Genomic DNA, 288,358 nt, shown 5'->3' on the forward strand with positions numbered 1-288,358 from the left:
CCGTAGTGACGTGTGATGTAAGAATAAGCACGTCATCGGCATATAATGCCACCTTCCTTATCCAGCCTTGATAATAAAAGGGTTGGATAGAGAGCTCCTCTCTTAAATATTGCGCAAAAGGCTCGATATAGAAATCAAAAAGTAAAGGGGAGAGCGGGCACCCCTGACGGGTTCCCCTAGTGATGTGAAAGGGGCTCGATAGATCACCATTGACGAGAAGGGATGCAGATGGACTACTATACAACAAGCCAATCACCCTACGAAATCTTTCCCCGACACCGAACTTGGCCAAGGCCTCCGACAGGTATACCCAGTTAACCCTGTCGAAAGCCTTGGTTGCGTCCAACGTAAGGGCCGCCAATGGGAGATTTTTAGAAGTTGCGATATCTATGGCGCCAATTAAATCATAAGTTAATTCATGTAGTTGTCTGCCCTTCAAAAACCCCTTTTGATCCGAATGAAGGACAGAAGGTGCAATCTCAGCCAGTCTTAAGGATAGAACTGTGGTGAAGATTTTATAATCTACGTTCAGAATGGAAATTGGCCTATACGACCCACACATCTCCTTGGGTTTACCCGGTTTTAAAATAAGGGTAATAGAGGCGTTATCCCATGACGTAGGAGGGGGCATTCCTTCTAAAAGAATTTGATTAAACAACTTGGTAAGGAAGGGAACGATCTCTGAGTCCAGGATTTCATATAACTCAGCTGGCAGCCCATCAGGACCGGACGCCTTCCCCTTCTTGCCTCTCTTTATGGCAGATCTCACTTCGCCCTCTGAGATGGGTTTATCCAACTCTTGGGTTTGTTCAAGAGAGAAAGAGGGTAGAGAAATATTATTCAACCAACTCTTAACCGCCTCGGCAGATATTGTTTTGTCTTCTTGATATATTTCTTGGAAGAATTCCCTAAATGCTTTCCTAATTTCCTCATCAGAAGAAAGATAGATGTTTCCGATTTTTATAGATGCAATGTTGTTCCGGACCTGATCTACTTTGGTCTTCCAAGCCAGTAATTTACCAGCACCCTCCCCATATTCGAAGTGCGCCAACTTACTGGCTTCCCATCTCTGTTGAACCCTCAGATTTAGAATTGAAGCCAAACTTCCTTTAAGAATCTGCAGTTGATTATAGAGAGGATCTAAAATAGATCCTGAAGCTGTGCTGTTAATATCTATCTCGTGTTGAACACGAGCCATCTCTGATTCAATGGAGGTAATTTTTTCCTTATAGTTCTTCCTCCGAAAGGCAGTTTTAGCAACAATCAGCCCTCTCAACGTTGCCTTAAACGAGTCCCAAATTATTCTATTAGAGGCGGAGCCATTATTTAACAGAAAAAAGTTACGAGTCTCCGATTTAAGATATGAGATATCCTCCTCATTAGTAAGGAGAGAGCGATCAAAGGACCATGTAGTCGGGGTTTTTTCACTACGAATACCTAACACCAATTTAACCGCAGAATGATCTGAAAGATGTGAAGGAAAGTATTCTATTAATTTAACAGAATCTACCAGTCTTTGAGTGATCAGAATATAATCAATCCTTGACTTATGATGATATTTAAGATTCCGATAGGAAACCCCTTGCTGTTTTCCTGACCTTTGTCGCCAAATATCAACAAACCCGTACTGCCTCATAGCATCTAGAAGAATGGATCTAGTCTTAGACAGAACCAATGATCTATTATTAGGGGACTTGTCCAAGACAGGATCCAACACGATATTGAAATCACCGGCTAAAATTATAGGTCCTGAAATGGAAAGTAATTGGATACATATTGTTTCCAAAAAAGAGGGGTCATCCTGATTCGGGCCGTAATAGCCAGCTATTGTAACAGAAAACCCGGCTATAAGAACGGAGGCTATGGCCCATCTGCCGGAAGAATCTACAGCCTGTGAGATCAACTTAGCTTTGATTCCTTTTTTGAAAATAATCGCAACTCCTCTTGTGTGAGAAGTTTGAGTAGTAGTAACCATAAAATCAATCCATCTATTCTTTTTAGTGAGGTCAGATAGTTCAGAATGGGTTAGGTGAGTTTCCTGCAACACCAGGACCTGCGCATCCGAGTCCCTCAGATATTGTAAAATTCTATTGGCTCGGGGCTTGGTGCGGAGGCCATTGACGTTCCAGGAAAGAAAGCCCACATCACTCATCTTTTAACCAGTAGACCATGATAAATGAACACTATATCCAGTATGATATTATTAGCCAAGTTAGTGGCTTGCTTCCAAAAATTATGTATGAAATGTAAATGGCCTTTCCAGAAACTACTATTTAGGTTATTGAGGACTTTTTTATATTTTTGCCACCCCCTCGCACTCACCCACTCGGAGTGAGAGCTTCCCCCCCCCCCCGTGAAGAACCCTTGCATTATCTAACCGGAACAGTGTCCAGTAGATAGTGCCCCACCGGTTGATCCCCTACAGGAAAGTTCAACCGCTTAATATTCAGGTGACTAATAAAGAGTGAAGAGATACAAAATTTTTATAACAAAGAAGATAATTAATTAAAAGTATGAGTCTTCTTGATTAGTGCATATATATATAGTGCATATATAGTGTTTGTTATAGTGCTTATTATGTATAGGTGCATCAGCCTCTCAATTTTTATTTTGAAAAGAATGGAGGGTAAAATGGAAGGTCCTGTTAAGTATTCAGGGTTTATTAATGGACCCTGATTTTAAACCTTACTGGCCCCCTTGCCCAGATCCATTAGTAATTCATCGGCGGCTTGCACGGACCTGATGTTAAACATCTTGTTGTTGTACATTACTTTAAGGGCTGCCGGAAACATAAGCTGAGCTGTTGCGCCTAATTTTCTGAAAGCATCCAAGCGCCTCCCAAATTCCCATTGCTTTTCCAGTGTTATTCTTGACAGGTCCGATCTTATCAGAAAGGTAAAACCTTTCCCTGACAGGGTCTTTTGTTTTAAGGCCATATTTAAGATGCGTTCCTTTAGAACATAAGTGTGAAAATTGACTAAAATTTTGCGAGGTTTAGACCTCTGAGGATTCAGTTTGAAGGGATCCCTGTGAACCCTCTGAATGTCGACCGACAATTCAGCGGGAGTATATTCTAGAGACAATGCATCCTTCAATAATGAAACAATGTATTGTTTAATATCTGATCCTTCAGACCCTTCTGGAACATTCAAAATACGAATGTTCCCCCTTCTAGCATTGTTTTCAAGAGACTCCATCCTCTCGCTAAGAGCCAGATCCTCCCTTGTAAGCTTCTGTATATCCTCCTTCGCTTGATCCAAGTGAATTGCTGGAGCAAGCAAAATTGGAGTCCCAGAAGAAGAGTTCGAGGCCGGGAAAGGAGTCAATAAATATTCTAAGAAAAAATCTTCTTCCTTTTTGAACACTGAATTTAAGTCTAAAAATACAACTTTGAAGAGTAAAAACAAGCTGAAGACCAAAGATACTAAATTAGTGTATCCAGTAGGTTCAAAAATTACGCCTTCACTTCGTTCCTACTTTAAAGTAGTCCCTCAGATTTTACATCTTCCTGAAATTACAGACGACGATATAGGTATGGCATCAAAAGAAATAGAAACAGTTGTAACTGCCGATTTAGCAGCAAGCTCACAAAAAATGCCTGTTCCAGAGATAGAGCAGCGGCCAGCACTGCTGGCACAGGCTCCTTTACTAGAACAATCTTTGCCTCAAATTCTGCCCCAGCCTTTGTCCATCCAAGATCAGAGCTTACCTCAAGTCTGCACAACAGTATACTTGGAAGAGGTTGAAGAATCAGATTTTACTGAGTTGGGAGGCGCATCTGGGGGTGTAGATGGGGGTGTAGATGCAGAAGCAGCAGCAGATGACTCTGCTATCCATGTCCTCTGTGATCCCAACTCATTGTTGGCCCCTTCCACTTCTACTTCTTCTTCCTCTTCCCCTCCGATGACGACAGCCTCAGTTCTGGAGATGTTTTCAGCCCTTACCCTGGAGATAAGAAAGGGCTTTGCGGAATCATCTGCTAACCAACTAGAGTTTAAAAATTATTGTGAAACACTCGACAATAAAATTGAAAGCCTCACTATAAGAACTGGAGTGTTAGAAGAGACTATCAGCATTCATTCTACAAAAGCCAATTCTTACACTGGGAAGGAAACAAGCTTCCGGGGACCGGTTTCTGGCATTACAGCCGTCTTCGGCCCGGCTTGCTTGAATCCTGATGGTGCAATGAGCAAGGGACTCACATCTGAGTATACCCTTCCACGCTTAGGGTGGACAAAATATTTACAACAAGGGGTGGTGATGGACAGAGTCTCTGAATTAAGCAGAGTACTCTCACCCAGTCAAGAGATCAGGGCTAGATCCAACACCGTTTTTTAGCTCATTGCACCATCCCAGTTTCAGAACCTGGCTGTATGCAAATTAGTCTGTCCCTAGCCCAGTGCATCATGGGAACAGGGCAGACCAGACTACAAAAGCCAATTCTTACACTGGGAAGGAAACAAGCTTCCGGGGACCGGTTTCTGGCATTACAGCCGTCTTCGGCCCGGCTTGCTTGAATCCTGATGGTGCAATGAGCAAGGGACTCACATCTGAGTATACCCTTCCACGCTTAGGGTGGACAAAATTATTTACAACAAGGGGTGGTGATGGACAGAGTCTCTGAATTAACCAGAGTACTCTCACCCAGTCAAGAGATCAGGGCTAGATCCAACACCGTTTTTTAGCTCATTGCACCATCCCAGTTTCAGAACCTGGCTGTATGCAAATTAGTCTGTCCCTGGCCCAGTGCATCATGGGAACAGGGCAGACCAGACTACAAAAGCCAATTCTTACACTGGGAAGGAAACAAGCTTCCGGGGACCGGTTTCTGGCATTACAGCGGTCTTCGGCCCGGCTTGCTTGAATCCTGATGGTGCAATGAGCAAGGGACTCACATCTGAGTATACCCTTCCACGCTTAGGGTGGACAAAATTATTTACAACAAGGGGTGGTGATGGACAGAGTCTCTGAATTAAGCAGAGTACTCTCACCCAGTCAAGAGATCAGGGCTAGATCCAACACCGTTTTTTAGCTCATTGCACCATCCCAGTTTCAGAACCTGGCTGTATGCAAATTAGTCTGTCCCTGGCCCAGTGCATCATGGGAACAGGGCAGACCAGACTACAAAAGCCAATTCTTACACTGGGAAGGAAACAAGCTTCCGGGGACCGGTTTCTGGCATTACAGCCGTCTTCGGCCCGGCTTGCTTGAATCCTGATGGTGCAATGAGCAAGGGACTCACATCTGAGTATACCCTTCCACGCTTGGGGTGGACAAAATTATTTACAACAAGGGGTGGTGATGGACAGAGTCTCTGAATTAAGCAGAGTACTCTCACCCAGTCAAGAGATCAGGGCTAGATCCAACACCGTTGAAGTCAATTAGTTTTCTTTCAGAAATCCTGCAGAGTTTCACCTTCCTTTAGTTTGGAGATTAAGGGGTCCATTAGGATGACGGGCAGACTTTGTCCGCCCGTCATCCTACCGGAGTATGGGACCACACGCCATAAGGGCGGGGGTCCCGTTCTACATATTATGATGCACCCGCCACAGTGGCGCTTCCCGCATTTGTAGCATTGCGGCGGGCGGTGCTGAAAGCACCGCCCGCCACAATGCTAAAAATGCACGTTGTGCATTTCAATGCACAACATGACAGGCACCGTGAGGTGCCTCTCATGTTGGGCATTGAAATGCAGGGGGGTACCATAGGTACCCCCATGTGCACCCCCCACCCCCACCGAGTCCCTGGGGGCCCGCAACGGGCCCCCGCAGGGGGACTCCGCATGCCTTTCCGTGGCGGCATTGCCGCCACGGAAAGGCATTCACAAATGCCTATCCTAATATGGCTGGCGGTGTCTAATAGACACGGCCACCATATAAACCCTTTTCCGCGCCGGCCGCAAGGCGACCGGGGCGGAAAAGCGGCGGACGGTCTTTCCGTCCGCCGCGGCCAACCATGCCATCATAATATGGCGGGGGTGTTTTGAGTCAGGATGGCGGACGGATTGCCCCCGCCAGGCTGGCGGTGGCTACCGCCTGCCTGGTGGGGGAAATCCGCCCGCCATCCTAATGGACCCCTTAGTCTGCATTTTTAGTTTGTTTCAATCTTGTTTATATAGCATTAGTCTAATAGTTTCTGAAATTGGATTGGTTGTTTAAATTGATAGTCTATTCTTATTTGTGGATTTGATTTTTTTTACATGTTATGCTAATTGCTTTCCTTATATGGGTGACACCAATTAACATTTTTTTTATGTATAAGGCCTTATTTTGTATAGGTAATGTTATCTTTATGTTTTTAAAGTAGAGGAATATATATAATTTGCTGTAAGAAATGTTTAGTTGTTAGCAACGTTGTTTATGTATTATAAAATGTATGTTTGATGTTATTTTGTGTTTTAAATGTTTGTTAAAAATATAGTATGTTTTATATATTTTTAGAAACACTTTGTGATTAATAGTGATGAATATGACCATTTTTTAAAATAATAAAGTGATTTATTTAAGTATGTAGTAATTTCGATATTTTTAAAAAACGATATATTTGCATTCTATATTTTTGTATTCGATATTTTTACTGTATTTCATGTAAAGATGTGATAATCGATGTTTTAAACATCGATAATGTTGTTAGTCGATATTGTTGTAGTCGTGTTTTTTTTTAATCGATAATGTGGGTTCGATATTTTTGTGTTTTGTTGTTTAAGTATAGGCAATCGATAATTTTGTGGTCGATAATTTGGCATCGATATTTTGTCCAGTCGATATTCGGTCTGTCGAGGTTATGTCAGTGATCCTCGGAAAAGACTGGTCACTGATAGCGTGGCACTGCACGCATGACTGGATAGTTCTTATCCTTAAAACTGCATTAAGACTGTCGGAGAAAATACAAGTGGAGATACAACTCGCTGAGGGCCACATAAAGGCACCATCACCGGCTACAAGAAGAAGCTGGATACATTTGAATAGAGAAATTTATTACTACAAAGATAATCTGACCCAACAAAAGGTGCAGAAATTCCAAAAGGATTTGAAGCGATTTTCCTTCACAAAAGCCTATCCATACTCTGATTCTGAATTTGTACCCCCGGCGAAAACCGACCAAGATTCGTACGCCTCTAGCACCGATTCGAGGGCTAGCAGCAACTCGAGCACTGGAAGTACCAGACAAAGAGGAAGAGGCCGTGGAAGATCCCAAGGGAACTGGCCTCCCTTCAACCCAATACCAATGCAAGGTTATCCTGGTCCTTACAATCATCCCCAGAATTTCCAGATGTACGGGTGGCAACCACCGTTCCAACAACCCTTTTACCCACCCAACAACTACAGGCCGCCTTTTTTAGGCCGAGGCGGGAGGGGCAAGGGCAGAAGAAGAAATGGCAACCAAGTACATTGGGCAGCAGAGGACCCAACGACGAATCCGATATGGAGCAAGACACCACAAGCGGGACCCAGCAACCGCAGAGTCTAGTAACGAATCTAGCTACTAGACCCCTCCACAAAAATGAAGAAAACATTCTAAACAAGGGGCTTGGTTTTGTGCCCACGGCCAATTTCGAAAAAGTTCAAGCTTCACTGCGAACTATCGAGCTTCTTCCGGAAATTAAAGCTAAAAGCTTTCTTTGAGAAAAAAGACGACACTACACCTAGCGTAGACCCTAATGAGACCGGCCTCCGGAATAAGTCAACCTTTATGCCACCACCACATACCACCCCAGTGGAGATAGCAACCTTTGAGCAAGCGGTTTTCAATTATATCGAGACACTAAAACCAAGAAAAAGATTCATGAATATGAACAGACAAGAGAAAATTGCTCTGGAAAAACTTAAAATGTGCGATACCATTGTGATAAAGCCTGCAGATAAAGGTGGCGGAGTGGTAGTGCAGGACAAATCCGCCTACCAGGCAGAATGCCACAGACTCCTTTCGGATGAAAACAATTACCGCAAATTACCGAGTGATCCAACTGAGGATTCACAAAGTGAGATTACATTTTTGGTGGAACATGGGGAGGCAATGGGATACATCTCCAAACAAGAGGCGGATTTTCTGTGTAAGAGTGAGGGTAGGATACCCTACTTCTATACCCTCCCGAAGATGTACAAGAACAACCTCCCCCCACCAGGAAGACCCATAGTCTCTGGCTTGGGTTCAGTTCTGGAGCCCCTATCATGTTTCTGTGATGTATTTTTCAAGTCCCTGGTCCAAAAAACCAGTACCTACTTGCAGGATACAAAAAGCCTGCTGCAACTCTTGAATGGTCTAACGGTCAACGACGAGACAATCTTAGTAAGCTTCGACATCGAGAGCTTGTATACAAGCATTCCCCAAGATGATACCCTCAGAGTCCTCGAGAAGGCACTTGAAAAAGAGGAATGGACGTCCAGGACACCCAGACGTTTCATTCTGGAATGCGCCAGATTGGCCTTGAAAAATAATATTTTCGAATTTGAGGAGACCCTGTACTCCAAACCGGAGGCACTTCAATGGGCAGTACTTTTGTCCCAAGTGTGGCGGGCCTCTATGTCTTCGACTTTGAAAAAAGTACATACTCAGTGATCAGAACCCCTACAGTACACATATCCTGTTTTGGAGACGGTACATTGATGACGTCCTTGCCATCTGGCAAGGACCAGAAGACACTCTGATTTCCTTCTACGAATGGATTAACTCTCGTGATGAGAACCTAAACTTCACATATGTGAAGGACCATTCAACCATGGTGTTCCTTGACCTGGAGATCAGCAAAGAGAATGGCCAGCTGGAAAAGATGACTCACTATAAACCGACTGCAAAGAACAATTTACTACGTTTTGAGATATTCCACCCCAGAGCCCTACGAGAAAACCTTCCCTACGGCCAATATTTAAGAATCCGTAGGAACTGTAGTAGGATCTGTGACAGGCTAGTGATCTAACCTCTAAACTGAAAGATCGAGGATATCCTGTGAGGATTCTCAATAAGTGCCAAAAACGAGCACGCAATCAACCACGAGAAGCGCTTTTGGAGAATTCAGAAAAAATCGGTGATGAGGCTCCATTAACGTGCGTCACCACATACAGCACTGTGTCCAATCAGGTGACTAAGGCCATCAACAAACATTGGTCAATGCTCAATACAGGAAAGATTAAATGGGAAAAACCTGTCTTTTCATTCAGAAAGGCAAGGAGTATAAAAGACAGCGGACCCCTAAAAAGAAATGAGGAAAGTCACACAGTTCTCAACGCCTGGGGCCTCCCTAAAATCACTGGACACTACAAATGTGAGAATTGCAGTGTCTGTCCACTGACTGTGAATACTAAAACACTGGCACTAGAACCCGGAAAAGTCTGGACCATTCAGTGCCACACAAACTGCAACAGTTGCAACATTATATACAGAATAACATGCCCTTGTGATCTTCATTACATAGGAATGACAGGCAGGAAAATAAAACAACGGATTTGTGAGCACAGGAGCACCATCAGGCGTAAGAAATCCATGACCAAACTAACTGAGCACTTTCTCACAACTGGCCATACGCCGGACGACATGGTATGGACCATAATAGAGCAAATCCACCCTGGCGAGAATCTAAACCAGCGACTTTTCGAAAAAGAGCAAAGATGGATTTACAGACTTTCTACACACAAGACCGGTCTTAATGATAACATACCCTGGAATTCCATTATGAGATAGTTAACTGCTCTGTAGGAAGAATCCCATAGGCTGTCCCTGTGGGACTCTTATAGAACTTATATATCAGCCCTTTGGGCTATCCCAGCCCGTCACTGAAAGATTGCCATGACCTGAACACCATGCTGGTCTCAACCACGGTTTCTTCTGTGACGCACTTTGGCTTTACAATATTTCCATCATAGCTGCTACATGTTTCCCCCTGGCACCAATTGTGGTGCTAGGTGCCCTATGTATCTCTAAGAACCCTGAATGTTCCTTATGTTTACGTTCCATTTCCGCATTCTTTTCCTCTTTGTTTGTAGTTAATTATTGCAGGCATTTTATTAAACCCCTTAACCTGATGCAGAACGTCATCTACGGCAACTAGTAGTTTGACGCGCATTTCATTTCCTATTTCTCACTCGTATTGCGCTTGCGAAACTTTATGTAGATCCACAGCAACGCGCACACCGTTACTATGGTAACCTACAACCTCCGTGTCAGCATGCACAGTGCCTTCCATTGGCTGTTGGAACCCACGTGTCCAGACTCCGCCCAACCCGGAAGTCGAATGTCCGTTTAATATCACTGCACTGAGGGCGCTGGTCACTATCGACGGGGCTCCATTCAGGTTACCAAGTAGGTGAATTGACCTCCAGGATCAAGCCACAAGTAAGTCCACCCTTCAGGATTGGCGATCTCATCCTTATTTTTCTAAACGGCATCGGCGCCCCGTGTCTCACTTTTTCCTTTGTGTTCCCGCAAAGTAGATTACGTGAGCAATCCGCCATTGGAACCGGGACGCCCATGAAGCAAATATTCTGAACGCTTCTAGTAAGCTTGTTTCAGATGATATGGGAGTGTGTGTGATTGAATGTGACCCACACATGACACGCTGGCCAGATCGGTTCAGCACGAATGTTTCTGTGGTTTCGATGGATCGCGGTGGCATGCAGGTTTCTTCTTACGCATGTTCATGAATGTGGGTCCCCCGACTTGCCCACTATTGCGAACGTGTATACACCCACTTCCTTCACAACGAAGTAACACTATCTGTTACCTAGTCAAGTGGGGTTGAATAATCGAGAATACAGACACAAGTCTGTGCACCCCCTGGGAATTGCGTAACCAGGGCAGGTTACTTGATAGTGCACGAACTACGATGCACAGTGAAATAGGAACATCCACCACACAATCAACTCTGCTCGGATGTTACCTTTAAGACCACGACTCTGTATGTTGTATGTTTAACATGTGTGAGCTATATGTTGTCGTGGTCCCGACCCCCCTTCCCAATTTTTATTCACAGTTTTTTTCCAGAATCCGGAAGAAGACTATTACACAATTTTTCGTGGACCACAATTTTGTGGTTCCAATTGACACAGTGTTCGAGGGTAGGGCACGCCTTAGCATGTGTGCACCACCCAGATCACACACATTGGTCCTGACAAAAACCTATAATACTACCATGGTTGTAACATGTAGACCCAATTTTTAAACACATAACACACAACGTCAATTTTAATACACTACACGTCTATGTAACACCAAAGCCTACCTAACTAGACAAAGGTGTCTCCCTTTACTTTTACCTGGTGTCCAATCACTCCGGAATAAAGTCTACGAGTAGCTTCGGACACTTTTTAAACCACTTACGTTAATATTCCACTGCACATATAAAAGAAAAAATACCCGCACCACTGTAATCAGGTGTCGAAGCACACTCTGTGGGCACTCGGCCTTCGGGGTGGGACCCCGATGATGAAGCATGTCACCAACCAGGTTGGTGAGTGAGGGGTCTTATTAAAGGACTACCCATGTCCCAGGTTGGTTGGGCACTACGTGCACCAAAATACGTTTGTATTCAGAGACTTTTTTATAAAGTCTCACGGGGTTACTCCTCCAGTTGTATTTGAATATATTTATAAGGGGACCAGGAGTTTCCTCCCTACACATATTTAGATACCCTTTCTCTCTTTTCATTTGTTAATATATGTGTGTTGTGTGCACAATTGACGCCAGGCCAAAACAAGCAACAGTCAGGGGCTTACAGGTCACTTGTATTACAGATTAGCAGGGTTGTGCGTGCAGCTGTCAATTTTAGGAGCTATTTGTGTGCCTGCCTCTTCAATGAATGTGTGCACAATGCTCAGGCAAATGAGTTGATCAACCACTGACCACTTGGAACGTTTGAGGCCTTCAGTCTTGTCCACACACTCCTAAATAATAATCAGATTAATTCTTAAATAGGGATTGTCATGGAATCAACAAGGTGAGCTTTTCAGCTGTCTGAGTAAAGGCTTACTTGAAGTATATGGATTAGTATGAGGGAAGTAAACCCCTTGGTACTGATGGCCATAGGAAACGTTTGTGGAGTAACCTGCAAGTCGGCCATGTTGCTTTATACGTGCAATTGGAAATCAAATATATGGTTGTTGAAGTGTTATGACTATTGGTATGACTAGGTGTGGGAATAACTCGTGTTATTGGCTGTAGTGTAATTATACATAATTAAAGCGAAATTATGCAAGATTATGTGGAACTACGCGAGGAGCGTAACCCAGAATTTAGTGCTATTTTCTGAGCGCAAAATGGAACTGAGGATGCATTTTGCACTAGGAAAACAGCAATGAATGCAACAGAACATGAACAAAGCCAGCCGGCAGCCTCTCCGCTCGCTAAGTTTGTTGTTCCTTTGCTCCTGCATTAGGATTTTTGTTCCACGTTACTTATAATTACGCAAACGGGCATAATTGCATACCTTTCTGAAATATTGCTTCAAAAGAGTAACACAAAATTACCGAAATTATTCAGATTTCTCCGGCATAATTTAGTTATGACTTGACATCAGCATGGCCACCCTGCACTGAATAGACGCTTTAGAAAATAACTTAGAAAGTAATGCGTTGATAAATGGAAAAAAAAGACAACTTTAAAGAACGCAAAAGAGCCCCTGGGTCATTGCACTGACAAAGCGCAAAGGCTATAATCACCAGAACAACACGAAGAATGAAGCCACCAGTCTTGTAAGGAGGAGAAGGAGGGTTCCTGGTTGAATTGATTGACAGGTGTTATTAATGCGAGGTTAGCACAGGCCGTCATCAAAGCTTTTAGCGGTCTCCCATGGACACTGAAAGAATGCACTTCTAAGTGTAAACACAGTTTGCCTCAGGAGCCACCCAGGGCCTGTGTCTTCAGAGAGGAATATACAAGGCCAGCAATTAGTACACTTAGCTTTTGTAAAAGGCTTCTGCCTGCTGGAAGGGTGATGAAAGCATACTAGATACATGAAAAAGACAATAATAAAGATGGATAGAACAGAAAAAGGCAAAATACAGTTGGAAAACCTGTAGAAACATGCATTGCTAGGTCCATAGGTCTTTCTTTAATGTACGAAAGTATGCAAAGACGGGCGTTCACAAGAGTGCACAGGTGTAAACTGTGTTTGCATGTTTTAGAACATTATAGGCAAGCTTGCTAGCCTCACCAATTCTTGAAGTGAAATAAAGTTTGGTGGAATTAACAAAAATGGTCAATACTGTGGTGCTCATACAGTCTAGCCTAACAGACAAACCCCCAGCTGTTAGCTCTAAATGAAAAGTAAATGCAATTATATTTGTAAAGCTCTAGTTATTCTTAAGTGTGCAACTGTAACTGAAGCCTCCAACAACCTTGACACCAGCATCTGGACTCAGCCATCCGTGAATGTACCCTGCCAAATGATGCCACCCAGTCCTGGATCCTTGGAAGTGGACCTAAGATGCTCTGTCAGCAAAATCACTGAGTGTCTTAAAAATAAAGTATTTAATCCATTTTAGATTATTGTGCCTATGTTAAATGATATTAAAAGGTGTTGAGGTATTTACCTAAATGTTCTGTATTGCAATGGAATATTTAAATTTTCTTGGAATTAGGGTCAGCTAATTGTTTATTGCAGCAGTGTGATCTGCAACATGGCTGCCAGCTGTATCCAGGTTTATCAACGGAAATCATTTCTACGTTTCATCTAACACCAATAGTAAGATGTGGAAGTCATAGACAATGCATTGGTACGAAAGCATGACTTTGATAAATGAAACCACTTAACATATTCCTTTGCAACCTGCAGTAAAAAGCTGCCTATTTTAATTTTCAAAGAAAGACTTTGGATTGTCTACTCTGGGATATGAGTTACCTTTGCAGGTCTCACCTACAAGACTGCGTGAGCTGTCTGGTCGCAAAAGAACTATTGTAGCGTAATGAAAACTTACAGTAGGATTAGTTCACTTGCATTTCTTACCATCAGTCGGTTTATTGTCGCTCTTATTTTCTTGCTTCTCATTCAATAGCTTAACCTTCCTTCACCTGCGTTTGTCTTCCCCTCAAACATAGCTTTGCTACCATCTTTTTGATTGGATAACATATCCTTCCAATAATCACATTTCGGTACCTATTTTCTTCTTTTTATTTAAGCCATCCATAAGAGACTATGGGCCCGATGTAGGTGGCCCAAATACCTGTCGGTAAGGGTGAAATTCGGTAAATGTCACCGTTACCGACCGGTATTTAGGCATTCGTGATGGAGGGATGGATTCGGTAATTAGGAATCGGTAAATACCGATTCCTCATTGCCGATTTCTAAATTACCGAATCTGAATTACCGATTACTTATTTACCGAATCGGTAAATAAGAAACGGTAAAAATGATAAAAAAGATGTTGGTAAATTCGGTAATACCGAATTTCATGAAAATCTGTATTTAAAAGTCGGTAATTAACACTGACTGAAAGAAGGTGGTAATCAGCTGCAGTGTATATAAGCAGTCCCAAAATGCAACAGTGTGATCACTATGGCGGCTTTCTATGTGATAGCAAGGTGGTTAAGGCTACAGGCAGCAGGAGAGAGGATCTGGAGACAGGAGGAGCGCGTTTACAGACAGCGCATCACACTCTTCCAACTGACTGAGGCTGTGATCCATGAAAGGTACAGGCTACACCCCCACACCATCCTGGACTTGATAAGGGACCTGCACCCACTCCTGGAGCACCCAACACCAAGGGCGCACGCCATACCACCACATGTGCAGGTGCTCTGTAGGCTACACCTACTTGCATCTGGCAGTTACCAGGGGGTGATAGCTGCGGTAGGTGGGGTGTCACAGAGTTGCCTGTCCCGTTTCTTTTAAAAAGTTCCTGGATGCCACGATGCAGAGAATGCATCATTACATTAGCTTCCCAAACACACAGGCTGAACTGCTGAAAACCAAGACTGACTTTTACCAAATGGCACAGTTCCCGCATGTTATAGGGTGTATTGATGGCACACATATTCCAATCTGCCCACCTGCAGCCACTGAGTATATCTAAAGGAACAGAAAGTCCACCCACTTCATAAATGTGCAGGTAATCTGCAATGCTGCCAACATAATCACCAACATCGTGGCCAAATTTCCTGGGATCACCCATGACTCATACATCTTCCAGAACAGTGGGATCTACACACACCTGGCTGTGGGAGAATTTGGAGAAGGATACATGCTAGGTAAATCACTGTGACACACCCTTATAGATACTGAAGATGAATGTGTTTTGGCGTATGTAAGCAATGGCAATCTCTTTCTCACCTAGGTGATAGTGCATATGCCGTGCGGTCCTTTATCCTTACTCCCTGCCTAAACCCATCAACCCCGATTGAGAGACGACACAATGTGGCACACAAATCAACGCTCAACGTTGGGGAGCACACGTTTGGACTATTGAAAAGCAGGTTCCGCTGCCTCCACAAAAGCGGAGGCGCACGTCAGTACACACCCGTCATCTGCTGCAAAATCATTTCAACTTGTGCTATGCTTCACAACCTTGCCACTAAGAAAGGAACAGAAGTTGAATTAACTGACTCTGAGGACGATAATGATGAATTTGCACAGCCAGAGCCCAACACAGCAGGAGTGGCGCCAGCAGCAGATGGGAGACAAAGACAGGCAGAGATCACACACAACTATTTTTAAGTAAGTAAGGAGACACAGCCAGTTGTGATACGTAAATTACGTAGTTTTAATCATAGGGCACTACGCCACTACAGAAAGGGCTCAACCAGCCAGTTCTAATTGTGACAACCCCAAGAGGATGTCATGGGTTACTTCACCCAATTTAGTGCACAAAGTGTGGGCTGCATCAGTGTCTGCGGCCACGCACAACAGTGCTGGATGCCATCAGCTGACTGTCTTCACTGGCTGTGGAGCCGGTGCCAGCCCCATACCGTCTGCTGCTTCTCCGGGTATCAGTTGCAGGGGGGGTAATGCTGCTGTGACTGGTCTCTCCTCACTGTCCCCTACATCCACAGGACCAGTATTGATAGACTGAGTTGTCAGCAGCACTTTCAGTGCAGTTGTTACTTTGACCAGCCCCCTAGAGACATCACAGCTGCAGTGTGCCAGCACCTCCTGCATGGCCACAAAGCGCCTGCAGAGCAGAGAGGGGCAGTTGCTAGGCGGTTCACTGCCTTTGTATGGTGTTCCATCTTCTGCCTCTCCCTGCGCCGTGCTACCCTGTCCTCATCCAGTTTGCTGCACAGCATCATCACTGACTGGGACATGCCCCGCATGCCCCCAGCCATCTCCTTCATGCCGTCAGCCAGCGTGGAGGTCATAGTGGTGATACCCCTCTCAATGTTCCCCATGTTGTTGTTGAGGTGCTTCATTTGCCGCTGTACTGACTGAATTGCCTTGCCTTGTAGGCGCTTCACCTTCACCATGTTTGCCTCCAGACCTGCGAAGACAACCTGATCCTCACCCTGTGACGGTGGACTGCTTTCCCGGGCCCTGCGGCGTCTGGCACCTGTGTGTGCTCTCTCAGAGATGGACTGCAAACCAGCATTACTGCCATCCACTGGCACAGTTGGTATCCCCCCCCCCTTGTGTCTTCTGAGGATGACTCCATCTCCTGGAGTGTGGCAACAGCATGCCTCCTGGGTCTCACCACTGCAGGTGGGATTGCTGCTGGTGAGGCTAGCAGTAGTGGTGAGGCTGACAGTGGTGGTGAAGCTGGCAGTGGTGGCGAAGCTGGCAGTGGTGGGGATGTCGGTGGTGGTGGTGTGGTGTGCCAAGCACTTGCACTGACCTCCTCTGCTCTTTCCTTCCAGGGTACCCTTCCTGCCTTGCTTTGATCAGACCTGCGCGATGTCTCGCCTGTGGACAAGAATAGTACATTAGCTCAGTAGTCCGGCAGCCCTGCATAGCTATAATAAATATACATTTATGGCACACTATCTCAATGTCCTCTGCTTGCTTATCACTGATGGGTGTCACATTCCTTGTTGTTGAGTGTGATTACTGTCATGATAGGTGTTTCACTGACTACATGTCCAATAATACATTGCTGGTCTTTACAAAAACCTGTACTGGAGTGGGATTCACACAGTCTAATTGGGGATTTGGGATAGGGAAGGGGGGGTGCACAATGCTGTGCATGCTTCTTACCTTGTTTGGTAGCAGTTCTGGCTGAGCTGTCTGCATCCTTGATTCCACAGACAATTTCTAGCTCTATGGTGGACTCCATAAGCTGCTCAAGTGCAGACAGGGCAGGTGCCCTGTTCCTTCCTCCTCCTGTCTGGCTGGCTAGTTTTTTGTTCTCCGCCATCTTCTTCTTGGTGATGCTCCTGATGTCATACCACCTTTTCTTAAGCACTTCAATGTCTCAGGGGTCACTCCTATGGCATTCACCTGTGCCTGAATTCCCAGCCAGATATTCCGTTTTTCAGATTCAGCCACTTGCAGGGACTGCTTCCCAAACTACTTGGTATGTTGTTTTACAACCTCCTCAACCAGCACCTGCAGCTCCCTTGCGCTGAATTTCAGCTTCCTCTTCCCTCCTTCTCTTTCTGTGTCCTGGCTGGCCATTGTGCAAATTTTGCAGGGAAAGTTCCTCCAGGGGCTCAGTTGTTCTCCTCTGCACTCCCAGCCTCTCCAGAAGGTTCTGATTGAGTGCACCTGCATGGGTGTGGCCACTTCCTGGCTGGGAGGGGTGGTGGATGCACAGGATTGGCTGATTCCTCAATTGCTGGTGTTTTGAATTTCCGATTCGGTATTTACCGATTCGGTATTTACAGATTCAGAAATATTTACCAATTCGGAAATATTTACCGATTCGGTATTTACCGATTCGGATATACCAATCAGTAATGAGGATTCTGTAAAATGTTGCCGATTTTTACCGAATCGGTAAATATTACCGAATTTTTACATACATCGGAAATACCGATTTCTTAATACCGATTCGGTAAAATTCGGTATTTAGGAATCGGTATTTACAAGTTACCTACATATGGCCCTATGTGTTTATTTGCTTCTCCCCCCAAAATGCCCGACCCTTGAATACTCTGTGTTGGTCCCTTCTCCCCACTTTCTATTTCCATTGTGTTCTGCATCTTCCACTGAATACATTCCCCTACACCCCAAGCATCCCATTTTGCCCACCCCCAATCTTGTCTATTCCTACTCCCAACCAATCTTTTTACTTTATTCACACCAGCCTCAAGTTTGTTGCCAGTTTCTCCACCTGCCCACACCATGTTTCTTCCCTTCCACCCACACTTTCTGAACTGCTCCTCCGTTGCTCCCTCATTGCTTGCATGTATATATTATTGCATTTTTTTGAAAGGCCTAGCATCTGTCATTAGCTGTCTGGTAGCTCTGCTTTAAAAAAAGCACTTTTACACCAGAACAAATATTTAAAAAAAATATTCTGCAACAAGTGGCATCTGCCATTTTGCGTCAATAAATTAGGAAAAACAAAATGGTGCCTTTGTCATGGTGGGTATCCATGCATATGTCATTACACACACACCCCCACACCCACCCCCACACATACATACTATATAAAAAATATTTGTCATATTTTAATTTACATCGTTAATTTTTATATTGTTGTACATTTAAAATAAATACATTAATATAACATTATTGTTTACATGGATATATTAAAACATTAAATAAAATAAATAAGTTTAATAAACTTTTAGGATTTTCCACATACTTTAATACAGGCAGATCTCTGCATCGATTTTGGAGGTCTCCGCCAAGTGTGCAGAACATCAAATATGGTTGTAAAGTCACCACTAGCTGTAACTTTAAGGTTGGTTTGAAGTCTTTAGCGACTGTACCCCCACTTTTAAGGGGTGGGGACCTGTAAATCCACACTTCAGTAACTTTAGACCTGTAAATAGTGAAAAGTCAAAAGCAGAAAAGTTATTGAAAAATGCAAGAGAAAATTTGCGCATGTAGATTTACCTTTGTGAATAAGCCCCGCAGTGTTGGAGACACCAACATTCACAAAGAAGCATTCAATGAATCTTGACTTCCCAAAGATGTCAGTGCTTCCTGCCTGAGGAATTCCATGTTCTTATTGGTTGATCTGTCACATATGAGGTGGCTGCTTCCAGTCCCAGCAGGGCATGGGCCAGGTACACTGGATGCTGATGGTGTCAAATCTCAACAACGTAACTTGTGCATTCCAACTTCGAGTATTTGCTATTCAATTTCTTGACGGAGATATCAATCAATTAATCAAGTTTCTTGTAAAGCGTGACTACTCACCGTAAGGGTCTCAAGGTGCTGATTTGAAGGTTCTATGAGAAGATTCTGGAAGAGAGGGTGCTACGGATTGCCTGTACTTGTATGTTAACCATTATTGATCCATAACAACCCATGCCCTGCCAATTTATCTCTTGCAAATAGATGCCAAACTCTTTCTGACCCAGGCGGACCACATACTGTTCCAAAATGAAATCATTTCTGACACCAGATTGTCTACCACAAATCCAATCCCCGGGGAGATCACACAAAGCTACGAACAAGGAGACAAGGCGGCCATCTTGTAATACCTCGGATGACACTTCAATTCTTGTGCTGGAATGTATGAAATTACAAAGAATAGAAAGTCACGGCCAAAGATGATTGTAGTCTGTAATGTATGTGAAAAGGCAGCACTCCTTGACTGCCATCTGACTAAAGCAGATGATTGGAAGCCTTTCTGCAGATAATACGTTATCTGAAAACACCGCCTTAAGCACAGCAGAACCCATCGGCATTCGTCATGCCCTGATTGCATTTACTTGATACCAAGCCATGGAAGGACAAGAGTTCTGTGTTTGTGCTATCCTTTACATTTTATATTTAGTAATTTATTAGACCCGTATGTGCAGACTGCTTGCATTCGTAAAGGAGACCCGATGTAGTTTTCATATTATGTAAAAAAATCTATATTTTACCAAAGTGTACCGTGATCTTCATACACAAAAGCACACTAACTGTAGCATCCACAGTTCTATGTTTGCATAATTTTTTTTTATTTCTATATGCATGGCTAATCCTCAGGGGGAACATCCTTTACAACGCGGATTTTACACCGCAGTTCCCTTACGACGCAACTTTTACAACGCAAGTTGTAACAACGAATTGCGCTGGGGGGCGCTCCAGGATAGTAAATAGTTTAATTTACTATCCAACTCCTTCCCTACTATCCACGGGGACTGGAGTTGGAATAGTAAATTAAACTATTCACTATCCAGTCCCCAACAACGCAAGTCGTGGTAACGACTTGCGTTGTAAAACATGCGTTGTAAAGTACTACGATGTAAAACATTGCGTTGTAACGACGTACATCCATCCTCAGAAATTTTCACTTCCTGCTGTAGAATTTACATATCAGAACTGATCTGTGTGTTTCCATGAAAGTCCCAAACCATGCAAATGTCTGCTAGATCTACTGTCCTTACCTGTGTGCCCACTAGGCACTGCATAACAGGCGTGCAAAATCACACGATTTCTCAACAAATGTGAAAAATCACACGATTTCTCAACAATTTTTTTTATCAAAAAGTCAGAAAAGTTTGCGTTTTGCATTCTTTTAACATGAAACGGGGGTTATCAGCATCTGGAGCTTTTCTCAGAAAGGACATAAATTGCATGTAAACAGCAATGCGACCTATCAGCTGCATTTGGCAGGGTTCATGATCCCAACCTCCTCCATCACCAGTTTGACGTAGGCATCCAGAACAAGATCCTCACGGGATATCCCTTTGTACATGGAGAAGTGTGGCTCAGGGGTTAGAGGCGGCAGACCCGGAAGCTGAGATCGGTTCTGGACCAGGGTTCAATTCCCTGCCTCGGCGGGTCTTGGGCTCAAAAATTCCACAGACTCGATAATTCTCGTTCCGGTGCCTACTCGACTCACGGGTTCACACTCTGCGACTCTGGGCAATAGCTTGCTTAATCTCCACTATGGCCCCTCGCGGCGGGATGCCTGGCTTTCACCTTGTGGATGCCCTGCTGGGGTTATCTCACAGGGGAATACCAGGACGGGTTCCCAAGGCAAGCGCCTTGATTCTTTCGGGTGATACGTGCGCTATATAAATCGCAATACATACATACAAATTATCTTAACATAATTTACTGATTGTGTACTATGGAAAGATTGGCACACCAGGGCTAAAACTATATGTAGTACATATACTACTTAATTATCATTTTCAGCTAATATCTATTTTAACGGAGCAATTCTAGTGCAGATAAAAACAAATTGAATTTGTGCCAATCAATTTCGGCTTTTGTACTTGAAATGTGGAGATAATGAATTTCATCTTCCAATGATGTTCTTGTTTTATGTTGTTCACTGATGCAAAGTTTCTGCTAATGTTTATCCTGTGACATGATTTTATGGCCTCTTCTGATGGCTTTAATTGATGTTGGCTGTTTATACCTGATGGGGTTTGTGTTGGTTCTTGATGCCTGCTCGGTGATGGGGTTTGAGCTGTTTCTTGATGCGTTCTAGGTGATGGGGTTTGTGTTGTTTCTTGATGCCTTGTAGGTGATGGGGTTTGTGTTGTTTCTTGATGCCTTGTAGGTGAAGGGGTTTGTGTTGTTCCTTGATGCCTTGTAGGTGATGGGGTTTGTGTTGTTTCTTGATGCCTTGTAGGTGATGGGGTTTATGTTGTTTCTTGATGCCTTGTAGGTGATGGGGTTTGTGTTGTTTCTTGAGGCCTTGTAGGTGATGGGGTTTATGTTGTTTCTTGATGCCTTGTAGGTGATGGGGTTTGTGTTGTTCCTTGATGCCTTGTAAGTGATGGGGTTTGTATTGTTTGTTGATGCCTTGTAGGTGATGGGGTTTGTGTTGTTTCGTGACGCCTTGTAGGTGATGGGGTTTGTGTGGTTTGTTGATGCCTTCTAGTTGATGATGTGGGTCTTGAAGAGTGATGTAGATCTCAAAGGCGCGAGGGCAGGTCTGGCCTGTTGAGAGTCATGTGGCCCTTATCCTGAAGATGTGTCATGTAACAGCATGCATGAAGTTCCTCACTGCTTTCACAACAATGCTGGTAACATTGGCAGGAAGGGATTTACCACCTCCAGGACTTGTACGCAGCTGGTCGAATTTGGGATACCATGGTTTGATTCTTTATGGAGAATTGTAGGTGTGTGGTGACCCAGCAATTGACATTATAGGGTGGAATACGTTTGCCTGTTTTTTATAAACAATTTGCTGATGTCATTACCACTGCCATTGAGTAGAGTATTGTTGGCTATATAACTGGACTGATGCATTGCTGGACAGATTTAAAGATAGCTCTAAACTATCTAAGTCGTTTGCAATGGTTAACTTGTCTTCTTTGAATTGAAATAGGTGGTTTTGGATGTGGTGAAGAGGTTTCACTTGTAAAAGAGAGCATTCAGTCCGGTGAGGTAGTCTTAGAGTTGTGTTTTATCCCCTTTGCCGCGTGGCAAATTCCGCCATGGTGCGAGGGAGGGTGGGGCTAGGCGTGTGCTCGGGTAGTCAGGACGGCTCTTGGCCGCCATGAGTTACAGTAGGCGTGTACTCATGACGGCCGTCCGAACTACGCCCACTGATTAATTCTTCCACACAGGCGGGGAATTAATCGCGCGTGGGCGGAGCGGCAACGTTCGGACGGCTCTCAGCCGTCATGAGCACACACCTACTCTGACTCATGACGGCTGGGAGCCGTCATGAGCATGGAAGGTGTTATGCCATTCTTGCTTTTGTTTGCTGGTGTTCTTCAGAGCACCACAGTGCAGCTGGCCACACATGACACGCGTGCCTTCGTGGGGGGCATGAGTGTCCATGTTTGCTGTCATGGTGAGATGCAGTGAGTCCATCCAGCACCTAAAGTCAGAATGGGAGACTTTTGTGGCAGCTGGATGTGAGGTGTTGCTCGGGAGACTGAATGAAGGAATGAGATACCCAGGTGAAATAACTGCAAGAGGCTCATATTCCTATTTGCTTTTTCATTTTGGTTTTTTACATTTTCATTAAACGTGACTGTAGCAAATACGTTTGAAGTGCATTTCTCACCCTTGGAGATTTCCACCTTGAAAGCATTGCTTTCTACACTCGTGTTGTTTCTTTTTACTGACGCGCTACAAGGAGTAAAACACGCTGGGTTTTTGAAAACAAAAGCGATCAATTTTTAAACTTGCGTGAATCAAGCAGGTTTTGTCGTTAATAATTCCCTGATGAGGGGTTGCATGTTTCTGGCTGACTCCGCGCTCTTCAAACTCCGCACTTACATTTTCTAACAGCACGACCCAAATTGCTCACAATATAAAATGAAAATAAGAAATGAAAGCAACTAAACAAAACCAGGAACTACCCTGTGCCTTTTCAATAAAATTCTGCATTAACAAAGAACACCAAGCATTGAATTTATCTTCTTTTATTTATTTAAGGCATCTCGTGCCCTATTATTTATAGCCTTGACACAAAGGACGAGAAGAAAACTAAATAATGAAGACGATAATTATAGTACGTAAATATCACGAGAAATACCCAAGTGGTGGAACAAATATGTGAAGAAAATCCAACAAATTATAACACTGACAAATTTAAGATGTCTGACTTTGGGAGGCTTCTTCCTAAATAAAAACCACCCAGAGTGCCTCTTTCTGATACACAATTATAAGCTTTGGAGTGGAGAAATAAAGGAAGTATTGAAGTATTCCGGGGCATATTAACAACGGCCAGCGTTAATTATCGCTGGCCGTGCTTAGCGATAATTTTATTATCGCAGGATATCTCTGGAATGTATCGCCCTGGTAGCGCGTAATTAACAACGCGTTATTTCAGGGCCCTTTTGCAGGGAACATTGCTGGTTTTCCAGCGATGTTCCTTGCAAAACAGCGATAACCTTGCTGAGACGACCAAGAGGGTTAGATTTTGGTGAAAACGCCCATTTTCTCCCAAATCTAACGTGTGCTAAAATCATGTGGGCTGCCTTGTAAATATCGCGATGTACACATCAGTGATATTTGCAAGGTAGTCCATCCGGGGTACGCCCAGTAACGCCCACTTTGCATCTCATTGAAGTGCAGATACTCTGTATCAGAGTGCCTGCTTGTTTCTGAGAAGTGCAGGTACTCTCCAATTAAAAGTATTACGTCTCTCTAGAGAAGTGCCGGTACTCTGCCTCTCAAAATAAAATAGTGCTGGTACTCAGTACCGGACAGTACCGGCCCATTTAAAGCTCTGGTTTCTCCCACCGTGACATAGGATGCTAAGGCTCCAAGGAAGCCCCTATTTCAATACAATTGACTGAGAGGTGCTATGGAATTTACAGGCAATGCTTGGCTCACCTCCAAACCTCACAGAGATGTTTTAGTCATGGGTAAAGTGGGCCATTGCCCAGGGTCCCCACCTTCTAAGGGCCCCCCGGTAATGCATTCTTGCTCTCATTCTCAATTTTTCTATCAGAAACGACTCTGTTTCTCTCTTTTAAGGGCCTGTCAGATTATACTACCCAGGGCTGAATGCCACTGGGTAGTCATAGTTATCACCACTTTTTCAAAGAAAAAGCATTTTTTGATTTTCCAATAACTTTGGCACTGTTTGCTGACTCTTCACAAAACTGTCTAAAAATAGATCACCCACCTGAGCTCCTTCCTGGAAAGTGGGGTGAACCGCAAGGGAGTAGCCAGAAAATTAGAATAGCCCCCACTTTTAACTAAAGTGCTGATGCCACCAAGCCAATGAAGCAAGTGATCAGAACCATCCCTCGAACAGCTTCTTTGTCTCTTCTATTCCTGCATATATCTATTCAATTTTTCACTCTTCCATCTACCTGCTTAATTCCACTATTTCACTTTTATATTCTGCCGTCCATCCATTAATTTTTTCATCCATCATTCAATCTCTCCCCATCCATTCATCCATCAAATCTGCCATCCAGCCACCCATCCACTCTGTCATCTGCTCTGCCGACCATCCACTTTGCCATCCATCCATCCACTCTGTCATCCATCCATTCATCCAGTCTGCTATCCATCCATTCACTCTGTGAACCATCCATCTAGGCACTCTGCTGTTCATCCATGCATTCATTTATTCTGCCATGCATCAATCTACTCTGCCATCCATCCATTCACTTTGCCATCCATCCATTCACTCTGACATCCATCTGTCCATCCATCTATCCACTCTGCCATCCTTTTTCCATTGCTGCCATCCATCCGTCCACTCTGTCATCCTCTCTATCATCTACCCATTCTATGATCCATCCATCATCCATTCACTCTGCCATTCATTTACTCATATTTTCAACCACTCATCCAGCCATCCTTTCGCATGCCCATTTACTTATCATTGACTCCAATCTATCCATTTATCCATCCATTATCCATCCACCCACCCATCTGTCAATCCATCCATTGTTTTACTCTACCATCCTTTGTCCTGTCCATCCACCTATCCACTCATTCACTCATCGATCCACCTATCCCTTTATATTACCATCCTTTCACCTCTCCATCCATCTATGATTCACTAATCCTTTCACTCACTCATACATCCACATACTCATTGATCCATACTTCTTAATTTTTACTCTTCCTTCCAATATCCGTTCTTTCTTTCCGTGTTCTGGTTACCCAGTTGTTGTTTTTCCTTACTCTTGCTTGCTCTTCCATTGACTCTGTATTCCAGAGTTAATGACAAATGTTTGTTTTCTAAGTTGCAGACAGAGGAGGCCGATAAAGAACCCAGACCCCTCTAGAGCTGCTAAAGTAGTGTCATGAGGCCACTGGTGACCCGTCAAGCAGGGGCCGAGAAAAAGCGGAGTCCCAAAAAGGTTTTGCCAATGCAATTTTTGATAGGAAAATTGAACAGTGATTCCGCAAAAAATGGCTGAACGAAATTACACCAAATTTAGAAGAAAGCTAGATCTCGGCCCAGAAAGTATGCTTTTTGTGATTTTTCTGACAGAATTACTTTTGTGGGGTGGGCTGGACCCCTCCCCATGCTTCATACAGGCCTCTGGGACCCTATCCATTGAGGCCAATAGCATTTTTAGTAAAGGTGATGTGCATCTTTACTTCCCTAGACTCATAGAGGCCCTGGGAACCCCATCCCCTGGGTTGAGGAGTGGGCATGCAGACCCTCTCCCTGAGCCATAAATCAACCCTTACAATCCTATCCCTCTTGGGCTGCTAAGTGCAGTGTTCCAACGATCTCATCCCCTGGGACACTGCTGTGTTGCCTGCCCGGCAGGGGGCGTCCAAGAAATGAAACTTTATTCCTTGCCCGCACTCTTCTGGCAGGGACCACAATTCTGCTCCTGCCTGTGTTGGAGCAGATAAAAAAGTTACTCCCGCTCAGACATAAGCAAAGGAACAGAGCCAGCTCCCACTAGCACCCAGGATCGGGACTGGCTGGGGAGCTTGCAGGGGCTGGGGGAGCCTTGGGGTTCCACTCATGGCCCCAAAGACTTGGGCAGTTATGGGTAGGCCAGGAGGGCACCGGGGCACCCACTTTGAATTAATAGCTACTCCCGCCAGCACCCGCTAAGATTGTGGGCAGGGGAGTAAGTAGGGGTGGCAGGGGTCTTGGGGATCCTCCCATATCCCCCAAACATTTCTCCTGTTGTGGGTGACCTGGAAGGGCACTGGGCCTCCACTTTCTAATAATAGCCGGCTGCTCTGTCACCCACTATGTGATGGGTGCTGGATGTGGGGCAGACATATACTACCAGGACCTAGGGACTCCTCCCACGGCCCTAAGCTTAATACAAAGTTTGAGTGTCCCGGTAAAACTGGGAAAACCATACAAAAAAATTGCTTAAAAAAAAATAATAATACATGAGTGGCAGGAGCTGGTCATCTATAAGTTCAGTCCTCTGTTCTCGGAGAGCCCCATAATGCCCTGCGAATGCTTTTTAAAATTGTATTTATTCTTCCTGGAGGTGCCCCTAGAAGAGGCAGGGGCACCACCAACCATTTTGTTTAATTTGTGGAGGACTGCAGGAAGTGCACCAGCCCCTCAGCAACAATAAAAAAACACTGTAAGTCTCTTGGTTAAAATGAATCCATGACCCCAGGAGAGCTTACTATATTCAACATTATATTCCTTATGAAATTATTCTAAAGGTTTCATCAATACTTATCCCCTTAAAATTACATCCGTTGAATACAAAAAAGCAAGAATACTTTGACAACTAGATGTATAAACATAGAAGTGTTTTTCACTTATAAAGAAACATAACACATAGTAAGCAGAATCACATATAAAATGAAGGGAGGTTACACAATTTCTAGCATTCAACACCGAAATGACCCATAGTAGTCTAAACATTGTAATCAATGAGCAGGGTCACTGCAGTGTTTATCCACTCTTGCAATGAGGTAAACAATCATATGACAAATCAGTTTATGTTAAAGTCAATTGTATGCTGACAAAAACAGATTTGATAATGAAAAGGCATGTAGCAGAGGGACGTCAATGTTTCTGTCTGTATTATAATTTATATATTAGACCATCCTCAGGACAATGCTTAGAAACGATTAACCCATTGATTCACTATTTACAAAAAAAGAGAGAATATGGCTCAGGAAACCAAACAGTGTTTATCAATGCATGTGTGTCTTATATATGCAACCTACAACAATCCCCTTGTGTGTCATGACAACATAGTCAGAGATATATATATATATATATATATATATATATATATATATATATATATATATCCATACTCAAAGAACAACTCCTTCTGGATCTTCACGACCCGTGAAAGGTGGCGTGCACGCCGGCGGAGTAAAGCCGACAAAATTGTATCGTTTGTAAGCAAAAAGTCTTTTGAAGCACGCTCTCAGGACAATAAACGAGGTAGGCACCGGTATTCAAGAAGTGCTGTTTATTCCACAACGCGTTTCACCGTAAAACGGCTTGATCACGTGGAAGTGTGTTTGAGAGGCATTGATTTAAAACAGTTAAATCATAGGCGTAGACATAGGACAGGTACTTCATTCCTCACATCAGTTAAATTATATCAACATACACATTAATCAGCGTGTTGTAAGTGTATGCGTTCTCATACTCAAGGTGCTCAAATTAAATACCTCAAATTGATATGTAAAACGTACTACCTCGACGTAATATACAAAACCAAAAATTGTCGCATAATATATACAACATGGAAACGGAAAACTTCCGTGGGTATGTAATAGTTCACATACATTTCTAAAGTTATATTCTGGTCCCATTTTGTCAAACACGTTTAGTCAAAACACATTGTAGCGGTGCCAGACATGTGATTTCGGCGCTCACTTGGACTCCACCCCTAATACCGCCAAATGCGTACGGATCGGCAAGTGCCTTAAAGGTCCAAGTTGGTCTTAAAACGACAGAACAGCACACAATTTGTAATTACTAACATCATTGATCTCATGCCCTGCATGAGCGGGATCAAGTATTCGCAAGTGCTCGAATACATCGTGAGAATATTTTACCGTCCTTGTGTTTTTCAGTCTCTCAAACAATCAAGTGCCCATAAAGTGAAGAAGCTGGAGAAGAGAAGGGAGAATTCCCGTGCAGTGAAGTGAAGATGAAAGGGGCCCCTCTCTTGCTCCTACAACAAAACAAATAAATACAAAGTTAAAAATATGACGGAACATGAAAAAATACTAACATGTCTCCATTCATATAGCTGTTACATATAGGACTACGATCATCTTAAGGTATAGAAGACATCAAAGAATGTACAGAAAAAACATTACATTAAATCAGAACAGAACAAATTATTCTTTCAAATGCACGGCCAGTTCCTCATCCTGGTTCAGACCCCCCGGTGCCTTGCTTTGGAAATCTATAATAAATCTGGATTCCCTCTGTCGAAGTTTGAGAACCCTATTGCCTCCCCTTGGATTCATAGGTATCTGTTCCAGAATTATGAAACTTAAGTATTTGACATTAGAGAAATGTTGTTCTCTAAAATGTCGTGCCACCGGGTATTTGGGGTCAAAATTAGTGATGGCTCTGGTGTGTTCAAGAATGCGCTTCTTGGCCATGCATGTCGTGCTGCCTATGTACCATTTGTTGCATGTACAGACAATTGCATACACAACAAATGTGGAACTGCATGTAAGAAAGGACGTGATTTTCTTACTTATCCCATTGTAGGACACTTCCTTGCATGATTTGCTATTAGCACAGGCCTTACAATGGCCACAAGGAAAGAAACCATCTAAGCCTTGTACATTCGCAGGAGGATACGTGGTGATGTCACTGTGGACTAGCATGTCCCTAATGCTCTTTCCACGTCTGTACGTGATGCTGGGTCTGTTGGGTAGTTCTTTGCCAATAACATTGTCATTTTTTAGTACTTCCCAGTTCCTAGATATTATTTTTCTCACAGCTTGGAAATCAGTACTGTAGGTCAGAATGAGTCTGGTCACATTATCCTCATCCCCCTCACTGCTCGATTTGTCACAGATAGTGTCAGCCCTTTTGATGGAATCAGCTCTAGTTTTGGCTTTCTTGAGTACCCAATTAGGGTAGCCTCTGCCCTTAAATCTGTGTAATATGACTTCACTTTCTTCTCTGTAAGCTTTGTCATTATTACAGTTGCGTCTGGCCCGCAACAGTTCACCAAACGGAATACTCCATTTTAGACTCTCAGGATGGCTGCTGAGAGCGTGCAGGACACTGTTTCCAGCCGTGGCTTTACGGAAAAGTTTGGTATGCACCTTATTGTTGGTGATCTCGATTTTAACATCAAGGTATTCTGTATCTGTCATGCTCTTTGTACCACTAAGGACAATGTTGGAATCATTTCGATTAAGTTTGTTGATGAACAGATCTGCTTCTTCTAGAGCACCTCTCCAAACAATGAAGAGGTCGTCAATGTAGCGTAGCCACATTGACACCTTCTCAAAATCTTGTTGCAGAGTGGGATCAGAACGAATGTCCTTTTCCCATTTACCAAGAAATAAATTGGCAAAGCTAGGTGAAAAACAAGAACCCATTGCTGAGCCACTGACCTGCCTGTACAATTCACCGTTAAATAAAAAGATGTTATTCTTTAGGCAATATTGTATCATACATAGAAGCATACGTGTATGTTCCCTATACTTGATGGCCTGTCTTTGAGGAAATGTTGACATGCTTCTAAACCCTGGTCATGGTCGATTATAGTGTAGAGGCTTTGAACATCTAAGGTTATCAAAACATAACCCACCTCCCACTGTAAGTTTTCAATTTTCTTCAAAAAATCCTTAGTATCTTTTACATAACTAGTTAGTTCCATCACATACTCCCTCAGGAAATGGTCAATATATTTAGATACTCTTTCAGATACACTCCACCGTGAGGACACAATGGGTCTCCCTGGGGGTCTAGTGGCATTTTTGTGTATTTTGGGCAGTAAGTAGAGCACAGGAAGAACAGGATAGTCACATTTCAGATGCTCAAATTCCTCCCACGTTAGAATGCCCTTCTCTTTCCAATCAAATAAGAAATCCCACAAACTGGTAATACTTTCATGATAACATTTCATTTCGATAGGCTCATAAAATTGCTTATCACACAATTGTCTCATGGCCTCTGCAATGTACATATCCTTGTCCATTAGGACAATGTTTCCTCCTTTATCCGCAGGGCGGATGACTATTGTCTTATCTTCCATGAGGGATTTCACGGCCTGTCTTTGTTTATAGGTCATATTTGATTGTTCTTTTGATTTACCTTTGTGATGTTTATGTCTGAGTTCATTAAGACTTTTGTTCACACTGTCCTGAAAAACATCAATGTTGTCATGTGGGAGTATTGGCAAGAAACTAGATTTTCTCTTAAAGGCGGTGTTAGCTGCTGTATCAGTGCAGATATCCAATTCAGATAGTAACTGTGTAGTACTACCTGCCGTTTCCACCTGTGTTTCAATCATACCCAACTCCAATTCAGTGAGCAACTGTGTAGTACTGCAAGTTGTTTCCGCCTGTGTCCCACTTATGCCCAACGTCATGACGGTATTCAAAGTGTCACTATCTCCTACATCAAAATTATACACATTAGAGATCACTGGTGTTTAATAATAATAATAATAATAATATGCCATTTGTAAAGCGCCTGGCTGCACAAAACTGTGTGTCCCCGCGCTAACTGCAGTACATCCAGTCCCAAGGGAAGAAGCTGTGTTTCAATAGTATGTCCTGTATCTCCTTTAAGTTTGTACCATTTCTTGAGCTTGAGTTTACGTGTGTACTTAAACAAATCAATTCTGTTATCAGTGTATCTAGAGGGATATGAGGGACAGAATGACAAACCTAAACAGAGCGTCTTTTTCTCTATCATACTTAATTTTCTCTTGGATAGATTGACTATGGTCATATTTACCATTTTGTTATCCATTAGTACTTTCTCTTGGTGGCACGTCCCTTGTTGCTTCCCACTGTGCCATATCCCTTGTCTCTTTTGCCATCGCTGTCTGATTCGTATTCTCCTGTTGCTCCTCTTCCCCTTCCGCGTCCTCTTCCGCGTGTTCCTCTTCCTCGTCCTCGGGGCTTCGGTACCGGTGTCTCCCTTGTTGTAACACGACCCCTTCTCAGAGTCCGGTACTCGTCTAAAAAAGTCACTTGCTTTTTTCCTTTTGCGGTTACCGTTGTATTCAGAGAAACATCAGATTCACTTTCGCTAGTGATGTTTTCATCTAGCCTGGGGGTTCTGGCTTCTTCCATCTCTTCCACCACAGTAGTGCCAGTGGTGTCATCCCTGTATAAATGATCATATTTGTGGCTGAATGTAAGTATTCTGCCACTGTCATAGTCAGCATAGTCGCGATTGAGTTTCCTCTCTTTTCTTGCTTTTATCTCTTCTTCATGTTTGGATAGTCTTTCTTGTATTGGTTTGAGTTTGATGTTTAAACTCTCTGTTTCCATTATTTTATTGAGATCTTCCATGAGTTCTCTAATTTCCTTAATGAGTTCTTCACGGTCTATCCATGCGTATTTGATTAGGATTTCCAACATCCTACGAGAACTATTCGCTGAATTAGTAGACCACTCCTCTAACATCAAAGGATTAGGTTTTTCATACGTTGGTGTGGTGAAAATGCGCAACCCCCTAGGTACCATATTTTGTTCCACATAATGCTGTAACGATGTGGCTTCCCACCACTTGGTGATCTCCGTTTTTTTCAGTTTCTCTAATTGCCTTAACTTTTGTTCGATCGGCTCAATTGATGTTATTGGTTCCTTTGCTTTAGTCACATTATTGGGAATTGTTTTCCTTGTGAACAGTGTTCTGGCAGCTCTTGTGCGTTCTTCGTCCTCTTCCATGTTTGAAAACCTTATTAAACAGCTCAAATAATCTTTTCAGCCCGGTGTGTGCCTCAATGTCCCCCCAGTGTGTATACTGGGTTCCTTTTGCCAAAATAGATTGCGGGGAATTTAATGTTCTGTAATAACGCACGTTGTCATACGCGTTACGTCGATCAAAAAATAAATAAATGAAAAGGTGTGACAGAGTCCGTTTCAAACCCGTAAGGTATATGCGGCAAATGTAATGTCCCCCGCTGCCCTGGAGTGTCTGAGTGATGACAGGCAACCTCCGTTGTCCGTCACCCCACCCACCCCTCAGGGACGGAAAGGCACTACTCCCGCTTACCTTCTATCAGGAAATATTGTACGGACATGCACCTCCTTCTTCTCTACTCCCCAATCCAATAGCAGTGGCCGGTCCTTAGCGAGATCCTCCATGTAAATCCATACTCAAAGAACAACTCCTTCTGGATCTTCACGACCCGTGAAAGGTGGCGTGCACGCCGGCGGAGTAAAGCCGACAAAATTGTATCGTTTGTAAGCAAAAAGTCTTTTGAAGCACGCTCTCAGGACAATAAACGAGGTAGGCACCGGTATTCAAGAAGTGCTGTTTATTCCACAACGCGTTTCACCGTAAAACGGCTTGATCACGTGGAAGTGTGTTTGAGAGGCATTGATTTAAAACAGTTAAATCATAGGCATAGACATAGGACAGGTACTTCATTCCTCACATCAGTTAAATTATATCAACATACACATTAATCAGCGTGTTGTAAGTGTATGCGTTCTCATACTCAAGGTGCTCAAATTAAATACCTCAAATTGATATGTAAAACGTACTACCTCGACGTAATATACAAAACCAAAAATTGTCGCATAATATATACAACATGGAAACGGAAAACTTCCGTGGGTATGTAATAGTTCACATACATTTCTAAAGTTATATTCTGGTCCCATTTTGTCAAACACGTTTAGTCAAAACACATTGTAGCGGTGCCAGACATGTGACTTGTTAGTATTTTTTCATGTTCCGTCATATTTTTAACTTTGTATTTATTTGTTTTGTTGTAGGAGCAAGAGAGGGGCCCCTTTCATCTTCACTTCACTGCACGGGAATTCTCCCTTCTCTTCTCCAGCTTCTTCACTTTATGGGCACTTGATTGTTTGAGAGACTGAAAAACACAAGGACGGTAAAATATTCTCACGATGTATTCGAGCACTTGCGAATACTTGATCCCGCTCATGCAGGGCATGAGATCAATGATGTTAGTAATTACAAATTGTGTGCTGTTCTGTCGTTTTAAGACCAACTTGGACCTTTAAGGCACTTGCCGATCCGTACGCATTTGGCGGTATTAGGGGTGGAGTCCAAGTGAGCGCCGAAGTCACATGTCTGGAACCGCTACAATGTGTTTTGACTAAACGTGTTTGACAAAATGGGACCAGAATATAACTTTAGAAATGTATGTGAACTATTACATACCCACAGAAGTTTTCCGTTTCCATGTTGTATATATTATGCGACAATTTTTGGTTTTGTATATTACGTCGAGGTAGTACGTTTTACATATCAATTTGAGGTATTTAATTTGAGCACCTTGAGTATGAGAACGCATACACTTACAACACGCTGATTAATGTGTATGTTGATATAATTTAACTGATGTGAGGAATGAAGTACCTGTCCTATGTCTATGCCTATGATTTAACTGTTTTAAATCAATGCCTCTCAAACACACTTCCACGTGATCAAGCCGTTTTACGGTGAAACGCGTTGTGGAATAAACAGCACTTCTTGAATACCGGTGCCTACCTCGTTTATTGTCCTGAGAGCGTGCTTCAAAAGACTTTTTGCTTACAAACGATACAATTTTGTCGGCTTTACTCCGCCGGCGTGCACGCCACCTTTCACGGGTCGTGAAGATCCAGAAGGAGTTGTTCTTTGAGTATGGATTTACATGGAGGATCTCGCTAAGGACCAGCCACTGCTATTGGATTGGGGAGTAGAGAAGAAGGAGGTGCATGTCCGTACAATATTTACCGATAGAAGGTAAGCGGGAGTAGTGCCTTTCCGTCCCTGAGGGGTGGGTGGGGTGACGGACAACGGAGGTTGCCTGCCATCACTCAGACACTCCAGGGCAGCGGGGGACATTACATTTGCCACATATACCTTACGGGTTTGAAAAGGACTCTGTCACACCTTTTCATTTATTTATTTTTTGATCGACGTAACGCGTATGACAACGTGCGTTATTACAGAACATTAAATTCCCCGCAATCTATTTTGGCAAAAGGAACCCAGTATACACACTGGGGGGACATTGAGGCACACACCGGGCTGAAAAGATTATTTGAGCTGTTTAATAAGGTTTTCAAACATGGAAGAGGACGAAGAACGCACAAGAGCTGCCAGAACACTGTTCACAAGGAAAACAATTCCCAATAATGTGACTAAAGCAAAGGAACCAATAACATCAATTGAGCCGATCGAACAAAAGTTAAGGCAATTAGAGAAACTGAAAAAAACGGAGATCACCAAGTGGTGGGAAGCCACATCGTTACAGCATTATGTGGAACAAAATATGGTACCTAGGGGGTTGTGCATTTTCACCACACCAACGTATGAAAAACCTAATCCTTTGATGTTAGAGGAGTGGTCTACTAATTCAGCGAATAGTTCTCGTAGGATGTTGGAAATCCTAATCAAATACGCATGGATAGACCGTGAAGAACTCATTAAGGAAATTAGAGAACTCATGGAAGATCTCAATAAAATAATGGAAACAGAGAGTTTAAACATCAAACTCAAACCAATACAAGAAAGACTATCCAAACATGAAGAAGAGATAAAAGCAAGAAAAGAGAGGAAACTCAATCGCGACTATGCTGACTATGACAGTGGCAGAATACTTACATTTAGCCACAAATATGATCATTTATACAGGGATGACACCACTGGCACTACTGTGGTGGAAGAGATGGAAGAAGCCAGAACCCCCAGGCTAGATGAAAACATCACTAGCGAAAGTGAATCTGATGTTTCTCTGAATACAACGGTACCCGCAAAAGGAAAAAAGCAAGTGACTTTTTTAGACGAGTACCGGACTCTGAGAAGGGGTCGTGTTACAACGAGGGAGACACCGGTACCGAAGCCCCGAGGAAGAGGAACACGCGGAAGGGGAAGAGGAGCAACAGGAGAATACGAATCAGACAGCGATGGCAAAAGAGACAAGGGATATGGCACAGTGGGAAGCAACAAGGGACGTGCCACCAAGAGAAAGTACTAATGGATAACAAAATGGTAAATATGACCATAGTCAATCTATCCAAGAGAAAATTAAGTATGATAGAGAAAAAGACGCTCTGTTTGGGTTTGTCATTCTGTCCCTCATATCCCTCTAGATACACTGATAACAGAATTGATTTGTTTAAGTACACACGTAAACTCAAGCTCAAGAAATGGTACAAACTTAAAGGAGATACAGGACATACTATTGAAACACCAGTGATCTCTAATGTGTATAATTTTGATGTAGGAGATAGTGACACTTTGAATACCGTCATGACGTTGGGCATAAGTGGGACACAGGCGGAAACAACTTGCAGTACTACACAGTTGCTCACTGAATTGGAGTTGGGTATGATTGAAACACAGGTGGAAACGGCAGGTAGTACTACACAGTTACTATCTGAATTGGATATCTGCACTGATACAGCAGCTAACACCGCCTTTAAGAGAAAATCTAGTTTCTTGCCGATACTCCCACATGACAACATTGATGTTTTTCAGGACTGTGTGAACAAAAGTCTTATTGAACTCAGACATAAACATCACAAAGGTAAATCAAAAGAACAATCAAATATGACCTATAAACAAAGACAGGCTGTGAAATCCCTCATGGAAGATAAGACAATAGTCATCCGCCCTGCGGATAAAGGAGGAAACATTGTCCTAATGGACAAGGATATGTACATTGCAGAGGCCATGAGACAATTGTGTGATAAGCAATTTTATGAGCCTATCGAAATGAAATGTTATCATGAAAGTATTACCAGTTTGTGGGATTTCTTATTTGATTGGAAAGAGAAGGGCATTCTAACGTGGGAGGAATTTGAGTATCTGAAATGTGACTATCCTGTTCTTCCTGTGCTCTACTTACTGCCCAAAATACACAAAAATGCCACTAGACCCCCAGGGAGACCCATTGTGTCCTCACGGTGGAGTGTATCTGAAAGAGTATCTAAATATATTGACCATTTCCTGAGGGAGTATGTGATGGAACTAACTAGTTATGTAAAAGATACTAAGGATTTTTTGAAGAAAATTGAAAACTTACAGTGGGAGGTGGGTTATGTTTTGATAACCTTAGATGTTCAAAGCCTCTACACTATAATCGACCATGACCAGGGTTTAGAAGCATGTCAACATTTCCTCAAAGACAGGCCCATCAAGTATAGGGAACATACACGTATGCTTCTATGTATGATACAATATTGCCTAAAGAATAACATCTTTTTATTTAACGGTGAATTGTACAGGCAGGTCAGTGGCTCAGCAATGGGTTCTTGTTTTTCACCTAGCTTTGCCAATTTATTTCTTGGTAAATGGGAAAAGGACATTCGTTCTGATCCCACTCTGCAACAAGATTTTGAGAAGGTGTCAATGTGGCTACGCTACATTGACGACCTCTTCATTGTTTGGAGAGGTACTCTAGAAGAAGCAGATCTGTTCATCAACAAACTTAATCGAAATGATTCCAACATTGTCCTTAGTGGTACAAAGAGCATGACAGATACAGAATACCTTGATGTTAAAATCGAGATCACCAACAATAAGGTGCATACCAAACTTTTCCGTAAAGCCACGGCTGGAAACAGTGTCCTGCACGCTCTCAGCAGCCATCCTGAGAGTCTAAAATGGAGTATTCCGTTTGGTGAACTGTTGCGGGCCAGACGCAACTGTAATAATGACAAAGCTTACAGAGAAGAAAGTGAAGTCATATTACACAGATTTAAGGGCAGAGGCTACCCTAATTGGGTACTCAAGAAAGCCAAAACTAGAGCTGATTCCATCAAAAGGGCTGACACTATCTGTGACAAATCGAGCAGTGAGGGGGATGAGGATAATGTGACCAGACTCATTCTGACCTACAGTACTGATTTCCAAGCTGTGAGAAAAATAATATCTAGGAACAGGGAAGTACTCAAAAATGACAATGTTATTGGCAAAGAACTACCCAACAGACCCAGCATCACGTACAGACGTGGAAAGAGCATTAGGGACATGCTAGTCCACAGTGACATCACCACGTATCCTCCTGCGAATGTACAAGGCTTAGATGGTTTCTTTCCTTGTGGCCATTGTAAGGCCTGTGCTAATAGCAAATCATGCAAGGAAGTGTCCTACAATGGGATAAGTAAGAAAATCACGTCCTTTCTTACATGCAGTTCCACATTTGTTGTGTATGCAATTGTCTGTACATGCAACAAATGGTACATAGGCAGCACGACATGCATGGCCAAGAAGCGCATTCTTGAACACACCAGAGCCATCACTAATTTTGACCCCAAATACCCGGTGGCACGACATTTTAGAGAACAACATTTCTCTAATGTCAAATACTTAAGTTTCATAATTCTGGAACAGATACCTATGAATCCAAGGGGAGGCAATAGGGTTCTCAAACTTCGACAGAGGGAATCCAGATTGATTATAGATTTCCAAAGCAAGGCACCGGGGGGTCTGAACCAGGATGAGGAACTGGCCGTGCATTTGAAAGAATAATTTGTTCTGTTCTGATTTAATGTAATGTTTTTTCTGTACATTCTTTGATGTCTTCTATACCTTAAGATGATCGTAGTCCTATATGTAACAGCTATATGAATGGAGACATGTTAGTATTTTTTCATGTTCCGTCATATTTTTAACTTTGTATTTATTTGTTTTGTTGTAGGAGCAAGAGAGGGGCCCCTTTCATCTTCACTTCACTGCACGGGAATTCTCCCTTCTCTTCTCCAGCTTCTTCACTTTATGGGCACTTGATTGTTTGAGAGACTGAAAAACACAAGGACGGTAAAATATTCCCACGATGTATTCGAGCACTTGCGAATACTTGATCCCGCTCATGCAGGGCATGAGATCAATGATGTTAGTAATTACAAATTGTGTGCTGTTCTGTCGTTTTAAGACCAACTTGGACCTTTAAGGCACTTGCCGATCCGTACGCATTTGGCGGTATTAGGGGTGGAGTCCAAGTGAGCGCCGAAGTCACATGTCTGGCACCGCTACAATGTGTTTTGACTAAACGTGTTTGACAAAATGGGACCAGAATATAACTTTAGAAATGTATGTGAACTATTACATACCCACGGAAGTTTTCCGTTTCCATGTTGTATATATTATGCGACAATTTTTGGTTTTCTATATTACGTCGAGGTAGTACGTTTTACATATCAATTTGAGGTATTTAATTTGAGCATTTAATTTGAGCACCTTGAGTATGAGAACGCATACACTTACAACACGCTGATTAATGTGTATGTTGATATAATTTAACTGATGTGAGGAATGAAGTACCTGTCCTATGTCTATGCCTATGATTTAACTGTTTTAAATCAATGCCTCTCAAACACACTTCCACGTGATCAAGCCGTTTTACGGTGAAACGCGTTGTGGAATAAACAGCACTTCTTGAATACCGGTGCCTACCTCGTTTATTGTCCTGAGAGCGTGCTTCAAAAGACTTTTTGCTTACAAACGATATATATATATATATATATATATATATATATATGTATGTCTTACTATGATTTATGGCTTTTACATACAATTTTAATATAGAGGCAGTTCCAGTAACGCGCACGAAGGACCCTCTTGCAATGTGACCGTGGGTGAATTGGAAAAGCTGATGTTAGCCAAGGTATCGGAGTAAGGCCACGGTCCGCCCCAGTTTCCTTCGAGGCAGTTCCAGCTACCAGTAACATCGAGTGCAGAGGGAGCGGAGAGACGCCGCATCTTGTCTGCCCAGTAAGCTGCGTTAACCCGAAGGCTGTGGCTGAGAGTTTGGGACTTAACACAGACACACAAGTGGAACAATTGTGAAAGCCTCATCAGCCTACTTTGTTTTGCCAGCCCGCTGCATCATGGAACTAGTAGTTCCTAATACAGAAGCGAGCAAAAGCAATTGGAAGCAGGTGAGCCCAGCCGCCACTAGGAGGGAGGAGCTTATAAACATTAAGAGTGAGGTGCATTCACGAACTAAGGATGAGAGCACAAGCAGAAGGCACATGCCGAAACCGGTCTGCTGTGATTCCTGAATAAAGTACCTGATTAAGAAGTCCCGTTGTGTCCGGAGTGATTTTCTTTAAACAGGAGAATCTTTGAATTTATATATATATATATATATATATATATATATATATATATATATATATATATTACCTACTGGCGGTCGCCAGTAGGTATATATAGTTAGGATTTTTTCTCTATGGGTTTTTTGAAAATTCTATGTCTAATAACTTTGGCGTTTGTGGACGGAATTGGCTGAAATTTTCAGGAAAATGGCACATTTTGTTTCTGAGCAGCCCCTGAAAATTGGGGGGGGGGTTCGTCCAGGGGGGGTCGAGAAAAAAGGGGGGTCCCAAAACGTGTTTTTAACATTGAGTTTTCCATAGGGCGGTTGGCCTCACTTTTAGCCCGAACGGCTGAATGGATTTGCACGAAACTTGGCAAAATTGTAGGGACTGGTAGCCCGATGTGCCTTTTGTAGGTCTCAATATATGTGCTACAGTGGATTTTGAGAAATTAACGTTTAAAAAAAGATATATATCTGTAACAGCGGACCGGGCAGCGCTCCAGGACGCGTACTTTTCGCGCAACGGAGCTTTGTGAAGCGAAGCTGATTGGTTCTCCGGCGTCTGTCAACATTCCAAACAGTCCGTAGCGGCCGCCATCTTGTCTCTCGGTAGGATCGAGAGACAAGAGGAGGCCAAAGCGAAGGGGCAAATGACCATAAGGGGGAATAGTAGATCCTCGCTGACCCCCTAGGTTTGATGTGGAGGTTTTAAAAGGGCCCCGCGGGGCAAAAAAAAAAAATAATAATAATAATCAAACGGCTGAATGGATTTGCACGAAACTTGGCAAAATTGTAGGGACTGGTAGCCCGATGTGCCTTTGCTAGGTCTCAATATATGTGCTTCAGTGGATTTTGAGAAATTAACGTTCAAAAAAAGATATATATCTGTAACAGCGCACCGCTTCGCGTACTTTTCGCGTTACGGAGCTTTGCGAAGCGAAGCTGATTGGCTCTCCGGTGTCTGTAAACATTCCAAACAGTACGTAGCGGCCGCCATCTTGTCTCTCGGTAGGATCGAGAGACAAGAGGAGGCCAAAGCGAAGGGGCAAATGACCATAAGGGGGCATAGTAGATCCTCGCTGACCCCCTAGGTTTGATGTGGAGGTTTAAAAAGGGCCCCGCGGGGCAAAAAAAAAAAATAATAATAATAATCGAACGGCTGAATGGATTTGCACGAAACTTGGTAAAATATTAGGGACTGGTAGCCCGATGTGCCTTTGCTAGGTCTCAATATATGTGCTTCAGTGCATTTTGAGAAATTAACGTTCAAAAACAAGATATATATCTGTAACAGCGCTCCGCTTCGCGGAGATAAAATTATATCTGTATTACCTAGCTGTTGCTAACACCAGTTAGCGACGGCTAGTAGGAGATAGCGACCATCTTGGGCCCCACTTTGCATGTGAGTGGTATTTATCACTAATGACATGCAAAGTGGGCATGCCAAGATGTTAGCGACTGGAAACAGTCGCTAACATCGCTATCTCCTATTATCAACTTTTGGAAATATTCGAGATAAGCGCGAATATCTCCAAAAAGTAACAGCTGCCCTGAGCAGTTCTTAGCCATGTTATCCAATGGGAGGTGGATAACATGGCTAAGAGCATTAGCTCGGTAATGCATGAATGTCGCTGAGTTTTCAGCGATATTAATGCATTGCGGTCGTTTTTTATCGTATTTGCGATAAACCTTGATAATAGCAAGGTTTATCTGCGATAATTTCTGACGGTAAAAAAATCTTTGCAATGCATCGTTAGGGATAAATATCGCTTAACTTTGGTAATATGCCCCAACGTCTGTTAACGTTCGATTCGAAGGAAATCAGGAAGTGTTGAAAAACATTGTCTGCGCCATCTTGTCTTTTTTCAAATGCCACACTTTTGTCGTGCACGGCAGCCATTTTAGATGCCTTGACCAGACCCACTCTGTGCACGCTGTCGATCCTTAGCATGGCTCCCCACCCTCGCAAGCATCTCACCCAGGCAGTGGTCACCCCCGCTCTCTGTCTTATGCATGGGTAATAAACCTCCCCCCATCTGCGCTGCTCTTCCCTGAGAATCACACCCTGTGCCCGCCCGACACCTCCCTTTCGCCCTATTCACTACCGCACCCTCTGACACTCCTTTTCCTCTGGGTCCGATTGTCCAGGCCGGTCCTAGGCTATCAGCTAGCCCTGCAGATGTAGTTTATGGCCACAGCTGTAAAGAATCACCCCTCTTCAAAGGAGTTATAGTAGATCAAGGCCCACACTCGATGAGATCCGTCACAGCAGAAGCGTTGCTATTATCTGAAAACCATCCTGTATTGTGATTGGGGAGGGGACCGAGCGTGAAGCGGAAGATTCCAGGGATGACTCTTTGTACATCAAAGTTTTTACAATTATGTGTCACATTAAAAATATATAGCACTCCGACAAAGTAGTAAGATTATAAAACTTTAATAATTTATAAATATATACAAGAAAACAAAAATAGTAATAACATATAAACATTTTTAGGGAAAAACAACGAAGTAGCGGTCGGCTGTGCGAATAGTCCCAATGCAGCACAACGTCCAGATTTCCGGCGTGGGGCGTCGCGGGGAATGGGTCTTCAGTAGCAAACTGTTGTGCGAATAGTTCCAAGGCAGCAGAACGCGCCGAAATCTAGATGACACGAAAGTGATGTCTAGTAAGTTGCCACCCAGCAAATAACGGCGTGGGGCGTCGCGGGGGTGGGTCATCAGTAGCAAACTGTTGTGCGAATAGTTCCAAGGCAGCAGAACGATGGCACCAAGGTGATGTCCAGTAAGTTGCCGCACTGGTTTTGGTATCCTACAATGCTGCTCCGAATAACGGCGTGGGGCGCCCCGGGGGAGGCGGCGTGAACGGGCCTCTCCAGGTGGAGTGTCATCTGTTGTAGTGGGGCGCCCCTTTACCGTTTCAGTTGCCATTCCGTCCGTTTTTGGTCCACTGTGTCAAAAGCCGCAATTCAGCTGAGTTGCGCCCACTCTTGCGGTGCAGCGATAGGCGGCTGTCACAGGACTCTCAAAATGGCGGCAGGCTCTTTCCTTTTTGGGCCTGGTCCACTGAAATGGCCCTGGGACACCTTGGAAATCGGACGCTTGTCTGCTAGGTCTTGGACCCCATTCTCGAAAGCGTCCCCTCCGCCTTGAGAATTCATCAAAAGTTTTGGGGGCCCCGACTCCTGCAGGCTTCTGGTGGGGAGCGGCTGCCATGATTGCTCGCGGAATGACCACGACGGAGCTACGAGATGGTGGTGCTCTCATGCTGACGCCAGTTTAGTCTGAAACATCCAGAAACAAGGTGGGGCTTTCATCGTTTGGGAAAAAAAAAAGTTTTCATCCAATGAAAAGTGTTGTTTTTAGGTCATATGATCAAGCCTTCCATCATTAGGAAACCAAAAGTAAAATGAACCAATGAAAAGTTTTATAAACAAGTCACATGACCTGTTATGCGGCATAGGGTATAAAATGCGGAGAAAATACGTTGGCACGTGAGGCGGCGTCAGTAGCGGACCGATGTGCGAATAGGCCGAAGGCAATACAACGCGCCAAGATCCGGATGGCACCGAGGTGGTGTCCAGCAAGTTGCAGCACTGGTGTGGCCATCCTACAATGCTGAAAGTCGGCGTGGGGCGCCCCTTTGGCCTGTGAGTTTGCGTCAGTAGCGGACCGATGTGCGAATAGGCCGAAGGCAGCACAACGCGCCAAGATCCGGATGGCACCGAGGTGGTGTCTAGTAAGTTGCCGCACTGGTGTGGCCATCCAACAATGCTGAAAGTCGGCGTGGGGCGCCCCGTTGGCCTGTGAGATGGCGTCAGTAGCGGACCGATGTGCGAATAGGCCGAAGGCAGCACAACGCGCCAAGATCCGGATGGCACCGAGGTGGTGTCTAGTAAGTTGTCGCACTTCTGTGGCCATCCTACAATGTTGAAAGTCGGCGTGGGGCGCCCCGTTGGCCTGTGAGATGGCGTCAGTAGCGGACCGATGTGCGAATGGGGCCAAAGGCAGTGCAACAATATTTTCTGACTGACACCACAAGGCGCTGAGATGCCAAGATCCGGATGGCACCGAGGTGATGTCTAAGTTGCGGACTGATGTGCGAATGGGGCCAAAGGCAGCGTAACAATATTTTTTGTATGGAAGATACCACTAGGCGTTGAGATGCCAAGATTCGGATGGCACCGAGGTGATGTCTAGCAAGTTGCTGTACTGGTGTGGTCATCCTACAATGCTGAAACTCGGCGTGGGTCGCCCCATTAGCCTGTGAGATGGCGTCAGTAGCGGACCGATGTGCGAATAGGCCGAAGGCAGCACAACGCGCCAAGATCCGGATGTCACCGTGGTGGTTTCATAGTTGAAAGGCACTTCATCTGCAGTGGGGCGCCGAGATCCGGATGGCACCGAGGTGATGTCTAGCAAGTTGCTGTACTGGTGTGGTCATTCTACAATGCTGAAAGTCGGCGTGGGGCGCCCCATTAGCCTGTGAGATGGCGTCAGTAGCGGACTGATGTGCGAATGGGGCCAAAGGCAGCGCAACAATATTTTCTGAAGAGAAGACACCAAAAGGTGCTGACATTCCAAGATCCGGATGGCACCGAGGTGGTGTCTAGCAAGCTATGCAGTTGAGTTGTGTGCGCACTTGCGGCGAATAGGTCGAAGGCAGCATAACAATGTTTTTTGAATAGAAGACACCACAAGGCGTTGAGATTCGGTTACCACCGAGGTGATGTCTAGCAAGTTGCCGCACTGGTGTGGCCATCCTACAATACTGCTCCGAATAACGGCGTGGGGTGCCCGAAGGGGGGGGGGGAGCCGGCGTGAATGGGCCTTCCTAGGTGGAGGCTCGTCTGCTGTAGTAGGGGGCCCCTTTACCGTTTCAGTTGCCATTCAGCTGAGTTTCGGCTGCTCTTGATGCTACAGCGACAGGCGGCTGCAAGAGGACTCTCAAAATGGCGGCCTGTTCTTTGGATTTGGGCCTGGTCCACTAAAATGGCCCTGGGACACCTTAGAACTCGGACGCTCGATTTTTTTTTCCTTTCCTGTACATGCAAAAAAAGGTAAATGCCCGGTACGTTACACGCTTCATCTGCCACGATGAACTCTCCAGAGGAACCGAAAAAAATATAGTTGTGGTAACTATACCATGCATCGTCATATGGAGAGGTGGCACCAATTAATTATAGTGCTGCATAAAAGAGAGATTTGGAGGAGAACCCCTGACCTGCTAGTACATTCATCAAAGAAGTGGCACTGAGAGCTTCAGAGGCAAGGGAAACGGTCCCAAATATTTAGAAGAACTTTGGAAAGATTAAAATGACATGTTTAGATTGTGGCAAATTAATTTCATGTGGACAGATGAGTGTTACTCTAATAAATACAGCATATAAACATCATCATAGTCGATGGTTGGTAGAGACATTTTGACTATATCCTGGACCTGCCCGTCCTCGCCCAAAATGGCGCCGGAATAAATGGGACTCGTAACTCCTTGTTGTGTACTGGTTGCAGAACCTTGAAATCACGAGATACGTATGCAGTTTTGAAGCACATGGCGGGCGGGGACGAGAATTGATTGACTATTTCGACATCCCTATTGATATTAAGTTCTGATGTGTTATTGATTACTGTACTGTTGAAAGTTCGAATTAACGTCACCCATGGTACTTGCCCGCAAATGTATATCTAGATAATTTTATTGTAACTGGCCCGGTCGTATTTTAATTATAAAATGTACGTCCACCGATTCCGTAACTGTTAGACACCTTAGTTCTTGCAACCTAATGGCCCGCCCGTTACGTTCCTCTACAGTGTAAATGTCTATTCATCATATACGATTACAGTTTGCTCTGTGGCAGGCCCACGTGGTTATAGGCTCGTATTTGTATAATGAAATTTTCACAATAAAGGTTTTTAAAAGAAAACATGGTAGTAGTATATACATTGGTAAAGTTTTTAATAATAGTGACTGTTTTAGAATCATTAAAAGGCAAGTGAAATAAAGCAGACCAATTACATGAAGGGTAAAAGGTATAATACGAAGGAACGCAGTAAAGATAAATGGTCAAGGGCTGTTGTGTTTTCTATTCCTGCAACATAAAGTGATCGATAAGAATCTCATATTCAGGCGTATCGGCGACTAAGACAGCAGGTCGACCCTCTTTTGCTCAACGGCTCCGTCATGGGACGAAGAAACGCTCTTTTTCTCGAAAAAAGAATATATTTTACTTGCAGGACAGTTGTAAAATTTCCGGGAAAGTACATTAGCCTGGAACATTATAACATATATTTAAGAAAAAATAATGTTCGGAAGTAATGAAAAGCGTAATTTTTAGGTCATATGACCAAGCCTTTCATCATTACAATAAGAAAAGTAAAATGAACCAATGAAAAGTTTTATTAACAAGTCACATGACTTGTTATGCTTACGTTACGCGCTGCGCGCCCCGGATGACTTCCGGATGCGCTAACGCGGCGCGTCATATGACGCATTACGCGACAACGCAGGTCCAGAATATAGTCAAAATGTCTCCACCAACCAGCGGTCGGAACACAACCCCTTTCAGCAGGCTAAATAGTTCTGTTAAATGACAACAGAAGGGACAGGCAACAAGAACCATCAGTCAAAGAGGGGAGGGCTAGTTCTTCTCTACCGGGTTACATTGGGGCGCTACCGGAACTGATCGAATTGGTAGTCTACAGTGTTTCTGGATGTTTCAGACTGAAGCTGGGGTTAGCATGAGAGCAGCACCATTTCGTAGCTCCATCGTGGTCATTCCGCAACCAATCATGGCAGCCGTTCTTTATCGTTATTTTGGGCGGGGTGGGTGGCGGAGCCGAGCTGTTTTGCAGCCATCATTGTGTGGAGTTCAGTTCATCTCACTAGTTTTGTATTTGTCATGAGGGGTTGTTCCTAATGTTTCTATTTTAGCGAGGTCAAAAAGAGATCCCATTAGTGGCCTACTGATTTTGCTCGATTCCTTTTCTTTTTTTTTACACGATTTTTCTTTATCTGCAAAGACTAAACAGAGTATTGCGACTCTGTGTTTGTTTGTAAATAGAGAATGAACCAAAGAGAACTAATTCTAAAACAGTAAATACTTGGATAACAATCAATCAAATGGAGAGAGAAGCAGGCACGACGGATTACAACGGGGGCAAAGGCCTGCGTTAACTACCTTTCACTATCTGCAAAGAGAGAGTACTCCTAATAGAAATGAGGGGGGGGGGCACCATTCAAAGCAGATCAGTGTGCATAAACACGAAAATGTTTTCACTTACCACGTACGTGACATTCGACAGCTTATGATATTTGCTATTAAAAAACCATTGAAATTCACTGAAAAAACCATAGGTTATAGACCATATATAGTTAGGAATTAGCATTTACAAAACCTTGAAAATTCACTGAAAAAACCATAGGTTATAGACCATATATAGTTAGGAATTAGCATTTAAAAAACCTTATTTTACTCACACAAAACCATTGAAATTCCATATATAGTTAGTTGCACTAACTATATATCGCGCACCCGCAATCCACTGCTGATCATGTCACATATTACATCATTCATGACATGGTCAGTGACATCACTGATGACATCACTGATGACATCTCAAATGACATCACTGATGACATCACTGATGACAACATCCAGTGACTGTATGTTTCTGTAAAGTTAAAATATGTATATATATATATATAGTTTAGCAAAAGCTCTCGAGCTTTGAGAGGGAAACACGACGCTGCTTCACACCATCCAGTATTGTTTAGCCTCGCTGTTACTTGGTTGCAAACCTCTTTGCTTTCTTTGTAGCGGTCCGACGCGTTTCGAGGCTGGGAACGCCCCGTAATCATGGAAGCTCAATTAAGGACATGACGGCCATGTGCAGTGTTCGTATTTATTGGTTTTCTTCCTCGAACACTAACGCCTTGGGTGGGTGTGTCGAATGAGAAACGGCTTTGGAAACGAACCTTCATTTCCACAATGCACGCTACCTCAAGGGAGATGAATACTTGGATGCCAACAACTCTTTGTCCTACTCAAGGCAGATGAATACAGCGCTATCAACAATTAAGGAACTGAGCCTACTCAAGGTATTAACGTTTGCTGTGTGCTACAGGGACTTCAGATACCAGCATGCCAGGCGGCAGCTGGGAAGACACACCCACCCAAGGCGTTAGTGTTCGAGGAAGAAAACCAATAAATACGAACACTGCACATGGCCGTCATGTCCTTAATTGAGCTTCCATGATTACGGGGCGTTCCCAGCCTCGAAACGCGTCGGACCGCTACAAAGAAAGCAAAGAGGTTTGCAACCAAGTAACAGCGAGGCTAAACAATACTGGATGGTGTGAAGCAGCGTCGTGTTTCCCTCTCAAAGCTCGAGAGCTTTTGCTAAATTATAAATTACACGGCTGCCTCGGCCGTGGAGAGGCGAACCAGTTACTCCTAAGACTGCAAAGTCGAATGAGAAACGGCTTTGGAAACGAACCTTCATTTCCACAATGCACGCTACCTCAAGGGAGATGAATACTTGGATGCCAATAACTCTTTGTCCTACTCAAGGCAGATGAATACAGCGCTATCAACAATTAAGGAACTGAGCCTACTCAAGGTATTAACGTTTGCTGTGTGCTACAGGGACTTCAGATACCAGCATGCCAGGCGGCAGCTGGGAAGACACACCCACCCAAGGCGTTAGTGTTCGAGGAAGAAAACCAATAAATACGAACACTGCACATGGCCGTCATGTCCTTAATTGAGCTTCCATGATTACGGGGCGTTCCCAGCCTCGAAACGCGTCGGACCGCTACAAAGAAAGCAAAGAGGTTTGCAACCAAGTAACAGCGAGGCTAAACAATACTGGATGGTGTGAAGCAGCGTCGTGTTTCCCTCTCAAAGCTCGAGAGCTTTTGCTAAATTATAAATTACACGGCTGCCTCGGCCGTGGAGAGGCGAACCAGTTACTCCTAAGACTGCAAAGTCGAATGAGAAACGGCTTTGGAAACGAACCTTCATTTCCACAATGCACGCTACCTCAAGGGAGATGAATACTTGGATGCCAACAACTCTTTGTCCTACTCAAGGCAGATGAATACAGCGCTATCAACAATTAAGGAACTGAGCCTACTCAAGGTATTAACGTTTGCTGTGTGCTACAGGGACTTCAGATACCAGCATGCCAGGCGGCAGCTGGGAAGACACACCCACCCAAGGCGTTAGTGTTCGAGGAAGAAAACCAATAAATACGAACACTGCACATGGCCGTCATGTCCTTAATTGAGCTTCCATGATTACGGGGCGTTCCCAGCCTCGAAACGCGTCGGACCGCTACAAAGAAAGCAAAGAGGTTTGCAACCAAGTAACAGCGAGGCTAAACAATACTGGATGGTGTGAAGCAGCGTCGTGTTTCCCTCTCAAAGCTCGAGAGCTTTTGCTAAATTATAAATTACACGGCTGCCTCGGCCGTGGAGAGGCGAACCAGTTACTCCTAAGACTGCAAAGTCGAATGAGAAACGGCTTTGGAAACGAACCTTCATTTCCACAATGCACGCTACCTCAAGGGAGATGAATACTTGGATGCCAACAACTCTTTGTCCTACTCAAGGCAGATGAATACAGCGCTATCAACAATTAAGGAACTGAGCCTACTCAAGGTATTAACGTTTGCTGTGTGCTACAGGGACTTCAGATACCAGCATGCCAGGCGGCAGCTGGGAAGACACACCCACCCAAGGCGTTAGTGTTCGAGGAAGAAAACCAATAAATACGAACACTGCACATGGCCGTCATGTCCTTAATTGAGCTTCCATGATTACGGGGCGTTCCCAGCCTCGAAACGCGTCGGACCGCTACAAAGAAAGCAAAGAGGTTTGCAACCAAGTAACAGCGAGGCTAAACAATACTGGATGGTGTGAAGCAGCGTCGTGTTTCCCTCTCAAAGCTCGAGAGCTTTTGCTAAATTATAAATTACACGGCTGCCTCGGCCGTGGAGAGGCGAACCAGTTACTCCTAAGACTGCAAAGTCGAATGAGAAACGGCTTTGGAAACGAACCTTCATTTCCACAATGCACGCTACCTCAAGGGAGATGAATACTTGGATGCCAACAACTCTTTGTCCTACTCAAGGCAGATGAATACAGCGCTATCAACAATTAAGGAACTGAGCCTACTCAAGGTATTAACGTTTGCTGTGTGCTACAGGGACTTCAGATACCAGCATGCCAGGCGGCAGCTGGGAAGACACACCCACCCAAGGCGTTAGTGTTCGAGGAAGAAAACCAATAAATACGAACACTGCACATGGCCGTCATGTCCTTAATTGAGCTTCCATGATTACGGGGCGTTCCCAGCCTCGAAACGCGTCGGACCGCTACAAAGAAAGCAAAGAGGTTTGCAACCAAGTAACAGCGAGGCTAAACAATACTGGATGGTGTGAAGCAGCGTCGTGTTTCCCTCTCAAAGCTCGAGAGCTTTTGCTAAAATATATATATATATATATATATATATATATATATATATATGTCTTACTATGATTTATGGCTTTTACATACAATTTTAATATAGAGGCACTTGCCTATGTCTTCAGGTATGATGTCGTGTATATATTTTAATATAATAATATATACATGTTTTTTCCATAAATCTTTGTATGTTATGTATTATCACAATGAAGTCTGTTTTCCATACCCATGAATGAGGAGAGAAGGGGTGGAGCGTATTATGCTGTGGAATGGTATTTAAACACTTTGGGGTCTCGACATATCATGTGATCTAGTCCGGGAGCACCGGACGAAACGCGTCATGTCTGCACTGAGAGAATAAAAAGCACTTTCTTTCTACCTGCCGTGTGGTCCGCATCCTGATTCCTGTGGGTCACACAAGCATGCCAAAAGTGCAAAGTATTGAATGGAAGACAAAATCCTTTATGTACATAATTTAATAAACAAATTCCAGCTAATAGACATCCATCTGTGGGTATTTGCTACATAATAAGTGGTAGTACATAGATAGGGGTCCCAGACTATGTAAAATTTACGTGCACAAGAAATTCATTGACTTTTGATACATATCACTCGTACCGTAGTTTTAAGATGGATTTGTTTATTCACATCCTCTTACTCATACATCTTATGTACAATGCATAATCAATATTCACATATGTGCCCATAGAGTAGGAAAAAAGGGGGGGTGGTGAAAGGAGGTTTGGTGAAGGTAAAGGTAGTGGGTAGACAATTTAAGAAGGTGACATGTGATAGAACAATATTCAAAAAATTTAAATCACACGGGTGCTAAAATCAGTCACCCCGTACATTGATGAACAACCGTTCAATCCTATCCCATATACTATGTAACACAATATTAATACATTGTTGAAAAATGGGTAGGTCACATGTAAAACAGTCGACGTTTCGACCCCTGTTGTGTGTAGGTTGGTTGCACCTTACAGTGGGGTCTTCATCAGGACGTGGTGTAAAAGGGGGCACCTAAGGTTAAAAACGGGGAAGTTTAGAATGACGAACCATGAGTTAAATTAATTATAAATGACTCAATCTGCCATATGGTATTTACCAAAAAGCTTGAAAGGTAAGGATATTTCTTATAAGGGCCGGCAGGCTCCTCTTGGGGTTGAGCATGGAGTCATACCTGTGAATGGGAAGGGTGGCATACTAATTATCAAATGGTCCCACTAAGGGTTGGATACATAATTGAACCATGTCTATTATAAACCACAAAAAGGGGAGACAATTCATACAACACATACATATAGAGGCATAACATAAAAAATAGTGTGTTGATATTTACATATTGGAACAAAAAAGAGATTCCGCATCACATATATCCAACTGGTTGATCAGAGTCTAGATACACAGTAAACCAAACCGGGTCATGTACACTAGACAGTAACCCATTCCTTATTAGGTCTACCAGTCCGGGTTAAAAACATTCATGCGTCTGAGAGTCTCGTTAAAAATGTATCCGTTCTCATTACATGGCTAGCGAATACCCTGATTTTCAAGGTGATCGGTCAGGACATCTACCGCGGTTCAACCATAGTCATAACACATCCCGTGTCCCAAGCATTAAAGTTATAGGAAATTATCATCATAATGGGGGCGGGGATGGAGAGACTACGTCACACTCAAACATAACTGGAGGTGGCTTGAAAATACATATCTATATATATTCGTGGGGTCCGCCACGAGTTTATGCTGTGGACAATGCCACTGACGGGCCGTGTATAGGTAACTATTCCTCTAATCTATTGTAATCTATGGGTGTCAAAGTGTAACAGTACTACCTCTCGAAACGGGATAGATATGTATTTTCAAGCCACCTCCAGTTATGTTTGAGTGTGACGTAGTCTCTCCATCCCCGCCCCCATAATAACTCACTGGTATGCCAATCATGTAAGCAGAATGTCCGGGAAGCGCGGTTGAACAGGCAAAAGTCATGGGGCCGGCATGTCGAAAATTAATAAAATGGACAACATGGGGTTTTTTCTTTTGGACGCTGTAGACTCTTTAGAGAAATGTGGCTGGAACACCAACACCTGGTTGTAGAGAAGCTACCCATCCAACTAACCAAACACGTCTTTAGGTAACAACGTGGCAGGAACACCAGATGTGGCTGCAGTGTGACTACTCCTCATACTCACTGTAGTCCTTTGTGGCTGGAACACCAATGCGGTTGTAGTTGAACTACTCCTCCAACTCACTGTTGCTGTAGTATTTCCAGGCTGTAGTGTCAGTTGGTGGCGACACTGCTCTTTGGGGCTGTCCATTGGAAGGACACCGGTGGGGCTGGCGCTGGCTCGCCTGGAAATACCTTCTTTGTAGTAATAGTTGCTTGAAGGATCTCTTGGTTACTCTTGTAGTTCCTTAGTTTCATTGTTTCTTTGCTTTACCAAGAGTCTCTAGAGTTCAAGTCTGCCCGTCGCCAAAAAATATGTTGTGTCCTATGTAGAAAGACACCAGGAGCCAGGATGTATATTTAGGTCTTCTTTATTCAGTCTTCAGTTCAGGTTACATCTGTCTTGACTCCAGCCAGCCTAGTGTGGTACCAGCCCCACCAGGAGCAGCCTCCTAGCTGCTCAGCCCATCTCTAACTGCCACATTCATCCCACTCAGACACCTAGGCATTCCACGCATCACAGGCACACCAACATTCTAAGGCCAAGTCACACTCTGGCTGAGCAGCTAGAGGCAGCAGGGCATGTTATACTAGTAAATAGGATATAACACAATCAATTAAAAATTTGATCAGAACATATAGATTGATACATGCAATCAATGTGAAATGCATTGGTTGCTCTTAGAATGAAGCGTCCAAAAATATGTGAAATATGGATAGTGTTATATACCACCCAAGAATATGTTTTACTTGTACATTATTAAGTTCTGCCATTCAGAGTTCCCGGCTTTCTTTTTTGCATAATTTATGTGACAATCTAAGCCTGAAATGCTATTGTCTTGACTTATAACGGGTGCTCCGTTGTGTTTGAACAAAGCAATATATCTCTGATGAGCTGGTATTAGAGAAAAGCACATGTCAGAGGTTGCTTTTATTTCTTCGAGTTTGGCTTGAATGGTAGTTTAACAATCCAAAGCTTTAATACTGTGCCTGAAGCGGTAAAAGGCATTTTTCATTTTCAGCTCGGTGTTGATGGCACTAGCCAATTCTAAAGACTTTGATGTAAGCATGGTAAAAGGTGTTGTCACTTTCTAGCTCTGCATGGATGGTACTGTGTTAACTGAATGCTCAAAAGCTCTGCTAGAAAAACAGCCATTTGTGGTGGGTAAATTCAGAGTATCAATGGTGTTGTAGGTTGTTCTATATAGGAGCAGCTCTCCACCTCAACTTGTGCAGTGAGTGACTGCACCTGCCTGAAATGGAATTTCTGGGGGGTCCATAGGCCCACTTTCCCCCCTCCAGAGGGTTGCCATTAGGAGGCAAACTGACTGTGCACCACCTTTAGTCGGCGCTATATCAGTTTGCTTCCTGACATCTTCTTTGCCTTTGCGCCCACGTCTATAATACGGTGCGGGCTCAAAGGCAACGGGATTCCCTCATTTGCAATCAGGCCACACCCCCCATGCAAATGCGGGAACATCCCCTGGTGAAAGCGCTGATGCTTTCTGTGCACCAGTGCTTAACAGAAAGGGCCACACAAGCGTCTGCAACTCTTTCTGTAATACCAAAGTGACCCGGAGGCGCGCACTTTCCATAACACGAGCCAGGTGTGTATTACTGCATGTGCACTGATAGAACACACTTCAGCAAGGTGAAATTCACTGAAGGCATAGAGAAGGAGCTTGATAGAAACTTGACTGGTGGACTGTACAGCACAGTAATTCACACACAGAGGGGGTGGAAACTGGTAAGGATAGTGGAACTGCAGCAGCAAAGGGAAACTTTCATAAATACAAAGGAGTTATTGTAAATTAAATTAGAAGCGGCTGGCAGGGACCCACAAAGTAAAGCTTCTTTAAACCTCTTGCAGGGTACTATAATCAATCGACACTTTGCAGAAAAGATGCTGTCTGGAACAGCTGGCGAAGAAGTTAAAGGCATCTGGCTCTGTAAGCGGGAAACCCAGCTCGCGGGGACGCGGGCCGAGCAGCAGTCGCTGGCAATAATCCGCTGGCAGCGGCTGCAGGTGGGCGGGCTCTGGCAATCAGCGGCTTGCTGGCACAGATTGGCTGGACAGTGCTGGAAGGAAGTTTAGCAGATGGAGGCACAGGGGAGGCTGCACACCACTGGGGGACCAGCCAGACTAATTGACAAGCCTAGAAACTCTATGTTTTCTCCTGAGTCTCTGGGATCCTGCGCCCGTCTCATTGCCCAAGGGATGAAAGCAATTATCTCTAAGTCACGTACATTTCTTTAAAATGACAGAAAACGTGATGGATTCTGTGAATGTAGCTCATATTTGCAGCTTTGCAAACCTGCTGGACAATGATTGCAGGGAAGCATGTCTGAGCATCTATAATAAACATTGTAAAAAACTGCAAATTGTGTGGTTCTGTCTAGCTATGAGCTCATGTAACAAATCAACCTGGTCAGCCCAGACCTGGCCCCTCACTTTTTGTAAAATGAGACAGTTTGCAACAATGCTCAAAAGAATAAGTCCAAAAAGTGATGGGTATGATACTTAAGCAGAAGAAGGGCTGTACAGGGCCATCTGAAACAATGGGAGAAGTTCACAGCATGTAGGTCCAGAACGTATGAGATGAGGGAACATTTGAGACTCTTGATAGCGTTTAAGAGTTCAGGTTGTGGACCAACTGGGACCATGCTGCAGGCCAAAGATGGAAGAAAATGATCCAATGTCTCCAAATGTGGCAAGTGTTACTGGTTACTAGTACTATGACTTCACCAGGCCGGGAGCCCCAGACTACACCGAGAAGCACCAGATATTGATACATTGCATAGAGAATGGCGGAGGTCAAATTATTGAGTTTGCTTAGCGGGCGAAACAATTCTGCATTTGTACAACCCCTATACGGGCTGCGGCAATGTGAGGGATGCTGATTTCTGGATACACAATAGACCATGGCGCAAGAACAACCTCTGAGGTCCTCTCGGGATTGAAAATTCACAATGCTTAGGGGCTTATTAGGATGACGGGCGGACTTAGTCCGCCCGCCACCCTATCGCTCATTGGGACCGCCCGCCATAAGGGCGGGGGTCCCGTAGGGGGTATTAGGATGCGCCCGCCACTGTGGTGGGTGCATCCTGCATTTTTAGCATTGTGGCGGGCGGTGCTCTCAGCACCGCCCCCCCCCCACAATGCACGAATGCATTTGCATTAACAAAGCGGCAGGCACCGCGTGGTGCCTGCTGCTTTGTTAATGCAAATGCAGGGGGTACCACAGGTACCCCCTGTGTGCACCCCCCACCTCTCCTTCACTCCGAGGGGCCCCCCAAAGTGAGGACCGCATGCTTTTCGATGCCGCCACGGAAAGGCATCTGTTTTGGCCCATCATATTATGGCTGGCGGTGTCTAACAGACACCGCCACCATATTAAACCTTTTACACCCCGGCCGCAAGGCGACTGGGGCGGAAAAGCGGCGGACGGTCTTTCCATTCGCCGCGGACCCCCCAGCCATCCTAATGTGGCGCCTGCCTCATTTCAGTGCGGATGGTGGGCGGATTGCCCCCGCCAGGTCGGCGGTGGCTACCGCCAGCCTGGTGGGGGCAATCCGCCCGCCAACCTAATGGGCCCTTTAGTACGGATCAGAAGTAGTACCAATAATCATTGAGGGAATGGCAGCTGTAAATTGTATCAATACAGTGCTGGTGAAGCACCTTTCAGCAGACAGTGGTATCTACAGGCCGAGCAATGCCTCTTGACCTTGTTAATGCAGTGATTCAGTGTTAATGAATATCACTGTCAGGGACAGATGGCCTTGCAGCAGGGTTCGTGAAATGCACATGCATATCTATATTAAGCAGCGGTCGCATGTTGTTAGAATGAAACCAGTGCCAGATGGAAGCTTCGCGATGCCTTGTGTCCCCATATGTTGAAGCTCTAACTTATTTAGTCCCAGATGGGTTCACATCGAGTGCTAGTGATTTTGACATGCAATTTCCCAAAATAAGTCACTTCACTGTGGCCTCTCTGACACAGAAGTGGTAGTGTTGCAGTTAATAGGGTTTTGTTCAGCTTTGGGACAGCAGATGTTTGAAGGGTTTATGTTAGAGTGCCATCTGAATATGGTCTACACCTGATGCAGTACAGAAAAGCACATTTTAACTGAATCCTATGGAATTTTGGGGGATGAATTTACGGAGTGATATGACAATCACATTGAGGCATATCAAAACTTTGGGGCTTATTTATGAGCCCTTGCTTCACTTTCGTGCGCCGGTGCATCACTTTTTGTGACTGACCAGCAGCGTAAAAAATGTGCCTCTTTGCACCATATTTACAAAGTGACGCATCTAGGTAGATGCGTCACTTTGTAAACCCCTGTGTCACATTATACCTGCACCAGGTATAATGTACACAGGGGGGCGTTCCCACGCAAGTAAGCGGAGTAGAAGTGACACAGTGAACTCAACAGTTTGTCTTTGCTGTTTTAAAATATTTTTAATTATTGTTAGACCTTGCTCTTTTCTAAAGGTTCATTCCCAAACTTTTTGCCTTTTGCCTCCTATTTTTCTGACCTGTTTTTGTTGGTGTTAGGACACTGGGCATTTTACCACTGCTGATCATAGGTAAAGTGCTTAAGCTCTCTGTCTAAATTGTGATTCTGATTGGTTATCCATGATTGGCATATTTGATTTACTGGTAAGTCCCTAATAAAGTGCACTGAGTGAGCCAGGGCCTATAAACCAAATGCTACTGTTGAGCTTATCCATTAAAGATAATAGGGTAACCCAGTAACCCTCAGAACCTTGGTAATTGCGCTAAAGAAAACAATGGTTCTGTCGGGTAGATACACTGATTACCACTAGGTATTTTATACGTCCGGGTCAACTTAGCTGACCTGGACGCTCGAAGAAGTCCCTTATTAATTAATTTAAATTTATTGATCGCATTGGTGGCTCCTTAATAATCAATTCCACCGGCTGGTGAAGACGAAAGTTATGTTTTAAACAGACTACAATCCCCGGATGTGAGTTGGGGGTGTCGGCTGACACCTCCCTGAAAATTGCTGCAAGTTGTATGCCCATATACCAGGACCCAAGGTTATTGGCTGTTATCATTCTTCCCCCATCCCGATGAAGACCCGCCATTGATGCATAATCCATTGCACAACTGTCAAGGGTCGAAACGTCGATGTTTCTGTCTCAATTAGTCCACGCAATTTCCCTGACTTGAGCAAAAAATCATAACTACTGCTGGAAGTTATGCATTTTACTTTGGACTTGCAAACTAAAACATCTGTTTTCATTATTTATGTTATTTATGTCACTTTTGTACAGCACTTTGTCACATATCACCACTATTCACTAAATGTACACTATAACCAGTGGTTCCTTCTCCGTATGTTTTTCATGTCACATACAGTCATTTTATTGATTTCGCATCTATACTATAATATAAAGTAAAGAAAACATTTGTTGAGCATAAAAGAGTTGTTTTTCTTTGTGTGTTGCTTGGATATATATATGAATGAGACATATTTTATTTTAAACATATAAAATACCTAGTGCAAATCAGTGTATCTACTATTGGGTTTATAGCACTAGTTGTGTCACCCACATAAGTAGCCCTGTAAATGTGTCTCCAGCCTGTCACTGTAAGAACATTACTGGCTTGGCCATGACTGTGCATAATCAATAGAATTCATACAAAAAAGAACATTACAAAATTTAAATAACACAACAATAATATTTTTCAATTCACCAAAAATATAGAACCCACGGTTTGACTTTTTTCCCATAAGGAGCTTAGGACCTGATTATGACTTTGGCGGTGCAGCGCCGGCTTTGTCCGACACAGCACATCCAAAGCTGCGCATGGTCCACCCTCCAGATTACAAGTTCAAATCGTTTCTGGTGGGCTTTTCTTTTGCTGATCCCACAGTGGTGCCCTGAAAACGGGCACCACAATGGGAACGCAAAAGCATCCAGCACGGCATGGACTGTGAAATCCATGCTGTGTTGGAACTTGGGGTGCATGGAAACAGTTAGCACATGTTATGCCCCCCTGAATGCATCCCCATGGTGGGGGGGGTTGGGGGGCCTGCAGGGTCTCCTTTGTTTCCCAACCTCCTGCCTTTTCATTGCTTTTCAAAGGCTGGAGGTGGGAATCTCATAATATGCTAGGTGGACGGCTGCGGTCCCGCCTTGCATGTTGAATACCGCTGTCCGCTGTGCCTCTGCCAGGGAATGGCAGTTCGCTGGTGCAGCCTGTGTTGCGGTGGCAGTCTGGAAGGCTGCCTCGTAATATGGCAGCCGCAGGACCGCCAACACGAGTCTGGCAGTCAAAGATCGCCAGACTCATAATTTCGCCCTACGTTTTTTTGTTTCAATTCAATGCTCCTAACCATATGGGCTAAGCACCCAACAGCGCCTAAAAAGACTCAGGGAGGAATCACTCCTTTTACAAGATATGGTGTGTGTTAGCACAGAAGGTGTGTGCCAATACAGTGGATTGTGCACAGATTTTAAAATAGTGTTGTTGTATTATGTTTGCAGTGCTCATATGTTATGAGTCCTGAGGAGAACCCACAAAGAAAGAAGGGTTAGAAACGCGTCTACAGCATTTTCAACTCACAATTGCATTATAAGTAATGACTGTTGGTGCTCAGTAATGTAATTGGTTGCAATATTGTAGGAGGAGGAATTCCTCATGCTAGTAATGTTCTTTTTGCATATGTATAAAATGAGAAAAATGTTTCACATGAACTTTAATGGAATCAAGAATTAATTATCAAAACATTTTTTGCGAATAAATGGTGATCATAGTAATTGAGTTGCATGATCACGGAGAGGAGTGAGTTGTTGACTGTCAGTATTGGTAATTGTAGTGTTATTTGAGACTTTTAGAAAGTGGCATTTTCTTACTTTACCATTCTGTGTGCCTCTGCCTGTTTCGGTGTTAACAGTCTGGTTTTGGAGTGAAAGGAGTTGGGGATGTGCATTCACACTAGACAGTCACAAGGGGGGGGGAGTTAAGGCACACCTTGCCTTGCCTGGGCGACTCATCACTAGGCTGAATAGACGTGGCCTGGATTTAGAGTGGTGGGAGGAGTTTCAGTAGCACCTGAATAGGCTGAGTCTCCTTTGCACAATGACGTCTCCGCCCCTGTGGTCAAGCTGGACCAGGGTGGACAGCACTGGTTTGTACTGAGCTCAGAGACTCTGAAGCAAAGAGAACAATGAGAACATGGGGTATAGGTATGAGACTTTAAGCCCCAGGACTTTAGATTACTTATGGAAACAATAGGACCCAGCCAAGAAGAAGTGCTGAAGAGCTGTGTGAGGAGCGCTGCCTTTTCTGTGTGAGGGGTAGGTTGGATTGCAGTTGCTACTTCTGTATGTGAGCAGAGGAAAAGGACTGACTTTCCTATCCCTGCTGTGGTATCCTGCTTGTGAAGGTCTCCAAGTGCTTGTGGGTGCTTGCCTCCTATTGGAAGTCTTCAAAACAAGACTTCAAACAAACCTTGCTTGATCCCAAAGTAGCGTGCCTGGAAGAAGAGCTGAAGATCTGTGTAAGGAGCACTACCCTGCCTATGGTGTGAGGGGTGGGTCGGCCTGCAGTGTCTGCTCCTATCTGGAGCAGGAGAAGAACTAGACTGTTGTTCACCTGTTGTAAAGGAAAGTATGTGAGGAGTGCTTTATTTTTCAGCCCAGTGATTAGGGAGCGCTGTTTCTGCTCCCTGCATTTTAAAGTAACCAGCGTGTGTTGAGCGTTGTTCTGATGCAGCACGTGGTGAGTGCTGCCCTTGGCATGTCGTCTGGTGCCAGCAAATAGAGCTGAGTGAGTGCATCATTCCGTTTGATATTTTACTTATAGAAGAAACCCCGGGAAGCATCATAATCGCATGAGAAGAGGGAGCGTGGTGCTCAATCTCAGCCCCCCTTCCACTGTGAGTGAGTAGGTGGGTGATGGGCACTGTGTGATCGTCCAAGGACTGGTCTCTTTTCTGCATCGGTGCCTGCAGAGTGCTCAGGACTGGTGTTTCCTGTGTGTCCCTCGTACCCCACCCCCAATTGTAATGTTAAAGCTCCCTCGAGCAGTTGGCTGACGAGCCTGGGACCCCGCACCTACGCGCCTGAGTGGTACTAAAACTGGCAGATATTTGGCAGCCATCGGCAACCCCAGAACACGGCCTATCCCTGCTGACGAGGGGTGATACCCCGAAACACGTGTCCAGGGATGGCGAAGACAGCGAAGATAGCAGAGAATCGAAAGAAGATGCATCGCGGAACACGTAACTACATTTACCATAGTCCTTAGGGCCGATACCGCTGGTGTGTGAGTAGTGTGCGACCCCACCCCCAATTGTAATGTTAAAGCTCTCTCGAGCAGTTGGCTGACGAGCCTGGGACCCCGCACCTACGCGCCTGAGTGGTACTAAACCTGGCAGATATTTGGCAGCCACCGGCAACCCCAGAACACGGCCTATCTGTGGTAAATAAAATATTACCCTGGCAGAATTTCTAGGCATTAACAAAGTATCATGCATCAAGTGAGAAGCAGAGTCCGTGGTATCTGAGTTAAAATGGGCTTTATTCCAATAACTCGAGTCAAAGGGAGAATATGTTCCATCACCTCTGAGGTTCAGGAAGAGTCTTCTAACATTTAATAACAAAACATTATATTATATACTTTTTACTCCTTGTACATAGGAGCTCGAGGCAGAGCAAGACAGAAAATGAGATAAGAACATGTGGGTGTACACTTGATGAGTCATAGGTGTGTGATAGGTAGGTGTCATAGGTGGGTGGGTACTTAGAGGAGGAGTTGGCATGACCAGCTGGAACTCTGCCCTACTTGTGTGCAACTTGGACATGACGTGCAATTGACGTGTAATTGGGAGGAAGCTGACTTTCAACCTAGTAGAGAGATCTCTTGTGTCAAGGCGACTTGAGCACGTCTTGTACAATCTGATATGATAGGGGATGTATTATCTGGAGCACAAGTTGTTCATCACTAAAAGACAGAGAGGGCATATTTATTCGTGCATTGCATGAGCGTTCTATGGGTGCAAGCACTGTAATTCACTTAAATGGAGACAGAATGGCTATCGGACGGGTTCTGTTTACTTTTCCTCACCGGGCAGGGATGCCACTCTGTACAGCAGACGGATAACTGTTATTCATAATACTGTCTTGGCAGACTTCTTGCTGACGTGACTGCAGCTCAGTATGCCAAGAGTCATGTAAACATTAATTCAGAAAGTGGTTTCAGGCTCAACCAGTACGATATTTATTTAAAAGAGCACAATGCAAAATGCAAATACATGGGCCTTCATTTTAGCTTAACGTTTGGGAGACTTGATGACTTGACTTGCAGGACATGTTTGCAGAGGCCTAGTGATTCAGGCCACTACGGGAAATATGCATGGGTGACATGCACATGACATGTAACATAGGGTATATGTAGTGGACATATTTGGTCAGGCAAAATATCATTTTCCTCATTCCCTCCTTGTCCCCTACATAACCCTTTAGGATACATCTATATTCATGAGACCGTATAGTTCATCATACAGAATCATTTGTTCATCTTTAACTCTTTGTTTACGTGGATGGGGAATACAGGCAGTGGCACACAGGCCGCAAATCGCCGGGCTGCACTGCAGACAGAGACAGCAACCAAATACCATAAGTAGGGCCATTCCTAGGAAGGACATAACTTTTCATCCCCATGCAGATATTACACCCCAGAACCAACTGGACCAAGTCCATGTGCCTGGGTCTTGATGTATGACATTAGCAATCTTGTGGAGCCTTGTTATTGCTTCGTACACAGATGGTGCATTATCTGGGATGAAAACGCAACAACTAGATCGGATGACTCTACAAGCTCCGCCTCTATCCGCCAAGATGACGTCTAGAACGAGGCGGTTTTGAAGAACGACAAGTCTAATAGCAGACTGTTCCTGGGTCAAGTTCGCCAGGGCAGATGCAGTTACATTTACAACTGTTTCAAGAGTCCTTGTTAACCTGCGTATCAGTTTACTGTTTTGGACGGGACCTATGAAGAAAAAGAATCCTCTGTTGAAATCTGTATATTGCTCCCAAGCTGTTTCAGTCTGATCGATCGCTGCGGAATCTGTCTCTCTCTTTTGTCTAACATGTTCTAGTCGTGAATCTCTGTGATAATTTGATGGGGCTAGAAAAACGGGTGGCAATAAGAATGCTATATAACAAGTCCCACCCCAGTCTAAGGGCAGATGTACATAGGCTGTCTGACCACAAATGAAATAGGTATGGCGTGATGTTTTGAAAGAAGAAAGTCCGTTATCATCAAACTCTACTAGAGTGTTACACTTGCTGTGTCCCATATGTACTGAGCCTTTCTTACTAACACATAAATCACCTTTTGCTGGCAGGACTGAAATAAACGGTGGACCTGTGTTTTGCTTGGGCTGAACGTTTAACATTATAAAATTAACAGATGCATTTCCCTGTTCGTACTCTTCATTCTCTAAATCGGTTCCCTTTCTTTGGGGGAATCCGTCTTTGTCTGGAAAGCATGCTTCATTCATTACTTTATTCAGGTTTCCATATATCCAGCCACCTGGATAAGCTATGTACCTTCTATCTATTGATGTCATTAGAGCAAACCATGCTCCACACGAACCATTGTGTGAGAACGGTAAAGGGTAGAAGGGCAAGACTCCCTTCGTCTCTTGATAAGGTGGCATTTGGCCACATACCCAGCAATCAGTCGCATTGCTGGTCTGGTGAGAATGGTGTAACATTCGAATAAATGTATTGTTACGTAGTGCAAGTCGATATGACAATTCATGGGGAGGCAGGTCACTAAATGTATGCTCTATGGTACTGTTACTGGAAGAGTGTATATGTGAGGAAATGGGAAAGAAAACATGTAGCAATAAACTAACACCAATTATAACAATGCACAGAATAAAAAGGATGATCAAAGTAACTATACATCTACTGCGTAATACCTTGCAGTACTTTTCCTTCTTATCTCTCTTCTTGCTATTCTCATATGTGATCTTATACATGTCAGAATCGAGTCTAACCGATTCACCACCGGGTGGGCTTAAACAATTAAACTACGTCTGACTTGCTAGTTCTTAATCTAGACCTATACTCTTGCTGAGGGGTATTGTCTAGCAAAGGTCAGTGTTCTTTATTAAAAGTTTCAAAGTTCCAAAGTTCCAAAGTTCCAAAGTGTCTTTTGTAGTGATGAAGGTGAGTTCGGCCTTTACGTCCTTCCACCAACTTCGGCGTCTTCCAACGTGGCTCAAGGGGACTTGAACGATCAAAGATCCTGAGGAGTCCAAATTCTCCTGGTGCTATGGCATGTTCCTTGACCTGGGTGTTGTCAGGGAAGGCGGCAGCAACCTGTGAATGAAAAGAGAGTAGTGCAGAAATCAAGGAAGCCAGGTAATCTGTCAGCATGTTACTGTCAACATCAGTAATTTTCTTTGGCATAGGCGTACCTCACATATATCACCACATAATTATGTGGTAAACAAAATATAGTTCATAAGCAGATAGGCCTGTTCTGGAATGAGCTACCATACGCATGTAAAAGAGGGCAACCGGCAAGGCCACCATCCAATCCACGCCTTTTTCTGTACAGATCTCAGCAACTTTTGTCTTAATTGTCTGATTATGTCTTTCTACAAGGCCTGCTGCTTCTGGGTGTCGTACACAATGGAACTTCTATCCTAACAGAAGTGACACTTGTTTCATTAATTCAGAAGAAAATGGCTGACTGTTATCAGAATAGATGACACGGGGCAATATCTGGGGAAGAACTCGTGCACTAATTGCCTGGCTGTTGTCACAGCAGTATAACCTGGAACTGGATATGCTTCTGTCCATCTAGGTAGTGCACACACAACTACTAGGACATACTTGTTAAACCTCTACATCTGTCCATTTGGATATAATCCATCTGGAGAACTTCAAAAGGGTGGTCAGGAGGATGAAATCCGCCTTGTTCCACCGGAATGCCTTTACCTGGATTGAACTGGCAACAGATCATACATGTTCACAGATCATACATGTTCGCACTTTCAGTTTCATTGCTGCACGTAGGTGCTTGTTAAACCAAATATTCTGTAAGCTGTCTATCATTGCCTTCTCTCCTAAGTGTGCGGGACTATGTGCTGTGCTTATGATTACTTGTACCATAGAATCTGAAACCATGTGCTTTTTCCCTTAGTCATCCAACCTTGGTCAGTCTGGACCCCTCCTTGTTCAGTCCATTTCTTTATCTCATCTGTTGTGGCATGTGTCTGTATGTCGAGTACATCTTGAGTGGGATCCCTGACTGTCATACTTTATATCAGTAATGGTACCTCTGTCCTTGTCGTGTCTGTTGGTGTCTGGGCTGTCTGAGCTGTTCGGTCTGCCAGGTCATTACCCTGGGAAATGGTGTCTGTAACTTTGGTGTGAGCTTTATATTTCAGGATAGAAATGGCTGTAGGTAAATGTATGGCCTCTAACAGGGCCTGGATAAGCTGGCTGTGCTGAATCTTGGTCCCATGGGAGGTCTCAAGAAACCTCTCTCTTTCTCCTCAGAACCCCGAAATCATTAACAACGTCAAAAGCGTATTGTGAGTCAGTATAAATGTTTACTTTCAAGTGCTTAGCTCTTATGCAGGCTTGTGTCAGAGCAATGAGCTCTGCTGCTTGTGCAGACAGGGTGTCTATTTTCTGTGTCTCTATGACTTCTGTGGTCACGGCATACGCTGCTACTAAGTCTCCTGTACTTGTTCTCATGCATGATCCATCTACATAGAGTGTCAGGTCCGGGTCTAGAAGTACAATATCTGTCAGGTCTTGTTTTGGTCACTATATTCACAACCTCCACACAGTCATGTGGCGGTGCATTTACTGTACTTGAGGGCAAAAGTGTTGCAGGATTCAGAATGTTACAACGTCTGATCTCTATGTGTGGTTGAAATAATGTCAGTTCATATCCTGTCAGTCTCGCTACAGTCAAACGTAAAAATAAATAAAAATAAAAAAGCATAAAATGTTTACTGTGACATGGAGTCGCTAAAACTGGCGCGTGACATAATGCTCTTTTTAATTCCTCAAATGCCAAGGTGTGTTCTTGTGTCCTAGGGAGAACAGTCAAAATCGCTGCCTTCTGTGTAGTTAACTGTATGAGCGGTTTGCTAGATATGCATACTGGGGAATCCATTGCCTACAGTAAGAAGTGAGGCCAATAAAGGCACGTACTTCCTTTTGTGTCCTGGGCTGTGAAAGGTTAGTAATGAGCTGTATGATTCTTGTGTTAGCTGTCTACCGTGTTAGCTGTATACCTGGTGTACCCTCCTTGGAAAGCAAGTGTTGTACACCACTTGCTTTACACAGAAAGTACAAGACTGTCAGAGATGCAATGTCACAGTTTGGTTCTGATCTTGCTGTAATTAGAATGTCGTTTATGTACTGTATCAGTGCTGTGTTGGTAGGCATGTAAACACTGTCCAGCCGTTCCTTTAGTGTCTGACTGTAAATGCTAGGGCTCACTGTCATCCATCTAGCAAAAATAAATGACATAGAAATAAATAAATAAAGAAAAATGAATTTTCAATTCAAAAGCTCTGCAGTTTACAAAAAAAAAAAAAATCCTACTCTAGATCTTGGGAACAGTATGACCATACTACCTACAATATGTTCTCTAAATGTATTTGAATAAAACCAAAGTATTCTTGTCATAGACAGAAGGCTGGAGCCTCTGTGAGAAACAGCCCCTCCCTCTAGAATTATGTTCGCGCTCGGAGTTTTGAATCAACTCCAAGCCGGGCTACACTGAGATCTACAATTGAATGACTGCCAGATGCTGAACTCATTGCAAGAGCAAGACTCCTGCCAATTATTCTGTTTACACTACTGAGGGACAAACTTATACATTTGCAAGCGTGACTTATCTGAAGTCAATGAAGCCATCAATGTTGACCGTTTCAGAGGAGCCCCCCTTTACATAAACATTGTCTCCGTGGCTCGTCAAGTATTTTTATTCTGTTCGCGAAGGAAGCCTGACTTAGCTGGAGAACAGCCAATAATCGTCCGCGGAAAGGAATTGGGGGATGGCCAATATCAACAAGACAGGCACTCCAAGAGAGAAAAAGCCCTCCCTTTACATAAACATCATTTACTGGGAACCAGGCCATCTCGGACGGACTGTGTCTCAAGGTCATAAAAACACATTCCTTGTACTTCAAAACATATCTGTTCCCAGGCCAGAGCTTTTCTAACTTTAACTGTAGCAAAATTTAAAACGTGGTAAAAAGTAAATTAATAAAGACATATATTTTTCTGTAACTGAGTGACATGCTAGCATTTTAAATAATTCTGTACTGCTACTAGCTGCAAGGGAAACAATAAACAGAACAAAACAATCATGGCATGGAAACACACCATATTTTACTTTTTTGAAAATAACATTCGAACTCCTTAATTCTGCATTGCATAACCAATATTTTCATAAGTAAGTGTGCAAGCTTTTCTATTCTACCTATTAAAAGGGCCAGATTCATACTTTTTCAAAAGGCCATCTTTTCTAATTTTAGTGGGGACTGTTCTCTGCACATATCAATTGAAGCAGCCTGTCATCACGCCATACCTATTTTCCAAGTCTTGTTTAATGAACACTGCTTTTACCGTGCAATATATCACCATTCTATCAGCAGCCTGTCAAAGTACATAGGTGAGCCTTGAAACTAAATGAATGCAAACTAAACTAATGTAGGGGACTCTTAGCAATGCACTAACATGGTAGTGTATTGTAGCTATCAAAAAGGGCCACGTTCATTAATTTCACAAATAGCCACTTTCCTAAGTGAGTGGGATAACTGTCACACGCTAAAGGGCAGCTTGCATTGGGAAAAATAATAATTCATATTTTGTAGAAACATCCCTATTTAAACAAAAAACACTGTTGCATTACACTAATTTAAAGCACATTCTCTAATGGGTCTGTTTCATATTTTCTTCTCAACCGTGAAAACATTAAAGCACTCTTCGTGGTGCAAACCCTTATCTCACATTTCATACGCCCATTGGATAGCATGGCAAATCGCACCTCCACACAAAACATGCTTTTTCCACCACTTCCACAGCTCAGATCCTTTTCAAATTTTGCATCACAGTAGTCTAACCTATTCCCTAAATCCTCACCAAAAAGCAACCAAATCCCTCCACTGGAACGGGTACGAATTTCCGCTCAAAAACACGCCCCCCCCAAACACCAAAAAACGCCAAAATCCCTCCACACCTTGTTGATCAGCATGTTAAAACAAATACTGCCTACTCAGTACAAGATATTAACTCTTCGGCAGCTGAAGCACAATCATTCCCCAATGACTGCAGTACATGGGAAAGTCATGAAGTCATCTCTCCACGTTATCACACAACACATACGCACATCTTCAAAACGTTTTCTCCAAGTACTTGAAAGAGATCCAGCTCTCTCCTGCCTAACGTAATGGCTAGGGACCTGATGATAACATGCTCTGCACAAAACATAACCACATGGCGCTATTCACAAGCCATATTTACAAGAAACTCAACATGTCACAAAAATGACACGCTATTCACAAGGCATATTTACAAGGCGCTTTCGCAGTCCAGAAGGGACTCGTCTAGATACAAGGAAATGAACGCTTCAGATGCTGTCGACTTATTTACATAAGGGTACAGGTGGTGGCGTTCTCTACCTACTGGGTCTTTCTGAGGTGGTCACTTGAACTAGTTCTTCTGAGAGGACGTGATTCTTTTTCTTTGGCTTTTTCCTCTGCTAGTTTATTTCTCTCTACTTTGTTGAATTCTTTCTCTGATCACCTATGTGACTCTTTGCGCCATAACTCAATGGCATCTTTCTGAGAGGGTCTTGACTTTCTTTTTCAAATGGCGTCTAGCCCATGCTTATTATACATAAAATGACCAGGTGTGTCTCTAGGCCGGATATTAACTGTCTATTCTAGTATACCCTTTCTGGTCCCTATCTGACGTAACTTTGAAAACAGTGGCATGTTTGAAATCAACACAATGGAAACACAATACACAAAAATAGACTGAAACAATCAACAACCATTCACACTAAACAATTTAAACACTGAAACAGATACAGATACAACCTAAACTGATACAGAGAGTTAAACATGTACTTGAAAAACATTTTTGTGCACTGAAAATACAGTACAACCATACCGGTCCCAAAAATTGAGACACGTCTTTACCGGGCTCACGTTTAACCGTGGACCCGTCTTGACCGTTCCCACGTTTTACCGTGGGCCCGTCTTGACCGTTCCCATTTAAAATGAGCCCGTCTTGAAACTTGATACATTTCCCATAGTGGTACTCACCGGGAAAGCAGAACTTGAAACTTGAAGGCCTCGGAAACTTGACTTGACTACGCTTGCGCCTTGGAACAGGTGGACCTCTGGAGACCTCGGACCTTGCTCTCTCACGGGCTGGGCCTCTGGTTGAGACGATCCGCGTTCCTCACCGCCTCACATGGATGCCTGGTCGCAGTCCGTCCTCCTCCGTGGGCCTGAGGGAGTGGCAGGAAGTCCTGCTGGCGCGCTTTGAAGTCCGTCACGGCTGTAGAAGATGGCAAAGACTAGACCGACAACTCCGGCGAGTGGGGAAAGGGATATGTCCCTGTAAGGGCGCCAAATTATGTGGTAAATAAAATATTACCCTGGCAGAATTTCTAGGCATTAACAAAGTATCATGCATCAAGTGAGAAGCAGAGTCCGTGGTATCTGAGTTAAAATGGGCTTTATTCCAATAACTCGAGTCAAAGGGAGAATATGTTCCATCACCTCTGAGGTTCAGGAAGAGTCTTCTAACATTTAATAACAAAACATTATATTATATACTTTTTACTCCTTGTACATAGGAGCTCGAGGCAGAGCAAGACAGAAAATGAGATAAGAACATGTGGGTGTACACTTGATGAGTCATAGGTGTGTGATAGGTAGGTGTCATAGGTGGGTGGGTACTTAGAGGAGGAGTTGGCATGACCAGCTGGAACTCTGCCCTACTTGTGTGCAACTTGGACATGACGTGCAATTGACGTGTAATTGGGAGGAAGCTGACTTTCAACCTAGTAGAGAGATCTCTTGTGTTAAGGCGACTTGAGCACGTCTTGTACAATCTGATATGATAGGGGATGTATTATCTGGAGCACAAGTTGTTCATCACTAAAAGACAGAGAGGGCATATTTATTCGTTCATTGCATGAGCGTTCTATGGGTGCAAGCACTGTAATTCACTTAAATGGAGACAGAATGGCTATCGGACGGGTTCTGTTTACTTTTCCTCACCGGGCAGGGATGCCACTCTGTACAGCAGACGGATAACTGTTATTCATAATACTGTCTTGGCAGACTTCTTGCTGACGTGACTGCAGCTCAGTATGCCAAGAGTCATGTAAACATTAATTCAGAAAGTGGTTTCAGGCTCAACCAGTACGATATTTATTTAAAAGAGCACAATGCAAAATGCAAATACATGGGCCTTCATTTTAGCTTAACGTTTGGGAGACTTGATGACTTGACTTGCAGGACATGTTTGCAGAGGCCTAGTGATTCAGGCCACTACGGGAAATATGCATGGGTGACATGCACATGACATGTAACATAGGGTATATGTAGTGGACATATTTGGTCAGGCAAAATATCATTTTCCTCATATCCCTGCTGACGAGGGGTGATACCCCGAAACACGTGTCCAGGGATGGCGAAGACAGCGAAGATAACAGAGAATCGAAAGAAGATGCATCACGGAACACGGAACTACATTTACCATAGTCCTTAGGGGCGATACCGCTGATGTGTTAGTAGTGTGCGACCCCACCCTCAATTGTAATGGGAAAACTAAGCAGAAGCTACTACAATCTCCCCAGTAACCAAGAAATATATAAACAAACACTCTAAAAACTAACAAGTCAATTAACCCCCGCCTGAATATTACCCATAAACCCCTTCAGATAATCCAAGTTGAAAGTACAGTTAACAGTTTTGTAAACATGTTGACAGTTTTTCTTTGTAGACCAATTCATACAGGAAGGGTAAGTGCAGTAAGACACAATAAACCAAAATGTGCGATAACATGGACAGATGCGCACGTAAACAGGATCCTGGTATAAAGTATAATGTGCTCTAAACTAACTATTGCAGACATGCAGATCTGATGTTGACATGTATACCGTGTATGTAACAAATATAATGCAAAAATATGAGTGGAATCAATGTGTGAATAATACAAAAAAGTTAATAAAAACAAGTAAAAAAAATCATATATTCAAATATTCTAATTAAAAAGAATGAAAGGAATGCAGAATATTTACTGACCCCACCGCTGTATGAATCCAGCAACAGGCTTTGAAGTCTCTGCTACAACTTTGCACCTCTACCAATTTCTTATAAACAATGTGGAAAAACAATCTACAGACTCCTATAGAACAAAGAAGAGAGAGGGGCCTCCTTTAGAGCCTATAATGAATCTAAGGGAATTTGGATCTTTCAATAAACCAACAAGTATTGTTGCAGGGGGATGGGTTTTGCACCATGCAGATCCTTTGTGCAAACTCAAGTACAAACTACAATTGAGCGGGTGGACCTTTTGTCCCGGGCTGAGGTTTAACATCAAGAAATCAACAATATATCAATAACAGTGAAACACATTAGGCCCCACAAGAATGACGGAGAGTAGTAGATTTGAAATCAATAAAGATTTGTTAGCAGATTAGCAAAGCTTCAAACTCATATCATTTAAATTAGTCATGTCAATGATCATCATTTTAGCACATTGAGCAGTATCATTGTTAGAAATTAGGTTTCTGGTTGGCTAGGGTATGCACCTAAGCCGAGTAGAAACCACCACTCTAGTCAGGGTAAGGAAGTTACACACCCAAGATACCCCCGGCTCACCCCCTGGTAGCTTGGCAGAGCAGTCAGGCTTATCCCAGAGGAACTCTGTAACACATTGCGCAACACACACACACACACACACACACACACACACACACACACACCAGTGCCACACTAAGTACGCAACAAAAGAGACTCCACACCAGGTTATATGAAAATATCTCTTATATTGAATATAAAACACATAGACCACAATCACGTAAATCACAAAGCGCTCTGCCAACTAGGCAGTTGTCATAAACAAGTAACTACATTTACCATAGTCCTTAGGGGCGATACCGCTGGTGTGTGAGTAGTGTGCGACCCCATCCCAAATTGTAATGTTAAAGCTCCCTTGAGCAGTTGGCAGACGAGCCTGGGACCCCGCACCTACGCGCCTGAGTGGTACTAAACCTGGCAGATATTTGGCAGCCACCGGCAACCCCAGAACACGGCCTATCCCTGCTGACGAGGGGTGATACCTCGAAACACGTGTCCAGGGATGGCGAAGACAGCGAAGATAGCAGAGAATCGAAAGAAGATGCATCGTGGAACACGTAACTACATTTACCATAGTCCTTAGGGGCGATACTGCTGGTGTGTGAGTAGTGTGCGACCCCACCCCCAATTGTAATGTTAAAGCTCCCTCGAGCAGTTGGCTGATGAGCCTGGGACCCCGCACCTACGCGCCTGAGTGGTACTAATTATAACCCTGGGCGTAGTTCGCGGAGCCGCACTCCGCGGAGCTACGCGAAGATGCACTTGCACTCCACGACCTACGCGTAGCTCCGCGGACATGCGTAGTTGCTTGCTAGACCCGTTCGCGCGCCGTTTTTTGTCTTCGGGAGCGCGGTGCGCGTGTTCGGGGCGCTGCCTGCATGCTCGGGATGGCTAGCGTGCTAAGTTACCCAAGAGGTTTGTCCCGCCCGTTTGCGTTCCCTTATTTCCTGTTCCGGGTCACAAGTAACGTGTTCGGGTTGTGCAAGACATGTTCGGGAACTCATCTTCTCGTTCGCACTACAAAAGTGCGTGATCGCGCTGAATATCGCGCAAACCTACATGGTGGCACACGCGACCGGGAAAAAGCGAACGCAGAACCAAGGTAAGCCATTGCCGCGCACGCGATAATGTTATGCAGCGAGCGAGAACTATGCTACGCACCGGATCGCGGAGTAATCGACAGCTACGCGTTCTCCGCGGAACGCGAAGTTGCCGAAACTCCGCAAGCTCCGCGAACGGAGCGTAGTTCTTCGCCCAGGGTTAGTACTAAACCTGGCAGATATTTGGCAGCCACCGGCAACCCCAGAACACGGCCTATCCTTGCTGACGAGGGGTGATACCCCGAAACACGTGTCCAGGGATGGCGAAGACAGCGAAGATAGCAGAGAATCGAAAGAAGATGCATCGCGGAATACGTAACTACATTTACCATAGTCCTTAGGGGCGATACCGCTGGTGTGTGAGTAGTTTGCGACCCCACCCCCAATTGTAATGCTTAGTTTTCCCATAACCTCTATGTCTGTGCCGGTTAAACTGAGTTATTCCCTGTGTGGCGCAAGCTAGTTTCTCTGTGTGCATCTTCAGAGACATTCTGGGTTGTTTGGACCACCTGGGTCTGAGGTGTCGTAGGTGGTTTGTCAAGTGCTGTCTGGTATTTGAACTGGTGTAGAAGTTGAGTCCATTCCATGGATATGTGATGTTTACGTGTCCCTCTCGCTTCCTCACTTCTAATCGCTTCCTCCTCTGCAGCGCCCCACTTTTTCATTGCCCCCACTCACTGGTGGTGCCGTTGTGGCTCTCCAGTACATGGCTATTCCCCTTTTTGCCAACAGTAATAATAGGGACATCAAGCACGTGTCCATCTTGTGTGTCTTCTGTCGTCGGAAGACTCCTAAAGTGCAAGTCTCCCATGTATTCATGTTTGCTAGGCCAATTACTTCCCATAATGTTTTGTGCACAGTGCTCAAGTAGGACTGCAATGTGGGGCAATTCCAGAACATGTGTTGGAAACTCACCCCAGGGGCATATTTGAATATATGTTAGAGTTTTATTTAACTTTTTATTGTTAGAATAAAAAGGTTCCGCTTTTGATATTCCTACAGCGTTGGAGCAGGAGCTCCGCTGTAATCCTCCGTTCTGCCTGTGACTTTAACTGCCTAAACCCTGCCTAGTTGCCGCTGGCCCTGCCCGTAGTCCCCCCGCCGCCGCTACTACCATCCAGCGGCCGCCGAGAGGGGGACTACCTTTCCCATCGGGCATAGCGCCGGGCACGTCAGGCACGCGCCAGGAGGGGCTGTAAATCAGCGTCATTGCCGGCAGAGCGGGTGTTCCGCTTTTGATATTCCTACAGCGTTGGAGCAGGAGCTCCGCTGTAAATCCTCCCTTCTGCCTGTGACTTTAACTGCCTAAACCCTGCCTAGTTGCCGCTGGCCCTGCCCGTAGTCCCCCCGCCGCCGCTACTACCATCCAGCGGCCGCCGGGAGGGGGACTACCTTTCCCATCGGGCATATCGCCGGGCACGTCAGGCACGCACCATGAGGCGCTGTAAATCAGCGTCATTACCCGCGTCACGGGAGCGCGCGGGCGAAGCCCGGGCCAAGGGCGGGCCCGTTGTTGCCCGTTAGTGACCGGTAGGGACCGGACCGGGCCACCCCCCCGCTTTTTCTTTTTCTTGTTGTAGATCAAGTACTTTGTCTCTAACATTTGTGTTATCTATTTACTTGTCCACAATGACCCGAGGAACCAGGAAAAATGCCAAGCCTGCTCAAAGCGTAACCCAGCTGACTGGGCCGATAGACCAATTCATTTCACGTACCAACGAGGTCATCGACCAGAGCATTTATATGCTGGAACGCAGAGTATCTTTAGATCTTGCAAAAGCCAAGCGTTCTTCCATGGGCCATTTGGCCACCGCGGCCTCTCCCAACCAGCAAGGCCCTATTATACCCATTTTGACTATACCAACTACTACCGTTGTAGATATCCATACACTTCCATGTACAGTGGATCTCTCCGCAACTCAATCCTTATCTGACTCTCTCTTGTTGGTAGATCTAGAGATTACTCCTAACCTAGAGCTTTGCCAAACTTCGGAAACATCACTAGATAACCACCTTCGTGGGATTAGGGAGGGCGCCGTTCCAAAATGGGGAAATGGTAAACAACACTGCAATTCCAATAGATCTGAAGCTCCACAGGAGTTAGGGGGGGTCAGTTTTCTCAGCTTGCCCAGGCTAGCACTAACACATCAAATGCTATTAATCCCCCAATGAATAGCACTAATACTGAGAACCTGACTGTTACTCCACCTAGGACCTCCCAGCCCGAGAACCTCTGTACAGTCTGTAATACCACCCCTTTTCTATTATCCACCATTAGGGAACTCTTTATTAAGTATCTAAAACCCGTGCAATCTAGCCTGAGGTATTTAGAGAAACAGATGGCATTACTATCTACCAAAACACCCACCCAGCCCACCGTAGATCATACAAACCAGGGGAAGGGGAAACCCAAACTTCTAGTAAAAGCTCCACAAGTGCTCCAACCAGGCTCTGTCAGTAAAACGACAGTAGTGTCTAATCTATCTAACATACCATCTAAACACCCAGCCTCCTTAGCACCTCATCACACCAACCCCCTCGTGGGTGTGCCCCCGGCTGGACCGAGTAACGACCGGACCCCGGTTTCAAAAGGTTCAGTGAATAATATGAATCAACCCGTTGACAGAAAACAGATATCTCTACATCCCAAAACATTGGAAACTAGGGCCCCGATGTAGGTAAATCCCATTTACCGAATTTGAAATACCGAATTTTACCGATTCGGTATTTCAAAATCGGTAAATGGGATGTAGGTCCCAACATCTGGATTCGTTACCGAATCCTTACAAATTCTTTAATTACCGATTCGGTAAATACCGAATCGGTAATGCCCATTCATTCCTATGGGCTTTGAAGCCCATAGGAATGATTAGGCATTACCGATTCGGTATTTACCGAATCGGTAATTAAAGAATTCACAAGGGTGCAGGGGGTGTCACTTTGACACCCTCTAGCACCCCCAAAACGGGCATGTGTGCAATGTGGCACACAGACATGCCCTAAGGGCACGTCTGTCTGTCACATGGCACATGTGTACATGCACAGATGTGCATGTACACAGGAATCGGTTTTTTACCATGGATTTGTATTCCATGGTAAAATACCGATTCTGTAAGCCATGTGCTGATGGAACATAGGCTACCTACATTGCATTTTCGGTAATTTTACCGAATCGTTATCATTACCGAATCGGTACATATTACCGATTCGGTAATGATAACGAATCGGTAAAATTACCGAAAATGTGCCCCTACATCTCCATAGCCCTTTACCGATCGGAAACGGCCGAAAATCGGTATTTTCGGCCGATTCCGATCGGTAAAGGGCTACCTACATCGGGCCCTAAATCCTTAGAGATGCCAAAAAGGGGAGTGCGCCCAAGGCGCCCAGTGCACCTTCCACCTGAGGCATCCCCTTACACGGTTATTCTCACTGGCGTCCCTGAACTCTCTGAAGGCACTAACGAATCCTTCTGGTCCCTTAAAAATAAAGTTTTACAGTGGTTAAGTCTAAATAGACCACTACAGCGCCATCATATCAGCAGAATAACTACAGTACGTAGAGTAACTTGGATAGGGGAGGAACAAAAATCAATTCAGGGTGATTGCATTATAGTGAATTGTGTTGACCCTAACACAGTCAACCACATTTGCTCATGGCCATCATTGGAAAAAAAGGGGAGTATTGATGCCCACCATCTTTCCTTTTTCTACCCCCCGGAGAACACCCATAAATATTTTCCCACTGTAAACTGGCAACAACCCTTTGAAGGGCACTGGAACCAGGTGGTGTTGTATAGCTCCTATATATCCTTATATCGTGTTAAGTTAGCATAGGTACATTTGAGATTTAAACGCCATTTTTCCTTTCTTGCAACTTCTGCACACGACCCTTAATTGTTGACTTAGCTTTCAACCTAGTGGTTTGCCGTGGTGTATGTGAGAATAATATGTTATTGCTCTGATATCAGTTTTGTTTGTTAAACCATGTCTGCACGGAGAGTGCTGAAGTTTCAGGAGCAACACGATATGAAATTGTTATGAGGTCTGATCTCCACGCCTTCATAGTCATAACACAAGTGCAGCCTTTGCCAACTTGGGGTTGAGGCGGGATTGATATTGCTTTGCACGAGAATTGTTAACACACTTGATGCGGTGCACATGCAGAGAGAGCTGGTGTATGCTGATGTGATTCCTTCATGCTAGGACACTAAGGTATGGGCCCGCCCTAAAACAACCCAAAGAGACCTTCTTAGCTAATAATATAATATATGTGTTAGGGAGGGTGAGATATAAGTGTTGTTAACTCTTATTCATTACAGCATGTTAACATGCTGTCACCATTCGCTTTTTATGTCTTAGTAACTATGCTGATAATTTTGATACTGATAATAAGTATACTTGTATTATCTAAGATACTGCGCCTGAGAAGACGGCATTAGTAAATAAACATTTCAAATGCACATGTGTCTTCTTTACTCCATGTTCTGGTTTGTAATGATAATATAACGAAAGAGTGTTCATGAGTCCCACGTACCCTGAGGTACTGTAAGTTCATGTTCTGGTTTGTCTAAACATTGGGAGTTTGATATGTCCAATGAGACACTGTAGCTAGCTCGGTAAGGGGTGAGTTGGTTGCTAAGGTAAGTTTTGGGACACCCTAATTTGCCGAGGTTCCACTCCTCTGTGCACAGTTCTGTGTGAGTACAGAAACCCTGCAACATGGCGCCCAACGTTTTCGGTGGTCTTAAATCATGACACTCGAGTAGTTTATCGTTCATGCCTTAACCCCTTCACATCCGTTTCCGGAAAACGGGGTGTCGGTGAAACCTACCTATTTTTTGAAATAGGTCTTTATTCAAGCTTGATTCTTTCTCAAACGGTTTCTTTGAATTACTACCCAGTTGTGCTACAAAGTATTCTTTGTGTGTTCTTGTTTCCAGTATTGACATGGCGGCGGTGGCTATTGCGCAGCATAGTCGCGTAGCGGTACGCAATCATCTTCAGACGTACCAAGTCCCAGTAGATGGGATGGCTGTGATTTTCGTGGTATGTGCAGATCCGGCGTTTCCTTACGAGTTGTTTTACTCTTGGGTTACGTTTCCGGCTGTGGACGCTAATTCTGGTTTGTTCCACTCCTACACCGCCTCGGATGTCCCGGCTGAATATACGCCGTACAGGGCATTGGAAATACCTATTGATCATTGGCAGCATCGAGTTTGGTTTGATGGCGCCCTCCCCCACTCTTTGTCCGCTGCGAGGTTAGGTCCACTCTCAATTCCAGGTACAAATTGGCCTGCGTTGGGTGGCTTTACCCCGCACCCGAATCACGGGGCTTGTACCCTGGCAGAAATACGCAGGCTACATGTTGTTTCCATTTCCGTGATTCGTGCTTTAGTGCAATACATCGGTCGACATCTTCCTGGTGGTCCCCAGGGGGGTGCGGCCGCTCCCATGGAACGAGGCGGAATGCGTCTCAATCCAGTGATGGTAAATTCGGTTTTTGGTGCGCGTCCTGTTGACAACGATGACTTCCCATTCTGGCTAGCAGAGAAGTTTGATCAACTGGAGGCGGTTTTTCCGAATTCTACTCCTGCTGATAAACATAGAATGTTAACGATTACTCTACCGAAGGATATTACTCCTGAACTTGCTGACTGTGAAAGCTGGGGAAAAACTTTTGCGGCAGTTTATACGAGGTGCTTCGGCACCCCGTCTATGAATGCTCTGCCTGAAATCATTAGACGTGTTCAGAATGATCACGGTCCAGAGGCAGCGGTTGAATTGGGTATGCGCCTGTGTGGTTCTTTTGAGATTGTAAGTGATCTCATTCTCTCCAATGTTAAAGGAGATGCAGTTAACTTTCAGGTGTCGAATGCTTTGGCTGCTCTGCCCGATGCCGACAAACCCCGCCAGTTAGCAAAGATTGTGGTGGCCGCTTATAAGACAATTGGCCGCACAAGTAGAGGTCTGAAATATTTTCCAGTGAAGGATAAAAAACAACCTCAGGGACAATCTGCAGTGACAGATGTCCAGCCCAAGTCCAAAAAACAGAATTGGCCTAAAAAACAGACACAGGGGAAGCAGACAACGCAGACTCAGGGTACTTTTCCTGCAATACAAGCTCCTGCGCCACCCGAAAAAGTTTATGATTTGCGCGACCGCGCGATGATTAAATCGCCTGATCGTTTTCAGGGTTCTGATCAACGCTCTCCTCGTTCCTTTCAGGACACATCGGCCCCGAAGACCGGTGGAGGAGGAGGGGGTGGACGTGGACGTGGTGGCCAACAAGGACGTGGTCAGTCCCGCCAGACGGACGGCGCAGTGAAGCAGGAGGATTCTACGCCTAGGCGTCCGCAGTTTGCGAAAAAGAAAGTCGCAGCCTTAACAGCGCATCGATATGCCACAGATAGTGAGAACGCGGCTTCGGAATCTGACGTGGGCTCTGACCTTGCTGGACAGCGCGGCGGAGATAACCATAGTCAGAGAGGCGCTGCGTCCACTACTGAGGGTGACAGCGACTGATGTCTACGTTGTGATAGAAACAGCGGATACGAGACTTGCTCCCCCTGAAAGACTATATGAAATTGTCCTGTTAATTGAAGGTGACATACAGCGTACCGTTAAAGGTGTATTTTGGGAGAATCTGTCTTCTACATATGATATTTTACTTTCGGAGGCTGACTGGCCCCCACCTTTTGTGCTCGCGGCGCCGCGAGGGGAGGAGGTGATCCTACCCAGTTTCGCGAACACTGTCTCGAAAGAGCATGCGCAGCATTTTGCAGAAGAGTGGGCTCGGGCTCTCGCGCCGGCTCTGTACCGTAACCAATGTGGTTGGGATAGATTGTCGCCTTGCCACGAAATTCCGTTGCGGTCTCAGCCGCAGCCTCAACCTCAATATCCCATTCGGCGTGAAGCAAAATCTTCCGTCGCGGAAATCCTTGAACAATTGGAATATCAGGGAGTTATTGAAACGTGTGTGTCACCGATGAATAATCCCCTTTTTACTGTGAACAAACCAGACGGATCATATCGTTTGGTTTTGGATTACCGGCATTTAAACTCGCATTGCCGTAACTGTGCTGTACAGAATACCCACGGCTCTGCCCTAGTGGATAGTCTCGTGCGTAAGCGTTTCAAGACAACGCTTGACATATCCAATGGTTTTTATGCCCACAGATTGGACAGCTTTAGCTCCCAATGGACCAGTTTTACGAGCGCTGGAGTCCAAAAGCAATTCCGGCGTCTTCCAATGGGCTACAAGAATAGTCCTGGTATATTTACCGCTCGAATTGTCTCTATTCTGGAGGCACTCGACCCTGATGCTTTTTCGTATGTGGATGACATATATCTCACAGACGACGATATTTGGGAGCATCTGTGTCGTGTAAATTCTGTTGTTTGCAACTTCGCAGACATGGGTTACAAATTTAACTTTGCAAAATCGCACATTGCTGAACACACAGTGTTGTTTTTGGGCTATGAGCTCAACAATGAAGGTAGAGGTTTGGCTCCTCACTTCTTAGAGAAGTGCGCACAATTGCGCGCTCCAACAACACTGAAAAAATTACAATCTTTACTGGGCTTTTTGAATTTCGGCAGAACTTACATTCCGGATTATGCCCAGCGTATCAAGCCTTTGTATGCTTTGATACAACCAACTTTCTCAAAATCATGCTGGCTGCCTGAGCATTCAGCCATTTTGCAATCCTTGCAGGCTGATCTGCTCGCTTCTAAATATTTACTGACTCGTGATAACCACACCAACCTGGTAATAAGAATAATTCCCGGGACGGTGGGTTTCACATACCTCACTTTTAATGAAGGTGACACAGTACCTATCGCTTACAAGTCACACTTGTACACTTCGGCTGAGATGCGGTTTCCCACAGTGGAAAAAGTTTTAACTGCTGTACAGATGGCAATTCTAAAAGAACGGGCACTGTCTCAGGGGAAACGCATGCTAGTGGTAACACCCTGTCCTCATTTGGAGGCAGTCACGAAAGCCAGTGTACCAAATTCAAAGGCTTTGCACCCTCGGTGGATTCAGTGGGCTGCGTCATTGTCATCCACGGATGTCATGTTTATTTTTGACGCTTCCTTACGGTCGCAGGAGTACTTGCAGTATGAATTCGTTCATCCTGCTCCTCTGGCGATGCGACCTTTAGAGGACTTCCATTGCATCATTTACACTGATGGGTCGGCGCAGGTTGCGCATGGCTCTAAACATGCCTACGTTTCCGCATGCGCCATTGTGGTCGGTGCTATGTTGAATGATGAGTTCATTTCCAGGGAGGTACACACGTTGCCCCTGGGCGATTGCACCGCACAATTGGCAGAGCTTCGTGCTCTCTTACTAGCTTTGGAGTACGCAGATCCAAGTGTTACTACTCTAATTGTAAGTGATTCTTACTACTGTGTCCAATCTTACAATGAAAACTTGTTCTTTTGGATTCAAAATGATTTTCATGATTCCAAGGGTAGCACAATAAAACATAAAATGATCTGGGTTCGAGTGGCAGAGCTTAAGGCTAGGTTGCCACTCGTTTATGTGATTCATACTCTCGGTCATCAGCGCGTAGGAGTTCACGCTGTTGGCAACTCGCTTGCTGATGAAGCAGCGAAATCAGCAGTATCTACATACTTAGTTGCAGCAGTTACTAGGTCTAAAACCAAGATTGATAGCGACATCTTGGCAGCGATTGCTGCCTCTGAGAAGGGAAGTAAACATCCTGCGGGATTCCCTTCGAAGTATAAATACCACTTAAGTCCCGAAAAGGTTCCTTTTGTGACAATTCCTGATGTTGGGGAACGGCTGATTCCCAACTCGGATCGCAGAACAGACTTGATTACAGCGGCTCATGAAGGTGTGGCGTCTGCGCATGCGGGCGTCTCAGCCACTGTAACGCAGCTACAACAACGTTTCTGGTGGCGGGGACTGTACAAACAGACGCGTGATTATGTCCTTCTTTGTGACATATGCCAGCAGATTAAACCTTCAACTGCTACGCGTCCGCCACAGACTCAGTTGTACATTTCTAATAAACCACTAGGCTGTGTTTATTTAGATCACTGCGGTCCTTTTTCATCTGATACTGCGTATAAGTACATCTTAGTAGCAGTTGACTCATGCACACGCTTTGTGTGGGTATGGCCACATCGCAGCGCTGATTCACGGACTGTCATTAGAGATTTGCGTATCTTTATAGGGATTTTTGCCTGTGGTACCTTCCATTCGGATCAGGGTCCGGCTTTCGCCTCTAAGGCGTATAAGGATGCCATGACTTCGATGGGGGTCCAAGTCAAGTTTTCGTCACCCTACAGACCTGAGGGTAATAGTGTAGTTGAACGAATGAACCGTGATTTAAAGCAATCTTTGACAGCCCGAGTTATAGGCACTGGCAGAAACTGGCTGGCTCACCTTTATGGCGTGCAGCGTGCTCTTAATAATCTCCCTAGAAGGTCTCTGGGTGGGCGGACCCCATACGAAATGCTCTTTGGCATCAAGATGTACGTCCCTGACCTTGACGGTCTAGACTCTGTGGTTCGCGCCACTTCCTTTGACGCAGATGAACATTGCAATGTTTTACAGAATCTACAAAAGACCAGAGACAGTCTTGCAAAGGAACATTTGCCCTCCACATCGGATGATGCGTTGCAGATCCCGGTAGTTGGCTGGGTACCCCAAGTTGGAGAACTGGTTCGAGAGAAGATCGACAACAAGAAAGAGTTTGGTCCCTCCTATCGAGCTCCAGTCCCAGTGCTTGGAGTGAAGGGCACAAGAACAGTCATTTTACCACCACTTCCAGGTCGTAAGGAAAACAGGTTTATTTCTATTGACAATGTCAAGATACACAGAGTGGCCGATTCTTCTTAGCATGACACCGGCTGTTTCCTGTCCTTCCATTGTGAGAAATTCAATTATGCCCACTGCCTCTAATATTGAACCTGAAGTGGCCATCGAATTACCTGCTGTTTCCAGTCCATTATTAAATAATATGCCCGGAACTAATCTTGATGAGACAGACTATACATACCCCACTGATTTGTCCATGCCTGACCTGCAAGCTCGTTTAGCCACGGAATCCAGATTTTCATTTGACTCTGCTTCCCTTGCCTCGAAAAAACCCTCTCAAATTGCGGTATATGCTAGCCTGTTTAAAAAACATTTTTTGATTCCTCCTTGGATATACATTTGGCTGGTCCTTTTTTCGGTTTACCTTTTTATGTCAATTGGTTTTGTGTTTTATTTTTTTCGGATTATGAATGGACACTATGTCGAGGAGAGAACTTGCATTACTCATTTAAATGGAACATTGGCCCCACTTTCCTCTTCACATTCTACACACAGATTAAAAAGAGACTTGACTTTGGTTAACATCACAGCATGGCCTGTTCTGGATGGAATCGCGTGGGATGCAGTTCGTTTTCAGATTCATGGCCCAACGGAAGTCGTTAATGTTCCTAATGTACTAAGAGTTAATATGGGGGATGTGGTGAAACAAAACATTCGTTCTGATGATTGGGATGTTAATGCTGTGGAAAGTTTGTTTTCTGATTTGAAATACTATGCTGCTTTTGATGCTGAGGATTTATATTTAGAATCTGCTAATTATGGTGAATTGTTCTGTTACCAACATTATGGCAATCACTTCTTACACAAAACATCTTCCCGAAGGGATGCTGTTAATTTTACTCAGTGGGAACATTGCCCAGCTCCTACACAAGGGAGTTCAGAAACGTTTCTTAAAAAGTATACTTATTTCACTGACTTTAACCAGTCCAATCCCGAGTCCTTTTATTTTAAATTTCACAAACAGCCACTGTCCAAGGTTAGACTTACCGATACCAAATTGTTGTACTCAAAGGCCTTCCTAGATCAATTAGTTACTGGGGGCTATGAGTTATGGAAGGAAACAATAGACCTTAAATCGGTTTGGGGTTCAAGGGCCTGGCAGGTACGAGGCACTGAGGCTTTGCACCGTGCATGTCTCATCCCGAATCATATGTTGTTTTTAAATGACACCATTTCCCAGACCACATGCTTTGGATTGGCTACATCTAAAAGGTTAAACACCCCGTCTTTCCCGGAGTTGGAGGAATATGAGAATTGGAGTAATTTTACTCGATTGTCCATTAAAGATATACAGGCTCTGCTTCTTAATTCCTCCTTTAACATTTCCAGTATGAATCCCAAGGGTTGGCTGCTTTGGCACCGTAGTGCTGATTCTTGCCAAAAAAGATTTTTAAATATATCTGACGGCTTTAAGACTGTTAGATCTGATCCCCGGTTTGATTTGAGTCATACTGTCACCTCTTACTCTGTGGGCAAGTTGTGTCAAGCTTGGCTGAAACATTCAACTTTACCTGCGGTTAAGTATCACCTTTCCAAACTGAATGCAGACGTGGATTTGAATGATTTCATTAAAGGCCCAGCTAGTGGCAGGTCGAAAAGGTGGTTATATGGGGTTTACAATGAAATTTGGAAACTCTCACAGATTGAGGCTGCTTCACGCCTTAGGGCTATTGATCAGGCAAATCTTGAGAAAGTGCTTGCAGTTGTTGACAATAGCATTAACGTGCTTTCCTCTAGAATTTACACATTAGATAATATTGTGTCGTCTGTTGTTGATATTGTGCATGATGAAGTGTCTGTATTATACCATGGTCAAAATCAATTACGGTAAATCATGCAGTTTGCATGGACACTTCAGACTCTGAAAATGGGTAAAGTTCCCTGGGGATACATGAACGTTTCCTCTTTATTTGCACCGTTTAATTTGACAGACAAACAACGCTTGCTTTCAATGCGTGATGCTTCCTTTTCTATGCTACATATTGAAAGGTTGGAATCTTTACCTTTTTCTGTGGCAGAAGCCACTGCTGCTACGTGGCTTATCCACGGTTTAATAACGCTGCCTTTTGCTTTATATAAGTTTTCAAATTGTATGAAATATGTGCCAATAGGTCGTTTTGAACCCTTAGGTAGCGGTTTTCTTCATGAGGTCTGGTCACTCCCATACACATACAGATGTTTCAAGGATGAACAAGAAGTTTATCTAACAGGGGATGAGTGTACTGAGACGCCAGATCATTCTTTAATGTGTAGACACATACAGTTACACGGTTCATGTAACAAGGACAGACCGAATATGGCTTGCGTTTTACAGGGCACGCCAGTTCCTGCTATCATCCCCACGTTTAAATTGTTAGAGAATGGTAGTTATTTAATGCTCAATAATGAAAACTGTTGTGGTTTAATTAAAGGTATAGCTTTCATAGTAACAGTAAGTGAGCGAGTTATTTGCTGCAGAAATGTTCTTTATCCTCCCACACGTGAACATAGGGAGTCTTCCATTTGGCCACAGATACCGACCTTGGGAGCAGAATTCAGCGGCATGGCTAGAATAAGAGCTCTATTGTCCCAGAAAGAGGTGGCCTTGAGCTCGGCCCGTGAAACTTTCGTGCTTCACATTGCTAACACCCGTACGGAGGTTCAGGCTCTTTTAAATACTGATTTGCCTTTGCATTTCGGAGCCATGGTCCGTTCTATCTTTAACGCATCCTCCACAACGGGCCTAGCACATTTTTTTAAAGTTGTTAGCGGTGGTCTCGTGACTTCCTTTGAGAAGATTTTTGGAGTCATCCCTGCCTTCTTCCATTCTATTTTTTCATCCTTATTTGGAGGGTTCCCGTTTTTACTTGCATTAGCGGCTGGCGCATTGGTGGTTTTCTGCCTTTTTAAATATGGATGCCCTTCCTGTGCAAGACCACGCTCAGCTGCTACTGACGCGGTTTCGCAACCGCATGCTTGATTATTATGGCACACTGCCGTTGGCGACTCTAAGCACGGCGTTTGGATTATCTTTTCGGTTCTCCTATTTCACCTGTGTCCAGCCTGTATTTCGCTGCCTGACCTGTGATTTCCTTTGGGCCATTGATTTGTGTCTCTGCGGACCAATATCTTCTGACGTCGATTTTGATCAACTGATGAGTCCTATCATTGCTCACGAGTTGGTTTGTTCTGACGAAAGGATTATGGCCTTGGCGGTGGCACATGGACTAATGGGTCCCTGGGATGTGTTGTCGGCAGCGCAAAATTTCTTGGAACGAAGTTTTCTTGAAAACCCACCGAGCTGTCCTCTGATGGTTATAGAGGATCCGGTGCTGGAAGATCACGTATGTTCCTTTCATCTTTTAAATTGGATGGCTGAACTGTTTTCGGATGAGGACAGTGACTTCCTCCTGGAGGCTGTTGCAGCTTACTTTTCATATACAGTCTTATCATAGACACTGCCTCAAATTGACATGCTGATTGATAGCATTTCCTTGATTTTATTGACTTTTAGTCAAGACATTTTTTTTCTTGCCTATTGGCTTGAGCCACTTATACTTGTGGGCTATTTTTTAGCATTAGTTTTTATAATTGAATTTTTATTCATGCTCGTTTATAATTGGATTCTGCTCTCATGTGATGGCACTTCTGTTATCTTATTTAGTCCGTTCTCGGATCATGGGGGGGTGTTGTATAGCTCCTATATATCCTTATATCGTGTTAAGTTAGCATAGGTACATTTGAGATTTAAACGCCATTTTTCCTTTCTTGCAACTTCTGCACACGACCCTTAATTGTTGACTTAGCTTTCAACCTAGTGGTTTGCCGTGGTGTATGTGAGAATAATATGTTATTGCTCTGATATCAGTTTTGTTTGTTAAACCATGTCTGCACGGAGAGTGCTGAAGTTTCAGGAGCAACACGATATGAAATTGTTATGAGGTCTGATCTCCACGCCTTCATAGTCATAACACAAGTGCAGCCTTTGCCAACTTGGGGTTGAGGCGGGATTGATATTGCTTTGCACGAGAATTGTTAACACACTTGATGCGGTGCACATGCAGAGAGAGCTGGTGTATGCTGATGTGATTCCTTCATGCTAGGACACTAAGGTATGGGCCCGCCCTAAAACAACCCAAAGAGACCTTCTTAGCTAATAATATAATATATGTGTTAGGGAGGGTGAGATATAAGTGTTGTTAACTCTTATTCATTACAGCATGTTAACATGCTGTCACCATTCGCTTTTTATGTCTTAGTAACTATGCTGATAATTTTGATACTGATAATAAGTATACTTGTATTATCTAAGATACTGCGCCTGAGAAGACGGCATTAGTAAATAAACATTTCAAATGCACATGTGTCTTCTTTACTCCATGTTCTGGTTTGTAATGATAATATAACGAAAGAGTGTTCATGAGTCCCACGTACCCTGAGGTACTGTAAGTTCATGTTCTGGTTTGTCTAAACATTGGGAGTTTGATATGTCCAATGAGACACTGTAGCTAGCTCGGTAAGGGGTGAGTTGGTTGCTAAGGTAAGTTTTGGGACACCCTAATTTGCCGAGGTTCCACTCCTCTGTGCACAGTTCTGTGTGAGTACAGAAACCCTGCAACAGTGGCTTACACCAAAAGAAATAGCAACAGAGACTGGCAGACACAGGACTGGCACTCGCAGTCCTGGCTTCCTAGAAGACCCCAGTTCCCTATGGAGGGTTGGCAGGGCTTTTTAACCAGAAATCGCTACGATTGTCTGGATATGGTAGATTGACCGTTAGTAAATATAACAAGTAAGATCCAGGTCCCGACTACCCCTGATGTCTCTACTAGTCCCGGACAAAAACTAAGCCTGTCTAAACATCAACCTTCTATACTATTGATACCGCCCATCTCAATAATTAGTGAGATTGGATATCCGGGTGAATCTTCTCATATTGACATAGGTATAACGTCACATGTCTCCCCAGAGGCTCCTACTGGAGCAAACACTATAAACACCATCAGATTCAAAATATTGATAAAAATATACCAGGTGTGATTTCGGCAGAGTGTTTGCACAATCAATCTGCAGATTTCCTATTATCTAAATCTCTGTTATCACAGCCACACGACCATCTAAACAGCGCAGCTCTGAGCATTCCAATCGTGTATTGGAATGTTGCAGGCCTGCGAGCCAAGACAGCGTTACAATCATGGCTGGATACAGTCACCACCCATCAGATAGTCTGTCTTCAGGAAACCTGGTCAATAACTCCACAACATTTACTAGGATATAAAACATTCCATAATCCAGCTACTCAAGGAGTCATGGGTAGACCAAAGGGTGGTTTGGCAGTTTACGTTGCCAATACTTTGTCCCCCCTAACTATATGTATGCTTAAAGAAGATCCAAGCTACCAAATACTGCAAATAAATTTTAACAAAAACAGTACCTTTATTCTGATTAACTATTATAATAATTCCGAAATAACGGACTGTATAAAATTGTTAAGCGAAGTTACCACTTTTTTAGAATCTTTGCAAAACGACTTACACTCAACCACCGTTCATGTAATTTGGGGTGGTGATTTTAATATTGCATTATGCACAAACCACAAAAATGGGAATTGTGGCCTGCTGGACGAACACGGCAGCCCAATGCCACATTTTGTACATTCCATTTGCGGGAACAAACTAAACGAGTGCCTTTTCTCCTTAGAACTTGAGTTCGCAAATAATCTAGTAGAACCCCCCACAGATTTTTCTCCAACGTTCCATGGCAGGGGGTCTTCAACTACAATAGATTATATTTTGACCTCGCAGAGCCTGAAGGGTCAACTGGCCAACTTCTACACAGGGACAGATGTGAGCAGTGATCACTATCCGATTAGTGTAACACTTTCCCCAAAAAATGTCACGGTGTATTCTACCATTATCAGCCAATTAACACAAAGCTCCCCAACTATGAATAAGGTGAACGGATACACAGTTAAATGGGCCATGGTCGATCCACTTAAAATCACGGAACGGGTCCTCGATAGAGCCGGACCTTGGGTTCTTGACTGCTTATCCGTTGACGCCTCGCCTGAAACAATTGTGGCAAGTTTTCAGAAAGTTCTAAAGGTTATCGGAGAGGAGTTTACCCGTAAATTTAGGAATAAAAAATCTAATTCTGAAAGGTGGTTTAATGCAAAATGTCGCAAGGCTCTTTCAGATCTACAGGCCGCCCTTTGCAGTCCTTTGAGGGACATCTCGGAAATTTCCAAACTACGAAAACTCTATAACAAAGCCAGAGCGGAACGCAGGAAAGAAATTAAGAACAATCTTTGGGCACAGTTACATCTTAGTTGCCATAACAAAGATAGCGCTCTCTTCTGGCAAGTCATTAGATCTCCTTTTCTGGCCGACTCCTCGAAGGACCATCATCTGGACGTTGTCGTCACTGCAGATGAATGGGTCTCCCATTTCTCGAAAATCTTTGGAACCCTTCAATCAGTCCTTTCTGAAGATGAACAGAGAAATGGCAACATGTCAGGGAGAAACAGCTATCCGATTAACATAACCATTACCCATGCAGAGGTTGCTAAAGCTCTTAAGGCGTCTAAACTTGGCAAGGCTCCTGGGCCTGATGGCGTCCCCTTAGACTTTTTTCTACACAATTTCGAACTTTGGTCACCTTTCCTTACCCAGGTCCTCTCCGCCGCAACATCTATAGGGCTGTTAAAGTCATGGTCAACGTCAATCCTGCTGCCCATCTTCAAGAAGGGTGATCGCAATGATCCTGCCTGCTACAGGCCTATCTCCCTTCTGGACTCCATAGGTAAAGTTGCAGGCCGGGTGGTACTGGACCGACTACAATCCTGGGCCCAGACAAATAACATCATGACCGACCTGCAATATGGCTTCCAGAAGGGTCTTGGAACTGTGGAGCAGGCTCTGAACCTTGCCCTCTTGATTGGAAAGTACACTGCAGTGAAAGGAGGTAACATCTTCCTAGTGTATGCCGACCTTAGTGCAGCCTTTGACTGCGTCCAGCACTCCAAACTTTGGGCTATTTTAAGCGACCTTAAAGTGGATCCAGCTCTTATAACCTTTCTCCGGGAACTTTACGCGGACGCAATGGCGTCCGTCAGATTTGGAGTCAATGGCGAGTTGTCCCCATCTTTTTCTATCAAAAAAGGGGTAAGACAGGGATGTGTACTGGCTCCCTTCTTGTTCAATCTTTATACCAACGGTCTTGAGCTGGCCATGTTAGAAGGGAGCTAGGACTTACCCCAGATCAACCATCGCTCTATACCAATGCCGCTTTATGCAGATGACTCAGTCATTATTGCAAGGACACTCAATCAACTACAAAAGCAGCTTGATAAGTACTCTTCTTTTATGGGCTCTCTTGGACTTAAAATTAACATAAAAAAGACGTTCACCATGCATATCGGCCCCAAGGTCAAGAAACCCAGAGCAATTTTCGTGGAAAAGTCAAGACTGGAAAAAACTTCCACCTATCCATATTTAGGGATATTGGTGGACGACTCTTTAAGCTGGCGGCAGGCCCCGGCCAGCAGAAAACTTCTTTTCCAGCGAGCAACAACGGCCTTGGTCTATTTTTCTAGGAAACTTGGTAAACCTGCTCCCCCAGAACTCCTAAAAATTTACTATGCAAAATGCCATAGCGTGGCCACCTACGGCACAGGAGTCTGGGGCTACGGTCCAATTGATCCTATTCAAATAGTAGAGAACGGGTTCGTTAAATACTTGTTGGCCCTTCCACAAAGCGCTCCGATCTATGCTACCCACAATGAGCTTGGAATGGACTACATCACAGATTATATACGTTTCCAACCAATTCTCTTATGGCAACATATATGGTCAAAACCAGAGTGTCACCTGACACGTTCGCTGATCAAGGACTGTATGGCTTTAACAAACTGGCGTAGGATTCCTTGGTTAGCATATGTGGAGAACTTTTTTAGGGATTTAGGTCATAGCTCATACTTTGACGACCCACCGAGTGTGGCGGATATATCAAGAAAAGACCTAAAGAAAATAAGCATGGACCATCTGAGAGAACTTCCCAGCTCAATTGAGATTGTAAAGCCTCTCAATTCTCAAATCCAAGCAATTCAACCTGTCAAAGGTATTCAACCTTATCTATCATATTACTTGTCTAATTACGAAAAATACCTTTTGACAAGATTTCGTTTTAATACCTTCTTTCGACTGGTTTCCTTTCCCCGAATACAGAATTGGTCGAGAGACATTATGAACTGTCCATGTGACGGAGTATCGACTCAATCAACACTACATATCATCTTTTTCTGTTCATATTACAAAACATCACAAAAAACTTGGATTCTTCCACTTCTCCGATCACTTGGTTACAGGTCCTGTCATCTAGCTTATCTCTCTCTACAACTTTTGAACTCAATTCACTCCGCAAAATGTATAGCCACTTTCCTAAAAACTACCATCAAAATACGAGAAGCTCTTGATTGATAATATGTGTTTGTGTGTAACTATATCCATTTTTATCTTTTCTTACTATGTAAAATAATTTTATTTTCGGTTAACACTTATTTGCAACCATAAAAAGTGCAGGTTAAAAACCTGCACTTTTTATGGTTGCAAATAAGTGTTAACCGAATAAAAGATAATGAACAGAACAATTGTTAGAATCGTGGTGTTTTAATAGCACATATACTTACTAGCTGACAGTACGATTCCACATTTCTGCATGCTGCACATTATTTCTTAAACATGTTTGCTACTTTTTTAAGTAATTGTTGGACCTTTTTAACTCTTTGATGTTGCGTATGTTTTACTTTTGCTGTGTGTGCTGCTCACTTATTGCGGTCCGCGTCAGTCAAAGCACTTTTCTATTGCCATCTTGCTAGTGCCAAACTTGAGGCTCCATTTTGTGTTTAATGCAAAAACAACAATTGATGGACAGAATGCAGAACAATGTCATACTTTCACCCCAGTACAGACGTCTGGGCCTAAATCTGTCGTTTTTTTGCTCACCATGCCATTCCAGTTTGAATCCAGCCATATGCAAATCAGTCTTGACCCTGTGCCCCATGGGAACAGTACAGCCTGAACTGCCAAGCCAGGTCCTCCCTGGACTGGAAAAAAACATCCTAGGACCGGTTTTGGGCATTCAGCCCTCATCAGCCAGGATAGCTTGATTCCAGTGTCATGGAGAGCACGGGACTCACGTCTGAGCATACCCATCCCACTCGGGGTGACAAATGCAAAAACAACAGTTGATGGACAGAATGCAGAACAATGTCATACATTCACCCCAGTACAGAGAACTGGGCCTAAATCCATCGTTTTTTTGCTCACCATGCCATTCCAGTTTGAACCCAGCCATATGCAAATCAGTCTTGACCCTGTGCTCCATGGGAACAGACCAGCCCGAACTGCCAAGCCAGGTCCTCCCTGGACTGGAAACAAGCATCTTAGGACCGGTTTCGGTCTTTCAGCCTTCATCAGTCAGTATAGCTTGATTCCAGTGGCATGGAGAGTACGGGACTCACATCTGAGCATACCCGTCCCACTCGGAGATCAGTTGACTGGGAGGGAGTGCTTGCAATGTTCAACACTCCGTCCATCATCCCCTTTGGTTTTGCTTTGCTCGCCCTTAGTTGGCAGGGTATGCCCTGATGTGGGTCCCTTGCTCACTTTGCCACTGGATTCAAGCTATCCTGGCTGATGATTGCTGATAAGCCAGAAACCGGTCCCAGGATGCTTGTTTCCGGTCCAGGGAAGACATGGCTTGGCAGTTCAGGCTGGACTGTTCCCATGAGGCACAGGGTCAAACTGATTTTGATATGGCCATGTCTAAACTGGGGTGGCGGAGGGAGCTAAAGAATGATGATGGATTAAACCCAGATCAGTTGACTGGGTGTGAGTGCTTGCAATGTTCAACACTCTGTCCATTATCCCCTTTGGTTTTCCATTTTGTGTTTAAGCGCTTTATTTGGCATGGGGTATCTTTTCCAGGTATTCTATGCATACAAAATGGAAGGCCATCCTCGGACATGTGAACTGCTAGAATGATAACATTTTTGCACACTGCATTTTATTTCCTAAAATTGCTTGCTACCATTTTTATTAATTGTTCAAACTTTTTGTAACTGTTTAATTCTGTATATTTTTAACTTTTGCTGTGTGTGCTGCTGACTAACCCAGGTCAGCGTTTTTCTTTGGAGGGTTGGTCAGAGCACTTATCTCTGCCATCTTGCCTGTGCCAAACTTGAGGCACCATTTTTGTTTGAGTGCTTTGGCTAAGGTGTCTCTTTACTCTACACCTACGAAATGGAAGGCCATGCACACTGCTGGCAATCCATTTACACTCATCTACCTGGATGCCGCCAGGTACACTTCTCAGTTTTTTCCCCTTCACTATTCGGCAAGTTTGCTTCTCTTATTTAGTAGTTCTCCCCTTTCTCAAAGTTTACACTATTTTATTGTTGTAAGAAGGTTACTTCCTGGCAGCATAGTCCATTTCGTCTGAAGTCTGTCCTTCACTGTAAGGAGCAGTAGGTAACCACCTCTCCAAGTATGTGGGTAACTTGATGAGCAAAGGTAAAAATAGTTTCTCACTATAAAACATGGATTGCTGTTCTCTTCCTTAGCATCAGTGGGAAGCTTTTACTTTTCTTGATAATCTACTCCCAAATATGTAATTTTAACAGAGTCCTGGCTTAATGATCAAGCCACTCTCAATGCGGCGTTTGCCTTCCCTGTAGGCTACCACATTATCAGACATGAGTGGATGGGTGAGTTAGGAGGTGGCCTCGCAATAATCTATAAATCTTGCTTCTTGTGCAAATCTAGAGAGCTTCTGATTTCTGAGTGTGAAGAGCTGTTCTTATCTTTGTAATTCTACTATGGCTTCTCATTGTTTGGCGCACTTCTGTACCGTCCTCCAGGTCATAATGCATGTTTTGCATGGGACATGGTTAACACCATCTATCGTTATGTATTGAGGGAAATAAAGCCTTTACATCGCATGCGTTTACAACGCATGCGATTACAACACGGTTGTTACAACGACCGCGTTGTTACAGCGCAGTACCATTACAACGCAAATCGTTACAATGACTTGCTCTAGGGGGCGTACTTAATTTAGGAATAGTAAAATGAACTATTCCAACTCCAGTGTGTGCAATAGTAGCAAGGTGTTGGAATAGTACATTATTCTATTCCTTCGTTTAGAGCGCCCCCTAGAGCAAGTCGTTGTAACGACTTGCGTTGTAATGGCACTGCGATGTAACAGCGCGGTTGTTGTAACCACCGCGTTGTAATCGCATGTGTTGTAACGCATGCAATGTGATGGCTGTTCCCCTTTGAAAGCAGGCAATTCCACAATCATAGGAGACCTTAACATCCATTTTGACATCACACACTGCCCCCATATGTTACATTTCATGCATGAACTGGAAGCCAGTCAGCTCTTGTTGTTTGTCAAAAATGCTACCCACACTGTTACTAATACTTTGCATCCCATGTTTTCAAATTATCTACATTAAAGATTGTTGTCCCTCTTCCTTCCAGTTGATCAGATAGTTTTGTGATGTCTGTGAAGCATTCTATCCGGCCTGTCCCTCCCTCTGCATTGATCTTCTCCTAACCCTCGACGTGGAAGCGTTGTATACGAATATACCCCAACAGGCAACACTGGAAGTTGTGGACTCCCTCCTACGACAAGAGGAGTGGTCTTCCCCTACCCCGGTTTCATTTATAATGGAATTGGCACATATTGCATTGACTGAAAACTTTTTTAAATATGAGTCCAATCTATACCACCAGATCCGCGGGACATCAATGGGCTCGACCTTCGCGCCGAGCTTGGCTTGCCTCTACATGGCATCGTTTGAGAACAAATGCATCTACCCCCCTGATTACAACCCATTCCGTGAAAATCTCACGTGTTGGCGTCGGTACATCGACGACATCCTGGTGTTCTGGAAAGGGGATCGAACGACATGTGAGGCCTTCTGCACATGGATAAATCAACAAGACCCCTTTCTCAAATTCACGGGTACCATTTCCGATAAATCCATACCCTACTTGGACCTCAGCATAACCCTGGAGCCAACTACAATCAGCACCAGCCTCTATACTAAGGAGACTGACAGGAACAGCCTTTTGCCTTACTCCAGTCACCACACGAAATCCCTTAGGGACAACCTCCCCTTCGGACAATTTCTCCGCCTTCGGAGAAACTGCAGCTCAATCACTGATTACAAACGACATGCACAAGCCTTGCAAACCAAACTCCTCGATCGGGGTTACCCCACACGTCTTCTAAAAAACTCCACCAAGCGAGCCCTCAACAACAACAGAGAGGCCCTACTTGAGACACACCCCAAGGAGCCAGATGACAAGATCACTTGTGTCACCTCATTTACTAGAAATTCCTCATTCATTAAGAAAACTGTCAGTACCTACTGGGGCATTCTCAATTCCGCGGGTATGGAGTTACCGCACCCACGGTTTGCATTTAAAAGGACGGCCAACCTTAAGGACACCCTCATACATACCCGTCCCAAGAAAACCAGCACTCAATCTGTCAATACGCTCTGGGATCTCCCCCCAGTGACTGGACACTATCGCTGTGGCTCCTGTGTTGTCTGCCCCCAGACCATCCAGGGTAAGACCGTTACACTGAATAAAAACTTCTCTTGGACAATGAGCAGACATACCAACTGCAACAGCTCCAAATGCATTTATGCTTTGATCTGCCCCTGCGATTTATTGTACATCGGGATGACAATGCGTCCTGTTAAGCAAAGAATAATGGAGCACAATAGCAACATCAGATGTCACAAAACACATACAAAGCTGTACGAACACTGCAAGGACAACAATCATTCTCCAGAGAACATGCGCTGGACTGTCATCGAATCTTTACCTAACCTGAACCAACAAGCCCTGTTCAGATATGAACAGAGATGGATACATCGTCTTCAGAGCAACGATTTGGGATTGAATGATGGGGTGCCCTGGGCGACACTCGCCAGATAGTGATCAATCTGGACCAGTTGTCCAATTATTAATGTATCAACATGCCTGGCTGCACTCCTATACCCCTCGATAGATGGCCTCCGGGCTAACAGTCCTAGGCTACGCTATCCCTAGCCCACGCCTTTGGCCAGGGCGATACTCGCCAGTTAGCCACTATTTATTTGGCTTAGCGGTCCAATTCTAAGCGCCTCAATACATACCTGGCTATATATAACTTCTAAACCCAGTCTGAGATGGCCTCTGTATATTGTCCAGCGATGCCCTCGTTGCTCCATACACGCGCTTTTTAAGGGGAACCCCGCTAGAGAGTTACTATTACTATTATTTATCTGGACCAGTTGTCCACACTCTAGTACTCCAACCATGCTTTGCGGGCCTTTCCTAACCCACTCCAAGATGGCCCCCGCGTATTTTTACTCGGCCGCGCTATCTTCAACTAACCCCTCGTTGGTTTCCACTTTTGTGCGTCACAGACCCAGCAACTGGAGTGACACACCCCCCCTTCTGCGCGCGCTACTCTCCCTTATCAACACGGGAGTTTGCTGTATCACGGTGCCGGCTGTCCAGTCACCGGAGTTCCAGTGGGAGGGGTAGGTGCAGACAAGCCTGCCACCAGCGATACCTGAGGTAAGGTGGGGATCCGAGCACTGTTGGGCAGCCTGCATCTTACTTATTCACGCAGCTAGCCCTCTCACGGTGTTGGCCGACCGGCTGGGTACCTTTTTCCAACGATCCCGCTGTAATACGCTACTTTCCCCTTAGGAATTCCTCCATCGCTGCTGGCCCCACCTGGGCAGCCTGTGAGGCAGTAAGCAGGATTTCCTATGGGTAAGTGGAATAGTAACTCTTATACTAGCGTCTCCTTAAACGCACGCGTTCAGCATGGCATGTTGACTTGGTCAATTATTATTATTATAATTTTTCCTCGCTGGGATAAACGATCTTCCCGCGTTGAACTTACCTAATTGCAGAGTGTCAAATTACATCATATCCTCTAATGGTTTTATCTGTGCGGTTTTTTCAGCGTGTGTGGCTTAAACCGAGTCTACATATGCTTACATGACTTTCTATCACTGGCGCAATTCACTGCCTGACCACTGTGGATGCACCACTTCCCTGCTCAAATTCATAGGTGAGAATATGACGCCTCCACTCAGATGCATGCTATAGCGATGCAGCACGGCAGCACTAAGCAGAGCGGCTCACCTAGGCGCACTGTGTATATATAACTTTTGTTTTATACAATTCTCACTCACAGCACTACCCGACCCTGTCACTACTTTAACAGAACGTTAACCACTGGGCATGTATCCTCTGACACCTGGGATATAGGCACCATAATGATGAACTACGGTCCATATATACTCTTGACATCATTGTCTGGTTACTTATCTCTTTTCTTTAGGAGGTCCATCATAAGGAATCAACTCCGAACGACACTATACAGGTCGTATACCAGTGTCCTCCGCTACTCGGGGGATGTTAGCAATCATATGAGCACAAGGTCCTGAAGAATCGCCCTTAGGGCGAGAAACATGTTGACCGTTTCCACAAACAAGGGTTGAATAAAGGTTTGGTCTCATTGTTTACCACTCCTTGTTACCCCTTTATATTTTTTTAATAAAGCAGTGAGCCTGACCAATAAAAATCTTCTCTTTTTAGGACTCTACTGACTTTTTTTAACACACACCACCACGCTCACTATTGCACCTTATATAGGCCCCTCACACCCACACACCCGCTGGCTCGGAATAAAAGATCTCCGCCAAAGTGCAGCTTATCTTGCTGCCCGACGGGCATTGCACCGCCAGCCTGTCGTAGGAGCAGGATACCAATGATGACGCTGGACGGTCATCGGCTGGGACAACAGTTGTGGTCCTGCCGTTAGCCTGTGTGAGGTATCCTTACATTCTGAAAAGGGTCTACACCATGCACTCAACCCCCCACTTTTTTATCTAGTGAGAGAGAAGAGAGGCTGAGCTAAAACTATTTAGCTCCCTCTGGGGAACTCTGTACAATTCTATTGTTTGCTGCCTCCCTCTGCATTGCCACTACCTTTCAAGTCTCAACCATTGCCTGGGTTCGGTGTAGAGACCCAGATTCACAAAAAAGTGACGCAGTGCAACACAGCAAAACAACGTGCTGTGCTGCATGACAGGGAGAGAGCAGGAATGCACCATATATACTAAGATCTGACCCATTAATCTGTCCCTTGCGCTGGCAAACTGAGTGCGGTCTAGCACCAATGCAGGTCCCCTCACGCCATCAGGCAAGAGTGCCTGCGTTACAGGCAGGACAGTTCTCAGAGGCCTTTTCCTCTTTCTGTGTGTGCTGCAAAATGCAGAGATGTTTATTTCTCCTCGTTACGTCTCTATTGGGGTGGTGTGTTTCTTGAACCACAAGGTGCATTTTACTTGGTAAATACGCACTGGAAGACTTTTCAAATTGAGCCACTAAGCAACAGAGGAAGTACAACACAGAACATCACTGAGGAGACTTTAGAGCCTGCGCAGAAAAACAGCGGTTGATGGGTGTTAGAAATGGGGTCACCCCTTCTACGGGTGGTAGCATGGAGCAGAGCGGGCAGGCCAAACTCCTGAGGACATGTGTGAAGCATCCACGCAGTACCCACAGATGACACACCAGGCACACCACAAAAGAGACGCAACACCAGTTCTGGTTGGAAAAAGAATAACTTTTGTATTAGGTCCAACCTGCAAAGGTAAAACACAGTAATGGACCGTAATCACAATAGGGCGCCAACTGGCGCCTGGGCAATGCATACCAGGGGGGATTATTTACAGGGAAAATGGACAAAACAAGAAAAAGGGTAAGTCCATTGGCTTTCAGGCTGAAATAAAAAGAATGTTATCAATTGGCATGTAACACAAGGTCAGTATTGCAGGGCAAATACAGGCATTAATCCTTGGCATCACCTTAGCAGTAGGCTGTAAGCGTGACATAGGACACTAGGCATAAACACAGCCGGGCTGGCATTAGTACCTCCTGCAAAATGGAACCTTAAACACCTAGCATCAACATCTGGCATAGGCATGCAACTTTAATATCAGGCCTAGGCAGGCATAATCACATCTACTAAGGGGCACACATCTTTGGCAGGTAAAACATTAGGCATGACATCAGCAATATCACTGTGAGGGGAAGAAACACTAGGCATCAGCCTTTGGGCATGTCAGCATGAAATAAAACATTAGGCAGGAAGGCACATCATGCATGAACTCATTAGGCCAGTAACACTGTGCGTATAAACATGGCCTAAACACCTGGGGCTGAACCTAGTGCAGGTAAGTACACCATAGGCCTAGAAATGTAAGAGGCATAAACTACAAAGGTACGCAGTAGGCTCAGTGACTGTAACATTTCCTAGGGCCGTGCGCCAGAGACAACCTTTCCTATGCACCTGGTCAGCATCAACCCCGTTTCCTGCTCAAGGACAGGCTGCAAAGAACACTCCCCTAGCCAGGGGTTAACTTTAGCACCAAAAGAAAACAGTATCAAGGACACCGGCCACTGCAGGGGGCTAAACAGAGATTGTAGACGCAGTGCTGTAAGAGACAGCTGTCCTGGCATAAGACAGTTCTTCCTAATAAAACAGTTCCTTCAGGCCAAGAAGCGCTTCTGCCGCACAGCGCTTAGAGGCACAGTTCTCCTAATACAGCGCTTAGGAACCAGCAGTTCAGGCAGTAACACTTCCAGCAGGGCAGTGCTTTACAGGGCAACAGCGTCTTCACGGCACAGCGCTTTAGGATTCTAGCGCTTAGAGTACACAGCAGCGCTCACAGCGCTTGGGCCAGCAGCAGTTCCCAGGGCAATACAGCGCTTAAAACACTCACAGCAGGGCAGTCTTGGTCACGGCGCTTTGGGGACACGAGGCAGTCTCCTGCAGGCCAGCGCTTTCAAGGGCGCAGTTCTAGGCTGGATAGCGCTTCCAGGCACACAGCGCTTCCTCTAGGCACAGCGCTTCCAGGCACACAGTGTAAGTGGGGGGGGGGCGGACGGTCCCAGCAGCAAGCCCAAGGGGCCCCAGGGTTACACTCCTCACCTCCTGGGGGGTCCAGTCCACGATGCTCCTTCCCTTTTACGCGCTTCTGGGCGCAGCGCTTGCGTGGCGCAGGGTCCTGGCACTTCCGGGACCTAGGGGGCCGGGAGGACAGAGCAGTAGGCACTACTGGGCCAGGTCAACAGTCAGTGGGGGCTTCATCCAAACAGGGTGGTAGGCTTTCACCATCCCCACTGTAGCCTGGCCCTCCTCCTAAACGGCAGCTTGAACTCCTGAAGTGGGGCTTCCACAAGCCCTGGGGACAGTAGGGGGGTTCCAGATGGTTGCAGGGTCCAGCACACAGGCCCAAGTGGCGGTATCCCCTGGCAGCAGGTCCCCTCACAATCCAGTCCCTGCTCTGTCTCTGCCCACGACAACTCTACTGCTCTACCTATACCAGTAAGGCTGGAAGCTTCTAGAATTCTCAGGCAAACTAATTCTAACTGGCTCAGGGGGAGGAGTAGAGCACCCTGGGTGCCAGACGTTCCCTCCAAATGCTGGGGTGGCTGGGTACGTAACAACTAGACCGCTAACCTACTGCAGTCAGGTGGCACAACGCACAGCCATGGCATCCATTTTGAACACAGCATTCCATCAGGGTACATTTTACGCAATGGGGGATTGATAACTGCACACCATTGCATTGCATTTAACATTAACCAGGGCATCTCGTACCTCACAAGGCCTATACACTTTATTCACCATGGGGGAGACATCCTACAATTAGGGGGGCGAAAGGCGAACATTTTTGGGAAATGGGGCCAAGTCCAACAATGGGCACCTGTGCTTAACACCTTGTTACACCAATGCCATAAAAAAGTAAAAGTAACGTGGGTAGATTATGGATGCAAGGGCCTGATGATTCCTGGAGGCCAAGAAACAAAATCCCCACAAGTGGATGAAGTTGAAGCTAAAATATAAATTTTTTAATGTATCGTGATGGTTACTTTTTCATTGCATGTACTTGTTCAAACTAATTATACATCTGAAAGATTCCAAAATGTGCCACTAATATCAAACCATATGTTTCTTTCAAGAAAACCAGATCTTTTCATTTAGGTTACTCCCACGTGAGGTATATTCTGAAGGATATTCTTAAAATATGCTATAGGAGTACTTGAGCCGCCATGGTCAGTGATATTTTTATCCTAATAAACCTTATGTCATAAAAAATGTGCAACTGTTCTTAAATGTGCTGCTAATTTTAACAATGTATAGCCATTAGTTACTACATTGGAACAAACAGAAAATTACACTCGCCAGGTTCCCAGACCACACTAGTGCTCAACAGCACCAGGACATTTCATATAATTTGGCACCACCAACCCTCAATCTGGCAATGCTGGTAACACCCCACGGGCAGGTGCCTGTGGCTTGCGATGGTCAACTGGCGGCATTTTCAAGGTTTCGTAATTGGGTCTTCAGAGCATGTTTCGAGAAGGTAACCAAGAGGTGACCTGAGACAGACTTCCATTGACTGTCTAGGGAGTGTAAGGACTCTTGACTGATGCATAGGTTGACTTTAGATTGCTGGGAAGGGTTTGGTTGAGAGAACAAAGAGAGAGGAATGCATGGTGTAAGGTGGTAGAAGATACAAGATAGGTGGATGGTGTGCCATTATGCCTTTGCTCACTATGGTGAGAATGTTTTCTTGAGTCCTGTGCTTGCACTATAGTGAACCTTCTTGGTGGCCATATTGTGATTGAGTCTGTATCCAGGGGGCTTCTTCTAGCAACATTAATGGTCTGGTCGAGGAGTGGAAGGAGTGTTGTGGCAGGCTAACTAGAGACATCTGCGCATCATACCTCTCAGTACAGTAATGACAGACAGAGCAGGTCTTGTTGTGGAAGTATGATGAGGAGTGACTTGTTTTCCAAACATAATTCATCTGTGGAAGAGTCATGATATAGCTGTGCAAGTGGGTTTGCTCTGTTCATATATGTAGGGATGGGTTATCTTGTGTGCATACTATGCATGTGGGAGTGGGAGATTTCCATACTTTGGATGTGTGTGCCGGGTGTGTGTTGTGGTAATGCATGGGAGTGCTGAGTTTGAGCATCTGACAAAAACAAGGACAGATCATTCCTCTGCTCAGGAGTATACAGAGCACATGCATATATGGTAACAGAGAAGGCACTCTGTATGTATGTATGTGTGTGTGTGTATGAGTGTATGTAAGTGTTAGTGTGTATCTGTATTTGTGTTGGTGCATGAGTGTATGTGTCTGTGTGAGTGTACATATGTGTGTGTGTGAACGTGCATATGTGTATGTATTGGTAAGCGTGTGTAAGTATTTGTAAGCGTGCGTGCATACGGGTGTGTGAATGTGTGCATGAGTGTTTGTGTGTGCGTGCATGTGTGTGAGTGTATGTGTATGTGCACAAATGTGCTTGTGAGTAGGGGTTAATTGATCTATGTGTTCCATCTATATGTGCATACAGACTGCCTATGCCTCCACACATAAAAATAGACATAAAGGCATTAGTCTAGGTGTTCATGTTGGAATTGTTGTTTTTTGTTGTTGTTATTTGTGGGTATAAACGATGACCCTCACTGCAAATTCCCTTTGGTTGCCTACTCTTCCCAGTGATAATGGCTGGCATGTATCTGAAAGAGGCAAGGTAAGTGTGGGCTGTTAGGACTGTTACCCACGTCCCTAGGCCCGTCAGGATATTTTGACCTGTAGATGTCAAAAATTCTTCCCAAGTTTCACAACTTTGCAGGTTTTCACAGGCCAAAAATCAAAACTTCACTGCTTCACTATACTATCCAGCCAATCCATGCTCTGTAAAATAGTTCCAAGACTCAGCGCTAGACGTATGACGTATATAAGGGTTAATTCAACTTTATAACTCCAGAGAAATTCTCTCTTCAGGTGACTTCTCTTCGCCTAGTTTACCCCTCTTACTACTTCGGGGCATATTTACAACAGCCAGCGATAATTATCGCTGGCTGTGCTTAGCGATAAGTATATTATCGCAGGCTATCTCTGGTATTTATCGCGTAATTAGCAACGCATTACTCCAGGGCGATAAAAATTCCAGAGATAGCGATGTTATCGCCCTTTTGCAGGGAACATCGCTGGTTTTCCAGCGATGTTCCCTGCAAAAGGGAGATAACCTTGCTGATACGACCCACAGGCTCGTATCAGCATAATCCACCCCCTATGTTAGGGATGACTAGATCAGGATTTTAGCAGGCGTTAGATTTTGCTCCAAAATCTAATGTGTGCTAAAATCATGTGGGCTGCCTTGTTAATATTGCGATGTAAACATCAGCGATATTTGCAAGGTATTCCATCTGTTGTACGCCCAGTAATGCCCACTTTGCATCTCATTGGAGATGCAAAGGGAGGCGTTGGGAAAAAGGGTGCTAACATGCGATTATGCATGTTAGCACCCTCTTGTAAATAGGGTACTGGTTTTATCTCTGCTTTTTTTGCTTTGTAAACCAAAAAAAGTGGAGATAAAGCCCTGGTAAATATGCCCCTTATTTTGCTTATGGGTGGACAGGAGAGGGCAGGTGTTTGGGCAGAGCAGAGGAAAGGAAGGCAGAGAGGAGCCGAGCAAGGGCTGGCGTAACATCAAGAAACCCTGGAAAACAGAGATTGTACAGAGGAGAGATTGATTACTATCTTTTTTTTAAATTCATCAAGGTGTGAAAAGCACAAGACAAGCACATTGTTAAGACATCGACGTGCATTATTTAAAGAATGTGAGCTATAACAGTTACTGATTCCAAACTCTGCCCCTCTTTTCTCTGATTTAATAGTTCTTTGCTAACAAGAAAGAACAACAGAAAGGGGCGATTCTTTCAAATCGGATTATGCGGCACTGCAGCCCATAAAGATTTACGCTGCCACATGAATCAAACTAACTGCGGGGAGTTAATTTGTCTGACCATAAAGTGCATTCAATAAGTGTAAAACAAAACTAATTGGTTCCCTTCCATACAAATTTAATCATACTATAAAGTGGAATCAATGCAAATAAAACGCATTGAGCGGGTTAAGTGTCAGGAATCTGTATAAGAAAAATGTTTAGTCTGCAGGATTGGAGAGCGCAAAGTCTGAGGAATTAATCACGTGGATATTGTGGCCTGCAGATGGCTATCCGGGCTCCGGTATTTTTCTCCATCGCATGCAGCGGGCCAGACAGGGCGCAGCTTTAAATGTCCATTCGTCCTGTCTGGCCGGCACATTGGGGCCCATTAGGATGGCAGGCGGATTGCCCCCGCCGAGTCAGCGGTAGCTACCGCCGGCCCGGTGGGGGCAATCCGCCCGCCATCCCGAACAAAATGATCCCGCCACATTAGGATGGCTGGGGGGTCCGCGGCGGACGGAAAGTCCGTCTGCCGCATTTCCGCCGGTCGCGAAGTCGACGGCGGACAAAGTGCTTTCCTATCCATATCAGGATGAGGGTGGGAGGGCCCCCAGGATGATGGGGGGGGGTGGGGAGGCACATGTGCATGCACAACAAGCAGTTTTAGCATTGTGGCCTGCGGTGCTGAGAGCACGGCCCGCCACAATGTTAAAAATGCAGGATGCACCTGCCACTGTGGCGGGCGCATCCTAATACCCCCCACGGGACCACCACGCTTATGGCGGGCGGTCCTGTTATCCGATAGCATGGCGGGCAGACAAAGTCCGCCCCTCATCCTAATGGCTCCCCATTGTCTCATCACAGCACGGACAGCAGGCGATAGAAGCACAATACAACTGCAGATGTGAGAAACCAAAACCCATTTTACTTTCTATCCCTCAGCCTCTGCAGGTATGTTTCGGGTTTAGCACCAGAATGGAAAGGAATTCCAGTCTCTAAAACCTGCTCTGAGAGCAGCTGTCTGTAAAGAATAATTTTACCAAAACAATCTAACTTAACTTTCGCTGGCACGTGGGAGGTGGTCTCTGCTGAGTGCTAAATGGAAGTCCATTAATCAAAAAACATGGCTTGGCGGAAGTGACATCATGCGCCTTTTTGCCGCCGAAGACATCACAGAGTTAACGGTCGTCACGTCCTTCGTTAACCCTTCAACAGCCAGAATGGCCAGGGGAACAAGCATTTGCAATACTATAGGTCTCGCATTTAGTTTAGGAGAGTTTGAGCTATTGGCATTGTAAATGACAATAGCTTAAAGTCTCGCAAATGCGAGACCTATTGGATTGCAAATGTTTTGTCATTTACAAGCGCCCATGCTGCGTTTTCACGTTAATAGAAGCCATTGCGGCTGCCAATAAAGTGAAAGCACGGTATGGGGCGCTATTACAAAAAAAAGCACTTGTTAAGTTGACAAACACACTTTTTGTTGTATAAAAGCACCTCATGCCACAGTTTCATTTTAATAGCAGCTGCGGACCTTTGTTTGGATGCAGCTCGTCTAAAGAAAGGCACAGCCTCTATTAATGAGAAAGCGTGGCATGGGGCGCTTCTAAACAAAACAAAAAATATAGTGAATAAATAGTTTTAAAAAATGCTGCCACGTTCGGAGCTGCAAATAAAGCAAAGGCTTGGCCGCCACTGTGGCGTGCTGTGCTATTAAAAAAAAAGCGTTAGAAGAGTGCATGTCCTGCCTGCAACAGCAAGCAGGTGAAAACAATTTAACCGCTTTCCCTGCTAGGGCTTCCCCCATGCTAAGCCTTTTTTGTTAGCTATTTGGGATAGTTTGCGCTTAGACGCCTGTAACTTTTTGTCCACATAAGGTATCCATGCCACATTTGCGTACTTTTCTTCCAATATCATGGGGATTTTAAAGGTACCCAATGTTTGTGAATTCCCCTAGAAGGGACACAGAAATTAGCCAAAATACAGCAACATTTTTGTTTGGGGAAAAATTAGTAAAAAGTGCTGCAGAAGAAAGCGTCTGTTTTTTTCCCTGCAAACGGTATCAACAAAGAGTTTGTGGTGCTGAAATCACAATCTTCCCAGTTTTCAGGGACTGACAGACTTTTGTCAGAAAACCAACAATTGTTACACAGTTTTGGCATTTTACTGGGACATAGCCTATTTTTTGCTTTTTTTTGTGCTTTCAACCTCTTTCCAGTTAGTGGTAGAAATGGGTATGAAAGCAATAATGGATCCTGGAAATCTATACATTTCAGAAAAGTAGACAACATTCTGAATTCAGCAAGGGGTCATTTGTGTAGGTCCTTCCAGTTTTTTAATAGAAACTAACAGTTGAAAATAAAAATAATTGGAAATGATTTGAAAAAAACAGCCATTTGTTCCAACGTTTTCACCTGTAACTTCTCCTAAGTATAACAGAGGTTTGAAAGCAATATGCTGTTACATCTGGTAGACCAATCTGGTTGTGGGGACATATATGACTTGTAGTTTCACCAATAACTTGAGGAACCCAGAGCCAATAACTGAGCAGCGTCTTGCAATGGTTTTTCATTGTGTACCGGATATATAGCAATTCATTTGGCAAAATATAAACAGTGAAAAATAGGTATCAAAGACACTTATATATTTCCAAAATGGTAACAAAATATCGAGTTTAGAAATGCTAGTTATTTGCACATCTCCGAAATTATGGGTACTCATACTAGCGTGTGAATCATAGGACATTTTTCAAAGTGATTTCTTTTTGCACATTGTGTTCCATTTGGAAGGCAGAAATGCATCGAAAGTCAATCGGTAATAAACGTTGCTCTACAATTCTGTTGCCCTAATTATCCCAATATAAATGATACCTCACTTATGTGGGTAGGCCTAGTACCCACGACAGGAAATGGCCCAAAACACAACGTGGACACTCCACATTTTGACAGTGAAAACAGACCCTTTTTTTGCAAAGTGCCTAGCTGTGGATTTTTAACCCTAGCTCAGCCCGCACCTAGGGAAACCTAGCAAACCTATATATTTCTGAAAAATAGACACCAAGAGGAATCCAGGAAGGGGTGACTTGAGTGTCTCTCATCAGGTTCTGTTATCCAGAATCCTTGCAAACATCAACATTTGAAGAGAAAAAAAATTTTCCTCACATTTCTGTGATGGAAAGTTCTGGAATCTTCATGTATCCTCAAAATCCCACCCACCGAATCCCCCAAAGTCTACAGATAAAAATGGTACCTCATTTGTGTGGGTAGGCCTTGTGCCCGAAACAGGAAACAGCCCAAAATGCAACGTCAACACACCAAAATTTTAAAGTGAAAACGGACTCATTTTCAAAGTGCTTAGCTGTGGTTTTTCAATCCTAGCTCTCCCGGCACCTAGGGAAATCTAGCAAACCTATACATTCTTGAAAATTAGACACACAGTCTCATCTAGGATGGGGTGACTTGTGTGGCTATCACCAGGTTCTGTTACTAAGAATCCCTTGCAAACCTTAAATCTTGACAAAATAACATCTTTCCCTCAAATTCTACCAACGATGCATTCCCCAAAGTCTTCCGATAAAAATGGTACATCACTTGTGGGGGTAGACCTAGTGCCCGCAACAGGAAACGGCCCAAAATGCGACGTGCACACACCACATTTTTACAGTGAAAACTGACCCTTTTTTTGCAAAGTTCCTAGCAGTAGATTTTGACCTCTACCTCTGCCAGCACCTAAGGAGAGCTAGCAACCCTATACATGTTTGAAAACTAGACACCCAGGGAAATCCAGGAAGTGGTGACTGGGTGGCTCTCATCAGATGTGTTACCCAGAATCCCTTGCAAACCTCAAACTTTGTCAAAACAACACTTTTTCCTCATATTTCTGTGATAGAAAGTTGTGGAATCTGTGTGGATCCACGAAATTCCACGCACTCAGCATTCCCAAAGTCTTCCGATAAAAATGGTACCTCACTTGTGTGGCTTACCTAGTGCCCGCGACAGGAAACGGCCCGAAATGCAAGGTCGACAGAACGCATTTTTTACAGTGAAAACAGACCCTTTTTTTGCAAACTGCCCAGCTGTAGACTTTTAACCGAAGCTCTGCCGGCACCTAAGGAAACCTAGCAAACCTATACATTTTTTAAATGTAGACATCCATGAGGGGGTGGATTGTGTGGCTTTCAGCAGCTTCTGTTACCCAGAATCCCTTGCAAACCTCAAACTTGGCAAAAAAAAAATCTCCTCACATTTCTGTGACAGAAAGTTCTGGAATCTGCATGGATCCACAAAATTCCACCCAACCAGCATTCCCCAAAGTCTTCCAATAAAAATGGAACCTCACTTGTGTAGGTAGGCCAAGTGCTCGCAACAGGAAGTGGCCCAAAATGTAACATTGACACACCACATTTTTACAGTGAAAACTGGCCCTTTGTTTGCAAAGTGCATAACTGTGGATTTTGGGCCCTAGTGCAGCCGTCACCTAGGGACACCTAGCAAACCTGTACATTTTTTAAAACTTGACACGAAGGGGAATCCAGGATGTGCCTCTCACCAGGTTCTGTTGCCCAGAATCCCTTGCAAACCTCAAACTTAGTTAAAAAAGCCCATTTTCCTCACATTGCGGAAAAAAGTCAGTGCCTAGTGGGCATTCTACCATCCTGGGGGGATTTTATTCCAATAGGGGGCAGAAAGACTGTGGCTATTTTTTGGGGGTGGGGGCATTGGTATGCCCATTCTTGGCAGCCACCAAACCCATGTATAAAAAAGCCAGCGTAATCGCTGGTGCCTAGTGGGCTCTCTGCCCCCCTGGTGGGGCAGACCAGGGGCTACCGTCTCATCTGCCTCCTGGGGGGACAGAAAGATTGTGGTATTTTTTGTGGGGTGGGGGCATTGGCATGCCCATTCTGGCCAACCCTGACCACTGAAGTTTGAAAAAAGATATTCCCTGATGCTAAGTGAGCTTTCTGCCCCCCCGGGGGCAGATAAAGGGCTATTGCCCCCATCTGCCTCCCAGGAGGGCAGAAATACTGTGGCAATTTGTTTTGGGGTGTCAGCATTGGCCTGCCCATTCTCGGCAGCCCCACCCCTATGTATAAAAAAAAGTTATTCCCTGGTGCCTAGTGGGATTTCTGCCCCCGGGAGGCAGATCAGGGGTCATCTTGGACAGCCCCCGGCCAAGCATCAATATAAAAATAATCCCTGGTTTCGAGTGGGCTTTCTGCCCCCCGGGGGGCAGAAAGACTGTATTGACGGAAATCAAATTGGGGGGAGCAAAGGCTCTTGCCCAAGGGGCCTCTCCCCCCTCCCTGGTGTCTAGTGGGTGGATCCCTGCTTGGGGATCACCCTTCCAGGGCAATCCCCAAGCAGGGACCACAAGGGAGGGGTACCATTGAAAAGGGAAGATTCTCCCCTTTTCAATGATACCTCTCCCATCTTTCTACGTGCTCAAGGGGCTGATATAGCCCCCTGAGCACATAGAAAGTGAAACAACGTCAGTGCGACGTTGGCGCTGATCATCATTTCTCAGGAACCAGGGGAACAAGCATGGGATTTGGGAAAGCTCTTCCCCAGCTCCCGAGGCTGTTGGGGGGAAAAGTAAATCCCTCTGGTGCCCGCACCAGAGAGATTTGCGGTGCCATGTGTGAGGATAGCTGGGGACCGTCCTGAGCACATCAGCACCGTGGTTCAGAACAGCTCCCGGCCGTCCTGAGCACCGAAGGGGTTAAAGGAAATAGTGCTAGGAGGCTGTAATTAAAGCCCACCGGGTAACAACACATGTAAGAGGGCCAGTCCATATGGGAGGCTACAAGGTGAGACAAGGCAGTCCTATGGAGGGACTACTAAGCTTATTGACCAATGAAAAGCCACAGTTTACAAAGGACAATGACACAAGCCAATGCAAAATATGGGCGGAGAGTGGGCGGAGCTTCAAGTCCATACTTCAATACAGCATGCCTCACAGAGCAGTGCATGCGCTGCCCAAGCTTGACCTAAAAAGGACAGGTTGTGGATGGACAGGTTGTGGAATGCACAGGAAGTTGAAAGGGACCTGGTGCACTGTCTACTTCCTGTTGGAGCCCCTGCTTTCATGGTCACTGAGACCAGGAGAAGGAAGTTTGGTGTCAGGAGTATCAAAGTGCGAACCAGATAAATGGGGCTGCTACCCCAGGCTACCCCTGATTGGCATGTCTGTAGTGTTCAGAGTCTATAGACTATGGTTCTATTTCTTGAACCCCCTTCCTTATAGGGTAACAAACATGTTTACTTACCGGCAACACAATCAAGGGACTCTTATATGAGGAAAGGTATTAGTAAGCCATTTTAATCAAATTATGCTATTTTAGGATAGCTACATCTGTCCTGTAATTCTCTGTGATACCTTAAACACAGGGCTATGTGCTATCCTATCAAGAGGCAAGACTCCCGCTTGACACCCATCATCACCAAAGAGAGTAGAAGTGCTGCATGCCAGTACCATGCTGTTCACCCAATATGTTGGCCCATAATAGATATTGCCAGAAGCTCTGCAGCCCGCAGACCAGATGCTTTCCTTCCTTGGCGATAAGAATCCTAGTGAATGCATGTCAAAGCTCCCAACAAGAGTCACAGTTGAACCCAAGGTCAAACCCACACACAGACTAGTTGTTCCTTGAGGCCAGATGTGGTAGGTATACTCCAAGGACTACCAATATCATAACCCCTATGAGCTGGGAGCCCCTCTATAGTTGGTGTTGCTCGGTAATTTGTTGTTCTTAAAATAAATAACTTTAGGGTGATCCAACGCACATCTGCTTTTGGCCAGGCATTTTTAGGCAGATCATGTCCACTCTTGTATACGTTCTGTGAGCAACTCTCGCAACTTTCAGTTCCTCTTTCCAAGAGAAAATTCCCTCAGCGATGAACTCAGGACCTAGGTTTCCATTTTCTCAGGTTAATAGTAACTTCATTTTCTGTTTTGGAAACTTAGGGGCAGATTTACAATAAGTGGCGCATCCCTGCATATTAGCAGGGATGCGCCACTTATTGTGCGCCATGCCTCCGCCACCATTGATGCGCCGCATTTACAATGCGGCGCACAAATGGGCAAAAACTGAACAGATGCCTGACGCATCTGTGCCGTAAAGGCGGCACATTGCTGGAGTTGCGTCGCAAGCGAGACGCAGCTCCAGCAAGGCTCTGGGGGGCTCTATCTTGTTAATGCTGCGGTCAATCCTTATGCCTGCTTCAAGCAGGTGCAGGGTTTTGACGCAGCATGGGCCCCAAAGTGACTGAAATCTTGTAGATTTCACTCAGCCACTTTTAGGAGGCGTTCCTGCGTCGGAACGCCCCCCCCCCTGCGCAGGAATGCCTCCTTCTGGCGCAGGGCTTTACAACATGACGCATCTTCCAGATGCGTCACGTTGTAAGTACCCCGCACCATGGCACATCTTTGACGCAACGGTGGCGTAAAAGGGGCGCAAGGGGCTTGTAAATCTGCCCCCCACTATTTATTTATTGCAGCACCACAAGCCCCTAGAATTTTGAACTGGTTCTGCAAGATGTACAGAAAAAATGCATGCCATGTAGAGTAGATCTGTTCAATTTATGGATTATGCTTGAGACAGAGAGAAATGAAACCATCCACAGCCTCTGTATACAACAATGAGCTCACATATTCTTCTGTCAGCGAGCCAGTAAGTAAATTGTGCAACACATACAGGCTTAACTAGGAGTATAAAGCATTCGGAGAAAGGTAAAGCTACCTCCATTTCTATTACCCAAATAATTGTCAAACTGATAGCCACTAGGGGTTTTCCTCTTAAAGAAGCCAATGGCCACCGAAGGATGCTTTGTCACTGACACTTGTATCTTGAATACCACAAGCTTTTATCAAACAGACAAGCAAGCAAGATGCTGATCATGAATTGTTTTTTAATCTCTTAATTGCTTTTATTACATTTCTATAATAAAGATGCACTGTTTGTTTATCATACCAGTGCTTACACACATTGTGCTGCAATTCCAAGCAGAGTGTTCCATAAAATGATTAAATATATTGAAATTATATATCAATGCAAAATTATTTCTCACTCGTTAAACCATTTTGTTCTTCAGCAGAGCTAGTGATCTTTGTCATACAGATGTGTCATAGTGTTGCGTCACACAAGGTAGGAGGTGGAGAAGTGTGGCTCAATGGTTAGAGCGGCAGATCCTGATGCAGGAGTCTGGCCCGGGACCAGGGTTCAATTCCCGCCTCAGCGGGTCTTGGGCTCAATTTCCTCGGACCGGATAATTCTCGCCTCGGTGCCTAGTCTAATCATGGGTCCCACTCTGCAACTCTGGGCAATAGCTTGCTTAATCTCCACAACGGCCCCAACAGCGCTGGGATGCCTGACTTCACCTTGGGGGTGCCCAGGAGTGGGCACTTCACAGGGAAAGGCCAGGAAGGGTTCCTCAGCGGTATTCGTACAAGCGCAGAGATGCCTCCGGGTAGTCGTGCGCTATACAAGTACCTCTACATTTACATTTACACAAGGGCAATGCGGATTTGCCAAGCAACGCAGGGCCACCTTCATGGCCTTGCGGTGCTTGGTAAATCTGGAGTAATGCAAGGCAGCTCAAGTTGCTGCTATGCGCTACTTTGCGCCAGGGAAGTAAGTGTCCCATGGGTGGAGCGTGGGTGTTCCCACTCATCCACGCATGGATTTTGGAGCATTCCCAGATTTGCTATGAGTTGTATTCCTGGGAAAGTGTCAAAATGCTGCACTTTCCCACAGGAGGCATAATGAGGAGAAATATCTTTATTTCGCCTAGTTTTTCCCCTCTTTCTACATGTGCTGCATCCTGCAGCACCCATAAAAAGAGGAAAAAGTATCAGACAATTGTTTTTGTGCAGGAAGGTGTGCTTTTCTGCACAAAAACAATCATGCCTACATTGTAGGTACCCTTGCCCCACAGTGGAAGGGTGCCTGCTTTGGTGCAAAGCAGCACATTATGCCCCAGAGCAAAGACAGAAAAGGAATGCGCAATATTGTGTTAAATATTGCTCATCCAGCCCGTTCTATTTCACTCAGCGTAGTCCAGCAAGATGTCTTGCTGCGTTGCCTTGATTGACAGTTTGATAAATCTGGGCCCAAGTTTTCATATATTAATAACTGTAAACCACAAAAAAACAGCATATAAAAGAAAATATTTGGAGAGCTCCAGTCGCCTCGAACATCATTCGTGTGTTCGTACTATTGCTGTATAAGTCCCACACATTTCCCCATCTTTGACAACCTCCTATTAGCATGTATTATCCCTCTACTCAAGCGTTAACCACTGATTCATGCTAACCGTGTTTAACACTGGTTTCCTAAAAAACCCACAAGGAAGGGTGTGGTGTATTTAAAAAGTTAGACGGGTCCTTTTTAAGTTTTACATGTTCTAGTTGTGAAAACTCTTAAATTTATTTGTACTTTTGCAAGGCTTACCGCTCCCATGGAATAACATCGGAGTTACCTTATTACACTTAATAGCTGTAACTTCCAATTGGGAGCAGGTAGACAGGTTGAGTTTGGTGTATAAAGACTTGTAAATATAAGCCCTCTTTAATGGTAAAGTTAGATTTTAAGTCACAATTATGAAAATGCCACATTTAGAAATATGGTATTTTCTTGTCCTAACTTTTTGGTGTCTGCAGCCTGATCTTGGGTCACATGACTAGGTGTAACTGGCAGTTGGTATTTGTGTATTGCTCCCAGACAGTAAGACAAATGGGAAGATAGGTGTTGGGAGTATGGGTCACTCTAAGTTTACAAGGGGGAGGAGCTGTCACCTAGCACTATTGCACATCACAACACTCTGCCTGGGCACTCTCACAAAACGTTTGTCACTAGTCTTTTGTGAACTCAAAGATGCTCGGGCTAGGTCAGGGAGGAAGGGGATGCCTGATACGTCAGGGGGGTGGAACCCTCTAGAAGCTTCCTCTAGTTCAAAGTGGGCACACAGTATAAATATTGGACCCTTAAACCCAGTTTTTCATTTCACTTCTGGACCTGTGGACTAGGCCCGGAAGAAAGACTGCTGTGCTGCTGAAAGGGCTGCAACTCTGCTGGACTGCTGCTTGCTTGCTGTCCTGCTACCCGCTTGCCTGGGTGAGAAGGAGTGAACCTGCATCTTTGAGCACGGGACCCCAAAGTAACTCCAAGGGCTAATTGGCTGTCCTCCTGATCTGAAGCTTCAGGAACGTAACAGACTTCCAACAATCTAGAACCCAGCACCTGGGCTCTGCAATCTGTGAGTCCTGCCCTCACAAGTGTTGGCACCCCAGTCCTGGATCCTTGGAAGTTGCCCTGAAGGTGCTCTGACAGCCATCTGTGGACCCAGTAGAACCAACACATCTCCTCTGCTGTGGGTGGAACCCCAAGCAGAACCAAAGCATCGCTTCTGCCTTGTGGACTTTCTTCGAGCAATGAGTTTGCATCACCCTTGCCTCCTATAGCCCCATCAGAACCGCTGCTGCGCGATGCACCCCCAAACCAGGGCCCTGCATTGCTTGGCTCTCATCGATGGCAGCCTCCAAGATGACGCAGGACTCCGCATCACCAGCCCCACAGCTTCTTCAGAACCAGCTGGTGTGTGACGCATTCTCGGTGCAGGGCTTCGCATCATAAGCGGCCTCGTGGACGGCCTACTCTATGATGACTCAGGCCTCAAATCGCCTCGCTGCATGATGCAATCCTGATTCGGGCTGCTACAACTCTTCGCAACCAGGATTTTAGAAACTCTTGTTTAGTGGCTTTCCAGTTGTGAATAACTCCCTTTGGAAACCATTTATATTCAGTCAACTGAACATACAGACACCCAATCACCACACATTCATACCTCCAGCTTGGAATGAGTCGAATGCTGCATGGTAACTCAAACTTTTATGTCTCCAATTTTAACATAAATATGTTTTTAGGTTAAAATTATGTTGAGAGTTGCACAGGCACCTCCATCGACCTACACAGAGCAGAAAACATAAAATGCCTGAACAGCAGCACTAAGGTTGTTCCATTGCAGTCCTCCTTTAAGATTGCTTGCTCTGAAGGAAATCAAACTTAAAGGCCATCCACACAAGCTTGCTCAGGTGCCTTTGTAGTTTTGCCTCTCCCAAGGAATGGGTAGGAATGCTCATCACAGGTGACAGCATGTGAAGTCTGAAGCCACCAAATTATGATTGATCACTCATAGCCAGAGAGGAACACGAGCGAGGATGTGCACCTGATGGAGCTCGGCCACCCCTTGTGATTACTAGGGTCCATATACACATTTTCCCAAATGTCAGTGGATCTTTTACTGGTAGCACGAGCGGAAGATGAAGTTCAGAATTGGGTGTCAAATTTCCAAATACAGTGCAACCAATCTGGCCACTCAATAATCCAGACCACAACTGAAAATGGGATTAGTGAACTTTTACTCATAAATTAAAAAATATGTTTACATATCCGAGTCTAAGCATAGGGGTACAGAAATACAGAAAAAACAACACATGTCCAAATCTCCTGAAGAGATTCACCCTACACAGAAGAAAGAATAAGATAAATTCAATGATGGTGAAACAAAAGATGGGGAAGAAGAAATTTGACTTAAAGTGCATCAATTTGTTTTCAAAGAAAGTATTAGTCTTGTCATTTCTTAAACTACTCTAATGAGGACCAACCATTCGAAAACATTTGAATTAATTAAAAAAAGAAAAAAGGGACATAAATATCGTTGTCAAAAATATCGACTTCCTATCTTAATATTAGTAAGTACAAAAATATCGGGGAAAAAATCTGAAAAAATATTGAAGTGCAAAATATTGTTTTTTTAACATGTATAAAAAATAACTTACAATAAATTAAATAATACATTTTACTTAAACAAATTCAGATTAATTTGTACATTTTAACAATTATAAGTAATTAATGTAATTTTAAAGTAAATATACATATATAAAATGTAATATATATATATATTTACTTAAAAATAATTATTAATTAATAATTTTAATTAATTATAAAATGTTAGAAATATGTTACAAATAAAGAAAAATATATATATATATACATACATCTGTAACATAACAATAAATATATATATATATATAATATAAAGTAAAATATTAAAATATGTAATATTTTTTAAACCTACATTTTACACTACATTTAGTGCAACAATAGGGAAAATGTTGCATAGCAGAGGGTACAAAATTACTATTCCCACTCTAGCAAGTGCTACAGTAGGGAAAGTGTTGGATAGCGGAGGGGAATATTTTACTATTCTCACTCCAGCGAGTGCAACAGTAGGGAAAGTGTTGGATAGAGGAGAGGAATGATTTACTATGCCCACTGCGATGAGTGTAACTGTAGGGAAAATGTTGGAAAGGGGAGGGTACAAAATACTATTCCCTCTCCAGCAAGTGCAACAGTAGGGAAAGTGTTGGATAGCGGAGGTGAATAATTTGGCATTCTCACTCTAATGAGTACAACAGTAGGGAAAGTGTTGGATAGTGGAGGGGAAAAATTACTATTACCCCTCCAGCGAGTGTAACAGTAGGGAAAGTGTTGGATAGCATAGGGGTAACAATTACTATTCCCACTCCATTGAGTGCAACAGTAGAGAAAGTGTTGGATAGCAGAGGGAAATAATTTCCTATCCCCACTCCAGCAAATGCAACAGTAGGGAAAGTGTTGGATAGCGGAGTGATAAAAATTTCAATTCCCATCCAGCAAGTGCAACAGTAGGGAAAGTGTTGGATAGCATAGGGGTAAAAATAACAATTCCCACTCCAGCAAGTGCAACAGTAGGGAAAGTGTTGGATAGTGGAGAGGAATACTTTACTATTATCACTCCAATGAGTGCAACAGTAGGAAACGTGTTGGATAGCAAAGGAGAAAACATTACTATTCCCACTCCAGGGAGTGCAACAGTAGGGAAAGTGTTGAAAAGTGAGCGTACAAATTACTATTCCCACCCTGATGAGAGCAACAGTAGGGAAAGTGTTGAATAGCGGAGGGTATTAATTTACTATTCACACTCCAATAAGTGCAACAGTAGGGAAAGTGTTGGATAGCGGAGGGGAGAAAATTACTATTCCCACTCCTGCAAGTGCAACAGTAGGGAAAGTGTTGGATAGCGGAGGTGTAAAAATTACTAATCACACGGAACAAAATTCAAATTTAAAAACAAAGTATTAACTACAATACAAAATATTATAAAAAAACAAAAACAAAACATATATAAAAATACAAAAATTTACAAAACATATAAAAATATTTTAATGTGCAAGATCTAAAATTGATACATTTAACAAAAAAGTTTACAAATATTTTGTAATAGAAATTAATTTTAATAAAAAAATACAAAAAGTACATACATGTCAAATTTATTGTCCTACCCGATAACACCACACAATTTAGAACACACATCTAAATTAAGCAAAAGAGTGTACCTCCATAATTAACACAATTAATTATCAATTAAACAAATATTAATCAATATAAATCACATTCAAAAATGTAAAAATGAATGTACAAACCGAATGTTACAGCTATTGAGCCTAAATCCCTAAACAAAATAAAAAATAAACAATTACCAAAAATACTTATCAATTAATAAATGAATATTAATGATCAAGTAATGATTAATTATTTAAACTAAATTGCTTTCCACCTTCTACCCCAATGAACACCGAAACACACACCTAAAAATATTTACTCAATTTCCATAACTAATTTTACATTAATACATTAAAATCAATGAACAGCAAATCATTAATTAATTTAAAAAAAAGTAATTCCCACCATTTACCACTATAAACCCCACAACTCACATATTAAAATTATTACAAAATTGGCATACTTAAATTTTAATTAATTAATTACCATTAATTAACAAATAATGAATTAATTATAATTGAATTATCCTCCACACTATTCCCCTATAAATGTCACCACCAGTTTTGTAAAACAAGACACAATTGGCATAATTAATTAACAATTAATTAATTAGTTAATAACAATTAACAAGCAAAATATACATAATTATTAATACATTAATTCAGACAATTAACACTATAAAATGAAATGAATTAATATTATATTAAAAATAATAATAAATGTATTAAAATGTAATTACTTCCCACGCTACTTCCCTATCAACCCACAACCCGCTCCTAAAAAATAACAGAATTAACATACTTACCAATTAATTAATATTAATTAACAACCAATTAATACATAATTAATAATAAATTAATTTCCACAATTAACAATATAAAATAAATAAATATTAATTAATAGAAATATTAATAAATTAATTCTAATTACATTACTTCCCACCCTATTCCCCTATAAACCCACGACCCACTCCTAAAAAAAATACACTATAAACATATTTACCAATAAATTAATCAATCAAAATTAACAGCCAAACAATAATTAATTATAAATTAATTCCTACAATTAACAATATGAAATATAAAAAAAATAAGTAGTAATAAATACAAATTTATATTCAATTATAATAAAAATACTTCCCACCCTATTCCCCTATAAACCCACAACCTGCTACGAGACTAAAAGGCAAAATATACTTAAAATAAAATGAATAACTTCTAAAAATGTAACACATATATTAAAAAACAAATGCAATGCTTAGACAAAAAAATAAAGCACACATTTAAAATACACACTAAAATACATAACACTAACTAAAAATACAATATTTTTTACAACTATATTTTTGCAAACGATATTAATGACTTCGATATTTTAGAAAACGATATTTCTTACCTTAACTTCGATATTCTTGACCACGATATTCTTGCAGACGATATTTATGTATCACTATATTTTGCACTCGATATTAGTGCAAGTCGACATTTCCAACTCGATATTCTGACTCTTTACCTCTAAATACCATTGTGCTAGATGGACAATATGATGTCTGCATTACATGCCATTCTGAATTGTATTTTACATTCCACTCACTCACTGTCCCACAGTAGTGACCTGAATATTACACAGGTTCAAGATGTACCATGCACTCCACTGTACTAGAGTAAGGACATGTGATGTGTATATTGCACTACACTCTTTGTTGTCCCAGAGTTACAGTATGTGGTGTGTATATCAAGTCACTCTAAATTCTACGTTACGCACTACTGGGCCAGAGTTAGATTATGTGATACGTATATTACACCCAGAGTGACAATATGTGAAGTGTGTATTACTTGTTAGTCTAAATTGTACCTGTGCCACTGTAACAATATGCGATGTGTATATTGCACAGGTCTGAGATGCACCATGCCCTCCACTGTGGCAGAGTTAGAATATGCAATACGTATATTACACCCATCCACTTATGTACTGCACACTCCACTGTGACAGAGTTAGAATATGCAATATGCATATTACACCCATCCACTTATGTACTGCACACTCCACTTTGCCAGAGTTAGAATATTCAATATATTTCTTACACCCGTCCACTTATGTACTCCACACTCCACCGTGACAGAGTTAGAATATGCAATATGTATATTACACCCATCTACTTATGTACTGCACACTCCACTGTGCCAGAGTTAGAATATGCGATGTGTATACACCCAGTGTGACAATATGCAAGTTATGTATTACATGTTAGTCTAAATTGTACCTTAGACTCTATTGTGACACTGTAACAATATGTAATGTGTGTATTGCACGGGTCTGAGATGTACCATGCACTCCACGGTTTCAGAGGTAGTATATGTGTGTATATTACACCCATAGTGACAATATGTGAGGTGTGTATTACATATTAGTCTAAATTGTTCCTTAGACTCTACTGCACCACTGAACAATTTATGATGTGTACATTACAACCAGAGTGAAAAGTTACAGTTTTGTGTTAGTTTAAATTGTACCTTAGACTCTACTGTGCCACTGTTACAATTTGCAACGTGTATACAGCACAGGTCTGAAATGTACCATGCATACACCCATTCACTGATGTACCGTACGCTCCACTGTGCCAGAGTTAGTATATGAGATGTGTATATTACACCCATCCACTGATGTACTGTAGGCTCCACTGTGCCAGATTAGAATATGCAATGTGTATAATACATCCATCCACTGATGTACTGCACGCTCCACTGAGCCAGATTAGAATATGCGATGTGTATATTACACCCATCCACTGATGTACTGCATGCTCCACTGTGCCAGAGTTATAATATGCGATGTGTATATTTCAACCATTCGCTGATGTCCTGCACGCTCCACTGTGCCAGAGTTGGAATATGCAATTTGTATAATACACCCATCCACTGATGTACTGCATACTCCACTGTGCCAGAGTTAGAATATGCGATGTGTATATTACATCTATCCACTGATGTTCTGCATGCTCCACTGTGTCCGAGTTGGAATATGCAATGTGTATATTACACCCATCCACTGATGTACCTCATGCTCCACTGAGCCAGATTAGAATATGCGATGTGTATATTACACCCATCCACTGATGAACCACATGCTCCATTGATCCAGATTAGAATATGCGATGTGTAAATTACACCCATCCACTGATGCACTGCACGCTCCACTGTGCCAGAGTTAGAATATGCGATGTGTATATAACACCCATTGCATGCTCCAATGTGCCAGAGTTAGAATATGTGATGTGTGTATTACACCCATCCACTGATGTTCTCCACACTCCACTGTGCCAGAGTTGGAATACGCGATGTGTATATTGCACCCATCCACTGCTGTACTGCACGCTCAACTGAGCCAGATTAGAATATGCGATGTGTATATTACACCCATCCACTGATGCACTGCACGCTCCACTGTGCCAGAGTTTCAATATACGATGTGTATATTACACCCATCCACTGATGTTCTGCACGCTGCACTGTGCCAGAGTTAGCATATGGAATGTGTATATTACAGCCATCCACTGATGTACTGCAAACTCCACTGTGCCAGATTAGAATATGCAATGTGTATATTAAACTCATCCACTGATGCACTGCACGCTCCACTGTGCAGAGGTAGAATATGCAATGTGTATATTACACCCATCCACTGAAGTTCTGCACGCTCCACTGTGCCAGAATTGGAATATGCGATGTGTATATTACACCCATCCACTAATGTTCTGCACGCTGCACTGTGCCAGAGTTGGAATATGCGATGTGTATATTACACCCATCCACTGAAGCTCTGCACGCTCCACTGTGCGAGAGTTGGGATATGAGATGTGTATATTACACCCATCCACTGATGCTCTGCACGGTGAACGCCCAAAATATAGAATTCAAAATATAGACAGGCCAGAAAATTGACTCCAAAATATAGATAGGACAGAATATCGAATCACCAAAATATAGTCAGTCAGAATAAAGAAATTGGGGTAGGAAATATCGATTTCCATATTATCGAATTTAAAATATCGTTTTCCAAAATATCGATTTTTTTTTTAGTGTTATGTATGGTAGTGTATGTGTTAAAATTATGCATTCTTTTTGTAATGTATGTTTCATTTTTTTAAAGTAATGAATGTTATGTAATTTAATGTTTGCGTAATTTAGTTCCGTAGCAAGTTGTGGGTTTATAGGGGAATAGGGTGGGAAGTAATTTAATTATGGTAAATTAAATATTAATTTGTATTTATATGTATTGATAATTAATTGATTGATAACTATTATTAATTGGTAATTTATTTTTATTAATTGATTTTTTGATAATTGTGTTAATTATATTATTTATTATGTGGAGCAGGTTGTAGGTTCATAGGGGAATGGGGCTGGAAGTAATTTAATTGTAATAAAGTAAATATTTATTTTTATTTATATGTATTGATAATTAATTGATAATTAATTATTAATTGGTAATTATTTTTTATTAATTGGTAATTAATTTTTTTTATTTGGTAATTAATTTTTTTAAATTGGTAAATAATTCTTTTTTTAAATAATTTTTTATTGGTATTGATAATTAATTTAATCCTATTTTAATATTAAATCATTACTTTCCCTTCTGTTGCACTCTCAGGAGTGGGAATAGTAATTTTTACCCCTATGCTATCCAACGCTTTCCCTACTTTTGCACTCTCTGGAGTGGGAATAGTAATTTTTACCCTCCCGCTATCCAACACTTTCCCTACTGTTGCACTCACTAGAGTGGGAATAGTAATTTTTACCCCTATGCTATCCAACGCTTTCCCTACTTTTGCACTCTCTGGAGTGGGAATAGTAATTTTTATCCTCCCGCTATCCAACACTTTCCCCACTGTTGCACTCACTAGAGTGGGAATATTAATTTTTACCCCTATGCTATCCAATGCTTTCCCTACTGTTGCACTCACTGGAGTGGGAATAGTAATTTTTACCCCTACCCTATCCAACGTTTTCCCTACTGTTGCACTCACTGGAATGGGAATAGTAATTTTTACCCCTACACTATCCTACGTTTTCCATACTGTTGCACTCACTGGAGTGGGAATAGTAATTTTTACTCTACCGCTACCCAACGCTTTCCCTACTGTTGCACTCTCTGGAGTGGGAATAGTGATTTTTACCCCTACGCTATCCAACGTTTTCCCTACTGTTGCACTCACTGGAGTGGGAATAGTAATTTTTACTCTCCCGCTACCCAACGCTTTTCCTACTGTTGCACTCACTAGAGTGGGAATAGTAATTTTTACCCCTATGCTATCCAGCGCTTTCCCTACTGTTGCACTCACTGGAGTGAGAATAGTAATTTTTACCCCTAAGCTATCCATCGTTTTCCCTACTGTTGCACTCACTGGAGTGGAAATAGTAATTTTTACCCCTACACGATCCTACGTTTTCCCTACTGTTGCACTCACTGGAGTTGGAATAGTAATTTTTACCCTCCAGCTATCCAACGCTTTCCCTACTGTTGCACTCACTGGAGTGGAAATAGTAATTTTTACCCCTACACGATCCTACGTTTTCCCTACTGTTGCACTCACTGGAGTGGAAATAGTAATTTTTACTCGCTAACAACAAGAAAGGTGGGGGAGGGTCTATGGGGCAATTTTTTAAAGACCAGATTCACTCCATACCCCTGACTTAACCTTACTAACTACAGGAAGGGAACCGGTCTGTTTGGTGTGATAGAAAGACCACAAATGTGAGAGCAGCTACAGTTCACCAATGATACATAACTCGCACAATCTCAGGCTTGAGCATGGTTTCCATCAGCCCACCCATTTGGCGGAACTTCGTCATATGGAAAACCAGGAGAGCGGAGTCACCACTAGCCAAAGATGATACTTAGGCGTAGATACTGGGCCTCTTACTCTCAAAACAGTCTCAGCCTCTTTGTTTGTTCAAGATATGTGAGGACTGATGGAGTGCAGTGCAGGTGATAAACGTGTGTGTAAATAAAAATGACTAAAAGGACAAAAAATATGTTTATTAGGAATTGTCCTGATGCCATATGTTAAAAACCGCCTGATAGTATAAAATTATTTGAACTATCTATTGGCTACAAGTGGGGTCGACATGTTTCAGCCATGAAGCTCATTGGCTCGGCTTTCTTCAGGACCTTATATGTGAAAGTGCTACTGCAAAAACCTTAAATGCAAGAAGTATTGTGTAAATACATTTTGAAAAAGTGATGAAATCAGTGGTTTATTACCACCCTACCAGACATGTAACTCATGTGTAGGTAGTTGGAAAGCTACTTCTTCATCCTAAAAAGGGAGAAAAGAGTATTTGTGAGAATAAAGCAGCTTGATGCAATGGTGAACGGCAAAAGAATGTGCTCAAAACAAATAGGCGAATCATATCACACAGTCGTTTCAACATTGTGTTCGACTGACCCTTTGTCACACCCAGCGTACATGGGGTACGGCACGTACCCCATGTACGCTGGGTGTACGGCACGTACCCCCCATGACTGCACGGGTATGGCGCGTACCCCTGCGATCATGGGGTGTACGCGCCGTACCCGGGGGGGGGATTCCGTACCTGTTTCAGGGCGAACTCTGACTGTACGACAGTTTCCAGCTCCCGTAGAAAGAGGGTCATATGGAGCGTACCCAACACGGATCGTACTTGCCGGGTCGTAAAAAGCAGCCGCGAACCGCATAAACGTCGTGTACAGCGGGTTCCGAGGGCGATTCGTACGGGAATTCTATTCGTACGGTCCCTGGTACGATTCGTACGGATAGCTGCATTGGGTGTGGATCGTACTACGTCATTCGTACGGGGACGGTTACGGGTACGATTCGTACGGAAAAAAAGTGCTCCGTACGACGATTCGGAGAGCTTTTTACGGGATCCGAATCGACCCCTAAATGTCTACTTTTTTTTACATCAATACAAAGGTATAAACCCAGAGATTAATTACAGATAATAGCACAGCAAAAGGGACCTCTCGCTGCGGCTCGTGCAAATCGTGTAACAACATTATCACTGGAGAAAGCTTGATGTTTAATAATATTAACATTCAAGCAAAAGAGTTATGGACATGCAATACTCAAAATGTCATTTATCTAATCACATGCCCTTGCCATTTGGGTTATGTGGGTGAGACGTCACGAGCAATAAAGACAAGACTGACAGAACACAGGTCAGCAATAAAAACCAGAAAGCTAACAGCACCATTAGTAAACCACTTTGTGGAGTACAGACACTCCCCTGATGAATTAAAATGGTGAATTTTGGAAAAGGTCCACATACCTAACAGTAAGGGTGGAGATAAAATAAGAAAAAAGAAAGAGGTATACTGGATTTTTACCCTTGGTACATTTGACCATGGCTTAAACCACGATTTACTCTGGGAGAATGCAATCATATAGATAAGAAGGATAGGCATATAGTTATGACGACATAGGCACTTCGGTTTATACCAAAAAGAAATTAAGTATGATCATTAATAATTGGTATATTTTGCCGAAAACTACCTATTTGCATAAAGTTAGAACCTCTTCAAAAATATGATTGACTAACATGAATACATAAGCAGTCAAAATAAGGTTTAGAAAAATATAACAACATTATATCAACCACATGAGCACTGTGGCTTTAAATGTGGGCGTGTGTCTACCGTTATGACACTGGAGGTGTTTGGTATAAATACCAATGAGAAGGCAACTTACAAACCCTTCTTTTTTCTGCACCAGCCGAGGCGTCGCGAAGTACAAGTCTGTCGTAAGCTCCACTGGTAAGATTTTGAGAATAGGAGAATTAAAATACTCATTTCCTTTCTATTGTTAAATGGTATCGACCCTAGGGAAACCTACTAATAGCCTGGCTGCACTTTTATATCTTGCAGCTTGGAACTTCCATTTTAAAAACACGCTTTATAGTTGGGAAGCCAAGAAGACTTTGTGGCCATAGAGCAAGGAACTACATTTTCCATTTAATCATGCTCATGGAGCCGAACAAACAAGTTCTTTAGATCACGGAGCGACACAGGTAAAAGTTTGCCTTGGTCAAATAATGCCCTGAGAAATAACAACACTATTCTGAATCATTACCACCGTAGTCATCATATTTTCTCTCTATTAATGCTATCTAGAGAGACAAATATAATCCACACACGACGTCTCAGGCTGCCGTTTTCAGAACTTCTAAAGCTTTGGAAACCGAGGAAACACGGCACTGATAGCATAATCTATTAAGGTAAAAAAACGCCGTTTACACATAAATGACTCTCAGGTGTAATGCATTTTGCATTGTATATATCGTTAGTTGTATATATGAAATCTAAAAGCTATTCGATCTCCCCAGCTAGCGTTTTTTCACCGTTGCTATTAGTAAATAGACCATTTAAAAGAACGATAATTTTATTTACGAGTGGTATAAAAAATCAGGTAGCACGTTTTAGAGACGGAACAAAAGTTTCAGAGATGGAACAAAGTTTGCACAGTAAACCTTGTATCTTCACTTCTGTTTCAGAATATCTGTTTTTAAAGAATACATCAGTTTTAACTTTCTGAAACGGAGAGTGGGATGGATGCAGTGAAACCACCAGTTGCAGGTAACACGATAACATGCAAATCAGAGAACGGGATCATAGTACGAGTTTATGCAAATTAGGGCTTCTAGATTAAGCCATTGGTATTGATTGACTAAAAGCTAGGAATCCTGTTTTTCAATAGGTTTCACATACCAAGACTGAAAGAAAAAGAAAAGAAAGGTGCCTCACTCTTCGCTTTTTTCGTTCTGATTTCTTCAAAATGCTGAAAAGGCTAGTCTAGGTAAGACATCTTATACTCAATGTTAGACGATGAAAAATAGATTGGGTTTTTAGAGTAAATACAAGATAAAATCAGTTACATCAGCTTGAACTGCTAAAATTTAGAATACACCGATGTACACTTAACCTTGGCTTGATCATACAAACAAAAAGAGAAAGGGCACGAAAGGAAAAGAGAAATAATAGTTTGATGCATAAAGAAAAGAATAAATGTGCCCATTAGTAAATGTGCCTTTAAAAATAGCTGCTTATATCGTTTCTATACGAAATCGTTTCTATTGCATCAATAAAAGTGAGTGACTCCTTTAAGTCCTACAAATATAGAATTGCATAGATATTAAGTTCAGATTAATATTAGGGAATGCCATTAAAATGATTGTGGTAAAACTTTAATATATAGAAACGAACAATAGGCATAAAACGCTAAAATTCATAATGTTTGCACTAGCAACTGCAATAATGAAGACTCTCTAGATCCCCAACTTCTTTACCTCTCTACCTTATCTTTCCTCTCCCTTCGTTTTCACATAGGATGTTTTTAAAAAAGAATAATGTCAATACGCGATTGAATGTGTTTATCAAATATATCTGGAAGGCCTATACATCGCGAAACCATGTACTAAGGGCAAGGTCCTATACAGATTGTTTTACCTTGAACTATTGTCAAGATGTGAAAAATCTAAACTTCAGCAATATCATACTCTTTTTACCTTTAAACCTGGCTATGTAAATGTACATTCTTCTGCCTTGTAACACACAGTACTGTAAGATCTGAGAATCTAAAATATGTTTTGTTCTCTTTAGATATCCGGCTGCATAAATTTTGTCCTGATGAAGACACAATTACGTGTCGAAACGCGTTGACAAACAGCCCTCCCAATAGAATCTAGGATGACAAAAAAAATTTTACTCCTGCATTTCTATCAGAACAAATGCCCCTTTTAAGAAATTGATCCAAAAAAAAGACATAACATTTTTCATTGTATCATATGTATCTAATGCATTAGTTTTGTATGTCTATATGTATTTGATTGATTATTTTATCAATATAATTAAATTTTTATATACTAGCAAAGTCTTTTAATTTGTGTGTTGTTTTATATATACCTTGTCTGTTAAATAGCCTTTGGTTGTTTTGATAATTTTCGGCCTGGGTTTATACCTTTGTATTGATCTATTTCCCTGACCCAGGATTTCTATCCTCACCAGGGGGTCCCTGATACACTACATAATTTACCCACGGTAGATCCGTGTGGGACGTTGCTTATCATCATCTGTGTTTAGTCTGCTGAAGTTTTAGTAAAGACTGTGTTGACTTATTTCATCCTTCTGTCTACTGTTCGTCTACCTCGGGCTTTGTATCTTTGTCCTTGGTTTCCTTTGATTTTCCCTATCCTTTCCTAAATACGAGTGTAACTTCAATAAATAAAGAATCTAATGGCCCAATTACAAACGTTCGGGTTCTCGAATGAGGACTTCGCAACACTGGTAGGCACCAGTGTAACGTTTGGGAATAGTTCTTCTAGCAATCCCCACAATAGCAGTGACACTAACAAACTATTAAACCTGCAAAAGAAATTGATTAGAATAGAGGCGCATGGGGAATTTATGCTGCACTATCTTAAAAACGGTATAATTCCATTAGGACTAAGGGTTAGAAACATCCCAGGCCTTTTTGTAGACATTAAATCTTTTCTCATCAAATGGAGCATGATTGCGAGTCGATGTTCCAGAGATCTTATGATCTTAATCATATCAACATCCAAAGAATTAGCTGCAGAAATAAAAAAAGAAAAAGAGGAACTAGAGGACAAAATTAAAAAGTCTACTACAGTTGAAGATGCAGATAAACAATTAGAAGTCATGAAAAACGATATTGCTTCTTTTTCAGACTACCTCAAAAAAAGAAAAGATGATAAATTTACTAAAGATAAAAGGTTTTATACCCTGGAACGAACCTATCCATATATTGTGGATGGTTTCTATAAAGCAGAGACCCAATCAGGAACATATAACCACAATCCTCATCAAAAGATTAACACCTTTTCTGACTCTTCAGATGCTGAATCAGATGGGGAGAGTAGTATGGGTTACCAAGATGAAAGACCATTCGACCCTAGACATGGCCAAAGAAACAACCGCCAGCCTTTTTTAGGACAACGTGGGGGGAGAAGGGGACGCCAAAGGGTCAGGTTCCAAAATACAACAAGGGGCAATTACCAGAACCATCAATATGCCCAGGAACCTCAACAATATCTAGAAACCAGAAACAAGCAATATTGGAGGAACGGGATGTAATCCCGATATTCAATCTATCCTCACGCACTCTAGCCCCTGCGGATCTCTCCCTTTTAACTAAAGGTTTATCCTTTGTCCCCCATACCAATGTTAATGTTTTTGAGTTATATCAGGACCTTCATTCTTTCTTTCGAAAGATTAGATTAAAGAAATTCTTTTTAAATAGTGATCCTATGGAACTTGCTGACACAGTATCAAACATAGTGGCCCTACCATCCACTTTCACACCCTCTCTAGACCAAGTAGGTCCTGAAATAGCAATCTTTGAGAAAGTAGTTGTACAAAAATTAGATCAGGCACTTAGATTTATTCCCAAACCTAAATATAACATAACTAAGGAAGAACATGAATCATTGACTAGGTTTAAAAATGATAATACAGTGATTGTGAAAAGTAGTGATAAAGGTGGTGGGATAGTCCTAATTGATAGCACCACTTATGAGACCAATATGCTACAAATGTTAAAGGATCCCACGTTTTACAAAAAAATCAAATCAAATCCCACAGAAAGGATAGTAAAAACTATAAATACAATGACAACTAAAGCCTATGAGGCAGGGATATCATAAACAAAAAGGAACTGGAATTCCTGAATAAATCAGACAAGAAAATATCTTGTATCTACGGATTACCAAAGATCCATAAAAATCAGGAAAATCCTCCATATCGCCCGATTGTATCCACAATAGGGACACCCCTTGAAGCAATCTCTAAGTATTTAGACAACATTCTTCGCCCCTACATTTCTCATACGTCAAAGATACGGCTGCGATTATCACAAAAGTAGAAACACTTCCCTTTAATGAACAAAGAGATATTTTAGTGACTCTAGACATTGAGTCGCTATATAGCAATATTCCCCAAATAGGAGCAATCGAAACAACAATGTGGTTTATTGACAGACATCAAATACCTTGTTCCAAAACCTTCATCAAGGAATGTTTAACACTTGTTTTACAGGAAAACTTCTTCGAGTTTGGAGAGAGTATGTTCTTGCAGACAAAGGGAGTCAGCATGGGAGCCTCTATGGCACCATCAATAGCGAACATCTACATGAGTGCATTTGAAGCTAAGTGCATCTTTAACGAGGTGGCCCCTTTCTTTGAGTCTGTTTCCCATTGGTACCGATACATAGATGACATCTTTTTTGTATGGACCAATGGGGAACAGACCCTAACAGAATTCCTCTTGTGGCTGAATCTGGCAGATGAGAATCTCCGGTTCACTGCCCACACTAGTACATCAAAGGTGGAGTTTTTAGATATCTATATAAAAAACAACGATGGACTACTGGAAGTAGATCTATATACAAAACCCACGGCAAGGAATACGTTATTACATTTTAAGAGCTATCACCCCAGATGTCAGAAGGACAGTATTCCCTTTTCACAGTTCCTAAGGGTAAGGCGTAACTGCACTAACCTTAGAGACTATGATAATCAGTCTGAAAGCATGAAGGAAAAATGTATCCAGAGAGGATACCCTCGACGGTTGGTTAGAGAGGCTTATAAGAGGGCCAGATTTTACGATCGAGACGTACTTTTAAATTCACAGAAACAAAAAACAAATTCAACACTAGTCTGTGTTACAAAACATTCCACCTTAAACTCCACGGTCAGACAAATAATAAATTCTAATTGGCATCAACTGAATCTGAATAATAATCAACAGAAAATAGCTAAACCAATGTTCGCCCATAGGCGGAACAAAAATCTCAAAGACCAAATCGTACGATCTAGACATATTCAAAGAACAGATAACCCGCCCTTTCTACAGAGATTAATTACAGATAATAGCACAGCAAAAGGGACCTTTCGCTGCGGCTCGTGCAAATCGTGTAAAAACATTATCACTGGAGAAAGCTTGATGTTTAATAATATTAACATTCAAGCAAAAGAGTTATGGACATGCAATACTCAAAATGTCATTTATCTAATCACATGCCCTTGCCATTTGGGTTATGTGGGTGAGACGTCACGAGCAATAAAGACAAGACTGACAGAACACAGGTCAGCAATAAAAACCAGAAAGCTAACAGCACCATTAGTAAACCACTTTGTGGAGTACAGACACTCCCCTGATGAATTAAAATGGCGAATTTTGGAAAAGGTCCACATACCTAACAGTAAGGGTGGAGATAAAATAAGAAAAAAGAAAGAGGTATACTGGATTTTTACCCTTGGTACATTTGACCTTGGCTTAAACCACGATTTACCCTGGCAGAATGCAATCATATAGATAAGAAGGATAGGCATATAGTTATGACGACATAGGCACTTCGGTTTATACCAAAAAGAAATTAAGTATGATCATTAATAATTGGTATATTTTGCCGAAAACTACCTATTTGCATAAAGTTAGAACCTCTTCAAAAATATGATTGACTAACATGAATACATAAGCAGTCAAAATAAGGTTTAGAAAAATATAACAACATTATATCAACCACATGAGCACTGTGGCTTTAAATGTGGGCGTGTGTCTACCGTTATGACACTGGAGGTGTTTGGTATAAATACCAATGAGAAGGCAACTTACAAACCCTTCTTTTTTCTGCACCAGCCGAGGCGTCGCGAAGTACAAGTCTGTCGTAAGCTCCACTGGTAAGATTTTGAGAATAGGAGAATTAAAATACTCATTTCCTTTCTATTGTTAAATGGTATCGACCCTAGGGAAACCTACTAATAGCCTGGCTGCACTTTTATATCTTGCAGCTTGGAACTTCCATTTTAAAAACACGCTTTATAGTTGGGAAGCCAAGAAGACTTTGTGGCCATAGAGCAAGGAACTACATTTTCCATTTCTATCATGCTCATGGAGCCGAACAAACAAGTTCTTTAGATCACGGAGCGACACAGGTAAAAGTTTGCCTTGGTCAAATAATGCCCTGAGAAATAACAACACTATTCTGAATCATTACCACCGTAGTCATCATATTTTCTCTCTATTATTGCTATCTAGAGAGACAAATATAATCCACACACGACGTCTCAGGCTGCCGTTTTCAGAACTTCTAAAGCTTTGGAAACCGAGGAAACACGGCACTGATAGCATAATCTATTAAGGTAAAAAAACGCCGTTTACACATAAATGACTCTCAGGTGTAATGCATTTTGCATTGTATATATCGTTAGTTGTATATATGAAATCTAAATGCTATTCGATCTCCCCAGCTAGCGTTTTTTCACCGTTGCTATTAGTAAATAGACCATTTAAAAGAACGATAATTTTATTTACGAGTGGTATAAAAAATCAGGTAGCACGTTTTAGAGACGGAACAAAAGTTTCAGAGATGGAACAAAGTTTGCACAGTAAACCTTGTATCTTCACTTCTGTTTCAGAATATCTGTTTTTAAAGAATACATCAGTTTTAACTTTCTGAAACGGAGAGTGGGATGGATGCAGTGAAACCACCAGTTGCAGGTAACACGATAACATGCAAATCAGAGAACGGGATCATAGTACGAGTTTATGCAAATTAGGGCTTCTAGATTAAGCCATTGGTATTGATTGACTAAAAGCTAGGAATCCTGTTTTTCAATAGGTTTCACATACCAAGACTGAAAGAAAAAGAAAAGAAAGGTGCCTCACTCTTCGCTTTTTTCGTTCTGATTTCTTCAAAATGCTGAAAAGGCTAGTCTAGGTAAGACATCTTATACTCAATGTTAGACGATGAAAAATAGATTGGGTTTTTAGAGTAAATACAAGATATAATCAGTTACATCAGCTTGAACTGCTAAAATTTAGAATACACCGATGTACACTTAACCTTGGCTTGATCATACAAACAAAAAGAGAAAGGGCACGAAAGGAAAAGAGAAATAATAGTTTGATGCATAAAGAAAAGAATAAATGTGCCCATTAGTAAATGTGCCTTTAAAAATAGCTGCTTATATCGTTTCTATACGAAATCGTTTCTATTGCATCAATAAAAGTGAGTGACTCCTTTAAGTCCTACAAATATAGAATTGCATAGATATTAAGTTCAGATTAATATTAGGGAATGCCATTAAAATGATTGTGGTAAAACTTTAATATATAGAAACGAACAATAGGCATAAAACGCTAAAATTCATAATGTTTGCACTAGCAACTGCAATAATGAAGACTCTCTAGATCCCCAACTTCTTTACCTCTCTACCTTATCTTTCCTCTCCCTTCGTTTTCACATAGGATGTTTTTAAAAAAGAATAATGTCAATACGCGATTGAATGTGTTTATCAAATATATCTGGAAGGCCAAAACATCGCGAAACCATGTACTAAGGGCAAGGTCCTATACAGATTGTTTTACCTTGAACTATTGTCAAGATGTGAAAAATCTAAACTTCAGCAATATCATACTCTTTTTATCTTTAAACCTGGCTATGTAAATGTACATTCTTCTGCCTTGTAACACACAGTACTGTAAGATCTGAGAATCTAAAATATGTTTTGTTCTCTTTAGATATGCGGCTGCATAAATTTTGTCCTGATGAAGACACAATTACGTGTCGAAACGCGTTGACAAACAGCCCTCCCAATAGAATCTAGGATGACAAAAAAAATGTAATCCTGCATTTCTATCAGAACAAATGCCCCTTTTAAGAAATTGATCCAAAAAAAAGACATAACATTTTTCATTGTATCATATGTATCTAATGCATTAGTTTTGTATGTCTATATGTATTTGATTGATTATTTTATCAATATAATTAAATTTTTATATACTAGCAAAGTCTTTTAATTTGTGTGTTGTTTTATATATACCTTGTCTGTTAAATAGCCTTTGGTTGTTTTGATAATTTTCGGCCTGGGTTTATACCTTTGTATTGATCTATTTCCCTGACCCAGGATTTCTATCCTCACCAGGGGGTCCCTGATACACTACATACTTTTTTTTACATTACATTTATTATTTTTACATTTTCAGCTTTTTTACATTATTTTAAGTATGTTTTGTTTTATTGTTTTTAATATTTAATAACTTTTATATTCTTTTTAATACATTTTTAAAAATGTATATTTTAGTTACCTGTATTTTGACAATCTATATTTTGGTTTCGATATTTTAGTACTTACCTGTTTGTAGATAGGGATTCTATATTCTGTACCTCGATATTTTGGAGTCGATATTCTGGGCATTCTATATTATGTCCCTAGATATTTAGGGGGTCATTAGGATGGCGGGTGGACTTTGCCCACCCGCCATCCTCACGGGGATTGGGAACGCCCGCCATAAGGGCGGGGGTCCCGTGGTGGGAATTAGGATGCGCCCGCCACAGTGGCGGGCGCATCCCTCATTCTTAACATTGTGGGGGGCGGTGCTCTCAGCACCGCCCACCACAATGCTAAAAATGCATGTATACATTTGCATACACAAAGCGGCAGGCACCGCACGGTGCCTGCCGCTTCGTGTATGCAAATGCTGGGGGGTACCACAGGTACCCCCCCGTGTGCACCCCCCACCTCTTCTTCACTCTGGGGGCCCACAGGGGGCCCCCAGAGTGAAGACCGCATGTCTTTCCGGCATCTAACTAAGCCCATTGTAATATGGCTGGCGGTGTCTAATAGACACCGTCACCATATTAAACCTTTTCCGCCCCGGCCGCAAGGCGACCGGGGTGGAAAAGCGGCGGACAGTCTGGTGGGGGCAACCGCCCGCCATCCTATTGGGTCCCCCTAGTCACTGAACCGCTCTGCACGCTCCGCTGTGCCAGTGTTGGAATATGCGATGTGTATATTACACCCACCCACTGATGCTCTGCACGCTCCACTGTGCCAGAGTTAGAATATGTGATGTGTATATTACACCCACCCACTGATGCTCTGCATGCTCCACTGTGCCAGAGTTAGAATATGTGATGTGTATATTACACCCATCCACTGATGCACTGCCAGCTCCACTGTGCCAGAGTTAGAATATGCGATGTGTATATTACACCCATCCACTGATGTACTGCACGCTCCACTGTGCCAGAGTTAGAATATGCGATGTGTATATTGCGATGTGTATACTACATGCTGGTATCAGATGCCCAGTGTACTCCACTGCGCCTGAGTGACGATATATGATGTGTATATATTACAAACCAATCTGAATTACACTTTACACTCCACTGTGCTAGAGTACGAGTATTATATGTGATGGGTATATTACACCCATCCACAGGTGTACCTCTCCTTTCACTATACCATAGTGACAGTGTGTGATGTGAACACAACACATCACTCTGAGTTGCACTATACCCTCCGATGTTCCAGAGTAAAACTATACAACGTGTATATTACCATTGGTACCATTGGGTTGTACTATACACTCCGCTGTGTGACTGTATGAATACAAGAAGTGTATATTAATGTCCAGCCTGAACAGTGCTATACAATCTACATGTGATATGTACTACATACCTCATCATGCCTGAGCAAGAATATGTGACGTGTAACCCACGTCTGATTTTTTTCTGTACACTCCACAGTGGCAGATCAAGAATATGAGAAGTGTACACACCACACACCAGTGTGAAGTACACTCTTCTGCAGGAATGAGCATATGGTTCGTATATGACATGCCAGTCTGAGACGTACCGTACAGCCAACAGTGCCAGGGTGGGGGTATGTGATGTGTAGACAACACAGGAGTCTACTTTGTGCCAAACTCGTTGTTACACCGAGTAAGAATATGTGGCGCGTTCACACAACATGCCTGTTCCAGGGCCACTTCATATAACATTCGCCATCGTTATATCGTGTAAACCATATGCATGTGTATTAGAAATACTAAAATAGCAGACCTGTCAATCAGCACAGTGACCCCCTACCAAGTACATGTTCCTATGCAAAACGTATTAATTGATAAATAAAACCCAATCAGGAAAATGATAAGGCATCGGCCAGGTGCTATATCAGTAGAATACATTGAAAGAACAATGCAGAAAAACACACTGACAGAAAACGCATGTGAGGTGCCAGCCGCCGGGTGTTGGCTGGCATCGGGGCGCAGGTTGGTGTTTCAACGCGGCTGCGTGCAGCCTGTGTCTGCGGAGGCCCTGATGAGTGTGCGCGAGGGGGAGGTAAGTGATGAGTCTCGCGACGTGGGATGACAGGCATCCATCACAGATTATCTATCTGCCCTCCCAGGACGGCTGGGTTTGTTGTGCCAAAGAAAGACAAACGGAGGATGCAATATTTCATACAAGCAAACACGAGTAAGCTGCCCCCCCCCAGCCCCTCCTCCCCGTCGTTAGACCCGTGTGTAATAGATCAGAGTTTGGCGGCGTCTCGCGCTCTCCAGCAGGGCCTGACGCTGTGCTCGAGGGGTGCGTTCACTGCTGCGCGAGGCGCGCATCCAGTGGCGTAACGAGACTTAAGGGGGGGGCCATGCCAGTTACTTGAAGGGGCCCCTGCTCTGGATTTAATCCGGAGCTCTTATGTCAGAGTATTGTGCTGAGGGGGCTCCTTGCAGCTTGCCCCACCTCCCCCGCACTGCAGGGGGCCTGTGTTACGTCACTGTGGGCATCCATTCTCTGTCAATGAGGACAGCTTCTTCTCTCTGTTTTGTGCTTCCAGGCCGCGCCTCGTTTTTTCTGCATCTAATGGAGGCTTGCACTTCCAAAACAGTTCCAATCCTCCACAATAAACCTCAAAGTAAATAATCTAGGCATCAAATTTGATGAGCGTCTCCCCTACCTACCTCAGGTGAACATGGTGGTGGGGACTTGCTTTGAACTGTCGCGGGTTTTAAGAAAGTTTCTTCACTTTTTTTCTTTCAGAGCCAGGAAACAGGTCATTCAGGCTCCGATAACACCAAGGCTAGGCTACGGTAATGCCATGTATCTGGGTCTCCCTGATTACATGAATATTACAGCCTTAACCACGGCGGTTTTTCTACTGCGGTGCGGGCGTTCTAAAGGATGGGCGGGGCTGTGTCGGCCATTGGTCGTGCGCAGCACTGGGGAGGGAGTGCTCGCGACAGCCAACAGCCGACGGCAGCAGGGAAGGGGTCAAATTGCAGGTGGTCCAAAATGCAACAGCTTGTACTCTGTTGGGCTTCTGAGAGAACACTTGTCCACTCATCTGCGGGCGTTGCACTGGCTCCCTCTTAAAAAGAGGATTCTGTTTAGGACCCTTGTCCAGGTGCACAGGGCCCTCTATCAGACCGGTGCAGGGTACCCCAGGACAAGGATCGGTTTCTAAGCTCCTTCTAGGTGCCTTCGTTCAGCCGATATCTTCTTAGCCAAAACTCCAAGAATTCGGTGGCCCAGTGTTGGAGGAAGGTCCTTCTCTTTTTTAGGGGCGCTAGCATGGAACAAACTGCCCCTTGAGCTACAAACAATTGCAGCCAGCTCTCAGTTTAGAAAGAAACTAAAAGCATGGCTTTTTAATCTTGTATAACTGTTTAGACCATATTGGGCAACAGACATTAGCGATGCAAAGCCCAGAACACTCCTTGGAGTAGCAGTGCGCTATGTAAGTGTCCTTTCATTCATTCATTCATTCATTCATTCAGAGTGAAAATTACAGAGGTGGAATGATGAGTCCACCTCATTCACATAGACCACCGCATAGGCATCTGGTATCCATAATAAAAGGTTGCCTTTGCATGGAGGGGTGAAGACAGTAGAGTGAAATGAGTCAAGGCTGAGTAGTAATATTCTGGCAAGACACTTGCCTTTAAACCAGCAGCTGTCTCACCATGGCATTGACCTGGGTCCAGTCTGGGGAAGGTATACCCTGAGGAGGACTTTGCTGATTGGAAGTTATCTCTCTCTAGTAACCCTTGGTAGCTTTATGGGAGCCTGGCTCAAGCATCCATACTCTCCACTGGCCTTTCTCAACCTAAGGATATGTGATCCATTAATAGATTTTGTTGAAATGTCAACCCGGATCATTATTCTAGCTGTAATGTCATTCATTTTGTCTACATGGCATCAGTAAGCAGCATCCTGGCTCTTAAAATGCTAATTATGTTCTGCTCATGTCACCATCTGCATTGCTGAACCTAGCCTTCTGTGACGACCGCGTTGTAATTCCGCATACCATTACTCCGCAAGTCGGAACAACGACTTACGGAGGGGGGTGCTGGAAGTTGAAATAGTATAATTTACTATTCTAACTCCAGTCTGTGAGGACACTAGGGAAGGTGTTGGATTTTAAATCCAACACCCCCCCCCCACTCCGCAAGTCGTTGTTCCGACTTGCGGAGTAATAGTATGCGGAATCACAACGCGGTCGTTGTGACAACCGCATTGTGATTCCATGCGTGGTGAAAGATTTATTGTAAACGTCCAACACTGTATTTGAGCAAACCTTGCACTGCTGTGATCTGTTCTGCAGTTGGTCTGTGTGGTGGATGAAGGAAACTTGCATTGCTGCTGCTTGTGTTGTATTTCATGTCTCAGCCCAGTGTATTTGTGTACTAGTGTGATGAACTCTAGTAGCACTAATGTTACCTGGGATTGCACTGCTGCTGTCTTGTGATGAATATGTGAGTCTGTGTGTATGTGTGTGGGCTTGTATAACTCATGCTGTGAGGACTGGATCGGTCCTCATAGTGTGGGTAAACCCTGACAGGACCAGACAAACACTATCTTTGTGCGTTAGGAGGATCAGCCCGGTAGTGTGTGTGTAGGTACTTTTGAGTGCAGTTATATTTGCCTCAGTCCGCTTTACAACCTACTCTACTATCAAAGCTCGTGTGGAGTTCGAACAGAAAAATGCACACTTCATTACAATCAATGGCCAGTCCTCATAATAATAGGTATGCGGGTCATTGTGTGTGTGTGTGTAGTCCTTATAGCGTGGGTTAACCTTGTCAGAACCAGACAAACACTGTCTTTGTGAGGAATGGTGCATCAGGAGGACAGGTCACCCTTCCTGTACACAATACTATGCCTAGACTCGGGCAGGCATCCTAGCACTATGGCAACAAGGTGTGTGCCTGGCGCAGGGCAGCTGAAATCACCACCGGACCTAGGGAGAGGGGAGGAGAGAGCCATATCTCTGCAAATACTCTTTTGGGGCTGCGTTGCATTGCATGACAGATTTCAGAATCTGGGTCTTAGTCTGCAGGAGTGCTCTTACGCATCATAACAATGCAATTCTGGGGATTATTGTTTAATGCTGTACCATTTAGTTGGGCTGTCCTAAGGAAGCTGCCTCACCTCTTATAGACTAATATGTTGACGGATGTCCCCAGGGCAAGGTCTGAAAGCCACTAGTTTGAATGACAGGACATTTTAAGTGGCTGAAACAACCAGGGGCAAGAATGTTGTTTGAGTGCCATCTGCCTTAAGGAAAACTCGGGGAACATCCTTTGCAACGCAACTTTTACAACAAAGTGCCTTTACGACGCAACTATTACAACGCAACTTTTACAACGACTTGCGCTGGGGGGCGCTCTAGGATAGGGAATAGTTTCCAACACCTTCCCTACTATCACGGGGACTGGAGTTGGAATAGTAAATTAAACTATTCACTATCCAGCGCCCCCCAACGCAAGTCATTGTAACGACTTGCGTTGTAAAACTTGCGTCGTAAAGGCATGCGTTGTAATAGCATGCGTTGTAACGTCATACATCCGGAAAACTCAACCTGTATTAAAACACATCATGGGCCTGTGGTCTTTCACCACCTACCCCAATGCCCACAGTCAAGAAGGTATGGGATGGGGTGCAGGGTGGATCGCCTCCATTGATGCAGCAGGTGCAGTGGTACCATGGCCCAGAGAACTGAGGGGCCCACTGAACCCTGATAATTGCTGTATTTTACAATTCAAAGAGCAGCCAGGAAGCCTTTACTTTCCTAGCACTAGAGCCCTTGGTGTGCTCCTGGTTTTCCCTCGTCCTCATCCCTCGACATTCACTCTGCTCAGACGGGAGAGGATTCATTAAGCCTCCACTAATTAAATCAGGCCCTGAATGGGTGTAGTGACTTGAAAGAAGCAGGGAGAAGTTTAATGGTCCAAGAAGGGATGAACTGCAGAGTCGTGAAACGCTTTCCTTCAGCTTCATTTACATGTTGGATTAGCCAGCCAGTCCTATCCTCATACCGCAAAGAGATCCCGTGGCAGATTTCTGCATTGTGAAATTGAGCAAAAAATTAGAAAGATTTTAACAATGGCTGACGCTAGAAACAAATTGAGAGCAACACTTTCCAGCTCGATAACTCCAATGTTTTTGCTCCTAGGCAACACATTGTTAGATATCTCGCAGCCTCATATGCTGTATGTTAAATTATTGTTTGAGCCAATTTTATAAGGAAATCTCACAGGCCTTAATGTTAAAAAATTAACACATTCATGAGCAAATAAAGAACAAACACAAATATGGTAACATAGTAATGTTCTACCACAGTGTTAACAAAGACAAACTGACATGCACCTTAACCCGTTGCGTGCGCGCGTCGGCCAATGGCCGTCGCGAGTACTACCTCGGTGGTGCTGTGCATGTCCATTGGCCGACGCGGCCCCGCCCACTCAATAGAACTCCTGCACCATGGCGGAATGTGTGCCGCGGTTAATCAGGTAAAGCCAGCAGCAGCATAAGAAACACACACACGCATGCGCACAAATGCGCACAAAAAGGACACACACACCACACATGCGCACACCCACACACACACACACGCGCAAATACACACACGCACACACAAGATAAGCAAAGCTAATGTCCATACTGTTAGAAATTGGGTTACTGGTTGGCTGGGTTCTGAGCCTTGGTCAAGCAGCAACCACAATCCTAGTCAGGGTAAGGCACAAGCAAAACTGAAATTAACCTGTGCTCAACACCCTAATAGGTTGGCACAAAGCAGTCAGGCTTAATTTAGAGGAAATGTGTAAAGTATTTGTTGCAACACTTCAAGCAATAAAGAAGTGAAAACACCACACAAAAAGGTTCCACACCAGGCTAAAATAATATGGCTTAATTTAATGAATAAAACAAGACAAAAACAACCAAAATCCAATTTGTAGAACCGGTGATGCTGAATTTGAAAGTTTTTATAGGATATAACACCAAAAGGCGTGAAGCGCAAATGGTGGATATCTGGTCATGTCGGACTGGGACGAAGTTATAAGTTTAGGCCGACTGCCATAGAGCGCGGGCCAACTACAAGAGTCTGCAGAACCGAATACCTTAAATCCTGGTTTGCGGAGCGTTGCATGGATCTGAGTTGAAGGTGCTTTGGCAGTCAAGGCGATGTGTCAGTTCTGTGGTGTGGTGAGGCTGCAGTGTGAGGTCCTGTTACAGCAACGTCGAGGATCTCATCAACAAAGGTTTGAGATGAAAAGTCTAGAGTTGGGGATGTGGCACACAGTCGGGGCAATGCATCATTATGAAAAGCAGCAAAGCTGTGATGGGGAGTCCGGCATCCTCATCAAGGCTGCTGTCAACAAGAGATGTGAGGAATGCACTGAGGGTGCGGTTTAAAAGGCAATGCGGGCTGCGGTTGCGATGCAAGTCTTTATTATGGGTCCATTTCACACAGCAGCGGAGATGCATCAGTTATGCTCTGGGTTGCGTCACTCAGCAGAGGAGATGCGTCAGTTCTGCTCGTACCACAGAGGCTATCAGAGCACCTTAAACTCACTTCCAAGGGTCCATGCCTGGGGTAGCACCACTTGGCAGGGTAGACTCACAGATGACAGAGTTCAGGTACAGATGCAAGGGTGTTGGATGGTTTAATGTCCCTGAGACTGCAGATTAGGAGGGCAGCCAACTAGCCCTTACAGTCAGTCTGGGTTCAAGAGATGTAGGTCCAGTTCTTCTCACACAGGCAAGAGGGCAGCAGGCTGCAAGTCACCAAGAATCCAGCAGAGTGGCAGTCCAGCAGAGTGGCATTTCTTGAGCAGCACAGCTGTCCTTCTTCCTGGCATAGTATACACAGGTCCAGAAGGGTCCTGAACTGGTGGTGTATGTGGTTCTTCTTTTATACACAGTTGTGCCTTTGAAGTGGTCAGAAGCTTCCAGAGAAATGCATTTGAAGTGCACAGATGCCCTGCATTCCCTGCCCTGGCTACAAGAGGTATGCAGCCCTTTGTGTGGAGGCAGGGCACAGCCTATTCAGCTGTAAGTGATGCTGGGCCCAGCTACTCCCTCCCATCCTGCCAGTGATGGCCCATCCAATTACATCTAAGCTCCCACTATGTGTGGCTATCTAGGAGAAATATACAAGGCCCAACTGCCATCTATACTCAGTCATGTGACCAGAGAAAGACTGCAGGCACCAAATGGCTAAGGCAAGAAATTGCCAGCTATCTAAAAGTGGCATTTTCAGAATTGTATTTTAAAACCCAACTTCACCATAAGGTACGATTTTGAATTAGGATGCCAGAAACACCAAACATGAACCAGTTATCTCTTCCTTTTTTTAAATTTAACTTATAAAATATAATGAGGCAACTCCAATGTTATTCTATGGAAGAGATATGCCTTGCGGTACTGAAAAACAAATGTAAGAGTTTGTCAGTATCAAGGAGACGCAACACTTTAAAGTACATGTCCAACTTTTTAAATACACTGCAGCCTGCCATTGGAGCTGTCTAGGGCCTATCTTAGGGGGTGACCTATCTGTATTAAAAATACAGGAATATTAAAAAAGGCATATTTTGCCATTTCGACATGGAAGGTTAAAACTACACACACATGCTCTGCAATGACAGGCCTGAGACATGCTTAAATGGCTACTCCAAGTGGTTGGCACAATCAGTGCTGCAGGCCCACTAGTAGAATATAATATACATGCCCAGGGCACATGCAGTGCACTTTACTAGGGACTTATCAGTAAATTAAATACGCCAATTGGGTATAACCAATGTTACCATGCTTTAGGGAAAGAGAACAAGCCCTTTTGCATTGGTTAGCAGAGTCCTTAAGGCAGTAAAACCAATGTCAGCAAAAACAGGAGGTCTGAAGAAAAAAAAGGTGGGGGGGGTACCACGCCAAGGATGCCAGGTCTAACACATGCACAGAGTAAAAATAATTGTTTTAAAATATCACATAAAAATAACCAACAAAGAATCAAGAACAAATCCATTAATGTATTACACGTTTTAAAAAGTTCAAAAACTACTGCAATGTCCTTTTCTTGCATGCTAATAGAACAAATTGAAAGGCATTTGCATGTTTTATGACGCTATATTAAATAAGCAGCCATGTTGTAAATTGAGTTCTAGACCGGGGAATCCTTGGACAAAAAATTAACAAATTTCATTGCTAGTAGTTTTAAAAACACATCAGTTTTCTTTGTATTCACAAGTGCCATTCGCAGATATTCAGGCCTGAATTAAATTTACCTTTACACTTGTGTAATTTGCATTATTCACACAATTTACTATTACAGAAATTATAAGAACTGTCAGAAAATAATTCTGCGTGAAATTTCACACAATTGTTTTGCCACAGAAGACGGGTTGAATGAGAAAAAAATGACTAGCAGGAGCTCAGATTGGAGCAGAAAATGTATGGCAAAATTAGTTTTTCCATGAACCTGCCCTTTGCCAGTTAGTTCTGTGGCTTTTAGAGGTATTATCCTGTTAGACCTGGAATCATTGGCCTGGGTTTCCCCTGTATTTTTGCCTTTGCCTCCTGTGTTTTTGCAGTGTGTTGGACTATGTTTTGCTGGTCTAGATGCTTTGGACACTTTGCCACTGATGTTCAGTGCCAAAGTGCAAGTGCTCCCTTTGTAAATTATTGTTATGGATTGGTGATTCCATGATTGGCATATTTGGTTTACTAGTCAGTCCCTAGTACAGTGCACTGTGTGTGCCCAGGGCCTGTAAATCAAATGCTGCTAGTGGGCTGCTGCACTAATTGTGCCACACCCATAAACAGCTTGTAAATGTAACTCAGGCCTGCCATTGCAGATACTGTGCAGTCTAGTACTGCCATGTCGACCTGGCAAGTGCACCCACTTGCCAGGCCCTAACCTTCCCTTTTCTTACATGTTAGTCACCCCTAACGTAGGCCCAAGGTACCTCTGTGGGAAGGGTGCAGTGTATGTGAAAGTTAGGACATGCCCCGATGTGTGTGGCATGTCCTGATAGTGAAATGCTGCCAATTTAGTTTTTTACTATTGTAAGACTATCTGTTCCCATAGGATAGAACATAACTACCCCTGGGTACAAGGTAGGAAAATAAAGTTTAGTATGCCTGAACTCAAAATGCTAAAATGCATGTTTTAGTATGGGTGATTTTTACATTCTATGTTTGATAATACCACTTTTAGAAATTAGGTAATTTCTTGCTTAGCCATCCACTGTGCCTCTGCTAGGATGTGTATTGACTATCTGGCTTTGGAGTGACAAGGGCTGGAGATGGGCAGTGGCCCCAGAGAGTCTGGATGAGTCAGGGCTGGGCTGAATAGACACCAGAGAGGACAGAACAGGTTTAGACTGAGCACAGTATTTCTCTGCCACCAGAGAACACATGATTTTGCTGTATAAAACGAGGAGCCCAGACTTTTAGATCGCTTCGGGGAAATCAAGAGGAACCTTTGCCAAGGAGAAGAGCTGGAGAAACTGAGGAGGAATACTGCCCCTGTGCTGTTTGCTGTCTGGGGTTGGCCTGCAGTTTCTACTTTCTGCCAAGGAAAGGGAAACGGACTTTGCTGTTTGCTGTGCCCCCTGCTTGAGGAAGATATCCAAGGGCTTGAAGAGAAGAGTTTGCCTCCTGTTCTGAAGTCTCAGGGACTAAAGGACTTCACCTCCACCTCCCCTGAACGTCCTTGCTGGGAGTTCTGACCTGCCAAGAGGTGCCTGTAGCTATTCTGGGCATCTGAAGGTTGTTCTGGCTGTTGGGAGCTAGAAAAGCAACACAACGATGAGAAGCGTGACGCTACCATACCTGTTTCCAGCGCATCGCTGAAGAAAACGATGCAGCACCTGCCAGCGGCTCGATAAATCGCTGCACGCCTTATCGAGTCCACCGGTCTCCGAAGTCAGGGATCACCGCACCGATTCCGACACAAACTCTGCTGTGCGGCTGCAAGAACCCTCTCCTCGTCCTAGATTGTCGCATCGCATCGAGGTGTCAAGTCTGTCACATCATTGGGGAACGCAGTAAGAAACCAATGCATCACCTCCCCATGCAGTAAGAAACCGACGCATCACTTCCTCTCAGGTAAGGAACCGACACATCACCTTCCCTGTGCAGCAGTAAGGAAACAACGCATCACCTCCCCCTGGAGCAAGGAACCAACGCATCACCTTCCCTGAGTGTAAGGAACCATCGCATCACCTTCCCTGCGACCCTTTTTGTTTGTGTGCGCGGTGCATCCAAGGTACTTTGTGTGAAAAGTGTTGCACCTGTAATTTGCTTTGAACTGTACTAGTTCTACCATTCGAAAGTCATATTTTTAATGCTGTATCATGGATTTTTGTTGTTTAGTCCTGTTTGTTTAGATAAAGATTACTTATTTTTCAAAACTGGTGGTGCCCATTTGTCATGTTATCACTGTATTACTGTATGTGTTCACAAAGGCTTTACACACTGCCTCTGAGATAAGCCTAACTGCTTGTGCCAAGCTACCAAGGGGGTGAGCAGGGGTTATTTTAGAAGTGTATCCCCCTTACCCTGACTAGAAGCAAGGGTCCTTATTTGGACAAAGGGACCTACCTCTGCCAACTAGAGACTCCCATTTCTAACATATTACCATGTTTTATTTTCACTCAAGATACTTCAATGTGTATTTCACATACCTTTACAAAATGTTCTTGGCAATTGGTGTTGTTTAAAAAACTTAAGCATACAGAAACTAAAGTATATGAAACATTGAAGGATATAATGTCAAATTAATCCCAGTCCATCCCAGATTAATTCAAACATTCCATCCATCACTTTATTGTATACTTTAGTGTGTCACCCTAAATTGAACGGGTATTCTCAGACGTAGGTCCTGTACATCGATCGCTGACAGAATATCAGAAACAAAAATATTGTGTGGACAGAATATCATGGCAAAAATATGGACAACCAAAATATTGAGAAGGTAAGTGCAAATAGGTAAGTATAGATTTACTATTTTTAACTCCACATCTATGTACCTTCAAAATAGATATATCATCAAGGTACATATATGTGGAGTTGTAAATAGTAAAACTTTACTTACCTATAGAAACTTACCATCACAATATTTTTGTCCTTGATATTCTTGACACAATATTTTTTCCCACAATACTTTTAGTTTCAATATTCTGTGTAAACATCTCTGTCCACGCTGGGACACTGGAACCAAACTATACCTGGCTGATGAGCCCTAACAAGGGTATAACCTGTCATGTTGCTTGTGTTCCAGCTCAGGGAGGAGCTGGCCAGGCAGTTTGGGCAGGACTTTCCCACTGGAGCAGGGTTACGACTGATTTGCTTAGGGTTGGGCCCAAACTGGTGTGCAAAATAACTAAGGTCTGGGATGCGGTTCGAGCAATTATCAGTGACAAATATATTAATTCAAGCATTTAATCCACCGATTTTTTGCATTTTAAAAACACACAGGGGCTTATTTATCATGGGTTGCATCATTTTTGCACCACGTTGCATGGCGCAAAAGTGATGCAACCCTTGAAAGGCAATTTATCAGGTCACGCAAGGCAACCTTGTGTGGCCCTGAATGGCTTGATAATGCTGGAGTAGCGCAATGCAGCCAAAGTCACTGCATTGCGTCCCAGATTTCCCATTACTGGTAAACCTGGGAATGTGCCAAAATGCTACGCATCACCAGGGGAGGCGCAACAAGGAGAAATATCTTTATTTCTAGTTGTACCTTCCTCTTCCTATGTGTGCTGCATTTTACAGCTCACGTCGACAGCGTAGAAATTATCAGGGGATCGCTTTTGTGCAAGAAAGGTGCCCCTTCTAGGCACAAAAACAATCCTCCTTACAACGCAGGCATCCTTGCACCATGGCCCCAGTGTGCCTGCGTTGGCATTATGCAGCACATTGTGCACCAGAACTGGGAAAAGGCAGGAATGTGCTGTACTGTGATAAATATTGTGAATTCCTGCCCTTTCCCTGTAACACAGCACAGCAAGGTGACTTGCTGCGTTGTGCTGAGTTACAATTTGATAAATATGGTCCTAAGCTTTTTCACACTCTTAATATGCATCTGAATGGTGCAGAGCTATACCCATTCAATTCATCAATAATACGCAGGGGCACTGTAATTATGCTGCAGAGGAGGACCAAATTATGGAACTGATTTACCAAATGATGCGCCAAGGTAAGCCAATTTATATGGCGTAATGCAGTACGTTTGTGTTTGCATTAATTCAATATTTTGCCACATTCTGGGCCAGGTGTAGGTAATCCCAGATTACCGATTCTTAAATACCGAATCATACCGATTCGGTATTTAAGAACTGGCAATTGGGATGTAGGTAATTTTACCAATTTAATTAACGAATCGGTATGTTTCGGTAATTACCGAATCTGTATTTACCGATTCGGTAATTGCCTTTCATTCCTATGGCCCTGGAGGCCATAGGAATGAATGTCAATTACCGAATCGGTAAATACTGATTCGGTAATTGGGGGAAACATTGAAGGGTGGCAGGGTGTCACTTTGACACCCTGTTGCACCCCTCAATTGTGAATGGGTGCACATGTTGCAGACATACATGCCCTTAGGGCAGGTACGTCTGCAACATGGCACTGTTTAAAAAGCAAAAGAAATGCTTTTTAAAGGGTTTTCATTATTTACCACCAACTTCTAGTTGGTGGTAAATTAAGAATTCTTAAACCCCTGTAGCACTGATTACAGTGCTACCTACATGTCAAAATACAGATTCGGTAATTATACCGATTCGGTATTTTACCGATTAGGTAAAATTACCGAATCTGTATTTTAACATGCCCCTACATCCCAAACTCCAAATACCGGTCGGTAACGGCCGAAATCGGCCGTTACCGACCGGTATTTGCCTTCCTACATCTGGCCCTCTGACATGTTAACATTGTTAGGCTGTCAGGGAAAAGATTTCCCCTCATTTGTGCCACTTTAACACCCAAATACAGCAATAAGCAACAGAAAGATGACCTGGAGTCGCCATATTTTTGGTAACTTTTGATCTGTTTGAGCTAGAAATTTTTTGTTGTTAAAATCTTCAGATTATGCAGCAGATTATTGGCTATGAAGGATATGTGGCAAATCCATAATAATGTAAAAAAAACTTCCATAACCACACAATTCAAGTGGCCCTGATAATAAGTGATGTGTTGACCTATCAGCTACATTACCCAGCTAATGTTTGTAAATCAGTTGCATCTTGGTTCATGTTATATGCTGTGAAGGTGCCTTTATTCAATGTAACTAAAATCATTTATTAAAGAATGATGTTCCAAAATGATTCTGACATGTTGTTTATCAAGAATGAGGCCGAAGGGTTAGACTGGTTATGTTATGTTATGTTATGTTAAATCAATTTATTGAGCGCGCTAACACCATTAGGTTCCTTGGCGCTATAAGGAGAGAGCTAGGAGGAGAGACAAGCAATAACATAACATGACTGGGTTGGTGGTTTCTCCTAGTTCTCAAACAGATTTACAGCATGTTGCTGCTTCTTTGCAATTGACAAGCCCAGCCACTTTAAAAAAAGAGCTCGAAGACACTGTCAGCCTCCGAGGGGGGAATGAGCCAAATAAGAAATGTTAACCCAATTACTTGGCCTCATACTGAGAACTTCTCAGGTCAAGCTCCAAACTGCAGCATTCTCCAAGCCCTGCTATTGCAGTTTGTATGTAATGTTATGTTTATTTTATGAGCCAGTAGGTTTTTTAGTGTTGTTCAATAATAGTATGCATGACATGTTACTTCATATTATGATACAATATCTTACTGGCATTTGTATAGTGCACTAGCTGCCATTAGTCAAGGGTCATATCCTTTTGGTTGTCTGTTGTGCCACTTGATCTAAAGGCTGGAAATTCAACATTTGGCAGTAAGTTAGATATTGACCCAGAAAGCATGCTTTTTGTGATTTGGTGTAATTCACTGGAAACAAAATCTCAAAACCATGGGTTTGCAAAGGATCCACCAATCCGCAGGAAAAATAAAAAAAGAAGCAGGCTTGGGCCTGGGGGTCAGCTCAGTGATAATGTCATGAGATGGTGTGCAGCCCTGCCTCCCCAAGCCTTTTGAAGGCCCGAGGGACCTCATTCTTCAGGCTGCTCTCCTTTCTATGGGGAGGGGAGCATGCGGTCCCCACCTCTGAGCCATTGGATGGCCCTGGGACCCCCTCCTTAATTGGATGCTAAGTCATGCCCTTCATTCCCATGTAATTTCCATTGAAATCAATGGAAACTCCATGACGAGTTACCCTTGTCATTAGCACTGAAGGGGTTAAGGCCCCAGAGAAAGTCAGTGTCCCAGAGAACCCATCTCTCAGGACGCTGTCTCATTCCCTGCCCAGGGGAGTGCAGGGAGCATAGCTTTGTGCCCACCTGGCGGGAGCAGATTAAGAAGCCTCTCCCTCAGGGTGGGAGTGTAGGAATAGAGCTGGCTTCAGCAAGCACTCAGGATGGGTGCTGGCAGGGCAGCAAGCCCAGTTGCCGGCATGATTGCAGGATCTTTTGGGCAACCCCCCCATGGACACTAACGTTAGCATTGGTGTGGGAACCCCCAGATGGGACCCCCTTAAAAAGAATAGTAAAAGAACATTGTCAGTATGCCAGTGCGGGAACGGGCTTCATGTGCGGCCTTTTTAAAACAAAAATAAAAAATTGGATGAAGGTGCCCCGGGTAAGACCGGGGTATGCAAGTTTTAAAAACTGAGAGTGCCCTAAAATGCCCTGCATGGTCTTGATTTTTATACAGCTTATTTCTGGTGGTGACCCAAGAAAAAGTAAAAAAAAAAAACTAAGGGGTCTATTAGGATGTATTGCGGATCGCCACCGCCCGCATGGTGGTGGCGATCCGCCCTACATCCTACCCCGCCCGCCACCGATTTCCCCTGCCTTTTTAGTATGGCAGGGGGGACTCTGGCGGACGGAAAGACCGTCCGCCGGTTTTCTGCTGGTCGACCAGTCTACCGGGCGGAAAAGTGGCCATATATGGTGTCAGAGTCTGCTAGACACCGCCATCCATATTAGCATGGGAGCGGGAAGCAGCCTTTCCGTGTCGGCAACGAGGCATGTGGATTTTGCTTCCAGCGCCTGTTGCGGGCCCCCAGGGTATTGGGGAGGTGGGGGTGCACATGGGGGGTACCTATGGTACCCCCCTGCATTGTCATGGACATGGTGGCAGGCACCTCGCGGTGCCTGTCACCTTGTGCATGACAATGCACACAGTGCATTCCCAGAAGTGTGGCGGGCGGTGCTGTGAGCACCACCTGCCACAATGCTGAGAATGGAGGATACCAAGTTGGCGGTGGCATCCTAATCACCGGTGCGGGACCGCTGCACCACTGGCGGCCGGTCCCAGCACCGCTAGGGTGGCGGGCGGATGAAAGTCCGCTGGCCATCCTACTTGGCCCCCTAAGTCTCTTTGATCATTGAATGCATGATCCCAGGAAAGCTTACCATCGTTTTTAAAGTATTCAAAGCTGGAGCTGAATGCTCTTTAGTTGGAATGCAGGGGTCTCTTGTGGTTTGTCTTTTGGCTGCATTCTGTGATCTGAATAGTGTTAACAAAAGCCTCAAACATGTGTTAATGGCTTTGAGTAAAAATAATTGGTTTTATTCAACATTTAGTTATAGTATTACTTTCATTAAAAAACAGAAGTTTACTGAAAAACAAACAAAGGTAATAGTAATGTTAAAGTGAGGAAGTGTAAGAATATGTTACTTAACATAAAAAACCATAGAAATTCACTGAATAACATAACAAACGTAAAGGCGAAATATAATATTTTAAACTAACAAAGCCAGAGAAATTCACCATTTATAGTTATCTCAAGTAACTATAACTCATGCTCCAGAGTAACTATAACTCACGGTCTCGCCATGCACTGCTTGTACCCTCACACAATACATCACTCATGTCACGTTTAGTGAATGTTTTCATAACATCTCTAATGACATCTGAAATGACATCATTGATATCAACACTGCAATGCACAAATACTGCACATGTGCAGGGCAATAAGGTGAAGTGAGCATCCTGAGAACATTGTCATTAGCAAATGGGTAGGGAGAGGATGGTAATTGCTTGTTATCTCTACTGGGTCTTGGGAGGATGGGGGTCAATGATGAAGCTTATCCTTGTGGTGCTCTGGGGTTACCAGGTAGAATGTTGATGAGTTTGTTTGTTTGGTGTGTTAGGATTAAAGAAAGGTTTGGTTGATGATAAGTATTTTCCCTGTGCATTATGCTTAAGGATAATATGTGGGTCCTTCCTCTCATGCTTGGGATTAGGGATGGGATATAACATCATGTCATTGTCTTTGGGAGGCCTTCAAAGTGTTGGGGCGGGTAAGAGAAGGATAAGTGGTGCTGGGACTCAGGGTGCTTGTAAGAAGTATTTTGTGTTAGGATAGGCAATTTCTTGGCACAACAATGTGTGATGGACTCTCATATAAGAAGCAAATATATGCATTCTTCACTAATGACAATACAATGGGTATCCTCACTCAGTGGTGCATGGTCATCTATTGATGTCAACCATGCTGTGATGTTGTGCAACATACAGAGCCTCCCACCAATGATGCACATGCTCTCTGTTTCGTACATCTGGGAACCCCCAGGCCAGCAGTGGAAAGAGAAACAATATGTCAGCAGACTGGAGAGATCTTCTATTGCCTTAGAGTCATGCACCGTGTTGTACTCCTGCACGTGTACATTTTCAGCTGTGGCATAAAACAAAATGATGGGGGGCCCTGCGGAATGTGATGAGGGACCCTTGTGTCTCACATATCTCACAGATTTTCATAGGTCTTGGGATGAATGGGAGCCTGCTCAAGTGTTTGGGGTCCCCTCTGTTCCGTAGAGGCTGAGAGGCCCCCCGGTACGCCCCTGATTTTTCAGTTACTCCCTGTGAAGATCATGAGATGCAGTGGCAGAAGATACCCAGAGCATTCTCTATGGGAGACAAATGAGATCCATGTGACTGTGTATGCAGGGACTGACTAGCTATTGTGGCATTTTTTCAATGGGCTGCAAACTAGTGGGTTGAGTTCATAGCGGGATTGGATTCCATAAATCAGCCATGATCCAGTGGCTCGATTCTGGTTCAGGCCTCCTGGGTTGTAGGGATTTTGATTTCTGGTCTGGGCGTGGTTGTATGGGTCCATGTGTTGCCACAAATTTGTGCCACATTGTGTGCATCATTATATATGAATTAGCAATGATGCCAGCAACCATTGGGATATTTAGACATAAAGAACCGGATTATGAGTAACCCCGGTGGAACTTTAATTCCGTGAGTGGAACTGGAAAAAAAATTCATCTGAGCTTTACTCTTGTAACACAAAGTTGATGCCAAAATCTGCCCTTTGTTGCGTGCTGGAACTGTGTTCCTGTTCAAGGAATGCGATGACAATGGGATCAATGCGGGGATTCAGAATGCGACCTGGCTTGTGCATGTAAAATTTGGCGTCTCTTAGAGAATTTTTAGGCGCTAGGAGGACTTCCGGTGAGCTTTTACCAAAAACTACAGCAACAGCAGAAACTCTAAAATCTCCATGCTCTAATTTCCAGGCAAGAGAGAAGATAGGTGATAACTACCACACCAGTATTGTAGCCAGTGTGTCATTAGTCCCAGTGAAGGAATTAAAAGGACCACTGTCTTCTGTTTGAATAATAAACTACAGCAATAATCAATATTTAGTGCGTCTCACAGGCCTCTGGGCCCCAGTGCCACTGCACCTGCTGGACCCATGGAAGCTATGCTCATGCATTGCACTAGATACATTCTTAACGTCTCAGTATCAGATTTGGAATAACTACCCCATCCAATCGCGAGCACTCGTAATCAGGCCTACTGTCTCATAATGTGTTATTGACACTGATCTTCTGTTAACCTACATGTTTTTCTCCAACTTTCTATGTAGGCTGTGACATGTAGTGTACTTGTACTATTGACTGACTATCTGGCTGAATGTGTGAGGGGTCATCTGTGACTTTGTTGTCATTCCTAGCCTTCTTGGCAGTGTGGTGAAGTGAGAAAGCAGCCTTTGGGTGCCACCACTAGTTGATGCTAAATAAGAGTAAAAAGAAGCCTAAAACCAGCTGTAAGAAGATGAGAAGCACTCTAGTTGCAAAATGCTTTGTTGCCTGGAGTGCCAAACATCCTTGATACCAAGACATACCTGGGTGTTTGATAACCTCATCTTCGGGTCCTTAATGGAACCACCAACTGTGGAGGTCTGTGTAGGCAAACAATAAAGGGAAAGCATCTTTATCACCTTCTATTTCCAGTCCTTATGACAACTCACAGGTACCTGCATACATTTTTAGATGGATTAGAAGACTCCCATATTCCATTGTTATCTGATGATGCAACCAGCACTCCATTGTCACACTGGGGATGCTTTGTTTCCAAAATACGCGGTTAAATTTATCGCAATCACCGACACACGTTTAACTTATGTCCCTTGGAAAACATGGCCCACAGGAACCAAAACATAAGCAACACACCTCCCCTTGAACTCAGAGATGAAAGGAAGATGAATGGGGAGAGGGGTTGGCCTAACGGCTAAGGCGCTCGACCTCGGACCTGGGGATCTGAGTTCGAGTCTCGGTAACGACGCCCAAAAAAAAACCTGTGATTCTGGGCAAATCACTTAATCTCCCCGTGCCTAAAAAAATGAGTGTGTCCTCATGTAACGTAACTGGTGCTATGTAAAGCGCTCTGATAACTGATTTGGTTTGGTTCTAGTTCGTGCTATATAAAACTCAGCAAAAAAAAAAAAAGTCTGAAGCTCTGTTCCTGCCTTATTTCGAGCACTAAGGCACTCATTTATGGGATTTTGGCATTGGGCAGCGCAGGAAGTCACCTTTCTGTGCTGCCCTACACCAAAGTGAAAGAGCAGGACTGCACTATATTTATGGAATAGGGTGCATTCCTGTCCTTTCTCCCTGCACTGGTGCCGTTTTGGCAGGCTAGATCCAACGTAGGCGCCCTTGCACCATGGTGCTCTGTTGCATTCAGGATTGTTTTTGTGCAGAAAGGGGCACCTTCCTGCAAAGAAACAATCGTAAGAGGCATTTTCCTCTTTCTACGTGTGCAGCACATTTAGAAAGATGAAACAAACTAGGAGAAATATATTTTTCCCATTACGTCTCACCTTGGGAGGCGTAAGTATTTGGTGCTTCTGCAGATTCATGATTTTGTAAATCTTAGGCAGCGTCAAAATCCATGGGTGTTGCAGGGAAACACCCACCCCAACACCCATTTTTTGTGGCCACTCAAAGCTACGCAGAGTTGCTTTGTGTGGCTTCATAAATCTGGGAGGTTATTTATGAGAGCCCTTGTCACTTTTGCACCAGGTAAAGTGATACATGTGTGACACAGAGCCCCGAATCTATCAAGAAGGTGACTTGATAAGTAGCTCTACATCAAACTCCGGTAAATTAGGGCCCTGATTCATAGCCCTGCTCACGCATGTACCAATTTATGTGGTGCAAAAGTGACACAAGGCTCTCATAAATAAGCCCCAAAAAGTGCTTTGTACCTTTAAATGGGGGGGTGGGGGTGCTGTCTAAAAACATGCCTGGATAAATTGTCCAGGTCCAAGTGTATTTGCATTTCGTCAAAAACATTGTAAATCCCTTCTCTAAGCTCAGTGGCCTGCACCAGGTTCTCAAATAATGTAATATCGCTGGCCTTAGACTCCAAAGCCAGTAGTGAAAACAATAGTAATTACACTTTCTCATCGCCATGTGAGCCTAGCCTCTGATTTAGATCTGTGTGAAATTTGCCTACTTTGCTTTCACATAATTACTCAAAAGTTTGGTATAATTGTGCAAAATTATGTAAAGTGGAAATATGGCAATTAGCACTAAATTTCAATGGGAAATATGCCCTTGTGTCCATTTACTCTAAGATTCATTGTGTTGTAAAACTAGCACCAAAAACATAAGTAGTGGTCATTAATGCTCTTTCTGTGGTCCCGCACTTAAATCTTGAAGCAAATGCAGTGTAATGACACTTTAAAATTTTCCCCAGGCTTGTGCTAATCCATAGAATCCAGAATTTTTTGTTATTTGAATCCACCTGCAAGAATCAAAACTATCCAGCTTTAGCGCCTTCAATCTCTTTATCATCACACTATGTTCTATTACCTTATTTCTATTCAGACCTCCAATAGATGACTCCATCTCTGTAGTCTTGCTAAACACTCTACAAATGTGGTATACTATCCAGCCATTCCTTCGAACAAGACTGGCTGATCCTTGTTGAGAACAGAAGGCGTGGTCTGAATTGTTTTTTACAAATTCCATTTTCAGCTTAATCCATTCTCTGCAGATTTCCTTATCACAATCAGTTGTTTTACTAAATGGAAACTGTTCATGCTAGTGTGACAGACTTACACTATTGTGAAAAACCCATATGTCCAGTCATCATATTCGTGCGTGCAAATGGCAACCTTAGTCTAAGGACCACATTCAATTGCTGTGTTAATCCCAGTTTATGTCTGAATTTGAATTCAAAGGTGTGCTCAAACTCTGAAACAAACCCAGTGAGTTTTTTTTTCAATTACATTTTGTAAAGCAAAATCTGGCAACGTTTGAGGAAGAAAAAACATTATGTTCTGGTATTTGAAGCATGCATCTGTGGAAAACATGCACAAGTTTAATGTTATCCCCAAGTCTGATCATTCACTGGCAACTATGCTGTAATGTTGCACCAGTCAAAAAACAAACAGTGTTGTACTGGTAATTTCCTGTGCAGTAAATTGCTCGTTTTACTGAGCCATTGAAAATAAGTAATTAAGATCGTCCTAAAAAATGGGCATGCCTGGAATCCATCTAGATGGTTAGTATTTGCATATCGGAAAATGGCAGTTGCTTTCATCAAGCCAAATGAGATCAGGAGAACATTTTAAATAAAAATTGGTGTGGAAAACATAGAGAGCTTTTATTACTATGGACAGAGCCTAACCTGGTGAAAAACGTGCCCTCCTTCCTGAGAAGTGCAGCCATCTCCACTCTACACCTGTCTGCTTCACCATGTTATTGAAACTTCAGAGGTCACTACATAGCCAAATCCCACCATATGCTTTCATTGACATCACAACAGGAGCAGGAGCTTCCACTGGCTCAAAGTTCTATTCTATGCAATCTACTTACGCCTTCGTTTTCTCAGTTGAATCTTCTACTAAAAATGATATACACCTCAAATGTCCATTCAATTCCTATGGATTCCTCTATAACCTCCTGGCTGTGAATTATTTCGTTTCCTCACCATTTTCTTGAATAGAGCTCTATAAATCTCTTCTGATATCAAGGTAATCCTAAACCCCAGGTAAACTGGCACCTTTGCAACTTCCCCCCGATCTCCACTTTTCTGCATGTTTCTTCCCTGTTGTTCTCATCCACAAACACCTCTTGTAAGGCACACCTAGCCCGTGCCTAAAGTCCATCCGTGTCACTTGTCATTTTTACCTCCCTCTGAGGTCGCATTAGCTCAGACGTCACAGCGCAATGTGCCATTTTCTCTATATGACTTAGAACGACGTATGTCTAATGTGGGACCATTCTTAGTTTTCAGGTGGTGTGCGGTACCTGCATGCCTGCAACATAGCCTCAGACTTGTGTTGTAGAGTTCTGTTAATTCACTGAACTCATTCACAAACACCTCTTGTAAGGCACACCTATCCCGTGCCTAAGGTCCATCCGTGTCACTTGTCATTTTTACCTCCCTCTGAGGTCGCATTATCTTAGACAACACAGCGCAATGTGCCATTTTCTCTATATGACTTAGAACGACGTATGTCTAATGTGGGACAATTCTTAGTTTTCAGGTGGTGTGCGGTACCTGCATGCCTGCAACATAGCCTCAGACTTGTGTTGTAGAGTTCTGTTAATTCACTGAACTCATTCACAACAAAAAGCACAGGTGAGTTGAGATGGACAGACTTATAGGCAAATTGGGAGAGAAACTCACAGACTACTATCTCTGAAAGGTAGGCCTTTCTCTTCCCTGACTCTGCCCCAGGCGTGCTGGCCTTTTTGCGAATCTGTTCTGTATAGAAAGCCGGCAAATTCCTTCTAGTGTAGATCACTATCCCCAAGATGCATCAAGCCCTGATTCTGCGAATTCTAATTTGCGAAAAATACCGAATCGCAAATTAGAATTCGCAGAATGGGATGCATCAATAAAAGCGAACCAAAAATGCGATTCGCAGTCGGCCGCAATCGCCGATTGCGAATTCCGCTAAATCCTACAAAAATCGCAGAATCGCCTGTTTCCCATGTTGAAATTGCGATTTTGCAATTACCGAAATCGCAAAAACGGGAAGTCGCATTTCAAACACAATGATGACATCACAACCAGGAAGTAGGCAGTTCCCTCACTCATTCTGAACACAGAGCTTGAGAGTGGAAGAAGCACAGCACAGAGTTCCTTAAGACACACCCTGCAGCCCCATAACAGGACACTCATCCAAATTCAGAATGTATTAGGAAGCAGCAGGAAGCAGTGCACCTGGTAGAAAAAGAAAAATTAAATTTTCTGAATAGGAGCTGGAGTTCCTCATCGAGGGTGTAAGCAGGGACCATGATAGGCTTTTTGGGAAGCAATCCCGGAAGGTGCCTGAAGCAGACAAGAGGCGCATTTGGCAGCGTATCGGGGCTAAGGTCAACTCTGTAGGAGTGACCCAGCGCTCTATTGATGAGCTAAAGAAGAAGTGGTACAACCTCAGAGGCCGTGCCAAAGAGCGCATTGCAGAGAGGCTGGGGGAGCAACATGCCACGGGAGGAGGAGACCCCACAGTTGCGCCCAACACACCACTTGAAGACCTGGTGGAGGACACCATTAACCCTGCAGCCTGCTTGGGGGTCACCCAGCTGGACACCTCTCGACCTACCCAACAATCCAAAGGTAAAAGCCATGCAACTGCGACCCCGTCCCCTAACAATGCCCATGCCCCCAGAGCTAGCCATCTGATAACCCCAGTAATGCAGACCATGCACATCAGAAACGCCATATTGCATTGTGGGACCTGTAGTGTGATAATAGTTCCCTGATAGCCACACACAGGCAGACCTGTCAAGTGAAACATGTCCCTAAAGCCAGTCAGGGAATGCAAGCCTGCATGCATGTCGCAACATCCCATGTTCAAGATTCATATCATTAATCATGCACCCATTTACATCACAGGTTCTGCAGAACCACAGAGCACAGACAGCGAGGCACTCCAAATTCAGGAGAACACAGAGGACACCGAGGGAGAGAGCCATCCTGCCCCACGACCTGGACCTTCAGACACACCTGCACCAGTACCACCACCTTCCCATGCAAACAGGGCCACCCCTGCAGCCACAGGAGTAGAGCAACCACCCCATGCGTCACACATGGCAGTGGAACAGGCCACACCACCACCCCGGAGGCAGACACGGTGCACAGCCACTGTGCGGTCGCAGTCAAGTGGCCAGATGAGGCAGCAGCGCAACGTGGCAACACGGGCTGACTGGGGTCAACATGATCAAGATCCAGGGCTTGGCATCGAACACCGGATGCTATCTGTCCACCAAAAGCAGGCACAGCACATAGCAGCCATGCAGCTGCAGCTTTACAAGACAGCGTGCAACGTGAGCCAGCTCACCGAAAGCGTGTAGGTGTTAACGGCTGCAGTGAGGGAGAACAGCCAAATCATGGTGTCACAGCAGGACATCAGCTGCCGCCACCACCGCCAGCTGCTGACCCGCCTATCGGCGTACACCAGGTCAAACCACCTGATCGGGAATGCTACTTCCCACTGTCACGCCGGTCCCTGGCAATTCAATGACAGATTGTGCAATGCTGCCAGGATGTTGCTAGGGCATTGGAACAGTTCACAACCGCTGTCCAGAACCAGCAGGTATGTGGCCATGCCCATGCAAGGGGGAGGGGGTGAGGGCACATCAAGTCTGAGCAGCCTGTCCCAGCCGTTGGTACAAGAACGACGCCGCAGTACCAGGCCCACTGCAGCATCAAGGCCCGATACTGGCGAGGTGGATGTGGAGAGGCGACAGGTCGTGTCCGGCCGGAGGCGCTTGTGATTGACTGACCATTAGCAGCAGTGCCATGCTGATGTACCAAGCAGGCCTGCTTCCCAATCATGGGGCTGTATGACTTAATACAGTTTTCATGTTTTGTGAACACAAAAAGTAAAAGAAAGATCCTGTTTACATAATAATAAGAATTTATTTCAAACGCAAATCCTTCTCATGTCATTATTTCATTTGGCATGCATGAGTGCAGTGTTGTGTGAGGGGTATGGGAGCACTAAAAATAATTCAGTGTGATGTTGTTGCGGCACCTGTGTCCTTCAGCAGGATTCTCCCCGCGTGCATGAAGCACATGTGCAGGTGGGCGCTTGTCCCCCTCCGACTCACTGCCAGAGATCTCCACGGGTATCCTCCGCTTGATAGCAATATTGTGGAGTATGGAACACACGGCCACGATGCGGCAGCAGACCTCAGGCTGGTATTTGAGTGCCCCACCAGTCTTATGTAGGATGCAGAATCGGCTCTTTAACATCCCAAATGTCCGTTCAATGACATTCCTGGTGAGAATGTGCTCTGCATTGTAACGCCGTTCCTGTGGTGAGGCAGGGTTGAGGTATGGGGTGAGGAGGTACTCACGGAGGCCATAGGCGCTGTCATCTGAATGTAAGGCGCAGAGGGTCAGTGCCTGTCATGCGCAGCTACATGGGCTTGACGTACTGTATGTGGGCATGTGTACTTACCTAGGAGGTGTCCTTTGCCAAAGTCACCCCTGGCCAAGCGGGTGTGCATGTCGCTGTGCTTGAATATGAAAGAATCATGCGTGCTCCCCGGGTATTGGGCAACTATGTCGGTGATGATTGTCTTTGCATTGCAGACCATCTGGATGTTGAGTGAGTGGTAGGATTTACGGTTCCAGTACATGTATTCTGTCTCAGCGGGTGGGCAGATGTGGATGTGGGTACAGTCCATGCATCCAATTACATGGGGGAATTAGGCAATGTTGTAGAACTGAAGCTTTGTTTTTTTTTCCCTTTCTATCTTTCACCTTTCTGCACCTCTGCTCTTTTGTGCTTTATTTTTGCCCATTTTCCCTTTCTCTCCCTCTGCTCCTTCACCCGTTTTCACTCGTTTTTTTACCCTTTCTATCTTTCTCCTTTCTGCTCTTTTCTGCATCTCTGCTCTTTTGTGCCTTATTTCTGCTTATTCTCCCTTTTTTCTTTATCCCTTCTTTCCTCCCTTTACCTTTCCACGCCGCTGCTGCACCCGCGGCCCCTCCCCCCCAGCACGACCGGCCCAATCCAGCTCCCCTCCCCGCTCCCGCCTCCCAGCTGTCCAGCCCTCCCCGACCCCTACTTAATGGCGGCCACTGCGCGGCCACTGCGCGGCCGCGGGCTGCGGGCGCGCCGCTGGTGCACCGAAGGTGCGTCAAAGGCAAGCACGTCTGCGACCCGTCCGCGACCAGCACCAGGAACCCTGGACCTCCGCCCCGCCAACGCTACGACCCAGCAGCACTCCACGCACTCAACCCAGGCTGCAACAACAACTGCAAGCTAGCATCACCAGCCGACACCCATGGACCCTTCAGCTGTCACCGCTGCCGGCACACCTGCAGTACCGCCAAGAACACGGATCCAGCACAACCCGCCCACAAGAACCCAACCGAACCGAAGACCCTGCAATGCATCCTCCTCAACGTCCGATCCCTCCACAAACACGCCACAGAAATCTGGGACCTCCTCGACAGCACAACCCCAGACGTAGCATTCTTCACCGAAACCTGGACCAACACCACCTCGGGACCGGACATCGCCATCGCCATCCCCCAAGGATACAAGATCTCCAGGAAGGACCGCCCCATCCACCCAGGAGGAGGAATCGCCATCATACACAAATCCAGCCTCCGCCTGAGCACACTCTCTGACGAGTCCACAGAACTGATGGAACACCTTCACTTCAAGATACTGGCCAGCCCCACCGCCGCCCTCCGAGGAACCCTCATCTACCGACCCCCTGGACCCCGCGGACCCTTCGCCAACTCCATTACGGACATTATATCCCTGCAGGCCATCGCATCCACCAACTACACCCTGCTGGGAGACCTCAACTTCCACCTCGACAATCAACTGGACCCCAACACCACATCCCTCCTGGACAACCTCCACAACATTGGACTCCGCCAGATCGTGACCGAGCCCACGCACTCAGCAGGACACACCCTCGACCCCCTCTTCACTACAGGAAACTCCATCACCTTCAGCCACACCACCGAACTCCCATGGACCGACCATCGTTGCGTCCACTTCACCTTCAGAACACCCACCATCCACAGACACCAGCACCTGCTTCCACAAAGAAACTGGACCAAAATCACCGATGACCAGCTCACCTCCTCACTCAACAACTCCACCCCAACCATCGCGGAAAACGACGACCCCAACACCGCAGCCCGAACCCTGCATAGATGGATCTCGGACAGCACCAACACCATAGCCCCCCTCAAGAAAAACAACAATACCCGTGCCAAGAAAGCCAGATGGTTTACCACCGAACTTCGAGAGTCCAGGCGCACATGCCGCCACCTCGAAAAGGCCTGGAGAAACACCAAATCCACAGAAGCCCACAACAACTTCAGAGCCGCCACCAACGCCCACCATCAACTCATCAGAGAAACGAGGAAAAAAGCGATTGAAGACAGAATCTCCACCCACGCACACAACAGCAAAGAACTCTTCAGCATCATCAAGGAGTTCGCCCAACCCACCAGCGAGTCTACCGACATCCCTACCTCACAAGACCTCTGCGACAAACTCAGCATCTATTTCCACCACAAAATCAAGAGCATCTACGACAACTTCGACGAAGACAGCCAACACACTGAACCCTCACCAACCACCCCCGACACCCGGAAACCAGCGATTGATGACTGGACAGCACTCACCACCGAAGACACACTGAAGACAATGAAGTCAATCCACTCAGGGGCCCCCACAGACCCCTGCCCCCACCACATCTTCAACAGAGCCGCCAACACCATCCCACCCATGCTCCGCCAAACCATCAACCGCTCCCTGGCGACCGCCTCATTCCCCGACGACTGGAAACACGCGGAGGTCAACCCCCTCCTAAAGAAACCCTCAGCGGACCCCACCGACCTCAAAAACTACAGAGCCATCTCCCTGCTCCCGTTCCCAGCGAAAGTCATCGAGAAAGCCATCAACAGCCAACTCGCCACATTCATTGAAGAACACAACATCCTCGACTCCTCCCAATCCGGCTTCAGAAAAAACCACAGTACGGAAACCGCCCTCCTCGCCGCAACAGACGACATCCGCACCTTACTGGACAAAGGAGAAACAGTAGCCCTCATCCTCCTCGACCTATCATCGGCGTTCGACACAGTCTCCCACCGCACCCTAATACGCAGACTCTACGATGCAGGAATCCAGGACAAGGCCCTCGACTGGATCTGCTCCTTCCTCTCCAGCAGGACGCAGCGGGTCAGACTCCCCCCTTTCCTCTCGGACCCCACACCTATCACCTGCGGAGTCCCCCAGGGCTCCTCCCTCAGCCCGACGCTCTTCAACGTCTACATGGCTCCACTTGCCCCCATCGTCAGAACCTACGGACTCAACATCGTGTCATATGCAGACGACACCCAGCTCATCCTCTCCCTATCCAACGAGCCCAACACCGCCAGACGCAACTTTCGAGAAGGCATGGAAGCCGTCGCCAAATGGATCAAAAACAGCTGCCTACAACTAAACACCAACAAAACAGAAGTACTCATCATGGGCCCAAACCCCGACGCCTGGAGTGACACCTGGTGGCCCACCGCCCTCGGAAACCCGCCAACCCCCACAGACCACGCACGCAACCTGGGAATCATCCTGGACTCCGAGCTCAAAATGGACCGCCAGATCAACTCTGTCTCATCTTCCTGCTTCCACACCCTCCGCCTCCTTCGTAAGACCTTCAAATGGATCCCCCTCGAACACCGAAAGACAGTCACTCACGCCCTGGTCACCAGCAGACTCGACTACGGCAACGCACTCTACGCCGGAATAAACAAAAACCTCATCCGCAAGCTACAGAACATCCACAACGCCGCCGCAAGACTGGTCCTCAACCTGCCAAAACACTGCCACATCTCCCAGCACCTGCGCACACTCCACTGGCTCCCCGTCGAGGCGAGAATCACCTTTAAGATGCTCACCCACGCACACAAGGCCCTCCACGGCACCGGACCAGCATACCTGAACAGCCGACTCAAATTCCACGCACCCCAAAGGACCCTACGATCAGCCCAGCTTTCCTACGCTGTGGTCCCCCGCACCAGAAAGACCAGATCGGGAGGCCGCTCCTTCTCCTTCCTCGCGGCCAAAGCATGGAACGCCCTTCCGCTCCACCTCAGACAGACAACATCGCTCCCCATCTTCGCAAGAAACCTCAAAACCTGGCTCTTCGACAGACCCCCTCCTTGATGGAATGGAACCTGCACCCCCCCAACCCCCCCCACCCCTAGCGCCTTGAGACCCTTACGGGTGAGTAGTCGCGCTTTAACAAACTCCTGATTGATTGATTGATTGATTTAAGTCCTGTTGGGTGGTTGGGAAGGTTATGTAATGGTGTATCCGGGTCAGCATGGTGCCCAGGAAACTCTGTAGGCAGCGGGACAGTGTGCTTTGGGAGATCCCCCCTGCAACTGCAACTATCCCCTGGAAGCTTCCGGAGGCCAGGAGGTACAGGCAGCACAGGACCTGGACATGGGTGGGCACTGCATTGGTCCTCCTTGTTGGGTGCTGCATCAGGGGATCAAGTTCTCGGATGAGCTTGGTTATCATTGCCCCATTCAGCCTGTATTTTGAGTAGATCTCCTCTTCAGTCTGGCCCAGGAGTGTGAACCACAGCCGGAAGATGCGCTTCTGGATCCTGCGTCGGTTCCGGGCTGCAGCCTGGAGCCTTCGCCGCCTTACCACGATGTAGAGTCCTGGCATTGTGAATGTCCTCATGCTCCTTAAGTGTGTTTGTTTTGCCCCGCACCTGTATCCTGTTAGGAATTTATTATTATCATTATTTTTTTTCCAATTTAACTTTATGGTTACTACCTGGTTTGAGTTCTCCCTAAATAGCGGCTCGCTAATAGCGATTTTGTTTTTTTTCGCAAATTGCCATTATTGATGAATTTGCTTTGCGAATATTTTGCGAGTTCGCAAATGATTTCGCAGAATCAGTGGAACATCGCTATTACAGAATCGCAAAGGGGGTTCCACGTTAATTCTGCGAATTTAATTGCAAACTCGCAAAATATTGTTTGCGAATTAGCAATTTGGTTGTTTTTTCTATCATGAATTGTAGGAACATAAATTTCGATCGCAATAGCTGTTTCGCAAATATTGCGATCGCAATTTTGGTTGATGAATCTATGCCTATATTCCAACTTGTACACAATCGCAGATCTTATTATTTTCAGCTGTCTGCATGCCAATAACCCTTCCCAACTTTCTGCGTGCCTTCCCTCCCTGCCAGTGTTTTCAATGTTGCATGCTGAACCCTTATGTTTTATTCAATTCTTTTTAAGATCTTGCCTGAATTTCCCATAGTTAATATGGCCCTTAAATGAGCTAGCTGGCCACAAGGATTCACTCCAAATACATAGGATATATTTGCAGAGCACTATGGGTCACTGTGCAAGAAATGCACACAGACAAGACTGCAGCGCAATAGAAATTTATAATGAGGTCAACTGTGTACATCTATGAAACAAGTGTCTAATCATGTGATGTTTCCCTGCTGTTTTAGCCTCTCTTTTTAAGTGTTTTGCCTTCCATGCTGCTCTGGCATAAATGACTGATTGGTTAATATTGTGGTGGTAATTAAATTTCTCTTTCTTTCCGGCCCTGCTTTAGAATGAAGATTAAGGGTGGTCACAATTTGCATATTTGAGCACACTTTTAGAGCTGAAAATTAATTTATAGTTGATTTAAAATAAGAGATGCTGGCGTAACATTTGTTAATGGTGCATACACAAAGCATGACTGCACTTAGGACATGTCATACTAATGCACTGTTAATGAATGGAGTTAAAAAGTGCCGCTTAAAAAATGACTAATTTAGATGCAAATAAATTTACGTGTGCCTAGCAGTTGTCTTTGATTATTTCACCCTATTTTTTTCCTCGATTGACCTTCAGTAAAGTACCTTATTAAAACAATCTACGGTTTAACACACAAAATCAGAGCAAAAGAGGGCAACACAAGCTGCATTCTATGGCGGGTCTGAAGGCTTCAGATATAATATGCACTTTCCTCTCCACTTTATAGGAATAGCAGCCATGCAAACATGCATGCCATCAAGGACCCACTACATGTCCCTTGAACAGTAGAGTCCATCCACCAATCATGATCCTGGGAGCAATGAAAACAGTAGCAGAGATATATAAACAGTTTCTTCTTCGCTACTTAGCAGCCATATCAAGTACCCTTGCCTTTACCGGTTTTTGTGTTTGAGGTTTGAACTGTCTTAAATACATATCATATTATATGTTTTTTAGTCCAATTTCAAGTTCAACAAGCTTTATTCAATTATTTTAGATAATAATCATAAAAGCAGAAATAAAAAAACACAATACATTCCTTATACAGCTATTGCCAATAAAATATTCACATAAGAATCTAAAAAGAACATTTGGTTATAATCACATCAATATGGATTTTCCACAAGTTACAACATTCTTTAAAAACACTAAGATTAATTCAGCAATATAATCTTCTCCTAATAATTGTAAAAACAGAAATGCGGGGCGACATTGTCTTAATCCAGTTTTCCTTAAAAAGGGACTAATCCATCTCTTCCTGTACAGGGAGTAAAATTTGCAAAAAAAGAAAACATGGATAGTTGATTGAACTGATATATTATCACATGGACATTTGCACAACACTCTTGACCAATCATTCTGGAGCGGGGACGAAGTCAATCTATGAACAATGGGGCATATTACCAAGCAATAGCGATAATTATCGCTATTGCTTGGTTAGAGACAAAAATTTACTGCTGAGCTGCGGCGATTTTTATCGCAGATAAACCTTGGTATTATCAAGGTTTATCGCAGATGCGATAAAAAACGGCCGCAATGCATGAATATCGCTGAAAAGTCGGCGATATTCATGCATTACCGAGCTAATGCTCTTAGCCATGTTATCCACCTCCCATTGGATAACATGGCTAAGAACTGCTCAGGGCAGGTGTTAGCTTTTGGAGATATTCGCGCTTAGCGCGAATATCTCCAAAAGTTGGTAATAGGAGATAGCGATGTTAGCGACTGTTTCCAGTCGCTAACATCTTGGCACGCCCACTTTGCATGTTATTAATGATAAATATCACTGACATGCAAAGTGGGGCCAAGATGGTCGCTATCTCCTACTAGCTGTCGCTAACTGGTGTTAGCGACAGCGAGGTAATAGGGAGATCATTTTATCTCCGCTTTCTTTGCTTTTAAAGCCAAAAAACGGAGATAAACCCCCTTGATAATATGCCCCAATATTTTTTATATTACAATTCATAACCTGGCCGTGGGTATCTTCCATGTTGTGGCTATATCATTTCTTTGGTCCCCTTTGGCCAGGTTCATGTGTTGATTCATCACTATAGGCTCTTCTTGTATCAAAGCCATTTAGTTTTCTTCATCTGAGAAATTGGCGGCGGTCGCAGAGCTTTGATCTCATGTGCCTCACTTCTAGCACCCCTTCTGGGCCTTCCCACAGGCAGAGGACGTCCTCTGCCTGGTGCCGAATACCCAACACTCTTTGGCCCACCTTCAGTCTGACCCTTTCCACCTCTCAGACTGGGCCTCTCTTGGCTGTCTCCCCATGTGCCTACCCTACAATAACTTGGTAGTGAAATAGGAGGTGGAATTTGTAGGTTGAGGAAAAAAACCAAAGGTTTATTATTAGTTGTAGTTAGAAAAACTTCCTTTATTTTTTCTACAGAAAAGCAACTTAAAGTACACAAACATTAAAAACACTAAGTTATAGTTATAACTTTATAGTTATGACTTAAAGTTATAATTTAGGCCCGCCCCAATATTGCTATCCCTCATTCACATCCTTACAGACTCTTTTCAACTGCTAGGCAGACTAAATTAACTATAACTCGCACCTTGTGGAGTGGAGGATGCAAGAGGAGGAACAGGAGGTGGAGCACAGAAAGAAACTGAAGGATTCAATTTAATGAGCTTTTTTTCTCATTGCCACCTGGTAGGAAAAAGGTGAATTTCAAACTTGTGACCTACACCCTATGCAACAAGGTGATTTCCTGTGGCAACATCAAACAGTACTCATTTGGTACTACAGGAATGGGAAACAACTGCAGGCAATCTATTTGACCAGGTTGGTGTGGGCAGGAAAAAGGTGTCATAAAGAGTAGGAAGAGGCTGAAGCAGGAACATCGGCAGGCAGGGAGGAACATCGGCACCAGGGCACCCACTTATATTAAAGGAAGGCCCCAGGGGATGAGGTCTGCCTAGCCAACAAAGGGTTGGGAGGGTGGCCACACGGCCCGCTCCCCTTTAAAAACGACACAAGTCTGAGGGATTGGGTCCCCATGCATCACCTCTCTCCCTTAATTGTAAGTGTCTGCCCTGGGGTGGGCTCCCTGTGGCCTATAATGGCCCATGAAGGGGGGCCCCAAGGCCCCCCTCACCTTTAAAAAACAAAATGTTCCTGGAGGATGGGTTCCCCTGGGCCCAGAAAGGCTTTGGGAGGAGGTCGGGATGCCCCCTTCCCTCCAAATTAAAGAAATGGTCCTAGGGATCCTAGGGGATCCCCATGGCCATAATAGACTTAGGGCCAAGCCATAGCAAACACAGCTCCGCTTCGTGCAAGCGAGACATTATGTAAAATGAGACGGAGCAGAATTGCTTTTGGACCGAGAGACCTGCATGTTAGCAGCTCCCTCCGTCTAAAAGCAATGCCGGCTCCTGCAGGGCACGAGGAGCAAGCAGGGACCGCAGAAGCCTTCAGGCTTCCCCCACAGTCCCCAAAGAAAAAGACAGGCTGCCCTGGATCTGACCGGGGCACCCAGTAGAGAGGCCAGGCCTCGGGGGATGGGGTCCCCGGGTCCGAAACAGGCCCTCTCCCTTTTTTTAAATACAAAACAAACAAAAAAGTGGCAGGCCTGGGTGATGGTGTCCCTGGGGATGGAATAGGCTAAGGAGAGGGATCACCCTCCCTTTCATATAAAAGACCAGGGCCCAGGGGCCTCTAATCAGTGCCATTGTGTGAGACTTACTGGAGGTAACAGGAGAGGTAGTTGGCCCCAAGGACCCTCAGGAGCCAAGGGGACTTCATCACCCAACTAGTAGATTGCCAGGAGGAATGTTTGTAGAGTGGTGAAAAAATGGGGCACGACCTCTGACAACTTCTCAGCAATCTTGCTGTGTGGGACTTACTGGAGATAACAGGAGGTGTAGTTGGCACCCAATGACGTCCTTGGGAGCCAACTAACTACCCCTCCTGTTACCTCCAGTAAATCCCACAGAGCGGGATTGCTAAGAGGTCTTCGGAGGCCACGCCCCCTTTCTCTCCCACTCTGCAAATGCAGCTCCTAGTGCACTGCTGGTTGGGGGTGAAGGTCACTTTACTCCTGAGGGACTTTGGCGTCCAAGAAGCCCTCCTGGTACCTCCAGTAAGTCATACACAGCGGGATTCCTTAGAGCTGGTCAGAGGCCCTGCTCTCTTTCTACGCCACTCTATAAACGCAACTACTACTTAAAAACCCATAGAAATTCACAGAAAAAAACAAAGGGTACAGGGACTTTATATAGTTAGAATTAGCATTTTTTTTAAATCACTGGAAAAAACAAAAGTTAAAGGGAGGTTATATTTAGGAAATGGCATTTAAAAAAACCTCAGAAAGTCACTGAAAAAAACAAAGGTTGCAGGGACGTTATAGTTAGGCTCAGGTTTCTCTCTTACAAAACCAGTGAAATTCATCGATTGTACTTAGTGAGCTAACTATAACTTGCACCCCCGCAATGCACTGCTTATGACCTGTACGTATTACATCACTCATGACATGTCAGTGACATCACTGATAACATCTCAAATGACATCACTCATGACATCATCTACAGAATCTGACACATTCACTCATACCCCAAAATAACCTTTCATACACCCACTCCAACTTCTACACTACCATTCTCAAAACCATTGACACACCCATACCAGTACTTACACACCCACTCACTGATTCATAGGTCTACACACACATCCCCTCAGTCACCCATGCAGCCACTCATACACCAACTCACTCACTAATACAGCCACTGATATATCTACTCATACACCCATACAGCCACACACACACTGAGTCAATCACCCGTAGACCTACTCACACACTTACTCAGTCAGCCATAGTCAGTCACACAGCCACTTACCCATACAGTTACACACACGCTGACTCACTTACTCATACAGATACTAACATGTATTCTCTCACCTGTATAGTCACTGACACAGGTACACACTCACCCATACAGACACTCTCACATTCACTCACTCACCCATATAGTCACTCACATACCCATCATTCACATACACTGCCTATCACATAACCCAGTTTCTTACCCATATACCACATGCACTCACTCACGACACAGGCATACACACACATGGGGGTCGATTCCGATTCGGGAAACACTGCTCCGAATAGCCATTCGGAGCGTTTTTCCCATACGATTCGTACCCTGCAACGTCCCCCGTACGTATGACGAAGTACGATTCGTACCAGGAGCCGTACTCCGTATGAGTCATACAAGACACTGTACGACTCTAATCTCCGTACGATTCTCCCTTGGAACCCGCTGTACGCGACATCTGTACGGTTCGCGGCTGGTTTTTACGACCCAGCAAGTACAATACGTGTCGGGTAAGCACCGTACGACCCTTTTTCTACGGGAGCTGAAAACAGCCGTAAAAGCAGAGTTCACGCCGAAACAGGTACAGAATTGCCCCCCCCCGGGTATGGTACGTACCCCCTTGATCACAGGGGTACGCACCGTACCCCTGCGATCATGGGGTGTACGAGCCGTACCCCCATTGTACGATGGGTGTACGAGCCGTACCCCCATTGTACGATGGGTGTACGAGCCGTACCCCATGTACGATGGGTGTACGAGCCGTACCCCCATTGTGCGATGGGGGTTCGGCTCGTACACCGATCGTACAATGGGGGTACGGCTCATACACCCCATGATCGCAGGGGTACGGTGCGTACCCCTGCGATCATGGGGGGTACGGACCGTACGGTGTGTATGTGTTTGTGTGCTTTTCCGTACGACTCGCCCTTACCTGACGTGGACCGTACGAATCGCGTCCTCATACCCCCGTCCGGATCATACTCGTCGGGTCGTACGGCATGTGTACGAGTCGTACGGTGTGTGTACGAGTCGTACGGTTCACGGTTTCAGCCTTGCAATACGTACGGCTCGCGACGATTCGGACGGATTCACGGAATACGGATCGTACTTCGCGACTCGGACGGATGGGTACGATTCGTACGGAGAGGGCTCCGGATACAAATCGTCCGGACGTTTTTTTTCCCGAATCGGAATTGACCCCTTAGTCACCCATACAGAACCTCACACACACACTCACTAACCCATAAAACCACCATCTCACCCACTCACTCATCCATACAGGCAGCCAACCCCCCTCACCCACACAGCCATTCAGAAACTCATAGAGGTGCTCAGACAACCAATCAATCACCAGTAAAGAAACTCCACTTACCCACTCACACACCCATACAGCCACTTAGACCTCAACTGACAGACAAATGCACACATTCACACAACCAGCCAATCACCCATACATTCACTGACACTTACTTAAACAGTCAGTCACGCACCTGCTGAACACTCCAAACAGGCACTCATACAACGACTGACTCACCAATACATTTTGGTATATATAAATATTTAACACACATAAACTTTTGAAAGACCCTCACAGTCACTGGATGATGTCATCAGTAACCCTGGGCATAATACTACACTACGCTGACCAGCTAAATCAACAACATCCTCAGATGCTTTGAAGAAGCAATTTTATATGCTTAAAAGCATATAACCAATTAACAAAAGTGAACTTTAACAATGAAAACATTAGGCAATGAGAGAGCTGATGATTTTGGGGTCCCTCCTAACCTAGGGGGAGGACCAAGCAGATGCCTTGAACACAAAGGGCATAAACAAAAAATACATTTTGTTGAACTTCAGTGGTGGTCCCATCCTATTAGGACCATCCCAACCAAAGGCCCTTTAAAGCATTATGGGACGAGATTAGCAGTGGGCTGTAAATATTACAGTATCCAATATCAAAATAATTCTACCAAGCGCTGCAGTTCACCTAGTCGTTACTAGATGTCCCTCATGAGTCAAATGCAAAGCATTGAAATTATTCTTGAGTGTGGGTTGCTTGTACATTGACAGATGGAATCATTGAACTGCATAGTTATACCAGGATAATGCATTGTTAATGTATATGAAAACATTATCTGCATCAGACCCTAATGTTTTCAGTTTATGAATACATGCTCTTTCTGATTTAATCATCTGTTTTTTTACTTAGTATTCATGGTTAATCTTTTTTTTACCTCCACCCAGCGAGAGTCTTCGCGCCGAGCTACCGACAGAGAGAGCCGGGCCTCAGATACTGATACTCGAGAGGGATCCGAGAGAGGTGAGGTCTAGACGTGAACAAGTAGTGATTTCATGATCATCATGCTTGTTTCAAGGGTTTGAAACAGGATATACAATGTATGTATTTATCCTTTATTTAATGTTGCAGTGACATTATATCTTTAGAGGTCCTGACGAAAGCCATGGGACAACTGTCCCAAAGGCTGAAACATGTTGACCAAATAGACAGTGATTAAGTCTTAACTGTCTTTGTTTTCCCTTGCACTTTAGATTTTAACTTGGAAAACTCTGCTGAATATGCACCAAGGGAATGGTTGTATTGTATACCTTAGGAGTTTATCCTATTTTATCTCACAGTTTTCACTTTATGCACTGCTTTTTCATGATAAATTTGGAAGTAAAGTTTCCCTTGTCTTGCACTTTTTTCTTGTGAGAATCCATACGATATTTTTCCTGTTTCTTCCTAATGTTGAAGGGAGAACTTGATATAGTTGTTTGGTAATACCCCGATGATGACTCTGGGCACACACTTATGTGCAATGATGGGATACCAAAAATCCTACAGTGGCTACGGCTCACCTTTTTCTTGATTTTCTTGATTTTAGCCGTCTGCATCATTGTGCCTTTTTTTCTCACTAGTCTGACAGGAGATAGATAGTGAGATCAGCAGTATATATCCAGGGACTATACTTCTGATATACATAGATCATTAGACCACCTCATTTCATTGTTGATGTGATTGTAAGTAGTAGGGGATTCAAATTTGGTTGGTCTATAAATATCTTTCCCTTTGGCCCTCCTTTTGTACTATTTAATCTTTTTTATTATCTGAAGGATACAAATACTTTCTTTTTTGACTGGCTCCATTGTCAGCAGTTAACTTACTATAGTGAGATACCCAAGCTCACAATGGATTATTGGTTTGCCCTTTTGTTTGAGCTGAACATGTTACCTATTGGGTGCACTAATATGGCATGTGCAGTAGCTCCGCCCCCAGTGTGTAGTCAAGTGCAGAATGGGATCAGGTGCCCCGTTACTTCAAAAAGTGCTCTCCCTGGCACATGAAGAAATTATGCAAATTGCATGTGCATGAGAGGAGGGCAGCACTCAGGGGAAGGAAAACAGTTTTAATGGCACACTCTGTCTTTCATTGCAGATGGACCAGCGTGATATTGACGCCTTTATGGCATTTGAGACACGGTTTGTCAAACATCGCCTTTGTCTTCATGTTTCCTGCCAAACAAATCAGCATCTTCAAACAAGCTGCTCGTCTTCTTCATGCCGCATCCTGCATCTTTGAGGCTTAAAGAAAGCTCCTTTTGATGAAAACACCTTTTCAACAGGCTGGACAACATGTCCAAACCAGGGATTTGAATTTAAATTGTAGTTTGAATTCAGTTTGAGGTGTAGATTCAATTGGATTATTTTAGGCCCATTTTTATCCTGGATTAAAAAATATATATTTTATAATATGCATTTGACATAATTGTATCTATCTTCCCTGGTGTTTGATTTGATGTGTCATACTATGATTGCATGACATCCACCTTTTTGCATGCATCCTGTTCTTCTTGTCTGTCTGATACTGCTGTTTCCCCCACACATCAGAACTATTCCCTCTTTCGCTAAATCCAAAAGTCAGCTCAAAATCCTTTTCCTCGATCGATCCCTAGTGAACAGATAGGAGCAGTCGGAGTGCTGAAATTGACACCGCACCCCTGAAATGGAAGACCCTGAAATGGAACTCTTCATCATTGTCATTACTATTACTCTTATCTGGAATGTCTCGCTTTATTTTACTATGTTCTGCTCTCTTTTGAGCTGCTCTGTTACCGATGTGAAGCGCTACGATAACCCCCGGTCAGGCTAGCGCTATATAAAACTTCTCAAATAAATAAAACCATTGATTAATTCTCACTGTATATGTTTCCTTTGTGGTATGTAGGTTAATTCTATTTAGTTTCTCAGTCGCAGAAACTCTTTGCATGAGAGGGTTGCAGAAAGGATGCTTTACTTTGCAAGAACCTCTAGGTGCCTGCCATAAACCAGAGGGAGGCATTAAGGAAGGCATCTATATCCCACAGCTACCAGAAAAGAGGGATCTTCACAGGCAACATTGAACTGGGAGGCACAGAGAAAAAGAGAAATGCTGCAGGGCTGTTCCTTCATTGAAGTATAAGTACAGGGGTCACCAAGCTAGTCCAAGACTGTAGTAAAACCAGGGGTGTGGAAACAGAGTAGAGATCTTCCGACTCCCACCTCTGTTAGGTACTGTATCTGATGGGGTTTCAGATTGAAGGGTCAGATTCAAGCGTGCTTCTTCTGCCTGTCTCTTATAGGACTCTGACCCAGATGCTTCTGCAGAAGGAAACAGTGGGATGGTTGGGTACAGCTTGTTAGTTACCGAGGCCAGACTTCTGAGGCTCCTAAGAGATGAAGAAATCTTGTGGCCTCATTTATGTAAAGCGTTGCATTGCTGCGGTAAAACAGCGATGCAGCACTTTTCCGTGCGCCCTTTTTGCGACACCATGGATGCATCGTAATTACTGTGCTGCACTCCATGTTGCAAGATTCACAGATATGTCAGGACTTATGAAGTATCTGTCGGTGCAAAAATGGTGCAGTGCTGGAGTGCCACTGGCAGCAGACGCAACTCCAGAATTGTTTCATTTCACATGGGGCAAGCCTGTGTCACCCCTTTTGACGCATTGAGGCCATAGAAGTGTTGCAGTGAAATCTCATAGATTTCAAAGCAACATTCTACAAGGCTTTTCTGTGCTAGAACGCCCACCCTGCATACATTATACCTGTTGCAGGTATAATGCAGTGCAGGGGTTTACAATGTAATGCATCTGCCTAGATGTGTCACTTTGTAAGTATGTAAATATGGCGCTATGTGGTGCATTTTTTATACCTCGGCAGCATCACAAAAAGTAACGCAACAGATGCGTAAGGGCCTCACAAATAAGGCCCCAGATTTCTAAACAAAGATGGGAGAAAATGGAAGATAGACAGAACCACAAATGTGCATGGTGCAGGACTTGGAAGTGGACGAGGGACTGCTGAACTGCGTGCGGGAATCCGACTCACCTAGGCCAAGCCTTGTGTATTGTGTTCTATGAAAGGCTAACTCCCATGGACACAACAGAACACCAGTAAGACTCTCCTTCTGAAGCAGAAGAGATGACCAGTCACAACTGGCCTGGTACTGGACTTGGTGAAGATTCTTTGTTTGAACTGAGAAGGGAGTGATGGAGCCATTTTATGTTCCTTTCGAGCAGCTACCCCCAAATAAGCACTCTCCAATGGAAGGCGAGCTGGAGTCCACACTAAGCACTGAACTGGCAACTGAGAAGGAAGGGATATCATCCACTGGCTTAGGCAGACTTGGGAAGGTCTAAGAAACTCTGTCTGTCATGGAGAACAGGAAACTTTGTGAGCTTTGAAGGCTCTGAACTGCCCCTGCTTACACAAGGGGCCAGGCTCCCATCCAATAACTGCAGCCTGACTTCAAGCAAGACAGACTGGAGTCCTGTTGTGTAACAGGAGTAGAAAGAGGCCTTCAGCTGACTTTGTTTTAGTACTGCACAGGAGCTTTCATTGATGGTCCAGGCAGAAAGTAGAAGCTATCTGGAACTGAAATGTTACATTAAAACACTATAACCAGTCTTAGAAGTAAAAACATAAAATACATTAGCATAGCTTGGGTCTCATTTTTATATTTCTGGGAATCAAGGAGAAGACTGACCTGCCGCCCTCTGCAGGCATGACAGTAACAACCATAAAGGCATCCTGCTGGGAAAGAGTGTACCACTGGGTACAAAAACAATAAAATCACAGCTGGAGAAAGTGGTCAGAGGCTGAAAACTGCTTAGCAATACAGGAGAAACCCTGAGGCGCAGGAGAAAGAGGCCCTGCAGGGAACCAATCAAGCTGCCTTCTTGCACTGTGCCTTTCAGAGCCAGTCATACCACCTTTGTCCAAAGTATTTCTCCAAGTGAGTTGGCAGACAAGGAACAAGAATGGATTATTGATATGAAGGCAGAAAGGTAAAACATTGAATTCTAGCTTCAGTTCGCCTGAGCGAGAGCATTATTACTTATAGAATAAGAAAAGCCACTAAGGCCGTCGTGGGAAAAAAAGTGTCCCTTGGTGAAATTTAGGTGTCTCTGGCACATGAAAACAGCAAGAGGATGAAGATTCAGGCTTGGTATATTGATGTCTCTCAAACACTACAGATGATGACCATGGGCCTGTTTCACACAGGGTCTCCGCATTGTGGCAGAGGCTCCACAGTGGTGGCGGAATTTTCATAAAGAGAATTCTCATTGTGAAGATTCCGCCCAAGTGCGGAGACTCCACCATGACTGCTGGGCCTCTGCCGCGAGTGCAGAGACTCCCCCACAACTGTGGGGCCTCCGCCATGAGTGCGGAGTCGACCCCACGACTGCAGAGCCTCCACCACGAGTTCAGGCCACCACCATGAATGTGGGGCCTCTGCCGCGAGTGCGGCAACTCCACTGCGACTGCGGGGCATCCTCCAAGAGTGAGGAGACTCTGTCACGACTGCGGGGCCTCCTCCATGAGTGCGGAGACTCCCCCACGACTACGGGCCCTCCTCCATGAATGCAGAGCCTCCACCACGAGTTCAGGCCACCACCATGAATGTGGGGCCTCTGCCGCGAGTGCGGCAACTCCACTGCGACTGCGGGGCATCCTCCAAGAGTGAGGAGACTCTGTCACGACTGCGGGGCCTCCTCCACGAGTGCGGAGACTCCCCCACGACTGCGGGCCCTCCTCCATGAATGCAGAGACTCCCCCATGACTGTGGGGCCTCCGCCACGGGGGCAGAGGCCTGTTTTTCTGATAAAATTCTACTGCACGCAAATGATAATGTGTGAAAATCGGGTTTCAGTGAATATTTATCATGTGTGCATCACCATGTAAAGTGCCTTAATTTGTTTTGATCCCATTAAATCTTTGTTACCATAGCATTTGAGAATTACTATAAAATGTGCTTCATCTTGAATTTCCTAACTGATGAATGTGTGCAGTTCATTTACAGGTATTTACATTTTGTTGTATTTTACAAACAAAATGACACCCTAAAACCTTTCCCTTCACACTCCTTGTACCCCAACAAGATTGTCACATATTTGACATTACTTTTCTTTTTCTAACTGCAAAGAGAAAGGAGTTTGTAAACACTAGTCCTCATGTTAAAAATATAAGTAGCAATTTGTCAGAAGACATAGCCTGACATTTGACCTCTATCTTTGAAGTGCTGCAAATGTAACAGGATAAATGCAGAATTTAAAGGCATCTTTATTTATTGCTTGCACTTTTGCAGCCTACCAAACAGCGGCTCATGACCCATCAGTGGGTCAAAACCCACAGTTTAGGAACAATTGCCTTAGACTTCCCCCAGATTAATCATTTGATGCTTTAAACCAGGATACATGAGAGAGAAAGTGAGATGTGTTAGATGCCCCCTACCCTACTGATGGGATTTCCAATGGTATAGCTAGAGTGAGCCTCAGAGTATGTCATGTGGAAGAGAAGGAAGAGGAAATTTATGCCTAATTATTTGGATGTTAAGTGGACTTTGAGGTTCACTGGATGGTGACTGAGAAAATGGCGAGGCACCTCCAGAAGACCTCAGTGAATAGGGTCGCTGTGGTGGCTAACCAGATCATGGTGGTGGGAAGGTTGGTATACCCAGAGCAGTACCTTGATGGTCAGACTAGGATGTTAACCGTCTGTATTATTGAGAATGGCTGCCTATTGGCCTTGGTCACCTCACAACAGGGAGGGGTGGTTCCTTTACATACCTAGGAACTATCTGACTTTTACCCCAGAGCATCACTCCACCCCCAGTCAAGACCATTGAAGAGAGTACCTTACAGATGGGCAGAAACGGGCCCGGGGTGAGGTCTGATAATTTCCAGACTTTGCGTTGATAAACCTCGCAATGAACTTTATGATTAGCTGATTTCTATCAAAGATTTAATGCTATATTAATATAATGCTATTTACTGTGTAATGAAATGTAATGGTGTATATATATGTAGCTAGGTATCCACAGCCCTAGTCTATCCTTGAATAACCTATGAGTGAGGTTTTTTTCCTCTTTTTTTATTTTGTATTTTTTTCCTCTTTTTTTTATTTTACATATATATATATATATATATATATATATATATATATATATATATATATATATATATATATATTTTTTATCCTAGGGTTATTATACATACGTTTTTTTATAAAATTTAATTAGAGTTTTTAAATAAACTTTTTGTTAAATATAATCAAACAGTTTCCATCCAAAACACGGTTTAAGATGTGACTTTGTATTATGCAAATTATGTATTGTGTTTTTTCTTTTCAATGTTTTAACTGTATTTTTGTGATGTCTTTTATGGTGAATTTTACCGAAATAAAGACGTATGAAACTGAAAAACTGGTTCCCCAGAGGTAAGTCAGCCAGCAAATTGTCTCATTGCCAATGATTTGCTAGATTCAAAGATAGAGCTTCTGAATGTGAGAAACTAAACTGTCTCTTTAAATGGAGCAGAAAGTGCTGGGTACAGGAATAGAGTTCATTGAGTAGAAAGGAGAGTAAGAAGTGTGAACTCAAGGGAAAGCCTGGGACACCTGAGATGCTGAATATAGAAGAATGGTACCTGCAGCGTAGGGGTGCAGACTCCACCATGAGCACACCTGGATGCTTGTAAAGCCTCATGATGTCCCAGAGCACTATATCTACATACATTATATCCATTTCTAACTTAGACTTACGAGAGTCAGTAGTTGACTGCATATTGCTATGGGGAATCTTGAGCCTTGATGAGCTATTTAGTCCATGACTGGATCCAATTATCTCTGACCTCTCCTCTCAGAAGAGAGGCAGTACAGAGCTTCACAGGTGTTTTCTTTCCGGACTAGCACACCGATACTCTCCTTCATGGAGGTGACAGTCCTCCTGAGTCTGCTGTTCTGTTATATAACCTAGCCTGAGCGTGGGTAGAAATTTTGATTCTTTGTAATGTGTCTGGAAATGTGCTGTTAGGGTAGTGTGGCACCACTCTCACAGTAGGGCAATGGTGAGCTATTTGTCCCTTCACTATTGATAATCTGTGGGGATTTCATGATGATAGGAGAAAAAGGGATCTTGGTAAAGTGTATTGGATGTTTTGGTAAGAGGAAGTTTAGCTTGGGAGGGGTTGAATAAATTAAATGGGCTTGGACTCTTTCTGAACAGACTAGAGAACCACCAGGATCCATATGAGACTATGGATCAGAAGTGCAGCTGATCCAAGGAATTACACACCATTATATTTAGATCATCAAAATCAACCTATAAAAATATCATATCTTCTATGTCTTCTACCTCAACATCATAACGTTAAGTTTTCATAAGGAAGTATATATTTAGGCCTCTTAACTCCACATCTATTTACCTTGAAGATAGAGTGGGAACATATATAATGGATGCAATAGTTTTGCCCTGTGACATATTGCATGAGATATAGTGACCATCCCCCCCCCCCATTCAAGGTATGGATTTGAACATTCACATGTAAATGGGTGATCAGGAACCTGATCTGTTTTGACAACCCAAATTATGTGCTGCTTGATACGCAGGTTTTTGCTGTCATTCCTATGTGTGGTCAGAGAGCTGAGGTAAGAGGCAAAGCCGGTAATACAACCCATTGTGAGGTCTGTTGCCTAATTAAAGTATATAGCACAAACCTACGTCTGAAGCATTGGAATGCTGGATGCATCTGTCGACATGATGGATTATTCCTCCTTGTCAGTGGGGTTCTAGAGTATGTAATTGTGTCCCCATTGGATAGGTTTGATGGTAGGCATAGAGTCGGGTAGAGGATTCTAAGAGTACCCCATTGCCACATTACTTAGCCTATATCCATCCATGTAGTGTCATTCAAGCACTGTGCATATTTTCATCAGTATGCACGTAATGATGTATGCTCTGGTGACACATCATGTACTGCATATGTTTCCATGGGTTATAATTCATTTCCACGTCACATTTCGTTGTAGTATCATGTGGTACCCTCTCATTAGTCCCACATGCACTCCTAAAGCTGCATGAATTTCCATTTCACTGGTTGCATACACCCTGGTTTGCAGAGGCGTGATGTAGTACATACCACAGCCAGTATCAATGCCTCGGACACTTCAATGGAACAACTCTCTGCAGCATCCCTAGGAGCAGAGGTCTGGATGTGGTACAAACCACACCCAGTACTGATGTCTCAGATTCTTCAATGGAGCAATTTACTGCAGTACAAGACATGCTGCCTTAGACACTACAAGACGATGCCTTAGACACCTCAATGGATCCATTAGATCCAGCATCTCTAGGAGCACAGGCCCTTATTCAGTACAAGCCACAGCTAGTATTGATGCCTCATACACTTCAAGATCTCCACTCACTGCAGCATCCATTGGAGTACAGGCCTGGACTCAATACACACCATGGGCAGCATCAATGCCTTAGACACTGCAATGGAGCCACTCAACGCAGCATCCCTTAGCACACAGATGCAGTAAAAACCACAGCCAATATAAATTCCTTTAATGCTTCAATGGAGCTACTCTTTGCAGTACACGGTTGTGAGAAATTGAGTTGTTGGTTGACTGGGGTGTGAGCTCTGGTCAAGCAACAGCCACAATCCCTGGCAAGGTGAATCACAAAAAAGTCACTAAATGAGCCTGTGCATAACCCTGGGTAGCTTGGCACAAAAAGCAGTCAGGCTTAACTTAGAGGCAATGTGTAAAGTATTTATGCAACACTCAAACAGTAATAAAGTGAAAGCACAACACAAAAAAATTCCCACATCAATTTAGAAAAAACATTTTTAATATTAGATTTGACACCAAAATGACAAAAATCCAATCAGTAGAAACCTGGAGTTATGATTTTTGAAAGTTTTTAGTAAATACTAGCATCTAAAAAATCGAAGCACAGACATCTAATCACACAATAACCAGTCGAAAAATCTGCATGAAGTGGATTGGGCCCAGTTGAAGCTCAGCTTCAGACTGAGAACTCAGCACCGATCTAGCAAGCGACTCTCACCCCTACATTCTACTTGGCGACCGAAACTTTCACAGTGATTACCCCAATGACCTCAACCCCATCCCCCTCCTGGAGAACCTGTACAGCTGATCACCCAACTGATTACCGAACCCATGCACAAAGCTGGACACACACTCAACCCAATTTTTACCTCCAGCAACAGAATCAAATTTAGTCACATCACAGAACTCACTTTGACTGATCACATCATCGTATAATTCATCATCACTGAAACCCTGCACACCATCACCAGGCATCAGAACTCTGACTGCAGCTGGAGCAACATCACCAAAACACAGTGCTGAGAGACCCTCACAACCTCCCAAACCAAAGCTTCAACAGACCTCGAACAGGCTGCCCAGAACTTCACCACCTGGATCAACAACAGCATCAACACGGTTGCGACATTGAAACCTTCAAAATCCAACAAGAGCTCCAACTATGGCAGCTGGTGCACCCCAGAATTCAGGACCACCAAGCAAAACTGTCATGGACTGGAGAAACAATGGCACACCACCAAGAACCCAGTTGACAGAGCAGCTCACAAAACAACTCTCAGCAACTGTCACCGGGACCTAAGAAGCCATGAAAGCAGCCATCACTACTCGCATCGACTTTGCAACCAACCACTTAAAGGAATTCTACAAAATAGTCAAAGAATTCTCCAAACTGGCAGCCATAGAGAACACCATACACCCCTCCCAGGAACTCTGTGACACCCTCTCAGACTACCTCCACAGCAAGATGACAAACATCTAGAAACATTTCAACACCCAGCCTGTCACCCTCAACTCTGACGATCTCAACCAACCAGCAAACACCAGTCAAACCATACCACCTGGTCACCACTCACCACTTGGACCACCTCTGCCATCATGTCTTCCATTCACTCTGCAACGCCCACCAACATCTGCCCGCACCACCTCTAAAACCTCGCAATAAACCCAATCAGCACACTTCTCACCAGCATCCTCAACACCTCCATCTCCATAGTAACCTTCCCAGACAGATGGAAACACGCAGACATCAGAACCATCCTAAAGAAAGACTGCGCTGACCTTAATTGATCACAAAAATTAGCATCCAACATCCCTGCTCCCCATACCTGGCAACGTTCTCAAGAAAGACCTCAACCAGTAGCTCACCGAATTACTGGAACAAAACCACACCTGGACATCTCTCAATCAGGATTCCGCACCAACCACAGCACTAAGACAATACTGATTGCTGCCACAGACTACATCAGAACACTCTTTGACAGGAAAGAAAATGTGACCCGCACTGCCTCGACCTCTCTGCGGCGTTCAACAGTCTCCCACAACATCCTCATCAACAAACTCTACAACATTGACGTACAGCAAGATGCCCTCAAGTGGATCGCCTCCTTCCTTACAGCATGCACACAGAAATTCCCACTGCCTCCCTTCACCTCCGCACCCAAAGACATCATATGCGGTGGGCCACAAGGATCATCCATCAGCCCCACCCTGTTCATCAGCTACTTGACTCCTTTCGCAGACATCGCCAGATCCCACGAACTCAACATAATCTCCTATGCAGATGACATCAACTGATCCCCTCACTCACTGCAGACCCCTCCAATGCCAAAACCAACTTCTGCAATGCCATGACCAACATAACCAAATGGTTGAGAGACAACTGTCTCAAACTCAACTCTGACCAAAATGAAGTACTGATCTTCGGAAACAACACCACTGCATGGGACCACATCTGGTGTCCTGCAGAACTCGGAACCATGCCCACACTGACTGACCATCCACTCAACCTCTGCATCACCATCAACAGCCAACTGACCATGGAACAACAAGTCAATGCAGTTGCCTCCTCCTGCTTCCAGACACTGCTCATGTCCTGCAGAATCTTCAGATGGATCCCAACCAACACCAGAAAGATCGTCACTTAGGCCCTCGTCACCAGCCACCTCGACTGCGGCCACGCCTTCTATGCCAGCATCTCCTTCCAGATTCTCACAAGACTCCAGACCATGCAGAATGCTGCAGGTAGACTCATCCAGGACCTCGTCAAATAAACTCACATAGCCCATCACCTGAGAGACCTTCACTGGCTCACCATCAAAAATAGATGCCAATTCAGGAACCTCACACATGCCTACAAAGCCCTCCACGGCCTAGGACCTGCCTACCTCAACCATTGACTATACTTCCACCAACCCGCTAGACACTTAGCTGTTTGTCACTCACCCATGCATACACACTCAACATCCGTTGCAGCGGGCCGCTCCGTCTCCTACATCACTGGCATGTCCTGGAATGACCTTCTCCCCCAGTTCCGTACAGCTCCCTCACTGGCAGACTTCAGAAAGAGACTCAAGACCTGGCTCTTCGATGGAGACACGGCACCAAGATACCTCTAAAGGTGACAGTGTTGTGGTTTACAAATGCTGTTTGATTGATTGATTGATTGATTGATTGGTAGAAGAATTTTCAAGAAAAATTGTTCTCAGAAGGTAACGTTCAGTGGGGCAAGGCTGCAGACAGTGTTAGAGGAGGGAGTGTTTTCGTCGGGGAGCCACTGGACGAAGACACAGTGAAGATTTCTACTTTTGGACATAGTCATTTTTTGGGAAGTCAAAAATCTCCTGTGGGATGAGGCAGGAGTCAATAGCTGACGACAATACCAGGAAGCAGGCTAGCACTTTGGCAAAGGACCACTGAACAGGAATTGCTACAGCAGAGAAGAATGTAGCGGGAGCAACTGCAAATTCAGGCTGTCAATGCAGGTTGAGTGGCTCGACAAGCGGGCTGGTCTTCCCTCAGTTCTCAGGCAAGTTTTTAGCAAAAAATTGTCTAAGTTCCATGTTTGGAATTTTTGACATTTGGGTGCCTTTAGCACTATCACCAAGGGTCCAGGACAGGAGGGACCCACTTGGAGGCCTCTGAGACTTCAAGGCAGGCGCCAGACAGCAAAGCAGTCTTGTGGAGTACACAGCAGGCCACAACAGCAGGTAGTTCCCTGAGTGTCCTGCCACAGGTCCAGAAAATGACCTGAAGAGTGGGCCTGAGGTTTATATTTAATATGATGGAACCTTTGAAGTTTCTAGAGGTTTCTCTTTGAAGCACTAGGAATTTTCTGACTCCACCTGGCTCCAAGATGGCTGCCTCCACTCAACCAAACAAGCTGCTCAGATTGGCTGTACTGAGCATAGCTGAGGAGGGGCAGGCCGAAGAACAGTTTGTTCTTCCTAAACTCCTGCACAATTAGGAATTACCCCATCTGCCTTTACCAGGCTGGCACCGCTCTCTATATCTGCTTTTTGATCCTGCGCTGAGCAGAGTAACAGATTGGTAAGTGAGCCCCTGGAATATTCAGTGTAAAGCATATTCGCATATTAAGCAAACGCGTCTCAGTGCATGCAATGCCCTTTGATTTTAACTTCAGAAGGCACCGTGCTTTACATCGCACTTTACATTTGCCTTCCATAGTAAAGCGTGATGACAGCTGGTGTTAAAATCAAAGGCTTTGCATTCAGTGGTCGAAGTGAGCGGGATCTGAAGGGCAAGACATGTCCATACTCTTTAAATTTTAGACAAACTGTTCCCCTTCTATTTATGAAAAGACAACGATCTTGGGACGGTTACACCTGAGAGTTGAAATGCTTTAGCTGAAGTGCAAGGCAGGGAGTCTCCTGGGCTTTGAAACTGGTGGATGGACAATCAGCTAAACAAATCTTGTTGCCAGGGTGGGTGCTTGCCCGAAAGAATTGTAAATGTGCACAACTGTTCAATGTGCAAATGTTAAGGGTGCTTAGAAGCCGGTATTGGCTTTAATTGATGAAATCACTTGATATTTCATGATGACTCAGATTTATTCTTTTTGAGTGGTATTGCAAGAGAGTTACCAGCAAAGCTGTGAAGTGTGTACTTTTAAAATACAGTTGTGAAAATGATTTGCCCTACGTACAGTCTGGGTATTACTAAAATCTATATTTTGGAGAAAAGAAAAATTATCTTACATGTTCACAGTGCTTTCTGTCACAGACTATACTAAACATACACAAGTCACTAGTCTCCATTGCACCTACCAGGTTTAAATTCTGCAGTTCGCTGGTTACAGACACAGACCTCTGCAGTGCATTAATAGAGGTTTAATACTGCACGATAGTGCATTTCCCACTGATTAACTTAATTTGCATTTTTTTTCCTTTCATGGAAGATCTGTGGTGGTTTCTCGCCCACTGCCCCACACATTTTTTCATTGGCTTGTGTCTTTGTCCTTCGTAAATGCTGTCTTCTGATTGATTATGTGGCTTTTTAGTCCCTCCTTATAACAGCCATGTCGTCATTTGTACCCTCCCATGGTTACTGGAACCTTTACTTCGAGTGTTACATGGTACGAAACGTATTATTTAGACTGTGAGCACTATTTTTTCCATACCTTCTCATCCCCGCCCGCACTCCCGTTGTCCGTGCCTTCTCGCCCCTGTCTCCCGCCTCCCCCCACCCGCAATACCGTTGTCAGTGCCTTCATCCCCCTCTGCCCGCCCGCACTCCCATTGCCCTGCTTCCCCCTCCTGTTGTCTGTGATGCAATGCAGTAGGTCTTGTGTAAATGCGAGTCCTATTGCATTGCAAATGCTTGTTGTTGCTAATAACCGGGTTCTGTCTTTCCAGTGTGAGCCCTCTAGCCCGCCTTTCATCTCTGAACCATGTACCTCTTTGTCCGGGACCACAGAGCACCAGCTGACGCTTCTCATGGTGCCTTTCTCCACGTCTTCAGGATGAACTTTAACTTTTTGAGATGCAAAGACTTTTGCTTAAAGTTAATCATTTTAGTATATTGTTGGGATTCTTCTGTTTGGGATTTCATTGACGAAGTTGACTTTTTAAGAAAAATTGCACTGTCGCTGTCGGCTAAATGAATCTTTTCAGGTTGTATGTCTCAGAGCTGTGGTCAAGTATTCGGCGATTTGATTTGCCCAAATCTATCTGAAGCAGGGCATACCACAGTCATCTTTTTCACCGTAGGTAGTTTGAGGTTTTGTCTTTTTTTATTACCACGTTATTTTCACCACTTAAAGCTAAACGATGAGGAACGGACACCTGCGTGTGCTCTTAGACCGAAACTCACATCAACATCCCAAGCTCACTACAGACAGGGGCGCAGCTTGCCTGCCTTAGGACCTTGGTCCCTGGAACTGCTCTTGTAATGGTAAGGATACATCAATTATCAGATTTCAATGGCCTCCACATGCCCCTTAACCTGGTACCACTGCACCTGCTGCACCACTGGTAGCTACGTTCCTGACCACGGATCCATTCTGGCACGGGGGAGGGGGCACTATCCAGTGAGATGAATGTTTAACCCCTCCCATGCTCATGACGAGCTCAGCTCGTCTTGAGCCACGGTTGCCGTGTGCTCATGACAAGCTGAGCTCGTCATAACGGCTCCAACGCTCGCACGCGGGGCTAATTCCCCTAATGTGCGAGTGTTCCACGGAAACGGGTGTGGCCGTGACGAGCTCAGCTCGTCATGAGCACACGGCCACCGTGGCTCATGAAGAGCTGAGTTTGTCATGACCACCGGGGTGCTGTGCGCCCCCCCCTCAGCACCGCGGGGGAATGACCCCCGCGGCCAAGGGGTTTAATCACACAAAACGCAACCAGACACAAGGTCCACCTCTTTGGGTGCAGTCAATGAAAATCCCACAAGAATAGAGGATGTCTACATTCGGAGGCCATGCAAGGGGTAGACACAAGCTACACAAATGGACATGACATAATATTAAAATTGTGGACCACACTTCAGATTAAACCCATACAAAAATGAAGGCGGATTGATAGTTTCGCCTTGGATCTCAAAATGGCAGCAGAAAGGTTTGCAGGACGACTACCGGTCTATTTATTACTGACTCAGCATATCTATAACCCAATCAGATATACTTTGTCTCATTATCCTATAAGTCTGAATTCATCTTGGGGGTGGAAGAGGCTGTTTTTTTAGAGGTAGGATGTTGCCTCCACTTCTGTCCAAGTCTAATGGCACATCAAATGTTCATTGCTTTATGCTAATGGGGTGAGATTATGGGAACTGGTTGCCAGAAAGACTGTTTTTGGGCAAATAAACTTCAACTGGAGCAGAATGCAGCTGCATGTGTGCCACATTGCAATAGTCACTACGAGTGAGTGAAACCTAGCCTCAATGACGTACCGGTGGTACAGAGTGAGATCACAAGTGAATTCACAACCTGCTGCGTGGCACTGCAGGAGTGGGGTCCCAAATACCTACAGAACTGAATTTCTCTCTTAAAAGCAAGTATCTGTTTCATGAGATGCGCAGGGAGTAACAGAAAAAGAGATCAGTGTAATGCAGTGGGTTACAACATTTAATTGCCCCCCCCTGCAAATGACATGAAGGAGCCCCCCTACAGACTCACTCTGGAGCTCTCCAGCCATTGTACTGTGCTGACGGGCCCCTTGAGCTCAGGCCCCCCTGCGGGGCCCTTTGTTATGCCACTGGTGTAACGCTTGGATCACTGACATAATATCGAGGGACATAATATCGACTATCAAAAATATCGGTGACAAAATATCGACAGACAGAATATCGACTTTGTATCTACAAACAGGTAAGTACAAAAATATTGAGTAAAAAATATCGTTTACAAAAATATTGTTTATACAAATATCGACTTTACTAAAAACAATGTTAAATTAAATTAATATTAAAAATTAATTACTAAAATATACTTAAAAATACTTAAATTACCTTATAATATTTAAATAATAATGAAAGTTATAAAAAAAGTTTACATTCAAATTTGTTAGAATATATAGTAATATAATATAATTAAATAATATTCAATATTATTACCGTAGGATAGCGGAAGTGTAAAATTTACTATTCCTACTCCAGAGAGTGCAACAGTAGGGAAAGCGTTGGATAGCGTAGGGGTAAAAAATTACTATTCCCACTCCAGTGGGTGCAACAGTAGGGAAAGCGTTGGATAGCGTAGGGGTAAAAATTACTATTCCCACTCCAGTGGCTGCAACAGTAGGGAAAGCGTTGGATAGCGTAGGGGTAAAAATTAGTATTCCCACTCCAAAGAGTGCAACAGTAGGGAAAACATTGGATAGCGTAGAGGTAAAAATTACCATTCCCACTCCAGTGGGTGCAACAGTTGGGAAAGCGTTGGATAGCGTAGGGGTAAAAATTACTATTCCCACTCCAGTGAGTGCAACAGTAGGGAAAGCATTGGATAGTGTAGGGGTAAAAATTACTATTCCCACTCCAGTGAGTGCAACAGTAGAGAAAGTGTTGGATAGCGTAGGGGTAAAAATTACTATTCCCACTCCAGTGGGTGCAACAGTAGGGAAAGCGTTGGATAGTGGTGGGGTAAAAATTACTATTCTAACTCCAAAGAGTGCAACAGTAGGGAAAGCGCTGGATAGCGTAGGGGTAAAAATTACTATTCCCACTCCAAAGAGTGCAACAGTAGGGAAAGTGTTGGATAGCGTAGGGGTAAAAATCACTATTCCCACTCCAGTGGGTGCAACAGTAGGGAAAGCGTTGGATAGCGTAGGGGTAAACATTACTATTCCCACTCCAAAGAGTGCAACAGTAGGGAAAGCGTTGGATAGCGTAGGGGTAAAAATTACTATTCCCACTCCAAAGAGTGCAACAGTAGGGAAAGAGTTGGATAGCGTAGGGGTAAAAATTACTATTCCCACTCCAAAGAGTACAACAGTAGGGAAAGCGTTGGATAGCGTAGGGGTAAAAACTACTATTCCCGCTCCAGTGGGTGAAACAGTAGTGAAAGCGTTGGATAGCGTAGGGGTAAAAATTACTATTCCCACTCCAGTGGGTGCAACAGTAGGGAAAGCGTTGGATAGCGTAGGGGTAAAAATTACTATTCCCACTCCAAAGAGTGCAACAGTAGGGAAATCGTTGGATAGCGTAGAGGTAAAAATTACTATTCCCACCCCAGTGGGTGCAACAGTAGGGAAAGTGTTGGATAGCGTAGGGGTAAAATCTACTATTCCCACTCCAGAGAGTGCAACAGTAGGGAAAGTAAATACTTCTTATATTATTTAAAAACAGTATAAATTAATATCCATACAAATTTAATTAAAAGTAATTACCAATTTAATATAATAAATAATTAATCAATTAAAATTACAAATTACAATTCATTTTTACTATTAGTTACCTATTCAAATTAATTACAAATAAACAATTATTTAATTAACAATTAAAAATTCATTAACAATTAATTCAAATTAAAAACAATTAAATAAATTGAACTATTTAATTAATTATGAATAAATTACTTCCCACCCTATTCCCCTATAAACTCATAACCGGCTACAGAAAATAAGTTAGTAAAATTAACATAATTAGCAATTAATCAATTAAAATAAATTAATTGGCAATTATAATTTACTTAATTACCCATAAAAAATTAATTTACAGTTAATTCTAAAAAAATACCAATAAATATTTGTACATATTTAATTAAATATAAATAAATTACTTCCCACCCAATTCCCCTATAAACCCACAACCCACTACAGAAAATAAATTAGTAAAATTAACATAATTAGCAATTAATTAATTATTTAAAATAAATTGCCAATTAAAATTTAATTAATTACCAAATATAAATTAATTAACAATTAATTAAAAATGAATACCAATATATAAATGTTCATATTTAATTAATTATAATTAAATGACTTCCCACCCTATTCCCCTATAAACCCACAACCCGCTACAGAATTAAATTACACAAAAATTAAAAAAACAAAATTCATTAATTAAAATTAATTATAACATAAATACACACTTTTCACACATATAATAACATAACAAACACTATAAAAAATCGATAACATTAAAAATTCGATAATTTTAATAACCTATATTATATACTTCGATATTTTAACTTTCTATATTTTTAACATTCGATATTACATTACTTACCTTCAAACAATATTTTTGATGTATATATTCTGTCCATTCGATATTTTGTCCAGCCTATATTTTGTACTCGATATTATGTCCATTCGATATTTTGTAGTCGATATTATGTCTGTTTACCGTAACGCTTGAATTCATCGCAGCCACTGTTCATTACACAGGCCGTGTTCCAGTGGTTCCAGTGCATCATGTTTTTTGGTTGAGCCTAGCGGCAGCGCTCATGCACTGTTCGCTCTGCAAGTCATGCTGGATTGGAGTATGCACTGGATGCCCCGCCCACTCTCCGCCCATATTTGTCATTGGCTTGTGTCATTGTCCTTCGTAAATGATGCCTTCTGATTCGTAAATAGGCTTGTTAGTCCCTTCTTGGTACTGCCTTGTCTGCATTTGTTACCTCCCATAATGACTGGACCTTTTATTTGGCTTGTTACAGGGTGCATTATGAGTCAGTGAGCACTATTTTGTTTATTGGCACTGATGGGGACAATGGCGTCTGCTTTTTTTATGGATCGCTATGCCACTCTAACTTGCATGCTGAGCACAGCGCCTGCTTTAGGGACACCCCGCTCCAGGTTGAATTTTAAAAAAAAACTTGCACGGTAAGCGCAGTACCTTCTTTAGGGACACAGCACCTCTGTTTGATTTTTATTTTATTTTAATAGTGAGCTTGGCGCCCAATTCAGGGACACCACACTACCGCAATATCTAGGTATCGCTTTTGCAAAAGTTCGAACTATTGGTATTGTAAATGACAATGCCTTTTAATATTATAAAAGGCATTGCCATTTACAATGCCAATAGTCAAAATCTCGCAATTGCAAGACCTATTGCATTGTAAATGCTTGTTTTAATGTACTTCGACTACTGCTTGCATGCACTGAGTCGCTTTCACTGACTACACCGCGCTTTATATCTACGTTTGCATAGTAGTATTTGAAAGCGAATCAGTGCATGCATGGCCCTTTGATTTTAACTTCAGCAGGCATTGCGCTTCACATCTGCTTTTCGGTCAGTAGTCACTTGCTGCCCTTTCTCTGAAGAGATATTTTCAATGGTTCCTTTGCGGGGCTAGAGCCCTCCAGTTCCTTTTCTAGTATTCAAGTGCTTGCCACTGAAAAGCGCAGCCCCTGCCCCTTATGGACCTGAGTGCACCCAGCATGTCATCTCCTTATAAAGCCTGTGGTGCAATCCAGGCACCTTTCTGCACACTGGTAGATGGCAGTGATAAAATGCATTTTCCTGATTAGCACACGCCAATTAGAGTATGTTGACACCAGGGGCAACTATGGGAGGGTCTCAGTAGAAAATATCCTGAGTAGGGAACACTGTGGTTACTGAGGATTTAAGGGGATTTTGGGAAGGCTAGCACTGTGGGTACTGGGGATTTAAGGGGATTTGGGGAATGCTAACACTGTGGGTACTGGGGATTTAAGGGGATTTTGGGAGGGCTAACACTGTGGGTACTGGGGATTTAAGGGGATTTTGGGAAGGCTAGCACTGTGGGTACTGGGGATTTAAGGGGATTTGGGGAATGCTAACACTGTGGGTACTGGGGATTTAAGGGGATTTTGGGAGGGCTAACACTGTGGGTACTGGGGATTTAAGGGGATTTTGGGAAGGCTGACACTGTGGGTACTGGGGATTTAAGGAGATTTTGGGAGGGCTAACACTGTGGGTACTGGGGATTTAAGGGGATTTTGGGAGGGCTAACACTGTGGGTACTGGGGATTTAAGGGGATTTTGGGAAGGCTGACACTCTGGGTACTGGGGATTTAAGGGGATTTTGGGAGGTCGAACAATGTGGGTACTGGGGATTTAAGGAGATTTTGGGAGGGCTGACTGGGTACTGGGGATTTAAGGGGATTGTGGGAGGGCTAGCCCTGTGGGTACTGGAGATTTAAGGGGATTTTGGGAAGGCTGACACTGTGGGTACTGGGTATTTAAGGGGATTTTGGGAAGGCTGAAACTGTGGAGACTGGTGACTTAAGGGTATTTTGGGAAGGCTAACAGTGTGGGTACGGGGGATTTAAGGGTATTTTGGGAAGGCTAACAGTGTGGGTACGGGGGATTTAAGGGTATTTTGGGAAGGCTAACAGTGTGGGTACGGGGGATTTAAGGGGATTTTGGGAAGGCTAGCCCTGTGGGTACTGGAGATTTAAGGGGATTTTGGGAAGGCTGAAACTATGGAGACTGGGGACTTAAGGGTATTTTGGGAAGGCTAACAGTGTGGGTACGGGGGATTTATGGGGATTTTGGGAATGCTAACACTGTGGATACTGGGGATTTAAGGGGATTTTGGGAGGGCTAGCACTGTGGGTACTGGGGATTTAAGGGGATTTGGGGAAGGCTGACACTGTGGGTACTGGGGATTGAAGGGGATTTTGGGAGGTCGAACAATGTGGGTACTAGGGATTTAAGGAGATATTGGGAGGGCTGACTGGGTACTGGGGATTTAAGGGGATTGTGGTAGGGCTAGCCCTGTGGGTACTGGAGATTTAAGGGTATTTTGGGAAGGCTGACACTGTGGGTACTGGGGATTTAAGGGGATTTGGGGAATGCTAACACTGTGGGTACTGGGGATTTAAGGGGATTTTGGGAGGGCTAACACTGTGGGTACTGGGGATTTAAGGGGATTTTGGGAAGGCTGACACTGTGGGTACTGGGGATTTAAGGAGATTTTGGGAGGGCTAACACTGTGGGTACTGGGGATTTAAGGGGATTTTGGGAGGGCTAACACTGTGGGTACTGGGGATTTAAGGGGATTTTGGGAAGGCTGACACTGTGGGTACTGGGGATTTAAGGGGATTTTGGGAGGTCGAACAATGTGGGTACTGGGGATTTAAGGAGATTTTGGGAGGGCTGACTGGGTACTGGGGATTTAAGGGGATTGTGGGAGGGCTAGCCCTGTGGGTACTGGAGATTTAAGGGGATTTTGGGAAGGCTGACACTGTGGGTACTGGGTATTTAAGGGGATTTTGGGAAGGCTGAAACTGTGGAGACTGGTGACTTAAGGGTATTTTGGGAAGGCTAACAGTGTGGGTACGGGGGATTTAAGGGTATTTTGGGAAGGCTAACAGTGTGGGTAGGGGGGATTTAAGGGTATTTTGGGAAGGCTAACAGTGTGGGTACGGGGGATTTAAGGGGATTTTGGGAAGGCTAGCCCTGTGGGTACTGGAGATTTAAGGGGATTTTGGGAAGGCTGAAACTGTGGAGACTGGGGACTTAAGGGTATTTTGGGAAGGCTAACAGTGTGGGTACGGGGGATTTAAGGGTATTTTGGGAAGGCTAACAGTGTGGGTACGGGGGATTTAAGGGGATTTTGGGAATGCTAACACTGTGGGTAATGGAGATTTAAGGAGATTTTGGGAATGCTAACACTGTGGGTACTGGGGTTTTAAGGGGATTTTGGGAGGTCGAACAATGTGGGTACTGAGGATTTAAGGAGATTTTGGGATGGCTGACTGGGTACTGGGGATTTAAGGGGATTGTGGGAGGGCTAACACTTTGGGTACTGGGGATTTAGGGGATGTTTGGAGGGCTAACTCTGTGGGTTCTGGGGATTTAAGGGGAGTTTTGGAGGGCTAACACAGTGGGTACTGGGATTTAAGGGGATTTTGGAAGGGCCAACACTGTGGGTACTGGAGATTTAAGGGGATTTTGGAAAGGCTAACTCCGTGGGTACTGGGGATTTAAGGGGAGTTTTGGAGGGCTAACTGTGGGTACTGGGGATTTAGGGTGATTTTGGGAAGGCTAACACTGTGGGTACTGGGGATTTAAGGGGATTTCTGGAGGGCTAACTCTGGGTACTGGGGATTTAAGGGGATTTTGGGAAGGCTAACACTTTGGGTACTGGGGTTTAAGGGGATTTTGGGTAGGCTAACACTGTGGGTACTGGGGATTTAAGGGGATTTTTGGAAGGCTAACTCTGGGTACTGGGGATTTGAGGGGATTTTGGGGAGGCTAACACTGTGGGTACTGGGGATTTAAGGGGATTTTTGGAGGGATAACTCTGTGGGTACTGGGGATTTAAGGGGATTTTTGGAGGGCTAACTCTGGGTACTGGGGATTTGAGGGGATTTTGGGGAGGCTAACATTGGGTACTGGGGATTTAAGGGGATTTTTGGAGGGCTAACACTTTGGGTACTGGGGATTTAAGGGGATTTTGGGAAGGCTAACTCTGTGGGTACTGGGAATTTAAGGGGAGGTTTGGTGGGCTAACACTGTGGGTACTGGAGATTTAAGGGGATTTTGGGAAGGCTAATACTGTGGGTACTGGGGATTTAAGGGGATTTTGGGAAGGCTAAAACTGTCGGTACTGGGGATTTAAGAGGATTTTGGGAGGGATAACACTGTGGGTACAGGGGATTTAAGGAGATTTTTGGAGGGCTAACACGTATGGGGTAAACACCTTTTTTTCACCAGAAATGCAGAAATTACAATGAAGAGGGCGATGTTAAAGTCCTTTGAAGGCAAAAGTGGCCATGAAAAAGACAACATCTTTCTGAAAGTGCGGTCTAAAGGTGAGCCTCTCTCTTCAAAATTCTTTGTGTATGACATTCTCTTCGGCAAGAAGTGGGGAGGTATTGCTGAGGCTGTTGCAGCCAGGCAGAAGGCATCTGTGGTTTAGGCCTCTGTTGGGCCTTCACACAGACCTCTTTCAGCAGGCCACTGCCTTTCACTTGTGCTGGTGTTGACCTCAACCATTTCTGCACCGCAGAGTCTGTCTGGCACGGCTACCCTCGAAATACCTGCCCTACACGTCAGAAGCAGGAGAGAGGCTTGGAAGTTTGCTAGTTGTCACCTGGTCAATCTTAAGTACAGAAGTCTGACAGGTATGTCATTGCATTGCTGATCAGCACACCCACAACATATGTGACACTTTCAACCAGCCCTGGTTTGTTTTCCAATAGTTCTTTGCAAGTTGGTATTTTTAGCAGAGAAAATCAATTTGAAAGGAGAACCTATGAGTCCTGGAATTCAACATGATATTGGCTAAAAAGTCACAGCAGGCTAAAAGCAGGGCCACTGGAATTATGTGATTGTGCAGGCATGGTGATTTTCTCACAATTATGGATTTGCCCCAGTTGCCACACAATTCATCATCTGCCTCACTATCTGCAGATTTTGCCACAGAAAATATTTGTTTCTTGCTCTAAAGGTTCAAACGTTACTATAAATACAACAACAAGTGTTTCCGCACAATGGAAGTCCCTTTGTAAAGCTGGACTGGTCACCTTTCTATTGCTTATTCCTATGTGTGGGTGTTAAACTGACACACATTAGGTGCAACCAATGCCTAGAGTGTGTTACCAAGACGAAGAAATGAATTACTACTATAACAAAATGTGCCACACTATGCCACATAATTTTCCTGCTGCATAATTTACTCAACCCTGCCACATAATTGGGCCTTTTCCTACCGCATAATTCCAGTGGCCCTGGCTAAAAGTCATGACAGACAATTGGTTTCCCTGGCAGCTAAGTCTAAAAGTCCCAAACCAGCCCATTTACCTAAAAAGGCAGTCTACTCAGTAATGCCTTCTACAGAATTGCCCTCCCAGGCTTCCAGATTAGACAGGTAATATTGATTTTCTTTTATATTTGTTAACTGAGCTGCAATATAATGATTATTGCAATGACAGCCATTAATTGACAGGTCTTGAAGCCTGGTGACAACACAAATCCAAAGGCATTCCTATCAGTGTTTCTAGGGAAATCTAAGGGCCCCATTAGGATGGCGGCGATTGCCCCCCGCCGGGCTGGCGGTAGCCACCGCCAGCCCGGCGGTAGCGATCCGCCCGCCATCCTTTGTGCAAAGACCCCCCGCCATATTACCATGACTGGTGTGTCCGCGGCAGACGGAAAGACCTTACGCCGCTTTTCCGCCCGGTCGACAAGACGGAAAAGGGATCAATATGGTGGCGGTGTCTGTTAGACACTGGCAGCCATATTAAGATGAGGGAGGTGACATGCCTTTCCGTGGCGTCATTGCCGCCATGCAAAGGCATGCAGGGATTTCTGGCGGGCCCCCAGTGACTCTGGGGGGTGGGGGGGTGCACATGGGGGGTACCTATGGACCCCCCCTGCATTTCAATGTACAACATGGCAGGCACCGCACGGTGCCTGTCACGTTGTGCATTGAAAAGCACAACATGCATTTTTAGCATTGCAGCGGACGGTGCTTCCAGCACCGCCGCCGCAATGTTAAAAATGCAGGATGCACTCGCAAGAGTGTGGCGGGCGCATCCTAATGAGATGTGCTGGACCGCCGCTAGCCTTGCAGGCGGTCCCATTTCCCACTGGTATGGCGGGCGGACAAAGTCTGCCCGCCATACTAATGTGCCCCTAAGTATTTTATTCTAACAACAGTAAGGGCCCCAAATAAATGTAACCTTAAAGTCAAAGAAGCTGGGCATGGGGGGCTCTCGAACAAATGCACGAGGTGCTTGGCCTTTAGTAGCTCACAATGATTTTCACTGATCAGAAGTAGCTCTCATCACAGAAAAGGTTGGAGACCCCTGCCTTAGACACTTCAATGGAGCTACTCACTGCAGCATCTTAGCAGCAGAGGCCTGATGCGGTGCAAACCACCGACAGCATCAATGGCTCAGATGCGTCAATGGAGTCTGGCTGGTCCTCTGCATCACAGGCACCAGTTCCAACAGAAGCACCTCAGTTTGCTGTCCTATAATTGTGTCTTTGGTGGGGAGGCCTCTGGAGTCCTCGGTACAAGACCTCAGCAATCATGAATAAGCGAGGCTTGAACTCTGCTTTGATCATCCAATAAAAGGCCTTTTGATTTATTTCCAGTGGAAATGTTTGTCACCTCTCCTCCAAGGTGCGCGGCATCTGCAATTCATAAGGCTGAGCTGTGGGTCTGGAGCCCAGAACAGAGAGTTTACCTGATAAATACTTAATGCAGAATAAGCAATTACCTAAACTGTGTGAAAAGCAAAGCACACAATCACTTCAGGGCCCCTCCATCACAGCATGGGGCGACCATTCCTCCTGGAAATAGCAGGAGCAGACGTCATGGCGGAAGGTGGAATTGTATGTTTGTTCCAAAGACGTGCTTGCCGTTCACCTGCCCCTCTCACAGGGCCTCATTTATGCACTTTTTTGACGTTCCGGTGGCGCAATGTGCCGCCGCATATTTATAAGACCACATAAAAGCACTTTACGTGGCTTTTCATCGCCTTAGAAATATGTGCCTTTTTCACGCAGAAAACCATGGGAAAGGGGCGTTCCATTGAGGAGTGTGGTTTACTGATTAGAGCGGCAGACCCTGATGCAGAGGTCTGGCCCGGGACCAGGGTTCAATTCACGTCGCGGCAGGGTCTTGAGCTCAAATGTCCGCGGACCCGATAATTCTCAGCACGGTGCCTACTCTAATCATGGGGTCCCACACTGCAACTCTGGGCAATAGCTTGCTTAATCTCCACAGCTGCCCTAATCGCTAAGGATGCCTGGCTTCACCAGGGGGTGCCCAGGAGTTGGGTGCCTCACAGGAACAGGCCAGGACGGGTTCCTCAGCGGTTTATTCAGCGCGGGGACACAATGGTAAGTGTAACCATGCGCTTTATAAGCTTCAGAATTACAATTACATGGGTGTTGCTATGGTGGTTCCCACGCAACACCCATGGTACCTGACACATTCCCAGATTTCCGAGGCATCGTAAACCTGGGAATGCGTCAGAACCTAACGCCACCCCAGGGGTGGCGTTAGGGAGCCGCAACAAAGAGAAATTAAATCATTTCTCTTCGTGCTTTCATTTTCTATGTGTGCTGCATTCTGCAGCACATGTAGAAAAAGGAAAGCGCCTGAATGGATTGATTTTGTGCATGAAAGGTCCCTTCCTGCACAAAATCAATCATCCCCGCAATGCAGGCACCCTTGCACCATGGTGCAAAGGTGCCTGTGTTGGTGCACAGCAGCCCATTGTTTGCCGGTACAGGGGAAAAGGAAAGGAATGCGCCATATCATATATATATCGGAACAAATGATGGAGGACCTGGCATGGCTGTTCGGGCTGGATTGTTCCCATGAGGCACAGGGTCAAGACTGATTTGCATATAGCTGGGTCCAAACTGGGGTGGCACAGTGAGTAGAGAACAATGGATTTAACCCAGATCTCTTGAGTGGGGTGAATATATGATTTATTCTGCATTCCGTCCATCATTTGTTTGCGTATCACTTTTCACCCCAAGTGGGTTGGGTATGCCTAGATGTGGGTCCCTTGCTCACTTTGCCACTGGATTCAAGCTAGCCTGGCTGATGAAGGGTAATACCCAGAAACCGGTACCAGGATGCTTGTTTACGGTCCAGGGAGGACCTGGCTTGGCAGTTTGGGAAGGACTGTTCACATGAGGCACAGGGTCAAGACTGATTTGCATATGGCTAGGTCCAAACTGGGGTGGCGTAGAGAGCAGACGAACGATGGATACGGAGGCCTGCGGCGCTGCCCTATGGCAAAAGCCCATAAATAAGGACCATAGTGTTCTCAGATACACTTTTTGTCCTTTTTCGCTTGTGCATGTCCCACAGATTTTTTTTCTTTTTCTGCAATCACACCTGCGAATATCTGTTCTCATTCTACCATCTGCTCTATTTTCTGTATCTTTCCTGCACGAAATTAGCAATGTTTATTTTGCATAATGTGAAATTCCCAAATTTCACCAAATGCTCTAATGTTGCATGACTTTTTTTTTTAAGACAATGTATGCCCTCATGTGAAAAAAGCCAAAAAAACACATTTCGTATCAAGAATGTAGTTTTGTGAAGTTTCCATAAAATTTAGCATAATTTCACAAAAGAATTTAAAATTTCACCCTCCCCTGCTCTTGGAATATGGAATGGTAAGTTATACGCCACAAAATAAACAACACTATATGAAGGTAATGTTGAAACCTCAATCCATAGGCAATGCCAATTCTGCACCCTAATACCTCTGTTCCCCTATAACCAACTACTAACAAATCTGAGGCAAACAGCCTTCAAAATTCAACCTTAGAGGAGGCAAAATTGCTCAAAGTTTTGAGCGTCTTTTGAGGAACTCAAAATCAGTACCTTGTTTATGTGTATTTTACAACACACATGCACACGGTTTTAGGTGTGTTTATCAGCGGGCTCTGGGCTGTACTCTGTGATGTGTTTTGTGACATCCTCTGATCTGTAGTTGGTGTTGTGTGTTTTTGTGACAAGTTTGCAATTGTTGTAGGGAAGTTTCAGGGAGGAATATCAAATCAATATCCTGTGTCACAGGCCCCTGTCTTCCAGGCTCTGTGAACAGTGGCACTCTCAAGGAACCCATTGCGTCGCCTTGCGCCGCCATTGCATCCCTTTTGTAATGCTACGGCAGAGCTGCTTCTACTCCATATTTACATGGATGCAGATGCGTCATTTTTTTACAGGCTGCGTCAGTTTTCACCTGCGTGAAAATCGCCTACGCCCTCTGGGATTTTAGGGGCTTATTTATGATCCCTTGCATCACTTTTGCACTGCCAGTGCGCCACTTTTTGTGACGCACCACCAGCGTACAAAAATGCACCATGTTGCATCATATTTACAAAGTGACGCATCTAGGTAGATAAGTCACTTTGTAAACCCCTGCGTCACATTATACCTGCGCCAGGTATAATGTAAGCAGGGTGGGCGTTCTGGCGCAAGTAAGCCTCGTAGAAGTCACGCAGTGAAATCTATGAGATTTCACTGCGTCACTTATAGGACGCAAATGCGTCAATATCTTACGCCTGCCTCACAGCAGGCATAAGACTGATGCAGGCACATTTGAAATGGGACTTGCCCATGTGAAATGACTCATTCATGGAGTTGCGTCACTTTTGTGACACACTCCAGCAATGCGTCATTTTTGCGCATGCAGATACATCACAAATACTGACGTATCTGTACCTCCTTGCGACATGATGCGTCATACTGTAAATATGACGCATCCAGCATGTCGCAAGGAGGGCGCAATGAAAAGTGACGGATTGCTGTTTTCACGCTGGGATGCGTCACTTTTCATAAATTAGGAGGAGAAGATCTTGCTGACCTGTCCACGTTGTAACAAAACTACATTGGGAGGTCGAGCCTTCTCAGTTCTGATAGCTCAGATCTGGAATGGATTACCTGAGGGTTTGTGAAGAAAAAAAAGGGACTCTTTCTGTTTTGCAAGAGACTGAAAACCTTTCTTTTTGAGCAGGCTTTTGGTAGAGCCTCGTTCTAATTGTAGCTGGTGCAACATAGTTTTAACCCTTAGATAAGTGCTAAGAGACCGATGGGGATTATGCACTACATAAGTGCTACTTTTTTCCCCCTGTCTAATTTCTCTTGCCCACTACATATTCTCTCTCCTCAGGTCTCCCCTTTCTTTCTCCCCCTCGTACATCCTTCTAGCTTTACTCCTAAAAACTCTGGCACCTATTTATCAGTTTCTAAGGCAGCGGAGAAAATCACCTTGCTGCTCTGCGTTACAGGGAAAGAGCAGGAATCTGCAGAATTTATCACAATATTGTATTTTATTGTATTGCATGTATATAGTGTTTTCCCCCTCTATTAGGCTGTTTGTCTCATTTCTGGATAGCGCCGCGATGCCCCAGGGTGATGTGAGCACTTTATAAACTATTAAACTTAAACTAAACTAAACTAGTGCTTACTACCTCTGACGAGGCGTCAAAGGACTTTTTCGGCGAGTAGCACGCTACTCCGGAACCCATAAAGGACTAATGTTGAATTAGTATAGTGAAATATGAAAGTAATTTGAGTGGTGGATAGGTTGGTCAGTTATTTGGATTGAGAAGGATAGCGGAGTGATCGAAGAGGGAAAAGGGTTCAATATGGCACATTCCTGCCTTTTCCCAGTGCTGGCAAACAGTGTTGTGTCGCATTTGCACCACATTGCGTGGTGCAAAGGAGACGCAACCCCTTGATAAATATGGCGTTCCATCTATAGTCTTCTCTCTTTTTCTTTGTTTACCATCTCTGATTATTTTTCCTTGTCTCTCAGTGTCTTCTCCCTGCATACACTCTCTCCTCTTCTCCTCACATCCTGACCCCACCTCTCACATTCTTCAATCCCCTCTAATCTTCCCTCTTCTTACCACCTTGGTCTCATTTCTCTCTGTCTCCCTACTCTCTCTTCTCTTCCTGCTCTTCCTCCAGTCTCTTTCTGTCTGCTCATTTTTCTTTGTTTTACTGCCTAGACTGTAAATCCTTGTCTGCAGTTCCCAAGGACAAATAAATGAAACATGTAGTGGAGAGCTAAGAAAAGACAACAGAGGTGGCAAGCCTTCTCTGTAAATCCTGAGTGTCAGGAAAACTGAAACTCTGAAACAAACCTTCTCATGCTGAACCCTCTAAACCAGAAACAATCTCCCTACAAAGGCTATCCGAACAACGAGTTTTAAATACCAGAATATCATAGCCAGAATAGCGACTACCAAAATTACAGGATGGTAAACATATATATAGTTAAGTGTATATTTTCAATACTCCATGGTCCTCTTTTATGAGGCTGTGCGTCACTTTTACGCCGCCGGTGCGTCACTTTTTGTGATGCACCAGTGGCGTAAAAAAAGCGCCTTGTTGCGCCATATTTACAAAGTGACGCATCTAGGTAGATGCATCACTTTGTAAACCCCTGCGCCACATTATACCTGCGCCTGGTATAATGTATGCAAGAGGGGCGTTTTGACGCAAGAAAGGGACATGGAAGTGACGCCGTGAAATCTATAAGATTTCACTGCGCCATTTCTTGGCCGCTAATGTGGCAAAATCTTACTCCTCCTTCATGGCAGGCGTAAGACTGACGCAGGCACTAACAAAATGGGACTTGCCCATGTGAAAGAACGCATTGCTGGAGTTGCGTCACTTTTGTGACACACTCCAGCAATGCGTCACTTTTGCGCCTACAGATACGTCAGAAATAATTACGTATCTGTAACTCCTTGCGACATGATGCGTCATATTATAAATATGACGCATCAATCATGTCGCAAGGAGTGCGCACTGAGAAGTGACGCATCGCTGCTTTCACGCAGCAATGCGTCATTTCTCATAAATGAGGGCCCATATGTATATACCTTGATAATAAATATATCTTCTAAGTACTTAGAAGTCAGTACTTTATTTGCAAAATAATATGTGCCAGTGCCAAAAGTGCCGCTCAGACACCCGCAGCTGGTGCTATAAAATGTGAGCGTGACTAATACCGAGGGTGCGTAGTCCTGAATCCACCTCAGGCCTCTTTAATCCACTACTAGACACTCCCTGCCTCGTCATCTCACTTGAGCAGGTTTCTGCTTTCTCCCTTTCTTCCTTTGAGGTGGTTTTGCTGTCTTTCTCAGACTTAGGGGCAGATTTATGAAGGCCTTGCGCCGCCGGTGCGTCACTTTTTCCCATGTTAAAAATGACGCACCGGCGGCGCAAGGCCTTCATAAATCTGCCCCTTAGTCTTTCTGTTTTATTTGTTTTTCTCTCTTGATAAAAATAAGTGCTAGTGGTCCCCACCTCTACCACTGGCTCAAATTAAACACTGGTAGAAGTGGAGTTAAGAAGAAAGAGGGCCTGATTTATAGTTTGGCTGGCGTCTGACACCTTGATGAACTACCACCTGCCGTGTCTAGAGATCACCGCCAGCCCTGGGCGTTCTCTGTGCCTTCTCTGCAACTGCCAGGTCAGCAGCTCTTATCAATGCACTGAAAGTTTGTGAGCGACTGCTATGTTTCAAGCCGCCATGCACCAAACTTTTTTGTTTTTCAAAACAAACTCACAAAGCAAGAGTTTGGTTTTGTGAAACAAAACACTAATGACCCTGACACCCTGGAATTTTTCTCTGATGGTGTGGGGGGCATTACCATTTTTTAGGTCGAGCCTATCGACAGCGCATATGCGCTGGTCGCTCTGCGAGGCATTCTGTATTAGAGTATGCAGTGGGATCCCCACCCACTCTACGGCCATGTTTGTCATTAGCTTGTGTCAGTGTCCTTCCTAAATGCTGGCTTCTGATTCGAAAATAGGCGTGTTAGTCCCGCCTTGGTACCGCCTTGTCTCCGTTTGTTACTTCCCATAAGGACTGGACCATATACTTGGCTAGTTACATGGTCTGCATCATGAGGGGGTGAGCACTATTTTGTTCATTGTCCCCAATGGCGGCTGACTTTCCTATGCAGCGATAGCCGCTCTAAATTGTATGCTGAGCGTGACGTCTGCTTTAGGGACACGGCGTTCACTTTATTTTGAAAAAAAAACTTTGATGACCTCGGCGCCTGCTTTAGGTTTCTCTATTTTTTTTGCCTCCTTAAAACAACCATGTGCAATGCAATAAGTCTCGCATTTACGCAAGTTTAAGCTATTGGCATTGTAAAGACAATACCTTTTATTTATGTTTTTAAAACCAAAACATAAATACAAGGCATTGCCATATACAATGCCAATAGCTCAAACTCGCATAAATGCGAGACCTATTGCATTGCAGATGCATGTTTCTGTTTGGGACAGTGAGTGATACTTTTTAGTTACAAAAATAATATTGGAAAATATTTTATTCATGCAAAGGTTTGCTCTTGGAACGAGTCTCTTAAAAGGTTTAGAAATGTGTTATTAACATGCTGTACTTAGGCCACATTTTTTATGAAACCAGCCATATTAGTTTAAAAGGATGTCATTTCTCCCTTTTTGTGTCTTTGCTCCTGCATCTACCCTTCCCATTGGCATTTTCTTCCGTCGTCTCTCTCTTTTTCTCCTCAGAGGCTTCCAAAGCAGGAAATAGATGGGTCGACCTCTAAGTTGGGGAACCGGGTTTGAGGCTTGGCAAGGACGCTCAACATTTTGTGATTCTGGGCAAATCACTTAATCTCCCCGTGCCTAACAAAATGAATGTGTCCATCTGTAACACAACTGGTGCTCATGTAAAGTGCCCTGATACACTTGGGTCGAGTTTGTGCTATATAAAAAACTTCCCAAAAAATAAATAAAAGATATCATGTAGTGTTTTTTCATTTGTGGAGGTAATGTTCTGGCGTTCGAGTACTGATACAAAAGTGTTACTGGTTTCTTCCGCTGTGCCTTGCTTATGGGATAGTCATATACACCAGAAGATTCATGGTCCATTGTCCTCTGAACGTTGCATTTTAGCTGAACTTCCTATGAAATTGCCCTGATGATGCTGCACGATGTTTGCTTTGGGATGGGATAGCTTCAAAGTCGTCCCAATAACACTGAAGTTTCTGGTTTGTCAAACATTGATCATGCTATGAAGAAACTGTGCTTTAGCTAATTCGCAATGTGAACATGTGCAAAAAACCTCAGCTTTTGGGGGTGAGGCAGAGACTTTTCCCTTTCGTTAGAGATGCTAAGATGTTGTTTGTGTTCTTAATGAAACAAACCTAGAGACTTTGAGAGATGTTTCCAATTCCTTTCAGGATGCTGCCCATCTCTTATTGATTTTACTGCTCATTCAAGACTTTGGGGCTGATGTATCAACATTGCATTTTTCGAGTCCTTAATAGTGAATTTTACCGATGCGCTATTAAGGACTCGTAAAATGCAATGTATGTAGGTTTTGCAATTAAAAGAGTGATTCCTACAGATTCCTTTTGTGGGACTTGCAAATTGTGAGTCGCAAATAAGGAATTGCTTCCCATTCATTTCTATTGACCATGAGGCCCATAGAAATGACTGGGAATTGCATGCTCAATTGGTGAGTACCCAATAGGTACTTGCAATTTGTGCATGCAATTTCAAGGTTGCAAGGGTGCCAAAAGGACACTATGTTGCAAAGTCTCACTACAGGTTTGCGGGTGAATGCAGGTGTATGTTCGGTCTATTGAAGCCTGATCCATGTCAGTGTATTGGCTTGGCCATCGTCACTGTTTTATTTGTCCTGGGTGAAGGTAATCCAGGCCTCATCCCACCTTTGATCTTCACTTCTGGTGACCATGGGGTTCCGTCCTTGACTGGGGAATAATGGAAGTTATAGGCCTCCTTCAAGCCAGATCATTATTTTTCCACTAATTGTTCAATTAGACAGTGTCTTTATCCCACTTTGGTTCTTGACGTCTGGTGACCCTGGGGTTAGCCTTGACGAGGGAATAATAAGAGTGCTGAGGCCTCCCTCAAGCTAGATAAATATATTTTATTGCTCTGGATATTTGTACAGTAAAACAGTTGACTTGGTTGGGGTGTTGCTTGAATCACAAGGCATTGAGTGCCAAGGAGAGATCATCTCTGCTGGTGATTATCACTATCTCTTGCATGGCCACCAAACCCAATCATCAATTTTCAAAGTGAACCTGTAACTTTCCACAAGGATGACCCTCTTTAATGAGCTGGTAAAACTGCTGAACTCCCAATGGTGGGGGGGGGGGGTGGGTGTAGAGGGAACAAAGGATTACAGGGGTCATCATCTGCGTCCTCTTGGAGCACAATCTTAATCGCTATGCAAATGCAGTGTGCCACTATGAGCTGAAGGGTCTCACCAAGAGAATTAACCATGTAAGGGGAGCCCAAATGTTGTGTTGTCACAAATAAAACAATACCAATGAAATTACAAAAACATTGTAACAAGTAGGCCTGGGTGGAGTTCGCGGAGTTCTGATACATGAAATTCTGTGAAGTCCCCCAAAAACTCTGCCTTGCTCTGATTTTTAGCACTGGGAGTTTGTCCCATGCTGTAAAATAAGCGCAAACAGCACCATGTGCAGTGCAAGAGGGTGCTGCTTCTTTCTGCAGCTCTAGCAACAGCTTCTTCAATGCGAGAGGTAGCAACCTTCCGCGACCGTTCTCGTTGTGAAATCTCACCGGGAGGTGGTCCAGCGTATGATTTTTCGTGCTCGCCAACATAATGTTGGCCAGCTGTTCAAGAGGAAAAACTCTGCTCAACGCCGCTTCGTGGAGCTTTGGGGAACTCAGACACACTTAGTAACAAAGGCCCACACTCTACTTTCCTGTATCCCCTTTCCCCAAACAAAGTACCCTTTTGTAAACAAAAGGAGCCCGTATGCCACTAGAAACATTTCTTGTGAATGTGGTGGGTTTATATTGAAGCGTGACACTCAGAGTGGTGTGTGAGGCCTTGCCTTTTTTCTGTAATCTCTTACAGCCTACAGTAATGTCTCCACTCACAGCTTTCTGTTCTTGCTGGGATCAGTTTTGTCAGGGTAGCAGCCCACATCTTTCATTCTCTGGAATGCTTCTCCCTGTGGAGACTCCTTGGCCCAGTCAAACTGTTTCTTGATGAGTTCAATCACATGGTTGGTGATAGTTGCGAGGGTGAAAGTACGCTGGTGCAGTAACTATCCTTTACCAGAAAACACCAGACTTTGCCTAATTTCGCTGTGGATCTACATACATCATTGATGTCTTTTACCATTTTTGGGTCAGATAAAAGGTATGGGAAATTCACATAATTATCTGTTGCGTGGTTACATGAAAATTTAGCAAAATTATGCAGAAAGTATGCAAAATACAATTCTGTCATTTTGTGCTACATTTTAGCATGAAATGCGTCTGTGCGTCAAATTTTATGTTATGTTACTCAAAAGCACCATGAATAAAGCTGCTCGTGTTCTGCTGTTTATGTGCATTTGAGGTAAATTTTTACTGCAAATAGCGACATTCTCAGTACATTTTACAGCGAATGGCGCGCCATTATGTGAAGTGGCACAATGGCGCAATTTCAAGAGTTTTTTGTAACAAGTGAAATACGAAATTCCATAAGTGACACTAATTATGGTGGCATATCTTAAATTTTACCCGGACCTAATAAGCATGCATCTCTTTGGTGGGGAAGAGGTACCGAAAGAACTAGTAGAGGCTGACAGTACGCTGATTGGAGCGGCAGTCAAATGGGTGGGGGCATAAAATAATTCAATTCAATTCAAAAGAACACTTAACTGCTTGTGACAGTAGAGGCCTGTGCAGGCTCTCAATCCAACTGTCTAAGACAGCTGGGTTGAGAGGTTTATAGTGTGTATGTCAGGAGTCATTTCATTTCATTAAACTTTATTCGGTTCACATGATAGGAAACCATAAAAGTTACATTTCATCAATAAAAATAAACAGGACAAAAAATATATATGCTAGTCATAAAATACAATTGTTCCAGTTTACATTCAGTAATTATAGGGTCAGAGGGCATCACATTGTTTAGTTTTAAATTCATAAAAATGCAGCCTACAAATCCCTTAGGGTTCCAAACATTTTCTATACCTTAAGGAACATTTCAAGAACCCAACCACAAATGGGATATATGCTGGCTTTAAAAGTAGCAAAAAGTAAAGAGCGGGGCGTATCTGTAAAAAGTTTAGCTTTTTTAAAAGTGATTTTAAAAACAGCCTCCGTGGGGCTTCATAAAAGTGACAAAAGAACACAAAGTGTAGTAAATCCTGAGGAGACATATTGTCGCAGCTACAGGGTGCTCACACTTTTCCTTTGTGGCTCCCCTTAGGTACAGCTAATAAAAGATGGAAATAATCCAATCTAAACCTGATTAGTAAAAAACGCTCATAAGCCAACAAGGGCCACGAGAGGTATGGCTCCATTTCCAGAGAAGTTCTAAGCATCATGTGCTTACAGACGCCATTTTTCATCAATTCCATCTCCTCTCGCTTAGCTATTTAACGCATTAAAAAGGATTGTTTCACAAAAGCCACGTCTGCCCTAGTAATACAATCAGGTAATAAAAAAGGTCCAGGCGCCCCACCTCACTAAAGCACCCCTTTAAATACTTTAGCCATGGTATATCAGTCATGTGGTCCAGGCTAAGAGTCTCTTTTAATAGTTTGTGGGTAAGATCTAAATCTTTGCTTAGCCAACTTTTGAGCCAAAAAAGCAGCGGGGCATAGCCAGAGTATCACAGATGTATGAAAGGCCAGTTTCTTCATGAGCAATAAAATTTGCTGTCCCTTTGAGAACCCCCAGCAACTGTTTAAAAAAATTATTTTCTGTCACCTGGATACCCTCCACACCAGTATATCCCCACAGTTCGCTCCCGTAGGTAGCTATAGATACACTCTTAGCTTGATAGATTTTCAACATTGCAGCCACTGGGCGATTGCCCAGTGGCTGCAATGTTGCTCGTGAGGCGATGCGGCACGAGCAAAGTACGTTTTTTTTATTTTTATTTGATTTTCCCTATTCCTTTGTCTGTCGACTCCTCATCTGCTCCACCACTCTTACCTGCACCGGCAGCTGCTGTTTCAGTGATTGTCTCTCTTGCACTGTGAATGACAACACTGTTTCCCAGGGGCAACTTAAGGGTTTTGGGGGCCCCTGTTCAGAACAGCTCTGAACTTATGATCCAGTTTTCATGTCCTCTTTGGCTAGGTCACTGGCACTGCACGGTACTCTGGTCCAAATTCGTAATGTGTTTACATCTAGCAGTCAGGGATATTTATGTGTGTTTTCTATATTGTATATTAGCAGCAGCTCACTAATATTATTGCAAATAATCTCTGTTAACCACTGCCATTTCTCACAGGTGAGGTCCTGTTTCAATCTGAAAGGATTTTTTAATGGCTATTGCATGGTGTTGCATAATATAAACACACATTTCTCCGCATAATGTCTGTAAAAGACTCCCACAGATCACCTGTATTAAAAATAAACTAAAAGAAAGTGATATTTAAAACAATCTATGCTTAAGAATCATTCAAGGTCGTCAGGCCAGGACTGTGAGTAGAATAGAGCTGGATCAGAGCCCCCTTTGCCCAGTGCCTTAAAACGTCACATGTTTTCATACTCACATATTCCTACCCCTTTAAAAGAAGTGCACGTCATTGCCAGGGCTGGTGCTCTTTGCTTTACTTTACCAAACTATATTTTTTCCTTTAGTTCTTTATCCCTTGTTATTTGTCATTCTTGTGTATTTTTTTAAAACTATTTATTCAGGTTACAGGAATTCAAAGCTAATAATTGTTTACATAAAAACTTTAGAAGGTTTCTATGACTTGTTTAAGAACATCTGCCTGCTGGGAAGAACTCCTGGACGTAAGTAAGCTGAGATGACTACTAAGCTTAGCACCACTCTCAAGTGAACTACCTTTTCCAGAATGCATTGCTGATTATAATCCTTCAACTCAGCAGTAAATTCAAAGACATGGTGTGATGAATCCACCTGGAGAGTGATAAAATGTTCACAAAACTCAAAGTGAGTAGGCTGTGTCAGAGAGAACCCTCCCTCCCCCCAGTCCCCTCCAAAGGTAGCCTCATTAGTTTGGGATTGAAAGACTCAAAGCAGCACTTAATCAACCTCTCCTTCTGAGGAAGTAAAATAATGGAGGAACTGGAACAAGGCCAATGCAAAGTCACAATAGCAGGGCGGTCCCTCAAGAGGAGCAGCCATAGCATGTCATCCCTCATACTGAGGAAACTGCTGACACATTGTCCTTCTGTCGCTGTGTCGCTTACTGGCCTTTCCCTGATTGCTAGTGTGTGTCAAGTGCACTGACTGAGTGTGTGAGATGGAGGGTGAGGTCAGCTAGAGTGACTTGCACTACAAAGGGGAGAGCTTTCCAGAGGCTTGCAGCTACCTGTGTGGTGTCTGGGTTTCCTAGAGGTCATTGATGTGTGTGTGTTACTACATTTTTAAATAATGGCTGCCTTCTTGCCAGGCTCCTCTGTCCTCCACACATGGCCTTCGCCTACATCTTTGTGCATCCTGTGTCTCCTTGCTCTGCCCTCTCCATGATGTGTGCTCTCTCATTCCCCTTTGCTATCTCCTCAGCTCATCTCCTGCTTCCCATGCTCCAGGCTCTACATACAAACCGCACAGACAAACAACTTTTTGACAAATCATTCCTCATGCAGCTCTCTCGTCATATTCATCCTTATGAAAGGTCTCTTTGGCACAGTTATCTGCTGCTGCTGTGAACCTAGGGTGACCCCACTTCCTGGCAGGTGGAATCAGTCTCTTCCTGGAAACATCTGTGCTGCATACATCATTGAAGGGGGAGAGTCTGGGAGGAGGATGGGTTAACAGAACCAGGCTGCACACAACGCCTAAGGAGCGAGAGGGAGAATGGTTGTAGCCTCAGCAGAGTCTGACTCAACATAGTGCAATGGTAGAGATGCTATACCTTGTAAGCCCTGTGGGTTTAATTTGATTGATTTGGCAATTTCTAAAACGCGAACAAATGCCCGAAGGCGTCAAGCCTCTAATGCAGTTGGTCTACTGTGGAAGGAGAAGTATTGCATGGTCCCAGCCCTAAAGGAGGCATTACAAGGAAAAGAGCCAGGTCTTCAGAGGTTTTGCAGCTTGCAGTTGTGATATCAGCCCCATTAAACAACCAGTGGGGCATTTCGATGGTCAAGCATGGATCACAATCTGGATATTGTTTTGATGTTGGTGGGGTTTAAGCAAAGTGTTCCTCAGCAGTGTTTAGGAACTTGCAGCTCCAGTCTGCAGCTGAACCATTAAATCTACTTCGAAAGCACCCAGTTTCGTACATCACCTTGTCCAGGATGTAAGTTAAGTGCTCGCGTCTGAGATCTTGGGGTTCCAGTAAACTTTAGTTAAAGTCCCAGCGTAGAGGATTGTCATCCTTGTGAGCTATCAGTGGTGTCGGCACAGTGAAAGCACAAGCTGTAGTAAGAAATGATCAGTGGAAAACTAGGGCACGTGTGCTGGCTTTTTGTGCCACTAGGCTCTTGTGTGTTGCAGAAAGGTGGAGGAGAAGCTTCTGTGACACCAATCATGTCAGGCACATTTTGTACAGAGGCTGCACATGAGGTTTGGCATAGTTACGTATGATAATAAAATATTACTTTACATTTAAAAAAGTGTAGAACTTCACTGAACAAAACAAAGGTAAAAGTGACAATACAGTTATGTGAAATATCAGTTTAAATGTAATATTTTAAACTAAAAAACACTGAAATTCACAAGTTAAAGTTATTTCAAGTAAGTTTCACTTGCTCCCATGCCGTGTTCTGCTCATGACCTCACATATCACATCACTCATGACATATTCAATCACATTATTGATAACATCAATACCACATATGAAATTGCACCAGTGGCAACAACACTGTGTAAGGCAGTGGGGGCGTGAATTAATGTTAAAGTGATGTTATAGTTAGGTGAAAGTTTCAGTCCCAATGTAACATTTTGAACAAAAAAAACACTAAAATTCTCCTGTAGCAGTTAGCATAGATAATTATGACTTATGTGGTACACAAATGAAGATCTGTTGTCTAGGTGTAGTTGTAGACAACACTTTATTGACAAGATAGGTAGGTGGCAAGATAGTAGGAGAGAAGAGACAAGGAAGAAACCCCACCAGGAGCGATTTACTGCAACTTACGTCCCTGTCACACACTGCTTATGACATAACATATTACATCACTTATGACATATTCTATTAAATCATTTATGACATTACTGATGACATCTCAAATTACAACATTGATGACATTGCTGATGACTGCACCAAATGAGTGTGTTAGTTTCTTTTGTACATTACATAAGTTCCATCCTACTTCCTTAGTGGAACCTCTGCACTGGGGAGGCAAAATATCCGCACTGAGAACAGCAGTGTGACAATTTGGCCCCAAGTGCAGAGACTCTACACTCGTAACATTACCTCACGTTAAGTACCTTTGTGAATCTGAACCTTAGAAAGGAAATGGAGAGCCAGCCTTGAAACCATTAACATAACCACCTACAAGGCTGCACTAACCACGCTACCACAAGCAACTAAGAGACACCAAACAAAGAACGATAACCGAACACATTGAGGATATCTCCGACAGCTGCATGGAGATCCTTTTGATCATCAAGGATTTCACCTCACCAGTACCCACCATCAACAACCTCAACCCCTCCCAAGAACTCTGCAACAAGATGTCAAACTTCTTCCACAGCAAAATCACAAACATGTACCGCACTTCGAATACCAACCTGACCCTAATGAGCTCATCACCAATCTAACCACCACTAACCAAGATGGCCCCCTAGTCACATGGACTACCTTCACCAGAGACAACACAGCAACAATCATACAGACCATCCTCTCAGGGGCCCCAAGAGACCCATGCCCCCACCACATCTACAACCTAGTACCACAACCAATCAGTTCCATCCTCACCCACATCTTCAACACCTCCATCATCTCTGTTACATTGCTGGATGATTGGAAATATGTAGAAGTTAGCACCTTCCTCAAGAAACCATCAGCCAACCTGAACAACCTAGCAACTTCTGACCCATCTCCCTTCTCCTCTACCCAGCTAAAGTGATTGAGGAGGCCATCAACAAAAAACTCTCAACCCACTGCGAGCTTCACCACCTGATAAAAAAACACCCAATCTGGATTCAGAAAGAACCACAGGCCCAAAACAGGACTCATCATAGCCATCAACAATATTTGTGTCATCCTAGACTCAGTAGAAACTGCAGCTCTCATCATTCTCAGCCTCTCCACAGCCTTAAATACTGTCTCCCACATCACACTCAACAGAAGACGCCATGCGATTGGCATCCAAGGAGCCACACTCAACTGGATCTCTTCCTTCTCCACGGGAAGAACCTAAATGGTCAGACTGCCACCCTTCACATCAGTGATGAAGAACCTGATCTGCAGAGTTCCCCACGAATCGTCCCTCAGCCCTACTCTGTTCAACATCACCACATGACACCGCTCTTTTACAACATGAGATCCCAAGGCATCACCATCATCTCCTACACTGACAACACCCAACTCATCCTCTTCCTGACAGACAAGACAACCACCACCAGAACCAGCTTCACCAACTGCATGACAATGTTAGCCGACTGGATGTAAACCAACTGCCTGAAGCTAAATTCAGACAAAATGGAGGTGCTGGTCTTTGAAAACAAGACCTCCCCATAGGACTCCACCTGGTGGCCATTGGATCTGGAATCAACTCCAGCACCAACTTGCAAAACCTAGAGTTCATCCTAGATGACAAGCTCAACATGATGGCACAAGTCAATACACTGGGCTCCTCCTGCTTCCACATCCTATATATGCTACAAAAGATCTTCAAGTGGCTGCCACAGAGTACCAGAAGGACTATCGCACAGGTATTCATCATTAGCATGCTAGGCTACGGCAACCCTCTCTATGCAGGAATCTCCAACCAACTCCTATACAGACTCCAGACTATTCAGAATGCCACCATAAAACTCATACTTGACCCCCCACACCACACCCACATCACACCACACCTCAAGGCGCTTCACTGGCTCCCCATTCAAAAGTGTAGCCAATTCAAACTCCTCACACACACATACACAGACTGGACCAGCCTACCTCAACAGCCACATAAACTTTCACCAGTCTACCGGACATCTACGCTCTACCACACTCTCACTTGTACACATATCCCCGCATCTACAAAACCTGAGCAGGCCATACATTTTCCTACATGGTACCCAAGAACTGGAATGACCTCCCTCAACACACCAGAGCCTCTTCCTCGCTTCTTGGGTTCCACAAGAGGCTGAATACCAGACTCTTCGAATAACACCATGGGGACCACTAAAGGACAAGCCTGCTCAAGCAGCGAGATACCCTCATGTTTGGTTAGTGCACTATACAAATCAACATAACATAACATAACATAACATTGCAGATTTTAAAAGTAATATCTGAGTTTATGTGGAAGTTGATGGATTTAGTACAGCAGAACAAGCTAGACAAGGAACACCCTAGGATCACTTTAAATAAATCAAAGAGTATGTTTCTAATGAATTCATCATTCAAAAGGAGCAGGGATTCAGTTCGAAGTAGACTGCGGAAATCAAGGACTCGATCCTAGTGAGCAAGTCCTTAAGTTTTGGGTGGCTGAAGTGATGACACTTTTGGGGGTTGGTAGGGCTATTTGGATTTTCGGGGCAATGGAAAAGCAAATTATTCAAAACAGAAAGTGAATCTTATGAGGCATATATTGGAATTCAAGGAATTTCTATATAGCTGCTCCCATATTTTAAAACACATTGAGACAAGCGAGATCCAATAAGCACCGAAAATAATGAGTTTTTTAAGAATAAAATACTGTAGACCGATGCTTACTTTTGTAAGAGAATGAGTGCTGGTCCCTAAAGCTGTGCTCAGAAGCCTGTGGCTGGTGATGACAAAAGTCAGCGCACAGTATACCAAGGCGGTGTGGTCTTAAATCCTCCGCAAGCTTCTTTAATTCTTTACCACACACTCCATGCCTCTTTATATCACTCTTCCAGGTTCCTGCTTTCTCCCTTTGTGACGGTTTTTTCTGTCTTTCTTCTCCTCTGTCTTTCACCTTTGCGTGTTTCTTCCCTCTCTTGCTTTCAGTAAATGTTTGATGAGGAAATATAAGTGCTGGTCCCCAAAAATGAATGCCAGTGGGACCCATAGGCAACCACTAGCGCAAATTAAGCACTGCTTTGGACAATCTGCTTATCCTATTAAATGTTATATATGAACCAACAGATAATGATTCTATATTGCATGAAAGTTAAGGAAGACAGTCCTTCCTATTCCCCTTGCTCAAATAGTGTTTGCTATACTCCACTGAGTTACTGTGACTTTATTAGTTTCCTGTTTACTTTGTTTCTTAACCATAAGGCTTCTAGGAACAACTCATTTTATTGAGAAATGGCTCTGTAGAAAAGTATTGTATGTGACATATTTAATCCTACTTTTCTTAATAGGAGCTATTTTAATGTTTAAAACATTAAAGTTCAATTAAGTGTTGCAACTGTTTAAAACGTGTCTGTATGTGAATGCTTTCTTCAAATAGCTGCTTCCTTGTGAGCACTATGATGCAAACTTGCAAAACTGCATGAATGTAAGGGCTAAATATGTTTTAACAGAGAAGGGTTGCATCTTTTCAGTATCTAGGGTTCTTGTGTCATGCTGCGGTCAAAATGCTTCCCTCTGCCCATCCATCTGGGGTAGCAGCACCACCTGAGAAAAAGCCTTACCTCTTGCCTGAGTTTACCAGTCAGAGGGTAAAAGATGGCCAGTTAAACTTAGCAATTTGTGGAGAGTTGTTCTGCCATCTATGCTGATTGTTATATTAAGGATTGATCTACAAACAATGTTGTGGTTAAAATCTGAAAACTATGCAGTAGATTTTGCATGTGGCACCTGCAGGATATTTATCAGGATATTTATAATGCTACACCTACAACATTCCACAATTCAAGTGCCCTTGGATATTGTAATGTTTCATTGGTTTGCAATGGTAGTGAGATCATTGGCCTGTCAACTCGGTTGAAAAATATCCTTCAATTTTCACATTCATTGTGTAGGCTTCTCCTTTCACACCTGGGTGTGACACTGAAGCATGCAAGAGCCTCCATATTACAAGTGAAGTTGATAGGTTGGATCAAACTGTGTGGTCTCCCACATGTATGACGCTGTGGAGAGGGATTGGAGGTCTCCACCTTAAACCAGTCAGTACTTGTCAAGAAAGGTGTGGAGGGTAAATGTGGGCAGCAGCTTGAAGAATATTTGAGCAATTGAGAACAGTGCAGAGTAAAGTAGAGAAGAAAGATGGTAACTTATGAGGAGAAGGGAAGATGAGGACACACTGGGAGTGGATGAAGGGCAGCAATAAAGGGGTTGAAGGAAGGTTGGCACTGTCTGGACTAAAGGGACAAACACCAAAAGATGATTTACAACTGACAATGGAAGAAGTGGGATGCAGGTGAAGTAAACACCAGAGGAGGTGGGGAGGAACTAGGACAAACAGTGAGTTGGATGTGCAAGGACGGTGGAAAGGTACCAGAAAGAAGTAAAACTGGAGAGAGTATGACCAAGAAAGAAGGCACAATGCAAAGAAATAAGCATGGGCGGAAAATCCGTTACGCTCGCGGATTTTTCGGATTTTCGGTAAATCCGCAATCCGCGAACTCTCGCGGATGTGGCGAAAATACGCAAATCCGCGCGAAGCGGATTTTTTGCTTGTGTTCGCACTGCTCGCGGTCCGCGGCTCGGGCAGCAACAATCTCGCACTCGCGAAAGTACAAAAATTACAATTGGGGAGGGGTGAAGGAAGTGGCCCAGTCTCCAACTTCCTGTTCCTGTCCAGCAAGCTCCTCCCATAGGGGTGGGGTGAAGGAAGTGACCCAGTCTCCAATTTCCTGTTCCTGTCCAGCAAGCTCCTCCCATTGCTTACTCCATTTCCTGGCCACTTTGAATTCGATCTTGACTGGGAAGGATTACTTTTTGTGGATGCTGCTGGAGATTTGGCTTTGAGGCCTTTTGGATTACTTTTTGATTCGACATTTGATTTCACAAGTAAGTTGATAAGTTGATGTTGTTTGTTTGTGGTGATTTTTGTGTGTGTTTTATGTTTTTCGACTTTTTGGGGTGGGTTTGGGGGCTGGCTATGTTGGTGGGAGGCCATTTTGAGGCATGGTCCTGCAGGTCCTGGCCATGTGGATGGGGTCAATCGGGCCACCCAGTCTGCTCTGATTGCTTTCATATGCCCAGGGGGCCTAGAACTCCCGCGGATTACCCGAAAATCGGATTTAAAAAAAAAAAAAAATTCCTGTGTTCGCACTGCTCGCGTCCCGCGCAGCAACAATCTCGCACTCGCGAAATAGTAAAAATTACAATTCTGCACATGAATTGAAAACTACCAGGCTTAGTTATGGGTGCATGCATGATACAACTGTTTTCTTTAATTTTAACATTATTCTGGCCAGGGCATGGATGGCATTGGATTGTGGTTATTTTTGTGTGTTTTACGACTTTTTGGGGTGGTGTTGGGGGCTTGTTATGTGGGTGGGGGCCATTTTATTGCCTGGTCCCGTGTGGGTGGGGGTCTAGGGGCCATTTTTAAGCCAGTTTGTGTGCTTTGTGCCATAGGCCTGCACCCAGTGTGCTCTGATTTCATCCATTATGGCCAGGGGGCCCAGAATCGGTCTGTTCGCGGATTTTGCTGGTTTTTCGCCACGTTCGCGCCGTGAAGCAACAATCTTGCACTCGCGAAATTGTAAAAATTGCAATATTGCACCAGAAAACCACCAGCAGGCAGCATAAGCCTTCTGAAACTTGATGGATGGCATTGGATTGTGGTGATTTGATTTGTGTTGTGTTTTTTGACTTTTTGGAGTAGGGGTTGGGGGCTGGCTATGTTGGTGGTGGCCATTTTGAGGCATGGTCCTGGCCATGTGGATGGGGGTCAAGCGGCCATTTGGAAGGCAGGCAGTGAGCTTTGAGACATAGGCCTGCACCCTTTTTGCCTTGCTTTCACCCATTGTGCCCAGGCGGAGTCAGGGGTACATGAAAGTACAACCCTCTCTGTGTGTGCTCTCTTGGATCAATGTTAAATTCCTGTTTCCCAAAAATTTAGCAAATCCTAATTTTGAAATTTCCATATTGTGTGGTGTGCACGTGTGTATTCATAAATGCCTACTTGCAAACTATTTATTGAAGCGCTACATATGCAACATATATTTACTGATGTTCCTCTGTCTTCGTTTGCTTTTAGGTGCACAAAGTCAATAACTCCGCATCATCGTTGAGCATCAGTGCCAGGAAGAAGTCCTGCTGCGGCCTGTTGTTCCGACATCTGAAGAAGATGGCTCCAAAAAGAGGTGCCCGTAGGTCCTCTTGCACGAAAGATGTCTCTACTAAGGAGAAGAAGAAGCAAGTGGCACCACTTACCAAGGAGACTGGTGGCTCGACCACTAAATTATTTTGGGAAAAACAAAGGCCCACCATGAGTGCTGCACAGGTAGCCTGTTTAGTTGTTCAATCACCAACGACCAGTGATGTTGGTTCATCGCAAGAAAGTAGCAGCACACCATCAACACAGGTTGTAACTCATCTCACAAGTACTATTCAACAACCAAAGCCGCAACAACAACTGCATGGGCTACTAGTACAAGCACAAGTACATGCGCAAGGAGCTGTCCGAGAAGGAGCCGTCCGAGAAGGAGCTGGCCGAGAAGGAGCTGGCTGCGAAGGAGCTGGCCGAGAAGGAGCTGGCCGAGAAGGAGAAGGCCGAGAAGGAGAAGGCCGAGAAAGAGAAGGCCGAGAAGGAGAAGGCCGAGAAGGAGAAGGTCGAGAAGGAGAAGGCCGAGAAGGAGAGGTCCATGGAGAGTTGCAAGTAGAGGTCAGTGAAGAGGCCCATGTAGCGGCGCATGGAGCGGTGCAAGTGCCACAATGGTTGTTCTTCCAGAAGTAGGGGCACAGGAGGAAATTGACTTTGGAGCCGGGGTATCATGTCAGGAAGACGAAGGCACTCCTCCTGATGATTCATTTTCTCCCAGCTCCCCAGCAAGGAAAAGATCAAGGAGTGTGTGTAGAAGTTCCTCTTCAAGCCCCGCTCCATCAGATGATGATCTGGATCTAGATTGGCAACCATCTCCGACGTCTGAGAGGGAGGCACACCATGAGCTGCGAAAGGTATCAAATGTTAAAAGGAAGGGCCCCGGAAAGCTCATACTTATGGATCCGAACGTCGGACTTGATGAAGTGGTGCATTGTGATGTTGTTGAACAGGATGACAGCAATGACCTAGTCATCACACACGTCAGTCCAGCCACACCGGCCATGCAGCAGACAGACATTTATACCCTATCCCGACGTCAGGCTGAGCGTGACCCTGGCGACGTGCCACTGGTAGCACCACAAATGCAGTCAAGTAGTACAACAAGTTCAACAAAACCTACAGCTCCCATATTTTCTCCCCAGAGGGGGACTCCATCCAGCTCGACTCCCTCAAGTAGGGCTGCTGAAATAATTGCACAACCCAGTAGATGTCTGCAAGGCTCATCCACCACTGCTTCATCTGGCATTGGCAGTATCATCTCGTGCGCCAAAACTAGAGGTTTCAAGTCCCCAGTTTGGAACTTTTTTAGTGTCCATGCAAAGTATGATAACATAGCCGTTTGTTGCATTTGTAAGACTAGCGTTAGCCGTGGTAAGACTGGTACCAACTATGGAACCGGAGGCCAGATAGGTCATCTTGAAAGAAGGCACGCTGTCGAATGGTTTGCGCACCTAGCAAACATCAAGGGAAAGCAATCCCAAAGGGCAAGTGGCCAAAATATACCCATACTAGGTGTTTCATCTGAAGATGACGGGGAGGTAGAAGAAGCGTCAGACATGTGTCCAGTTGCACCCAGTACCCCTGGCAGCACCACACCCTCCGGAACACATAGGAGGCACACTGAGAGTCTGGGAGACACACCAATGCGGAAAATGTCAACACTGAACAGAAGTGGGTCGAAGAAGGCATCAGCATCATCCCGTAAATTTGTCCAGCACACCATTTCAGCCATGTTCTCCTCAGATGTGCAATTTCAACGCAACCACCCAATTGTACGCCTGTATAACACTAAGCTGGCTTAAAGGCTAGCGGTGGACCTTCTCCCTTTTTCGTTTGTCGAAGGTGTGGGTTTCCTTGAACTCGTGGCAACACTGGCCCCTAAATGGAAGGTTCCTAGCCGGTTCTATTTTGCCAGGGTTGCTGTTCCAGCACTATATAAAGAGGTGCTTGAGTTGGTTGGGGCTGCTTTGCAGAAGAGTGCTGTTCACACTATACACCTGACAACAGACATGTGGACCAGTTGCCAAGCCCTTGATTACATGTGCATCACTGCACACTGGGTCTCTTTTTCAGGGGTTACAAAACAGATAAATGCAGGTGGTGACTTGGTCGAGATTTTTAAGGGTGCTCGTAAACATGCAACATTAGCCATGTTTGGCATGGAGAAAAGTCATACTGCAGCCAACATTTTGGATTACTTTAACAAAAAGGTCTCGCAATGGCTGCCCCCAAGAAATTGCAAGGTTGGTTATGTTTCTGCTGATAATGGCAGCAATGTAGTTAGGGCCATGGAGGACGGTTTCTATTTCAGAGTGCCGTGTTTGGCGCACTGTATGAACCTTGTCGTGCAAAAGTTCTTGAAAAAAGAACTTGCCGTCGACAAAATACTGACCATCTTCAGAAGAATATGCACACATTTTAACCATTCGTTTAAGGCCCGGAAGGAGCTGAGGCGCAAGCAAAATGAACGTAGTATGCCAGTGAAAGCACTTATCCAGGAGGTGGCAACACGTTGGAACTCAACCTTCTACATGCTTGAGCGTCTGCATGAGCTGTTTCCAGTAGTCAATGAGTATTTCTACAACCTGGGTGGTGATACGACAGAAATGATGCTAGCGGTGGAGCAATGGCAGCTAGTTAAAAGCCTGACAGACATGCTTCGTCCTTTTGAGGTCTTCACGCATGACGTCAGCAGGGAGGACTGTTCTTTGAGCAAAGCTATCCCATTGTTGCTGAAGCTCGAGCACCAAGTCAAGGTGGTGTCTTCACAATTAAAAGATGCTGGAAAGAATGAAGCATATGAGTTGGCGCAGAGATTATTACAACGCCTAGTTAGCAATAAACGGCTTGTAAATATCAAGAAACAACAGCACTACATTTGTGCTACTATTCTGGATCCACGTTACAAAAAGCCATTGTTTGGCAAAGGAATAATTCCTTTTGAAACATCAGATGTTACAGAGTACAAAGGTTGGCTAGCTAAGTCAGCCATTCGTTTTGAAAGAGAGCGGAAGGAAACTGTAGGAGAAGACAGTACTACTAGTGAATCAGCAGGCCATCAGGCGTCCCAAAAAAGCACTTCGATTCGATTCAAAATCTTTATTCGGATTACACAAAAATCCATAAAAGTACAATCATAAAATACAGTTCAGCATATTCAAAATTACAGTACCTTAAGTGCAATAGATGTTTATACAGTGCATATGAGTACAAGTAACAAATCATATATTCATATATTTCCAACTCTTAAATAAAGGAGATCAATAATCATAAAGAGTACAAAAATAAATAAATTAGGGGCATTCCATAATGTGCGGGGAGCTCGGGTAAAAATCATATAAATCCCAAACGCGAATTGTGCCTTGTCTATCATTGGGGGTACAAGCTCGCAAAAAGGGGACAACATTAGTGTTTTTAAATTTAATTAGTACCAGATCCCCAGCAGTGCATTTGGGCAGCGTCCCTAGCCATCCCACCCTCCTGACACTCAAGATACCCCCGTCTAGCCCCGGCGGCAGCGGTCTATTCTTTTTTAGCCAATAGGTGGCCTTATTTAGCAAATCCTGCTGGGATTCGCATGTTCCCTGGGTGAGGGCAGGGACCCCAGAGAGGACAGATACATACGGGGCGGCCTCAGGGGGCAGGTTAATATATGGCATTCTTGCCGAGGCGGGTCTAGCCACTCTGTGGGTTTTTGGAGCAGGTTTGACAGATACTTTGGGGCCTTTTGGAATAGGTGAGCGTAATGGCTGAATTTGGGTGGCCTCAATACCCGATTTATACATTTCGGGGGCGGTGATAGGGTTAGGGCAGACGCATGTGGCCCTAATGGTAGCTGGAAGCGAGTGCTTTCTTATTACTGACTCAATATTGGTCAGCCTATCCCCTAAATCATTCATTTTTATGACCAAGGGAGAGATGGTAGCAACCAGCAGTTGCTCGATTTTGGCCAATAAAGTCGTATTCAAAGACAAAAGCGGGTCCTCAGGTTTGTCCGCGGCCGGGTCCTCGATGAATGCTATTGGGTTGGCAAGTGATGGTATAACATTGCACAGTATTTGTGTACTTGTATTGTTCCCAAAGTTAGTTTCGATGTCATGCCTCCATCTATTGTAAGAACCCAGGGGGGCGGCATTTACTTCGTTGTGAGCTTTATCAGCGGGGCCATTTCCTTTAAGACAAAAATAATCCACAGATGGGGAGGTTATGAGATCAGGGGCGTACTTTGTACCGCACAGGGCGTTAAGTTCCTCCCATATGGGCATCGTGCTTGTAATTATTTGAAGAAAAGTCAAAAAATAAAAAGTCAACCAAAATAACAAATAATATTCTTAAGGCACGATACCTCCCTCTGTGGTGGAACGAAGTGGGGTGGCCCGTCCCGTCCTCCTCTGGCCTCGGAGGGCCACAGAGGGCCCGCCCTTTGCCCGGGCTTAGCCCCGCGCTTCGTCCCGCGTGCGTCCCGCGGGACGGACACAGGGAGTGTATTAATTAGGCAGGTAGGCGGGGCCGGCAGGGGAAGAGTACCAGCTGTTGGTGGTCAAGGGAATGCTGGTACTCGCAGTCCCCGGCCGCCGCACCCGCCGAATCCCCGGACACAGAAAGCAGGGGCAGAGAGCAACAAACAGCAAGCAGTCCCCCGGTGGTAAAACGGCTCCTCAGGTCTCCCGCAGGGCAGGGTCCCGACCCACCTCGAGCCGCGAGTCGCACCCGCGCAGCGGGGGCGGCAAGAGGTAGTAGCAACAGGCAGGAGGCGGGGCCGGCAGGGGAAGAGTACCAGCTGTTGGTGGTCAAGGGAATGCTGGTACTCTCAGTCCCCGGCCGCCGCACCCGCCGAATCCCCGGACACAGAAAGCAGGGGCAGAGAGCAACAAACAGCAAGCAGTCCCCCGGTGGTAAAACGGCTCCTCAGGTCTCCCGCAGGGCAGGGTCCCGACCCACCTCGAGCCGCGAGTCGTACCCGCGCAGCGGGGGCGGCAAGAGGTAGTAGCAACAGGCAGGAGGCGGGGCCGGCAGGGGAAGAGTACCAGCTGTTGGTGGTCAAGGGAATGCTGGTACTCGCAGTCCCCGGCCGCCGCACCCGCCGAATCCCCGGACACAGAAAGCAGGGGCAGTGAGCAACAAACAGCAAGCAGTCCCCCGGTGGTAAAACGGCTCCTCAGGTCTCCCGCAGGGCAGAGTCCCGACCCACCTCGAGCCGCGAGTCGCACCCGCGCAGCGGGGGCGGCAAGAGGTAGTAGCAACAGGCAGGAGGCGGGGCCGGCAGGGGAAGAGTACCAGCTGTTGGTGGTCAAGGGAATGCTGGTACTCGCAGTCCCCGGCCGCCGCACCTGCCGAATCCCCGGACACAGAAAGCAGGGGCAGAGAGCAACAAACAGCAAGCAGTCCCCCGGTGGTAAAACGGCTCCTCAGGTCTCCCGCAGGGCAGGGTCCCGACCCACCTCGAGCCGCGAGCCTCTGGCAGAAGTGAGTGACTTTTCCTCTGAGCCGTTAACCACACCAGCAACCGTATCATCTGCACCAGGCCCAGGCGATATGTCTGAAGCGGATTGGCTAAGTGAGCTAGGGTTTCCTTGTCCCAGAAAGGACACAGAAGTGCAAAGTACAGGAATGCGGGAGGACATTCTTTCAATGGTGCAGGCCTATCTGGATGACTCAACAGCGGTCAATATTACTGAGGACCCATTGGCGTATTGGCATGGGAAAAGAAAAATATGGCGAGAGCTCACCAACCTGGCTATCAATTACTTGTCTTGCCCACTCGCAAGCGTGTCTTCAGAACGTGTTTTTAGTTCTGCTGGTGGCATTGTGACTTGCAAAAGGTCCCGCCTCTTGCCCGCAAATGTGGAGCGGCTCACCGTGATAAAGATGAACCAGCACTTCATACCACCAGATTACAAAGTACGAGAATGCACGCAGGAAGAAGAGGACACCGACCTACCTGAGGAAAGTTCTCCTCAGTTACCAGAAGTACTACCGACTGAATTGGCAGAGTATGAGGACGAGTTCTGCTTCCCTGACAGCGAGTTCTGAAAATGAGTCAATGATTCATTAACTGTAATTTTAGTCCTCCTTATTCACTTTTATTCCTGTGTGTCTGTCTTTCTTTGTTTAGCAAGTGCTTCATCACATTCACAACAAAACTGTAATCACCCCATCACAACAACAAGCCCATCAGCAGAACTGTCTTGATTTTGATGCCGCAGCATTCCTCATGTTCACAACAGTTAGTTGACAAGAACTCAGTCCTGGTCGTCTATCCTCCTCCTCCACTCATCCTATCCATTTCCCGTAATGCTGATGCCTGGATTCTGCACAATGAAGATACTTACGTTGAGTCCCCTAAAGAGGGACTGGAAGTAGTGAGTCCTCATTTAAATACATTTTGCTAAGTGTGACTTTTTTTCCCCGATTTGCATTTTTGGCTGTTTGGGGGTGTCAAACTTGTTTGCGCTTGGGTTTACGGGTCTTGGCTGGGCCATTGCTGGCAAGGTCTATTAAGGGATGAAATTGGTTAGGCATTTACTTTGGAAAACATTTGGCCTATTACACGTGAACCTTTAGGCGTTATTATTGCTCGCTTGCCTGTCTTAGGGGTGCTGTCTGTGGGGCTTCTAGGTTTTTGTGGTGTGTGAGCACCGCTGCCACATTTCTAATGTTGATTGCTTTTGTTTTGCAGAAAATCCACGCCGGGAAACTCCAGTTGTGGCCCTGCTGCAGAACGCTTTAGGACTCTGTGAATTCCAGGTGGAGCCAGCCCTTAAACACAAATTACAGGTAAGATAAGCGTTTGGATGGGAGGTAGTATAATGGAGTATTCTGAGAGGCGAGAGAGTGACAGTGGTACTAGTAGTAAAGTCCTAGGGCTCTTGAATTAACAAACTCTGTGACAGGCATTTACTTTGGAAAACATTTGGCCTACTGCACGTGAACCAACACGATGACAGTGTTCAGTTAAATGAACTTACTGCAAAACCACCACCCACCAAGCTCAAAAGTAGTAAAAAAACAGGTATGCTCAGATAAAGTTTGAAAAAGTATATTTATATCCCTAACAAAATAATCACACCACACCTCAAGGCGCTTCACTGGCTCCCCATTCAAAAGTGTAGCCAATTCAAACTCCTCACACACACATACACAGACTGGACCAGCCTACCTCAACAGCCACATAAACTTTCACCAATCTACCGGACATCTACGCTCTACCACACTCTCACTTGTACACATATCCCCGCATCTACAAAACCTGAGCAGGCCATACATTTTCCTACATGGTACCCAAGAACTGGAATGACCTCCCTCAACACACCAGAGCCTCTTCCTCGCTTCTTGGGTTCCACAAGAGGCTGAATACCAGTCTCTTCGAATAACACCATGGGGACCACTAAAGGACAAGCCTGCTCAAGCAGCGAGATACCCTCATGTTTGGTTAGTGCACTATACAAATCAACATAACATAACATAACATAACATTGCAGATTTTAAAAGTAATATCTGAGTTTATGTGGAAGTTGATGGATTTAGTACAGCAGAACAAGCTAGACAAGGAACACCCTAGGATCACTTTAAATAAATCAAAGAGTATGTTTCTAATGAATTCATCATTCAAAAGGAGCAGGGATTCAGTTCGAAGTAGACTGCGGAAATCAAGGACTCGATCCTAGTGAGCAAGTCCTTAAGTTTTGGGTGGCTGAAGTGATGACACTTTTGGGGGTTGGTAGGGCTATTTGGATTTTCGGGGCAATGGAAAAGCAAATTATTCAAAACAGAAAGTGAATCTTATGAGGCATATATTGGAATTCAAGGAATTTCTATATAGCTGCTCTCATATTTTAAAACACATTGAGACAAGCGAGATCCAATAAGCACCGAAAATAATGAGTTTTTTAAGAATAAAATACTGTAGACCGATGCTTACTTTTGTAAGAGAATGAGTGCTGGTCCCTAAAGCTGTGCTCAGAAGCCTGTGGCTGGTGATGACAAAAGTCAGCGCACAGTATACCAAGGCGGTGTGGTCTTAAATCCTCCGCAAGCTTCTTTAATTCTTTACCACACACTCCATGCCTCTTTATATCACTCTTCCAGGTTCCTGCTTTCTCCCTTTGTGACGGTTTTTTCTGTCTTTCTTCTCCTCTGTCTTTCACCTTTGCGTGTTTTTTCCCTCTCTTGCTTTCAGTAAATGTTTGATGAGGAAATATAAGTGCTGGTCCCCAAAAATGAATGCCAGTGGGACCCATAGGCAACCACTAGCTCAAATTAAGCACTGCTTTGGACAATCTGCTTATCCTATTAAATGTTATATATGAACCAACAGATAATGATTCTATATTGCATGAAAGTTAAGGAAGACAGTCCTTCCTATTCCCCTTGCTCAAATAGTGTTTGCTATACTCCACTGAGTTACTGTGACTTTATTAGTTTCCTGTTTACTTTGTTTCTTAACCATAAGGCTTCTAGGAACAACTCATTTTATTGAGAAATGGCTCTGTAGAAAAGTATTGTATGTGACATATTTAATTCTACTTTTCTTAATAGGAGCTATTTTAATGTTTAAAACATTAAAGTTCAATTAAGTGTTGCAACTGTTTAAAACGTGTCTGTATGTGAATGCTTTCTTCAAATAGCTGCTTCCTTGTGAGCACTATGATGCAAACTTGCAAAACTGCATGAATGTAAGGGCTAAATATGTTTTAACAGAGAAGGGTTGCATCTTTTCAGTATCTAGGGTTCTTGTGTCATGCTGCGGTCAAAATGCTTCCCTCTGCCCATCCATCTGGGGTAGCAGCACCACCTGAGAAAAAGCCTTACCTCTTGCCTGAGTTTACCAGTCAGAGGGTAAAAGATGGCCAGTTAAACTTAGCAATTTGTGGAGAGTTGTTCTGCCATCTATGCTGATTGTTATATTAAGGATTGATCTACAAACAATGTTGTGGTTAAAATCTGAAAACTATGCAGTAGATTTTGCATGTGGCACCTGCAGGATATTTATCAGGATATTTATAATGCTACACCTACAACATTCCACAATTCAAGTGCCTTTGGATATTGTAATGTTTCATTGGTTTGCAATGGTAGTGAGATCATTGGCCTGTCAACTCGGTTGAAAAATATCCTCCAATTTTCACATTCATTGTGTAGGCTTCTCCTTTCACACCTGGGAGTGACACTGAAGCATGCAAGAGCCTCCATATTACAAGTGAAGTTGATAGGTTGGATCAAACTGTGTGGTCTCCCACATGTATGACGCTGTCGAGAGGGATTGGAGGTCTCCACCTTAAACCAGTCAGTACTTGTCAAGAAAGGTGTGGAGGGTAAATGTGGGCAGCAGCTTGAAGAATATTTGAGCAATTGAGAACAGTGCAGAGTAAAGTAGAGAAGAAAGATGGTAACTTATGAGGAGAAGGGAATATGAGGACACACTGGGAGTGGATGAAGGGCAGCAATAAAGGGGTTGAAGGAAGGTTGGCACTGTCTGGACTAAAGGGACAAACACCAAAAGATGATTTACAACTGACAATGGAAGAAGTGGGATGCAGGTGATGTAAACACCAGAGGAGGTGGGGAGGAACTAGGACAAACAGTGAGTTGGATGTGCAAGGACGGTGGAAAGGTACCAGAAAGAAGTAAAACTGGAGAGAGTATGACCAAGAAAGAAGGCACAATGCTAAGAAATAAGCATGGGCGGAAAATCCGTTACGCTCGCGGATTTTTCGGATTTTTGGTAAATCCGCAATCCGCGAACTCTCTCGGATGTGGCGAAAATACGCAAATCCGCGCGAAGCGGATTTTTTGCTTGTGTTCGCACTGCTCGCGGTCCGCGGCGCGGGCAGCAACAATCTCGCACTCGCGAAAGTACAAAAATTACAATTGGGGAGGGGTGAAGGAAGTGGCCCAGTCTCCAACTTCCTGTTCCTGTCCAGCAAGCTCCTCCCATAGGGGTGGGGTGAAGGAAGTGACCCAGTCTCCAATTTCCTGTTCCTGTCCAGCAAGCTCCTCCCATTGCTTACTCCATTTCCTGGCCACTTTGAATTCGATCTTGACTGGGAAGGATTACTTTTTGTGGATGCTGCTGGAGATTTGGCTTTGAGGCCTTTTGGATTACTTTTTGATTCGACATTTGATTTCACAAGTAAGTTGATAAGTTGATGTTGTTTGTTTGTGGTGATTTTTGTGTGTGTTTTATGTTTTTCGACTTTTTGGGGTGGGTTTGGGGGCTGGCTATGTTGGTGGGAGGCCATTTTGAGGCATGGTCCTGCAGGTCCTGGCCATGTGGATGGGGTCAATCGGGCCACCCAGTCTGCTCTGATTGCTTTCATATGCCCAGGGGGCCTAGAACTCCCGCGGATTACCCGAAAATCGGATTTAAAAAAAAAAATGTGCCTGTGTTCGCACTGCTCGCGTCCCGCGCAGCAACAATCTCGCACTCGCGAAATAGTAAAAATTACAATTCTGCACATGAATTGAAAACTACCAGGCTTAGTTATGGGTGCATGCATGATACAACTGTTTTCTTTAATTTTAACATTATTCTGGCCAGGGCATGGATGGCATTGGATTGTGGTGATTTTTGTGTGTTTTACGACTTTTTGGGGTGATGTTGGGGGCTTGTTATGTGGGTGGGGGCCATTTTATTGCCTGGTCCCGTGTGGGTGGGGGTCTAGGGGCCATTTTTAAGCCAGTTTGTGTGCTTTGTGCCATAGGCCTGCACCCAGTGTGCTCTGATTTCATCCATTATGGCCAGGGGGCCCAGAATCGGTCTGTTCGCGGATTTTGCTGGTTTTTCACCACGTTCGCGCCGTGAAGCAACAATCTCGCACTCGCGAAATTGTAAAAATTGCAATTTTGCACCAGAAAACCACCAGTAGGCAGCATAAGCCTTCTGAAACTTGATGGATGGCATTGGATTGTGGTGATTGGATTTGTGTTGTGTTTTTTGACTTTTTGGAGTAGGGGTTGGGGGCTGGCTATGTTGGTGGTGGCCATTTTGAGGCATGGTCCTGGCCATGTGGATGGGGGTCAAGCGGCCATTTGGAAGGCAGGCAGTGAGCTTTGAGACATAGGCCTGCACCCTTTTTGCCTTGCTTTCACCCATTGTGCCCAGGCGGAGTCAGGGGTACATGAAAGTACAACCCTCTCTGTGTGTGCTCTCTTGGATCAATGTTAAATTCCTGTTTCCCAAAAATTTAGCAAATCCTAATTTTGAAATTTCCATATTGTGTGGTGTGCACGTGTGTATTCATAAATGCCTACTTGCAAACTATTTATTGAAGCGCTACATATGCAACATATATTTACTGATGTTCCTCTGTCTTCGTTTGCTTTTAGGTGCACAAAGTCAATAACTCCGCATCATCGTTGAGCATCAGTGCCAGGAAGAAGTCCTGCTGCGGCCTGTTGTTCCGACATCTGAAGAAGATGGCTCCAAAAAGAGGTGCCGTAGGTCCTCCTGCAAGAAAGATGTCTCTACTAAGGAGAAGAAGAAGCAAGTGGCACCACTTACCAAGGAGACTGGTGGCTCGACCACTAATTTTTTTTAGGAAAAACAAAGGCCCACCATGAGTGCTGCACAGGTAGCCTGTTTAGTTGTTCAATCACCAACGACCAGTGATGTTGGTTCATCGTAAGAAAGTAGCAGCACACCATCAACACAGGTTGTAACTCATCTCACAAGTACTATTCAACAACCAAATCCGCAACAACAACTGCATGGGCTACTAGTACAAGCACAAGCACATGCGCAAGAAGCTGTCCGAGAAGGAGCCGTCCGAGAAGGAGCTGGCCGAGAAGGAGCTGGCCGAGAAGGAGCTGGCCGAGAAGGAGAAGGCCGAGAAGGAGAAGGCCGAGAAGGAGAAGGCCGAGAAGGAGAAGGCCGAGAAGGAGAGGTCCATGGAGAGTTGCAAGTAGAGGTCAGTGAAGAGGCCCATGTAGCGGCGCATGGAGCGGTGCAAGTGCCCACAATGGTTGTTCTTCCAGAAGTAGGGGCACAGGAGGAAATTGACTTTGGAGCCGGGGTATCATGTCAGGAAGACGAAGGCACTCCTCCTGATGATTCATTTTCTCCCAGCTCCCCAGCAAGGAAAATATCAAGGAGTGTGTGTAGAAGTTCCTCTTCAAGCCCCGCTCCATCAGATGATGATCTAGATCTAGATTGGCAACCATGTCCGACGTCTGAGAGGGAGGCACACCATGAGCTGCGAAAGGTATCAAATGTTAAAAGGAAGGCCCCGGAAAGCTCATACTTATGGATCCGAACGTCGGACTTGATGAAGTGGTGCATTGTGATGTTGTTGAACAGGATGACAGCAATGACCTAGTCATCACACACGTCAGTCCAGCCACACCGGCCATGCAGCAGACAGACATTTATACCCTATCCCGACGTCATGCTGAGCGGGACCCTGGCGACGTGCCACTGGTAGCACCACCAATGTAGTCAAGTAGTACAACAAGTTCAACAAAACCTACAGCTCCCATATTTTCTCCCCAGAGGGGGACTCCATCCAGCTCGACTCCCTCAAGTAGGGTTGCTGAAATAATTGCACAACCCAGTAGATGTCTGCAAGGCTCATCCACCACTGCTTCATCTGGCATTGGCAGTATCATCTCGTGCGCCAAAACCAGAGGTTTCAAGTCCCCAGTTTGGAACTTTTTTAGTGTCCATGCAAAGTATGATAACATAGCCGTTTGTTGCATTTGTAAGACTAGCGTTAGCCGTGGTAAGACTGGTACCAACTATGGAACCGGAGGCCAGATAGGTCATCTTGAAAGAAGGCACGCTGTCGAATGGTTTGCGCACCTAGCAAACATCAAGGGAAAGCAATCCCAAAGGGCAAGTGGCCAAAATATACCCATACTAGGTGTTTCATCTGAAGATGACGGGGAGGTAGAAGAAGCGTCAGACATGTGTCCGGTTGCACCCAGTACCCCTGGCAGCACCACACCCTCCGGAACACATAGGAGGCACACTGAGAGTCTGGGAGACACACCAATGCGGAAAATGTCAACACTGAACAGAAGTGGGTCGAAGAAGGCATCAGCATCATCCCGTAAATTTGTCCAGCACACCATTTCAGCCATGTTCTCCTCAGATGTGCAATTTCAATGCAACCACCCAATTGTACGCCTAAGCTGGCTAAAATGCTAGCGGTGGACCTTCTCCCTTTTTCGTTTGTCGAAGGTGTGGGTTTCCTTGAACTCGTGGCAACACTGGCCCCTAAATGGAAGGTTCCTAGCCGGTTCTATTTTGCCAGGGTTGCTGTTCCAGCACTATATAAAGAGGTGCTTGAGTTGGTTGGGGCTGCTTTGCAGAAGAGTGCTGTTCACACTATACACCTGACAACAGACATGTGGACCAGTTGCCAAGCCCTTGATTACATGTGCATCACTGCACACTGGGTCTCTTTTTCAGGGGTTACAAAACAGATAAATGCAGGTGGTGACTTGGTCGAGATTTTTAAGGGTGCTCGTAAACATGCAACATTAGCCATGTTTGGCATGGAGAAAAGTCATACTGCAGCCAACATTTTGGATGACTTTAACAAAAAGGTCTCGCAATGGCTGCCCCCAAGAAATTGCAAGGTTGGTTATGTTTCTACTGATAATGGCAGCAATGTAGTTAGGGCCATGGAGGACGGTTTCTATTTCAGAGTGCCGTGTTTGGCGCACTGTATGAACCTTGTCGTGCAAAAGTTCTTGAAAAAAGAACTTGCAGTCGACAAAATACTGACCATCTGCAGAAGAATATGCACACATTTTAACCATTCGTTTAAGGCCCGGAAGGAGCTGAGGCGCAAGCAAAATGAACGTAGTATGCCAGTGAAAGCACTTATCCAGGAGGTGGCAACACGTTGGAACTCAACCTTCTACATGCTTGAGCGTCTGCATGAGCTGTTTCCAGTAGTCAATGAGTATTTCTACAACCTGGGTGGTGATACGACAGAAATGATGCTAGCGGTGGAGCAATGGCAGCTAGTTAAAAGCCTGACAGACATGCTTCGTCCTTTTGAGGTCTTCACGCGTGACGTCAGCAGGGAGGACTGTTCTTTGAGCAAAGCTATCCCATTGTTGCTGAAGCTCGAGCACCAAGTCAAGGTGGTGTCTTCACAATTAAAAGATGCTGGAAAGAATGAAGCATATGAGTTGGCGCAGAGATTATTACAATGCCTAGTTAGCAATAAACGGCTTGTAAATATCAAGAAACAACAGCACTACATTTGTGCTACTATTCTGGATCCACGTTACAAAAAGCCATTGTTTGGCAAAGTAATAATTCCTTTTGAAACATCAGATGTTACAGAGTACAAAGGTTGGCTAGCTAAGTCAGCCATTCGTTTTGAAAGAGAGCGGAAGGAAACTGTAGGAGAAGACAGTACTACTAGTGAATCAGCAGGCCATCAGGCGTCCCAAAAAAGCACTTCTGCATCTGTGCCTCTGGCAGAAGTGAGTGACTTTTCCTCTGAGCCGTTAACCACACCAGCAACCGTATCATCTGCACCAGGCCCAGGCGATATGTCTGAAGCGGATTGGCTAAGTGAGCTAGGGTTTCCTTGTCCCAGAAAGGACACAGAAGTGCAAAGTACAGGAATGCGGGAGGACATTCTTTCAATGGTGCAGGCCTATCTGGATGACTCAACAGCAGTCAATATTACTGAGGACCCATTGGCGTATTGGCATGGGAAAAGAAAAATATGGCGAGAGCTCACCAACCTGGCTATCAATTACTTGTCTTGCCCACTCGCAAGCGTGTCTTCAGAACGTGTTTTTAGTTCTGCTGGTGGCATTGTGACTTGCAAAAGGTCCCGCCTCTTGCCCGCAAATGTGGAGCGGCTCACCGTGATAAAGATGAACCAGCACTTCATACCACCAGATTACAAAGTACGAGAATGCACGCAGGAAGAAGTGGACACCGACCTACCTGAGGAAAGTTCTCCTCAGTTACCAGAAGTACTACCGACTGAATTTGCAGAGTATGAGGACGAGTTCTGCTTCCCTGACAGCGAGTTCTGAAAATGAGTCAATGATTCATTAACTGTAATTTTAGTCCTCCTTATTCACTTTTATTCCTGTGTGTCTGTCTTTCTTTGTTTAGCAAGTGCTTCATCACATTCACAACAAAACTGTAATCACCCCATCACAACAACAAGCCCATCAGCAGAACTGTCTTGATTTTGATGCCGCAGCATTCCTCATGTTCACAACAGTTAGTTGACAAGAACTCAGTCCTGGTCGTCTATCCTCCTCCTCCACTCATCCTATCCATTTCCCGTACTGCTGATGCCTGGATTCTGCACAATGCAGAAACTTACGTTGAGTCCCCTAAAGAGGGACTGGAAGTAGTGAGTCCTCATTTAAATACATTTTGCTAAGTGTGACTTTTTTTCCCCGATTTGCATTTTTGGCTGTTTGGGGGTGTCAAACTTGTTTGCGCTTTTGTTTACGGGTCTTGGCTGGGCCATTGCTGGCAAGGTCTATTAAGGGATGAAATTGGTTAGGCATTTACTTTGGAAAACATTTGGCCTATTACACGTGAACGTTTAGGCGTTATTATTGCTCGCTTGCCTGTCTTAGGGGTGCTGTCTGTGGGGCTTCTAGGTTTTTGTGGTGTGTGAGCACCGCTGCCACATTTCTAATGTTGATTGCTTTTGTTTTGCAGAAAATCCACGCCGGGAAACTCCAGTTGTGGCCCTGCTGCAGAACGCTTTAGGACTCTGTGAATTCCAGGTGGAGCCAGCCCTCAAACACAAATTACAGGTAAGATAAGCGTTTGGATGGGAGGTAGTATAATGGAGTATTCGGAGAGGCGAGAGAGTGACAGTGGTACTAGTAGTAAAGTCCTAGGGCTCTTGAATTAACAAACTCTGTGACAGGCATTTACTTTGGAAAACATTTGGCCTATTGCACGTGAACCAACACGATGACAGTGTTCAGTTAAATGAACTTACTGCAAAACCACCACCCACCAAGCTCAAAAGTAGTAAAAAAACAGGTATGCTCAGATAAAGTTTGAAAAAGTATATTTATATCCCTAACAAAATAATCTCCCGCAAGACCCTCCCTAACCCCAACAAATAAATAGTCCTTCAAAAGTCCCCAAAAAACCCAACTCCCAATTCCTACCCCCCAAAAGTCTCTAAAAAAGGGGCAAGGGACACTCTAGGGATGCAAGGTGTTGAGTTTGGCCTCCAGGGCATCATGCCTTAGGGTCAGGGCATCGTACTTCTCCTGGAGGGTGGCGTGATCTAAGCGGAGGCCCTCCACCACATTCTGATACTCGTTCCATTTCTGGACCTCCGCCTCTAGGTCGGACACTCTGCGGAGTGCACGGCGCAAGCGAGCCTTAACAGTACTGTGAGGTGCAGCCTTTGCTGCTCGGCGGTGGCGTCTTCCAGCACGGCTCCGGTTCGCTGGAGCACTGCGCTTACCGGCAGAACGTGGGGTCACGGAGGAGGATGCAGATGTTACATTTGATGCACTGGAGTGCGTGTCGTCCCCCTCCAGTTCCACCAGCCGCCGATATTGGGCAACAGTGGCATCCAGCCTCCGTTGCCGGGCCAGTACAGCCTTCATACTCCTGCTCGGTGTTGAGGTTTTAGTATTAGCAACTATATGAAGAAAGAAAGACATAATCTGTAACCAATGTTCTTTAAGTATATGATTAACACAAAAAGATTCAGCAGGAAGTTGTGTCACAGTACAACTAGCAACTAGCCAGCACAGTACAAAACTATTCAGGCCAGTATCATGGGCGTCCGCAGGGAGGGGCAAGGGGGGGCGCTTGAATCACCATTTCCCTTCCCACAACTCACTTGTATCCTTGGTTTGGTGCTCTTTCATATGAAAGAGATCTGGCAGAAGTGAGTGACTTTTCCTCTGAACCGTTAACCACACCAGCAACCGTATCATCTGCACCAGGCCCAGGCGATATGTCTGTTTCCCTCTCTCTCTCTCTCTCTGTCTCCCTCCCTCACCCTCCCTCTGGCTCCCTCCCTCTCTCTCTCTCTCCTTCTGTCTTCCTCTCTCTCTGTCTCTGCCTCTATCTGTCTGTCGGTCCCAGCCTGCTGTAATTACCATATTGTAATTTGTCACTGGGCCACCACTGGATACACATCATATCCTATCTAAGAGTCAGATAGTACCATGATCCAGCTTACCTGTACTCGCCACCACCACTGTCTCCTTCCTCACAGTCTGTACTTCTTGGTCCGACTCCTCTTGCGCCGCATTCTCCCCATAGCTGTCCTCGGACTCAGAGTCAATGATCACCACCACATCCGAGCTGGCCCCGCCACCAGATGTTCCACCTACAAAGTAGATTTAAGAATGTTAGATTACACCACTCACTAGTATTTGGTCTATGAATGAAGAAATGTGAAAACAACAGAAAAATTAATTGACTGTCTACTCTAGTCTAAAGTAAAAATGTCCATCCTTCCAGGGAAGGTTGCTGTCTTGCTGTATTTTTTTGTCATAATTGATGAATGGTTGATTAATTTTAACACACATCATTTTTCTCTGAACAGACAGAAACTGGACTTCTAAGGACAAGAGCAACATCAACTTCAAACCAGGTGAAAGCTCGGCTCGACCACAAGAAATGTGTTCCATTACTCATCAACTCAGCACCAAGCACTTTTCCATTTCCAACTACCTTTATTTTAATATATGTGTTGAGGTTCCGTGACGATTTGAACACGTGTTTGTAACATTGTCGCAAATACATAATTTTGGTATCAGTGAACCGCAAATGATCCATTTAGTATATCCTGGTGTTTTCGCTATGCTACGAGCAAGAGCACTCCTGTTACAAACACATTTCTGTTCTACCCGTGGCATCCATCTTAGAACAAGGAAGCCATTTTGTATTCCTTGCCCTCACATAGTCAATGGACACGCAATGACCTCTTTTCATTTAAGGACACGTAGGCTTTAGCCGGCAATTCACCTTGCTAGTGACACGTGCACCTTAGGCCAGCAACGCTGTGGCAGCATGACTCGGCAAGAGCTGCCTCCCCAGCCTGAGGCCAGTCCTGCTATACTGGTTCTCGTGTTCGTTGGTCTGATCATGATTAGGCGGCCGAAGCTGGTAACCGTGCCCATTTACGACCCACAAACATCTCTTATCCTACTTTTCTATCTTCTGCACCTGGCTCTGCTCCTTTCCTTCTGGGCCTTTATTAGGGGGAGGTAACGAAATTTACGATGAGGCGGTCCGGGTCTTGAATGGAAAGTTGACATGGGATTATGATGGAATAGTGGGAACCCCTCGTTCGTAATGTTTTGACATCAGATATTGTTGACGATTCCTGTGCAACGCCAAATATTTATTGTTTAAGATACAAAGGTTTTGGAATGTGCTAACATGTAAAGAAATTTGCCTGAAGCCCAATATTCAGTATATAAGGAGCAACCCTCTTTGTACAAATTGAACAGGCTCCTAGATACTGCCCATGTGTAGTTTCTGTGACTTCTGTGGCCCTGCAGTAATAAACCTTTGGTCTTTGACGCCACCATCGAGAAGCCCGTGTTTCTGTTTGTTTGTGCACCGAGACAGGTAGAACTCCGGGGTCTTCGGGTGTTATCCCTGACACCTCTGGACAGAACCAAAAAGTCCAGAACTCCAATTGGCGCCCAACGTGGGGCGACGTCATTCGGTACCGGTCCAAAAGCCTGAAGAGTTCGAGAAGCTTCGTGTGAAGATTTCAGAGGGAGGCGCCCCACTTCATCGATCCCGGCATATCGCAAAAGTGGCCCGACGTTCTCTTCCACGAGGGTTCCCGTTCAGACGGCTGCAGTGGTCCGTTGCCTTGACCGTCGCCCTGTCTTGGACCCGAGGTGCAGTCCTTAGTACGGCGAGACGTGACGGGTTTCTCCTTGGTGACGTCTTCAGTGCCTCAGTTAAGTATTAAGTGGTTGATAGTTGGTTACTTCGTAAGGGTTGCTCCTGTTTGGCTAATCCTTTTAGTTTTTGGTTTGGTTCGGTTTCATAAGATTATCGTTGGTTATTCTGGTTACGATAATCATTCAGTTCAGTTCGGGTATCGATACGTTTGTCTGTTCTGGTAGGCCTAAGTTCTTGGTTCAAGTGCGCACCTTTCTTTTAATTTGTGTTTCGTCTGTTTTGTGTTCCGGGTTATAAAATGGTAAGTCGGAAAAATTGTATGTTGTCTTGTTTTAGTTGCAACAGGGATTCCCAGTTGGAGGACTCGTGTTCGTTTCCTCCGATTGGAACTCCCCTTTATGATCTATATTGCAAATTTGGTGTGGGCCCTATCTCTTATAACGAGGTATGATCCACTACACAGAGAAAGATGGTGTCCTTAGTTGGCCACTGCATGGTAGTTTTGAACCTCAAGTTCTTGATAATTTAGAAACGAAATTATTCAAGAAGAAAGCCCGGCCGGCAATGTTTGACTCTTTCCGTTATTGGCGAAAAGAATCTAAACAGAGAGAAATTAAAAAGTTGAAGAAAGAACAGAAAGAGCAAGAGTTGACTTTAGAACAGTCTGCTAAGCAGCTGCAATTCAACGAGTCTGAGAAGGCAATGGAAGTGGCCAATAGAGAGCGTAATTTAGCGATAGACAAGTGCTATCCTGCTTTGCCATCGAGTACAGCTAAGATAGTAGAGGACCCTGAAAAGGATCCCCTGTTGTCTTACCTGTTACGATCACCCCCACCGTATGCACAGGGTGCTACGGCTCCACCTATACCGAATGTTCAATTACCGGTTGCTGGACAACCTGGTGTACCTGCTCCTCTGAATCAAGTTCCTGTACCTCCTATGGTCAATATTAATGTTCCTTCGGCACCCCCTCTTTCAGGGTTGCCGGCTTCTTTACCTATACCTGTATCGCTCACACCTGCTAGTTCACAAGCTGTTTTGCCCGCTACTCCTACTGTTCCTAATCTATCTGTTCCAACTGCTACTCTATTTACTGCTTCTGCTAATATTATGACTCCACTTTCTGTTCGTCGAAGAATCACTGATTCTGTCTCTAACATTCTATCTCCCTTCTATAAAACTCTGATTAAGACTCCTACCTCTGACTCTGTGCAGAGACGTAGTCAGCTTCCCAGTACTGAAGAAAGAGGAATACTAGATTCCACTGCTCTTAGATGGGTTTCGAAAGTTGGAAGATATAATGTACAAGATGTATTAGATACATTTATGCAATGGAATGAACCGACACAAAGATATGTGTTCGATGAAATGTGTTTCCTTCTACGTGAGGAATTGGAAGAGGATGACCCTGAATCAAATCTAGAAGAATTAATTAATGTTCAGAAAGAGTTTGCTGCAGGTATGATAGTTGGACAAAATATAAAAGAAGCGATGGAACTGGTTTTAAGTTATAGGAATGACCCATCCCTTCGTTCACCGAGGGAGTTAGAGAAACGTAGTACGAAGCAAAATCGTCAATATCCAATGAGAGAGGTTCCACCAATTTGGCGTGAAGCTGTGCAAGCTAATGTAAACCTTGGTATTGCAGCCGATCCGGCCAAATTCCAGAGAGTATGGATACATATTCCATGGAAGCGAGCTGAAGTATTAGCAGTGAAACAGGCCTTGCCAGATCCGCGTAAAAATCCTGCAGGATACTACAAAGAGTTGGCTCAAACAGTTGATGCTTGTGTATTAAATCTAGCTGACATAGATCTGCTATTTGGTAATGTAGTACCGCAACCAATTTGGGCTAAAATCCGTAAAGAGAATCATCCAGTTGCCCTAGGTGGTGATTGGGCAGCTATAATTGCAGCGGATGGTCAACAACTAGGTGGTTCTAAACCTGAACCCTTAATTGCTAATTTGCCTGGTAGAATAATCGATTTAATGAAAACCCTAATGCCAGCATTACGCGTTAACTGGGACAAATTGTCCGCGTGCAAACAGAAGAAAGACGAAAGCGTCTCCGACTTTTTCACAAGATTCGAGGAGACTTTTGTGGATCATAGTGGTCAGGATATGAGCACAGAAGGAGGCCAGAGATTATTTGTTGATAAATTTGTGCACAATCTGTTGCCAGAACTTAGTGGTAAATTAAAAAATTCTGAAAGTGCGTGGGCTGTCTCTACGACTGCGCAAATACTTGCTACTGCCCAGTACTATGAAAATAGGGACAAAGAGGAGAAAGAAAAATCAGATAAAAAGACGAAAGAGTTAAAAACTAAAGTTCTTTTACAGCAAGCATATCCGCCTCGCACAAATCAGACCAATACACAGCAAGGGTCATATCAAAGAACGGAGTATAATTCTCAGAGGCCACAGTACCAATGGAATCAGTGTGCTTATTGCAAAATGGAAGGCCATTATAAGACTGAGTGTCCGGTACGGGAACAAAATAATGCTGCGGCAGCTCAGAGAGGTCGTGGTAGTTCTATGCAAAACTCTAGAGGTCGAGGACGAGGTGCTATGCCTCCACAGACAAGTGATCGCCCTTCTAATTATTTCGACCAACGAAATGGACAATCTGCCCAACAGAATAGGTCTCAACAATATCATGTTGAAGATTACTATGAAGCTAGTGAGGAAGTTCAGCCAAGGGAGTACTAGGACAGCCATGGACAAAGAGAGGGAGTAGTATCAGTTCCAGTAGATCAGAGTGGGCCTTATGTCGCAGTAGCAACATCAGGTATAGTTGAACCGTTTCTGTTGGATACTGGTGCAGCAAAAAGTTCTATCATACATGCGAAACTCCCTGGCGCACCTTTGTCTGGCTCAACAAACGTTTCAGTAGGTTTTTCAGGCGCCCCTGTTCACAACCCTGTTTCTGGTCCTTTGTCTATTTCTGTTGGACCCCGGCAATTGAAAGCACCCCTGATTTTGACGACAGGTTGTAATGAAAATCTGCTTGGTTTAGACTTATTAAAACGCCTATATGCGACATTGTACTGTTCTCCAGAAGGAGTACAGCTTACTTTGGGTAAAAGAATCATCTCTCCAATGTACTTGTCGATGGATGCACTCCCACCAGAGCTGCGTTCACTCCCTAATACTCTTTGGGCGACTGGTCCTAATGATGTAGGTCTTTTAGAAATTCCACCATATGTAGTAACTTTGAAAGCGAATGTAAAATTTCCACGAATTCCACAATACAGAATTTCTACTGAAGGTGAGCGTGCGCTCCTACTGATAGTACAAGATCTGATCAAGAAAGGCGTTATAGAAGAAACTAGAGGTAATGTCTGTAATAGTCCTGTACTGCCCATTCTGAAACGAACTGACCCAACAAAACCTCCAGTATATAGATTTGTAATTGATCTTAGAGAGGTTAATAAAATTGTGATTCCACAGTTTCCTGTGGTTCCAGACATTACTGCATTGTTAACGTTAATTCCTGCTACAGCGGCATGGTTTTCAGTTATCGACTTGAAAAATGCCTTTTTCAGCATTCCGATAGCCGAGGAAAGCAGAGCTATCTTCGGTTTCTCTCTAGGAGGACGAAGCTTCAGGTTTAAACGCGCTCCACAAGTTATTGTGAAAGCCCATCCATTTACAGTCAAGCATTAAAAAGCCAGTTAGACTCATTTGTACTTCCTCTTGGTTCTGCTTTAATACAATATGTCGATGATCTTCTAGTGGCTGCCGATGACAAGGAAACTTGCAAAACAGCTACAATTTCTTTATTGCATCATTTGTCAAATTTGAATCACAAGGTGTCACCTTCAAAAATGCAATACTGTTGCCAAGAAGTGACCTACCTAGGTCATCTCTTGTCAAAGGAGGGAAGGAAGTTGACCCCAGAGAGAATAAAAGCAATTACACAGATGAATGTTCCTAGCACGCAGAGAGAAGTACGTGCCTTTTTTAGGTATTACCTCATATTGTAGGCAATGGATCCCAAATTTTTCTCTTTTGGCAAAACCGTTGGTAGCTTTGACTGGGAAAAATGTTCCGAGTCCAGTGCCATGGTCTGCCGAATGTCAGGAGAGTTTTTCTGAGTTACGAAATGCACTGTGTTCCGCTCCTGTATTGGGTACACCCGATTACAGTAAACCATTCACGCTCTATGTCCATGAGAGAGAAGGTTGTGCGTTGAGTGTTTTGACACAGAAATTTGGTGATAAACAATGCCCTTGTGCGTATTTTTCATCAACATTAGATCCAGTAGCTAGAGCGTTGCCTAGTTGCTTGAGAGCTACAGCCGCAGCTGCAGCCTCCATTCGACAATCTGCTGGTTTGGTAATGAACAACATGCTAGTAGTTATGGTTCCTCATGCTGTGGATACACTCATGAACCGAACCAAGACGCAGCACCTTACCAGTGCTAGATTATCAGGTTACGAACTGACACTGCTAGCGAGTCATATTCAGATCAAAAGATGCAATGTATTGAATCCAGCAACATTGTTGCCGACTAGTCAAGAGTCGAGTGATTCCGAACCACACGACTGTTGTTTCAGAACTGAGGAAGAAACAAAAGGACGAATTGATTTAAAAGATACTCCGTTATCAGATCCAGATGGCACGTTGTATGTTGACGGGTCTTGCTTCAAATTGGAGAATGGTGATGTAACTGCTGCCTATGCAGTAACGACTTTGAGTACGATTGTGGAGACTGCGAGAGTGAGTCAGAATTCTGCCCAGGCTGCAGAATTGATCGCGCTGACAAGAGCGTGCGTTTTAGCTAAGGGAAAGAGAGTGAATGTGTTCACAGATAGTCAGTACGCGTTCGGCGTGGCCCATAGTTTTGGCCGTTTGTGGAAAGAGAGAGGTTTCATTACGTCCCATGGGACTAAGATTCAACATGGCCAGCTAGTTAATGACTTGTTGGAATCTCTAACCTTGCCGACTGAAGTTGCGATTGTGAAATGCAGTGCTCATAAAGCAATCACGGATGATGTTGGTCGTGGGAATGCTTTTGCTGATGAGACTGCAAAACAGACAGCTAGAAATATGATGAGTAGAATGTATGTTGCAACGTCTGCAAGATGGATTTCTGAGTCTGGAATGTGTGAGGACACGGTGGAAAGCGTGAAAGAAATTCAGAAAGAGGCGACTGAGGAGGAAAAGCGTGCATGGAAAGAGAGCACGGGTAAATTGGACTCGAGTGGGTGTTGGATTGACTTGTCGGAACAACAGCGTTGGATGTTGCCTGATGCGTATGTGCTTGCAGTAGTAACGATGGCACATGGAGCAGCGCACATCAGTTCTAAAGGGATTTGTAAGATGTTGGCTCCGGTCTGGAAGAATGATGGGATTAGTAAGTGTGCAGAGAGAGTGGTGAGAAATTGTATGGTATGCTTGATGCATAATCCTGGCAAGGGAATCCCCACACCTGCAGGTCACTTCGCTCCTCCTTCCTGCCCCTTTGAAGTGATCCAGCTAGACTTCATTCACATGGATCGTTGTAATAATCTAAAGTACGTCCTAGTGGTAGTTTGTGCGTTCTCCAGATGGATCGAAGCATACCCACTGAAGGACAATACTGCTTTGTCCACTGCCAAGATCCTTCTTAAAGAATACTTCCCCAGATTCGGAATGCCACGGATTGTATGGTCAGATAACGGAAGTGAGTTCGTAGGGAAAGTTATGCAGAGTGTGTGTGCCGGCCTAGGGATTAGACAAAAGTTTCACAGTGCGAATCATCCCCAGTCCGCGGGTTTGGTTGAGGGTTACAATGGTACCCTTAAACTGAAACTTGCTAAGATACAAGCATCCACGGGTTTGCCCTGGCCAGATGCACTGCCTTTGGCTTTGTTATCAACAAGAGCAACTGTACATTCTAGAGTAGGGCTTAGTCCATATGAAATAATTTTTGGTCGTCCTGCAAATGTTTGGGGGGTACCTAGACCGAAAGAATTTAAGCAGCTGGAATACCCAATGTTAATTGATTATCTTTTCGACTTGACTGCTAAATTGAGCCTTATTCACCAACAGGTTTTCGATGCATTGCCAAAGCCACCGGAGAGTCCAGGTCATCAGCTGAAACCTGGGGATCAAGTAGTCATTAGAAATTTTGCAAGAACGAAAAATCTTCAGCCCAGATTCGTTGGCCCTTTCCAAGTCCTATTGGCGACGAGAACTGCTATTCGTGTGGCCGGACGGAAGAATTGGATCCACACGACACATGTCAAACGTGTGCCTCTGCCACTCCCTTACAACAACTGGGTAAAGAAAGGAATCGGTACCTCTGAAACAGAACAAGTCCCCAGGTTCATACCTTTCAGTGATGCAGAACTGATCACGGATACATCAAACTCTGACTCTCCTCCTGAAACTGCTCTTTTGAACCCTGAACATTTGCCATCTGCACCAAAAGAACATTTGTCATCTGCAAACGCGAACATTGCAGCGTCGGCTGAAAATATATTGTTTCCAGATCAGACAGCTCCTGCAAAACTGAGATACAACTTGCGACCTCGCAATATGGACAAATAAAGCAGGAAACTGCCTATTTTCAGATTTGAATTTTCTATACATTGCCTCCAGCCAGGAAGTTTGCTATTATTTTGTTGTTTTAAATTTTGCCTTGCCGTCTGGGTAGCCGTAGGGTCGTGGCTGTGTGCCTAGTTGAATCTGCGGGGGTCAGACATAAGGTCGATCTTTCTGTTAGTTCTGGGAACTCCCAGGGCTGATAGAGGCATTTTCATCTACGTACACATCATCAGTGGTCACGAGCGGATTGTAGAAGATGGAGCTTCCTGAGCTGCAACGAAAGAATGTAATTTATGTTCGCAGAAATAGACTGTACTAAATACTTCACAGTAAATGCTTTCTAATGCAATGTGCAGTTACATTTTTAATTGTTTTGATAACGTTGGTGGGTGGAATCATCTTTGGTGTGCATTTGATTTTTATGCCGGTAACTACAGTACCTCCCCTTGATCCTACTACTTCTACGGTTTCTTCTATGCATTCTTTTCACTCGTTTCCTGAACACGAACAAGCTCGACGCTCTGAATTTATTAACAATACATTTGTACAGCTCTTGCATCAACACCAACTGGTAGTTAATACTACAGACTGCTGGGTGTGTGGCTTGATACCTCTCACTATGGATAAAGGCATTCCCTATCTAGTCTTGCCTTTTAGCTATAATGGATCATTTCAGGCCTTTCAGACCATTTTTTCCTATGCCCTTGAGACCTATCCTCCGCGTCCACCACGGTCCACTAAATACAACTCAGCCAACAAAGCTTTAGTCCAGGGAATTATTGACATGATTAAAGACGTCAATAATACTCCATCATACCCTAGAGATGAATTACGGGTGTATTTGAGTTGGAACTCTACCGAGTATCGCCTTAGTTTGGGAGAAAGCAAGCGTAAAAGCTCCACTTCAGTCTGGGTCGTGCCTCACCGAGGTCAGGTCTGTTTGCAAGGAAATGGGAGAAATCTGAGAGCTCAGCTAGGGAGGAGTGAGTGCGTTGAGACTTACGTATTTCCGTCTAACTCCTCCCCTGCCTTCCTTACTGCTAGGGGTACTTACTTCATCTGTCAAGACAGAGCGTATACATGGCTGCCTGCTGACTTCTCAGGTTCATGTTATATTGCTCGATTGTTACCTCAGACATACACTGCTTCTTCAGATTATCACAAGACCAGAGTAGCAAGAGGTGTCTTCAACAAGGAAGATACCGCTGGTCAGGAAGCTGGAGACTTCTTCAAAGGTTTCCTTCCGTTTTGGGGGCCTATGGCCAATAGTAGAAATCTACGTCAACTAACACGGGTAGTTGAATCTACTATTACAGAAACCGCTGGTGCCCTTAGTAACTTAACAGCTGAGCTTCAGGCGGATCGTCTCATGACGTTGCAGAACCGTATGGTTCTAGACGTAATACTTGCAGATCGAGGTGGGGTATGCAGAATGATCCAATCGAGCTGTTGTGTTTTTATTCCCAATAATGCTCCAACCGTCTATGAAGCGATCTCTAAGCTACACAAGATTTCCGACTCTATACACGTAGACAAGGGAAACTGGTCCTTCATGGAGTGGTTTTGGACTCTGGTATCAGCGTAGGGATGGAAGGTTCTGATGGTCCTTGGTGTCATCCTAGTATTTCTGTTCTCATGCTGCCTTATTATCCAATGTGGTCCCGCTTTGTGTAGCCTCTGTGCTGCAACCTGTTTCAGAAAACCACCTGCATTAGGAGAAAAGACACGAGGCAGAATGATGATGCAACAACATGTCACTGACCTAATGAGCATAGAGTTAGATTCAGACATAGACTGAGTAATTGCCTATGTAAGGGCAAAAGGAGGGTCTGAGGTTCCGTGACGATTTGAACACGTGTTTGTAACATTGTCGCAAATACATAATTTTGGTATCAGTGAACCGCAAATGATCCATTTAGTATATCCTGGTGTTTTCTCTATGCTACGAGCAAGAGCACTCCTGTTACAAACACATTTCTGTTCTACCCGTGGCATCCATCTTAGAACAAGGAAGCCATTTTGTATTCCTTGCCCTCACATAGTCAATGGACACGCAATGACCTCTTTTCATTTAAGGACACGTAGGCTTTAGCCGGCAATTCACCTTGCTAGTGACACGTGCACCTTAGGCCAGCAACGCTGTGGCAACATGACTCGGCAAGAGCTGCCTCCCCAGCCTGAGGCCAGTCCTGCTATACTGGTTCTCGTGTTCGTTGGTCTGATCATGATTAGGCGGCCGAAGCTGGTAACCGTGCCCATTTACGACCCACAAACATCTCTTATCCTACTTTTCTATCTTCTGCACCTGGCTCTGCTCCTTTCCTTCTGGGCCTTTATTAGGGGGAGGTAACGAAATTTACGATGAGGCGGTCCGGGTCTTGAATGGAAAGTTGACATGGGATTATGATGGAATAGTGGGAACCCCTCGTTCGTAATGTTTTGACATCAGATATTGTTGACGATTCCTGTGCAACGCCAAATATTTATTGTTTAAGATACAAAGGTTTTGGAATGTGCTAACATGTAAAGAAATTTGCCTGAAGCCCAATATTCAGTATATAAGGAGCAACCCTCTTTGTACAAATTGAACAGGCTCCTAGATACTGCCCATGTGTAGTTTCTGTGACTTCTGTGTCCCTGCAGTAATAAACCTTTGGTCTTTGACGCCACCATCGAGAAGCCCGTGTTTCTGTTTGTTTGTGCACCGAGACAGGTAGAACTCCGGGGTCTTCGGGTGTTATCCCTGACACCTCTGGACAGAACCAAAAAGTCCAGAACTCCAGTGTTTACTTAAACTTTTAATAAAGCTTTTAAACTTGAATAGACTCTGTGGTTTTTGGTCCTCCAGACTAGAGTGACTGAGCGAAAGGTTTTGCAATTTTTGCAAGGAGGATTCCGTGCCGCTGACACTACCAGGTTTATACAGTGTGCCAAACACGCCACTCTGAAATATTATTACTCTGGTCTTTGGTGTCCATAGTTCGGTTTGTGGAGAATTGTCCCTGCAACAGTAGTATTATTGATTTTGCTCCTATCTAAACACTATTTCGAAAAAATTAAATTAGGAACGCTTGGACAACAATAGGTCCTCTATATTTAATGAAAACTTACTGGGGCCAGCAAAGGAGCACTCGCCGCCCTGGCCTGCATCCTCCTCCTTTGGAGCCACTGCATCCGCTTTTTCTGTCCGCTTGCCCCTGGGCGGACCTGACGTACAACATGAAAGAAAGAACAGAAAACATTGATGATTGCTGCTTGTCGATGTCCTTGTCAACCAAATCAAACATTTAGAAAGAAAAAGAACCAACTATTTCATCCAAAATGAGGGCTACAAAGGAAGGACTGCACCTGAGCCTCTACTCTAGGGGCAGATTTACAAGCCCCTTGCTGCTCTTTTGCTCTGTTCTTGCGTCACTTTTGTGACGCAGCGCCACAACAAGAGAGGCGCCATGGTGTGGTGTATATTAACAACGTGACGCATATGGGAGATGCATCCCATTCTAAAGCCCTGCGCCATTAGGGAGCGTTCCAGCGCAAGGGAGGGCGTTCCTGCGCAGAAACGCATGCTAAAAGTGGCTATGGGGAATATATAAAATTTCAATCAGTCATTTAGGACAATGATGCGTCACTGAAACCCTGCGCCTGCATGAAGCAGACTTACGGCTTGACGCAGCATTGCTGGAGCTGCGCCATCGTTGCAACGCAACTCCATCAATGAGCCGCCTTTACGGCACCGATGCGTAACGCTTCGATGACGTTTTGGGACCATGGTGTGCCGCATTGTAAATACGGCGCACCATGGGTGGTGCTGGCGTGCCGCACACTTTGCAGGGATGCGCAGGTAATTGCTAATCTGACACTTAGGGGCATACTTACGAGTTCTGAGCTGGACACCTCCAGATGTGCACCAGAACAAATGCGTAACGCAAAACTAACCTTGCGTCACGGCAGATGCGCCCCAATTACAATGCGGCAAACCCTGGCGCAAGGGTAGGCAGATGCGTGACGCATCTCGTGACGAAAGAGAGGCGCATCTCTAGAGTTGCGTCGCAGGCGCGATGCAACTATAGCAATGCTCAGGGCTGCCCAATACTCAACATACCGCATCAGTCCTTACGCCTGCTTCAAGCAAGCAGGCATAAAGAATTGACGAAGCAGCGTCGCGGAAGTGCCTGCGTTAAATCTTGTAGATTTCACGCAGGCACTTTTGCGAGGCGCACAGCTGCCTGACCGCCACCCCCCACCCCTCCCCACTGCGTGGGAACGCACCAATTGTGACGCAGGCCCAGGCCTTAACGTGGCACATCTCCTTAGATGCATCACGTTGTACATGACTCGCAGGGATGCGCCACGTTTACGTCGCTGTGCGTCAGGTAAGGCAGCGTAAACGTGGCACAAGGGGCTTGTAAATCTGCCCCTTTGTGTCTAGCATTACGCAGTTCTGTAAAATACACTCATACATTACTCAGTCCAATTAAATGAACACAAAATAGAAAACAAATAAGCAGTGGCACCGCCACAGAGAAGGAGAACAGTGCACCTGAAATGCACAGAAGATTTTGAAATATTAATTTACCTCTGTTATCAATGTAATCAGCAGCATTATTGCTCTTTGTAAAAAAGTTAAAGCAAACATTTGCAATATAACACAGTCACACAGAGCAGGAGAAAAAACAGAGTAGTGAGTGATGAAAAAATTGCTACTACTACTCACCAAGCCCGGGGACCTCCACTCCCAGCACGTCTAGCAGGTCGCGCTCTCGGTCCAGGATATCGGTCCAGCGGTGGGTCACTTGATTGTAGGTGCGCTGGACCCCCGTGATGTTAAAAAGGGCCCGACACACCTGCCCCCACCGCTTCCGTCGCTCCTGGCTGTTGGTATAACCAGCAGCGATCCTGCCGCCTGCCGTGATGGTCCTGGGGAGACGGCGCTGCACATAAAAAACGAGTGAGCCCACCTCCTCAGGGCTGAAGATCTCCCAGGGCACCACCATTTACGTCCTCAAGCGGCCACACGGGAGCCGGGCACGGGCTGCGGTGCCCGTCTTGGGCAGCTTGACAGCTGTCTTCACCATGTTCTGGGCAGGTGTTAGCAGTAAGGAGGGAAAATGAAAAAGAATAAGAGTAGGGAAGAAGGAAATAAAAGTTTAAAAAAGTAGTTGAAAAGTAAACAAAAGTAGCCTAAAACACAAAAATATAGACCTAGAAAAATAGAGGGATAGAAAAAAAGTTAAATAGATCAAAAAAATATCAAAACAAGCAAAGGATGGCAGAGATATACAGAGGATAGAAACACCATACCCAGACACATAGGAATGAATGAAAAACAAGATGGCGGCCCGAACACGTGCGTGTAAGTAAGTTTGCACGCGATTTCTCTCGCGAACTCGTGCGAACTTGCATTCGCAAGGCGCTCATTGGGCGAGATTACACATAGCGGGCGGAAACGGAAATACGTCACGCAAACAAAATGGCGGCGCCCATTCTCAACCTTGGGGTAACTCGCACGAGTTCGCGGCTTCCACGGTCGATTTCGCACGACGCCGCGCCTCGCGAATAGGGCGAAATTACCGAAAAACGAGTTTTGCAAAAGCAAAACCAACGAGCAGGTGCAAAAGTTCGAGCTCATCATTTGTAACCATTTACCTGTAGTGCTTCCTGAAGGGGCCCTCCAGAATCCGGTTGCCTACTTGCAACTATTGTGTGACCCTGCTCTGACAGTCACAGAATAGTTACAAGTATGCCATTGCATCCTGTTATTGCAACAAAAAGGAAAGGGAGCAGACAAGCAGGTGCCAGCCTTCATTAATGTCAGTTGGGGCAGGGCAGGTGTTGTTGTTTGCAAAACTTAAAGCACTTAGCAGGTGTGCTTGGCTTTGCCACAATAATGTACACTCACTGGTCAATCAGAGGGTGCTGTGATGACACCGAGGGTGGCATGGGTGTGCCAGCCAGAGGGTGGCATGGGTGAACCAGAGTGCCAGTGTTGACAGAGGATGGCAGTGCTTTGCTTTGCCCCAATAATGTACACTGGTGAACCAGAGGGTGCTGTGATGACACAGAGGGTGACATGGGTGAGCCAGAGGATGGCATGGGTGACCAAAGAGAGTGCCAGTGGTGACAGAGGGTGGCAGTGATGAAGAAAGCCTTGCAAACAGGCTGGGCACGTAGAAACAACAAGTTCGCAAAACTGGCGACCCGACAAGTAAGTTCGCAATTTGCGAAATTGTACAAAACCCTCGCGAACTAGCAGAAACCCGTGCGAACACACACCCCAAAAAAAATACGCAAATCCGCGAGAATTCGCGGATTTTGCGGATTTTCGCAATCCGCAAATACGCAAATTCGCAAATTCGCGGATTGCGAATCCGCAAAATCCGCCCATGCTTACAAAGAAAGAGACTGAGAAAATAAGACAAATATCGGTGGAGGGCAGGGAGGAGCGGAGAGAAAAGGGAAGGCGGGTGGGGAGTGGCAATCGATGTAGCAGAAAACTGCAACTCTGAAAGTTGAGAAAGGAGTTTGGGGCTGAATTCCCAAGCATGTAAAATCATAGGTGAAAAAACAGAATTGACAGTTCTCCGCTCTATATCACAGCTGGGCTTGGGAAGTGCGCGGAATATTCAAAAGACGCAGTTAAACCCAGTTTAGTAATGCAAGTCCCAGGAGGGGGGCTGGGCGCATTACAAATGTGTTGACATCCTGGAGCGTGCAGGAGGGTGGCGGGGCTGTCTGCGCTTCTCTCTGCGCGGGTGCCCTTTCCAGTGGGGAGACATGTTTATAACAAAGATCTCTGTTTATGCAAATGGCGTCCTCGGATCAGGGAGCCGGGGTGCCAGCTCTGAATATCCCCCTTTCATGCCGTTCCAACCATGGCGCGCTTTTGTTTTGAGGGGCATTTAAAATTCAGAAGGTATTTTATGCAGTCACAGAGCGGGATATTGTTTTCTGCCATGGGGGCTAACTAGGACAGATTGGAGACGCGCTTGCCTTGCCAGCTTCCTTCCCTGGTACACCCGGCGTCAGAGTGCGCACGCATCGCGCCATGTTTGTGAGATGTGATTCCCCTGTGGCAGCCCAGACTTCATATTAATTGGAAAAGATACACTCTTGTGTGCTAATGAGGAAACAGAAGAAGATTTATGGCTGGAACAGCTCTTTAGAAGAAGGGACTTGGTCTGATGTGGCCATTGGCCCTACAATTGTCCTAACTTAGGTAGAGGTGGGTGAGCCAAGAAATTAACAGAGGGCCAAGCCAGAGTCGAGCCAAGGGTCTGTCTTGGCTCTATGAGCCCGGGCGCAAGCTGAATCCTGACATTTTTGCCACGTAAAATGTACTGCAACCATTATTTAAAACTGTGATAAAGATGGTCTCTTCAAAATTAAAAAACTGTAATTAACATGTGGGATCGCTTCCCCTTAGTACACCAGATTGTCATTGCATTGAGAGACATTGTTGGTTTTTTAGGTTTTACATGCACAGCGCTTCCACTGTGCTTGTGAAATCTCTTGTATTTAAAATATCTTAAAAGGGGTCTCTCATCATCATTTTCCATGGCTTAATTACTTTTATGTGAAACTTTTTTTTTTTTTTATTAACTTCCCCTGGCTGCACGCATTTACGATACTTTTACTAAAGCTGTTCACACTGTTTAAGCCCCATTCACTGTGAAGATAAGATCTCTTCCCATGGAAAAGGCAGACAGTGTCTAACAGTATGTTGGAATGCTTGCTTTGTATTACTTAGTTGTGTAAAGCAGATGCTTTAGCCTTGGAACGTTTGTTGCATTTCCTATGCATGTCTCAGCACCTTTCTTTGCACTTTGTTGGCATTATCGGATTGATTTTTTCAACTTAATCTATTTGGTCATTATAATCAAATTCTTAAATGTTTTAATACACTTTGCACGTTAAAAATAAAGTTAATATACAAGAGCTATGCTACATTTTACTACTAAACAGGCAGCCACAAATGCAGTTATGGTTTGAATGGTGCAGCAGGTGAAGTAGCACCGGACCCAAAAGTTGTCAGAACTCCTCTAAACACATATTATTGCTATATTTGACTATTAAACAGGCAGTCACAATTGCAGTTACCTTGCAGTTAATAGGGACTTGATTTGAATGGTGCAGCAGGTGCAGTGGCACTGGGGCCAAAAGCCCTTGGGATGCCACTAAACGCAGACTATTGCTAAAATGTCATACTAAACTGGCAGTCACAAGTGCAGTTATATAGCAAGCGCTAGGGTCACGATTGTTATGAATATTTTATCAGAATTCCATCGCTGAAGGCACTACAGTAAGGCTTACTGACCAGCAATTGAAATCGCTTACAATGGAGTTATCTCTCAATTCAGATCAAAACATCGAAAGAACAACACAGGGTCCCAGGAACCGAAACGGGAAAGAACCAAGAATTATCCAGAAGGACCAAATTGAAAAACGAATCAAAAAGGGTCGCAAAGATGGGGCGCCAGGCCCTGGTGGAATTCCTCAGGCTGTGTTTAAGGAGGACGTTACTTTTTGGGCCTCGAAGCTAACCACCCTTTTTAACACCATCCTACATAACAACATAATTCCGCCCTCTTGGCAGAAGTCAATTCTCGCGCCAATTTTCAAAGGCGGGGATAAAAAATCACCTGGGAATTACCGCCTCATAGCCCTCATAGACAATGAGGCAAAGTATTTTGCCGGATTGTTGTTGAATTCACTTAGGGCATGGGCAGAAGACCACTCAGTAATTCCTCCGAATCAAACCGGCTTTACAAGCAATACTGGCACCTCTGTCAATCTAATGACCCTCTCCTGTTTGATTGACCAGGCGGAGGAAAGTTCCAGCTCACTCTATATGGGATTCATCGACTATAAAGCCGCTTTTGATAACGTGAACAGGGGAATGCTTTGGCAGAAGCTCTCCAGGTTAAACATCCCAGAAGACCTTTTAAGAGCCATACAGCTTTTGCATCAGGACACATGGGTGAGGATCAAGATTGGGGACGGCTCTCGGTTATCACGCTCAATTCTGACGACAAAAGGCCTAAAACAAGGATGTGTTTTGGCCCCCACCCTTTTCAATTTGTTCCTATCAGACCTTCCTGAAGCCTTAAATAAGGAAAATTCCCACGCTCTTAAAGCAGCTGGCTTCGTTTTGTCAAACCTGCTATATGCCGACGATGTGGTCCTCCTTAGTAAAACAAAGATTGGCATGCAAAGACTATTGGACGCAACCTCCGAATACTCAACCAAAAAGGAGCTTCAGATCAACAACAAGAAGGCAAAAATTTTGGCGGTGCTTCCAGGAAGGGCAAAGAAGCTGGTTTGGGTCCTGAACCGGGAAAGCATAGCTGAATCCAGCTGCCATAAGTACCTTGGCGTCTTTTTTAATAACAACGGCAGATATAAAATCCACCTTGAAGAACAAAAAAAGAAGGGAGCAGGACTTGCTTTCGCAATCAGCACCCTACACAAAAAGCTACTTGGCCCAACATTTGTACCAACAATACAGGTCGCGCAGGCTAAAATCATTCCAACATTAACCTATGGTAGCGAGGTGTTAAAAGGATTGGACAGTGGCAATTTGGATAAAATCATCGCAAAAACTTATAGAATAGTGTTCAAGCTACCAAACCAAACATCACCGGCGCAAATCAGGCTGGAACTGGGTATCTGTAACCAATCATTGGCCAGAGCCAAGAGCTTCTTAATGTGCTGCCACAAATTGAGGTCATCGAAGGAAGGCAGCCTAGGCCAACACCTATGGGCCAGTCTTAATAAGAACCTATGGCGAGCAGGACATGACTATTGGAAAAAAGGGCTAAGAACCCTAGGCTTGAACGACCTTCGGAATCTGCAAGTAAGCCAAAATGAATTCAAACGATTAGCAAAAATAAGCGCTAAAAAATTTCTATAGTGGAAGACAAGGCTCGGCTAGCAAAAAGAAGTCACGGCTGGATGACCTTGCAATCCTATGTCCAGCTGATTCCACAGCCGTACCTAACCTTAACATTCACTGCACGTACAAAACTAAGCTTCTTAAAATTAAGAATGGGACTCATCAACTTGTCGTGTCACTTGCCAAAATGGAAAAGAGTCAATGGCCTCGAACCCTGTTGACTTTGTGGGAAACACAAAGAAGACATCACACACATCCTATGCCTCTGCCCAAACCTGTTGCACGAAAGACGGTTCCTCTTAAGGAAACTTTGGAACAGAAATATGGTTAGATCATGCAGGGCAGCAGTTCTGGCATGCTTTGATCCCTGGAACACCGAACTAAATTGTGCCCTGGTCAGGTTTTTGGATCAAGCAGAAAAAAGTGTTTGTGATGTGATCGATCCAAGTGACCTTCCATCAGAATAATATTTGCTACTTTTATTTATACTGGACTGGAATTCGCACTCCTCTTTTTACACATGTACACTTTTAAATATTTTTTATCTTTTGTAACTTGCAAAGGTTTTTTAAATCAAGCAATAAAGTCTTTGATTGTTATGAATAGTGCAGCAGGGGCAGTGGCAGCAGGACCAAAAGCTGTCATAACTTCTAAACACCAAACATTGCCATATTTGACTACCAAACAGGCAGTCGCAAGTGCAGTTATCTTGCAGGCAACAGAGTCAATATTTGAATGGTGCAGCACGTGCAGTGGCACCGGGACCAACAGTTATCAAAACTCCTCTAAACACCTCATATTGCTATATATTACACCTAAACAGGCTGTCACAACTGTAGTTATCTAGCAAGCACTAGGGTCAATATTTCAGTAGTGCAGCAGGTGCGGTGGCACTGGGACACTAAACACTGATTATTGCTAAATTTTACAACTAAACAGGAAGTCACAAGTACAGTTATCTTTCAGGAACTGTGATCATGATGTGAATGGTGCAGCAGGTGCGTTGGTACCGGGCACAAAGTTATCAGAACTGCTCTAACCATAATCTAGATATACTTGATTACTGAACAGGCATACACAATGCAGTTACCTTGCAGTTAAAGGAGGCTTGATTTGAATGGAGCAGCAGGTGCAGTGGCTCTGGGGCCAAAAGCACTAGGGATCCCACAAACCCAGGTTATTGTTAAATTTTACTTCTAAACAAGACAGTCACAAATGCATTTATCTACCAGGCAAAAGGGCCATAATTTGAATGGTGCAGCAGGTGAAGTAGCCTCTGGACCAAAAGCTCAAGTCATCCCACTAAAACATCTAATATTGCTATATTATACTACTAAACAGGCATCACAAATGCAGTTATCTTGCAGGCACTAGGGGCATGATTTTAATGGTGCAGCGGCACCAGGCTCAAAAGTTGTCAGAACTCCTTTAAACACATAATATTGCTATTACATCAACTAATTCTATTATTTCCCTCTTTCATTTTTCAAACCGTTTCTATTTCTTACCCGCATTACACCACTAGTAACAGCACAATATATTGGCTTTTTGTACATAAACAAGTCTTAAAACTTCAACAGACTTTCTATAACTTATATTGTACAAATACTCAGCACGCTACAATTTACAACAAAAAAAGCTTATAATTAATCACATAGATGAAACCTAATGCATTTACCAATGCTTGTTTAAACCGTGAACTCAGAAATATTCATGCCCTACCCCTGCCCAGAGGACAATGCCATTACTAACATAAAAGGGAAGTATATTTTCATGTGCATCCTTTCTATTTTATTATAGATAGTGTAACAATATAGTCAGACCACTGGATTTATGTGATTCTGCGGATGCACCATATTTCACATAACTATGGATTTACCGCTTTGGTCACATAATCCATTATCTGCTGCATAATCTGCAGATTTTAACATAAAAACGTTTCTAGCTCAAATGAATCAAAAGTTGCTCAAATCGTAGTGACTTGTTGACGAACAGTAGAAGGGCCTACGCAAAAGTTGACTGGTCATCTTTCAGTTGATTACATTTGTATGACAAACTGGTAATGATGAGGTGAAACTATTGCCCAGAAAGTGTTCACATGAGAAAAAATAGCAAAATTGTGCAGTAAAAGTTCTACAAAATGTGTCACAATGTGCTGCATAATTTAGGTTTTCGTTACCTCATAATTTAGAAATACTCTACCACATAATTTGTTCCTTTACTGCTTTACAATTCTTGTGGCCCTGATTATCCATACTAATATAATAAAGAGAGAGCCCAAACCTTTGAGGCGGGTAATCTCAGGAACCACAGCACCAATCACAACACCCAATACAGCGTTGGAAAGGGCAGTTGCAGCAGAAGGACATAGGCTATGCAGACGCCCACCATATACATTTAAAAGATAAAAGAACCGTACCAGCAAAGTAGTCCCTTGTGGGCGTGTCTGCGTTGTGCTGTGGGCGTGTGCTGGGGGCGTGACAAACACTGGGGGCGTGTGGTACGTTCCGCCCTTCATGCCATGTCTCATATCGTGTGCTAATCCCACCCTGCTCCCTTTACATTCCCCTGCACCCCATAATCATAACCCACCCTTACTCCTTAAAATACCCCAACACCCTTAAACACTAACCCATCTTAACCCTATAAATATACCCTGTACCCCAAAACCCAAACCTATCCCTAAACCCTAAAAATACCTGTGTACCCCAAAACCCAAACCTAGCCCTGAACCCTAAGAATACCACTGTACCCCAAAACCCAAACCTACCCCTGAACCCTAAAATACCCCTGTACCCCAAAACCCAAACCTAGCCCTGAACCCTTAAAATACCCCTGTACCCCAAAACCCAAACCTAGCCCTGAACACTAAAAATAACCCTGTACTCCAAAACCCAAACCTACCCCTGAACCCTAAAATACCCATGTACCCCAAAACCCAAACCTAGCCCTGAACCCTAAAAATACCCCTGTACCTCAAAACCCAAACCTAGCCCTGAACCCTTAAAATACCACTTTATCCCAAAACCCAAACCTACCCCTGAACCCTAAAAATACCCCTATACCCCGAAACCCAAACCTAGCCCTGAATCCTAAAAATACCCATGTACCCCAAAACCCATACCTATCCCTAAACCCTAAAACTACCCCTGTACCCCATTACCCAAAACTATATCTGAACCCTTAAAATACCCAAACACCCCAAAACATATACCTCAGTACCCCAAAACATATACCCCTATACCCATACTTACCTTATCCAATCATTAAAAAAAAACATGCTTTTACCATTCATGCATTTACAACGAATTTCGTTGTAAATGTATGCGTGGTAAAAGCATATAAAATGTAATGCCATGCGTTATAATGGCATTGCGGAGTCATGGTACTTTTGTAATGAAAGTATGCGGAGTGATGGTCTGCGGAAAGAAAGTTGCGGAATAATGGGTGTTTACCCTCCCCCGGTAAGTACATTGGTGGCACGGCACCCCACATCTCCAGCAACATACTCATATTTTTTCACCACCCATTTGAAAAATGCACAGATCTCTCTCATTGATGGCCAGCAGCGACATACACTTTTAGACACACCTCCCGCCACAAGTTCTAGAATTGCGAACTTTAGAGCTGGGGAGCTACGTTCGAATCCAGGCAAATCGCTTTGTCTCCCCGTGCTTACCACAAATGAATGTGTTCTTCTGTAATGTAAATTGTGCTCAATCCTTCAAAACAATATACTACTGGCCGGCAGCAATTCATACCCAGACAACGTCGGGACGGGCTGCTAGTAATCCATAAAATGAAAAACAAGAAAGGTCTTTATACAGAAATCACATTTGCCCACTGATTCTTTGTAGAGCTTCTGCAGGGACTTTTAGAACCAGTTGGAAAACATCACCTAGGACCTTTCAAATCCCCAAAATGGAAATACCATTCAACCTGTGTTGGACCATCAAATGTTTTATCCAATCATGTACCACTATGGACATAAACAACATACTGCTATTGTGGGACTTCATAAAATCTGATAGCAGGTATGTGCACTCACTCTGGATCTCCCAAATAAAGTCTTTCATGCTCTCTCTCATCCTGCCCCTGTGGCTGTCACTCTCCCTGTTTCTATGAGAGTGCTCCCTGATCCAGTGTGTCCTCCCTTACACTGTGCATGCCACAATGCCTCTGCAGACAAGGGGAAGTGTCTGATCCTTTCACCTACAAGAGTGTAGGCAGCATGGGTCCTCCAGTCCGCAGGGCTCTGCCCACGTATGGTTATTGTCTCCATTGGTGCTTCCACTGCACATCTGGGTCTCAAGTCTTTCCAGACTCAGGACTAACCCAATGTAACAAATGGGGGTCCTCTGTGTTCTTAAAAGCTTTCATAGAGAGCCACAGAATGAATACCACCTGCAGAAGAAGTGGTTTCTTGGAAGCGGATGATGAGCACATGTTTTTTACTGGCCCGTCGATTCTCAGCTACTGGGAGGTTGTGAGCAGGGCCAGACTGGGATCGCAAACTGGCCCTAGCAATTTGGTGTGACCGCCCCGGGGGTAGGGTGGTTGCTCGAGGGAACACCGCTGCTGCGCGCGCTATTGTAAGTAGAGGCAAAAACCTCCACTAACAAAAAATTACTCCCAATGGTCCAAAACCGGCTTCCACCCTTCTGGCCCACCAGGGAAATGCCCGGTGCCCACTATGGCCAGTCCGGCCCTGGTTGTGAGTAATAATATCACTGAAATTGTGGGTGTCACATGTAGGTAAGTACGTCACTTGTTTTGTTTAGTGTTGATACTGTATCATACAACCTCATGGATAGATCTCAGTGATGTTGTTTATTTTACCTGTTGCTCCTTGCCAGAGGGGAGATTTGCAAAAACTAGTTCGACCCAACAACTCCCTCCCCTGAGGCATGGTTGGTGGCTTCCCGTCAGACTTGTAGGTGAGACCTAGAGAGCACCCTAGGCAGGGCAGATACTATCTGGGCCAGACTTCTGAGGTGGAATGGTGTGTCAGCTCCATAAAATCGAGTAGTCCCATGATTACACTCATTCACCAATGGGACCCGGCTCGTATAGCCCGTTCTCATTTGGTGGGGCCAAGTATACGCACCAGGCTTTTGAGTGGTTCCATAGTTCTTCAGCCTGGGATTGCAGGAGTTCAGGTGATTTGAGGGCACACAAAAAGGATGAATAATGGAATACTAGATCAGGCTGTTCACTGCTTTTGATGTAACGCAGTGGGATAACAAACAACGTTTGATTTGCCTGTCTCCGCCCACCCTGCTTTGGTCTCCAGAGTAGAAGGGCAGGTGGTGGTCTTCCATCTCACTCACCTACTGCCTTTCTCAAGTATCTACAGACCCAAAGGAGGCCAGAATCCAGGCCTACAGAATAAACAGCGTTGCCCCAGAGTACCCCTATGAAGATCCGCCCCCAAGGCCAGTGCAGCGACTCTGTGTGCCAGCCAGTCAAGTCCCTATGGGCGATGGTGCACTCTGGTGCACCTCAATGTGATGAGCCTGTGAACCAGGCATAAGACCTCTGTGAAGAGTGAAACATTGTGCTCATGAGGAGAAACATTTTGGAATTAGGTCTGGCTGTTCTCTTGCCCCAAACAATTCTTCAGAAAGCTTTTCTTCGCCCGCCCAGTGGAAACCCAAGGGCAATGGACTCTCAGTAGTTAAACGCCCATTTTCAAAGCGAATAGCCAGTTGTGTCTACATTGTGAAAACCTTTTGTAAAAGCAAACAGGCAGTGGCTTATTTATTGTGCAGAAAACATGTCAAAGTAAGTAGGAAGGGCCTGTTAGTTGTTTGATATTCCCTTAAGTTTATTTATAAAGTTTCATGTGCAGAATTCATCTGTGTGTAGAAGAAATTACTTTTGCTTTCCTTAATCAAATTGCCTAACTCTGTTGCTAGTGTTACTGATTGTGGTCATTGTCTTTACTGAGGTCTGAGTTCCTAGCCCTCACCACTTATCTGAGTGAGGCCTGGGCCACTCAGCTTCATTATCTTGTGAGTGAAATCACGAGAGAGGACCGTGGTACTCAGTGTTTTGCTTGAATTATCATGCACTGGTGTACCTCCAGGCATAAATAACATTGTGGGGCAATAATTGTGGTAACACAACACAGTGATGGATGTCTGTCCAACTGCCACTAAACCAGTGCTTAATTTGAGCTGATTGTTTCCAGTGCTGGCCACCGGCACTTAATTGTCAGCATCTTCACTTGTGACACTCTACCACAAGATGGCGCTGTCTGGCTAATTTAGAGATGACCACAACAACAGTTTGTTATTATTTCAATATACATTAAAATTACTATTACTTGCCATTTTTATAGTTATGGGGGTCTGAAAAAGTCTGAATTGCCACACTTGTAGGAGTGTGATTAGTAGTGCTCTTGTTACTCACATTGGCAGCATGGAAGGGGCAATGTGTGGTGCAAGTTGCAGTGGCCTCCCGACAAGAGCCCAGGCACTTAATTGTTTACAAATTAAGCACTGCACTAAACAATTCTACTGAGAATGCGAGTGTAGTATCCACAGAGGTGATGAGCATTTAAACCTCTCCCTCCCGCCCCTACAGTAAGAGATATTTCTAGCATGATGTGATCTACCTCAGGAATGATCCAATCATAAAGCAGAGACTGCCTCAGATCCATAGATAAAAAACTCACTCCCTGAAACACATCTTCAGTCTTAGACACCACTATTCACACAACACACATCAACAGTGCTTCAAAGCAAAGGGAGAAATATTGCACGGATTGGATGCGTTAAGGAAATGAAAAACTATTTATCATGAAAGGAATTAACATGTATAGACTTTTCAACCAATGCATTGCAGTATTCTAAGTAATAAAGGTTTGTATGCATGAGAATCAATAAACAAATGTTCTGTGAAGCAATTAATATATATGTATTCACTCGCGAGTCAATACAAGTAAATGTTTTTGTGGCAATTTTTAAATCTATATGAATATGTATATGTGTATAATGCCGTGGTTGAACAATATATATTTATCATCAAAGATTCTAATAATTGGGTTCACTGGTTTTCTAGATGAACAATGATAATCAGAAAGGAGATATTTATGCAACATGTTTATGGTAAGTATTTTGACTTGTATTAAAGTGAATCTAATATCTTTTTGCAGCAAATAATCTAACTTCTTTTTGATGTGATTAATTTGCGCTACAGATTCTATTTCTATTCTTACAGTATGAAAACATCCAGTCTATTTCATATTAGCATATGAAATAGCAATGAACCAAGGATTGATGTGGTTTGTGGGAAGGTGTTTGGTGTGACCAGGTATAATACGGAATAAAGCACCCCATATCATGCCGCCATCCATTTTTGGGGACCACAGCGTACTTTTCCTCAACAGACATTCATCCAAAGCAATTGAGAAAACATCCAAGGGGGAAAAAAGTATAAAGAGAAAGACTGAAAATAATATGACAATGGCAGAAAGCAGCGATGAAAAAGAACCTGCAGAGGTCACATCAAGGGGCGGGAGTGTACTGGTGGAGTAAAGATGCAAGGGGTGAAATCCAGACTACACAGCCTTTCTAGTCGGTACCCTGACTTTCAGTAGCACCAGCCGTGGACTTCTAAGCACATGGGCCCCGGTACTGTATATTTTACAAATTAAGGCAGCACTGGATGGCTCCTTGCATTAGCATAGCTTACCTGGTTAGGGGTGGACGCTGGGTTTCAATATTGCCCGAACTAGACCCAGAAACAAGAACTGTTGCCCTTCTAAATTGTGGGTGGGTGGAGGGTGGGGGGGGGTGCTCTTGACTGCAATTACACCTTTACTAGTCAGAAGCATGCCCCCTTTCCGCACATACGAAGAACGTGGTTTTCTTTCACCACTGGCAATAATAATCGGTAAGGAACACAACAAGAGGAGCGCTTACAAAGAGTGAGTGCTGTCAATAAAAAAGAAACTTGGGACTTTCTAAAGCGACCTGTAATCAAGATGCAAGAGACACTGGCGGGTCCCGAGATGAGGGTCTCCCGAGAAGAACGTCTCCCGAAATACCCTGACACTTCGTTCTCAGCAGTGGGAATAAAGTGCCATCGGTGGGCCTTCCTACCTCAGGGTGACTGCATTTAATTTAAAAAAAATTTTTTAACCACTGCCCTGTTCGACAGTCATTCGATGCAAACTCGGCCACCGTCTGTCAGGCAGACCTGCACCTGTTCTCCGCATTTCTGGTGCGTAGCTGTGGTGGCTGAGCCCGCCCTCACTACAGGAGACTCTTTTATCAGGAGGCGGCGGGCAGCCATTCCAAAGCTCTTCGAGGTGTCCAATTAGACGTCGCTTCGAGAGTCAGGTTTTAAAATGTAATCCTTCCGAAAGCCGGCAGTGAAAAGCTGAGCGTCTCACAAAGTGCACTTTCCCACATCGTGAGCGCGGCGCCCCTGGCACCTCGAAGCGGCGGTGCCGCGGCGCACAGTTTGGGAACCACGGCATTATAAGAACATTGCAGGTCACCATTGATTCCCATGACCAAGTAACGGAACTCAGCATCAGACTTGTATGGTCATAAAACTCCTTGGTGACTTGCAATATCCTTATAATCTGCAGCATGGGGTACATTATCTCGTATATCATATAGTAGGATCAACGGGACCTTTCTTTGACGAATTGCAAGTAGCTCTTTCAGTCCCTTGTCCTAGGTCTGATCATTGCATTCTTCTTGGAGATCTTAATGTCCATATGGACAATAGTTGTGATCCCGACGCTACAAAACTTATTGATATCACGGCTCCGTTAGGGTTATCTCCGTTTGTGAAAGGTCCAACACATAACAAAGGCCATACCTTAGACCAGGTATTCTCAACGAGACCTATCTCTGTTTGTGCTATACAGCCAATACTCTGGTCGGATCATTTTTTAATCTCCTTCTCTCTGCCTGTCAATGCCCTTATTCGGGAGAGAGAAGTTGAGGCCACGCGGCCATCACGCCCGTTCCATTTGCTCTCCGGGGATATGTTATCTGAGGCTCTCATCAACTTTCCCTGCCCCCTTCTTTGAAGTTTGGAAGAGAATCTTGTCCTCCTCCAAAAATGGCTTTTAGCAAGATTTGAGACTCTAATCCCCGCAAAGAGACCTAAATTAGGAGAGCGCAGAGCGTCGGCCCCATGGTTTTCTCCTCAGTTGAGGACACAACGACAGGAGTGTAAAAGGGCTGAGAGGGCCTGGAGGTGGACTTATGATCCACTTGAGAAATTGAAATTTCGAGCGGCAATAAAAGCCTATCATCAGTCAATCTGGGATGAAAAAAGGGCCTATTTTGAACATCGTATTGATGAGGCTGATAATGTCTGCAAAGACATTTTTAAAGTGGTTCAGGATTTTACTTCTCCTGCTGTCTGTACCCCTAGACACACTCATACGGACTCTTGGATACAACAACTAGCCATCTTTTTTGTTAGTAAGATCACAGCTATCCAGGCCTCTCTCTCCAGCGCTCAATCGGATTTGAGTCATCTAACGCCACCATGTTCTGTGGAAGGTCATGGTCCTTTCCTCTCCGATTTCCCTCACATGGATCTTAGTACATCCTTGGAGCTTTTGTCAGGCTTGAAATCCGGCTCTCCTTTAGATCCATGTCCGGCCAAATATTTGGGGAAAGTGGCATCCGCCATTAACATCTTGGTGAACCCCCTGTTGAATACATCTTTGTCTACAGGGGTGGTGCCTCAGGCATGGAAGCGTGCCATGATTCTACCTCTGCTCAAGAAACCCACCTTGGACCCCCTCATCCATGCCAATTATAGGCCAATCTCCCTTCTCCCTGCTCTGGCGAAAGTGGCCGAGCGATACGTGCACAGGACAATTTCCAGTTTCATCGAAGGAAACGACCTGTTGCACGCCTCGCAGTCCGGTTTCCGTGCTAATTTTAGCACGGAGTCGGCTCTGCTTGAGGTCACCGATGCCATCAGGGAAGTACTCGACTCTGGGGGAAAGGCCGTATTAGTCATGCTTGACTTGTCGGCGGCTTTCGACACCGTTCCTCACGAGGTCCTCCTTGCAAGACTCTGGGAGTGTGGCCTTCGCGTAACGGTGTGGAACTGGCTAAAAGCTTTTCTGGCCGACCGCCGACAAACGATCTGGGCGCCTCCCTTTTCCGCTGATATGGCTCCGCTAGAGGTGGGAGTCCCGCAGGGCTCCATTCTCAGCCCTATGCTGTTTAACATCTTTATGGCCCCTCTGGCGGAAGTCGCAGAATCATTTGGCGCCCAGATCGTGTCATATGCTGATGACACCCAACTCCTGTTCACTTGTGATAGGGGTGGGTCTTTTGATGGCATACAGATCAGGGATTGCCTTGGTGCGGTGTTTGAGTGGTTTAGATGTCATGGCTTAAAATGCAACTCAGACAAGTCAGAGCTTCTCTTTTTCGGTTGCGCCCCTGAATCCGATTGGAAATCTTGGTGGCCACAAGATATGTTTCCCCCTGATAGGGTCTCTTTTAAGGCCAAGAATTTGGGAGTGATAGTAGATTGTGAACTATCCTTTGGACCTCACATCCTGTCTCTTGTTGGGAAATGCTTCGGCATTTTACGGATGTTGAGGAAATTTCTTCCTCTACTATCACTTAACCACAGGAAAACAGTTGTTCAGGCATTGATCGGTTCACGACTGGACTACGCAAACGCTCTTTTTTTGGGTCTTCCAAAATATCTTATGACCCGTTTGCAAGTTGTCCAGAATTCGGCAGCCCGTACCATCTTTGGACTCCCGAGGAGAGCTGGTGCCACTGCTTTATTGAACACCTTACATTGGCTACCTATCTCCAAGCGAATTATTTTCAAATGCCTGACCGTGGCCTTTAAGGCCCTACATGGTATTGGCCCCAAGTACATTGGGAAACGTCTTTCCCGGTATGCACCGAGCAGGACTCTCAGGTCGTCTCGTCTGTCTATGATGACTGTCCCTGCAATTCGTCGTGCAAGATTGGGAGGTCGGTCTTTCCGCTATCTAACTCCTAAAGCTTGGAACGACTTACCACTGTCCTTGAGACAGGCTCCCTGTCTTCTTGCTTTTAGAAAGGACCTGAAAACATGGCTTTTTATGAAATAGATCCTTTTCCTTCTCTGTTCTTTTCTGTTGTGTGGCTGCCTTTTTTATGCTGTTATTCTTTGCCAAAGCGCCGGGATGTTCCTTGGAGTAGCCGTGCGCTATAAAAGAAATAAAGTAACATAACATAACATAACATAGGATGGTATGAAACACACAACACATATCCATGAATAACTGGTCTTTTTTTTTTTTACAAAAATATAAGCGTGTTATTTGTGGTTCTGGAGACATTATTGCATTCAGCCTCGTGGTTTATCATTATGTCCCCAGATTCCCTCGGACGCTCCTCCTGAGTGTGAGGATGAGGATGCCGGTGGTTGCATGCGGACAGGTCCTTGGCTAGTTTGTTTTAGGAGGTTGAGTGGTCAGTGTTTCACCAGTGGGAGACAGTAATGGAACTACCCTGCTGCTGGCTGGCATCAAGGTACCCGACAGCATCTGCTGGCTACCATCCATTCTCTTACACACATGTGCATGACTGGACAATGGGCATGAATTTCACTCTAAAAGATGCGTATGCTAGTGGTGCAGCCCTGCGGTCATACCCACCAAACAATACAACTCCTTGAAGAAGACAAAGTCAAGTAACATAGGAGCTTACTCATTCTCAGTACTGATGGTGATTCTTCTAAGCCGCCCTAGAAAAGAAAAAACATGGCTGGATGGTGCTCGGCTCGTATGAGAGATGCGCTCCTCAACCCTACTTAGTCACCCACATAACTGCACCCGTCCAACAAATGCTCCTAAGAGTTCGGCTGGGAACCTACATTTCAAAAGATCAAACCCCTGCATGGAAGTAAACATGGCCGACATCACTCTGCAGACTCTGTGGCCAATCAGATGAAACACTGACTCATATATTGTGCATTTGCCCATCATTGACCAATTATTTATTGCATATATTTTGTTTATTCCAAATCAGATCATTGTCGGCCTGCGGTCATGTTAGCATTGAACAGTCATCAGCTGCAGACAGCTTGCAGGGCCACCAGATTCTTACAGAAGGTGAGCCTCCTAATTCTGAAAACCGAACAAACGGTGACCAACGGCACAAAACAGAAGGCATGAACTGTAATTAATGGCCAAGAATATAGACTAAGCAATATTGCTTTTTATCTTTCTTTCCTTTTTCTGCAAAGCATAAGGACATCCTAGAATGTAACCATACTTTTATTCAATGTTAGTTCTAATTCATTTTTAATTTTAGCAAAATTGTAAAGGTTTTGATTAACCATACACAATAAATTTACTTACTCTTACCCTTGTGTTTTGGGGAGAAAGTGGATGGTGATTCTTCACAAGCTAACTTGTGGTCTGACATGGAAGCCTCAAACCATATACTAAGTGTCCCCCTGCTAACCAAAACACTATGAAGCCATTTCAAGGCAGGTTGTATGTATTATACAAATGCTCATGACCTAACCCAACCTATTCAAGCCTAATTAACCCAACAGAACTCAACCCAACCTATGCTAACCTAACCTAACCTAATCTAACTCAACCCGGCCTACACTAGCCTCACCTCACCTCACCTAACCTCACCTGACCTCACCTGACCTACCCTAACCTAATCTAATTTAACTTAAAGTAACAACATAATTTTCCTTTGACAACAAGTCAGTCAGGTCAGTCTGTTTTTTGAAAACTTGTGATAGATGAAGTACATGGATTGTCAGCCTGAGAGCCCATGTAGCACACCATTATAAGGTGTAGTGCAAAATGAGGAATTACAAGTGAAACCAGAATTATTGATTCCCATGGTAATCCCTTCCTTCTAAGGGTCCCCAAGGTTCAACATGTAATCCCCGTTTATTCCTCCTCCCGAATTACTGATGTTCCTGAATCTGTAACTCCAGGGGCAGAATTACTGGAGAACAGGATGGGAACCTCGAAATTAAGCCGTTAGGTTCAGGTGCAAAAACCAGGTGGAACTACTTGTCTGTCAAAGTAGATTTGCACCAGGTGCTCTCAAAGCAGCATGCATAATTGTGTCTTTGGCACAAAAATAGGGTATGTTGCATACAAGGTGTTGCTCGTGCTCTGTGTGTCAATATCACAGTCTTTAATTTTTTACACCCAGTGTTAATCAGCACTGTGCTAAAATTAGGTGCAAACCCCCTTTGCACTCCATGCATGGCTCTGCACCAACCATACAACAGGGTTTACCTGTTGAATGAGGTATGGAGTTTGTAGCGCTTGGAGTACACTCGCTTTGGGTTACTTTTACACCGAGCCCGGATCGACACAGTCTCTAGGGCTCTCCAAAGCTGCCAAGGGGACCACTTGACTTCAGTGATCTACTGGATCTCAGTTGCCTAGATAGACGCTGCCACCTTCTGTACATCGCTGACTGGCTAGAGGTAGGCGGTACCTATAGCAGATGCCACAAAGTGGAAGGAACCCAAAAGGGAAGGGATAAATGTGCTGAAAGTGGGGACCACCTTAAATTATATGGTCCCCTCTAGCTGGGTAGTGTGGGAAGGACAGTAGGAGCTCTCTAGGAGGACATTGTAACCAGGGGAGGTGGGTTGAGTACTGAGGGTAAACATAACCCCACGAGTGGACAGAGTAACTAGGACAGCTCAAACCCAATGGGTCAGTAGTTTAACTGGGTTAACTGTAACCTTGTGCACGAGTGTTGTAACCAGGGTGCATGTAGCCCTGTGAGTAGGTAGTGTAACTTGAGTAGCTGTAACCCTATGGGTGGGTAGTATAACCATTGGAGTTGTAACCTTGTGGGGAGTTGGTGTAACTGGGATGGCTGTCACCCTTTGAATGGGTAGTATGACCAGGGTATTTCTCTACTCAGGCTCAAAAAGTATAATCTTCACTTCAAGCTACTTTATTTTGGCTATAAGCTATAAAAGTGCAGAAGACAATTTTATCAATATAACACATTAACATCCTGCTATTGCACACGATAAATAAGTAAAACCAACATAAAACAACATCGTACTATGTATATTATCGGAGCAATTTTCCGGCTCGATGTATAAAATTGCAAGGGTTTCAGACCCCTACGGGTGAGTAGTGCGCTTTACAAATGTTCTGATTGATTGATTGATTGATTGATTGATTGAAAATCAATCTTGGTCCAAATGTACATAAAGTACCATTGCGTGTGGGAACAGTTGAGAACTCAAAGCAGGCCCTGATCAGTCCCTATATGTGCAAATGCGGCATGAATCGTGACCACTCTCTACTAATTTTTGGGCATTTGTATGAGCCACAGGGTCACAGGTTTCGCATGGGGGTGGAATAACAGAATCATTAAAAGCCCCTGATGCTATCAATGTATCAGGCCCCGTGTTTGCTATAAGGGTCAAATGTCTGGTCCTCACCATCACCAGAAGATAGCGAGAAACGGCGATGTCAATACATTGTTTTGTGTTATGTCTTAAGATACGGAGGGCTTCTACATGCGTTCTTACCCCTAGTATTTGACATACTGAAACGATCCATTTATTTTCTCCACTTAACATAGGCAGGACAGACGAATAGGACATGCTCTACAGATTCCTTGCTGGCACCAGAGGCGGGACAATCCCTTCTACCCTGCTCATGCTGGTGAGTCCAGCCTGAGTTGAAAGAGAACAGAGGAAGAGTGCCATACAGGGCCGGACTGGGACCCAAAACCGGCCCTGGCAAAGTGCTTGGCCAGCCCCCAAGGATTTTGGGTGTGTGGCCGAGCTGTTTACCAGGGCGATTTCTGACGATTTCATTACAGCGGCCGATATGGCAGCTATGTTGCAAAAACGGCCCTGTAACAGAATTGGCCCCCAGGGGCCAAAAATCGGCACCCAACCCTGGCGGCCCACTGGGGAAATGCCCAGTGCACGATATGGCCAGTCTGGCCCTGATGCCATAACGAAACTGCAGATATAGTTTCCTGGCTCACGCCAGTTCAATCTCATCAAGGAACCCTTCTTTCCTAAACATGCAGCTAGGAAAGCATCAGATAGGGAATCAAAAATGGCTTGTGACTGCATTGAATCCAATTTGTACTGAGCGTAATGCAATATAATGGTATTCCTGCTTATGGACCCAGCTGTCAACGGGTCTTCCCACATGGTCCCTATTATCAGGAAAATTACATGTGAGGGGCTGTGAGTGACCAATGAATGACTTTGCCCTACTCTGACTTGTCCAAATGGCTGTCACCAGGATGAGAAGGGCCTCTATTGTGCTCCACTCTTTATTTTTATCTGCCTGGCCTGCCATAAACCAGCTCATAACTATAAACAATAGATGGGGCATTTCTTTGCTTTTCGACTCAGCCTCATTATATTTTTTATAATTGCTGTTCGGAGATGATGGTGGTATAAATGATCAATAATGATATAGGGTGGACGTTTGTGATGCCTTGGTCGCTTGGCACCATTAACAAACAAAAAGAGGGGCGTGCAATCCCAGGCGTAGCTCCTACAAGAGTTGCATGTGATATCTGTGCGCCCTTTGTAGCACCTACGCCCACTAAGGGCCTCACAATGAGTTCCTCTTTAACTCTGTGCAGATAAAACCGGGCCGGAATTAATGATTAGCAATTGTTTCTCCTAAATGGGGAATAACATGGGAGCTTGTTAATACAGAGTTCAAATCCCTGTGTATTTCCCTGCGTGGAGCAGTCAAGTGCCAGAATGGCTGTAGCGGGCACCAGGCTTTTTCCTGGTGGGCCCGTAGGGTGAGGGCCGGTTTTGCAGCAGTGCAGCAATATCGGCCACCTAGAACAAAAGAAAAGTGGCAGCGATGCTTCTCAGAAGCACCCCCCCACCCCCCTGGGGCCAGACGAGCGGAACTGCCAGAGTTGGTGTCTGCTTCCAGTTCGGATGTGGGAGAAGGTGGTAAATGTTAGGGGGGGGTTTGCCCCAGCGAGGGTTAAATGGGACAGGTCGGAGTTAAGGGAAGGACAATGCTTTTCAGCGATGGGGTTCTCTTCCGCTCCCCCCATGCTGACATATGCAGATGGCCAAGTTCAAGAACAGCAGCTGCGCCTGCATGCTGGGCTGCCACGGAATATGTCTCCTTTCAATGCATGCTAAAACATTGCATGCCATTACAAAGCGGTTGTTACAACGACCGCATTGTTACAACCCAAACCAGTACATCGCAAGTCATTACAACGACTTGCTGTAGGGGGCACGCCGGACTTAGGAATAGTATTATTTATTATTCCTAGCCCAGTTTGTGCAACAGTAGGGAAGGTGTTGGATTGTACACCAGCGTACCCCCTACAGCAAGTCGTTGAAACGGCTTGCGATGAGATGGTACGCATTGTAAAAACCGTGTTGTAAAGGTACCACGTTGTGCTTTGGTCTAAGACAAGGTTCTCCAAAGTCGGTCCTGGATTGTCGTATCCATACCAGGTTTTGAACATATCTCCATTTAGATAAATGTAGTTATCTTAAAAATCTGGCATGGATTCGGCCCTCCAGGGCCAACTTTGGAGAACCCTGGTTGAAGACATGAGAGGTAAGGGGGCTTAAAACTTAATTTTCTTAATAAAAAGTTCACAAAAATTAAATTTACTTGGCAGTAGTTTGTGTGAGAAATGCCTCATTTTTAAATGTCTTGACACTATGATATTACTGATATCGCACTAGAACCAGTTTTTCGCATGATAAATCAGTAAAATCTTGTGAAATTTGCCTAATTAAAGTTCCAGAATCCTCAAGATTTCACACACATAACAAAATGTCAGCTTGTGTCAAATGGTAATAGACTGCGACTGTTAATCATTCTGGGGCAAAGCCACTACTACATTGACTTTCCTTAAATGATGGCTGTGATCAAAGAGTCAATTTGGAAATTCAAACCTTAATTTGGACAAACGATTCCCTTGCACAATCAATAATTGAAAGTGCTGGCAAAAATCTTGTTCAAGGTAAGTCTTCAAACAGTATAAAAAAAGACTAAGGGCCCGATGTAGGTAAAAGGGAATTTCCGATTCCAAAATACCGAGGCGGGCCGAATCGGTATTCTGAAATCGGAAAACGAGATGTAGCAAACAAACAGCGAAATAATAGCGAATCGGTCGGCATCGGTAATGTGAATCGGTACGTACCGAATCGGCATGGACCGATTCGGAAAGTACCGAATCGCCTACCACCGAATCGGAACTAGCCGAATCGGCTACCACCGAATCGGAAATAGCCGAGTCGGTAAAATCAGAATCGGCAATTACCGAATCGGAGGTATGAAAACACACCCATGGCCAAAAAGCCCATAGGAATGCATTGAAGAAACCGAATCGGTAAAATCCGAATCGGCTGTATCCGAATCGGATTTCACCGATTCGGTAAAAGCCGATTCAGCCAATGAGGTGGCTCCCCCTCCCCCACCCAAACAGGGAGTGGCAACCCTGGCAGGTGCAGCCAATTAAGAACTTTCTGGAGAGCCAGCCTGAGCTGAGCACTCACAGTTAGCAGCAGTGGGAGTAGGAGGTAGTGAACTGTTCAGAGCAAGATGGCAAACCAGAGTGAGAGCCAGAAGTCCAGCCAGAAGAGGAAGCCTAAGTTCAGCAGCACCGAGCTGCAGGTGTTGGTTGAGGAGGTGGTGAGGGTGCACCGGCAGCTATTCGGAAAGCTGTCCCTCAATGTGCCAGACAGCACCAAGAGGAGGCTCTGGAGCGAAATCGCCCAAAAGGTCAACGCTGTGGGTGTCACCCCCAGGTCCCTGGATGAGCTGAAGAAGCGCTTCTATGACATCCTCAGCCTGACCAAACGGAAGATGGCAGAGATCCAGAAGCAGGCTGGAGTCACTGGTGGTGGCAGGAACCCGGCGCCACCCCTCACCGAGCTGGAGGAACTGGTCTCCAGCACCATTGAGAGGGAGAGCGTGACCGGAATTGGGACCCTGGACAGCTCAGCCAGAGCTACAGCTACAGGTAAGAGGCATGCGCATCAGGACACACCCTACCAGACACCTCCCCATTAGACACAATGCATAGCCAAACCCCAGCACAGTACTGTAACCAACATACAAGAGACAAGCATCATGGTACATCCAGTCAGCAGAAGGTATCAAAATATGGCAGTGCAGAATCACAAGACATGAAACAGTGGAACACATTCTACGGAGATGCTAGGACATGTGGAATGCTTTAATTGTACTGACTGTAATACATCGGCACTCTATTTACAAATGCTTCTTTGTACCTAGGGGCACCATCAGGCGGACAACCACTGCCAAAGGAGGCAGCAGCACCATCTACCACTGCACTCGCAGGGCCGAGCACGAGTCAGGCTGCCGAGGAGGAGGAGGAGGAAAACACCATAGGGCTGGGTATTGAGGGAGACCTGGCAATTGACTTTGATGCACTTCACTCCCCACAAATGCAAAGCACACCCCCCTTGCAGTTCTCCCCAGAGAACTCCCCGACAAGGGAGCTCTTTCCACCTACACCAGCTCCTGCCACTGTGGCTCCAGTACACCCTGTCCTGGGAGCAGGGGCTCAGGCCCCGGCCAGCACCACACCCCCACCAGTGGCACCCCAGCCCACTCAGCAGGCGGGCAGCAGCAGTACCCGGCGCCGTGCCATTCCCACCACTGCAGAACCAGCACGGGAGGCCAGTGTGTTCCTGGGCCTCGAAGGTAATATGGTGAAGATCCAAAGGCAGCAGGCGAAATCCATCATGGCATGCCAACGCCAGCTCCTGCAGCACAACCTGCAGATGGGGGAAATGGTGAAAGGATTTCAGGCCTTTGTGGATTCCAACAAGGAGGCAGTAGCAGGTTTAGGCAGGCTAACCACTGCCATCACACAGTTATGTGGCAGACTGGAGGAGCAAGAGGTGGTGCGCAGGCGGGATGCCCGGGTGCAGAACCGCTCCATAAGCCGCCTTGCTGCAGCAACGGCACAACTCTGTCAGCGCGGTGCCAACATGGAGTCTAGTCTCGCACAAAATACCGCAGAGTTGACAAGGGGAATGGCCCGCATCACGACAGCAATGGAGGCCTTGATCATCTCTAACACTGCCGCAAATCCTGCCCTGGACCTGGGGGATGCTGGGGACAGCAGCAGCCGCAGCAGCCCGGCCAGCGCTGCGTCAGAGCCACGCAGGAGCACCAGGCGCTCCGCAGATGCCGCTGGTCATTCTGAAGGGGGTGAGGGACACCACAGTGGGGCTGCAAAGCGCTCAAAGAAATAGCCTAGCAAGGGCGGGTGAGGCAACCTGGACCTTAGACTTTTGTTTTCTTTGCTATTACACCTTTTTTTTGTTGTACATCAGTGCAGTAACAGTGTAGCAACAGTATTAAAAATTGCTTATTCAACACAACCATTCACCTGTCTGTGCATTTGTACTCACTCAGAAATAGTTTGCTGTTATCTCCTCACGTCTGTATCTGCCATCACTTGGCGTACACACCCCAGCTGGCTGTGTTAGTGGCACAGCTTCGTCGTCGTCATGGTCCTCGTAGTCACTCAACTCCACCTCAGTGCCCTTCTTCACCGCAAGGTTGTGTAACATTGCAGAGACAGCTATGATTTTGCAACAGGTGATGGGGGTATACTGCCTTGCACCTCCACTCTTGTGCAGGCATCTAAACCTGCTTTTCCAGATGCCGAATGTCCTTTCCACAACATTCCCGGTGCTTTTGTGGGCACGGTTATACCTCCTTTGGCTGGGTGTAGAGGGGTTGAGGTAGGGGGTGAGAATGAATGAGCGGAGGGCATATGCACTGTCGCCTAGAAGGAAAAGGGATAAAATTACTTACATGCATACATGTATTTCACTTTGCTGTTTTTGGTTATGGGGGTCTGATGATGTGTCTCACCTAGGAGGTATCCTTCTCCAAATTCCCCAGCCATCAGCCGTGCATAGATGCCGCTCTGTTGGAAAATGTAGGAGTCGTGGGTACTACCCGGAAATTTTGCTACCAGGTCTGTGATGGTGCATTTCGCATTGCAGATCACCTGTACGTTGATGGTGTGAGTGGACTTCCGATTGCGGTAGATGTATTTTGTGTCAGATGGTGGGCAAATCGGAATGTGTGTGCCGTCTATGCAGCCAATGATGTGGGGGAATCTTGCCATCTGGTAGAAGTCTGCTTTGGTCTGTACCAGTTCTGCCTGGGTTGCAGGGAAGGAAATGTACTGGTCCATCCTTAGTATCATTGCATCAAGGAACTTGTGGAAGAACCTTGACAGGCTGCTCTGGGTCACCCCTCCTGCCACAGCGACTACACTTTGATAGCTGCCAGACGCCAGCAGGTGTAGGCAGCATAGCACCTGCACATGCACAGGGATTGCGTGTGCCCTTGGGGTGGGGTGCTGCAACAGGGGTTGGAGGTCCCTAATGAGCTCTGTGATGGTCTCTGAGTCCAGCCTGTACCGCTGTAGGATCTCTGCATCTGTCAGCATGACCAGGGTGATACGCTGTCTGTATACCTGCTCCTCTCTTTGCCATTCCCTCTCTCCTTGCTGCTGTAGCTGTAGCCGCCTCGCTATGACATAAAAAGCTGCCATCCTGCAAGTTGCAATGCATTTTGGGGCTGTTTTTATGGGTTGGAGTTGGTTACCACCTGATCGTAATCCATGGTAATTACCGAGTGGATTCTACCGATTTTGAGCCAAAATCGGTGTTTCTGTGCCTCCCTACATCTCCCCATCTGTCCGAATCGGGGATTTTCCCGATCGGTGATTCTACCGAATTGGTAGGTTCTCCGATTTGGCTTCTGTCCGATTCGGTGTCTCTACCGATTCGGTACATGGACCGATTCGGCTTATGTCCGATTCGGTGTCACTACCGATTCGGTACATGGACCGATTCGGCTTATGTCCGATTCGGTGTCTCTACCGATTCGGTACATGCACCGATTCGGTGTTTGCATCCGATTCGGTGTGTTACCGATTCGTACAGTATCCGATTTTCGGTATGTACGTATCGGATTCTTTTACATTCGGTAATCATTCCGATTCGGTTTTCGCTCCGATTTGTACTTTTTTTGAGCCCTACATCTCGATGCCAGTATACCGATCGGTAAGGGCCCTAAATCGGTATTTTCGGCCGTTACCGATCGGTAACGGCCTACCTACATCGGGCCCTAAAACACTTATAGCTTGAAATTGACATGGACAAAAGTTTAAAGCTGTCACAAAAATCATTGCTTGATTTGCTGTTTTGGTAAAAATTGAGACTGTACAATAATAGGCTTTTGGAAGCTGCAGTAGTTTATCATAACTCTCTGTGATGACAGATTGTTCAATTTTGGAAATATAAAAACATTATTGCGAAAATAACACCAGCTCACAGCAAGAGATGTGTAGCTCACGCTCAGTGCCTTGAGACCATTATAATGGGAAGATCCATTTCACAACACAGCATCTAGTATTTGTTCTTTCGCTTCCCCAAATCAGTGGGGCAGTAATTCACATGATTGTTGCTAACATATTACACGACAAGTTTACACCAATTTACACCAAAAATGTACACTTTTCTTGTATTTAACAAAGGTGTAATCTAACCATGTCTTCATTTATACAACTTAATATATGAAATTCAGGAGGAATGCGGATTGAAGCCTCCTTTCCTAACCCCACTAGTGTTCTTTTTGCACTGCATGGAGATGTATCAGAAAATGTTGGGGGCTTATTTACGAGTCCTTGCATCACATTTACGCCACCGTTGCGTCACTTTTTGTGACGCTGCGGCATCGTAAATAATGTGCCACGTTGCACCATATTTACAAAGTGACACATCTAGGCAGATGCTTCACTTCGTAAACCCCTGTGATACAGTATACCTGCGTCAGGTATAATGTAAACAGGGTGGGCATACCCCGCATCAAAGCCTGGTAGAAGTGGCACATTGAAATCTATAAGACTTCAATGTGCCACTTCTAGGAATTCATTGTGCCAAAACCTTACCGTAAGGGTGACGCAGGCCCTTTCACATGGGGCTTGCCCCATGTGAAAGAACACATTGCTGGAGTTGCGTCTGTTTTCAGATGCACCCCAGCAATGCTCCACCTTTGCCCATACAGATACATCAGTAATACTCTTGGATCTGTAACTCCTTGCGACATGATGCGTCATAAAATAAATATGATGCATCAATGGTGTCACATGGAGGGCGCACTGAGAAGTGTTGCAGCGATGCGACACTTCTCATAAATAAGCCCCTGGGATGGAAAGGTTTTCTTAGGTTTCACCTACAGACTGCTGTAGCACTCTGTTGTAGAAAGGCCTACTGTGTACAGTACCAATACTCCCAGTGGGATAGACCCACGCACGCCATTTCAATGTTTGGCTTTACAATGTGGTCTTTATAACAATCCGTCTTTACCACAGCATACGTTGGGTCCAGGGGTGCAGTGGACTAATGCATCCACTGTAGGGGCCTGTGTTCGATCTCATGGTCACAGGTTCTAATCCTGGCGGGTCCACTCAGCCATTCATCCATCTGAGGTCAATAAAATGAGTGCCATTGAGTTGGGTAACAATATACATCTGTTTTTCAGTGCCTTGAGACCCTTGGGTGATACGTGCGCCTTACAAATACACATGTTATGTTTATGTTATTCCTTTATCATGCAAGTCTTTACAACGCACAACAACTTTGCCTTAGGGGAAAGCACTGGACATTGGAGAGGTATAAATAACTATTCCAACTCCAATCTGTGCAACAGTAGGGAAAGCATTGGACTTCAAAGTCCAACGCCACTTCCCCCAGGGTACGTAGTTGTAAAGACTTGCTTGGTAAAGGAATGCAATGGTAATGACAGGTTGTTATACAGACTGCGTTGTAAAGGTAGTGCATGGTTTAGACTTTGTTGTAAATGATGTTTCCCCTTACAGGGGGCTTTAGGTCAGACAGTTATCACTGGCTGGCTTGCTTGTCAATCTAATGTTTTTCCTTTTTTTTCAATGGCTTAATTTCCCCTTTTTGTGCTAGTTCTGCTCCTTGAGCATAGCTTCTTTGCCATCCCTTTGGCAGGATAAATTGTATAATTCTACTACTTACATTCAGAGATCTACTTTTTAGGTCTAGACTACCAGACAGGGCACACGGTCAAGCTACGAAAGACATATCATGGGGTTACCAAGGACCTACAGTGGGTTTAGAGCTCACCCATGGCTTAAATTACTTGACTTTATTGTCACACTCATTTGCTTTCTTAATATTCTGGGCTTGTCTGCCTCTATTTGTTTTTGTCCCTCCATTGGAGTATAGTCTCTTTACCATCCTTTTGATTGACACTGGCTTGTATTCTTCCACTCATTACTTTTAGGGATGTACTTTTTTTCTTTTTGGTTAAGCATGCCATGAGATCGCATCTGTGTTCCCAATATCTCCCTCGTGCGCTTCTCCCCTTCAAATACCAGCACTCCGAGCGCCATGCTGATCTTTCCCTTGCGCGCTTCACCCCCTAAACTCCCCTGCTCTCCATGTTGCTCTCTCTCTCTCTCTTGTGCATTTCTCTTTCCCCTGGGACTGCTCACTCTCTCTTGTGTGCTTCTCCTTCTGCATTCCAGGCTCCAATTTGTTCTCTCCTTTTCTACCCCACCCTTTGTGTTGCACTCATCCGTTCAACCTCACCTGCTCTCTTACTTGTCCCTCTGTTATCCCCTTCACCATGTGTTTTTAAAATATATTTGCTCTTGTCCATAAAGATTGTTTTTTAAATTACAGAGCCAAGTAGTGTCTGCAATCTTGGATCAGTAAATAAAAATAATCAAGTTGGTGCTCCATTTAGTGGACATGCGCCTGCTTCACCACATACAAAATGCACAACTGGCGACAGCGCTTGTGTTATTGCATAATTTTTCCTTATTTTATTTAGTGCCTGACATTTTGCTGCATCAGAAAAGAGCATTTTGCTTTTTGCCAAAGCTGCTTAGGATGGGGGCACCTGAGTCTGAAACTTAATTCTTGATCTATATTAAATAATCCTTTCTTAACTTCTTGTTTCGTCATGCCGATATATCACGATTTTACTATTACAATTCAGAATGCTTACTGTTTTATAGTAAAAATATTGATTGTGACTTTATTAGTATTGTTCCTGAATTTATATACAGTACAATGTTCTTTCAGTCTGGGTAGTCCCAGCATTTCTGAAATAGTCAGTTTTCTTGTATTGTGTTTTTATCCAGGAGCCTAAACCAATATTCCTATTTTATGCCCTTGTCCGGTTATAATCAATAATATCCATACAACGGCATAATAATCATATCCATATTCAGTCGTAGCACATGCTGTCACATTAAGCAAGGCTACTTCCCCGGCCCCCTAGAAAGCACAACGAGTTCTCAAAACAAACCAAACCTCCAGCAACCTGGGAAATCCCCCTTGCTTTTGTTTTGATTTCATCCTAGAACTCCTGTAAAGCACTGTAAGAACGGCCAGTTCTTAGTGACATCTTTATTGACGTCTTATGTCCAACCTTACGTCAAACCCGGCACCTTTCAGGTATAAATATACCAACGTTGCCTTAAGCAGACACACGGTGGTGGTTTTGGAGCAGAGCAGCTATCTACTTGCCCGAGAGCCCAGCTGATGCGAGAGCCCACGGACGCTGCCCCTCCTCTTTGACGCACTGAGAGAGACGCTGTCTTTTCTCCTGCAGAGAAATCCAGCTCCGGTGTTTCCAGATACCTTCGCGGGTTACTGGGATATCGAGTCCTGAGAGAGAGATACAAGACCTCCTGCTTTCTAATACCCAGGTACGGAGCTGACTAGAACCTTAGGGAGAATTCTTGACTCAGATTCTTGGCAAAACCAACTTAACTTAAACTGCTACTTACTTACTCCTTCCCACGTATTAGGCTTAGGTCAGGTACACCGGGGTAGGCGTATTTAGAAGCACCAGTTGAGTATGTTAGTCAATATATATAAGTATGTATATATTTGATCTATTTTAAAGTATGATACGGCTAAGAAACCATATCAATGCTTTTACAGTATTATTTCTTAATCCTCCTTTTACTGTACGCACTTTACTTTACTATAAGTATTGCAATTGTAGCAATTCATTTCTCTTGTATGAGGAAGAAGACTGCTCAATAAATTACACCTTTTATTGAAAACGCCCGTCTTTCTTTTCTCTGCACTCTGGTGAAACTAAGTATGCACACTTGACTGAGTGAAATATCCGTCTATTGTTTTCACACGACTCTAGAGATACACTCTTATTCTGAGGGAGCAAAGTTGTCATGTTATATGGTTGTCAGAAGCTAATCCCTTCTTGTCTATCCAGGGAGGTTAAACTCCTCCTCGTTTATTCGAGAAAGTTTCTAGTGACCTCTGTGCTAGCTGGCAAAACTAATTAAGTCTAATATAGTCAGTAGGGACCTAGTCGACCTCAGTCCTACGTCTACCCTGCTGAATATATTATTCCAATGCTCGGAGCCTATTGGGAATATAGGAACTACACTACACTTGGAAATCGACTGATTTCACCATTGGAATCATGTAAATTCTTTCATTTCTTAAAGTTAAATAAAGGTGTTGGTAGGTTGAATGATTCTAGTATTTTCCAGTTCTTTTTAATCAGTGCCTTAATCTTATATGATTGAGGACTGAAAGTGATTACATGTGTTGGAGGAATCCTATTCCCCAGAACTTTGGGGTGCAACAGGGGCTCACGTAGAGTAAACCATGCTCTCTTCATTGAGTTTTTACCAGTTTTTTGCGTACTCTCTTTCCAATAAATCATTACGCAGAGTTTCAGAATTGTTAAAATATTCTTCTTTCCAATTTCTCCTGATGAGGAGAATTGGACCATAAGGTAAATTGTTTTAGAGTGTCCTTGGTTGAAAATGAGTAAAATGTATTATTGTGATCCAGTCTTTCGGTTTGGTATACAAACTAGTTATCAGGATCCCATAATCATTGATAATTCACAAATCAAGAAAGTTCATACTTGAGTTGTTAAAGGAAACCATAAACTTGAGTTCTATTAGCCTTCCAAACAGTTATGGAATATTTTAAGGGATTCTGAAGAACCTCACCAAATCAGAAAAATACCATCTGTATACCCGAGTCAGGATCTTATGAGTCACAAAATGGATTATTTGCATCATAAATCAACTTGGCTTCAAAATATGACATTAATCCTTTGGCTATCATGTGGGTGAAGAATAGCCTATCGCCACACACTTTATTTGAAGATACAATAATTTTTTAAGATGAAAAACATCTTCTTAAGAGGCAGGGTTGCATATTTAACTAGAAATTCTATCAGGATGTCAACTAGATTGTTCCTTTTGTTGAGTTTACCTCTGATGGGGTGGAGAAGCGTGGCTCAGTGGTTAGAGGCGGCAGACCCGGAAGCTGAGATCGGCTGTGGACCAGGGTTCGATTCCCCGCCTCGGCGGGTCTCGGGCTCAAAATTCCACGGACTCGACAATTCTCGCTCCGGTGCCTACTCGACTCACGGGGTCACACTCTGCGACTCTGGGCAATAGCTTGCTTAATCTCCACTACGGCCCCTCGCGGCGGGATGCCTGGCTTTCACCTTGTGGATACCCTGCTGGGGTATCTCACAGGGGAATACCAGGACGGGTTCCCTAAGCAAGCGCCTTGATACCTTCGGGTGATACGTGCGCTATATAAGTCGCAATACAATGCAATACAATACAATGTAGACGCTCTCTTCTCCTCCTCAGCGCCGAAGACAGGGTCCCGCCCGTGGGATGCCAGCCCGGAACGCCGCAAATCGGAATCCGCACTAACCGGTATTTTAAATTCGTACATACATGTACTTTGCAGTTCTATTTAGGCAGCAACAGGTGATGTGGGTTGGGTGGGCGCTTGAAAGGCCATTGTGCACACCTTCCTTTCCCGGCTGTTCGCGACCGTTGACCTCGCGGCCGCCATGTTCCTCCACCCAGTCAAAAATAATTTTCGAAAAAGCCTTACAAAATTGATTCTCAGTGGAAAGTATTGGTCGACCTGGTGGATTCTCTTGGTTTTGATGGACTTTGAATAAAATGTAGATGACAGGGCCTCCTTTCTGACTGCTATTTCAGTCCCTATTCAATGCTTTCTCGTTGGTGCCTAGAATCTGATGTTTGGTTTCTATAAAGTGATACTGATTCAAGGTATGATAGTATGAATCATTACTGAACTGTCTCAGAAGTTCTGCATCATATTTTTTACAATGCATTATTACAATTTTACCACCTTTATCTGCAGGGTTAGCTATAACAATTGTATTGATAATCCGTGGGGGCATGTCTGTGGATGCAGAAAAATGTGGATTTAATACATAGCACTGTTTTGTTTCTCAGTCGTTCCTTTTCTTTACCAGAAAAATTAATGTTACGCCTGACTTTGTGTAGGAATTGTAAAACTCCAATCTCTGTATCAACTGGGTCTCTATTATTTGAGGGGACAAAAGATAGACATTTAGTTAATATTAATGTCTTAACCTCTGTTAGAATATGTTTAAAGAGCTGACTAACTCCCCCACCTGTCTGTCTTTCTTTTTTTTAGACCCGATCTCACCTGATTTCTGAGATACTCTTCCTCAACTTCTCTTCCCTCCTCGATCTAAAAACAATTGTGGTTTATTTTGAAAAGTTTTTTGGTCATGTGAACCAGTGTTCCAGATCTAATTCTTTTAATGTATAATAATGTGCAAATTTCAATGTTTTTTCAGTTTTAATTTACTGCTATAACTAATTGTGCTTGTAAGTAAATGCTTATAGTTGTTCTAAACGTATGGTAAGGTGATTTAACTGACGATTACCAAAACTTCACTTTGAACTTGTTTTTTTTTTTCAGTCAAATTGTGTTTTTGTTCCAGTCATATATCACATCCAACTTCTTTGAAAGTATTCTTTAATCTATTCCACATGGCCTTCGGCTGGAGGCCTGCTGCAGCAGGGGTGTACCACATAGCCTATTTATAAAAAAAATTGCAAACAGTCTAAAGTGTTTGACCGAAGTCCTTTTCAGTCTATTGCATTCAACATAGGCACTGGAAGTAAGGGTTCTGGGGGCGCTGCAGCATCCTAAAAACAGTCATGCAGGAGTTCAGAAGACAAATAAGCAATAAAGACGACTTGACATTTAGTTTTTATGTAAGCACATTTGCAGTGTGTTCAAAGATAGAGGTCAAATGTCAAGCTATCTCCTCTCACAGATTGCGCTTATTCTTTTAACTTGAGGATTGGTGTTTACATTTTTTCTCTGACTGCAAAGTTAGATGATGTTGACAATTGAACTATCTGACAACCTTGCAGGGAGAGGTACAAGGAGTGTGAAAGCACTGGCTATAGAATTATATTTTTTTATACAAAAACATTTAAAAATATCTGTGGATGAACTGTACAAATATTTCCAAATATATCAATAGTTAGGAACACACACACTAAATACATTTCTTGTACTTTAATTATGATGGAAACAGATTTTAAGAATATTAAAATAAATTAAGACACTTTACTTGCTGTTGCGCACATGAGAAATATTGGCTGAAACCCATATTCCACATGATATCATTAGTGCACTTTATAGTTTTACAGGTAACACTGTATGTCTCTGCAAATGTAGTGGCAATTTCAATAGAAAATGGGCAATCTGTAAATGACAATGTGCTAGCACACCATGCGTTAGTAATACATTGACAACACTGTGCTCCAAAATGCACTTCTGACTAAATACACCCTTATCACTTTCCTGCTGGATACATTTGCTTCACTTGTTCTTTATGTGACACTTGGATTTTTCACAATCCCTATGACTTCAGTGATGTACATTGGTGACAGCAACCCCACTCTAACAATTGTTCCTGCAACCCTAGCATTTAACTTATCTAGCTGGACTATACATTTGAAAGCTGTAAAACGTTGTCAAAATCATTCTCCAACAGAAAGTTTCCAGCTAGTTGAATCATCTTATAATATTAAATACACAAAGGAGTTGATTACGTGGGACTGATAATAGCCTCCGATGGCGTTAGCAACAATTAGTTAAGGTCTTGTCTATGATTCTAAAGATACAGACCCTTTTACAGCAGTAAAATATATTTCCTTGCTGGTGTCATATAGAAAGGATCATAAATCAAAAAGATGGGGACAAGGAGCAAGATTAAGGTTCAGTACCCATACTACTCACTATAATTGACATGTCTAATAAGTGTGGGTACTTGTTCCTATGTGAAGAGGGTATAGAAAACGTTATAGAAAAGGTGTGGTTGGAATATATGGTTCCAGGGGATCTTCCATATTTGGACGTGTTGCCCTCACACACCCATGTGGGTATCATGCTTCATCATCGGGCGTTTTGCTCCTCGTGGGGCCGGTGCTGCAATGCCCCATGGGCCCCACAAGAGGACTCTTTTTGGAGATCTTTTCTTGTATCAGCTGTGATGGTGCATGCAGGTGTGTGGGTTATAATTTGTAAGGTGGAGAAATGGATCTTACAATTACCTAAAGAAGATCCAGTTTTATTTAAAGACCTTTCGTTAAGGTTAGAAACTAAGATGCGGTAGTGTGTGCAAGGTTATGATACGCTACTGCTCAGTGAGTGTGTTGTAGTGAACTATCGTGGTTACACTATTCAGGTCGACATGCTTGACGTTATGTTGGTCCAGTACTGGTTCACTAGCATTTCTTCAGGACCAACAAATATGTTCCCTACCTGCGTATTGTTGCTGTGTTGTTTACCTGGAATGAATACTTCAAAAAACACTTGGATAATTTTCTTTTTAACAAATAGATCCTAGGCATCTATGTCATGCTCACTCCATTATGAATCCATTATGTCACGGACTGCTGACCTACCATGGAACTATACCGCAATAATCTTGCGGTCCCCTGCCTTGACCTAGGGCACATAATGGCCTATGAGTAGGGGTTAATTTATGGATTCATACTGGGTTGAGCATGACATAGATGCCTAGGATCTATTGCATCACAAACAGCATTAAAACCAATCTCCATCATTAACAAAGTGGTCCAAAACCAATAACATGGACAATCTAGAATAAAAAGTATCCATTGCTTGCCTGCAGCACAAATGACATCGACCTGGAAGTCCTCAAGCAAGGGAATGAAAAACCAGAAGTTAGGCCTTAACCTTCTAGCCCCCTCCCCTCCTATGGAATTATTTCCTCCTTCAGCTGAGACTGACCTCATAACCTACCTTTCAAAATATAGCATAACCATGCTACTTTATTATTAAATTCACCCACCCTATCATTCCCTCTTGCTGCCTTAACATCACTCTCATTCCATTTCCAGTACTCCTGTAAGCTTCTGGAAAGTCTTTTGAGCTTCTGTGTGCAGCAGCATGTGACCCCCTGCCCTATGCAAAATGTTGCATTGCACCCGAGGGCTGGATCTCTGCTATATAAATATCACCAGTAAAAGAATTATAAATAATATATGCAGCTAAAGAAAACCATCTATGAGGCATAGGCTTGGGAATAATTATTTTTAAACCTACTGCTGAACATTTCGCAGACAAATTTGTAGGAAATGAACATAAATGTGATGAATAGTGCAAATCATTGAAGCAAGTATGTATGTATGGGTGTATGCACATCTGTATGTATGTATGAGTATACATATATTTATATGTATATATGTGTGTGTATATATATATATATATATATATATATATATATATGTGTGTGTGTGTATAAATATATATAGATATATATATATATTCACTGAAAAAACCATAGGTTTGACACCAGTTATAGTTAGCTGGAAATTTTACTGACATAAAACCATTGAAATTCCCACGTTATAGTTAGTTGGACTTACTATAACTTGCGCGCCTGCAATGCACTGCTGATGACATCACATATTACATCACTCATGACATGGTCAGTGACATCATTGATTACACCATCCAGTGAATGTGTGTCTTTCTGAAAAATAAATATGTTTTATAAATGTATATGTAAAGGTCTGTATGGTTTGGTGGGGGTATTACTTAACACATAGATGCATCAATGACTGACTCACTGTTTGTATGTGTTTTGAAGACAGCATATGTGCAGGACTGTATGGGTGGTTGAGTGTGTATGTGTGTGTGTTAGTGAGTGAATGACTGTCTCACTAGTGTCTTTATCAGTAACTACATATGTTTTAATCTAGTATATGTGAGTTTTGATGTATATAAGTCAGTATATGTGAAAGTGAGAGATTGTAAGAGTTCCTGTTTAAATAAGTATGTGTTTCTATAAGTGATTGTTTAAGAGAGTAAGTATGTGTAAGTTTCCTTAGAAGTAAGGTGGTAGTGTGTGTATAGCTGTATATGCAAATAAACAGATGTTCAATAGTTTATTTGCATGTGTGAGTATGTGTGTGAGTAACTTTTGGATGACTGTTGGTGTGTAACAGGATGTATAGCTGTATCACTACATATGATGAGTGAGTATATGTATGAGTGACTATATAGAACTGTTGGTGAATGAGTGGATGTGGATATAGATGGTGGAATTACTGAATTGGTTGTTGTAACTGGTATGGGTATCTCCATTTTTTTGAAAATGTTAGTTTCTATTTTTGAATGTGTTTCAAGGGTTACATTACACTGACAGGAGGTCTGTCACAAGGATGGTGTCATCAGTGGTGTCATGAGTGATGTCACTGACCATGTCATGAGCAATGTAATATGTGACGTCATCAGCAGTGCATTGCAGGCGCGCAAGTTATAGTGAGTCCAACTAACTATAACGTGGGAATTTCAATGGTTTTATGTCAGTAAAATTTCCAGCTAACTATAACTGGTGTCAAACCTATGGTTTTTTCAGTGAATTTAATAGGTTTTTTAAATGCTAATTCCTAACTATAACTGGTGTGAAACCTATGGTTTTTTTCAGTGAATTTCATAGGTTTTGTAAATGCTAATTCCTAACTATATATAGGGCCTCAAACCTATGTTTTTTTCAGTGAATTTCAAATGTTTTTAATAGCAAATCTCTATAGCTATGAAATATAATATTTTTTATAATGAATTTTATATTGTATATTTATGTAATACTATTTTTTTATGTATATTTTTCCCTTTTTTTTTTTTTGCCCTGGAGCGCTCCCGGGGCGCGTACTGGTGAGCGCACCGGTAAGCGCAGTTGTGGCGGGCCCCGGTGCGCGTAGCGGTGAGCGTCCCATTAGCGCTATTGCCGCGAACGAAAACATCATCGTGACGTATCGCGTAGCTGCGGGATGCGTCTTATGATGCACGGCGTAAGCGCACCTGGAAGCGCCCGAGCACATACGATCGCGCAACGTAAGCGCCCCGGGGCGTGCCCCGATGCGCTTACGCTATGCGCCCCGGGGCGCATAGCGTAAGCGCGTCGGGTCATGTGACCTGAAAATAACACTTTTCATTGGTTCAGAACACTTTTTTTTTTCAAATGATGAAAGCCCCCACCTTTTTTCCTCATTCTCACTTTGTTCTTTGACTGAGGAAGACCTGTTTCTAGTAAGTGAGAAATGGCTACAGTAGCAGCAGCAGCAGCAGCAGGAGCATCTCCACCACCACCACCGCCACCACCACCACAAGGTCCACCACAACACCACAGTGGTGGTGAAGAAGAAGAGGAGGAGGAGGAGGAGGAGGAGGAGGAGAGGCAGTTCCTGCCTGAAGCCAATATCCCCTATAAACCGAAGGAGCACATTGTGCGGGAGTTTTTTAAAATCCCAAGGGGACTAAAGAAAGTCAATGCGCCAAAAGTGACATGTCTGATCTGTGGCACTGTACTTTCCAGGGGGAACCCTGCAAAAAAATATTAATTTGGCAACAATACCATGATTCGCCATATGCAACGCAGGCACCCAAACAACTATGCTGCGGCAGAGGTCAGAGAACTGACCAGAAACCCTCCCCAATCTTCTCCCAGCACCTCCAAAAGCAAACAACCCACTCCATCGGGTCCAGAAACAAGGGAGATGGTCCCAAACAACCAACCCCAGTTTGGAGAATTTAAAATAGTTTGTATATTTTGCGGGACTACAATTTCCTATGGAGAGCAAAGTATCAAATTGATCAACCGTGCTGGAGACAACCACAAGTGCAAAAAGAAACCTTAATTTTTTCCTGATTTTTTTTGCTCCAGTTGAGCTGTTTTCAATTCCCTGTTTTTTGTTTGTCCCCATAAAAATTACAAAAAAAATAAAATTGTTCATAAAAGCCAAAAAAGTAAAAAATGTTCAAAAAAACAAGAAAAAAATATAAAACAACAAAAAGAATTAAAAAACAGTTCTTTTTAGAACTACCTCCAATTTATAAAAAAATGCTACATTTTTAAAAAACTCTGTCATTCTTTTTTTTCCATGGTACGCTCCCCGGTGCGCGTACCGGGCGTCCCCCTGCGAAAATCGTTTTTTTGTTGTTTTTTTTGCCCTGCGGGGCCCTTTTAGGGCCCCCACATCAAACCTAGGGGGTCAGGGGGGGTCTACCCTGCCCCCTTTTGGTCATTTCCCTCTTTGTTTTTGCCACCTCTTGTGTCTCGATCCTACCGAGACACAAAATGGCGGCCGCTCCGGACTGTTTGGAATGTTGACAGACACCCGAGAGCCAATCAGCTTTCTGCTCGCGAACTCGCGTAGCGTGCTGGTGCGCGCCCCAGTGTGCGTACCGGGTCGCGCTTATAGATATATTTTTTTTTTTTACCTAAATTATCCTCAAAATCCACTGGAGCACATATCTTGAGACATAGCAAAGGCACATCGGGCTACCAGTCCCTACAATTTTGCCAAGTTTGATGGAAATCCATTCAGCCGTTCGGGCTAAAAGTGAGTCCAACCGCCCTATGGAAATTAAGATGGGGAAAACACGTTTTGGGACCCCCCTTTTATCTCGGCCCCCACTTGACGAATCCCCCTGAAACTTTCAGGGAAGGAGCGGAGCGGAGCTGGGCATTTTCTTGGAGAAATTCAGCCAATTCTGTCCATCAACGCCAAAGTTATTCCCAATAGAATGTTGCGGATTTCCTATGAAAACTAGGTCCTAACTATAATATATATATATATATGACTCATTGTATCCTTTGGGATCCAGATTTTTGCCCTGGCTGGCTGTTGTTTTCTTGTGATCCTTCATCTTCAAGTATATATATATATATATATATATATATATATATATATATATATATATATATATATATATATATATATCGACGCACATGACTATCGTATATCTAACATCTATACAGTCATGTGTAACATAAAGTACATTTCAAGATGGCGCTGATGCAGTAATGCTTACAGTAGTCCTATGTCTATGTTTATCATCCACAGTGATGCAATATAATGGTGCCGCATCGCGCGTTCTCATGTAAACACTGACGAAGGGAGTTTCTCCCGAAACACGTCTGTTTGGACAATAAATCCTTTTTTCTGAGAACTGGAACCCCGAGAGTGCTGTGTATTTTTCCAACCCGGCTGGGATTACTTGGGAATTTGGAGCAACCATTAACCTCGCGGGGCACCAACGCGAAGAACAGTACCCGCTGCTCGAGTGACTCGTGGTACTGGTGCTTTTTGGAGCTTGAATATATATATATATATACATATATATTGCTTCTTAATGATATTACAACTACAACGATCGGACCTCCATGGCACTGCTGCAACCACCAGGGAACCACGTTCCCCGTGGGTGTGAGGCCGCAATATGCTTGGCAGTGCCACTGTGGCTCCACCAAGTACATTATGAGTTTCCTCACAACCAGTGAAGTCATGGTGGGGTTCATGCCATGAGACTGCAGACAGTGAGGAAACTAAGGGGGCCCTACCAGGCCCCCTTGGTGCCCCATACCATGTGGATGCATGCAGAAAAGCACATGGTGTGCCCCCTTTTCTGCATGCATGCCTAGTTCCTGCACCGCAGTCCATGTCATGCAGCAACTTGCTTTGGCATTCCCATTGCGGCGCCATTTTCAAAGGCACCCCTGAGGGAACGCCAAGGGACCACCCACCAGACCAGAAATAAAATAGTAATATGGCAGGCGGGCAGGAGCGGGGCAGGGGTGTGCCACCCCGCACCACTAAAGCCATAATCAGCCCCTTAATATTGATTGATTTGTCATTTCAAATGTACTACTACAAAGACATGGTCTCTGCAGGAGCAAGACTGTCCTTAAAAATGAGTCTAGCAATTGAAATGGTGAATCCCAACAGCTGTACCTTGTTCTTTGACATGATTAAGAGACTTGATTCAAATTAACCAGCCAGTAGCAACTTATTAATGTCCCTGACACAGCTTTTGATGTCCCTCATGGATGCAGAGTGGGTAGCAGGGTTCTAAATGCCTATTTCAAAGAATTCAGAGAAAGTGTCCTTGTGAGATTTTGGATACAAGCAATCATTTCTCAGAGTTTGGCAAGATCCCCCTTTGTAGTAAATGTGTAGTAAATGTGGATGTAATTTATTTTAGAGACAGTTTACCATTAGTGTATGTTAGGTCTTACAAAAGCTCAGTTGTTTGTCTATAAAGTTCAGAATTGGATGACATTGACATGGAACTCTTGATCTCAAAGATGTTCTTGATTCCAGGTGACAGAGGAAGATAAGAATTTCTCCTGTTGAACTGATCCCTTCTACCAGATAAATGGCAGCAAGTTTCATAAACCATCCAATGGACTAAATTGTGCGTTCTACTTGCTGCCTTTCCTGACTGCAAGCACATGTGGACAGGCAGCCTGAAATCCAGACTCAGGGGTGACTGCAGGCATGGCTGAAAGTTGGTGCCTTCAGGCTTCAGCCTGGCTGCAGCCAGAAGCATTAGACTTTCCTCTATAGATCCAGCCTCATTGGTAGGGCTTCAAGTCCAGTTGTGAGAGGTGCAGATGTTCAAAGAATGATGTTGAGTTCTAATGAAGACACAGAACAAGTCTGAGACCCAGCAGAGGACTGATGTGAACTGCCCATCACATTCCAGAGGCAACTTGACATTATGAGCCTACGCGAGGCAAGCACGATGGCACAAACAGAAAACTGCAATTCTTACACAAATGTCTCCACCACAAACTGGATCCAATTATCTGTAGTCTCACTAGGTCTCAATATGCTAACTCACTAGTGTCATTTTTCAATAAAAAAGAGTTAAAGTCCAGAATTGACTTTAATCCTTTACCCTAACCTTTAGACTCTGACACTACTCCTTAGACACATTGCACCACTGACAGACTAAGTATTGGACCACAATATCTAATGGTGAAACAAGGATCATTTTAAGGAGTTTTTATATTTTCGTTTGGGGGATTCCTTGAGTGAGAGGGTAAGAGTTTGCCAAACGATCAATCGGGATATGTAGAGCGCAGTGAATCACCAATGATGGTATCCTTCCTATTGATGACTTTGGGCACTCTTTTTGGTCACAGTGTAAGGAGAATTACTTACAACTATAGAAATTAAATGCCACCCCAACTATGTATACATTGAAGACTGTAAAAAATAACCTCTATATATCATGGCCCCCGAACACACGTTGGGCAGAATTCTCAGTGGCATATACATTATTTTTATAAGACAGAGGAAATTTACTAGATACACGTTTGGTAAAATGCTGATATAATGGATCAAAAATGGTTTGGAAAGAGATTCTATGGATGAGGTAGAAGAGATATGCTGACATACGAAAGAATACATATCAGTGTGAAGGGTTAGAATTTGTATGCAGCAAAACAGAGATAAACTAATATAGGGCATGTGTTTGATACAGAACGTTTCGACTGCATAACCGGATACACTAATCAAATAGGGGCAATATATATTTGTATTATGATTAGGGCTCCCGGTTTTCCATCTGCATTTATCCATATTTATTTTTTTGCCTGTTGTATCTGTATTTATCGTTATTTTTATTTTGTGTTTTGCATATAAATGAAGTTGTAAATCTGTACTTTTCCATTCTTATTTAACTGATAGACATGCACTCATACTTTGATGTCTGACGTGTTTTAGCTAATTAACCTGTCAAATATTACATAACAATACATCCACTGGAAAATACTAACATTATACGATAAATGTATGGTGACATATGCCATTATTTAAAGAAATACCATCCTTTTTTCTATCTCCCATGCTGTCCATCTGCTCAGCTTCTGGCCTATAATTCATGAAAGACAGCACGGAGAGTCACTTAAAAGAAGCACAATTTTCTATATTTATCCACTTTTAAAAATAAAGGCAGACGGAAAACACATTCTTTTCTATCTGTATTTATCTGTAAAAATCAGTAAAAACGGAAAACAGGGAGCATTAATTATGAT

The sequence above is a fragment of the Lissotriton helveticus genome, chromosome 10 (genome assembly GCF_964261635.1).
Source record: "Lissotriton helveticus chromosome 10, aLisHel1.1, whole genome shotgun sequence".
NCBI classification, from domain to species: domain Eukaryota; kingdom Metazoa; phylum Chordata; class Amphibia; order Caudata; family Salamandridae; genus Lissotriton; species Lissotriton helveticus.